At 43.8% G+C, this 207,000-nt stretch overlaps 3 protein-coding genes and 3 long non-coding RNA genes across 17 annotated transcripts; 2 read left to right on the plus strand and 4 right to left on the minus strand.

Annotated features, from left to right (window-relative positions):
- Window positions 1-38,853: 38,853 nt before the first annotated feature.
- Window positions 38,854-48,469, minus strand: LOC136015765 (THUMP domain-containing protein 2-like). Its single transcript, XM_065682169.1, is given in 11 exon segments — window positions 38,854-39,172; window positions 40,405-40,522; window positions 41,959-42,073; window positions 42,658-42,729; window positions 43,250-43,337; window positions 43,614-43,666; window positions 45,126-45,203; window positions 46,375-46,546; window positions 46,548-46,770; window positions 47,702-47,834; window positions 48,097-48,469. Coding segments are annotated over 11 exon segments (1,464 nt in total). The 5' UTR covers window positions 48,190-48,469.
- A 1,670-nt stretch (window positions 48,470-50,139) lies between these two features.
- On the minus strand, window positions 50,140-94,659 carry LOC136015767 (glycerophosphocholine phosphodiesterase GPCPD1-like). Of its 2 annotated transcripts, none has more exons than XM_065682171.1 (20): window positions 94,571-94,659; window positions 86,152-86,237; window positions 83,631-83,715; window positions 82,697-82,781; window positions 76,066-76,141; window positions 74,218-74,259; window positions 72,813-72,936; window positions 69,096-69,342; window positions 67,872-68,034; window positions 67,657-67,789; window positions 67,357-67,411; window positions 65,896-65,988; window positions 64,851-64,928; window positions 63,710-63,749; window positions 62,822-62,883; window positions 61,656-61,721; window positions 60,437-60,573; window positions 59,022-59,157; window positions 58,547-58,707; window positions 50,140-51,945 (listed from the first exon to the last, which is right to left on the minus strand). In XM_065682171.1, the coding sequence occupies exons 2-20, from the start codon at window positions 86,198-86,200 to the stop codon at window positions 51,741-51,743; spliced, it is 2,037 nt and encodes a 678-aa protein (XP_065538243.1). In that variant the 5' UTR covers window positions 86,201-86,237; window positions 94,571-94,659; the 3' UTR covers window positions 50,140-51,740. The 2 variants fall into 2 exon arrangements, with proteins under 2 accessions (XP_065538243.1, XP_065538244.1); XM_065682172.1 differs by having other exon boundaries at window positions 94,514-94,599.
- Window positions 94,660-95,185: 526 nt separating this feature from the next.
- Window positions 95,186-202,601, plus strand: CHGB (chromogranin B). Of its 11 annotated transcripts, none has more exons than XM_065682173.1 (10): window positions 95,186-95,341; window positions 95,923-95,974; window positions 100,339-100,426; window positions 126,990-127,068; window positions 127,867-127,976; window positions 130,149-130,318; window positions 195,683-195,726; window positions 197,017-197,110; window positions 198,799-200,549; window positions 202,174-202,601. In XM_065682173.1, exons 5-10 carry the CDS (start codon window positions 127,966-127,968, stop codon window positions 202,255-202,257), a joined length of 2,154 nt encoding a protein of 717 aa, XP_065538245.1. In that variant the 5' UTR covers window positions 95,186-95,341; window positions 95,923-95,974; window positions 100,339-100,426; window positions 126,990-127,068; window positions 127,867-127,965; the 3' UTR covers window positions 202,258-202,601. The 11 variants fall into 11 exon arrangements, with proteins under 11 accessions (XP_065538245.1, XP_065538249.1, XP_065538248.1 ...); XM_065682177.1 differs by having other exon boundaries at window positions 127,867-127,963; XM_065682176.1 differs by lacking the exons at window positions 95,186-95,341; window positions 95,923-95,974; window positions 100,339-100,426 and adding an exon at window positions 126,006-126,020.
- On the minus strand, window positions 96,165-104,579 carry LOC136015770 (uncharacterized). Its single transcript, XR_010613331.1, has 4 exons — window positions 104,344-104,579; window positions 104,080-104,164; window positions 101,820-101,940; window positions 96,165-96,417 (listed from the first exon to the last, which is right to left on the minus strand). It is a non-coding gene; the product is annotated as an uncharacterized LOC136015770 (long non-coding RNA).
- On the minus strand, window positions 119,263-126,727 carry LOC136015771 (uncharacterized). The gene is made up of 3 exons (XR_010613332.1): window positions 126,644-126,727; window positions 124,027-124,109; window positions 119,263-120,066 (listed from the first exon to the last, which is right to left on the minus strand). It is a non-coding gene; the product is annotated as an uncharacterized LOC136015771 (long non-coding RNA).
- LOC136015769 (uncharacterized) lies at window positions 177,357-178,631 on the plus strand. Its single transcript, XR_010613330.1, has 3 exons — window positions 177,357-177,448; window positions 177,669-177,753; window positions 178,544-178,631. It is a non-coding gene; the product is annotated as an uncharacterized LOC136015769 (long non-coding RNA).
- Window positions 202,602-207,000: the final 4,399 nt, after the last annotated feature.

Genomic DNA, 207,000 nt, shown 5'->3' on the forward strand with positions numbered 1-207,000 from the left:
AAGTTTTGGATTTTGGAGTGCTGCTCACCCTTGGGTTGTTTCATTGCTCCCCATGTGGCAGCATTTTGGGAGCTCACATCCTAAAGGCTTTTTAGAGATCTTTCTATCCAGGGCATTTTTGGAGAGCTTCAACTTTCTTATTTTATTAGCTACCCACTACTTTTTCGGCAGCTTTCCACCCAGGACATTTCTGGGAGCTCTCCATTCTGGACATTTTTTTTTTTGAGTACTTCAGCATTTTGGTTTTGGTGACTCCATTTGCTCTTGGAAAACCACTGTGCAATGCTACAACGGAAGAGAAGTGCTTCACCTTGCTACCATGGAGGAGCAAGTACTTTATGGAAGGTCCCTGCGGAGCACTTCAGCATCCAGACCCTTCAGCATCCATCACCTGCAGCCATGGAGGAGCAAGTACTTTATGGAAGGTCCCTGAGGAGCACTTCAGCATCCAGACCCGTCAGCATCCATCACCTTGCAGCCATGGAGGAGCAAGTACTTTATGGAAGGACCCTGAGGAGCACTTCAGCATCCAGACCCTTCAGCATCCATGACCTTGCAGCCATGGAGGAGCAAGTTCTGCACAGAAGGTCCCTGAGGGGCACTTCACCATGCGGCCCCTGCAGAGTGCATCACCTTGCAGCCATGGAGGAGCAAGTACTTTATGGAAGGTCCCTGCAGAGCACTTCAGCATCCAGACCCTTCAGCATCCATCACCTGCAGCCATGGAGGAGCAAGTACTTTATGGAAGGTCCCTGAGGAGCACTTCAGCATCCAGACCCGTCAGCATCCATCACCTTGCAGCCATGGAGGAGCAAGTACTTTATGGAAGGACCCTGAGAAGCACTTCAGCATCCAGACCCTTCAGCATCCATGACCTTGCAGCCATGGAGGAGCAAGTTCTGCACAGAAGGTCCCTGAGGGGCACTTCACCATGCGGCCCCTGCAGAGTGCATCACCTTGCAGCCATGGAGGAGCAAGTACTTTATGGAAGGTCCCTGCGGTTCACTTCAGCATCCAGACCCTTCAGCATCCATCACCTGCAGCCATGGAGGAGCAAGTACTTTATGGAAGGTCCCTGCGGAGCACTTCAGCATCCAGACCCTGCAGCATGCATCACCTTGCAGCCATGGAGGAGCAAGTACTTTATGGAAGGACCCTGAGGAGCACTTCAGCATCCAGACCCTTCAGCATCCATGACCTTGCAGCCATGGAGGAGCAAGTTCTGCACAGAAGGTCCCTGAGGGGCACTTCACCATGCGGCCCCTGCAGAGTGCATCACCTTGCAGCCATGGAGGAGCAAGTACTTTATGGAAGGTCCCTGCGGTTCACTTCAGCATCCAGACCCTTCAGCATCCATCACCTTGCAGCCATGGAGGAGCAAATACTTTATGGAAGGTCCCTGCGGAGCACTTCAGCATGCAGCCCCTGCAGCGTGCATCACCTTGCAGCCATGGAGGAGCAAGTTCTGCACGGAAGGTCCCTGAGGAGCGCTTCACCTTGCGGCCCCTGCAGCATGCATCACCTTGCAGCCACAGAGCAGTGCTTCAGCTCAGCAACCTGCAGCAGTGCTTCACTACACGGCCCCGAGGACTGCAGCAGCACTGGGGCTTTTGGGAACCACTCACTGATCTTTTGGCTGTTTGGCTGCTCTCCAGCCTGAGCTCATTGGAAGCTCTGCACCATGGGCATTTTTGGAAGCTCTACACCCTGGACCCGTTGGAAGTGCTTCACCGTTGTGAGTGCTGGGAGGACTTGGAGGCTTGGATTTTGTTCTGGACTTCTACAGCGCCTGCCACCTTTGACACGTTTCGGGGTTTTAGGAACTTTTCACTCTGTTTTGGCAGCTCTGATCCTAGGGATTTTGGGGAGCTCTGCAGCCTGGAGAGCTCTGCAGTGAGTCACTTTTTTGTGTTTGTTTTTCTGGTTTCTGGATTTGTTTTTATTTTTAATAGTCTTTACCTTTTGAGTCTTTTCTGCAATTCCACAACTTCAGGCAATTTTGGAAATTTTTGGCTTTGATTTTTTTTTGGGGGGGGGGGCAGGGGGGTTGGAGCAATTCAGCATCTTTTCTTTTTTTTTTTTCTATAAACTTTATTTTTATTTTTTTTATAATCTGGACTTCTACAATTTTTTGTTTTCTTTTACTGGAATTTCCCATTCCTGGCATTTCCTGAGTGCTTTCCCACAAGGGCTTGAGGTGTTGCATCAGGACGTGGCCACAAGAAGTTCTTCAGTGTTTGGTTTTGGGGGATCTTCTCACTATCCTTTGCCTGCTCTGACCCTGGGCATCTTTAGGAGCTCTGCAGCCTGGAGAGCTTTGCAGTTCTGTGGGGTTTTTTGTCGTTTTGTTTTGTTTTGTTTTCTTTCTGTTTTGGTTTTGGGTTTTTTTTTGGGGGGTTGTTTGGGGTTTTTTTGAATGTTTATCATTTGGGTTTTTTCTGGAATTCCACAAGTTCAGGCCATTTTGGAAAGTTTTGGACTTTGGAGTGCTGCTCACCCCTGGGTTGTTTCGTCGCTCTCCATGGGGCAGCATTTTGGGGGATCACATCCTGGAGGCTTTTTAGGAATCTTTCCACTCAGAGCATTTTTGGAGCGCTCTAACTTCTTTTTTTTCTATTAGCTTTGATTTTAATGTGTTGTGGGTTTTTTGGTTTTGTTTTTTTTTTTTTTTTTCAGGGGGAGGGGAATTGTTATGTTTTGCTGGGGTTTTTTTTTTTATTTTAACTGGAATTCTACAATTTTTTCTATTTTGTTTTCTTTTTTGTTTTTTGGGGTTTTTTTTAACTGAAATTTCCCATTCCTGCCATTCCCTGAGTGCTTCCCCACAAGGCCTTGAGGTGTTCCATCAGAACGTGGCCTCAGGAAGTTCTTCAGCGTTTCTTTTTTTGGGCGCTTCTCCCTCTTCATTCACCATGGGGGCTTTCGTAGCTCCCCACATGGCACCATTCTGGAAAATTTCACGCTGGTGGCTTTTATGTTGGTTTCCCCCCTGTGCAGTTTTGGAGCATTTCTGCATCTCCTGTTTTCCTACAAGCTCTGATTATGTTTTTATTTAAATTTTTTTTTTTTTTTTGTGACGGCTTTGGGATTTTTTGTGCTTTTGGCTTTTTTTTTTTTTACCTCTAATTCTACAAATTTGGTTTGCTTTGTTTTTTTTACTGCACTTTGCCATTCTCGGCATTTCCTGAGTGCTTCCCCACAAGGCCTTGAGGTGTTCCATCAGAACTCGGCCTCAGGACGTTCTTCAACATTTGGTTTTTTGGGCGCTTCTCACTCTTCTTTCACCATGGGGGCTTTTGTAGCTCCCCACATGGCACCATTCTGGCAACTTTCACCCTGGAGGCTTTTATGGAGCTTTCCCCCCTGTGCATTTTTGGAGTGTTTCTGCACCTTCTGTTTTCCTACAAGCGTTGTTTTGTCGCTCTTCATGTGGCAGTATTTTGTGAGCTCACATCCTAAAGGCTTTTTATGGATCTTTCTACACAGGCCATTTTTGGAGCGCTTCAACTTCTATTTTTCTATTAGCTTTGATTTTTATTATTTTATTTTGGGGGTTGGTGTTATTTATTTACTTTCTTTTTAACTGGAATTCCACAATTTTTTCTATTCTGTTTTCTTTTGTTTTTTTTCTTTTCACTGGAATTTGCCATTCTCCGCATTTCCCGAGTGCTTCCCCACAAGGCCTTGAGGTGTTCCATCAGAACGTGGCCTCAGAAAGTTCTTCAACATTTTGTTTTTTGGGCGCTTCTCACTCTTCTTTCACCATGGGGGCTTTTGCAGCTCCCCACATGGCACCATTCTGGCAACTTTCACCCTGGAGGCTTTTATGGAGCTTTCCTCCTGTGCATTTTTGGAGCGTTTCTGCATCTTCTGTTTTCCTACAAGCTTTGATTTTTGAATTTTTTTTCTTTTTTTTTTTCTTTATGGTGATGGCTTTTGGGGTTTTTTGTGGGTTTGGTTTGGGTTTTTTAAATCTGGACTTCTACAAATTTGGTTTGGTTTGTTTTTTTTACTGGAATTTTACGTTCTTGACATTTCCTGAAGGCTTCCCCATAGGTCTTGAGGTGTTCCATTAGAACTTGGCCTCAAGGAGTTCTTCTACTTTCGGGCTTTTAGGCTCTTTTCACTCTCTTTTTGCAGCTCTGATCCTAGGGATTTTTGGGAGCTCTGCAGCCTGGAGAGCTTTGCAGTGAGACACTTTTTTTCTTTTTTGTTTTTTGTTTTTTTCTTTTTTTGCCAATCTTTATCGTTTGGGTTTTATCTGGAATTCCACAAGTTCAGGCCATTTTGGAAAGTTTTGGATTTTGGAGTGCTCTTCATCCTTTGGTTGTTTTGTCGCTCTCCATATGGCAGCATTTTGGGAGCTCACATCCTGGAGTCTTTCTAGGGATCTTTCCATTCAGGGCATTTTTGGAGAGCTTCAACTTTTTTTTCCGATTTGCTTTGATTTCTTTGATTATTCTTTTATTCTTTTTCTTTTTAATCTGGAATTCTACAATTCCTGGCATTTCTGCAGTGCTTCCCCACAAGGCCTGGATGTGGTGCATCAGCTCCTGGCCTTGAGGAGTGATTGCATCAGCGTTTGGTTCTTTGGCAGCTACTCACTAAGTTTTGGCACCTCTCGACCCAGGGCATTTTTGGGTGCTACTCACTGATCTTTGGCTGTTTGGCTGCTCTCCAGCCTGAGCTCATTGGAAGCTCTGCACCATGGGCATTTTTGGGAGCTCTCCATCCCGGACCCGTTGGAAGTGCTTCACCATTGTGACTGCTGGGAGGACTTGGAGGCTTAGATTTTGTTCTGGAGTTCTACAGCACGTGCCACCTTTGACACGTTTCCCCACACACCCTGGAGGAGCGCATCGCTGCAGGAGTGCATCAGCTGTTGGGGTTTCCAGAGCCATTCGCCATGGGGGTTTTGTAGCTCTCCATGTGGCAGCGTTCTGGAAGCTTTCACCCTGGAGGCTTTTATGGAGCTTTGCTCCCTGGGCATTTTTGGGGCGCTTCAGCTTCTTCTTTTGTCCTATAAGCGCTGATTTTTATTTTCTTATTTCTTTATATTTTTAATTTTTTTTTCTACTGGAATTCTACAATGCCTGCCATTCCCTGAGTGCTTCCCCACAAGGCCTTGAGGTGTTGCATCAGAACGTGGCTTCAAGGAGGTCATCAACGTTTGGTTTCCTGGGAGCTACTCACTCCTTTGTGACAGCTCTAACCCAGAGGATTTTTTGCAGCTCTGACCCCTGGGGTTTTGGGAGCTCTGCATCCTGGAGAGCTTGGCAGGGCTTTCTGCAGTGTTGGAGTTTGGAGTGCTGCTCACCATTGGCTTTTCTTGTAGCTCTCCATGCGGCAGCATTTTGGGAGCTCACATCCTGGAGGCTTTTTAGGGATCTTTCCACCCAGGGCATTTTTGGAGCGCTTCAACTTCTTTTTTCCAATCCGTTTTGATTTTTTTTTACTTTTTATTTTTTTCCCGCGGGAATTCTGCAATTCCTGCCATTTCTGCAGTGCTTCCCCCAGCACGTGGCCTCGTGGAGTTCATCATCTTTTGGTTTTTTGGGAGCTACTCACTAATTTTTGCCACCTCTCGACCCAGGGTTCTTTTGGGTGCTCTCTGCCCTGGCCTTGTTGGGAGTTTTGCCCCCAGGGCATTTTTTTGACTGCTCTATCAGTTTGGTTCCTGGGAGTACTTTCACGTTTTTGGATTTTGTTTCTTTTTTCCCCTTGGAATTAGACAACACCGGGCAACTCTGGAATGCTTCGCTGCGCAGCCTCAGGAGTACATCAGCACATGGCCCTCCAGGAGATCATCAGCATTTGGTTTTTTGGAGCTACCCACTATTTTTTGGCAGCTCTTTCAGAGCACTGCATCCATGTTTTTTTCAGTGATCTCTTTCCCCTGGAGTTTTTGATCTCTCCATCAAGGGAAATGTGTTTTGGTTTTTCTTTCTTTGGAGCACTTAACCTTTTCTCCATTGCCCAGTGTTTTCTGACTGCTTCACCCTGTGTTCTTCTGTGAGGTGCTCACCCATCAGCTTTTCACTGCTTGCGCATTTTGGAGTGCTGCGTTCCCTGGCTTTCATTGGCGTTCCTCACTGCACAGCCCTCAAGGAGAGATGCACTTCAGATTTTCGGGTTCTTTCAAATCAGTTTCAGTGAAATGTCTCTCTGGTCTTCAAGAAGTTTGTCCACTGAAGCTCGTCCACGGAAGCTCGTCCACGGAAGCTTGTATGTATGTCAAAGTTTATAAATAAATTATTCAAAACATTAAATGTCAGTCTGTATTGAAATCAAACCTGAACATTAGGGTTTTTTATGGGAGTTCAGCCCTGTTTCTCCACTTTCTGCCTTCCCTCTCATCTTCAGAATCCTCTATTTAAGCCCATTTATTTCCTTACCCACACACACTGGCTTCACACACATAAATGCAAATGGGCAATGGGACAGGCTGAGACATTTTTGACAGCAGTGAAGAAAATCCTTCTGCTCTGAGACCCTGTGCAGTAGCCCACATAGGCAAAAGGGGCAACTACAGCTGTTGCTTCTGAAGCCCTGGACATGGCACTGCTGTTCCTGCTGGGGCTGTGCTCTAGGACACAACAGCTGGAGCAGGTATTCCCTGCACGGCACCTGCAAAGAACGTTTTGCCACCTGACTGGAAAGCCTGAGTGTACCTGGATGCCCCTTTCCACCATGATGGGGCAGAAGGTCACAGGCGAGCCAGAGCCACACCAGCATTTCAGGACTGTGTCCCCAGAAAGTCCAAATTCACATGGCTCCAGTCACCTGCCCACAAAGACACTAAAACGGTTTAATTCAAGGCAGACCAAATTTCCTCTGGCTTCCCCACTGAAAAAAACAGCCCACCAAAATAATACATACAGCCAAGAAAAAGACATTGCTGAATCCTGTTGCTCCCGTTACAATCTTCTCGTAGTGCCTGTGCCACCAAGGAAAAAAGCCCTTGATGGTCTTTACAAATCTGTGTGCCTCTTGCAAAAGCATTTTAACATCTTCATTACCCTTGTCTTCTCAACGTGGCCCCAGGCAGAGTCTTCATCAGCAGATGTGCGCTCTGTGTGTCTGAAAAGGAGGGGAAAAAGGGGAGAGGTTTTGACTACTTTCTATGTGAATCGATGAACAAAATGCAGATGAGAGATTCTAAACAAGTTGCTGCTTCACAGGGTAACGGGTCCCAGGGCACAGACAGGCTTCCTGAGCTGGATTAGCTCTACTTTATAGGAAAACACACACAAGAAGCTTCCCAACTCCCTTGCTTCCAGCCCTACAGTCCTTCCCTTCAGCTTCCCTCAAACCCACACAACTGCCCCAGGAGCTGATTCAATTCTCCAAGCCAGCACAAACCCACTTCCCCCTCTTTTTGCTTAGCTCACTGCCAGGTGAACCAACCACACCAGCCCAGACACCACACCGAGTGCCAGGGTAACACCACGTAAGCAGCACTAGAGCCAGGAGCAGGGCAGGAAATCACCCCTCTCTGGCAACAGTGACCTGTTACATCAGTTCAGCTCCACTGAAGTACTTGTTTTAAACAGCTTTGGAATTACTATTGATTTTGGGGTTCTTCTCAGAAAAAGTGAAAGATGTCAACGCGATGGAAGAGATACAGGAGGCAGGTGGTAAGAGGGGACACAAATACTATGAATAATCTAGATGGTCTAAATAGTGCAGGAAGGTGAACTTCCCCACACACACCCCAGTTAAATCCACAAGGGAATCCAGCCTATGAGCAATTTCAATGAACTGGATAGTCACCAAAAGTTAAAAGGTGTTCTGCTATCATACTGCGACTTAAAACACACTGAACAGCACAAAGGGAACATAAGGTGACATGTAGCAGACTTGCTGCCTTGACATAAATGCAACATTATTTAGGCAATAAAGTATCTAAAGCAATGAAAGCAAGGTGAAGTCAGAAATAAAGCTGTCATCCACTTTACTACTTTACTCTAGTGTGTATCTGTTACTCAGGACTATTAAGAACTTTAGGAGGCTGGATTAGTAAACAGTAGATGAGAATTTCATAGGAACAATTTATGCATTAGTATTTGAGTAAAACACCCCACCTGCCTGTAGACTAATAATTAATCACTTCAAGTTATGCTTGCTACAGGATCAGATTTCCTAACAACCCTATGACTGTACACTAAAGAGTCAGAGTACACTTTGTTCATCTGCATACTAGCCCTGAGATAGTTTTCATCTACTAGAAAGGCCTCAGTTTTGAGTTACAGGAGAGGCACAACATGTAGCACTGCTGTAGCAGGAAAGAGGACTTATGTGTCAATTATTTCAGTCTGACGCCGATCCTCAGGTGAAAATCTTGTCATTGTCCTTTTCCACCAATAAATAAATAGAAAGACACTCTATACAGTACAAGCAAGGAGACCTTTGGCAAACCGGAGGAACCCGCCACTCTGGAAGGACTCCCAATAGTCAAGAACAGACTGAAGGGAGTTAACTATTTTTATACTTGGAACTTAGAACTCTAAGAGCAAGCTATTTCCTTTCTTGCCTCTAGATACCTTGACTCTTAGTTTTCGCTTTATAAAACAGAGCCCTTGACAATTACTTGATCTTATACCCCCTCCCCAAACATACTGTTTGTGGAATTTGAAATTCAGAAATTCTAATTTAATATGGCTGTCCAAATTAATCACCAGCTTGTAAGAATTAATTTCACATCTTTCATGATAAAAAAGCTAAAACGTAGTCTGTTTCCTAAGGAACTAAGGTAAGACTTTCATTCTAAGTTTTACCACGGTATTCTGATGTCCACCTGAATTTTGTGTGTAACTACTTTCTGAAGTGACTAAATTTGACTATTTGCCTGGGTGTAACTCCAAGGTAACAGGAAAAAAAAAACCAGTGAATTCACAGCTTTGAAACACAACAGAATGTTGGCAAAAGTTCAAGTCCTGCCTCTTGCTGTCACTGCCCACATCAGTGTGCTCAGGATGCTGGTTTCAATGAACAGGCTTGTTTCGGAAGGGCACATTTGGTTCACAGGCAGAGTGGCAGATCCCTGAAAGCAGTCGTGTCAAACTCAGCCCAACTGCACAAACAGCATGGCCTTAGCGAAGGCCACATGCAAACGTTACCCTGAAAGGACAGAGAACAGGCTGAAAGGAGGTAATATGGCCAGTTTTACTCTCTAGGGTTTTTTATTGCTGCTTTCATAGCACAATGTCCCATGCTAAGAACGTGTGAGCTGCAAAGTGGTGCCTTTGCACCAGAACGTACTGAGCAGCTTTTCTCTGCTATAAATCAGTCCACTTATTCCCAGAACCTGTGCGAAGTTTAGTCTATGCAGTATTTTATGATGAGGAGCTCCTCCGTTGAACCCACACTGCAGAGAAAGGAGACCCATCCCTCATCACTGACTGGCCTTGCATTTGCAGGCAAATCTCCAGAGGTAAGAGAGCCTCACTGACTGTAAAATCAGTCTGATCACCACTGTGTCCCAGGCCAGCTTTGTCCAGCATCCAAGTGCCTACTCATACAAATCACACAACTCAATACAAATGCAGTGGAGGCATTCCGCAAGTGGGAAAAAAGTTTCAGATCTGATACCCCAAAAATGCCACATCATTTGTGGCAGCCCACACTTGTAGGAAACTTCGTTGCTTCCATTTCACAAATCAATACACTAAATCGAAGATGTGGTTGAGACCTTGCAGATATCTGAGTGAAAACAGGTCTTGCAAAGTGCTGCTGTTTTGATGTCTCTTGTAACAGCCAAAGAGTGACACTTGAACAGTCATGCAGTCCCTGGAACAACTCATGTGCGACACCATGACAGCATTGCAGCTAAAGGTCCTGGAGAAAGCCTTACAGTTGCTCCTTTAAAATCCAACACAACTGGGGTGAGATGCAAGGCTGGGGGGAGAAGCATCACTTCTCATTTCTTACCACTCGCCATCTCCCCTTTCTGCAGGATGTGATTTCTCACTCAGGCAAGTATGTTTGACATGGTTTCATTAGTGACTTAGATTTCATGGTGCTGTTCAGCAGACTCATAAAACTGAGGGAAGGGCCAAGAAGCTTTCAGTAACAACCCACAGCAAGTTGGGGACCAGTCTAAGAAAAACTGATCTCTTTAATCCCCTTCTACAAAGCAAACATGTCGGTATTCAGCCTCTTTCAGCTTTTCCACGTAGGCCTGGCTATCCATATATGCAGAAAGCTCTTCAAATAAAATAGATTACAAGAATTAAACCCAGACTCAGAGAATAAAAAGAATAGTTTTAATCAGCACATCCATATGTGGCAATCGCCTGAGCTGCAGGCAGGACCTTCTGGCATTTCCAAGACTTTCTCAGTATGTTAAATCCCAATTTTTGTTTTCATTCTGTGGTTACCCTATGAACCCACTGCAGTCAATCTCACATTCCTCTAGAGACTGGGAAACTCTTTATTCTTCCGAATGCTGTGATTCAAGGCAGCCGCCTCCTTTGTACACAGCAGAGATAATACAGCTGCACAACCTAGAGTCATACACCTCTGGAGATGGGGAAATCTGGTTATGCAGCGTTCTTCTTTCCTGGGTGGTTCCTGAGCCTTCAGGATGCACATTTCCAGACCTTACCCAAACCAAGGGATAGGGTGCTTTTATTTTTCGGTCCCATTAAGCAAGCAGCTCTGCCAAATCCCTTGGAGACAGGAATTTCAAACAGCTCGAGGCACAGCCACTACCTTGGTTAACGGCACGATGAGCACCAGGACTGACACAACCAGTGGCAGGGATGGCTGGCGAGTGTCTGCCCAGCCAGGAGCTCAGCAGGGACTTTTCACCCTTTTTCATGCAGCTGCAGAAAACCTGGAGCTTATTCTTAGGTGCAGGGCACAGAGGGCAAGTCCCCAGAGCATATTGGGAGCAGCTGAAGTAAAGCCTTTCTCTACACATCAATACCACCTGCTTTAAGCTAATTCCTCTTTGCTTGACTGCTATCAGGAGTAAAGGAAGTAGGAAGTAAACATCAGTCCCAGGAGTGTGGGCTGAGCTGGGTGACAGGAAAGGATTTGGTCCCAGATCACAAAGTTGAAGTTTTTAGCATGAAATAATCAGAATGCCACCCTACAACACAGCCAAAATCCTCAGGGCTGGATGAAAGTACTCAAGCTTTAAAAAAAGCCTCTCAAAACTATTGTAAGAGGAGGTTTCATGGCTGGGGGCAGAGAACACATGTTAAAGATTATAGTTAAATTTTAGATCTCTGCTCACAGCAGCTACTTTTAATCACCTGCACCAAGTCTGGCAAGATTATGATCTTTGCCTGCTCAATAACATTACAACCTAGGAAGAAGTTCTAAGGTGTTTGTTCACCCTTTGCTCACCCACTGTTGCACACACACACAGATCCAGCTCTTTCACCTCCAGCTCAGGAACGCTGCAGCAGTACAGCTTCAGCAGCCTGGGCTCTTGGCTGCTGCAAGCAATTAACCTCAGACAACTTTTAGCCCCTGCTTTAAGCAAGCAGTTTATCCTCTGCCTGTATCAGCTATTAAACTCATCTTCCAGTTAATTCATTGGCTCAATTTGCAACCTAACCCACCAGTAGCCCCTTTAAGTTCACCAGGCAGAAGTTACAAAAGGTTTCAAGGACACAACAACATGCCCCTGCAAACTAAAGGAGAAGTTCCAAGCCCCAGCTTAGGGCTTGTTTCTCTTTGAGGTGGCTGCCCCAGAACCTTGTGGCTCCTGAGCCACACGCTTAGTGCCAAGTCTGACCCTCAGACGCCTGCAGCATGAAGCGTGCTGGATGCCCACAAGCAGCATCTGCCCTCCCCCAGGGAAAAGCCAGCACTCACAATTTCAGGAATGAAGAGCACATCTGGGAAAGTCGTCAGGACAGACAGGCCGCTGGGCAAAGAGGTGGTGGAGCCTGGCGAGGACATCGCGAGCGTCTCCCACGGTGACTCTCAGCTGCTCTGGCTCTGGCTGCTGGAGGTAAATGCTGAATGCAGCCTCCTTCCTTCCTTCCTTCCTTTTCTCCCTCCCTCTGTCTCTCTTCCTCCTTTCCTTCCTCCTTCCTGCTGACAGGTGAAGAAGCTGTGAATGGCACAGGTGTGGCCAAATGCTTTGAGCAAAGGTTACTTGGCTGATAGGAGCCACATGGGAGGTTTCCAGATGTGGTCAGCCCTGAGGCATTCTGAGCAGAGCTGTCACAGGCTGAGCATGCAGGGCAAGTCCCTGGCTGGTGGGGAGGGCCATAGGGAGGACCTGTACCCATCCAGCTGGGCAGCCTCTCATCCCCTCTATTTGCACAGTAAGTCAGCTCATCCCCCACCCACATGAGCTGGTCGCAGCAGCACCCACAAGGGACAACCGGCAGGCAGGACAAGACATGGCATGCCAGCTATGGGCAAACAACGGGGCTGAGAAACGTCTCACGGATGAAGATGTACCCGAAGCCAAGGGCAGTCAAATTGCAGGGTGAATCAATTCCATCATCTCAGAAGGAGATTACATATGCCAAGGTAACAAAAATTACCTAAAAGAATGAGATTTCCCAACAATTTGCTTCCTTTATGTTGTTTCTTTTTTCTTTTTTTCAAGCCAGGAGTCTATGGGAGCGACTCCTTCCCCTCTCCATAATATGTGCTGTTTGCTTCTTTCTAACGTGTCACTTGGATACCCACCAAACCTACACACTATTTTGGCTAAGGCCAAAGTCATGAAACACCGGGAACAGAAAAGGAGCAATGTGACAATGCACATCTCTGTGGACCAGCGACCTATGGAAGAAGTGCCACTGAGGCAGGCCCATCAGTGGTGCTTGCCCTTGTGCAGCTGCTCCCATGCACAAGGCTTTGGTGCAGGGTCTGGAGCTGGGGGGTGTTTCTTGCAGCCTTAGCAATTGCCTACCACCAAAGTGTTAAAAGGGCTGTTGTCCCTTTGACTGAATCCTAATTCCCTCTGGGTTTGTTTACAGTGATTGTTCAGGGGACAGGTAAAAATGAGGATAGGTTTTTGGCTGCATTGTGGACAAGGATGAGAAAGAAGGAGCCAAGTGCGTTGATACTTAGCTACTCTCAGCTTCCCAGGCTTTAAAGGAAAACCAACACGGCATCCTTTGAAGGTGTAGGAGGACTTCACCAAAGGGCTGTGCCATTGTGCTGGTTGTCATTAACATGCCTGTGGTATAACTCATTGACCCTTGGTCAAGTGTTCAAGGCTGGGCTGAACAGTGCTTTGAGCAACCCGGTCTAGTGGAAGGTGGCCCTGCCTGTGGCAGGGGGTTGGAACTGGAGGGGCTCTAAGGTCCTTTCTAACCCAAAACGTCTGTGATTCCATGAATGTGGTGGTGAGGCTACATGAGCCAGCTACATCAGCATGGTGGCATCTGCACTGTCGGTGCATATTCTTCTGGCTGGGAGCACGATGGGCTCCTTTTGCAGCAGGCTGGCAGGAAGAAGGAAATGGGGAGAGCTCTGCAGGGCAGAAAGGAATAGACATCTACCTTGAATCCAAGAGACACAGAGAGACTGGGGGCATCAAGTGCAAGGGAGGAATTCAGTGCGACAGTTTTCCTTTACAGCTGAAGGGAAGGATGACCGGAGGACTCTTCAGAATCAGACAAAATGTGCCAATGCTTTTCACGAGCAGGTTAAGTGAGGGGCCGGGCCCCATTTTAGGGACCTTCCCACCTTATTTTATACAACATGCACAACAATGTGGCCAGAACAGTCATCCTCAGAAACACACACTGTCATTGGGGAAATAACAGGCAGGACTCTGGGAGCAGTTTTCCATCAGCCATCACTAATTTGCTAGAGACCAACTTCTGTTACCCTGCCAATGGGAACTTCAGGTGTGGAGGCTTTCTGGAGTCCACATTCAGGTGCCTGCCCCTCACAAGGTGTTACGCTGCCAGAGAAGGAAACTGATTTGTTGCTCCCTTCACACTCTTCCCTCTTTGTTGTCATTTTTCGGTCTGGTCGCCTGAATACACCTGAACTACTGGATAATTTCTTCCTCTGGGTATTTTTCTGGGAAGGGATGGGAATTTAACTCACTACTTAAAATAACATAATATCATTTCTAGATTAAATCAATGAGTTTTCAGTTCAATTTAATTTTGCTTTGCTCCTCCTCCCTTTTATTATCAATTCATCACCACCCTGCAGTAACAAATCAAGTTGCTCTGGGGACACCGTTGAAGCGTGTGGGGCTGGTGCACGTCCTGGAGGACGGACACAATTCCCTTTTCAGAGCCCAGCCTGACTGCGTTCAGCACGAGCATTCGCTTTCATGGTTCCTGCAGCTTGTGGTGTGCCTGCTCTCATCTGTGTATAGCCACAGCCAGTGATCAGACTTGGGTCCCTCTCCATAAGCAGTGGCCAGGCAGGACACACGCCTGAAACCAGAGACCTTCATACGTCAGATGACATCACAGTGGGTGCGCTGCCACTGCTGTCCTGATAAAGCACCACCAGCAGCTGGGAGGACAGAGAGGTGGCTGTTTCCCTCCTGGGATGCTGATGCCCTAAAGCCACCGTGGAGCCAGACCTGCCTGCCTCTCACAGGAGCCTGGAAGCTTTCACCACCCGCGACCAGCTCTTGCAGGTACAGTAGCCTTGATTAGAACAAGGTTCAACACCAGTTATGGTTGTGCCCTCCAAAGATGAGTGGCCCTGAGGAGTGCGCGTCAGCATTTGGATCTCTGGGAGCCATCCACCCTTTGTTATCTTTGGAACTCTCCAGCTGGTGGCTTTTTGGGAGCTCTCAGCCCAAGGCTTTTTGGGAGCGCTTCACCATTTGGGTTTTAGGGAGACCTTCTGGGGATTTGTGGGTGCTCCCTACCTTGTGGCTCTTTGGGAGCTCTCCACCCTGGGCTGTTTTAGGAGATCTCCACCCTGAGGAGCCATTTTCGGGTCTGGGGTCCTTCAAGGTCTGATCCTTTTCTGGAATTTATCATGACTGGCAATTTTGGAATATTTCACCAGGCGACCCCGGAGGAGAGCTTCACCTCGCCAACCTGCAGGACTCCTTCACGGCGCACTGTAAGCTTTGGGTTTTTTCACTGGAATTCTACATTTCCTGGCAACCTTGGACTGCTTCACCATGCCGACCTGGAGGAGAACATCACTGCAGGAATGCTTCACGCCATGCCTCTGAGGCAGTGCATCAGCTTTTGGGTTTCCTGGGTAGCCAATTTGGTGTTGTGGAGTCCTTCAAAGTTTGTTTCCTGCTCTGGAATTCCATGAGAAATGGAAGCTCTAGAAGGCGTGGAGGAGTGCGTCAGCTCACCAGCCTGCAGGGGTGTTTCACTGCACAGCTCCGAGGAGTGCAGTGCCTTTGGGCTCTGGGAGCTTTCCACCCTTTGGGGATTCTTGCAGCTCCCCACATGGCAGCATTGTGGCAGCTCACATCCCTGGGGCCTCTTTTTGGTTTCTGAGAGCCTTCTGAGGTCTGGTCTTTTTCCTGGAATTCTGCAAATCCAGGCTATTGTGGACACTTTGACCTGACAATGCTGGAGGAGTGATTGGGCACATGGGCCTCAAGGGCTTAGTCAGTTTCTCAGAGCTACTCAGCATTCTTCGGAATATCTGACCTACAGGAATTTTCGGAGCTCTGCACCCTGGGCCCTTCGGAAGCTCTCCATCCTTGGGATTGTTGCAGTGCTTCACGCTTTTCTTTTATGAGAGTATTTCCCTTTGGGTGTTTTCTGGAATCCCACAGTGCCTGTCAACCTTGGAATGTTTCACCCTGCTTGACAACACCACCCACAGCAGTGCTTCACTTCAGCATGCAGCCCCTGCAGCGTGCATCACCTTGCAGCCATGGAGGAGCAAGTTCTGCACGGAAGGTCCCTGAGGAGCGCTTCACCTTGCGGCCCCTGCAGCGTGCATCACCTTGCAGCCACAGAGCAGTGCTTCAGCTCAGCAACCTGCAGCAGTGCTTCACTGCACGGCCCGAGGACTGCAGCAGCACTGGGCCTTTGGGAACCACTCACTGATCTTTGGCTGTTTGGCTGCTCTCCAGCCTGAGCTCATTGGAAGCTCTGCACCATGGGCATCTTTGGGAGCTCTCCATCCCGGACCTGTTGGAAGTGCTTCACCATTGTGAGTGCTGGGAGGACTTGGAGGCTTGAATTTTGTTCTGGAGTTCTACAGCGCCTGCCACCTTTGACACGTTTCCCCGCACACCCTGGAGGAGCGCATCGCTGCAGGAGTGCATCAGCTGTTGGGGTTTCCAGAGCCATTCGCCATGGGGGTTTTGTAGCTCTCCATGTGGCAGCGTTCTGGAAGCTTTCACCCTGGAGGCTTTTATGGAGCTTTGCTCCCTGGGCATTTCTGGAGCGCTTCAGCTTCTTCTTTATCCCTATAATCTTTGTTTGTTGAGGGGTTTTTTTTGTGGGTTTTGGTTTATGACAGTTTTTTTGTGTGTTTGTTTTTTGTTTGAGGGTTTTTTTTTTTTTTTTGTACTTGAATCCTACAAATTTGTTTGGTTTTCTCTGGAATTCTGCAATTTTGTTTTTTTTTTTTTGTTTGTTTGTTTGTTTTGTTTCAGGGGTTTTTTTCATGCTTCTTGAGACCTTCTCAATACTTGTTGGCTGCTCTGACCCTGGGCATCTTTGGGAGCTCTGCAGCCTGGAGAGCTTTGCATTTCTGTGACATTTTTTTCTTCTTTTTTTTTCTTTCTCTTTTGCTTTTTTTTTTTTTTTTTTTTATTCTCCAATCTTTATCATTTGGGTTATTTCTGGAATTCCACAGGGCCAGGCCATTTTGGAAAGTTTCAGTTTTTGACTCCTGTTCACCCTTGGGCTCTTTTGTAGATCTCCAAGCTTCCATGTGGCAGCTCTTTGGGAGCTCATATCCTCGAGGCTTTTTAGGGATCTTTCCAGTCAGGGCAATTTCGGAGCACTTCAACTTCTTTTTTTCCGATTTACTTTGACTTTTCTGTTGGTTTTTTGTGGGTTTGTTTTTTTTGGGGGCAGGGGGGGAGAGATTTCGGTTTGGTTTGGTTTGGTTTGGATTTTTTAACTGGAATTCTACACTTTTTTCTTTTGTTCTTTGTTTTTTACTGGAATTTCCCATTCCTGCATTTCCTGAGTGCTTCACCACAAGGCTTTGAGGTGTTCCATCAGAACGTGGCCTCAGGAAGTTCTTCAACATTTGGTTTTCTGGGCGCTTCTCACTCTTCATTCACCATGGGGGCTTTTGTAGCTCCCCACATGGCACCATTCTGGCAACTTTCACCCTGGAGGCTTTTATGGAGCTTTCCCCCCTGTGCATTTTTGGAGCGTTTCTGCATCTTGTTTTCAAACAAGCTTTGATTTCTTTTATTTTATTTATTTTTTTCTTTATGGTGATGGCTTTTGGGGTTTTTTGTGGGTTTGGTTTGGGTTTTTTAAATCTGGACTTCTACAAATTTGGTTTGGTTTGGTTTTTTGTACTGGAATTTTACGTTCTTGACATTTCCTGATGGCTTCCCCATAGGTCTTGAGGTGTTCCATCAGAACTTGGCCTCAAGGAGCTCTTCTGCTTTCGGGCTTTTAGGCTCTTTTCACTCTCTTTTCGCAGCTCTGATCCTAGGGATTTTTGGGAGCTCTGCAGCCTGGAGAGCTTTGCAGTGAGTCACTCTTTTTCTTTTTTGGTTTTTTCTTTTTTTGACAATCTTTATTGTTTGGGGTTTTTCCTGGAATTCCAGCAGTTCAGGCCATTTTGGAAAGTTTTGGACTTTGGAGTGCTGCTCACCCTTGGGTTGTTTTGTCGCTCTCCAGGTTGCAGCATTTTGGGAGCTCACATCCTGAAGGCTTTTTAGGGATCTTTCTATCCAGGGCATTTTTGGAGCGCTTCAACTTTTTTTTTTTTCTGATTCGCTTTGATTTCTTTGATTATTCTTTTATTCTTTTTTTTTTTTTTAATCTGGAATTCTACAATTCCTGGCATTTCTGCAGTGCTCCCCACAAGGCCTGCACGTGGTGCATCAGCTCCTGGCCTTGAGCAGTGATTGCATCACCGTTTGGCTCTTTGGCAGCTACTCACTAAGTTTTGGCGCCTCTCAACCCAGGGCATTTTTGGGTGCTACTCACTGATCTTTGGCTGTTTGGCTGCTCTCCAGCCTGAGCTCATTGGAAGCTCTGCACCATGGGCATTTTTGGGAGCTCTCCATCCCGGACCCGTTGGAAGTGCTTCACCATTGTGAGTGCTGGGAGGACTTGGAGGCTGGGATTTTGTTCTGGACTTCTACAGCGCCTGCCACCTTTGACACGTTTTGGGGTTTTAGGAACTTTTCACTCTGTTTTGGCAGCTCTGATCCTAGGGATTTTGGGGAGCTCTGCAGCCTGGAGAGCTCTGCAGTGAGTCACTTTTTTGTGTTTGTTTTTCTGGTTTCTGGATTTGTTTTTATTTTTAATAGTCTTTACCTTTTGAGTCTTTTCTGCAATTCCACAACTTCAGGCAATTTTGGAAAGTTTTGGCTTTGATTTTTTTTGGGGGGGGGGGGTGGAGCAATTCAGCATCTTTTCTTTTTTTTTTTTCTATAAACTTTATTTTTATTTTTTTTATAATCTGGACTTCTACAATTTTTTGCTTTCTTTTACTGGAATTTCCCATTCCTGGCATTTCCTGAGTGCTTTCCCACAAGGGCTTGAGTTGTTGCATCAGGACGTGGCCACAAGAAGTTCTTCAGTGTTTGGTTTTGGGGGATCTTCTCACTGTCCTTTGCCTGCTCTGACCTTGGGCATCTTTAGGAGCTCTGCAGCCTGGAGAGCTTTGCAGTTCTGTGGTGGTTTTTTTTGTTGTTTTGTTTTGTTTTCTTTCTCTTTTGGTTTTGGGGTTTTTTTGGGGGGGTTGTTTGGGGTTTTTTTGAATGTTTATCATTTGGGTTTTTTTCTGGAATTCCACAAGTTCAGGCCGTTTTGGAAAGTTTTGGATTTTGGAGTGCTGCTCACCCTTGGGTTGTTTCGTCGCTCTCCATGTGGCAGCATTTTGGGGGATCACATCCTGGAGTCTTTTTAGGAATCTTTCCACTCAGAGCATTTTTGGAGCGCTCTAACTTCTTTTTTTTCTATTAGCTTTGATTTTAATGTGTTGTGGGTTTTTTGGTTTTGGTTTGTTTTTTTTTTTTCAGGGGGAGGGAAATTGTTATGTTTTGCTGGGTTTTTTTTTTTTATTTTAACTGGAATTCTACAATTTTTTCTATTTTGTTTTCTTTTTTGTTTTTTGGGGTTTTTTTTAACTGAAATTTCCCATTCCTGCCATTCCCTGAGTGCTTCCCCACAAGGCCTTGAGGTGTTCCATCAGAACGTGGCCTCAGGAAGTTCTTCAGCGTTTCTTTTTTTGGGCACTTCTCCCTCTTCATTCACCATGGGGGCTTTCGTAGGTCCCCACATGGCACCATTCTGGAAAATTTCACGCTGGTGGCTTTTATGTTGGTTTCCCCCCTGTGCAGTTTTGGAGCATTTCTGCATCTCCTGTTTTCCTACAAGCTCTGATTATGTTTTTATTTAAATTTTTTTTTTTTTTTTTTTTTTGTGACGGCTTTGGGTTTTTTGTGCTTTTGGCTTTTTTTTTTTAACCTCTAATTCTACAAATTTGGTTTGCTTTGTTTTTTTTACTGCACTTTGCCATTCTCGGCATTTCCTGAGTGCTTCCCCACAAGGCCTTGAGGTGTTCCATCAGAACTTGGCCTCAAGGAGTTCTTCTACTTTTGGGGTTTTAGGCACTTTTCACTCTGTTTTGGCAGCTCTGATCCTAGGGATTCTGGGGAGCTCTGCAACGTGGAGAGCTTTGCACTGGGTCACTTTTTGTCTTTTTTTTGGGTTTATTTTGGAGGGGGTTTTGTTTGTTGTTTTTTTTTTTTTTGATAAAGTTTATCATTTGGGTTTTTCTGGAATTCCACAAGTTCAGGCCATTTTGGAAAGCTTTGGATTTTGGAGTGCTCTTCACCCTTGGGTTGTTTTGTAGCTCTCCATGTTGCAGCATTTTGGGAGCTCACATCCTGGAGGCGTTTATGGAGCTTTGCTCCCTGGGCATTTTTGGAGTGCTTCAGCATCTTCTTTTTTCTATAGGCTATTATTTATTTATTTTTTTGGAGGGGGGGGGTAGGGCTTGGTTTTTTCTTTTGCTTTTGTTTTCTCTGGAATTCTGCTTTTTTGTTTGTTTGTTTGGTTTGGTTTCTTTTACTACAATTTACCATTCCTGGCATTTCTGGAGTCCTTACCCACAAGGCCTTGATGTGTTGCATCAGAACTTGGCCTCAAGGAGTTCTTCAACATACGCTTTTCTGGGAGCTTCTCACTGTTTTGGCAGCTCTGGCCCTGGGGATCTTTGGGAGATCTGCAGCCTGAGGATCTTTGCAGGGCTGCACTTTCTGTTTGAGGCTTAGATTTTATTTTGGGTTTTTGGGGGGTTTTTGGGCTTTGGGGTTTTTTTTTTTTTGTTTGTTTGTTTCTTTTTGGTTTTGGGTTTGAATTATTTTTATTTTTTTCTTAATCTGAAATTCTAGAATTTGTTTCTTTTTGTTTTCTGGAACTTACCATTCTTGGCATTTCCTGAGTGCTTCACCACAAGGCCTTCAGGTGTTGCATCAGAACGTGACCTCAAGCAGTTCATCAACATTTGGTTTTTTGGGCGCTTCTCCCTCTTCATTCACCATGGGGGCTTTTGTAGCTCCCCACATGGCACCATTCTGGCAACTTTCACCCTGGAGGCTTTTATGGAGCTTTCCTCCTGTGCATTTTTGGAGCGTTTCTGCATCTTCTGTTTTCCAACAAGCTTTGATTTTTGATATTTTTTTCTTTTTTTTTTTTTTTTTGTGATGACTTTTGGGGTTTTTTGTGGGTTTGGTTTGGGTTTTTTAAATCTGGACTTCTACAAATTTGGTTTGGTTTGGTTTTTGTACTGGAATTTTACGTTCTTGACATTTCCTGAAGGCTTCCCCATAGGTCTTGAGGTGTTCCATTGGAACTTGGCCTCAAGGAGTTCTTCTACTTTCGGGCTTTTAGGCTCTTTTCACTCAGTTTTGTCAGCTCAGATTCTAGGGATTTTGGGGAGCTCTGCAGCCTGGAGAGCTTTGCAGTGAGTCACTTATTTTCTTTTTTGTTTTTTTCTTTTTTTGACAATCTTTATCGTTTGGGTTTTTTTCTGGAATTCCAGCAGTTCAGGCCATTTTGGAAAGTTTTGGATTTTGGAGGGCTCTTCATCCTTTGGTTGTTTTGTCGCTCTCCATATGGCAGCATTTTGGGAGCTCACATCCTGGAGTCTTTCTAGGGATCTTTCCATTCACGGCATTTTTGGAGAGCTTCAACTTTTTTTTTCCGATTTGCTTTGATTTCTTTGATTATTCTTTTATTCTTTTTTTTTTTTAATCTGGAATTCTACAATTCCCGGCATTTCTGCAGTGCTTCCGCACAAGGCCTGGACGTGGTGCATCAGCTCCTGGCCTTGAAGAGTGATTTCATCAGCGTTTGTCTCTTTGGCAGCTACTCACTAAGTTTTGGCGCCTCTCAACCCAGGGCATTTTTGGGTGCTACTCACTGATCTTTAGCTGTTTGGGTGCTTCTCACTGATCTTTGGCTGTTTGGCTGCTCTCCAGCCTGAGCTCATTGGAAGCTCTGCATCATGGGCATTTTTGGGAGCTCTCCATCCCGGACCCGTTGGAAGTGCTTCACCGTTGTGACTGCTGGGAGGACTTGGAGGCTTGGATTTTGTTCTGGAGTTCTACAGGGCCTGCCACCTTTGACACGTTTCCCCGCACACCCTGGAGGAGCGCATCGCTGCAGGAGTGCATCAGCTGTTGGGGTTTCCAGAGCCATTCGCCCTGGGGGTTTTGTAGCTCTCCATGTGCCAGCATTTTGGAAACTTTCAACCTGGAGGCTTTTATGGGGGTTTCCACCCTGGGCATTTTTGATCACTTCAGCTTCTTCTTTTGTCCTATAAGCGCTGATTTTTATTTTCTTATATCTTTATATTTTTAATTTTTGTTTTCTACTGGAATTCTACAATGCCTGCCATTCCCTGAGTGCTTCCCCACACGGCTTTGAGGTGTTCCATGAGAACGTGGCTTTTGGTTTTGGTGTTCGGTTTTTTTTTTAGTGTTTTTGAGGTTTTTTTTTTTTTTTTTTTTATGTTTATCATTTGTTTTTTTTCTGGAATTCCACAAGTTCAGGCAATTTTGGAAAGTTTTGGATTTTGGAGTGCTGCTCACCCTTGGGTTGTTTCATTGCTCCCCATGTGGCAGCATTTTGGGAGCTCACATCCTGGAGTCTTTTTAGGGATCTTTCCATCCAGGGAATTTTTGGAGAGCTTCAACTTTCTTATTTTATTAGCTACCCACTACTTTTTCGGCAGCTTTCCACCCAGGACATTTCTGGGAGCTCTCCATTCTGGAGATTTTTTTTTTTGAGTACTTCAGCATTTTGGTTTTGGTGACTCCATTTGCTCTTGGAAAACCACTGTGCAATGCTACAACGGAAGAGAAGTGCTTCACCTTGCTACCATGGAGGAGCAAGTACTTTATGGAAGGTCCCTGCGGAGCACTTCAGCATCCAGACCCTTCAGCATCCATCACCTGCAGCCATGGAGGAGCAAGTACTTTATGGAAGGACCCTGAGGAGCACTTCAGCATCCAGACCCTTCAGCATCCATGACCTTGCAGCCATGGAGGAGCAAGTTCTGCACAGAAGGTCCCTGAGGGGCACTTCACCATGCGGACTCTGCAGAGTGCATCACCTTGCAGCCATGGAGGAGCAAGTACTTTATGGAAGGTCCCTGCGGAGCACTTCAGCATCCAGACCCTTCAGCATCCATCACCTGCAGCCATGGAGGAGCAAGTACTTTATGGAAGGTCCCTGAGGAGCACTTCAGCATGCAGACCCTTCAGCATCCATCACCTTGCAGCCATGGAGGAGCAAGTACTTTATGGAAGGACCCTGAGGAGCACTTCAGCATCCAGACCCTTCAGCATCCATGACCTTGCAGCCATGGAGGAGCAAGTTCTGCACAGAAGGTCCCTGAGGGGCACTTCACCATGCGGCCTCTGCAGAGTGCATCACCTTGCAGCCATGGAGGAGCAAGTACTTTATGGAAGGTCCCTGCGGAGCACTTCAGCATCCAGACCCTTCAGCATCCATCACCTGCAGCCATGGAGGAGCAAGTACTTTATGGAAGGTCCCTGAGGAGCACTTCAGCATCCAGACCCGTCAGCATCCATCACCTTGCAGCCATGGAGGAGCAAGTACTTTATGGAAGGACCCTGAGGAGCACTTCAGCATCCAGACCCTTCAGCATCCATGACCTTGCAGCCATGGAGGAGCAAGTTCTGCACAGAAGGTCCCTGAGGGGCACTTCACCATGCGGCCTCTGCAGAGTGCATCACCTTGCAGCCATGGAGGAGCAAGTACTTTATGGAAGGTCCCTGCGGAGCACTTCAGCATCCAGACCCTTCAGCATCCATCACCTGCAGCCATGGAGGAGCAAGTACTTTATGGAAGGTCCCTGAGGAGCACTTCAGCATCCAGACCCGTCAGCATCCATCACCTTGCAGCCATGGAGGAGCAAGTACTTTATGGAAGGACCCTGAGGAGCACTTCAGCATCCAGACCCTTCAGCATCCATGACCTTGCAGCCATGGAGGAGCAAGTTCTGCACAGAAGGTCCCTGAGGGGCACTTCACCATGCGGCCTCTGCAGAGTGCATCACCTTGCAGCCATGGAGGAGCAAGTACTTTATGGAAGGTCCCTGCGGAGCACTTCAGCATCCAGACCCTTCAGCATCCATCACCTGCAGCCATGGAGGAGCAAGTACTTTATGGAAGGTCCCTGAGGAGCACTTCAGCATCCAGACCCGTGAGCATCCATCACCTTGCAGCCATGGAGGAGCAAGTACTTTATGGAAGGACCCTGAGGAGCACTTCAGCATCCAGACCCTTCAGCATCCATGACCTTGCAGCCATGGAGGAGCAAGTTCTGCACAGAAGGTCCCTGAGGGGCACTTCACCATGCGGCCCCTGCAGAGTGCATCACCTTGCAGCCATGGAGGAGCAAGTACTTTATGGAAGGTCCCTGCAGAGCACTTCAGCATCCAGACCCTGCAGCATGCATCACCTTGCAGCCATGGAGGAGCAAGTACTTTATGGAAGGACCCTGAGGAGCACTTCAGCATCCAGACCCTTCAGCATCCATGACCTTGCAGCCATGGAGGAGCAAGTTCTGCACAGAAGGTCCCTGAGGGGCACTTCACCATGCGGCCCCTGCAGAGTGCATCACCTTGCAGCCATGGAGGAGCAAGTACTTTATGGAAGGTCCCTGCGGTTCACTTCAGCATCCAGACCCTTTAGCATCCATCACCTTGCAGCCATGGAGGAGCAAATACTTTATGGAAGGTCCCTGCGGAGCACTTCAGCATGCAGCCCCTGCAGCATGCATCACCTTGCAGCCATGGAGGAGCAAGTTCTGCACGGAAGGTCCCTGAGGAGCGCTTCACCTTGCGGCCCCTGCAGCGTGCATCACCTTGCAGCCACAGAGCAGTGCTTCAGCTCAGCAACCTGCAGCAGTGCTTCACTGCACGGCCCCGAGGACTGCAGCAGCACTGGGGCTTTTGGGAACCACTCACTGATCTTTGGCTGTTTGGCTGCTCTCCAGCCTGAGCTCATTGGAAGCTCTGCACCATGGGCATTTTTGGAAGCTCTACACCCTGGACCCACTGGAAGTGCTTCACCATTGTGACTGCTGGGAGGACTTGGAGGCTGGGATTTTGTTCTGGAGTTCTACAGCGCCTGCCACCTTTGACACGTTTCGGGGTTTTAGGAACTTTTCACTCTGTTTTGGCAGCTCTGATCCTAGGGATTTTGGGGAGCTCTGCAGCCTGGAGAGCTCTGCAGTGAGTCACTTTTTTGTGTTTGTTTTTCTGGTTTCTGGATTTGTTTTTATTTTTAATAGTCTTTACCTTTTGAGTCTTTTCTGCAATTCCACAACTTCAGGCAATTTTGGAAATTTTTGGCTTTGATTTTTTTTGGGGGGGGGGGCAGGGGGGTTGGAGCAATTCAGCATCTTTTCTTTTTTTTTTTCTATAAACTTTATTTTTATTTTTTTTATCATCTGGACTTCTACAATTTTTTGTTTTCTTTTACTGGAATTTCCCATTCCTGGCATTTCCTGAGTGCTTTCCCACAAGGGCTTGAGGTGTTGCATCAGGACGTGGCCACAAGAAGTTCTTCAGTGTTTGGTTTTGGGGGATCTTCTCACTATCCTTTGCCTGCTCTGACCCTGGGCATCTTTAGGAGCTCTGCAGCCTGGAGAGCTTTGCAGTTCTGTGGGGTTTTTTGTCGTTTTGTTTTGTTTTGTTTTCTTTCTCTTTTGGTTTTGGGGTTTTTTTGGGGGGTTGTTTGGGGTTTTTTTGAATGTTTATCATTTGGGTTTTTTCCGGAATTCCACAAGTTCAGGCTGTTTTGGAAAGTTTTGGATTTTGGAGTGCTGCTCACCCTTGGGTTGTTTCGTCGCTCTCCATGTGGCAGCATTTTGGGGGATCACATCCTGGAGTCTTTTTAGGAATCTTTCCACTCAGAGCATTTTTGGAGCGCTCTAACTTCTATTTTTTCTATTAGCTTTGATTTTAATGTGTTGTGGGTTTTTTGGTTTTGTTTTTTTTTTTTTTCAGGGGGAGGGGAATTGTTGTTATGTTTTGCTGTTTTTTTTTTATTTTAACAGGAATTCTACAATTTTTTCTATTTTGTTTTCTTTTTTGTTTTTTGGGGTTTTTTTTAACTGAAATTTCCCATTCCTGCCATTCCCCGAGTGCTTCCCCACAAGGCCTTGAGGTGTTCCATCAGAACGTGGCCTCAGGAAGTTCTTCAGTGTTTCTTTTTTTGGGCACTTCTCCCTCTTCATTCACCATGGGGGCTTTCGTAGCTCCCCACATGGCACCATTCTGGAAAATTTCACGCTGGTGGCTTTTATGTTGGTTTCCCCCCTGTGCAGTTTTGGAGCATTTCTGCATCTCCTGTTTTCCTACAAGCTCTGATTATGTTTTTATTTAAATTTTTTTTTTTTTTTGTGACGGCTTTGGGTTTTTTTTGTGCTTTTGGCTTTTTTTTTTTAACCTCTAATTCTACAAATTTGGTTTGCTTTGTTTTTTTTACTGCACTTTGCCATTCTCAGCATTTCCTGAGTGCTTCCCCACAAGGCCTTGAGGTGTTCCATCAGAACTCGGCCTCAGGACGTTCTTCAACATTTGGTTTTTTGGGCGCTTCTCACTCTTCTTTCACCATGGGGGCTTTTGTAGCTCCCCACATGGCACCATTCTGGCAACTTTCACCCTGGAGGCTTTTATGGAGCTTTCCCCCCTGTGCATTTTTGGAGTGTTTCTGCACCTTCTGTTTTCCTACAAGCGTTGTTTTGTTGCTCTTCATGTGGCAGTATTTTGTGAGCTCACATCCTAAAGGCTTTTTATGGATCTTTCTACACAGGCCATTTTTGGAGCGCTTCAACTTCTATTTTTCGATTAGCTTTGATTTTTATTATTTTATTTTGGGGGTTGGTGTTATTTATTTACTTTCTTTTTAACTGGAATTCCACAATTTTTTCTATTCTGTTTTCTTTTCTTTTCTTTCTTTTCACTGGAATTTGCCATTCTCCGCATTTCCTGAGTGCTTCCCCACAAGGCCTTGAGGTGTTCCATCAGAACGTGGCCTCAGGAAGTTCTTCAACATTTGGTTTTCTGGGCGCTTCTCACTCTTCATTCACCATGGGGGCTTTTGTAGCTCCCCACATGGCACCATTCTGGCAACTTTCACCCTGGAGGCTTTTATGGAGCTTTCCCCCCTGTGCATTTTTGGAGCGTTTCTGCATCTTGTTTTCAAACAAGCTTTGATTTCTTTTATTTTATTTATTTTTTTCTTTATGGTGATGGCTTTTGGGGTTTTTTGTGGGTTTGGTTTGGGTTTTTTAAATCTGGACTTCTACAAATTTGGTTTGGTTTTTTCTACTGGAATTTTACGTTCTTGACATTTCCTGATGGCTTCCCCATAGGTCTTGAGGTGTTCCATCAGAACTTGGCCTCAAGGAGTTCTTCTGCTTTCGGGCTTTTAGGCTCTTTTCACTCTCTTTTCGCAGCTCTGATCCTAGGGATTTTGGGGAGCTCTGCAGCCTGGAGAGCTTTGCAGTGAGTCACTTATTTTCTTTCTTTGGTTTTTTCTTTTTTTGACAGTCTTTATCGTTTGGGGTTTTTTCTGGAATTCCAGCAGTTCAGGCCATTTTGGAAAGTTTTGGATTTTGGAGGGCTCTTCATTCTTTGGTTGATTTGTCGCTCTCCATGTGGCATCATTTTGGGAGCTCAAATCCTGGAGTCTTTCTAGGGATCTTTCCATTCAGGGCATTTTTGGAGAGCTTCAACCATTGTGACTGTTGGGAGGACTTGGAGGCTTGGATTTTGTTCTGGAGTTCTACAGCGCCTGCCACCTTTGACACGTTTCCCCGCACACCCTGGAGGAGCGCATATCTGCAGGAGTGCATCAGCTGTTGGGGTTTCCAGAGCCATTCGCCTTGGGGGTTTTGTAGCTCTCCATGTGGCAGCGTTCTGAAAGGTTTCAACCTGAAGGCTTTTATGGGGGTTTCCACCCTGGGCATTTTTGATCACTTCAGCTTCTTCTTTTGTCCTATAAGCGCTGATTTTTATTTTCTTATATGTTTATATTTTTAATTTTGTTTTCTACTGGAATTCTACAATGCCTGCCATTCCCTGAGTGCTTCCCCACACGGCTTTGAGGTGTTCCATGAGAATGTGGTGTTTGTTTTTGTTTTTTTGGTGTTTGGTTTTTTTTTTTTTTTAGTGTTTTTGAGGTTTTGGTTTGGTTTTTTTTGTTTGTTTGTTTTGTTTTGGTTTTTTTTTAATGTTTATCATTTGTTTTTTTCTGGAATTCCACAAGTTCAAGCAATTTTGGAAAGTTTTGGGTTTTGGAGTGCTGCTCACCCTTGGGTTGTTTCATTGCTCCCCATGTGGCAGCGTTTTGGGAGCTCGCATCCTGGAGTCTTTTTAGGGATCTTTCCATCCAGGGCATTTTTGGAGAGCTTCAACTTTTTTATTTTATTAGCTACCCACTACTTTTTCGGCAGCTTTCCACCCAGGACATTTCTGGGAGCTCTAAATTCTGGAGATTTTTTTTTTTGAGTACTTCAGCATTTTTGTTTTGGTGACTCCTTTTGCTCTTGGAAAACCACTGTGCAATGCTACAACGGAAGAGAAGTGCTTCACCTTGCTACCATGGAGGAGCAAGTACTTTATGGAAGGTCCCTGCGGAGCACTTCAGCACCCAGACCCTGCAGCATGCATCACCTTGCAGCCATGGAGGAGCAAGTTCTGCACGGAAGGTTCCCTGAGGAGCACTTCACCTTGCGGCCCCTGCAGCGTGCATCACCTTGCAGCCACAGAGCAGTGCTTCAGCTCAGCAACCTGCAGCAGTGCTTCACTGCACGGCCCCGAGGACTGCAGCAGCACTGGGCCTTTGGGAACCACTCACTGATCTTTGGCTGTTTGGCTGCTCTCCAGCCTGAGCTCATTGGAAGCTCTGCACCATGGGCATTTTTGGGAGCTCTCCATCCCGGACCCGTTGGAAGTGCTTCACCATTGTGATTGCTGGGAGGACTTGGAGGCTTGGATTTTGTTCTGGAGTTCTACAGCGCCTGCCACCTTTGACACGTTTCCCCGCACACCCTGGAGGAGCGCATCGCTGCAGGAGTGCATCAGCTGTTGGGGTTTCCAGAGCCATTCGCCCTGGGGGTTTTGTAGCTCTCCATGTGCCAGCATTTTGGAAACTTTCAACATGGAGGCTTTTATGGGGGTTTCCACCCTGGGCATTTTTGATCACTTCAGCTTCTTCTTTTGTCCTATAAGCGCTGATTTTTATTTTCTTATATGTTTATATTTTTAATTTTTGTTTTCTCCATGTGGCAGCGTTCTGGAAGCTTTCACCTGGAGTCTTTTATGGAGCTTTGCTCCCTGGGCATTTCTGGAGCGCTTCAGCTTCCTCTTTATCCCCATCATCTTTTTTTTTTTCCTTCTTGTGGTTTTTGTTTGGTGCGTTTTTTTTTGTTTGTTTGTTTTTGTTTTGTTTTTCTTTTTAAGTGGAATTCCAGAAATATTGCTTGGTTTTATTTGGGTTTGGATTTTTTTTGTCAACATTTGTTTTTTGGGAGCTACTCCCTATCTTTTGGCAGCTCTGGCCCTGGGGATGTTTGGGAGCTCTGCAGCCTGGAGAGCTTTCAGTGTGCTCCCCACACGGAAGCATTTTGGAAACTTTCACCATGGACTCTTTCATGGAGCTTTGCTCCCTGGGCTTTTTGGGGACGCTTCAGCTTCTTTTATCCTTTAAGCTGGTTGGGGTTTTGTTGGGTTGCTTTTTGTGGAGGTTTTTGTTTGTGTTCTTTTTTTTATATTTTATTTTAAACTGGAATCCTACAAATTTGTTTGGTTTTATTGGGAATTCTACGATTTTTTTTTTTTTGTTTGGTGAAGTTTGGTTGATTTTTTCAATATTTTTTGGGAGCTTCTCACTCCTTTTTGGCAGCTCTGACCCTGGGGATTTTTGGGAGCTCTGCATCCTGGAGAGCTTTGCAGAGATTCAGGCAATTTTGGAAAGTTTTGGATTTGATTTTTTTTTTTTTTTTTTGAGGGTGGTTTGGAGCACTTCAGCATCTTTTTTTTTTTTTTTTTTTCCTAAAATCTTTGATTTATCTTTTTTTTTATATATATATATAATCTGGACAGCTACATTCTTTTTTTGTTTTGTTTTACTGAATTTCCCATTCCTGGCATTTCCTGAGTGCTTTCCCACAAGGGCTTGAGGTGTTCCATCAGAACGTGGCAGCAAGAAGTTCATCAGCATTTGTTTTCTTGGTATCTTCTCACTATCCTTTGCCTGCTCTGACCCCGGGCATCTTTGGGAGCTCTGCAGCCTGGAGAGCTTTGCAGTTCTGTGACATTTTTTCTTCTTTTTCTTTTTTCTCCAATCTTTATCATTTGGGTTATTTCTGGAATTCCACAGGGCCAGGGCATTTTGGAAAGTTTCAGTTTTTGAGTCCTGTTCACCCTTGGGCTCTTTTGTAGATCTCCAAGCTTCCATGTTGCAGCTCTTTGGGAGCTCACATCCTTGAGGCTTTTTAGGGATCTTTCCAGTCAGGGCATTTTTGGAGCGCTTCAACTTCTTTTTTTCCGATTTGCTTTGAGCTTTTTGTTGGTTTTTTGTGGGTTTGTTTTTTTGGGGGGAGGGCGGGGGAGATTTTGGTTTGGTTTGGATTTTTTAACTGGAATTCTACACTTTTTTCTCTTTTCTTTTGTTCTTTGTTTTGTACTGGAATTTCCCATTCCTGCATTTCCTGAGTGCTTCCCCACAAGGCCTTGAGGTGTTCCATCAGAAGGGGGCCTCAGGAAGTTCTTCAACATTTGATTTTTTTGGCGCATTCTGGCAACTTTCACACTGGGGGCTTTTATGGAGCTTTCCCCCCTGCGCATTTTTGGAGCGTTTCTGCATCTTCTGTTTTCAAACAAGCTTTGATTTCTTTTATTTTATTTTTTTTTTTCTTTATGGTGATGGATTTTGGGGTTTTTTGTGGGTTTGGTTGGGTTTTTTTAAATCTGGACTTCTACAAATTTGGTTTGGTTTGGTTTTTTCTACTGGAATTTTACGTTCTTGACATTTCCTGATGGCTTCCCCATAGGTCTTGAGGTGTTCCATCAGAACTTGGCCTCAAGGAGCTCTTCTGCTTTCGGGCTTTTAGGCTCTTTTCACTCTCTTTTCGCAGCTCTGATCCTAGGGATTTTGGGGAGCTCTACAGCCTGGAGAGCTTTGCAGTGAGACACTTATTTTCTTCTTTTGTTTTTTCTTTTTTTTACAATCTTTATCGTTTGGGTTTTTTCTGGAATTCCACCAGTTCAGACCATTTTGGAAAGTTTTGGATTTTGGAGTGCTGCTCACCCTTGGGTTGCTTTGTCGCTCTCCAGGTGGCAGCATTTTGGGAGCTCACATCCTGAAGGCTTTTTAGGGATCTTTCCATCCAGGGCATTTTTTGAGAGCTTCAACTTTTTTTTTTCCAAATTGCTTTGATTTCTTTGATTATTCTTTTATTCTTTTTCTTTTTTAATCTGGAATTCTACAATTCCCGGCATTTCTGCAGTACTTCCCCACAAGGCCTGGACGTGGTGCATCAGCTCCTGGCCTTGAGCAGTGATTGCATCAGCGTTTGGCTCTTTGGCAGCTACTCACTAAGTTTTGGCGCCTCTCGACCCAGGGCATTTTTGGGTGCTACTCACTGATCTTTGGCTGTTTGGCTGCTCTCCAGCCTGAGCTCATTGGAAGTTCTGCACCATGGGCATTTTTGGGAGCTCTCCATCCCGGACCCGTTGGAAGTGCTTCACCATTGTGAGTGCTGGGAGGACTTGGAGGCTCGGATTTTGTTCTGGAGTTCTACAGCACCTGCCACCTTTGACACGTTTTGGGGTTTTGGGCACTTTTCACTCTGTTTTGGCAGCTCTGATCCTAGGGATTCTGGGGAGCTCTGCAGCCTGGAGAGCTTTGCACTGGGTCACTTTTTGTCTTTTTTTTGGGGGGTTTTTTGGAGGGGGTTTTGTTTGGGTTTTTTTTTTTTTGATAAAGTTTATCATTTGGGTTTTTCTGGAATTCCACAAGTTCAGGCCATTTTGGAAAGCATTGGATTTCGGAGTGCTCTTCACCCTTGGGTTGTTTTGTAGCTCTCCATGTGGCAGCATTTTGGGAGCTCACATCCTGGAGGCTTTTATGGAGCTTTGCTCCCTGGGCGTTTTTGGAGTGCTTCAGCATCTTCTTTTTTCTATAGGCTTTTATTTATTTATTTTTTTGGAGGGGGGGGGTAGGGCTTGGTTTTTTCTTTTGCTTTTGTTTTCTCTGGAATTCTGCTTTTTTGTTTGTTTGTTTGGTTTGGTTTCTTTTACTACAATTTACCATTCCTGGCATTTCTGGAGTCCTTACCCACAAGGCCTTGATGTGTTGCATCAGAACTTGGCCTCAAGGAGTTCTTCAACATACGCTTTTCTCTGAGCTTCTCACTGTTTTGGCAGCTCTGGCCCTGGGGATCTTTGGGAGATCTGCAGCCTGAGGATCTTTGCAGGGCTGCACTTTCTGTTTGAGGCTTAGATTTTATTTTGGGTTTTTGGGGGGTTTTTGGGTTTTGGGGTTTTTTTTGTTTTTTTTTTGTTTGTTTCTTTTTGTTTTTGGGTTTGAATTATTTTTATTTTTTTCTTAATCTGAAATTCTAGAATTTGTTTCTTTTTGTTTTCTGGAACTTACCATTCCTGGCATTTCCTGAGTGCTTCACCACAAGGCCTTCAGGTGTTGCATCAGAACGTGGCCTCAAGCAGTTCATCAGCATTTGGTTTTTTGGGCGCTTCTCCCTCTTCATTCACCATGGGGGCTTTTGTAGCTCCCCACATGGCACCATTCTGGCAACTTTCACCCTGGAGGCTTTTATGGAGCTTTCCTCCTGTGCATTTTTGGAGCGTTTCTGCATCTTCTGTTTTCCAACAAGCTTTGATTTTTGATATTTTTTTCTTTTTTTTTTTTTTTTTGTGATGACTTTTGGGGTTTTTTGTGGGTTTGGTTGGGGTTTTTTAAATCTGGACTTCTACAAATTTGGTTTGGTTTGGTTTTTGTACTGGAATTTTACGTTCTTGACATTTCCTGAAGGCTTCCCCATAGGTCTTGAGGTGTTCCATTGGAACTTGGCCTCAAGGAGTTCTTCTACTTTCGGGCTTTTAGGCTCTTTTCACTCAGTTTTGTCAGCTCAGATTCTAGGGATTTTGGGGAGCTCTGCAGCCTGGAGAGGTTTGCAGTGAGTCACTTATTTTCTTTTTTGATTTTTCTTTTTTTGACAGTCTTTATCGTTTGGGTTTTTTTCTGGAATTCCAGCAGTTCAGGCCATTTTGGAAAGTTTTGGATTTTGGAGGGCTCTTCATCCTTTGGTTGTTTTGTCGCTCTCCATATGGCAGCATTTCGGGAGCTCACATCCTGGAGTCTTTCTAGGGATCTTTCCATTCAGGGCATTTTTGGAGAGCTTCAACTTTTTTTTTCCGATTTGCTTTGATTTCTTTGATTATTCTTTTATTCTTTTTCTTTTTTATCTGGAATTCTACAATTCCCGGCATTTCTGCAGTGCTTCCCCACAAGGCCTGGACGTGGTGCATCAGCTCCTGGCCTTGAAGAGTGATTTCATCAGCGTTTGTCTCTTTGGCAGCTACTCACTAAGTTTTGGCGCCTCTTGACCCAGGGCATTTTTGGGTGCTACTCACTGATCTTTAGCTGTTTGGGTGCTTCTCACTGATCTTTGGCTGTTTGGCTGCTCTCCAGCCTGAGCTCATTGGAAGCTCTGCACCATGGGCATTTTTGGGAGCTCTCCATCCCGGACCCGTTGGAAGTGCTTCACCGTTGTGACTGCTGGGAGGACTTGGAGGCTTGGATTTTGTTCTGGAGTTCTACAGGGCCTGCCACCTTTGACACGTTTCCCCGCACACCCTGGAGGAGCGCATCGCTGCAGGAGTGCATCAGCTGTTGGGGTTTCCAGAGCCATTCGCCCTGGGGGTTTTGTAGCTCTCCATGTGCCAGCATTTTGGAAACTTTCAACATGGAGGCTTTTATGGGGGTTTCCACCCTGGGCATTTTTGATCACTTCAGCTTCTTCTTTTGTCCTATAAGCGCTGATTTTTATTTTCTTATATCTTTATATTTTTAATTTTTGTTTTCTACTGGAATTCTACAATGCCTGCCATTCCCTGAGTGCTTCCCCACACGGCTTTGAGGTGTTCCATGAGAACGTGGCTTTTGGTTTTGGTGTTCGGTTTTTTTTTTTAGTGTTTTTGAGGGTTTTTTTTTTTTTTATGTTTATCATTTGTTTTTTTTCTGGAATTCCACAAGTTCAGGCAATTTTGGAAAGTTTTGGATTTTGGAGTGCTGCTCACCCTTGGGTTGTTTCATTGCTCCCCATGTGGCAGCATTTTGGGAGCTCACATCCTGGAGTCTTTTTAGGGATCTTTCCATCCAGGGCATTTTTGGAGAGCTTCAACTTTTTTATTTTATTAGCTACCCACTACTTTTTTGGCAGCTTTCCACCCAGGACATTTCTGGGAGCTCTCCATTCTGGACATTTTCTTTTTTGAGTACTTCAGCATTTTGGTTTTGGTGACTCCGTTTGCTCTTGGAAAACCACTGTGCAATGCTACAACGGAAGAGAAGTGCTTCACCTTGCTACCATGGAGGAGCAAGTACTTTATGGAAGGTCCCTGCGGAGCACTTCAGCATCCAGACCCTTCAGCATCCATCACCTGCAGCCATGGAGGAGGAAGTACTTTATGGAAGGTCCCTGAGGAGCACTTCAGCATGCAGACCCTTCAGCATCCATCACCTTGCAGCCATGGAGGAGCAAGTACTTTATGGAAGGTCCCTGCGGAGCACTTCAGCATGCAGACCCTTCAGCATCCATCACCTTGCAGCCATGGAGGAGCAAGTTCTGCACGGAAGGTCCCTGAGGAGCGCTTCACCTTGCGGCCCCTGCAGCATGCATCACCTTGCAGCCACAGAGCAGTGCTTCAGCTCAGCAACCTGCAGCAGTGCTTCACTGCACGGCCCCGAGGACTGCAGCAGCACTGGGGCTTTTGGGAACCACTCACTGATCTTTTGGCTGTTTGGCTGCTCTCCAGCCTGAGCTCATTGGAAGCTCTGCACCATGGGCATTTTTGGAAGCTCTACACCCTGGACCCATTGGAAGTGCTTCACCACTGTAATTGTTGGGAGGACTTGGAGGCTTGGATTTTGTTCTGGAATTCTACAGCGCCTGCCACCTTTCACTTCAGATTTTCGGGTTCTTTCAAATCAGTTTCAGTGAAATGTCTCTCAGGACTTCAAGAAGCTCGTCCACTGAAGCTCGCCCACTGAAGCTCGGCCACTGAAGCTCGTCCACTGAAGTTCGTCCACTGAAGCTCGTCCACGGAAGCTTGTATGTATGTCAAAGTTTATAAATAAATTATTCAAAACATTAAATGTCAGTCTGTATTGAAATCAAACCTGAACATTAGGGTTTTTTATGGGAGTTCAGCCCTGTTTCTCCACTTTCTGCCTTCCCTCTCATCTTCAGAATCCTCTATTTAAGCCCATTTATTTCCTTACCCACACACACTGCCTTCACACATATAAATGCAAATGGGCAATGGGGCAGGCTGAGACATTTTTGACAGCAGTGAAGAAAATCCTTCTGCTCTGAGACCCTGTGCAGTAGCCCACATAGGCAAAAGGGGCAACTACAGCTGTTGCTTCTGAAGCCCTGGACATGGCACTGCTGCTCCTGCTGGGGCTGTGCTCTAGAACACAACAGCTGGAGCAGGTATTCCCTGCACGGCACCTGCAAAGAACGTTTTGCCACCTGACTGGAAAGCCTGAGTGTACCTGGATGCCCCTTTCCACCATGATGGGGCAGATGGTCACAGGCGAGCCAGAGCCACACCAGCATTTCAGGACTGTGTCCCCAGAAAGTCCAAATTCACATGGCTCCAGTCATCTGCCCACAAAGACACTAAAACGGTTTATTTCAAGGCAGACCAAATTTCCTCTGGCTTCCCCACTGAAAAAAACAGCCCACCAAAATAATACATACAGCCAAGAAAAAGACATTGCTGAATCCTGTTGCTCCTGTTACAATCTTCTCGTAGTGCCTGTGCCACCAAGGAAAAAAGCCCTTGATGGTCTTTACAAATCTGTGTGCCTCTTGCAAAAGCATTTTAACATCTTCATTACCCTTGTCTTCTCAACGTGGCCCCAGGCAGAGTCTTCATCAGCAGATGTGCGCTCTGTGTGTCTGAAAAGGAGGGGAAATAGGGGAGAGGTTTTGACTACTTTCTACGTGAATTGATGAACAAAATGCAGATGAGAGATTCTAAACAAGTTGCTGCTTCACAGGGTAACGGGTCCCAGGGCACAGACAGGCTTCCTGAGCTGGATTAGCTCTACTTTATAGGAAAACACACACAAGAAGCTTCCCAACTCCCTTGCTTCCAGCCCTACAGTCCTTCCCTTCAGCTTCCCTCAAACCCACACAACTGCCTCAGGAGCTGATTCAATTCTCCAAGCCAGCACAAACCCACTTCCCCCTCTTTTTGCTTAGCTCACTGCCAGGTGAACCAACCACACCAGCCCAGACACCACACCGAGTGCCAGGGTAACACCACGTAAGCAGCACTAGAGCCAGGAGCAGGGTAGGGAATCACCCCTCTCTGGCAACAGTGACCTGTTACATCAGTTCAGCTCGTCCTACAGAATCAAAGCTGTACCTAACAGGAATTGAACTCCTAAGAATTATGCTAAAAATAATAAAGTTCCACATTCTGGTAGGAGGCACGATACCAAAACCCAACAGAGCTACAATTTTAGAAAGCAATGTTTGGAGAAAGGTGATGTCAAACAAAAAGATCTGAAATGAAGGCAAACAAAACTCCCTACTCAAGACATGGATTATCGGTTAACAAAACCACAGTCACAGAAACAACGCCCTGTAGTACTTACTCAGTGCAGTAGAAACGGGATGGCAGAACAACCACCCCTCTCTCTGCCTGACAAGCTTCAAAAGGCAATGAAAGCTCAAATTATAGCCTTTGAAACATCAATATTTATTCCTAGAAAAGTCAAAAGAAGTTTCAACAGCTGCAAGGTCAATCAAGTAGAAAGGATGACTAAAACGCCTATGAAAAAGCACACAACTAAAAGGCACAGTTTCAGTAGCAGCAAAGCTGCAAAAGAATGGATGCTTTGCTGGATCATCCCGGAGAAGAGATCAAGGGCATGGGCATGGAGAGATTTGTGTTCAGGATGCTGCAAAACTGGAATTCGTCAAAATTCGGGATCAGCTGCCTTGGACACATCCTCATCCTCTGATAGAAGCACTATCAGAAACCAGACACTGGAACATGGCTGACAGCAGTAACAGTCACCACGTGTTCCCTAGAGAAGCCTACAGAATCTGAGGACTTCAGTGTGAAGCACTTGAGCTGTAGGTACATGTCTCCCCTCACCAAAACCAACTCACAAGCCAAGGGGCTGGGGAGCAGAAAATAGGGCTTTCTCTTTTGAAAAATGAGATCTCAGGCAACGTGCACCCTGCAGAGCCCTGCATCTTCATCTGTCAACTGTCTGAAGCCATAAATGACAAAAAGAACAGAAATAAGTAGACATGGCACAACAGAGCTTTGCAGGAACTGAATATCTCACTCACTATTTGAAATTCAGTAAAGGGGGAAGGAAAAGGAGGCATTTCTTTTAGAGAGATGCTGAAAACCTTCTGTAGGGTCAGCCCACACACGATGAATGACCTGTGAGATGGTAAATGAAGTTCAACCTTTATTAAACCACAGCAAAGATCTTCCTCACCCTCCCCCTCACATACAATGATATAACCATATGAACAAAAGAAACAGACCCACCATCACCTCAGAAGATGCTTTTAATCAATATGCACTGACCACCAAAACCAAAGGTACCTGAATGAGGGCAAACCAGACAAATTATCGATATGGTCTCTGTCAGAATCCTGCATGCAGCACTTGTAACCCAAACCCTAAAAGAACAGCATAAAATACAGAGAGCCTGGGACTAGGCACAATTAGAATGGCAATTTCATACCAAGAGACACAAGTCTTTCTAAATGAGAAAGGAAGGAATTAGAAGACACACAAAAAATTAAGCAACTGCTTCATTTATCTCCAGGAGTATTTCCTGAAACCGAACAGGACAGGGCAGTGTCTCTTTTTCACCATCAAACAAACATACCTCTTGTACACTTCGCTGTCCACCCTACACAATAAAATTCTTTGCAACAGTGAAAACAGAAACACAAAAGGCAGAAGTGTCTCCATGCTAATCACTGCAGAGGAATACAATGCATAAGTCCATCCCAGCTTGACAAGTTGCAAATCATTGTCCAAAAGAGCAACTGAAAGCAATCTGCAATCATTCTCTACAAAAATACTTCTCTGTCAGCTCAGCAGACATGCAAAGCTTTGAATTAGACTATTTCCCCCCTACAGATACATTTTGCATTATCTAAAAGGACTGCTAACACCTTTCTCTTCAGCAGAATTTTTCCACATGCTTCTTTGCAGGCAGAACTCACTTCTAATCGTTCAACCACTTGGCAAGTTTTTCCATCTTCCACATTGTGCCCATGGAGTAACATTATCAAGGGAAAAAAAACATTATTTCTGATAGAAAGAAGCTTCTCCCCTTAAAAAAGCTACAGCACACCCGTTAGACACGTGCAAATGCTGCAAAGAATAGAAAAATTAATACAAAGAATTAATACAAAAATAGTTTTATTTTCCACTAAGAGATCTCAACAGAGACATTTCAAACTCATCAGAAAGGAGCTTTAAAATAAAATACAAGACTGCAAGGTAAAACATACATCCAGACCTCAAAAAGAGCTGGAGACTTCTTCAGGTAAGATCTGCTTCCTAAAGAAATATTGAATACTGGTGAAAACCCACTTATATTTAATATCTTCTTTTTTTTTTCCAGTTCTGCAAATGAAGATCTTCTCTCCCAGAGAAAGTCCTCCCAATACCAAGACTCTTTGCCTAAACAATGAGGCCTCTCATCTCATTACAATATTTTATAGTAGTAATACTTGAAACACCAGTAGGCATCTTCCAACTCTCCCAAAAAAAAAGAGGGAAAAGCAGCACCATAGGACATCCAAAGGAAGTGAGGTGAGCTAACAAATACAAGCAGTTGTTTGGATTAGCAGGGTTCCAGGAGATCACTGCCATGCTGCTTTTCAAGTGTACAAGGGCTCAAGTTCACTTAGGCACAGTGCAAGATATCTACTGATTCCCAGCAGTAGAAATCTTCTTATATTTGTATATGAAAGCATCCGTCTTTCCAAGACTAACCCCATAGACACCATCTAGAACCAGAGAGCCAAAACATGTCTGTCTGCTATTGAGAAAGGATTCTTCAACACCATTCACTAAGGAGGAAGAATTCCCATCTGCATGCAGGGCTTTTGCAGTGGTGGTTTCACCTGTGCCATCAGAAATGGCAGCAGCAGAGTCACGTTCAGAACACTTGGTAATGTCATCCATGCGCTTGTGGACATCATGGCTCAGCAGCAATACAATCGTCCCTCCAACACGAAGTAGCCTGGCAATTGCAGGAAAAATAGAGGTTAGGTGCTATCCTGCCTCGCCTTCCTTCATCTGGGCAGAACTCAATACTGCTGACACCTCAGATGTCAGTTGCATTTGACAGATCACCTAAGCATGTTAAGGGTCATGGCTCAACTCAGCAAGTTACATCTCCAAATGGAATTTTAATCCCTACCTTCATAACTCCTCCCAGATTGGAGAACTGCATCCTGTCCAGAAAGCAGATTAATACTAACCATTGATTGTAATCCATTTTTCTAGGTAGATGAGCAAGCACTACATTTGGCTTTGAGAGAGGGTGGGTGGGGAAAGACTATCCTGGCTCTGTTCACTCCAAGTGGATTAAACAGTCTTGCTGATGGAGCTCTCATGATAATGGTCCCTTCCTCACCTCCCCTTCCCAAGGACATACTTTGGGCAGGATGGTCCAGCAGAGCAATGAGACCAGAAGACAAGCACGGCCAAAGGGAGGGGTGGTCAACACAAGATTATGCAAGATTGCCCTGCCATTCTATGGAGCTACCTCACCTTCTTCACCATCTTCCCACCACATTTTGGCACTGGGTAAGTGAGATCAACACCCACTGAACACCAGCCCTACAGAAAGGGGTTGTTTTCAGCCAAGACATAAAGAGGCAGATAGATGGAACTGCCTATTAGAAGCAGCCCACTATTCACTTGGTTCAACTCTGCCACAAAATGACAGCATGAGGGATGAACAGAGGCATCTAACAGCAAACCAGGTGGCTAGCTGGATATTCCAGGACATGCTAACAGAAAGGAAAAAGCACACCACCATTTTCTGGTCTGAGATCCTTCTTGCCAATGCAGGCTGGTAAAAGCTTGGTTGAAAACCCAAAAGGAAACCCTATGATTTTATACAAGCAGACCTCCAGGAAAGGATTATTGCTTTATTTGCCTGGCCATGGTGATCCTCTTCTCTTTCTCCTTTCTGCCTTGTAAAGAACATTTGGGACACGACACACACTCACACCACACACTCATTCCTTGTCAGCTTGCGCTGCCATCAGCACTTTCACAGCTTGCAACACAAGCCACAACAGCCTCCAAGAGACAAGAAAAGGACTCAGACCTTCACAACCTGCACAGGATCAACTACAGAGATCGAGAGTGTTTGAAGCAGAGAAAACGTGAAGATGAATGAACACTTAAAACTGAAAACCATCAAGACACACAAACTCCAAGCATATCAAAGGCCACACATACCTCTCCATTTCCTGGAGAATATCTGGTAGGACCTGTATGTCTTTTGTGATCTTGAACTTCTTCCCAAATGGAATATCTGAAATCACAGCGTCGAAGCTTTCTGAAGGCAATGGCAATGCTGAAGAATAAAGGCAGGTCTTTACATCTGACTACATGAACAATGAGCAGCATCTATGCCCCCATCCACCTTACACAGCTGTCTGATGGCTCTTATGTGGATCATGGACCCACACCCACAGCTCCTTCTGTACTTATCCTCACAAACTACACTTACAAAGCCAAAGTAAATGCAGACTGGGAAGAAACAGATGCATGATAGCGTGGTTTCTCTTGCAGATTCCCTGCTACTGGTGGTATGTGTGTTACTGGTGGTGTGAGAGTAAGACAGGGATGGCATGGTTCCAAACTAACTGCTGCTTCTCAACACACCTGTGCATCTTTACAAACCAAATGCAAAAGAATAGTTAAGCTTGCAAACACTTCACTTAGTGCAGATGTTCAGATATATACGTATGAATGACAAGGAACGACATGTTAAATTTCCATCTATACCCTTTTTTTTCCCCCCCAAGAATCTGGTTACAGCCAGAATCACTTGGATTCTATTGGACTTAGGGTCTATGAAGTATCTCCCCAGAGTTTCTGCATCCTTGGATCAGTCAGCTCTCTTGACCACAATGCAGCACTGCACCCTTGTGGTGATGAAGGCCAGCCACACACTGGCTGCGCTCACCAGAGCATAGTCTGCATATAAAAGGTTAAGACTATGGGTTCTCCATCCCTCAGGATGCTCAAACTCGACTGGACAAGGCCCTGAGCAATCTGACCCAGCTTTGGGTTCTTATTAATAAGAAATAATGTTTCTTTCCCTTCTGGTAAGAAATAAATATTGCAAGGTAAAAAAAATAGATGCCTATTTCATCACCCCTGCACAGGGAAAAACACCCAGCTCTTGTCTGTCACGGATTTCATACAGGACTAATTTAGATCCAGGCTCTGAGGTCCAAATAAGGTCAGAAACTTACTACCTTCCCCCCAGACTAGCACATGAGCTGACAGCAAGCAGATTCCCAATTCCAGGAGAAAGGCATTGTCATTTAAAATACTCCTATTGCAAAACTTTAACAATACAACACTGAGCTCAAGGAATCCCCCCTACTATTCACCTGGTAAATTTAAGTTGCAAGCCACATTTATCTGGATTTGTCCTCACTGTGTGCCCATTAGACAAAAAAAAAAAACCTTCTCGTGTACGTAGTCTCTGTGGTATTCACAAATTTACCATTACGACAGAAAACTACTGCCCATGTCTGACAATTATTAGTTTCAATGTCTTCTCTTGAGTTTATTCTTACCAAAGTTCCCAGGGGTGAGAAGGGGGAAACAAATACTTCTCCAGTCACTAGCACTATGGAGTCACTACTCACATTGCTGAGTGTTAGCTCTACTTCACACGACCTCAAGAGAACCTCCATTACCCGCATAATTCCAGAACCACAAAAACCACTCCAAATATATCTCACTTGGAAAGCCTTTCACATATAACACACACACCTTTCACAGAAGCTTTAAGTAATTCAATCTTATCCATCAGGCCTGCAGTCCTAATATTCACATCTGCACCCTCTAACTGTGAATCACTTATATCAGCACCCCAGTAACAGGCTTCCTGTTCAGAGAAAAAGAGAAAAGTCATTTTGTTGACAAACAGGTGTATTTATTTTATAACCCCTTCTCAGAACTGCCTTGTTGTACAGCTCTTCCAAAACAAAGACCTTGCTGGGAGATCTATCACCACTACAGAGACCCAGACGAGTAGGGGAAGTATGTGCTATCTACACCCCTTCCACATTCTGGTCTGATCAAAATACTTGTAACTTACAGAAATACTGAGGCTATGTCCTAAGAGCAAGACCCCATTGAGCTACAAACAGCCATACCGCTGCCTCTGACAACTGGCTGTCTAATACCTCCCATTGACACCTTTGATCCTAGAATAAGCCCAGGCAGTTTTAAAGGCTCACACAAACCCCCAGGTATAAAACCAGGGCTCAAACACCTGCCTGCACAAATATGCAGCACTTGGATTTACATTCCGGTGGAGGAACATTTGTACTACATCATTTTACAACTGTCTGAAAAGATCAGCCTGGTTTACAGTAATGACTTTGGTGTAACTGCAGTACAGATTTTATTCAATGCACCTACAAGCCACCTCGCAAAGGTCCTGCCTGTTGCCACTGGGATACTTACAGGCCACTCTTTGGCAGCTTCCAGCAGTATCGTTCCCAGCCCACACATGGGATCCAGCACAAAGGCACCAGCCTACAGAAATCATGGGGTTATTGCATGCCAATCAAGACAGACTCCTCTCCCACGACAAACCTTAATCAGGGATGTACAGATCACCTATATACTCCCACTGAACCCAGGGCAATAATTACTGATTTACCAAGCCAAACTTGCCTGTCGGGAGTATCGTAAAAGCATTAATAGCGTCACTAAATACAAGGCATCTACACATCCTGCCTTGAGGTAACATTTAGAGACAAAGAATAGGAGTGGACTGCAGATGGATACCGGCATCAAATTCATCTGAGGGAAACATCACACTCGCTTCTGTTTTCCCTTGGGAGAACAACCTAACAGGGTCTCAAGACTAGACAGTGGAAAAAACCTTGCCATTTACACATCCATTTGTACAAGGAATAACACCTCTGCTGAAAAGGACCTGGGATTACAGCAGAGATCTGGTCAAACAGCAGGTGACAGCACACTCTGATCACAAACACGGCAAACCCTATGCATCTGGGACTCTACATCTTTGCCATTAACATTAACTTACACTGATTTCAGCCAGAGATGCCATGGCCCATGCAATTGTTGACCGCAGTCCTGCTGTCTTGATGTACTCTCTGTTTGCCAAAGGAAGCCTGCAGACAAAAAATCAACATTAAGATAGCAGTAAAACAACCCAGAAAAGCCTGTGTAGTATGAACAAATGAACTAGACACGTCTGCAGACAGACTGATAGAAACCACAGTCTGGCCTACATGCTCACATAAGCTCCAGGCAGACCACAAGACTAATGTGATAGTGCAGCGAATATTAAACCAGAAGATAAATGCTCACAGCGTGTGAGCGAGAGTATTTAGAAATCATTCCTCTTCTGATACCGACAAGACAAATCCAGTGAGGAGAATGCCTACCTGAAAAGAGGAATCCCCACCACACAGTGAACATCATTAAGATGTAGGAAGATCTGAAAGAGGAAACAGGTTACATCAGACACTCTCAACCTGACACAACAATAGCTTTAACTCATGTAAACCAGACACACAAGATGTTCCTACGAACTTCTAACTGTAGTTTTTGATAACAAAAATATATGCTTCACAAAGTTATGATTAATTGCAAGAAATCTCACTAGATAATCTGAAGGCCATTTTAAAGAGGATTTAGCATTTAGGCAAGCTGCAAAGAGAATTCTGTCAGCTAGGAATCCATCAGCAAGCACTTAAATCTTTAAGAGAACTAATTTTTGTGACACTGAATGGATGTTTTTACTCATACAAGCATTTACTCTAAGCAGGGATGTTGGAACTAGATGATCTTTTAGGCTCCCTTCCAAACATAACCACTCTATGATTATTTGCTGCATACTAGTATTCAGGGGTTCAAGCACACCCCTCCTAATTTAAGGGAAAAAAAAACCACAACCACCTCCCGAAAAAACAACTAAAACCAAACTAAACACAAACAAGCAAACAAAAACCCATCAAAAAACACCCCAGGAGTGCTACTAAGGGAAACTTTAGATGGAAAGCACGAATGCAGTCCTTGGAGAAATGTAAGCAGCTCAAAGCAATTGTCCTCCTGTCCCATAGAGAGCATCCCCAAGGATGACTGAGCTCCCCAACAGGTCTTGCATGACTGCAGTCCCTCCCTCCAGAAAGCCCAAAAAGCGGTACTTTTGCAATACCCCAGTCCTCAGCATTTGAAAGGTTTCAGAGCAAAAATATGGACAAGAACAAAATCCCCACTTCAAGATCAATAAAGCTGTTATTTGATGCACAGCCTGGGAAAACCACAACCACTGGATGAACCCAGAGCTCTTACAGAAGGCCTCAGATCTCCCAGCATCCGTGCTGACAGCAACTTCCATACACCAAGCACAGGGATGGAGAAACACCTTTGACAAGAGCTTTTGAAAGAGCAGTGAATCCTTTCCCAGGTCTCCACACAGCTTGCAATGTACAGAGTGCCTTAAGCAAGCTGCTTGTCAGGAGCAGGGTCCAGGAGGAGGCTCTTCCATGAACAGCATTCTCAAGTCAAGTTCCTCAAAAACATGACTTTACTGCTTGCCTACAGAGGCTGCAAGGTGGCCCAATGGCTCAGGTGATCTCCACTTTTAACAGTCATAGTCCAGCTGTTGTTAAGCATGCTGGGTCCTGAGACATTGCCCATATGGATTGTTCCCCTGACTCGTAGGCCCATGATGGCCATTCTCATCGTTATTTAAGTGTTCTGGAAGGCACACACACCATGGCTACCAAGAAGCTTTCCTCAACACTACCTCAACTGTAGTTTAATTCAGCAGCAGGAAGACAAACAGGGAGAAGCCACGGCTGGGAGTGCAAAGGGAGCAGAGAACAAAACAAAAGAGATCAAGGGCGATGTTGGAAGCACCAACAGGCCCTCTGGCAGACAAGCACCACTACCTCTACATCAGGGTCCCGCAGATCAGCCCGCCAGCCACACTGCTTCATGAGCGTCACGCCAACGGCTCTTCCAATCTCCTGCAAGGGGGAAGAACGGTCACAGGCCACAAAAATAACAGAATTGAGAAGATTACAGACCACAGACTGCAGAATCCTTAGAAACACCTGGATAAAGAAAGAGGCTTTCTCCATCCCTAGGAGAACAATTCAGACAAAGACCAGAAGAAGTACAGCAGGCCAAAGTGAGAGAAAGGGGCAGAGAAAACACATCTCTGGACAAAATGACTATCCCTCCGCTGGAGGGCAGGAGGCTGAAGATCAAGTACTGCCCAAACTACAACAAATGGAATCGTTTTAGAATTTTCTTTCACACACAAAATCCCTCATGCTGTAAACTAAATTACCTAAGAGAAAACCTGTGAATGCACAGCTGCAACTCACAATCTTCATGCTTTTATGGCATCTACAGAAACTCTGGCTATCTTTTGAATATGAGAACACACAGCACAAATTTAAGCAAATATTCATGTTGGCAGACTCATGTGTCCCACCTTCCCAAAGTATTTCAGTAGGAAAGAAGAATAACGTAGTTAACCACTGTTATTTTCAAGTAAGAGAAACCTACATAAACTGCAGCTACACATGGTTGTTTGGGGCTTTTTTTATCTTTTTATCTTCTTCATGATAGAAAGGAATTATAGATAGAAAGAGGGCTAGATGGAAAAGGCCCCTGGAAGTCTCTATGCTACCATTCTCTCCAAAGGACCAAGATCCACTGGCCAAGACACATCCCAGGGCTGCACCACCCTCCTGGGGATCAGGTTCTCCCCAGTACTGAACCAGAGCCCACCAAAGCTGCAAGCTCTGGGTTTTGCCCTCTTTTACACTAAGAGGTGTCTGACTCCACTGTCCTTGCAATGGCCCTTTAAGTAGCTGTAAATGACTGTAAGATCACTCCTCAGACTCCAGGGGCCCAGCTACCTCAGCCTCTTACCTTTACTTAACCTTGTACAACGCATTGATTTGAAAAATATCCAGAGAAACAGTGCCCAGTAATTAACAACAGCCTTTGTATTTCCACCTGCTTCAGGTTATCGCAGGTTAAAGGCTTCTTTTTTTGGAGAAAATACAGAAAAAAAATGAGATCAGTTTGATATTCTACAACAAACAACACAATTGAAATGACAACTAAACCACACATCCCCCTTCACTTTCACAAAACTCTGTTAAAACACATACTTTAGCACACCTGTGACGTAAGTACTTTGGCAACTGCTCCACTACAACGGCAAGAAACTCTGAAACTGAAGTTAAGCTGCTCATTCGCAATAGCTTTCTCCCCACTGCTTTTGGAAGAGTCTTCTAAGGAAGTCCCGCTTGCAGTCTGGCAGTCCCCTGCTACCACACACCTCTCTCCAGCTTGTCTGATGTTCCTCAGACACAGTCTCTCTCACTTGTTCTGTTTTCTGCCTTTTAGTTGCAGTATCTGTCTCTTCTGATCTTCTCTTGAGAGGCAATGGGTTTTCTTGAAAGACATCATCTCTTTTACCCTCACACCCATGAAGGTTTCTCCAAAGAGAGATAACGTCCCGCCAATACTTTGGCTCCTCAACGAAAAGACTTTTAATGTCATGCAGCATTTTCCCTGGAAGAAAAAGCCGTTTCAGGTTAAGCAGTTCAGGCTCAACACGATTTTCCTATGGACTGAGAACAGCTGTTAACAGAGACTGTGTTCAGATTTCATCAATATGTGAATCCAGGAACCACAGCAGCAGCGGCACATCACAGGCAGAGCTGAGCTCTCAACACCCACACCAACACCCACATGGCCCCCCAGCAGAGACCCAGGCACCCCTCTGATTACCAGCTCTGCAGACCCAAGATTAAATCATGCAGCGCACATCGAAACTGACGCTCATGGGTAGTCCCCTTGAGCTAGAGATGACAAAAGAGGTACCAGGAATACAGAGGCAAATTCACTTTAAAACCTCGAAGCTGGTCACAAGGGGGACGGGGGAAGTATTTCTACTTCTCGTTTTAAATTTTACAGTGCATTTTACAAGCCCATCTGCGATCTCCCGAATTAAATCCCACCAGCACGCAGAGATCAATCCATCTAACTTGAAGTTCTCATTCCAGCACTGACAGTGAATGTGACCAGAGGAGCTGAAATTCACAAGGAATCTGTGTACTGAACACACACAGTCTGTGCACTGAAGTGACACAAGATACATGTCAGGCCACTTCCCTTCAAAGAAAACGGCTCGTTCCAACGCAAAGGGTCCAGAACTGGACTTCAGCTTCAGGGTGCGGTGTTTGTTACATGCCTTACACGCAGACATGCACGGACAGCGCCAGGAGAACATGAGCTGGTAAGAGATCTAACACAAAACCCTACATGTCCCCTCTGGCAGCTCAAAGCCATTCCTCCTCGGCCCCTCACTGCCTGTTCTTCTGAAAAGTCCCTCTCCAGAGGGGTTCTTGGGTCTCTGTTCTGTTTTACACGCACGACTGGAACCGGGGTTCCCGTTCTCGCACACCCCCCGGAGCACACTGGAGGGGGGTCAGTGCCGTACCTTTATTTCTAGAAACCGCAAGCGCTGTGCGCTTCCTGAGCAGCAGGAACAGCCGCTCTCCAGACCTGAGCTTCCTCAGCTCGCCCGGGGCCGCCTCTGTGCTGAAGAACACCTTTCCCGAGACGCAGTCCACCTCAGGGGAAGAACAGAAAGGATCAACCACGCCGGGGACGTGCTTTGGGCGAGCACCCGCTCAGCTCACCGGGAGTGGCGAGGGTGCACGCCTTGCCCGAGGGGCAGGCATCGCTGCCCGTAGCAGGGCTGCGCCAGCCTCTCGAGGCCCCTTCCCGCCCCGTGTAAGACCCAGACCCGACCCGCGGGGCCCCGTCCGGTGTCGGCTCGCCGCCTTCCCCGCCCAGCCGCAGCGGTGCCGTCCGGCCCAGGCAGCTCCTCACCTCCGTGGCGCCGAGCCTTGCCCGCACCTCCCGCTCCAGGAAGGGCTCCAGCCCGCGGCCCGCCGTGCAGAAGTACCGCCCGCCCGCCGCCATCTTGTCCCGCCCCGCGGCCCTCAGCGGTGAGACCGGCCCGCCTCGGGGCGGCCCTAGCGCGGTGCGCCCGGCCGGGGCCGCTTCACCGCTGACCGCGCTTGTCAGCGGGACGGGAGGGGAGCCCCGAGGGACCGTCAGTGTGGGCGGAGTGCTCCTCGCTCCTCGCGTTGCAGCAGGAGACCGCGCCAGCGCTGCCCATGGAGAGGAGCACTGCTGTGGGGCAGGAGCCGTGTCCTCATCCGCACCGTTCGGGAGACAAAGCTGTAGGACCCGCTGGGGGGGATTCAGCGCCTACAGCCCGGGGGAAGCGCCCGGAGCCAGCCGCTCCCCACCGCAGACACCCTTCTCTGCCGCAGGGTGCGCAGGCGATACGGGGTTAATAAACGTACGAGGGAACAATACAGGGGATTGTATAAGAGAGTTAGAAGAATCCCTTGCTTAAGCAAAAGTATTGTCTGCTGTAAACACCTATCATGCTTACCAAGCGAACAAGGCACAGACTACTGATAAGGGGAGGAGACAGAGGCCTGATTCTACTGATAAGCAACTATGGACAAGGAAATGGGAATGTCTCGGTCTATTGATAAGGGGGAGAAGCTGATGATTTATGGATGAGGCACCGACTAAGCCCTAAAGCCATGCGTGAAGATTAAAAGGTGAAAAGTTTAAGAAGAGGAAGACTCATTTACTTCATCTTGAGGACCCCTGCCCACAGGAGGAAGACTCATTTACTTCATCTTGAGACCCCTGCCCATGACCAGAGGGGGCACTGCGCAGGCGCAAAGGACCTTCTAGCTCGTTATAATACGAAGTGGGGACAGATACTAAATATGTATAGGCGTATCTATACATACATACAGTAATCTAATGCATATGTATGCCTTAAGGGAATAAATGTAAAGGAAAAACGACCCTGGGTGTGCATACTTTGGAGGAACGATCCCCATGCACCTCAGCGCTGAATAAAGCATACCTACTTTACAACTTTAACGAGTTGTGGAGTCAATCCGCGTATCACAGGAGCCTTCATTCTCCAGCCACTGTGTTGCGTGGGACAATGCTCTCATGTCCCCTTCCCACTTGCTTACAGAGGGCTGAGTATGAAGTAACTCGGGTCTCACACACATAGGCCAGACTTCAGGTGGGTCCAGAAGGAAACACTACAAAAGCAGGAGTAGAAAACAAAAGCTTGTTTCACCAGGCACCAGGGATGCAGCATCAGTGCTGAGTGGCCACGTGCTTGTGTGAGGGCACAGGGATGGAACAGGCAGCATCCTCTTTGCCAACACCCGTCTCACTCCGAGCTCCCCCCAGCCGTGCCCACAGTGCTGAGCTTTGATTCCCCGGTGCCTGTTCTGAGCTCAGCTCTCAGAAGTGGCGCAGCAGACAAACGTGTTGAGCTGCAGTCAGGTTTGGAGCGAGTTGCCGAAACAACCGCCCCGTGCAGAAGGCAGTGGGCAGGAATGCACCAAAGCTGTAACGCTGCTCAGAAGCATCACCACAGGGGGTGTATTTATTTCCACCCCACCCCCTGCAAACAGAACAGGCAGATGATGTTTTCTGAGCAACTGAAGGTTTGGAAACGAGTTTCTGAGTGTGCCTAAGCCCTTCTCAGCATCACATTGTGATGAGTCTGAGAGAGTGCTTTGGACTACACAGCCTTTAAGCTGCTTTCACACAAAATAGCTGTCACGTCCAACATCTCAGTGTACGCACTGCCCTGCATTCATGAACAGTAACTCCGGCAGGGGCAGCACACACGTTGGCAAAGCCCTCGAGACCCGTCAAGAGAACCCCCCTAGGGGTATACAAATGAGGGGAAAGAAACAATAAGAATTAATCACCTCAGTGAGGAATCTGGACTTGCTCTAAAACAGCCACAGGCTCCTGATGCCAGGAATCTGGTTCAGGCCCCCTCCCTCCCTCCCAAAAACCACAGTCACAAACTGCCAAGTTTTGTGTGTGTTGTTTATTTTTTTTTTTAAATAAAAGACAGGTTCCAGGATCCTAATCATTACTGTGCTGTTTGTGCAGGACAAAAGAACTTCAAATACTAAAATGCACAAGGCAAGTCGAAACAAGCTGTTTCAAACTGCTCAGCAGTGCAGGCTCAAGCACTTATTTGCAATGGCTTTACTCTTTGTACAGTCGGTTCTATGTAGCAATGCCTGTATATAAAGAATATAGTACATAGTATGGTTTTCATTGTCAATTTACAAGAGAAAAAAAATAAATATTTTTCATTCTTATTATACATTAACACTTCAGTAGAAAGTTACAGCTGTTGTGTTGGCATGATCTGCAACTTCAGGAGGAAAAAGGACATGCATGCCTACCTATTAAGAACTCTAAACTATGACTTTGTAATAAATTACAGAGGATAGATACCAGCCAACAGAATACAGATTATCTGAATTCAGTACACTTGTGATTTTTGCTCTGAGGAAAAAAAAACAAAAACAAAACAAACAAAACCAAACCAAAAATAATCTCCCAAAATACAAAAGCCAACAGCTTGCATTATGTAAATAAGACAAATCATGTGTGGTAAAGCCTTTTCTTCAAATGTCCGTAAATGACAGGCCTGTGGTTTTAGGCAGAGAAGTAGCTGAGTTGGTCCTTGCACCCTTCACACATAACTAGCACCGTAAAGATGCAAGGACCTCAGCAAACACCTAAATTTCATGCTTAAGAACTAAAGCATGCAATTTGCAGAGTTTGTGCATGGTTTATACTCTGTTTATTAAGGTTACTGTGCAAAATAAGATTCTCAACCACTGAAGATGTTTCTCTTACTCTGTTAAAATTATTAACAACACTTCTGAAGCTTAGCAGGCCTGTGTGAGATTAATGAAAGGAAAATCGTACTTGTGGTTCACCCTTGACTGCTATATACAGACACTGTACCACTGAATTGGCAGCGGAGAAAACAACAGCAGCAGTCTGAATGTCCTAAATGAAGTGGGAGAAAAAATGAGTTAATACTCACTGCAGTTTGCTTAAAAATATATAGCTATTTTCCCGTGGCACAAAGCTTTCTGCAGGTGGATCTGTCAGTGCAAATTCGTATACATGAGGTACCAATTTATTCAGGCCAGATCGAATTATATGTATGTTACAATCACTGTCTTCATTTCCTGTTGTCAGAGAGGCTGACAAGCTGTCACACTGAAATAAAATCAAAGTCAAAACAATTTTTCAGCATATTCAATATCAGATCATTGTAAATTTTCCTACAATTTTGTTTCTGAACTTTCACTCCTCAGACTTATTTCTTTAAAAAAAAAAAAAAACACACTTAGTGTTACTTTTTCTTTTTCAAGACGTGAGACTTGATTATAGCAAAAGTTAAAACTAGCTGGAAATTCAAACAATGACTGTAATTGGCTGCATATTGTAACATTGGTTGACATTTTAGTAAGTACTGTCAGGAAGGGCAAACATAGTTATTGCTATCTGGGGACTTAACAAACCAAACAAACCTGAAGGCATAGACAGCACTGTTCCAATGGTGAAAGTTAAATAGATACACACCAGCATTCTACCTAGAATCAGTCCTTTTGCATTTGAACACTCTTTAAGTTATCCACAGAGTTCTCTTCCAGGCAACTGTGATGACATTTACATGGAGATATGGATTTAAAGTGGCTAACTGTGGGACACACACAGCTTTTCAACTCTGGTAATTCTTTCTTGAGACGTTCCAGCTGCTCCACCTGGAATATGTTTGGTTGTTCAGGATTCGAGTCATATATCCTGAATCAATGAGAAAAGAAGAACCACTGATCAATATAACCCAACAGCTCACAATGATGCGGACTGGATGAAGCAACACAGGGGTTTTCCCAATAGAGTGACACTAGGTGTCAGCAAGTCTGTAAAAACAGTATGTCTGAGGTTAATACCTTAAGTTGTGCCACACATGTTGCAATATAATATGGCATTCCTTTTGCACAATGGTTAATATTTTATTGGATATACTCAAGAGGAACCCACTGGCATCCACCTCAGTCTCCTGAAAAACGTGGTTTTACAGGTGGCACAAAGCAGTGAAGGAATACGAGCAGTGTTCCAGGCGTCAAATTTAAAAGCATAAAAGAAATTTCAGAGCCCTGAGATTATTTGAACATGCTGTGATACACTGCTTGTACATAACACAGAACGCAGTTTGTACTTGCTGTTTCAATAAGGATTTTCACACACACAGCTCAGAACCATGTTTTAAAATTACCATTACAACATGAGATGAAGAGTGAAAAAGAAAGCAAAAAATCTGGTCTTCATTCATCCTTAATGCAAATTTAACTATTTTCAATACTATATCCTCTTTTCACTTTCTTGTTTTCACACGTGCAAAAAGGCTGCAGGACTTAACTGTCATCATACCAGACTGTCCAAACCCAAAACACATTCTGAGTTTGACAGTGCAGGCACTGAGCACAGCTCAAATACTACTTTGGTGCAATTCATTACAAAGCGAAAGCATTCATGTTACCGTAATCTAACCTGGGTACAACACTTATTGCGACATCCTGATCTCCCGATATTAATTTCTAACATCAGCATGTTATTTATATCCAAAATCTAAATCCTGGCATCCAGTTACCCTCATGTGTAGCTACTGTGCACAGGTTCAGGTACGGTAGAACTCCAGGTTTATCTCCTTTGAAATGAAAACTTCTGGAAAAAGAGTCTTTCAGAGGCTTAGTCTTTAAGGAATATTCATACTTCCGCTTATGATTCCTTCAAGAAAGCGGTTTGGGTTTACTGCATCCTTTTTCTTTCATACCATAATTTCAAGGTAAGACCAAAAGGAACAAAATGTCACAACCAAAACAATGGAGAGCTATATGATACAGTGCCAAGGTGCCTCTTCTCCCCAGCAAGACAACTAGTGAACTGTTGGCAAGTCCAAGACATCAAAAATAATGATGCAGCTCAAAGAGTGATATAGTAAATGGATTTAAATGAGGAAAGAGGGCATGGATCACATTCCATACAGTAAAATCAAAGATAGTTTCTGTAAAGAAACTCCTAGAAGTGAGGACAAATGCTGTCCAGTTTTATGTTACATAGAAGGCACAGCAGTTAATATTACTTGCACAGCAGCTATAACCCAGTACAGGCCTCAGATGTGACCCAAAATAACCTAATAGAAGTTACCTGCAAAAGAAAAGCCCAACCTTCCTTTCTTCCAGGATGCAGGTACAACCTGTGCTTTCTTCAGCTAAGTTAGCTTACCTATTACAAATTTCTTTGTGCATTTAAGACAAAGCATTGAAATTAGAAGATAGATTTTTATACAGTAACACACCTTAGGAACTGCAAATCTTATGTCTTTCCCATCAGTCAGACACTAGAAGAGCAAATGCATGTTTCTAAGCCCCTTGCTCCTAAAACATGGTTAACCATGTTTGTAAGCAGCTTCTGGCAGGTATTTTATTAGCTCTTTACTAGGGTCATGCATTGAGCATGGAAATGATGTACTTAGCTCCCATCAGGTGTTTTTGTCACCTCTGAAAACACGTACTTCCGGCAAGTCCCAGTCACAGCTGGTTTTCTTCAGTATTGCTTGGTCCAAAAGCAGAGGCAGCACCACTGAAACACTGTTTTCATGCTAAAATTTTTCTGAAGCCCGACTGAAAGTTTTCATTTTGCTTTACATTTCAAGGTTAACTTGAGTTTACCTTGCAATTCACAAAATAGGAAAGATTTAGACTGCTGCTGCATTGCATCTTAATACAATCACTGAACAGATTATAAATCAAGTAATACTAGTTGACATCCTACATATATCCGCACCAATATTTAAAGTAACATTCAGTTTCCGGCAAATAAATCAGCAGAGATTTAGACAGTTTCTAGTTTTGAGATGTCTTTTGAATGCTTTTGCCTTTATTGCCAGCTAAATTTGTGTTAGTTTTGGAAAGTTACTACTACCGATAGAGCACAGGGCTTTTGTCTGCAAATGCGACATGCAGCCATATGGAACTGTATGGAACTGTAGTGTTTATAGAAGAGACAAACACAGTGCAGATTCTCATGGAGAAGCTTTCAGCATAAATGTTTGAGGATTATCGATTCAATATTTTCATGCAGCTGTGTCTATTATTCAACAAACAGAACTCAGATCATTTAAAGTAAACTTAAACAGAAAAAGATAATGCCAAGTGGAAGTTAGCACCACACCCCCTCTCCACGCTGGTATTTAACAGATAGCCAACTGCTGTAAAATCATAAGGCTGCCTTGTTCTTACTGACTTAAGTTAGTTCAGACATAGAGATATCTTCTGGATTGTTTACACGGCTCATCCAGGAGAAAGACAGCAAATAAAACACCCCACATATCCTGCTTTGAAATTAATATTTTTTGCCAATCTGAGGAGTTTCACTACAATAAAGTTTCTTCTCTAAATAAAGCCTAAGCATTGAATTAGTAAAGCATTTTAAGCATGAGATTTAATTTTGTTTGAACAGAAGATACCCAGTCATGCATTTAAAGTATTTTTCTGGGTTAGGGCCCACATGAAAGCTTGCCTACTTTAGATGCTGAGATGACTGCTAGTTGAACATAAGAAAAAAGCAGAACATTGTCCCAGCAACTGCACTAGAGCATCCATTTGGTTTAATGACTTTGGGTATGTTTCACGATGTGCAGCCCAAGTGGAGAAAGGACGGGATGGGGAAAGAAAAGCAAAACCGAAACAAACTCTTTCCCTGCCCATGTGAGATTGTTCTTTCAGGAGCGCTGGCATTTGTAAGCTTCACAGATTTAATCTTGCAGCTTAGCTTTTTTCTCCATGCAAAACAAAGGCAGACCCCCTACCTGCATTTTCTTATTGCCCGACACTTGATATCAGCAACTTTTGGTATTCAGGACACAGTTTTTCTGCCATCTTCGCAAGTGGCTACAATGTTTTGCCCAATTCTACATGGATGATCAAAGTTCGGAAAAGAAATAGCTTATAGAAACCATCTCTACCCAGACAGTTTGTAATCATTGAGGCAATCACCACATGCAATAGCAGTAACTCAGGGCCATATGCAAGCAACCTAAAATTCACTAACATTCCTGTATTCACTTCCTACCTTATTCAGACAAATGACTTAAAGCATCTTCACTGTTAAGGTCTAGTAAAACAACACCACAAGACACCAGCCACAGCATTTTTTAATATATGGACTTGCCCTTTGGTCCAGAGAACAAAAATCCTGCAGAAGCCATGGAAAGAAACATAACTGGTTTCAGCCCTGGAAATATTCTGGAATTTGTAGGGGCAACCATAGCATAATGGTATGAGGTTCAACGAGCCAAAGTGCTGGGTCCTGCATTTGGGCCGCAACGACCCCATCCAACGCTACAGGCTTGGGGAAGAGTGGCTGGAAAGCTACTCAGCAGTAAAGGACGTAGGGGTGCTGACTGATGGCTGCTGAACATGAGCCAGCTTGTGCCCAGGCAGCCAAGAAGGACAACGCCATCCTGGCCTGTATCAGCAATAGTGTGGCCAGCAGGACCAGGGCAGTGATTGTTCCCCTGTACTGGGCACTGGTGAGGCTGCACCTCAAATCCTGTGTTCAGTTCTGGGTCCCTCAGCAAAGGAAAGACACTGAGGTGCTGGAGCACATCCAGAGAAGGGTCTGGAGCACTAATACCTGAAAGGAGCTTGTAGTGAGGTGGGGGTCAGTCTCTTCTCCCAAGTAACAAGTGATAGGACAAGAGGAAACAGCCTCAAGCTGCACCACGGGAGGTTTAGATTGGATATTAGGAATAACTTCTTCAGAGAGGGCAATGAGGCATTGAAACAGGTTGCCCAGGGCAGTGGTGGAATCACCGTCCATGCAAGTGTTCACAAACCATGTAGATGAGGTCCTCAGTGACATGGCTTAGTGGTGGACTTGGCAGTGCTAGGGTAACCACTGGACTTGATGATCTTGACTTTTCCAACCTAGTTGATTCTATGATTCCAAAAAATGGCTTTACACTAACAGATTACTGCAGTCCCTACTTACTTCTCGACCTAGAAACAAGCACATACATCTCCTCCCTGAGTTCTGCTTCATTAGTTCCAAATTTATCTACTTCTAAACTTCAAACAGCACAGAATGTGAATGCTCACACCATACCTATTGAATACAATTTGGACTCCTAACTTCATACTCAAATGATTTGAAAGACTGCCTCTTTACCCAGCAGCTCCAACTGTGAATGGAAACACTTGCTGTCAGGTTTTACATTTAGACATGCCATACAGGACTTGACTTGCAGGTACCAAAATACCCAGCTTGGGATATCTTATACCATTTTCAAAGTGTCATGTTCCTTCTAAGGAACCCAGATTAGGATGAAATTTTTTCTATTCAGACAAATAGTAAATCCTGGAAAATAACAGAGAATTATAAAGGAACACTCCAATATTTGGTTTGACCTACAGGAGAAAAGCCAATACCATTTAGAGTTAAGAATCTCCAACAATTGCACTTAGATAATTGTTTGCTACTCAACTGCAGTTTGTAACTTGGAAAAGAAAGAAAAATTGCACCACTGAAGTGCTTGTTTTAAACAGCTTTGGAATTACTATTGATTTTGGGGTTCTTCTCAAAAAAAGTCAAAGATGTCAACACGATGGAAGAGGTACAGGAGGCAGGTGGTAAGAGGAGACACAAATACTATGAATAATCTAGATGGTCTAAATAGTGCGGGAAGGTGAACTTCCCCACACACACCCCAGTTAAATCCACAAGGGAATTCAGCCTATGAGCAATTTCAATGAACTGGATAGTCACCAAAAGGTAAAAGGTGTTCTGCTATCATACTGCGACTTAAAACACACTGAACAGCACAAAGGGAACATAAGGTGACATGTAGCAGACTTGCTGCCTTGACATAAATGCAACATTATTTAGGCAATAAAGTATCTAAAGCAATGAAAGCAAGGTGAAGTCAGAAATAAAGCTGTCATCCACTTTACTACTTTACTCTAGTGTGTGTCTATTACTCAGGACTATTAAGAACTTTAGGAGGCTGGATTAGTAAACAGTAGATGAGCATTTCATAGGAACAATTTATGCATTAGTATTTGAGTAAAACACCCCACCTGCCTGTAGACTAATAATTAATCACTTCAAGTTATGCTTGCTACAGGATCAGATTTCCTAACAACCCTATGACTGTACACTAAAGAGTCAGAGTACACTCTGTTCATCTGCATACTAGTCCTGAGATACTTTTCACCTACTAGAAAGGCCTCAGTCCTGAGTTACAGGAGAGGCACAACATGTAGCACTGCTGTAGCAGGAAAGAGGACTTATGTGTCAATTATTTCAGTCTGACGCCCATCCTCAGGTAAAAATCTTGTCATTCTCCTTTTCCACCAATAAATAGAAAGACACTCTATACAGTACAAGCAAGGAGACCTTTGGCAAACCGGAGGAACCCGCCACTCTGGAAGGACTCCCAATAGTCAAGAACAGACTGAAGGGAGTTAACTATTTTAATACTTGGAACTTAGAACTCTAAGAGCAAGCTACTTTGTTTCTTGCCTCTAGATACCTTGACTCTTAGTTTTAGCTTTATAAAACAGAGCCCTTGACAATTACTTTATCTTCTCCCCCCTCCCCAAACATACTGTTTGTGGAATTTGAAATTCAGAAATTCTAATTTAATATGGCTGTCCAAATTAATCACTAGCTTGTAAGAATTAATTTCACATCTTTCATGATAAAAAAGCTAAAACTTAGTCTGTTTTCTAAGGACCTAAGGTAATATTTTCATTCTAAGTTTTACCACGGTATTCTGATGTCCACCTGAATTTTCTGTGTAACTACTTTCTGAAGTGACTAAATTTGACTATTTGCCTGGGTGTAACTCCAAGGTAACAGGAAAAAAACAGTGAATTCACAGCTTTGAAACAGAACAGAATGTTGGCAGAAGTTCAGGTTATTCAAGTTGTGTTAACTATTTCCATAACTAAACATAGAAGGCTGAAGACTTCAGCCAAACAGTTAAATAACACTGTCCTCACCATGTCACCTACACATTTAAAAGTTAACATGTTAACATGTTAAAATGTTAACAGCATGTTAAAAGTCCTTACCATGCACTAGTTCTTTAAAGAACCAAATTACATGTAAGCTCACAAAAAACAGTTCTTTTCCCTCATATATATACACAGTTAAGAGAGTAGGAGTTAATGTTAGTCTTCTTCTTGACCTGGCCTTAAGGGCTTCCTGTACTTAGAGTACAAAAGGAAGATATTCTACACCCAGTCAACCAAAAGCAATGTGAAATTTCACAAGAAACAGGTTGCAATAATCTCTCAGCTGTATTAGTTGTTATTTTTAAAGCACAATTAAGTACCTGTCATATATCAGCCCATGAACACCATATTCTCTCAACTTCTTCCTGTTGTCTGGGTCATTTGCATCGTCACCCCATGAAAAAATAACTAGGCCTTTAGATTTGGCCCTTTTAATAAATGATGGATTCCTCAGCAGATCTTCGGAGTGCACATTAATTCCCTGAAAAACAAGACCTTGATTAAAAAAAACATGTTTCTGAAACACTCCCACATCAAGTTTTTAATCTTTTGACACCTGCACCTCCTTACAATTTCACTCATAATAAAGAGCTTATTGATAACACTATTTTTTAAACACTTTTAAACAGATACTTGAAATGAAGGACATTATTTTGGCAGTCACCGAATGCTACTGTATTGCTTTTATGAGGTTAGTTGTTACTATAAGCATTAGTGTCAAACCCAGTAACTTTACAAGTAGTAGTAATTTTGTTTCCTTTTACGGCAGAGTAGTGCCGGAACTGATCAGCTTACCAGCAAGTTTTCAAACTGCGCAAAGGTAATGGCAATAGAAGTTGTACGAGATCTAAGATCCATAAGTTCTGGATAGAGTTTAGATTCTCCTTGTGTGAGAAATAACACAGGATACTTGTTTTGCTTGTGCCGAACCCTGTTAGGAGAAAAAGTCTGTAAGTAGCTGTCCTGGGTTGAGCAGCAGCAGTCATTTTTCTCCTCCTTAGGAGCTAGTACAGTGCTGTGTTTGATCTTTTGGCCTTGGAACAGTGGTGATAACACCGATGTTTTCAGTTGCTGCTCGAATGTTTGGTCTGGCCAAGGACTTTCTGAGCCTCATGCTCTGCCAGGGAGGAGGGGAGGCCGGGAGGAAGCAGAGACAGGACACCTGACCCAAACTAGCCAAAGAGGTATTCCATACCACAGCACGTCATGCCCAGGATGTAACTTAGAAGGACCCGGAAGGGGCAGAGGGACTGCAGGGTTGGAGGAGGTATCGGTCGGTGCTTGGCTGGGGGGAGTGGGGTGAGTTATTGGTCAGCTGGTGTTGAGGTGTTGTATTCTTTCCTCTTGTTATTTCCTTTAGCACTATTATTATTGGTGGTAGCAGTAGTGATTTGTGTTATACCTTAGTTACTAAACTGTTCTTATCTCAACCCGTGGGAGTTGCATTCTTTTTGATTCTCCTCTCCGTCCCTCCAGAAGCAGGGGGAGGGCAAGAAGGGGGGGAGTGAGTAAAAGAGGTTTGTGGTTGGGTTTAAACCACGACAGTAGCAAACGCGTTAAAAAGCAGGGAAGTTCCATCTTGAGGAGAATTATGCTCTTTGATTTGGTTTTGTCCTGCCCATTTACAAAGTACTACAGCAGATTGTTAGTTTCTATGTATCCCAACTGTTTGTACTCTAGTTTAACTCCTATGCTTTTCTGTGCCCCAATACCCTCAATACGACATTCCACAACACAAAAGCAAACTGCTTAAAACCAACCAACCAACCCAGAAAAACTTAGCAAACACAGGTAATCCAAAGTCCTTTCATTTTCTGTCCTTTGTAAAAGGCAGATATAGTGGGGGAAATAAAACGTACCAAAATTATTTTGTTTGTAAGCTAGGCTTGTGTACACCTCAAGTATGACTGAAAAAGACTGTAATACCAGAAGAAATCTTGACCTTTTTGTTGTGTCAAGAAAGACTGAAGCATTCAGGAAGGCACCAGAAAAAAACCTAGCTACTTTGACTTTGTTCTCCTATCTTATTTTAGGCACAGCTCAGACGGCAAAATGGTCTTGCTTCAATTCCCAACTGTTTTGGCACCCAAAGGTTAGGTCCATTAAGATTATGTGTTACTTGTTTCTTGTTGGGTAGTCTTATGTCCGAAGTAAATCCTACCATTAAAAAGAAGAAAGCAAAATACAGAATTTATCTCCTCTTAACTTACATTGTACAAATATCTGCATGAAAAGAAGAAAACACAATTCTTCTTCTTCCAGCATTCATCAAAACAGTTTTTAGGATAATATCCAGAAAGAGGTTCATATCGAAGTAAGTTGACAAGTTGCCATCCCACTGTCCATCCTAGAAAAAGGAGAAATTTCAGCCATTTAGATTAATGCTCACTAAAATGATTTGAATCAGCAATGGTATCTCATTCAACCTGAGCAAAATGAGAATTTGGTTTGCCAGTTTGAATACAGAAGTCACTTCTTCAGCCTGCTGAGCGCTAGTTAGAGCTCTATAGGACTGTCGGTCTGTGAGGTACTGCTGTTTGAATTCAGCAGCAACTTCCACTAAGAAATTCACTGTCACCCCATCCAAGGAGAGCTTCTAGGAAGCCTTTTCTAATTTTGAACACACAAAGGAATTCCATGAAAGGTCACTAAAAACTATTCCAGATATTTTGTTTTGCTATTTCTAAATATAAAAATGCAACAGCAAATTTATAGAATCATAGAATCATAGAATAGTTACAGTTGGAAAGGACCTTAATATCATCTAGTTCCAACCACCATGACACGGGTAGGGACACCTCACACTATTTGTAGAAATAAACTAGGTACCTGCTATTATCAAAGACAAAGGGGACCAGTCTTTCTCCTTTCTCTGAAGACCATTAGCATGTCTCCATGCATACAGCCTTCCACCTACGACTACTAGTTTCTTTCCACCACTCCAGACTTCCAGTCCTAGCCTTGACAACTGCTTCCTTCTAGTCAAAGCACTAAGCAACCCAGCAGAGTCCACAGCAGTGCTAACTAGAAGGGAACAGTTGCTTGTATTACTGCACCATGTTGTAGCTGCTCCTGCACCAGCCCAGGAGAGGGTGAATTTCTTGTCACTGTTCCTATGTATAGCATGCCTGATTTGTTGTGATCCACTGACTTTAGAAAAGGGTCTTCAGCTAAGAGCAGTCTGAGCTGCAATATGACCTCAGTCCTATAAATACTTCCTATTTGTTTTAAAAGTAAGTTTGTTCATTTGCTGAAGTGATGCTACTACACTCCCAGATTTAAAGACAGTGGGTTATAATAAAAAGAAGAGAGTCACATTGAAAAACGCAAGATTATGCCTTTGTAGCTCATTAATTGCCAGGTTAAATTACAAGCTTTAGCCACTAAAATGGCAAAGTATCAAAGTCAGTCGCATGTACATTTACTTACCCTTTGCTGGCAGATCCATTTTATTTCTATGTTGAACCCAACATCTTCAGAAACAGAATCCAGGACCTGAAAAAAAATTCATTATAAAGAGACCTCACAGCAAAGGAGGAAACTGCGCTGTGAGAGCAATTACTGGGATAATACATTAGCTTTTAATACCAATGGGGTCTATAAGTAGAATAAAAACATTCAACACAAGATACACCTTTTACTACTCCAGCTTTAAGTTAGGAAATACATAAAACCGGATGAAATCTTAAGGACAAAAATCAGACAAGGTACAAAAAGAAGTCAATTCACCTTAACATGTGTGAGACATTCCGATTTTTTTGTACTCCTAAAGAAGAAATGTTTTTTCACTTCACCAGGAAGGTTTTTTGAATGCAAAAGGTATCATAAGTAACACATAGTCCTAAGTATGAAAACCGTGAGCTTGCCATTATGATGATCAGAAAAAGAGTATGTGAAATTCTTGTAAAGAGTATTTGTAAAGTGACTTTAAATCAAAAGGTGAAGCTAACAGCTAATGAAAATGAGGAAAAGTCAGTAGATGATTCTTTAACCCTATAAAGGTAACAGGCAGAGAGGAAAGTAACACGCCATTTCTCACGGGAAGAAAATTATATTTAGGGACTCAAAACAGGTAGAGGAATGGAACCTCAACAGTTTAGTCTGTTACACAAAGTTCTTGGTTTTCTGTAGTTAATCTGATTAGACAGTAAAAAACACAGGGAGGCATATGACCTGTACCTGATGCCTATATGCTCTGGCACAAGCCTGTTTGGTTTGGGGCTTGGGTGTTTGTTGTTTGTTTTGTTGGGTTTTGTTTGGGGTGTGGGTGGGAGGGGTTCCCCAAAATCAGAAATCAGTTTTTGATGCATTAAAACGCAATGCCCAGATGTCAACCAGCTGTAAATCTGAGTGTATCTGGAGCAATGCAGTTTGAGTTTATGAATTAAGGAACTTGAGATATATACAGACTATTACTTTTAAGCACTGAAAAGGCTACAATGGCCAACAATAAAGCCTGTGGTCAGTACCAGCATTGATATCAGAGGCCTAAAACCAAAAATGTATATTCCTTGCTATGTGTGCAAAACTGAAAGAAAACTACTGTTTTCCTGTTCAAGAGTTGCCATCTCTATTGCTCTGTATTCACTGCTTACTCTCTGCAGAGAAGGAAAAGGCTGCATCTCAAAAGCGGAGTTTTCTTCTTCTTTAAAAGATGCTGGAAAGAAATACAAAATATTGCATCAGAACAAATAGCAGTACTGCTAATCCCAGCAAGAGAAGACTAGCTGACAGTCATAAGGCCTTTAAGAGTAAACAATGGAATCAGGTCTTTGATTACCTAAACCTGTTGATTACCTTTTGATTACCCAAGACTTCCTCCCTCTAACACCAATGTTCTCCAACAACAGTGCAGGCAATTCCTGTTTTGCAAGCAGGAAAAATTTTTGCCTCCCCTTTAAAAGCCTTGCCAGAGTATTTATCAGAAACAGCTTCTCCTATCCCTCACTGTTTCAGTCATTGGATCAGATCCAGTGGAAGCAGCCTTGCCTGTTAAAGCTTATGTTTATTTTATCTTTTCCCAGATGGGCAGGATGTGCAAGACACTTTGCCAGTTTGCTGTCACTATAAAAAGGGTGAATTAAGGCCAAAACCTTGCAGCACCAATAAGACATCCTACAGCAGTTACCAAAGTACTTGCTAGCACTTCGGAAGAGCTGCCAAAAAGGTATGGTTAGAGAAGCATAAGACTGCACATTAGTGGCAATTTTGTTACGAATATTCATAAAGATATATTTATCTGTGCATTTGTCTTCTACCCTGTTGTCCCCTCTTACTCAAGGGAGTAAGTTCTGTCCAGGTATTTACTTTCCAGTGAAGAACTCAACTGCATGCACAAAATTCAAGTAACTACAGAAGCATTTAGAAATGTTCAGGAAGAAGCCAAATGTGACTAGAGCAAGTGACTACAACCACAGTATATATAAATATCATTACATGATAACAAATAAACCTTAAGACACTCTGCAAACTAATGTACCTACCATTGTGGTCTTTTACTTTCAGGGCAGTCACATGAGCCAGCTAAAGAACACAAGAAAGCTAAAATTAACAAATACTCTATCCACGGAGATCTTACTACACGTAAAATGTAACTAATTTTCTTTATCAACTGGTTTTAAATTTAAAGGTCCATTATAGGCACAGTTTTAATAATCTGCAAAAGAATAAAGGAAATCCTAATAGACAATATATTTCTTTCAAACTTTAGAACATGAAGATTCCAAGGAAAGCTCCAAACCTGTAAGTTTTCTTACTGAAAATGCAGAAAACATGTTCAAGAGTAGAAACACCCATAATATAACATGATGTGAAGAAGTCCAAATATTAAACCCTTCTCTGTTAGATGTCAGACTGTTTCCAAACAAGTGCAGACAGAGGGCTGACAGTGGTTTGATAACGTAGTCACATACTGCGATCAGGCCAGGCACAGAGAAATCTCCCTTGCTCCATTCAAATTCTCTCTCCTCAAAAAGGAGGAGACCAAGTAATTTTAAGTAGAAAGAAACATAGTTCTTGGACCAGCCATGTGTTTCTTTAACTGAGGACAGATCTCTCAGCTGGATCTTCTGTACCCCAGTCTCATCCTGACACCCCTTTTATGTAGGCAGGGCATTTCTGTTCAGAAGATACAGTGACACCCAATTAAATAAAACCAATCAATTAGATCTAGCCAGTCTGGTCAATCCATACCATTGAATCACAGAACCTTCTACACCTCCACATGCACCTCAAGAGTGCATTCAGTGTAATTTAGATCTCCCTTGTTAACAGAGAAACATTTGATAATTACCACTTTGCAACAGGTACCTTTTTCTTCAAAAAAGACTCCAAAGCACTGGCTTTCAATGAACCCTACCGCCAACCTTCAGCCTTTACTTTTTACAAAGTACCAATTTTAGCATAATGGTATGGATCTACGCAAGTTGCAGACCATTTTTCTAGAAGATACAAGTAATGAAATAATGAGGTGCAATAGTAATATTCTTGGAATTAGCTGCTATTTCTACTTGCACGATTTTTAAAACCTGTGCTCCCCCAAACTATCTAGTTTCTACTAGTGTAACTTCATACACAGTCTGAAATTCTACACATAGCATATCATACTAGCCAAAGTAATAATACCTTCAATAACTGCAGCTGATCAAATGTGAGTTCTTTGACTGCAATCTCAAACAGTTCCAGAGGCTCTGTATCCAGTTTCTTTGATGAGAAATAATATATAATTAAGCATTGCTGAAAACTACAGAAAAGCCTACATACTTTTAATATGATAGCATTAAAGGCAACTGATTTTTTTCCTCTTTTATTTATAAAGATACAAGTGATATTCTAATGAGTAAGATGACCAGATTTCAGGAGACAAAAATGTGTCAATTTGGAAAAAAACAAACCAAAAACTAACCAACAAAAAGCACAACAAAATTTGGTCTTTCGTGCAAGTCAGATGCTTCATTGCTCTTTCTTCAGAAAAGGTTAGCACATATATTCTGTAAAAACTTGATCACTTAATAAATTCAGGACAAAAGTCTCCAAGTAAAGAAATGCATTAAAAAACACTTTAAGGCAGTTCAGTTTATTATTGTCTATCCAGTCTCAAAAACTAGCAAGTCAAGTGTCCTGGTAAAACTGAGATACACACCCCACCACCAAAATAAAAGATCTGATTTAAAAGAAATTCTGTCAATTTTCACTTCCCCTCTTCATTATAAGGAAATTTCTGCTCATAAAGACAACACTGATTCAATATATGCTTAACATGCACTTCCCTTAGTCAAAGTTCCATTTCCACAACTGTTCAAAACCAAACTTCTTACAGATTGCAATATTGCAATGTGTGCAAGTTTGATGACACAGACTTAGTGCCAAAAAGAATGAGAGAATTTATCTTGCAGTCTGCTCTGCTATATTATCTCCATTTTCACTGTCAGAATGCTAATCTCTATTGTTGTGGTTTAAGCCCAGTCTCAAACTGTGTATCTGACAATGCTGTTGCTGCAACATCAAAATAGAAAGTCCAACTTTCTTACTCTACTTCATGTACACAGTAATCCTACGCACTTATTCTCATTCTATCCCTTGATTCCCCAGAATTGTTTCTATGAGATCTTGGCATTTTAGTTTGTGGAATGGTCACACTTAAAAGATAAAATACAGATATCATCTTTACCTTTTTCATGGCCATACAACATGTGAGATCATGGTATACAATCGGCACATGATCTTTAGAAAGGTGTACATCAAACTCCACATATGCTGCTCCCTAGAGAAAGTTGAAAAATACATAGAAGAAAACAAAATCTCTTTATTTATGCACAAGGACTAGAGAACTGCAGAGCTGCCAAATACTCAGAGGTCCTGGACATAAACCAGAAGTTTAATGAAACTGGCTGTTACCAGTTAAATCACATTCAACAATGGATCAGAAATGACAAAAGATCGTATGGGAGAGTATTTTCATTACCATAACGCAGCTCTGATAAACCCTTATAAACCCTCTAGTAACCTTGAAGTACTGTAAACAAAGTATTGATTTCAAACAAAGGCTAAGATGATGTTTTTAAATATCGATACTGTCATGGTGCCCTTCCTGCTCTCCATCAAGAGAAGAGCAATTGCTACAGACTGGCAAAGCTTTAGTGAAATACTCCGCATAGGGACGACCTTCTGGACTCACTAGTAAGTAATACAATAATAGCATGTTATAACATGTGCAAGAGAAGAAATAGCTGTATCCAGTATTCTTCTTTTCAACTTCTTTTCAACTGTGTGTTATTTTCTTTTAAAAAGGAATTAAGATCAAAGTACAATCTTTTTGAAAAGAGGGACAGAAATAAGGACGTTAAGAAACACACAAATTACTCTTTTACTTATTTTTACTGTCTGTGCATTATTCCTTTGAAAGGCCTCCATTAATACCCAACAAGTTAAGCAGCAGGTGATCTCATAGCAACATCTTTATATGACTGTAACCACAGCTCTTTGCTATGAAAACAGGAGTTAGACAAGGAACCTCTGCACGTGCTTCTGACTTCAGCTACTCTGCTGCACTGTCTCACTGTCTAGATCAATCTTATCACAGATCACTTAAGTGACTGAAATTACTAGGAGGAATCACAGAATTTAAGCACCCGAAAACAGTATCTTCCAAACGTAAAGTCTTATCCTAGTATTCCAAATATTCGTTGTTCACTGAAAAAAAGGACTGTTTTATCCTTCCAGCTCAGCTCCCAAATCTCAATTTTGGACACCAGTTTTCGGTATTCAGCAGCCCCTGAGCAAGTCCTGAAAGTATGCCAACAGATCCAGCAGAGCCAAATTTTTACTAATTCATTCAAAATTATTCCAACCCTATGTCTCTGCAGGATTGAGATTAACGTTTTGCCTGTATTAAAACACAACCAGAAAATAATACACAGAAGTTCAGATTTTTTTGAGGACCTTGGGAATGAGAGTCTAACCTAGCTATTACTTCCCTTCCTCTCTCTGTTAAGAAATTTCCATGGTGATTTCTTGTAATTTTATGTAAGTATCATTATCATTCATTGTATTGAATAATGGAAATCAAGCATACAAAATAGGCTAGTTTTAACTATCCAAATTCTAGGTGCCTGCAAATGTGTGTACATACATGACTAGCAGCATTCCTCAAAGAGGCAATAGTGTTCTCTTGAACTTTAGCAAGTCTGAAATAACAGCAAAGGAAAAGATTTTATTAAAGGCAGCACAGCACAGAAGTCCACTGAAACAACAGAAATACAAATAAGAAGTCTCTGTTTTACAGAACACCCATATCTGATATTGAAGTGACTTAAATGATTATGGGTATGGGTTGCAGCATTTTGTTTTAAACTGTCCACTTCCTCAAGTGATGCCAGCGAAACTAAACTATACAAAATCCATCCCCAGATTAAAATGAAAATGAACTTACTTAGCTGTTGTTGTGGAATTGCCTGCTCCCCTGTGTCCAACATCTAAAGTTGTTCTTGGTTTCCAATACTTTGCATAGGAAGCCTCCATATTGCAAGTGTATCCCTGGATTGGCTTTATAATTATGTAGTCCACTACGAGAAAAATAAAAATGCTTCACAAAGATAACTTTACTTGGAGTCATCCATTATTCACATCTGTTTGCATCAACTGTACCTCTGACTTTTCCAATTGTCTTCCTTGGATTTCTGCTCATAATAGCAAGTGTAAGAATTCCAGCACTCTTTCCGAGTTCTGCAAGTGTAGATGACAGGAGGCAGGCAGAACCTACATGACCTGGAAGAACATCACCTTGTACTACTTTCTCACCTAAATCTTCCTAAAACAAAACAAAGGGGGAAAAAAATTAATCTATTGTTATACGTAGTTGAGAATTCTGAACAAACTCTTCTTCCCTTCTCCTCAGAAATACATATGTGTATATATATATATATATAGGCACTGCTGTAACAGAAATATATTGTGTTACAGCAAACACTAATTGCAGGCTAAAAATTGTTTAAGACCATGTTCCAAATTGCTATCAGAAATATGAAAATGTTGATGGAAATCTACACAAATCATATACAATTGTCTTTGAAAACTCTTAGATTTAATAAGCTTTCCACATCAAAATTGTGTGCATGGAATAGTCCATCTTCTTAAACGCCCAAGTCATATTTAGAAAAAACATGAACTGGAATAACATATATGCTTATAACAACATTGTATTCATTTGTAGGGAAGGAGAAGGGCAACTAACATGCAGAACACGCACCTGACCATAGTCAAGCTCAGGAACTATGGAGCCACTTTATAATTGTGAGCCTAAGTGACCTTAAGGGTATTTTTAGACTAAAGAGAGAATGCTTAAAACTGTCTTTTATATAAACAGCATGAAGGGACAAGAGTTGTTTTCTTTTTAAAAGAACTTTGAATATTAAGATATTTTAGGGAAAAAAGAGTACAACATAACAGAAGTAGTAGTGAGAATCTGCAGCTATCCAGTTTTAATTTGCACTAGTTCAGAGAAATCTCTTAAAAACAGATAATGTAACTAATTCATATACAAATTGTTCAGGTTCAAGAAGGATAAGCAAAACCTGGGTAAAATACAAAAATCAAGCCAACCTAACTACATGCAGCCCTAGACACCAAGATTTGAGTCTATACCAACTTCTAAATAAGCATAAACTGTCAATCTTTCTGTGCCCTATTGAGCAGACTCACAAAACCTTTCTGCAAAATAGGGTAATAGCCAAGACTTAAAACTGGTGTAAACAAGTCTAAAAAAATCAAGATATCAGGCAATAGCCCTATCCCAACAGTGAAATCTTCACAGCAATTGACTCTTAACTCCTAAAGGCAGACCTGAGCTGCTTCATGGCGGTAGAGACATACCTCAAAAAAATCAAAGATTAATTCCAAATTATCAGGCTCCATGGTTTGTATTGTGTATTCTATCCATCGGTCTGGCTGCAAAGCATAGCCACAGTCTGGCTGAGAGTGTCGACATTTATATTCATTGTTACTTATTAAGGAGAACTCCACAGTGTTTGCCATTTTCTGAGGGACAGTAGGGGATGTTTTCTCTTGGCCCTCTTCATCATCTTCATCTTCCTCTAGACCTTCTAGAGTCAATTTTACTCTACTCAACCAGAAACACAAAACAAATGGTTAAATCACACGAGCATCTTTAGAAACACTAGAGAATGAGAAGCTTCAACAGAAGTTCATGCAACACAATTCTCAACAACACCACCTACAGGACAGTACTGTATGCAATGGGCCCTCAACAAGAGTCAGCTCCCAGCTGTTGTCTAAATCCTATTTTAGTTGTAAGTGCTCAAGCCACTTCTGAAACTGGAACTTGGGTAAATGTGAAAATTGTACTAATGGTCTGAGAAACAGCCCTCCACCAAATGCAATTTGGGCTCCCAAACAGATGGTCTTTCTCTGCAGACTGACACCCATAATGCCAAAAAGCTAATGAAAAGGACTGAAAATAGCAGCAATTGCCAAGATCAGTATCTGGATTCTGGTAGCTGCTGGTAAGTGCACACACCCAACTTTAAGTCTCTTTGAACACCAATTAAGGCAGATAGATGTATTCTATTAGGCATTAATAAGATAGTCTATAATAATCAGTAAGTCCCTTGAGAAATCCTAAATGATCATTTAACAGTAAACTGACTGTAATTTCTGAAAATTCCTGGACTGATTGGAATAAGCCTCCCTGTAAGACTCAGAATGCATTATTATACAGAGCAAACCTTCCACACAGAATTAATTATGCCAGTGATGGAAGCATATATGAGTAATCCAAATCCCTTTCTGAATCATTTAAGTAGCAGATGGAATAGAGAGTTATTTAGTAAGATGCTAATTTACTAGTTGATTATCTAGTTAGATTTAGTCTAACTAATCTAGTTAAACTTAGATTCCAATTCACTAGTAAAACTGAAGTTGTATCTCAAAGAAATAGTTATAATCACATAAATCCTATATACAAAGTCCACATTCTTAATACCCTCTTACAAAAATGAAAAAAAAAAAAAAAAAGAGGTCACAACACAGATGGTCCACCAAGTGACACTGCCATAGTAAGTGACAGTCACAAAAACTACCCGGGCAGATCAAACTTTTTAGGTAGAACGCAGATAAGAGATTGTCTAGTAATGCATCCAGCTTATCAAGCTTGGATTTCAACCATCTAATTTAGACAAGGATCAGGCTTCAGAAACTGCTCTCTACCTGCTGCAACAGACAGGGAAAAGATGCAAAGAAACTCCTGTTTCTAGAGAACAGGAGGCAAGTATTAATTACGACTGAAGTTGTACTAAATAAATGTTCCCCTCGTTGGGAGGGGGGGCAGGAAGTCAAGTGTCAGACAGCAAGAAGAAGGAACACAGTACAGAAGTAAACTCCCAGGTTAACTGAGCAACCTATAAATCACAAAGATAGCAAGCTTCAGATCCCAGAAATTTAATCACATAATGGTTAGGGTTGGAAAAGACGTTAGGATCATCATGGGCAGGGACACCTCCCACTAAACCATGTCACCCAAGGCTCTGTCCAGCCTGGCCTTGAACACCTCCAGGGATGGAGCATTTTACCACTTCCTTGGGCAACCTGTGCCAGTGCTTCACTACCCTCACAGTAAAGAAACTCCTCCTTATATCTAACCTGAACTCCCCCTGTTTAAGTTTTAACCTGTTACCCCTTGTCCTGTCACTACAATCCCTAATGAAGAGTCCCTCCCCAGCATCCCTATAGGCCCCCTTCAGATACTGACAGGCTACTATGAGGTCTCCACACAGCCTTGTCTTCTCTGGGCTGCACAACTCCAACTTTCTCAGCCTGTCTTTATACTGGAGGTGCTCAAGACCCCTGATCATCCTCGTGGCCCTCCTCCGGACTTGTTCCAACAGAGAAGTTCTTCCTGATGTTAACGTGGAACTTCCTATGCTCCAGTTTACACCCATTGTCCTATCACTGGATATCACTGAAAAAAGCCTAGCTCCATCATCCTGACACCCACCCTTTACATATTTGTAAACATTGATGAGGTCACCCCTCAGTCTCCTCTTCTCCAAGCTAAAGAGACCCAGCTCCCTCAGCCTCTCCTCATAAGGGAGATGTTCCACTCCCTTAATCATCTTTGTGGCTCTGCGCTGGACTCCTTCAAGCAATTCCCTGTCCTTCTTGAACAGAGGGGCCCAGAACCGGACGCAATATTCCAGATGCGGCCTCACCAAGGCTGAGTAGAGGGGGAGGAGAACCTCTCTTGACCTACTAACCACTCCCTTTCTAATGCACCCTAAGATGCCATTTGCCTTCTTGGCCACAAGAGCACATTGCTGGCTCATGGTCATCCTCCTATCCACCAGGACCCCCAGGTCCCTTTCCCCTTCGCTACTTTCCAGCAGGTCAACCCCCAACCTGTACTGGTACATGGGGTTGTTCTTCCCCAGATGCAAGACTCTGCACTTGCCCTTGTTAAATTTCATCAAGTTTCTCCCCGCCCAACTCTCCAGCCTGTCCAGGTCTCGCTGAATGGCAGCACAGCCTTCTGGTGTGTCAGCCACTCCTCCCAGTTTTGTGTCATCAGTGAACTTGCTGAGGGTGCACTCAGTTCCCTCATCCAGGTCATTGATGAAAATATTAAACAGCACCGGTCCCAGCACCGACCCCTGAGGGACTCCACTAGTCACAGACCTCCAGCTAGATTCTGTGCCATTGACCACAACTCTCTGCCTTCTTCCTTTCAACCAGTTCTCGATCCACCTCACTACTTGATCGTCAAGCCCACACTTCCTTAGCTTATCTATGAGGATGCTGTGGGAGACAGTATCAGATGCCTTACTGAAATCAAGAAAAACTACATCTACCGCTCTACCATCATCCCTCCACCTAGTCACTTCCTCATAGAAGGCTATAAGGTTGGTCATACGTGACTTCCCCCTCATAAAACAGCTTTCTGTCCTTCTTATGTTGAAGACACCAGAACTGTACACAGTACTCCCAAGTGAGGCCTCACAAGAGCAGAGGGGCAGGATCACCTCCTTTGACCTGCTGGTCACGCTTCTTTTGATAACAGCCCAGGATACAGTTGGCTTTCTGGGCTGCGAGTGCACACTGCCGGCTCATGTTAAGTTTCTCATCAACCAACACCCCCCAAGTCAGGTGGTTGCAGGGTTGCTCCGATCACTTCTCCATCCAACCTGTAGCTGTGCCTGGGATCCCTCTGACCCAGGTGTAGGACCTTGCACTTGGCTTGGTTGAACTTCATGAGGCTTGCATTGGACACCTCACAAGTGTGTCAATGTCCCTCTGGATGGCACTCCTTCCCTCCAGCATATCAACCAAACCACATGGCTTGGTGTCATAGGCAAACTTCCCGAGGGCGCACTCAATCCCACTGTCCCGCACTAATTTAATGTCATCACATTTATTTCTTTTTTTCCAAAGTGCTTAAATATATGCTAATTGCCCTGACAGTCGATCCCTATTGGCAACCAAAAATTGATTTAAAGGCCACATTAATTAAGTAAAAAAGCAGCACTAGTACTGACAACTAACATGAGCTAAACTGCAAACTTAGATGAGCAGACTTACCTGAACCTTGATGTTTTAAATTTCTTCTTGGATATCACTACAGGTGGTTTCTCAGAATAATGCAGGCGTAATCTTATTTCTGTTTGACATGTCAGCCACCCAGTGTCCACAGTTTCAATACCATCTAGCAAAAATTAAACAAAAAGTAGAAGACTTTAATAACTTATTCTAGGGATATCTATATATTTTAATATACAAAAATATAAATACAGTTCTGACACCATCTTCCAGATAATCCTCATCACCTGCCTTTTTCAATAGTATTTCCAGAGCAATTGTTGAGTGCATCTTTTCATCTGCCTTTGCTGAACTACCCAGAACAGACAACAGATACTGCAGTTGTTTGCTGGCTTTAAAGGGGATTAAATAGGAAAAATGATCCTTGCCAGCTTCACGTGTAAACTGTCTGCAGGAGATCACTAAGTATTCCAGTGTTAATTTTATTTATGGTATCAAGGTCTAAATCTCCAAAGGTAGGCATAATATTCCCTTATCCTGAGATCTCTCAATACATGGAATAACACTGACAGGAACTCTGAAGATTCATACGCAATTCGAGACTCCCCATTTCTGCCCAGATACAGGTGTCAAATTAGCTCATCATAACTAATGCCAGTAAAAGTATGCAGGATAGGATATAGCAACAAATATGATGGGGAAACAAAGCATGGAGGAGAATCCTCAACCTCACCATCAGGAAAAGCAAGCCTATAAGCAGGATGTCCAGAAAGACCAGGCTGCCAGACCAGGTGCTGGAGCAGACCCCGCAGTTTTGACGAGTTCCTAGCAAAACTTATCATTCAATCAGGATATGAAGAAAAATGGCAAAGCTTTAAGGGAAGTATGAGACATGATAAAGATTTAATATATTTAAGTATGAGACAAGATAAAGAGAATTACCTCAGGCACTACAGGATTAAGCATTAAGAGTTGGGTTAGAACTGCCGACATACGCATGCACAAGAACATGAGGTTTGAGCTTATGAGAGGTTTTGGCAGTTATGTGGCTAACTGAAGAGGCGGATTGTGTACATTTGGTGTAAGTGATAATACTTTTGTAGGCAAGAGTTTTTTTCTAAGGCTAGGTTCTAGAAGAAAGCCAAGTCTATTCTGTATTTCCAAATATACATGCTCATGATCTAGTGTGCAAATTTCAACCTTGAACACCATCATATTGACAATATTTAAACTCTTCCTAGCAGCCTTTCATTAACTTTAGAAGGGTTTACAGCCTGAGTATGAAGTCACAAATTCTAGGTACAAAGATAACTATATAAGCAGAGAAAACAATCACTTATAGGCAATTTCTGTCAAAACTTTGTATTTCAAATGTTTTTGAACTACAACACAATCTTTTTAAAATTAAATATATGGTTAAAAGTAAAGGTCAATATATTTCACTTACTACAGATTCCAAAGTGCCCATCGTCAATAGTAATTTCATTTTCTAGAATTAAAAGGAGGGAAAAAGAACAGAAGAAATTAATTAATATCCACATTACAAAGAATCATTTCCAAGTTATACTAATTCTACTTGTCCATTTCACTTAAAAAGTACATCTAATAAAGTAGGAAAACTGAAACAGATGAATAAGCATGTTTACTGCAAACATCTGTAAAGCTTTTTCCTAATTTATGCTTTTTCTTAGTTTCTGCAAGAAAAAACAATCAACACACAAGATGCCAAGATGCTTTACCTACAGTTATCTGACCTGAGAAAACCAAGAAGGCTGCACGATTTCCTAGTCTGCTGCTGTATTTTGCTGATATCTACATCCTACTAGAATCTAAGATGCTTTTTCTTGTTAGTGTCAAAGTTTCCTGCAAGCATACAAGAAAGCTGTGCTCTCCTGCATATTTATAGTTAAAGCTTCTAAATCAATTAAAATGCTTATTCTGTTCACGCAACAGAAACCAACCTAGGATAAAATACTCAAACCACTCATTTCACCCTTACTTTTATCCTTACCCTCCTCCTAAGTTTTAGTAACTGAAGTCTTAAGGCACTAAGTAAATTCACCAGCATTAAGAGAATTGCACTAAGTCTAGAACTATACATTTCTCAAAACGTCTTAATAAAATCTTCTCTACAGCCATTAATCCCATCTTTTTCTAAGAAGAATTATGGGCCCAATCTCAATTTTTAATAACCACAGGCAACAATTCAGGATCGTCATGACCAAGTACTAACACCTTCATTTTGCTGCACTTTCTTAAAGACTGCTTATTAAGCACTGTGTATTACTTAGGGAGGGAAAAATTTCCTAACTGTTTGGAATGAATTTAACTCAATTATAAAGTCTAGACCCTAACAGAGGGTAGTCTGTCTCCCTAATCAGTTACTGACAGATACACAAACATAGTCTTGTTACAGGAATAGAAACACAACTAATTCAGTTGAAAAAAAATAAAGGGGGGGGGTGGGGGAAGAATTATCTTGGTACTATTCATATTTAACAAGCAGTTTCTTCAATACCACCTTCTCTCTAGAAGGCTTATTTTTTTTCAATGTATCAGAAAGTATTTAATAGATATGAACTCCTAAGTATGGAGGGAATAACCTTTTTCATGCCCTAGGAAAGACAGCGCGTAAAACATGCCATCCCATAGCAGCATAAGAGATGTAAATTACAAACTACATTCAAAGGTTATTCCAGTCACTCTTCAAAGCCAAACTTTTCCCCTGCACAGAAAAGCATCAGGAACTTGTAGGCAAGTCTGCATGCCACCTTTTCTTCCAGCAAAATAAACTGCAGCTTTATTGCTGCGTATTTAAACCCATTCATGTTTCTGCTTAAATTAATCTATTTACTTCAGCCTAATTAAGAATTTTTGCCTTAAATTTTTACTAATGAAATGGTAGTTAAATAGAAACATTAGTGACTTCACACCCTCCCCCTCCCCGCATGTTCTCTGAAAAAATAATATGGATCCTTAGTCTCAAAGAATTAAGCTTACAGAAAATTATTACAATTCCAAATTAGAAAAAAAAAGAAAAATACAAACACACCCAACCCACATATCTTAAGGATGGCAGTAAAGAGCTTCATGTCCCCTCCATTTTTAAGCCACTTATTTTTATACATATAGTTTGAGAGTAAGGCCCATGTTGCACAAAGAAAAAGTTTATACTTTGAAAACATTCATAAATTTACATATTTTAAAACTATAGTTATCAATCCTTCTAAATCAATGCGCAGCATATCAGCAATCTTATGCATATGCCTCAAACAGATGCAGTTGATGCCCATACCTAAAGGGGTAATTGATCGTGGTTGTAGATGAGTCTCCCACGTGTGAACTATGACTTCGCAGGGACCATCGATAGTCTGTAATTTAAAAGTTAAATGTCTGCAATAATTTCTTTTGTTAGATCTGATTTTCTATCCATGAAGCCGTTTGGGATGGCTGTGAACTAAACTTACAGATTTCAGAAAGAAAAAGTACAAGAAAGAGAAAGAAAGTGGGGGAACAAAGAGAGAGAATGAAGGAGAAATAAAGAGAATAGATCAGGCTTGTTTCTTACCCCTGCAACTGCTGATGACGCTATCTGATGCGTCAGGCATACATATGACAAAGCTTGTGACAAAGTCTGACAGGGTGAAGAATTATAAAATCTTTACTGCTTCCAGCTACTCCACTGGACTACTTTAGTTTCCTTCAGATACAAAAAGCCCCAGACTGTCTCTGAAGTCACTCAGCACGCTTGCTTTTTTCGTAAGGTATTACAGCAACAGTTTAGGAAAAAATATATCCCACATCTCTAATTCCAAACATCACTCAACACCTACTCATGCAGTTAACAGTTGCAGGGGTAGCTTCTCCCTCAAAATTGCCTTGACTAAGTCTATAGAACACCATTTCTTTATTTGTGGCACAAAAGAACAAATTATTTACCATCTAATTAAAACATAAATACTTGATCCAATTGGGCAGCATTCCATTGGAGTAGGATAATTTTAGTAGGATAAATTACATACTTCCACCAAAAAAAGAATTACTTTCCCTGAAAAGACTACATTTGTTGACAGACATAGCCAAGACTCAGATAGGTATTCAGAACAGTAACTTAATCTCTTCTTCCAGAACAATTTAAGTTTGAAATAGCTTTCTAGATTAAAGCTTTTAGGTAACCACTGGGTAACAACAGAAAAACCATGGCCAGTTCCCAGCTCAGTCATCCCAAGACGTTTCCCTTAACACTGTGTGGTTGTCACTATCAGTCACAAGAAACACTGTCAAATAGCTCATTTTGGTGTTTTGGGCCTACGTGACTCTATTTCCAAAGAGAGTTGCTACTAGTACCAGAGTCATATAAGCTTCAATGCCAACTTATCCCAGTACTTCAGGTTCCTGTTTAAATAGATTTTAGATCAACAAAGACATCGAGACACTTCAAACTCAGCAGTAATTACATAATTACACAGTACCATAATGCTTTATCTTACAAATCACTTAATCAATTCTTTAGTCACAGATAGGATTTCTCGACATATCTCAAACACATTTAATCTACTATGCTTTTGACGAGTTAACAGCAAACACCAAATATTCAGAAAGTACTCGATTAGATGGGTTTGCTCTGTCTTAGCTGAAAGCAATTAATTTTTTCTGAAGAATTCAGAGACAACTATCCTTAAGGATCATGTCAGAATAGAACACATAAAGTCATGCTTTAAAGACTGAATGCATGTAAATATGAACAAAATAAGATGATACTGTTGTTCTCAGTTTATTCCTGTTATAGGGCAGTTTTACTTCCCATCCTCTCGCTGCTGCCAGAATGACCACTTCTATGGACTTCTAGAAAAGTAACAAGAAGCTTCTTTTCCCTTCTTCCACAGCAGATTCACACGTGAATGTCACAATTTCAGTTTTTGCAGGTGAAACCTGCGTTTGCCAGCAGGGATGGTATAATTTCCTAACGCCGTCGAGGCCTGCAAGCTCTCAAACAGCAACTCCCATGAACACATACAGAACTTGTAGCTTGTGAACCTGGTGAATGCAAATCTGTCCTAACATGGATTAAGTAGTTTTCTCCAAAATGTAAGCAAAGGTTTTTCCTTGTAGAAACTCCCAACCTATTGTTTTAAAACAACAATACCAGGTTATTTCTGTAAATGTATGTTATTGTAAATGTACGTGTTAATTTTAGGTTCTAAAGCTATGAATGAGAACTCAAGTAACATTTTTCCAACAATAAGCACAACATGCTGGATACATGCAGCAAAATTCATCCCCTGGAAGGAATACAGGGGCCTGATCATGCAGTCCCCAAGACAACAGGGATGTTGATTTACTTGAGTGAGTCTAGAGGAGGCCACAAAGATGATCAGAAGGCTAGAGCACCTCTGCTATAGAGACAGGCTGATAGAGCTGGGCTTGCTCAGCCTGAAGAAGGGAAGGCTCTGGGGAAACCTTGTAACAGTCCTCCTATACCTAAAGGGAACCTACAGGAAACCTGGAGAGGCACTTTTTACAAAAGCATGTAGTGACAGGACAAGTGGGAATGTCTTGAAACTGAAAGAGAAGAGATTTAGATCAGACATTAGTAAGAAATTCTTCACTATGAGGGTGGTGAGACACTGGCACATGCTGCCCAAAGAAGCTGTGGCTGCCCCATCCCTGGCAGCGTTCAAGGCCTGGTTGGATGGGGCTTAGAGCAACCTGGTCTAGTGGAAGGTGTTACTGCCCATGGCAGAGGGCTTGAAACTAAATGTGTTTAAGGCCCATTCCAACCCAAACCATTCTGTGATTCTATGACTTAATCCCAGAAACCCTCACTTTCTATACTAAGAAAAGCCAAGGAAATTACCTGGAAAAAAAGGGCAGTGGATTAGAGAACAGGCACAGATGTGAAGCCTCTAACAATCCCTGCTCAAGCCATCTTTCTGTTTATGGGTGTTTAAATAATGTTTTAATCACATGTAACAGAAGTCAGTGCTACAACGAGGTTAAGATCTGATGCAATGTCAATGCCATATCCTGACCACATCTGAACAACAGGCCAGTTCAGATCAGCCTGTAACAGAAGTTAACAATGTGTCATCAGTGGTCATAGTATGGTAAGGTTACCTAAACAGTCAGCCTCTGTTAGGGCAGTTTCAAAAGGCCAATCCAAATCAAGCATTCCAGTGGGCAGTACACCGACATTATAGTAGGGGGCACTGTATGGCATGGACCCCTCTCTACTAGAACAGAGATTTTTCTTTTTAAAGCAAATACATAAAAAAATATGCTGCTTGATTTGTATTTAGCTGAACATCTGATGCAATTTTAAAGCTCTTAGAAGACACTCAAGAATTTCCTTGCATGAAGTGCTTGTGTGCTCAGTACAATTAAAACATGAGAGCACTTCAGCAGACATTTAAATCGTAATTCAGGAGGCCAGTTCCAAACTTCCTGATCCAAGGCAACATAACAGAGTAGGAATTAGGGAAAAGAAAACAGGATCTTCAGAACACTACCCAACTACTTTTATCCAACTGCACTTCTTAAAACTATCGTGTCAAGAACATTAATCTACTTCAAGAAGACAAAACAGCCAAGCAAATTACACGGAACTGCCAGTGCAGGATTTTTGACAAAAATCTTGATGGATTTCTGTACCATGTAAGAGACAATAATAAAGCACAAAAGCAAATGTCAACCATCAAGTCATTCAGCCTTTGTAAGGAAACAGCACATGTAAGTCACCTGCCAGAAAGCCCTGAGCTAAATAGAGATTTTTTTAGTTCTAGTATTTTCAAGAACAGTTTAACACACAGTCTGCTATCTCAGTGCATCATGGCATAAGTGTTCCTTTGTTATTATCAGGTTAATGGCTTATTAGTTTTTAAAAGCTTTTCTAAGGTAGTCTGATATTAATTACTGAGTCTAGACCTACGTTTCACCTTTATTACTATATTCCACACACTAAATGGATTTGTTTACATTTTAGAAAAGTAAATTTAAGCCTCATTTGAAGCCTCTATAATTAAGCAATATTCTCATGAGTATGAAAATGTTCACAGTCTAGTTTTAAAAGTCCTGCTACATGCATGGATAGCTTAGTTATTTCATACTTCCCTTGAAATAAGTAACCTAAACTTGCATGCTTATTTGCTGTTGGGGAAAAAAAGGAACACAGCTTAACAGAGTAAAGTATGTATTTACCTTACTGAACTTTTCAAAGATGTATGATGCAAATGATACATATAAAAACATTCTCCTAAAACATATGGTATACAGAAGACTTAAATTCCACACGAGAGGGGTTTTGGTGTTTCACACCTCCCTTAAATCCTAACAAACAGGGTATGTGTAGAATAAAACGTCGGAAGATCTTTACAATAAGACAACTGATACCAGACTATGTCTAAGGAACAATCAAACCTTAACCAAAACAGTTTAAATTACTGTCTTATTTCATCAAGTAAATGTATTTACTTTTCTTTTAAAATGCTTAAGATGATTTATAATTAATAAGTTTACAATACAGTAAAAGCTCTTGATATGCAGGAGCAAAGACTTGCACCAATTTTATAGTAAAATGCTCTTTGTATATACATTAATTTATACAAAAATTCTATAAATTTCACTATATTAAGTAAAAAAATTATGCAAGCACAATCATGCTAGTATTGAAGGGTTTCAGTGCAAACAACCTACACAACATCACATTGTACTATCTTTCAAGCAAAATAATTTAGCAGAGATGAAATGACTTTTTAAGGGAGATGAGGAAAATGCTTTCCTATTTGCTATCATTGCAGGGGGGTGGTGTCCCAGAAAAATGTGATTATATTTATTTTCACATCTAGTTTGCAGCAGTATTTTCAGTATTTTGAATAATATGAGAACTATTTCTCTGTGTAACTATGGATCACCCCTAGCTTTGCCACCACATCTATCTCCAGCATCCTCACAGATGCAGCTGATCTGGAAAGAAGGAAACACTAGCTTCAACCGGATCCATCTTCAGCATGATTTACTCAACTGTGGTGTCAAATTCATATATTCTGACTTCAACATATTCAAGACTATTCAGAATAATTTAACTTAGAAGTACCTTTTTCTTATCAGAGTTGTTAATGCTGAAGTTTTCCATACAGCGTCTCATTTGCACTATACTGTGCATTATATTTCTGTTAGAACTAAGGGATCCCGCTTTTCCATTTTTCCCCAAAAAAATTACAAAAAGGGCAATAAAACATTGTAGCTGTTAATTCTTTTCTTCCAAAGAAAGACTTTGTGTTATAAGAAATAAAGCCCTATGCACTAAACAGGTACATCACTAAGTGGGTAACCATTTACCCTGACAATTCACATTTTGTTTTGCAGGGTAGTTTTCTTTTTTTGCTCCTTTTTATATATAGTAGTTGTTTATGCTGTATTCCATAAAATTTATACTTACCTTGGCAGACTCTGCATCACACGGTACATAAAGCGTGCACGATACAGAGCACCTACTTAAAGAAACACACTCACCAATACATATTGTAAACTTTTTCAAATGTTAAAACAGTAATTGTGTTGTCTATGAGCATGTTTTCTGCCCATCTGTTCTCACTAAGCATGCTTTTTCTAGTGTGCTGTTGCTTACATTTTAAACTTACAGGCATCTGCGAAAAATGTAAGAGCTGGTAGGCTGTAAGAACTGATCTACTTTTGGTCTCAGAAAAATCTGTTACTGGCATTCCCTTCTTTTGCCTCAGAATAACAATTTAAACAGTTTCAGATTAGATTGTTTCCACATGCTGTAAAAGACAGAATTGTGTTTCATTTAAAATTAGTATCCTTCAGAGACTATACCTCTGTCAAATTTCTTTCAGTGAAAGAAAGGCTAGTCCAGCCGACACACACTTACACACTCTCAACACTAATTTAAAATACATAAAAGGTATAACCCAGATGATTCTACAACTTCATCGCACATATAGCTACAACCTTCATAATCCCAATTTCAATGAAGAACTAAAACCCTGGGTGAATAGCTACAGGATGTTAACAGAGTAACAAATACAGCAAAGATAGCATTAAACGGCTTATTTCTTACCATTATTATTTATTATTAATATTAGAGCAGTGCTTATTTTCACAACTTAGTCCAACATTTTTCTGGATGCAATCTCATCCCTAGTCTGAAGGGTAAGTAGTCTGAATCGTACTTACCCAGCACAATTGTTATACACCAGAATACTACCACATACATTCAACTCACATGCAATTCTGACATCAGTACCTGCAAAAACACATCTGGGTCTGTCTCCTGGGTTCCCCCTCACCTCAATCATGCAAACACCTATATACAAACCTAGACAAAACACTGAGATGCCCCATTCCTTGTTTCACCTTTTCACTCCAAGAGATTAACACAGGTTAATTATGCAGCACAAAAGCTAGTTAATACTTCTCATGCTTCACCAAAAAATTTCCACAGTAATTTTAAAATCTGTAGCAGATTTGGCAAATTTAAATCCACCTGCTCACATTAGCCATTTTTCTCTTGCTATCACTTACTTCCATGTTAGAGACCCTTGCTCTGCTGAAGTCCATATTCAATTATAAATGTACAAGTTGTTATAGCCGTACTATAACTAATGAGAACTTCACCATATCACTCAAGCTTTCTAACCATGTCAGGCATTTCACTATTGCTGCAATTTTTAACACCCTAACACTGGTAAAAGATAGACAATTTAACAAAAATAATGGCATATGGTCATGTATTTTCAGAAGTGAACTGCTTGTATTTCCATAAGTGCTTTAATGTCTCATATGTTGCAATTTGAGATTTATTTCCAAAAACTCAAGTTTAACTCAAAAAATGCTTTTTACTTCAAATAAGGGATTTTTTTTATACTAGGGATGAGCCAACTTAAAATAGAAAAGGTTGTACATACCTTGGGTTCTAGGAAGTACCCTTTAAAATACCGATAACAAACAGGAACTCCTCTAGGAAGCTGTACGGTAGCTTTCCATAATTCCCTGTGGGGAAAAAGAAAACAAGAACAAACCAGTTTCCAAATACAGGCTAATAGCATCTCAGACATATGTCCATCCTAAGTAATATTCTAAAATATAGTTTGGCATACTGCTGCAAGAAAAATTTTTACAAGGTAACAGCCAAACATGCACAAAGCACAATAAACACACTGAAATTGCACTTTCTAGTCCCATGATCTGAAGTGCTCTAATGGAACAAGAATTCTCATCCTCATTTAACAGATGGGGAAAACATGATGAAACAATTCAGGAACTCATTCAAGATCACACAGCGAGTCACTGACGGAATTATAAATATATCCTGAAAGCCCTATTTTCCTGCATCATACAAACAGTGACAGGCTGGGTACCATTTTAAGATAACACTGAATTCCTCTGCTGCATTTAACTTTCTTCTCATACAGTCATGTTTATATACATACAACCACTTCTCCGTATCTCTTTATAGCTACAATATGTATTGTACAGGCTAACAAAAAATAAACATTATATGATTCTGTGATTATAAATGTCTCCTGTAATTTCCTGCATAGTTCTGGGACTGAGAATTACCCATAGCAGTTTCTTGCTCAAAATGTCTACAACTAAACTACTGAAATATGCTAGTCCCAACGGCTGAAGCATCATTTGTAAGCAGAAAGGCATACCCAAGTTAAATATTTTCTTAGACACATTCCTGAACATACAAAATGTTCAAAGGCAGTACAAGAATTTTACTAACCGTAAAATTTTACTCATTAGCTTACAAACTCAAACCCAGAATAAGTCTGTTGCTCCAGAACTCCAGCTACTTCAAAGAGAACAAATAAAACCCCCCAAAACCCAACTCACTGGTCATCAGTTTGGAGGACCACTGCCAGCTGTGGATTCCAATTTCCCAAAGTACTGCAGCTCCCACATATTGCAAAAACCTCTCCTAAAAAAAAACACAACCCAAGCAGAAGAAACCCACAATTACCATTACTTGAGCATATGTGGAATTAAGAAGTACATGGCCAAATTGTCAAATATTCTAAATATACACCCCAGAATCATCCATGTAAGCTCCCTCCTCTTTCTCGTTCAGAAAGGCATTTTTCCCCCACCCAAAACAACAGCATTTTCTTCACCATCATAAGGATCTCACCGACAGAGGGGTTAGGCTTTTTAGTTTTGAGGAAGTTCTTATGCCTCTCCATTTATGTCCATTTTTTCCAGTTATACATCTTAATCTAGGAAAAGATACCACCAGAATGGCTTATGAAAGAAACCTTTGAAGACCTAACAATTGGGAGGGGAGGGAAGGATCTACAAAAGCCAGGAATTAGGTAGGATAGTTTGTTCCTAAAAAGTTTACTGAAATAATTTCAGAGAACATCTTGATCTACAGCACTTTTTTAATACATTTTTTTGTTCCAATTTATTGGGGGGGATTAGATTTAGCTTTTTGGATGCTCACTGTAAGCAGACATATGTAGACAAAGACCATCTGTATGTTTACTATATAATTCACTGCACACAATTGCCTAGGTCAGGCGCTTTACCTTTTCCACTCTGTACTGAGGCATACTATGGTTTGTTTTTGCAGGGAGGAGATAAAGGGGAGAGGAAAGACCACTTAAATACTACACAGTTAGAATTTCTGACTGGAGATATTAAAGAGAAGCTAAAATTCTTTTAATATCCCTTTAAAATAGCAGCATTTAGTAAACCTTAGTGTACATGCCAGCTAAACTCTGCAGTGCCATCTAAATTATATTCCTCTTAGTAGCAGGTGGTGAGAACAGTTTTCTAGCCTTCCATTTTTAAATGAACATGTGTGAACCCCTAGTGAATACTTGTCACTCAAAGTATAAAGCACAAAAGGCAACATTTGAATAACATGCAGTCACCCCTAAACTCACTTGGACAGCTACACTGCAAGGCTGAACCAGGATTTGTAAAATGCTACTTACATCATCCCAGGAAAGGCACAAATGAAATGCATCATAAACTGCAACTGCCTTTCCAAAGGCAATTCTAAACTCAGTGGAGTTCGGTTTTGTGTTTTAAGTTCAGGGGTCTTCAATTTCTCCCCTCCCTTTGCCAGGTAATCCAGCGCTGCTGCTTGCAGAGTTCATTCAGCTATGGCAAAGAGGAAGCTAATCCAAGGCTCCTGCCCAGTCTCAAAGCTTGCAACAGCACCACTGACGTTGCAATCCCTCTGCTTGGGCCAGCTCTGTTGAGAAGTGTATAGACAGGAGCTAGAAGCTCCAGGTTTTCTTTCATAAGAAAGAATCTTTGGCCACCTAGCAGCCTCTTGGTATGGGACTATGTCCTGATGGAAACCTGAAGGAGTCACAGCCAGTAAGCACTGACCCTCTTCCTTTTGCTACAACGAGGTAAAAATGAAGCAGTGCATGTCACAAATATGCAAAAGCCTTATGTCAGTTCATCAGCAATGTTGACTCTCAGAGTGGTTTGGCAAGAGGGAGTGAGTCAAAGCATTATTCCTATGCTGGTGATGCTCTTTCCTCCTGCCAGTGAGCCTGGCTTTGACATCAACAGGAAGGGACAGTGATGAGAACACAGGGAGCAGGTTAGTGCTCAAGGTAAGGGCTCCTGTCTCACCAACTAACTACTCACCATGGTGATCTGCCAACCAGTATATGACATTTCTACATAATGCCAAATTTTGCTTTTTGTAAAACTGTTGATAGCTCTGAAAGCCTCTCTTCTTCCACAAGACTGCATCTTGCCACTGCTGCATCTCAAAGCTCTTCTTCCCAAGTCAAAAGCAGCAGTATCAATATTGTCATAAGCAGAAGCAGCCTCCAGCGTCACCTCTTTATGCTATACATATGGTGAGTATTTCCAGGCAATTCTTTGTAACCTGCTAGTGAGGCAGGACCTATTTCTCCCTAATTTTACTTTTTTTTTTGTTGTGGGTGGATATTATCAGTACAAGAGAAAGTTACACACACAAAGTCAACTTTGATAGTGCCAGTGCCATCACAACTGTGGAAGCAAGAGACTAAAAAACAGAACAGGCCAATGCATGTTTGGCGAGCCTGGATCAGAACATAAATACTCATTTCCATGGAATAAAAAGTTACAGACAGAACACCACTTTTAAAAATAACAATTTCAGCATCAAAATCCCTAGCATACTATGAAATTGTTGTTTGAAGAAAAAGGTAAAAATTAATTCCCAAATCTCATTTTCAAATTCCTATGTGATTTTTTTTAATTAATGTATTATATAAGGATTTATTTTTGTGTTTGAACTGACATGTCTTTTTTCCTCTGAGGAAAACAGACAAGGAAGCCTTTCAACATTAAGTTTTCTTCTACTTAAACCACATATAAAAAGGAGAAATCATGATTTAAGTACCTGGCACTGATGGTCCTCTTACTGCAAAAGTGACTTGAGAAGAGGTCATAACTGCAGAACTTTCGCCTCAGGATGGTTAAAAACTCCTGTAGTGGAAGGAATAAAATATTGCATTTCAGGAACAGTGCACTACATCTGTTGCTGTCCTAAATAGGAGGAATCAAATCCCACCACTTACAGGGAAATGGGCCACTAGTGATGCTACTGTGAGTGAATAGTAAAATAGAGAAGTCCTTAAAACCAGCAGCAGACACAGAAAACAACATCCAGCTGCAGAAGACACTGTTGCAACACTGGCTCAAGAAAAGAACTACTAAATCAAATACCATATGGAAGTATCAACATCATGCAGCATTTATCAGTGTTAAGCTTTTTCAAAAGCCAGTTTTGACCGATTTTGCTCCCTAAGAGGCCACTGGAAATTATAACACATTTAAGATTATGACCTCTGGCAAGCAGTATCTTCTGACTGCCTCATCTATGCTATTACTTAGCATTCTCTTCAGAACACAAGAAAGGTTTCACAGACAAGCACTACCACCTTCATGGTGGTGTTCATCATCTTGGACTCTACTCCCCTACCTACCAATACTGCCAGCTTTTCACATGGAGCACCAGTAACTAGAAGCACTAAGCAGTCTTCAAAACACTGCAGCAGGAAGGGACTACCTACAGCCAGGACAGCAGTGGGAGGACTGACCCCACTTCAATTTTCTACCCTCCTCCAATACACAGTAACTTGATGGGGAAAAAATAGCTGGCAGAATCCCACTCTCCCCATTACAGCAGAAACACTATTGATGTAATATATCTTTTTGTATTATTTATGAAATCATACCAAAGTCCAAGTCTGGTTGTTGCTAGATTAACTGCCACCACACAAGTATATTCCTTTGGACATGGGCTACAAAATAATCATACTAATTATATGCAAAATTAACTTTGTAATGCTCTCAACTAATCCATTTCTTTATATCACTGAGGTGTGGGGGTGTATGTGTGTTTTTTGTTGTGGGCTTTTTTTGGTTTTGGTTTGCTTTAAACCAAACAACTAGAACATTTTTATTGCTGTTTTTTGATCACGGAGAAAAAGCACTTTATTAGAACATTTTTATTGCTATTTTTGAATTGGAAAAGGCACTTTAGTACAATGCTGGTTAGCAATCCTTTAGTAAAAGCTTTAATAATAATGGCAAGTAAAACTAACAGCACTATATAGAAAAAAAAATAAATCTACCTTTCACTAGCTCTGCTCCAAGCCCTTGTCTTGAAAGGGCACAGGACAGTTTAACATATGCCTTGAAAACAAGGAAAGCTACAGAAAGTCAGATATACCAAGACGGGGGGTGGGGCAGGGGGGTGAAGCTCATAATCAATCCCCATTCCTCCTGGGCAATCAGAGTTAGTTAAAAGATGTTTAAACACCTACAGTTTTCTTCTGAATCTTCTCTTCCTCTCAATCTGTCCCTTTACTAACTACTGCTGCCTTTATATTCCTTTTTCTCCTCCCTTATGTCATTCTCCCCACATTAAGGGAGATGACTTTTCAGTGCTAAAACTAGAGCAAGAAAATAGCAGCAATATAGATGCTTGTGGTCACATATTCTAATTCTGCGTGTAATCTTTCACAAGTGAGATTTCTGCAAATGATAAAATCCCAGATTAGTGAAGCTGCGAACAGTCTCAACTAACCTGAATTCCATGAAGGGCACACCTTTTATGAACTTTGTCACATGTGTGTCATTAGGTAGTCTGTGCATTAACAGTGACACATTCTAGCATTTATTTTTAGCAGTTATATATAGACACAGAAGCACAGCATGTTTCAGTGCTGAAACTAAAATTGGACTTGTGAAACTGGTCCCATATGACATAAAAATGCTCAGTTTAAAGCAGAGAATATAAACTACTAGTGTGCATTTACTATGACACTGAATAGTTGAAGGCCCTGGCTGTGTTCACTTAACTTATCTGGACACCCTTTAACTGCAAAGGCAGAAAAGCCAAAGGGGATATGAAGTAGGCAAAAATTCCTAGCCAAACACAGCAGGTAAGTGGCAGATAAAGCCTGAAGCCACTTCCCCAAAGCAAGAATAGGATTTTGCCTTGTAAAAAATGCCATTTCCAAAGCTAATGCAACACAGAATCAGAGAATAGTTGTGGTTGGAAAGGACCTTCAGATTACCTAGCTCCAACACCCCTGCCATGGGCAGGGATACCATACACTAAACTATGTCACCCAAGACTCAAAATCAAACTTGACAAAAGCCGGCATGTCTGCCTGCCTTCAAATTAACTGCCCATCCATTCCGGGAGAAAAAATAATAATCTGAAACCCTGTTAAGTCTATGAAGCTTTTAGCCTATTTTGCAAAAATTCTGTGCACTTACTTGCAAGACATCTGTGGACTTTTTTAAGCCACCTGGCAAAAGATTTAGTTTTCTATATAACAGTAGTTAACTGTATTGAGACTTTGATGAACTGATTTTCTACAGCTGTCTAAAATTCTGCTCAAAAGGCATTTTATCTCCAAGCCCCACTCAACCTGCCTAAAGGATGTATATCAGGAGAAGAAAAATTCTGGTTTACATCACCAAACGCAGGGCCAATTTTTCTAGGAGAACTGCAGCTACAGGTATTGCACTTACATTCATGTTTAGGGTCTAAGTACTACCCCTCATTTTGAAGAAACATCTTTTCTTGCAGAAGCACACAGCAAAGAAAATAGATCAGCTTGATTCATTAACAAAAAGCATACATTGTGTATTACCATACACCTATAAAGCGTTCTGTGCTTTCAAGACACAATACAAAAATGCTTTATTTAGGAATAAAAAAGCGTAAGTTCAGCTGTCTAGCTACTGATGGTTCCTTAAGAAAGGGAGTAACTTAATTCCCAGAGGGCAATGGTAAGATATCCTACACATTCAAATTCTCTGGCCGGTAGGTGTCAGGCAATCTTTTAAACCCTACTTTCTTCCTTCAGATTTTCAGCATTGCCCCACCGAAAGAGCTGACAAAGAACAATAAAATCCCCCCCACTCCCCACATCTGTAAAAATGGACTGTTTGGGAGAATGCAAAGACTCCTCAGCTTGAAGGGGTCATAACTGTCTCCTTAGGGGAACTGAAACAAGAAGAGTTATATTGAAAATATTAAACATTTCCTAATCAGCAACTATTAGCAAAGCCAACCAAGAAGATTTACAAACTAGAAGTCCTTGTGCAACAACCATTTTAAACCTAACTTTGGGTTCAAAAGTATGAAAGCTGTACACATCTGCTACAACCACACGCACCCAAATGCTACCTGAGGTGCAAACAATTGCCCCTCATCCTGGGTCCCACTTCCTCCCTTTGGTCAGCTTTTACAGACTGCAACTACATGCAAGCAAGAAATGAACACCTGAATCTAGGTCATTTCCTCATGGGAAAGAGGTCTCACCCAGGTAGACAATCACACAATGGTATCAGCACTTCACTAAAACAATAAAACAAAACCCCCAAAGTGTTTCTTTACCTCGATTCTTGCTTTTCCAACAGAAACATGTTCTTTCCTCTGCCATGTCACAGTTCAACTCTCTCTCACACTCTCCTCAAAACAAAGCAAACCCTTACCTTTCAGTCTCTGGAGGCTTCCCAAGGAGATGGTGAGTGCACAGCAGCAGCACTATGAGTCCTGGGGCTGTACTAACCTGCCTTTAAAAGCTTGACTCAGGTAACCCTGCCCATCAAACAACCTCACCCACAGGCTATCCGCAAGGCTTCCAGAGCAGGGGCAAGATCAACAGCCTGGTAGCTAAGGTCACATACAATCTTGGTTTCCCTGCTACAACACAAAGCTCTCCTTACAGTCTTAGGAAGAAAAGCAACCGGGAATGCTGTAATTTTAGAAATCCACTTACTTGCCTTTATACACCCAAAAGACTTTAAGCACCCAATGAAGACTTTAAGCACAGTACCCAGAATGTTGAACAGAAGAGAAAAAATGTGCTCTTAGTTCTAATATTGCCCATAAAGCTGTCCTTTCACAATCTCCTCCTCCTCATGGGCACCTGAAGGAGTACAAGAACAACAGGAGCTGATGTATCTCTCTAAACAACATTAAACACAAGCTCTCCTGTTCTGATTCTAGAAGGGCACTTCTAAAAGATGCAGGCCAACAGCTGTGGACCCCTAAAGGCGCTTGGAAGAAGTGAAAAGATGACATTTCAGACACTCCTTCTGGTATAACACAATCAGCTACTAAACAGCACAAAAATATCATAGCTCCCCTCTAAAAGGAAGTAGCAAAGGTCAACATGGATGGGCAAGACAATTTTTCACTGTAGTCAAAATATACCAGAACATAGACTTAATAATTCCAAGATCGAAGTTCATCTGAACTTTGTGGCTTACAGGTCTGGTGGTATACAAAAACCCTCCAGATTACACACACACACCCTTAATTTCCTTAACCTCTGCAATATATTTTAAGAGGTATTAATATATTTTAAGAGGTATTGGCTGCTTGCTGTCCTATATCTCATACTCAGTATTTCAGGCTTAGATAAACATACACCAAGTAATCTGTGACAATCCTGCAATATAAGAGCCTAGCTTGCAAACACTGAACAAATTTTAGACTCAAAAATTCAGAGCATTCATAAAGCCAGATGACACACTCTCTCTTAGCACAAGAGAGATCCTAAATAGCAACTCAAACGGGTTTTTGAGGATCTGACTTATAATGGTGTAAAGACAATGTCTGAGACAGGCTTGAAGTATGATGTGATCATTTTTTTCTACTGCAGAGACTTACACAGCTGAAGGCCTTGAACTTTCTTTTTGCTGTATTGACAGAAGGCTTTCAAAATTAAGCAACTATATTGAGGTAGATCTGAATGAAAAACTGACTTTATCAACAGAAGTGGCTGTAAGGGTTGCAGAATGGTTGGTTATAGTTAGCAGTAGAAGGAAAAACATACATAAACATCTAATGGTGGAAGAGAAGGGAGACAAATCAAGCCTCAGTAAATTCCACACTAGCTTTCTAAATTGGAGGTACCCACAGGGAACATTTCCATTAACTAATCAGAACTTGCAACAAAAAAAGAGAAACAAAATGCTGCTCTTTTGGTACATAAGTGATCCAAAGTTTCACAAGTTTTATCCTCTCTAGGATGCAGCAAATGGGAGTGGAAACAACTTCATTTAAGCTCCTAAAATCTAGATGATCCAGGTCATGAGACCAAGACCTTTTGCATGGACTTAGCCCATTGAGGATAACCAGCATCTGGCAACATGCTGACCAGAAAGCCAAAAAGCAGCAGACTTACACAGAAACATACTGTGGGACATTTCTTCCCCTCAAAAAGCCCCAAAACACTATCCAATAAACAATTAATAGGAATTTCTGATGTAAGGTTATGAACCCAAAACTCTATTGGGTAACATTAAGTATGACTGGATAATAACATAGATTTTTCAGTGACTGTAAAATACAACTTATAAAAGTATCTTTCTAATGGGTGAATTTTTAAAAGATATTTTTTAAATATAAAGATACACATTTATAGGTACTTAATGGCATTTCTCAATTAAAATGAGACAACTTGGTACCTAGGTGCCATGATATTCCTGGAACGCATTTTAATATTTTCAAACATCTGGTTCTTACTGTAAGAATATTTTCAACCACTGTATTACTGACTTTGCTTAGTTATCTGCAGAAAAATAAAAACCATCTGTGCACAAACAGGTTGTTCCATACCATTAGCACACATTTCATCACAGATCACAGTGCAGACTACTGGCACTGCAAAAAGCAAACATAAGCTCAATGATTTCAAAATATCACTCCCATTTATTTTTTGCACTCAAAGATCAAAAGGGTAAGGACCAGAAGGCTGCATTATTTTTGCTTTTGTTTTTCTGATTTTAAACAGGCATTCTCCACCTTAAAAGCAGACTTATGAGACATATCAACACCAAGGAGAGGTCTAGTGCCAGCCTGAAGCAGGGAAAAGGTGCCACAGTATCAGCCAAGTCATTAGACATCTGAGAGTGCATGCTGGCAAGAGTGGGGCCAATGCAGGGCACCACAGCTCCCTGCAACCTGCCTCAGGAAGCCTGCGTATGAACACTACCTCGCACTGCAGGACAAGGTACTGCACTTATATTCTGCCTCCTTGAAAGCTGTACTATATGCAGCAACAGAAAATCCATGACCATGCATTGGATCTAGTGCTGTGCTGAATACAGAGATGAGGCTCACCACACAAAACTGCTGGTTTAAGACTCAATTTTGTCATTTTTACTCACAGAATTACTGTAGAGCATAGAAATACTACTTCAGACTATACCTTTAATATTTAAATGACATCTAACCAAATCCAATTAAACTTGTAGTATGAGGAACAGATGTTGCTGCTTGTGGTTGGTCCTAATAAGGTATCAGAATATTACAGACCACATCTAAAGCAACAAATTAGGTACATAATAAAATTAAGTAACAATAGTTGACAGCACCTGAATTTTAGAACAAGGTCAGAAGATATGCCTGTCAGGACATTCACTCCAACAAGTGAAGAATTTTTAGAAACAGCATTACAGCATCAACTCCTTCATTTTCACTCAAACAACCAGAAGGTTCTTCCTGCCCTCTCCTCCTTCTCCTTTTCCCCTCCCCGCACCTTGACTGCATGAGAAAGGACAGTCACAAAGTCAGAAGCTCTCATACTGCATTGCAGTATTAACACTGGACAGAAAACAAACTTGCATGTAAGATCCGGACACATCTGATTCAAAAGCAGGAATTTTACCACTAGGGCTATGCTGACATTTAGAAAGAATCAAAGCCTAAGTACTATTTCTGAACAGCATCAAATTAGCATACAGAAAAGTATCTTTAAGATGCTATTTTCAGTATCAATTTAACTACCCATTTGCAGGGCCAAGCCAGCCCTGGTAATCAAGCACAAGAATCCTACCTGACATACTATGTTTGCCTATAATGCCTCTGCTTTGTTTTAAATAACAAGACCTTAATGGTTTTCAGCATGTTTTAAATACCTGTCCATGTAGCAGACTCTTCTGTCTTAGCACCTTTGGAGACAAAGTTCTTAAAGTAAACCAGACCAGGATCAGTTTGATTTCTCTTTGCTGCGGTGTTGTTCATTATTAACACGCGGCTGAGGAGATCGTTAATAAGGTAGCAATTAAGCTCTTTATGATCACATTAATATTCTTCACTTAGGAATGACATGGACAAGTAAGATTCATAATGCTCCCCACAGCTCTCAGTATTCAACACAGCAACAAACAACTTTTTTTACAGGGTTTTCAAAGCCTGTATCCATTTTATTGAGGAGCAACCTGCTTTACTAAGAGATTAATTTTGTGGCAGTTTAGTAGCTTCTATTCAAGACACATTATTTTCTTTTTATTTTCTACAGTTATTTTACAGGCAACAGTGCTAGAATACATATGAAAAACTATAAGGAAAAGTATCTCTTATGATAAAAAAATTATTTCACTTAACTATTACACTGCCATTAACATTTGAAATACTTTGAAGGCTAAACCTAACACCACATGCTTTAATGAATTAAAACGCAAATACCCTGCAAGACATGCTATCGATTGAAAAGGAAAAAGAAGAAACAACACAGAAATGAATCTATGCTTCCTGCAGCAGCCTGGTTAGGAAGCAAATAATGAAGTTAATCTAACATTATATTATTAGTCTCCGTGACACCAAGCACACTACAACGCAAGCCGTAAGCATGGCTAGAGTGTTCCTTTCAGTCCGAAGCGGAGACAAAGAGCAGAGCGGATCAGCGCACACACCCCAAGCGGAGCCGCAAGGTGTCCGCCAGCCGCACCCCGCCGGCCTGACGGGGACTCACTGACTGCTCCCGGCCCGCACACCCCGCACCGAGGCCGGCTGCCGGGCGGGAGGCGGCGCGCCGGGTCCCCAGGCCCGCCCCGTCCCAGCCTCGCGGCCGCTTACATAATGCAGCGGCCCCGGGACCGCCCCGGGCGAGAGCTTTCGGCGGGGACGTAAATAAACAGAGCGGCCGCCAGCCCGCCAAGCCACGCTCACCGGGCGCCGGCTCCATCGCAGCGCCAGCGGCACGATACCCCCGCCGCCCGCGGGCAGCGCGGCCTCTCGCTCCCCGCCTCGGCCACCCCCCTCAGGACGCCACACGCCCCTCCCGCATCTGCTTTGACGGCCGAGAGCCATCCCTGCCCTCAGTCACCACACAGCAACCACCCGAGGAGCGCCGCGCCGCGCCGCACCGCTCCCCAGGCGCCCTGCCCACACCGCGCCGCGAACCCGCAGCCCCTCGGCCCCTCCAGGCCCCCTCAGCAGCACGCACCGACCAACCGCTCCCCGTCACCACGCAGCCCCTCCGCGACGCCCGGCACGGACCGACCTGTCCACGCGCCGCTCCCGGCTCCCAGCCCGTCCGTGCGCGGCTGCGGGAGGCACCGCCCGGGCTCCCGGCCCCTCCTCCCGCGGCCGGGGTCCGCGGCCACTGCCCAGGGCCGCCTGACAGCGCGGGGGAGGGGAGGGGGCGGCGCGCCCGCCAACCGGTTCCAGCTGCCCCCGGCCGCACCGCGGAGGGGAGGGGAGGGGCGGGGCGGAGGAAGTGGCCTCACGTAACCTCCCCCCGGCGACGAGTCCCAGCCAGCGGCTTTGTCCCCGCCTTCCCCGCCGCAGCCAATAGGAAGAGAGGAGGAAGGGCGGGGCTTTTCCTCGAAAGCCCAGGGCCGGGGTGCGGGCGGGGCCTGAGGAAAGGGGCTGAGGGAGGGCGTGGCTAATGTGGGGGCGTGGCTAAGGCACAGGGGCGTGGCTAAGGTACAGGGGCGGGGCTAAAGTATAGGGGCGGGGCTAAGGAAAGGTGAGGGGCGCGAAGGGAGCTGGGTGGGTGGGCTGAAGAGAAGGGGGTCTTGGGTTGTGGCTGCCCGCCCGCCCGCCCGTAGTCTTTTCCATCTCCTCAGTGCTAGGCTCCAGCAGTTTCCCCCGTAGCAACCTACCTAGCACCGTCCCCGCGGTACCGCCTGCTTCCTCAGTGCCCTGTCGGTACCGGGGGGCAAGCCGATCCTCTCGGGTCTCCTCAGGAGCAAGCATCAACCGTTCCCTGCTGACGCTGCACAACCCCACGGTACACGCATGGGCCGAGCTGGGTAGAGGCCTTGCTGAGGTGAGGTGAGCTTCCATTAGCACCTTCTTACCCTGGAGGTTGCTCTTACCTCAAGCTGGGGTCCTAGTACCCAGCCTAGGAGTGGGAGAAAGGCAGCTGGGGACAGGCAGCCCTGTTTTCTTGCGGTCCCCTTGAGTCTCAGTGGCTTAGGCAGGCTGTAAGCTCATGGCGTCAGGGATGCAATGGGTTTTTTTGTGGTATGAAGGGGGAAGCGGGGAGGCCGGCATGCCTGTCATGAAAGGTTTTAGTCTCTTCAGTGGATTTGATGGTGGCCGTCTCTCTCCACGTGCCTGAGGCCCTGTGGCAGTGTTCCAGCCCTGCCAGTGGGCTGTGCCCAGGGTCCCCACGGGCCTGGGCTGGGGCTCGCGGGAAGGCTCCTGCTGTCATGCAGGCTCTGCCTTTTCCTCTACACGGGTCCGGTTGCCCATGACCCAGCTCCATAGGCAAGAGAGCTGTCATTCATGGTATAGCTAAAAACATATTTTCATAGCAGTGGCACCAAGGCAACCCGATGTGGGGATGTCCACACGAGTTCTGAAGCTGCAGGCAAAGTTTGAGCATGGTATTTGTCTCTGTTTCAGGGTACCTGAGGCCATTGGGTGAAGACCCCAGGGAGATTTGCTGCACTAAAAGGTAGTGTTGTGTTTGGAACTTCTGGCCTTTATGAGACCTGATTTTATGACAAAAATAGTATCCCACTGGAATTCACCCAACAAAGCATTAGCAAATAAAGGGAAACTGGTTTCCTCTGCATTTTTGAGGGAGCTTGTTCTCTGTTTTGTAGCAGAGTTACAGAGTTGTGAGAATATGACCAGTCCTTTAATATAAATTTGCATTAATAGTTTGGTAAGTAACTTGCTTCTGCTTTATACAACTTGTGTCAGCTAACAAAGAAGCTGCAGTCTGAGTATGCAGAGAAACCACTTATTCTGTCTTGTACTGGGAGTTAGCACAGTTACAAGTAGAGCTTTACAGGTACAGCTTTATGCTTTCCTTCCATCCGTCTTTAAATGGAGAGCTATTTTCCATTAATTCATCCCCCGCAAATCCAGACATAAGTAATTTGTGATACAGCCCTGGATGTTGTAGGGAAAATGAATGTTAATATCAGATGGTTTATACTAGAAAAGTATGTAATATATCTGAATTGCTGAGGTCTTTACGTAAGCATTGCAATGTAAGAGTACCCTGCTTAAAGGAAAAATGGTAGGGGAAGGTATGCAGTAAAAGCAAAAGCTGAAAGCAATTTATTTTGAAGCCAAAAGAATAAGAGGAATTCATCTGGGTAAGGAGGAGGGAGTGCTGGTGAAAAGTGCTTGTTGGAAAATGAGGATCTTGTTAAACACGGATGTGAACTACTCTAGTTACAAACGCTTAGTAATTAAGTAAACATTAGAAGCCATCACTCCTGCAGGTCTACCCAGCAGTGAACTGAAGGAAAGGGAAGAAGAAACTTTAGAGAAAATACTATTTAGAAAAGTAATTGCCTACTGGTTTTCTCTTGCCTGTTTTTTAAGATTTATTAGTTCAAGTAATTTGTTGTAAAGCTGGATGGAACTGAACACTTTCAAACATGCTTTGCTGTGTTAAATTTTTACAAAAATGTAATATGGTGCCAATAATTTTATAAAATTGTGCCATTAATTTTTTTATAAAACCTATTAGTATAAGACTTGGTCTCTTTAAACTCTACCGTTTATTTCAAAAAATGCCTTTATCTAGTCAAAACTATTAGTGCATTTCCTACAATAATTTATTATAGCTAAAAATTGCAATTCAGACCCTAAATGGATGTAAGAAATACTCACGTGTTCATTCTCTTTAAGATGTACATCTCCCTGCTTCTTTAGAACAGATAGATAACAGAAGCTAATGTAATGAGCTCAACTGAAATGCTTAGAAAATTCTCTCCCCTTGTAAATTTATGGGGTTGATTTCAGCTAAAAGCTGAAATTTGGTCAAATAATTTTTAAATTCTCCAGGTATCTTAGTATATATTCATTTGGAAAGAATGTTAATACGAATTTTTGTGCTGCATTAAGAGAAACAGCTGATTCTGTGCAGCATTAATTGGTCATGGCAACTTTCAAGGACTAATTTTTTCTTTAAAGGTAACTTGAGTTTGTCAAAATCAGAGATGATGTTCTTCAATCTGTAATTGATAAGGCTTTTCAAAGGGAAGAAATTTTGGCTAGCTGCATGATTCCTTTCTCTAAACCATTAATGTTACCAGGATTGCATCACGAGGGCTGAGCCAAGTCTTCTGCTCTCTACTCTGTTTCAACCTGCAAGATCCCTGTCTTGCTTTGCTCTTAAGCCTTTCACTGAAATACAAATTTTAATAGCTTAATTCCAGTAAATAATTCCATTGCACCCCTTGGTCTTGCTGAATAAACCAAAACCTGCTAATTACGAATGATGACTAAGCTTGTGCTCAGTGCAGAGCAAGTGGGAAAAGGGTGGGATGGAAAATACTGTTATGTCCTGGCTTAAGCTGAAAAAAGTCTACATTTAATTAAGTTTGCCAGTGTCCTTTTTTACTTTTCTCCTCCTTAAGGAGTTGCTTCAATATGGTTGGATCAGATAAGGTCTTACTTTGCCATGACGCACCAGGCAAGTCTCAGCTACTCCTTGAGATAATACTAAACTGTAGAGTAATTAGAGCACATAAATGAGTTTATAAAACTGAGAAGAGTTTTAAATATCTGCCCAAAAAGTTAAGATTGATGGTCTGCTTTCATTGTTTACAATGCAACAAAATAAAAGCAAAGGAAATGAGGTTTTATATAGCCTGAGCTGAATTGAGTTGCTCTTTGCAAAAGTCACAAAGAAATCCAGAAACACAAAGCTGCAAGATCTGTTTCCAGTGTACAAACACAAACTGTTTAAACAATATGTGCATGTGTTGGAAAGCATGTTTTCCCCTTTCCACTACAGTAATTTACTAAGAATTACTAGTCCTTAGCCAGTACTGTCTGTCAGACTGCTTTGTTCTGGCAATGATACTGTTGTGGATGAAATTGCTGAGCAGAAGTGAAAGAGCTAAAAGATACGCTGTGCATGCAGCCTCCCTAAACACTGTGGAAACTGGTTTAAAACTGGACCTTGCTCCCAGCCATGATGCAGGGTATGAAGCAGAGAGGGTTGGAGGTGATTTGTGCCATAGATGGAATATCAAAGTAGCCTTAAGGCTATAGTAGTTGAGATGTGAAGCATGGTGGGACTTCCTCAGCCTGTTTTGTAAATGACAAGAATACCTCCCCAAGTGCTGGAAGCAAGTGGTTGAGGCTAATCTATAGAATACACTAGCAAACCTACACTAAAAAGGCACTAGGAAATGCCTTTGAGGTTTTATGTCCGTTTCTGTAGCCAGTGTAATATTTCCTTCAGTTGCCAGAATTATACATTCAACCTGTAAATCAAGCTTCATTCATACTATAAGTAGTTAGAAAGTAAACATTAAATTATAGATGTACTTCTTCCTCCTTCATAGTTTGCATTATCAGTTCCAGTGAAGTGGTTATATTGACACCAGCGCTCACAGCTGAGGAAAGCTGTGTGTATTCAGATGAATTGCGCTCCTTGGTTTACTGCACTTGATTTTTCTGCAGTTGTTTCAGCTCTGATGGATTATTGTGAATAAAAATAGCTGGTAAAAATATGTAAATGAATGCACAGCATTAGGCAGGCAGTATCTCATTAGCTCTTTTTTAATCTTTCTATAAAATCACTGATTCTTGAAAATACACTTCTGACCATTTCCCTGGCACTGAGAGAATTGCTGTATCATTATCTAATGAGAAATCTGGAATTTACAGGCACCAAGGAAAAGAAATGCAAAGAAAGTGGAAGGTATCAAGCAAGAATAAAAATTGCAAGACAGTAGAACTGTTGTTAGCTTGGCAAAAGTTTCTCAGTCTCATAGAGAATGATGAGAAAGGATTAATAGAAAAAGGCCTGTTATGCAATGACATTTTCTATTTAATATACCATGTAATACAATATCATATATTTTTCTCTGTGGACAAGTTAACCGTCAGGGAGCACAGAAATGCATTACAGATTAAGCAGGAATATAAGGCTGTGTTCAAGACTTTTTAAATGCTTACAGTAGGGAAGCCTTGAAGGTAAGCAAAAGGTGTAGAGGGAAGAGAGCAATGCTACTCTAGATCTGCAATAGCTCAGATTTCTCTTTGCTGGGGGGAGATTATTGCCTAATACAAGGACTAGATATGCTGGTAGCAAATGCAACCACAAACCAGAAGGGGGGATAAAAGCATAAAAAAAAAAAACCAAAACAAACAGATCCAGAAAAACCCCAAACCCAGGTGCTAATACAATATTGCAGAAATTAGATTTGGATTAGGAATGAGAGATATTATAATCTAGCTGTGAGGGTGCCTGAACATGATTTGTTTTTTGATCTAAGTTGGTTTACAGTTTCTCAAATGAAACATGTATAAATTAGGTTTAATTGTGAAAGACCTAAATAAAGAACTGAAGTACCACACCATCAAAGCACCACCTTTCAACTAGCCAAAGTCATTAAATCTAGGCTTACCACAGCGAAAACCAGTATCTAATATGAATCTTCCTGGGTTTTTTTACATAAGCAAATCAAGTTATATAGTAAGTATTATGTGTATGTGTAACTTAAGTTATATAGTAGGTTATATACATAACTTTTTTTGTTCAATATTTGTGTATGTGGTGTTCTGGGAACTCCTGGCTCTGTCTGCATGCCAATTACAAGCCATTCTCTTTTATTCTGGCACAAAAGGTGGTGGTATGGTGTTGTCTCTGAAATCTTGTTGTTTCTGAAATTGTACTGAAGACTTCCCATGCTCCTTTTGCCAGCAGCACCCATTTCACTCTATCAGAGACGAGGGTGGTCAGGTAATGAGAAACAGTGGTGAGTGCCGAATATGACACAGATAATGTTGATTTTTTTTTTTTTTTTTTTTTCTTTTTTGTCTCTTTGCCCATCTCAACAACAGGAGAAACACCTGCTCTAAGATAAGGAGAGATGGGATTTCCTATGACAGCAGGATGTTTGACTCCGTGGTTCAAAATCCCATTTCAAAGGTCATGTTTGTGCTTTAAATAAAATGTGAGGCTGAATTTTATGCTCTGCCAGATAACAATAGTAGTGATGCAAGTGCATCCTTTGGACTCTGCAGGTCAGGGCCAGTGATAATGTGGGGCTTCAGTGTGGTGGTGGCCAGTCTTTTCCCCAGGGGGAGGACGGTGGTGCTCCCATATCCATGTGAACACCAAAGGGCCCAACAGAGACAGAAATATGACACTTCTTATTGTCCATTGGAGCTTTCTACTTCCATGCTCAGTGTTACTTGAAGTGTCCCTATACTGAATACAATTACATGGAGAAAGTAAGTTGGAGACCTCAAATCCAATACAGGAAAATCTTAGCTTTTCCTATCATCTGTTTCTCCTCCATCTGCTGCACATACTTACAGTGACAAAGAAACATGTTTTCAGTTTTAGTTATCGACATCATATTCTTTACAAGTGCAGACTCCTCTATGTGACTGATATTTCTTCCTTTTTATACTTATTTAATAGGTATCAATTCTCCTGTGGTAACCCAGGGCTTAAGGCACTGTTGTTTCTGGGAATGCAACCATACCCAGAGAGACAATTTCTTTCTTCTAAGCAAAACTCAGTCTGAGGAGAAGCTAAAGGTGTCCATGGCCTAAAGCCAATCGGACATCTGGCTGCAGCATTTTGGCTCTACCATGCCTCCTCTTGCACTCTCACCTGCCCTTTGTACTCTCTCAGGTCCTTGTTTAACCTTTCACTGAGCTATACTAGCTCTCTGTCAGAAAAGGGGGGGGGGAGGTGTGTGTGTGTTTGGTTTGGGAGCTGGTTTGTTTGGTTTGTGTATTTGTTTTGTTGTTGATATTATTGTTTTGAATTAGGTGTTGGGTTCGTGGGCTGAAACAATTCAAAGCCAGGTTGGGTGAATGTTAGAGCTATCTTGGCACAAGTGGAGATAGCAGCAGCTAAAAGTGAAATCCTCTTTAGCTGCCAGGGAACTGCTTGCTGCAACAATGGAATTGTAGAAAAAGCATCTCAGAGACAGATTTATCACTTGAGGTTTCAAACGTGGGCAGCTATCAGTGAGCACCTCAAAGAGGACTCCTGTAGGAAACAGGGGAACATATCAGTTACTTTACACCTAATGTGTATTCTTGGCTGTCTCAGTCATGCTCAGCCAATAGCTCTTGTAAGCAGAATGTGCCTATTCTGCACACAGCATTGAAAATGTCCAAAATGAGACTTTTCGGGTTTTTTAAGGCTAAGAAGATACAAACTGAGAAAGTTTTTTAAGCAATTCTGACTCAGTTTCTCTTGCTGGAAGGAAGTAAGAACTACCATCTCCAAACTTCTGAAGATACATACAGGCAATGTAACTTTAAAGATGACAACATCCCTTGTTTTACAAACCCAGATTTACTTGCAAGTATGTTGTTGCTCCAGCTGAGTCTGACAGTTCTCCACAGTCTCTTGGCTCCACATGAAGCTGTTCACAAGTTCACATTTTAGTCAAAGCTTTAAAAATTAGGAGCAACTGATACCTATGAAAATGCAAGATCAGTGATAAAAGACAGGCTGTACAGCTGAACAATGTGTAGCATTTGTTAACAGCAGCAGAAACTGGTTTATCAGGTTCACCCCAGACATGCAATGGATAGATAAACTTTTGAAAGAGTACAAAATCTGTTGGAGGATGGGCAGGTTTTCTCACAAAAAAGAGTACCAGGACTAATAGTAACAAAATAAAAGCTGCAAAATCTAGACTGTAAGCGGTGTGAGGTAGTGAGATATCAAAGCTAGCCTGTTGGTTGGTGTGAGTGCCTTTTTCTGTGAATCACAGAAAAGGGCTGAAAATTCCCCAACCTGCTCTCAACTGTGAAGCCAAAAAAGGTCAAAGTGTGCCAGAGCATACTGGTCCAAGCCTGTGTGCAAGGGCTACAGAGATAAAGCTACAGACAGGCCACAGACAGCAAAAGTCTGATTAATTAAAATGTGCAGGGCTCTTTTATCAGTGCTGGCAGCTCTGCTGGCAAGATTGCAACCACAAAGCTCAGCCACTGTTCATGACCTAGGGAAGCTGCACGTCACTGGAAAACAACTGCTAAAGGAATAACTCTCCATTCTGACTTGCAGCTCTTCCTCTTGGGACCTTACCCTGTGGAGAGGTCAGGTGAAATAATGATTAAAGTAATTGATGGGGAAGGCTCCCAGTGAGAAATGGCTATGCTGCAGTCCCAGGCTGAGTTTTGAGGTGCAACCATCAGTCACTTGAAAGACTTGAGTTGCGTTAGTTGCTCTAGAAGATCATTCAGGCAGAAAGCATCTTTGTGTTGCACCTTGCATTGCCCTGCGCTGCATAAGCTCCTGATTTGGATCTGCAGGGAGGCAGTCAGAGACTGCTACCAATTTTGTTAACGATTGTCTTGAGCTAAGACTGTGTTGCAGAGGGGTGTGCTGCTCCATAAATAGCACCCACCTACTTCCACAGTGGAAAAGGATTTTTATTTAAAATCTGCTAGTGTTGAATTATGACCGGTTATGCATTGTATTACAAAACTTCCATATTTTTAAAGTACAAATAAATGTCATAGCATGAAGAGTAAAATGAGAGTGCAGGAACCATAGAATCATGGAATAGTTAGGGTTGGAAAATCATCTCTTTTAGTATTAATGGTAAGCCCATGGGGTTTCCCAGCTCTCTTCCAGAACAAGATACAGCTATAATTATTTCTGCTGTTTCCTTTCAAAGTATCAATCCACAAATAGCCTTAAAACTGAACCATTTTTTAAGGTCATTAAAATAAACCAGAGTTTTAGTACCCTGGAGGCTCAGAACATGCACTATTATATTCAGGGATCATATGACACTAGCAAGTCTTTTTGCAGACTAAACATTCACCCTTGTTCAGTGGTATTAGACTCACAGAATGGTTTGGGTTGGCAGCGAGCTTTAAAGGACATAAAATCATAGAAAGGTTTGGGTTGGAAAGGACCTTTTAAGATCTTCTAGTCCTGGCATGGGCAAGGACACCTTCCACTAGACCAGGTTGCTCCAAGCCCCATCCAGCCTGGCCTTTAGCACTGCCAGGGATGGGGCAGCCACAGCTTCTCTGGGAAACCTGTGCTAGTGCTTCACCATCTTCATTTTTTTATGTTGAATCTAAGTCTATCATCTTTTAGTTTAAAACCATTACCCTGGTCCTGTCATTATAGACCATAGCAAAAAGTCTCGCCATGTCTCTCACAAACTCTTAAGTGTTGAAAGGCTGCAATAGGATCTCTTAGATGAATGAATGCTGAGAATCAAAACAACAGAAACAACTGTGATCTTTCAATGTGTTTCTCTTTTGGGGGCAGGTCTGGGGACTCTGTGCATGCAGTAAAAATCTGCAAAGGTTCTTAGGTGCTGAGTGAAATGAGGAGGCTTTTAGGGAATAGGTGTTAAAAAAAGGCCCATGTAAAATGCCATGATTTCTACACAGAGATGGAATTACTGGAAGTATTTGAACGGAGTAGGCTGATTCTGAGACAGCGGGACTGCCTTGCCTCAACATACTGTTATGTAAGCTTTCCAATTCCTTTATCCCATGGATCTCCTGCAAAGCATCCTCAGCCAAGCCAAAGATCAGGCTGAATTAAAATCATTGAAAAGACAGTAAACAAACCAGGGTTTGACTTACTCTGAAATGCAGTTCGTGACTTGTGCATAGGGATCATCACCTCTGACTGTGGAGCAGAGATAAAAGTTTCTTTTTTTCAAACTCTCTAAAGGACAGAAGGGAAAAATTCCATTAAAGAAGGGAAGGAAAAGCAGCAGTCACCAAAAAAAAAAAAAAAAAACAAAAACCCACACCAAAAAGCCAACAATCCGCAAGATAAAAATTCCTGGAAAAAATACACAATGGGAAAGGACAAAGTTTAAATCCAAAGTAAGAAGAACTGACCTTAGTATGCTGTGGCTACTCAGTCACTTATTTCCTGTTTATTTCTGTTTACTTTGTTTTGCAGCACTTTCCAGATCTTTAATATTTTCCATTCTAAATAAAGAGTTATGGTTTGTTTTGTCTAATAACTTCACACACAGCAGATGCTTCTGCAAAAATACATATTCAGAAAATCCTTTTTTGTTTCAATAATGAAAGCATTTTGCAAACTATTACAAAAACAAAGCACAGATATCTTGGTTTTCCAACTCATGCAGTTGCACAAAATGACTGCACTGCTCAGATGTTTTGATACTTATTAACCGAGTTAAAACTATTAAAAAAAAAAAAAAGGTTTAAAATTAAATATTACAGACTGTGAAGCTAAAAAAGTCTGACTGTCAGCATCTCTTTCCTACTTGTGTGTTTTAAACACTAACTTTATGATTCAGACTTTCCCTCTGCTGTGGCACATGAACTCTGCCTCTCCTGTCCTGACTGTGCACCTTGTGCCCTAGAACATTGAGATCCTGCTCTGTGCCACTGGGAAGGTAAGAGGGCAAGATAGCACAGGGCTTTTTCCAGACTTCAGTATGAAAATCCCAACAAGTGGCATAATAAAATAGTATTAAAATATTTAATACAATAGAATAAAAATAGGAATACAGATATCAAGTCTTACATCCCTGCAGGTGCTGGGAATCTGGTTTGCAAAAAGCATAGGACAAGCTACAGATGGATTTCCCCATGGCCCCCTGTGCATATCACACCTCTGAAGAGGCTCTGCCTCCCTCTCATTCTGTGGTGCCTTTTAGTTTGCATAACAAACCAACCCAGGTATCTTCCCTTCATAGCCTAGACTGTTACCTCTGTCAGAACACCCAGCAGTGCACAGGCTGGCATTGAGGACTCCAGCAGATTGCCTTGCAGCAGCTCCTCATGCTAATGTATGAGCTACTTAAGCCCTGCATAAGACACCTGGTAGGGCAGATGTGGTCTGTTCATGGTCACTAGCTCCCTGAATAAAACATGAGGCTCCCAACACAAATCCCAAAGGTCCTTGCTTCTCTGGCAATATAGTCTAAAACCAAAAGGCAGATTCAGAATGTACTGGAAAGAAGGAAAATATAAACACACAGCTTAGCCACATAAAGCTTGATTTTCTTGGGGGAATTAGGCAAAATAAATTAAGCATGTTAAAAAAGAAGAAGCAAAATTGGTGCTAGCTGAGAAGATATCAAGGAGAGTGACTTGCACAGAATAACACTTTGCTCCTGCCAAAACTTTATGCCTTGGGTCACATTGTCACCTTTATTTACCCAGTCACAGATAGGTTACAACCTCAGCCATAACTTTTTGGACAGTAGCTGTATTTAAAAATAGAACCATGGCTTTGCACTGAGAACAGTTTTGCTCATAAGCCCAGGAAGCAGTGAAGCCTTGTGACTCATGGCCATCCTGACTTCATTATCTGCCTATTTATAAACACAAATTAATAGCTGTAGTATCATACTTTGTTTACTCTGCATCTTGGGCTTCATCCTCCAGCCCTTTACTGGATTGTAATCCTCGTGTTTGATAGCATTGTTTGCACAATGGAGGATTATTCATGTGAACAAACTATTAACTGTGAAGTATGGGCTTTTCTGTTATTTTTTCTGGTGTAGTCCCCTACAAGTACTCCATGCAGCTGTCCCCAACTCAAGAAGTGATTAGTTATGTGCTAAAGGCCTGATCCAGCATTTGTATTCATCAAGGAGTACATGTTGACTTCAACATTCTTTAGTTCAGACTTTAATACTGTGGGCTCCCATCCTCTGAGATCTAGTAGTGACTTCCACATTGAATTCCTCTTTCCTGGAGGACAAGGTCTGGGAACATTGTGGAGACATTACCTGCAGTTGCCATGGGCTAAAGGACCCTCTCCTCGCTTCAGGTCGGCAAAACCTACAAGGCCAATGTAAGTGCTTATGCGCTTCAAGTTTAGCACGTGTTTTGCTGAATCCAGGGTCTTCATTCCTAAGCAGCAACAATTTCCAGGAGGGTCACACCATTCCATGGCCCATGTTTGTTCACATAGGGGGGTGTTTATCCACAGGCACCCTCCCTCCTTAATACTCAAGCAGAGCAATACCTCCTTAATACTCAAGCAGAGCTGACACTGTATTAGAAAGGAGAAGAACAGTGACACACAGGACATCAAAATATGGAGCCATTTGTCTGCTTTCCTAAGTTTTCTGAGGAAGAGTGCTAGGGCGAGTGCTGCAGCCCTCTTCTCTGGGGGAGTTCTGCCATGGGTGCGTAACTTAACTGTCAGAAAGCCTAAACCCATAAAGTATCTTCTGAACCTATTTTCAGGAACCAGTTTAAGGAGAGAAGTCACAGCTTTTCCATCAGCAGTTTCAAATAATTTGATCAATACTGTAGACAGCTGGTGTCAAATGCATAATACTATAAGGTGTTGTGGTGCACAAGTGTCAGGTAAATACATTCCTTTGATGCTGAGGTTTGACCTCGAAAAGAGGTGATCCTGCCCCTCTACTCTGCTCTTGTGAGACCTCACCTGGAGTATTGTGTGCAGTTCTGGTGTCCTCAACACAAAAAGGACACGGAACTGCTGGAACAAGTCCAGAGGAGGGCCACGAGGATGATCAGGGGACTGGAGCACCTCCCGTATGAAGACAGGCTGAGGAAGTTGGGGCTGTTCAGCCTGGAGAAGAGAAGGCTGCGTGGGGACCTCATAGCAGCCTTCCAGTATCTGAAGGGGGCCTATAGGGATGCTGGGGAGGGACTCTTCGTCCTGGACTGTAGTGACAGGACAAGGGGTAACGGGTTAAAACTTAAACAGGGGAAGTTTAGATTGGATATGAGGAAATCCTTTCCTGTTAGGGTGGTGAGGCACTGGAATGGGTTGCCCAGGGAGGTTGTGTGTGCTCCATCCCTGGCAGTGTTCAAGGCCAGGTTGGATGAAGCCTTGTGAGGGATGGTTTAGTGTGAGGTGTCCCTGCCCATGGCAGGGGGGTTGGAACTTGATGATCTTGAGGTCCTTTCCAACCCTAACCATTCTATGATTCTATGATTCTATTCTATGATTCTATGACCTGCTCCAATGGCAAAATACAAGGGTTCGTCTTGAGCCCCATGTACCTCACATCAATAAGTTGCACACACTGGAAGCAAAGCCTTTGGCTCTGTCACTTCCACGTCATGCTGCCTGTTTTTTTCTCCTCTTCCCGGTAGAGTATCTGCCGCGGACGTACTGTGCCACACACCTCACTGGGAGCCAACCCCAGCCAAAAGGAGAGCAGCTTCACAAGTGAAGATCACAGAATCATAGAATAGTTAGGGTTGGAAAGGACCTTAAGATCATCTATAGATGTGGAAAGGGAGAGGAAATTAAGGTGATTAAGCTGAAATGTGCAGATTATTTGGCACCTGGTGCTCTCTCCAATGTTTATACAGCTTAAAGCAGCTCTTTTTCATCTGTGCTGGGCAATGGCTGGACATTGTCCTGGGCAACCAGTTCTAGGTGGCCCTGCCTGAGCAGGGGTTGGCCCAGAGAACTTCCAGAGGTCCCTTCTCACCTCAACCCCTCTGTGATTGTGTGATCTCAAGAGTTGGCTGGTGCAGGTTTCCCTTTGCAGAAGAAAACTCCCAGCTGGTTCATGAAGTTAGAGGAGCAGTCTTTTTCCCCATTTGTGCCCACAAGGCCAGCAGGAAATGTGTTTAGGAAGTGGGAACATGCAGAAGACATGGAGCTCTGCTCCACCAGCTCTCACCTTTTATGCAGTGACTTGGAGGAGTGTAGTGGTTCTGGAGAGGTAGAGGAATTAATTCAGAAGTAATATCTTCTGTCAAAGATAGAGGAATTTATTTCAGAATGTGGCTCAGACACCACAAGGATGGACTACCTCTGGAAAAGCAGGTAGAGCTAAAGGATCATGTCTTTTCCAGGACACAAGAAGGATACAAGAAATGGCTGTGTCTAAATTTAACACTAGCATAAGCCATGTTATTGGTGATTAATTTAGAAAAGCAAAACAATGCATTTCTTTTTACAACTTAAATCTATTTTCTGATGTTTGAGTGCTTCATATCTCAGCAGGCACACAGATAAACATGGATTGCTTTATGAACAGTAAAGTATTGCTTTTACTGCAATTGCCTGTATTCAAAAGGCAAGAGGAAGTAATTATCATTGTTCACATCAGCCACTGCCTTGCAACTATTGTGTTAAAAGAACAAGTACTGGGATAATCAGTGTTTTGTAATTGTGTTTTTTCCTTCTGAAGTGTCTAATCTTTGTGTCTTTTATTTCTTGTGGTGTGATCGAGTCTTGCACAAAGGCAGATAAAGTTGGGATACAGGTAAAGAGTTTGGAAGAGCTGAGTTTGGAAGGAGCTATATTTGTCTTTAATCATATTCATATTGCAATGAATAGACAAAACGTTGTTATTTTCCGAGAGAAAATGCTACAGTGTATTTTGCAATTCTGAGTTATCTAACATAACAACAATAGTATCTCGGATAAGAACAGCAAAGGAAGCATAGAGTATGAAGGCTGGCTGATAAGGGAAGACCAGAGAGCACAGATAGGGTATTCTTCAAGTGCACAGATTTTCCTAAGAGACTGCTCTTTTAGAATATGGTTTATAAATATAATCTCCTCTCTGCTTAAGGAGATTCTATTTATACAACCTGTCGTAAAAACTGCCAGCAATTTTCTCTAGAGAGAAGGAGGAAGAAGGAAGATGAATGTTAGCATTAGGACTTCAGTTACCAGTGGGAAAGGCTTAGCAAAGACAAAAACACAGGATTTGATTGCAAATTTGTGGCAGTCAATCCCAGAGCTGCTGCAATAAAGGCATATTCCTTTGGATACTGATAGTAACAGGTATACATGTAAAACTGTGAAAATGGTGCTTGATTCTTTCACTCAAGTGTATAGTTAGTAACGCACACGTTCAAATGCCAGGAATTTTCTGGTGCAACGTGGGCAAGTGTTCCTTTAGCTACAGGGAAACTGTGCTGATGGCCAGCTAGGGGAGAACCTCCAAAACATTTGTCCTTTTAATCCCAAATTCAGCCTATCTGCTTGCCATAGTGTTCTAAGTTTACTACCTTGGCAGTTATCTTGTTTGATCTCTTCAGTTCTTCCCCATACGTCCAAAGCATGAAATAGCTTTTTCACCTTTTAAATTCATCAATCAGGAAATAAGTGCCATTTTATTGTCACACTTTTAAAGCATCAGCACTTCTTTGCCAGTTGAGTGATACAGACCTGTCCCAAAACAGGAAGCAGATTCTTGCCTAAGTATTGCTGCATAGAAGTTGCTAAGTCAACACTGGTGAGGTCCAGTGGGTGTTAACTTGGCATGATATTTGTGAGTGATAAGCATCTGGACACACCTGAAGAGGAACCGGCAGTGGGTGGCCAGCAATCCTCATGAGAAACCATACCTTGGTTTCTGGAAGCTGATCAACAGAAGGTCTGTAAAGTTATGTGCCAGATAACAAAGATAAGTTAGGGACAGGTGTTTAAAAACCACTATAGACTCCTCTTGTCCTGAGCTGGAAACTCAACTGTCCTGAGACTGCAAACTTGGGAAAGACCACTTTGAGGAATACTCAACATCTCATGGTGAATTAAACAATTCTGTTGGTTTTCATCAAAACCTCAGTCCTGTTATCATTGAGCTCACTGGCAAAACTCCCTCTGCTTTTAACATGGACCAGAACCAGCATCAGAAATTTGTGCTGCATTATTCAAGCCTTGCCAGGGGGCTGTGTTGCTGGAAGTAATTGCGTTCTGATGCCGTTCCCAGAGTGGTCTGCACAACTCCCAAACTGAATGAAACCACAGCTACAGCAGAGATCTTTTCCCAGCAAACAATTCAGTTAATCTGTTTATTTGCATAGGCAGTTACCAGGGCTTGAAGTCAGATATACACAGTGCATGAGGAAATAGATTAAGATAGAGGCTGAAGAGGATAAAGTTTACAGGGAGGAGGGATACAACACAGCAGCAAGACAAACCAGCAAACCCCAAAGCCTTGTTTGCTTTTATTGTCTGTCTACACGTCTTTGGAGTTCAGCTACAGGCAGTTAACTTCTAAAATTGTGATAAGACCTTGTATTTTCTTAGATTTTCAAAGCTGTGGAAAGGGTTCGGGTTCAGATGCCATATTTAAGCCCATAGACATAATCTCAGCAATAGCTTTTCTATTTTCCCACCATACAAAACAAAGGCAGCTATATTTATACATAGATTTTCTTGTTGTGGTGGGTGACTTCAAAAAGCAGGGTCTTTCTGTCCATGGGAAACAGCTGACAGCTGATTTTCTTCTCATCCTTGTTGATCAAGGAAGGAGTGGCAGCCTGGCTGGCCAACTTCAGGAGAATTTGAGCTGCCAGACACAGGTCAGTGCAGTTCAAGCCACTCATTATAAATATTGTCTTTTTATGTATTCAGGGAAGCCATGACTCTTTCCTAGACCAAGAATATCCCTTACAGTTTCCTGAAACCACATAGGTATTTTACATCTCACAGGCAAAAAGACCCTCAGACAGGCAGTGATCTTCCCACACTTCTCCCAGGGATAACAAGGGCAAATACCATTTTACCCAGGAAGAAAGGGATTCTTTTGAGGGTAAGATTTGTTCCACTGCACAGAATATTCACCTACAGCCAAGCATCAACTTTACCCTCCCCTCCTCATCAAGGGAGCAGACAGGGTTTCTAAAACAAGGTTATTCTGAATTGTTTAGGCGATTCCCATAGGATGTAATATGCAGCAAGTCAGACATGCTTGTTGCTTTCCACTGACTGAAAATCTGCTCAGCTTACTTAGCCCCAGGATCCAACACTGTTGACATAGTAAGTAAAGATAGATGAATCTCCCCTACTGCTCCATGAATGCAAAACCCAGTTCACTGCAAGCATGAACTCAAACTTTGCCACATTCAGCTGTATCAGTGGTCAGTAAGAAAGCTGGAAGACACTAACCTCTGTTTTAAGGAGATTACATTCAACAAAGATTTGTCAAGCTGAAGTACAGCAAAGGGTGAAGCCAAGGCACATGTTCCTGTGACCCAGTTACCTTCAGGAAACCCAAGCGGGACAGAGGATTTTAGCTACAGGAGAGCAGCTGAGCATAAAAAAACAGTAGCCCATAATTACTTTATTCCCCCGAAGTATAATTACCAGGAGATTTTTTGCTGCAAAGTAGCAGGCTAATATTGGTGCTGATTTTAATTAACTAACCAATGGGAGGCTGGATGGGTTGAGGAGAGATTTCATACAGAAGTTAATTAATGCTCTGGCCTAGTTTAAAGTGTTGCTTAAATGGAAATATTGGGGAAGTTGACATCAGCCAGTTATGGATCTTTTAGCCTCTATATTACCGGTCACATAATGAGTGATCCACAGCACTTAAATTCGCAACCTAGAAGAAATTAGTGAACACACAAGAAATAAGGAAGCAATTTCCAAGTCGAACATAATTCTTTCTCCATGAACACACCAGAGTGAGAAGAAGAAAAGGTCCTTCTTGCTCAAAACAAGGACCTGATTTACAGCCGAGTTCAGCTCAGGAAATGTGATGGGTGGCAAGGGCTTTGCTGCATAGTGGGGAGGCAGATCTGAGTAGCACCAGTCCAGATGAACCGTGTAGTGGGACTGAGCTAGTGCCCAGCATGTGGGAACAGAGCTCAGTATCTTTGCTTAGTGTTACTTCCAAGAACTGTAGTGCTGGGGGACAGTATTTTGCATCCTGATGATAACCCATTATTTATTTAACAAGACTGTAACTATCTTTGGGTTTCTTCCTTTTGTTCCTCCCAGATCTGTTTAATCATATATGTCTTAGATTAATACCTTTTGCTTTGATTTATCTTACCATTATTGAAAATAAGTTCAGGATCATATTTAATCTTTTTATTTGTTTGGGAAATAAAAGATGACTAATCTCACTGATCACCTGTAAATTCTTCATGGAAGAGCAGATTTATCCTCACCTGTTAAAACCAGGGACCTCTGATTCTTGGTGTGGGCCTACAGCTATTAATAACCACCAAATCACTTTTGCAAACTAATACCAATGAATGCAGGATATTGACTGTTGCCTTACTATTCTTCATGGGCTGTGTTTCGTTTGGCACTATCCTTGTCTTGCAAAGTTGGCCATCTGAACACACAGAATAACCACACTGGGAGAGAAAGGAGGCTTTAGTTCACTCCCATTTCACAAGCAGGAATGTGAGGCACAAGGACATGAAATGACTTTACGGAGGTCACAGTAGTGCAGAGTCAAACCATCCAGTTCTTCACCCATTCCTCATCATTACATCAACTTCCTCTTAGCTGCCAGAGTGCAGCTGGGATTCTTGCAGTTGGAAGGGCACAGAAAGACATGATTTTAAAATGAGTGTATCAGGTTAGCTGCAGTAAACCAGCTCAGGGTGATTGGGAGCCAGATACTGTGAATGTTTTGTGAAACATTTACTCACCAGGCAAGCAGCTCTCTTTGAATCACTGCAGATCACTGAACCATTGAAGCAAACCATTATCTGGCAGTTGAGCATCACATCCTTGTTTAAGGCCATTCCATAGATAAGCGGTGGCTTATACACTGTACTAGTGGAGCCTCACAGTCTTTTCTCAGTCACTTCACGATAAGAAACAACATACAAAATTTCATCTTTGCAGAACACAGCCTAAGATTTTGTTGGAAGCCTGAGGCAACTCCTTTCTGGGAGGAAGGAATTAAACATCCTTGGACTTCTCCCCAAAGCACAGCCCAGTTCTAGGTGGGAAATCTGTTTAGACCTTTCTGAATCCTATTAAAACCTCTTTTTGTCAAGGATAAACCAAATATCTCTTTTCTCCTTTTTCTGCTGAACATGTAAATAAGGCATATTTTCAGTTGGCATTCAAAGAACACCAACGTTGGAAAGGGTTAATTAATTGTGGCCTTGTCTTTAGCACCTGATTTGTGTAGAGGAGGCAGGTTTCTACAAGAGGAGGGAGAGTTACATACAGCTTTCTTAAGGAGTCACTCAGTGTTTGTAAATAGCTTTGGGCTTGGGAGAGGCTTTGGCTACTTGCTGCTGGGAATTTCTTCTGAATAAGGGCCTAATGGCTCTCAAATAAGAGGGTGAAGGACTTAGGTGCTGAGTCCTGGGTAGTAGGGAAGGTAGGCTGCCCATCTTCGGTTACCTGTTTTACTACTGTTTTAAATATTGCTTCTATTCACTTTCCCCTTGATGTATTGAATATTCTACCATTTTATCTAGTTTTGCTTCATTTCTTGCCTAAACTGAGGTGCTCCTGCTGCCTGCTTCTGGTTCCCTTCACTCTTCTGCATTGGGGGAAGGTTGAAGACCAAAGCTGTGATTTTGCTCATTGTAGCCTTTGTGCAATGGCTTCCAGCCTGTGCTCTGCTGTGCTGCAAGACCCCTGTCTTGCATCACTTGGGGCATGGTTGATTTCCATCAGTTCCTTCTTCCTGGCCTTTGCAGACAGGGGGCCTTTTGTAAGGCCTAGCTCATGCCTTCTACTTGAAGCTGTGCACACTAAGCAAGATTAAAAGTCATGTGGGACATTATGCTCCAGCCATGTCTAAAAGGCAATACTAATTGTTCTGATTGCTGTTGGCTGCCCTCAGAGAATATAATGTGTCTGCGTTAAGGAAACCAAGACATAGTCTTGATGGGTACATTCATTTTTTGAGGAAGATTTTCTATGGTAACCACCCTCAGAACAAGACACCTCTCACCTGCCAGGTAGGTAAGCATACTTCTGAGACCTCTTCTCCATGGGTGATGTCCAACCTTGCCCATCCCGTCTCCTCTCAGTTCCTGCCTGCACACTTTGAACACTCCTCCTCCCCTCTCAAGAAGGGCACACCATGAGCTCTGTCACTAAAACTGAGGAGTACTGAGTGGTACTGTCCATGCCCATAAAGCGAGCAATGCTTTCCCCCCGTTCATCCATGAGTACTTCCCAAACACTGGACCTTTGCCCCATGATGCTTGTTTGGCCTTAGCTCCACAACAGTCTCCTTCAGCATATTCTTGCACAAGATTGCTGTGAATGTGGCTGAGCTAATGGGGTCCTGGAAAAAGATATAATTCAATGATGCCTCTTGTCTGTGTTACAGGGTTTGTATATTTTGTTTACATGGTGGTGCTTGGTGAACTTCTTAGCTCAAAGAAATACTGTCTCCCACCCCTCCTCCCCATGAGGGCTGCAGGGGAACTGAATAAGCAGCTGCTAAAAGATTCCTGGCAGAGGATCTTGCCCTTGGCACCCTGACTCAAGGCACGTGATGGCTTGGCTCTGTATATACACATCCACTTGCGTGGATGCTACGTGGCTTGTTTGCAAATAGTGGTGACTCCAGCTCAAAGGTGCCAAGTGCTTGCAAGCATCCAGCAGGATGTTTGTGACCTCCTTTGTGAAGAATGTCCCATCTTTGGTGCCAGCAACAAAGTCCTGGCATGATCATGAGGCAAAAGGACAATGTAATAGTAGCATCCAACCCCTTGAAAAGCAGTTGTAAAATGACAGAGCCAAACTCTTCTTGGTGGTGGCAGATGGTGTAACACAAAGAAAAGGTCACAAATTGTGGCTTGGGAGGTTCAGGTTGAATCCTGGGGAAAAGTTTCCTCATGGGGAAGGTGTGTAGCCCTGGGACATATTCCCAGAGGAGTTGAGAGAAACTCCATCCTTGGAAGGGGTTCAAGTATCTGCTGGACAAAGCTGCAGCTGACCTGATTTAGCACTGGTAGTTGTCCTCTTCTGGGAAGCAGGATGGAATAGAGACTTCAGAGGTCCCTTCCAACCAAATACTCACAGGATGACAATCTTGCCTGTTGGCATGTGCTGTGGGAAGCCTGTGGATTTGTGACTGCCAACTCTGATAAGGCTGTGTAGTGGGAGGAAAGAAGAACACAGATGGCAGCAGATTACCAGGTGGCTCCCAAGCAGCTTTCATGCTGTTCTACTAGCAAGCTACTTCTGGTCTTCCTCTAGACATAGGGCAGCTGCAAGGACAGTTCTGTGCTCTGAAAACACCCCTTGCAGCATGGGATACACTGGAGCTACGAGAGGACATACGAGATGTTTGCCCACTTCTGAGGGGCCATGGAAGAGCTAAAGAGTATCATGACCTTACCTTCTGTGCTAGTGAAAAATCAATGTGAAAGTCTGGTTAAAGCAAATAGCATGACCCATACCCTGCCTGTCCATATCTTATCCAAGCCTCTCCAGTACCTATGCACATGTTCCTGTTTAAAGTTTATGCTGACATGTAACATATTAACTTCTATGGCTAGTCAAGGCTAATGACTGCAATAATTCAGAAGTTGCATTACCTCCAGAAATGGAATGCCATCCCTGGAGGTATGCAGCACATTATTTAGAGCCTATTCTGGGCTTAATTTTGTCCCCCCAAAAATGTGTTTTCGAATGCATTTTAAAAAATAGTTGTTATATCATTATGGATTGCTAGTCTCTGACATTCAGTATAGTGCATCAGTCATCAGTTATTTCTTGGCAGGGAAGCAAAATGACTGTCTTGAATCATATTTGAAATAAGACACTGTGTACAACCTAAAAGCCTAATGAGCAAGAGACCGTGTGAACAATTTGTCATTTTACTCTTTTTTTAGGAGGGAAAAGAAGAGGGTGTAACATAATTTAAAGTGTGCTAAGCCTCAGAGGAAAGAATTGGAGCACTGCAGAAACTTGACTGGAAGGCAGCTGTATAGCTAGTCTTTGGTTCTGGGGAGATGGAACCTTATCTGTAATTTTAAAGGCTTTACATAACACAGTAATGTCTTTTCAAGGGGAAAATTCAGGTGAATCCTGCATTTTGTAGTTACCCAAGGGATCTGGGTGGGTGACTGTTATTAGTGCTAATGTAAAAATCCACTGTACTTCACTTGCTTCAGGGACACCTAAATGTACCATTAGCTGCTATAAAGTCTCAAATTAATGAATTAGTATTCATGCTTGTCCTGAATGAGGTAATATTTTTCTTGCTGAGAGTGCTAGATGACAGGAACAAAAAAAAAGCAATCTCTGCATGCTGAATTTTTATCCCTCTGATTGTACCCCAGGTGGGAAGGGTGAATTTGGGCAGCCATAGGGATCAATGCACAGCCTTCAGTGCAAAGGGTTTGCTGGCACCAGCTTTTGGACTGTGGAAGTCCATCCTTTGCTCACTCCTTGGCCCATAGTAGCCGTGTATCTTCTGAAGCATGCATCACTGCTTGTCACCAGGGGCAGGTGGCCTGTTTTGGACCTGTGTTGCTTCAGCATGCAGTCCCTGGCCAGAAGGGGCAGATTTGGCTGTACTCTTTTTCTTGCTCTAGGGTTTGCCCTACCTGTGGCAATTTAGCAACCTATCTCAAAGACCTGGCTGTTGCAGTTGAACCCAAGGTGATTGGTTTGGTGGGTTTTGTTGCCTTCAGTAGTCTTTATGATTCTTTTTCCTGCTGGAGGTGATCAAGTGGTGCTCCAATACCAAACATCTTTCCCTAAAGCTGGTTCTGCCACCACTAACCTGTGTGCAACCTCTAGTGCTCTACAGTATAGAGATGGTTTATCTGGCACAAAACTTACGGATCGTATGGGGAGAAAAGACAGGCTGGTGGTCCTGCATGCTGAACTGGCTCAACCAAGGGGCTTGGAGAACACTGCAGTGGGTGCAAGGAATAGGGTGAGGCTGCTGGTTTTGGTGGCAGCCAGCTGTGAAATAGCACCCAACAGCCCAGGGACGATGATGGAGGGGGCTGAGATGCAGATGTGAATGCAGCAATCTCATGGAATCCTGGGCTTGGACCTGATGCTGGAGAGAAATGTGGAGGTATCTGCCAGCATCTCTTGTTACCATTACTCCTGTGATCGCACTGGGACCATCCCCATGGTTTCTTTAGACCTTTAATTCCTTAAGACTGAAACTTGCCTCCTGTGCTAAGTATGAATGGCACAGAGACTAGCATCAGCTCTGCAGTACAAATGGAGGAAAGGTATATACACTTCACAGTATCTTTCAGTGATGAGATATCCCACCCACCAAGAAGCATTAGACCTGCTACTTGTTAAAAATACTTTAAAAGTTAAGTTTGGGTTTTTTTCTCCCCCTTGCCAGTTTTGACTGAAAATTACTGGGCCAAACAAGGAGACATCACCATTTTATTATCTTCCTGTGGAGGGAATATCTTCTTACTGTTGCTATTAGGGTTAAACTTTGCTTTGAGTGATGAGCTCCTACTAATACAGGTGGGGGTCTCTTACACAGAAGCCCTTTTAAGGGGCATTAAGAGTTGTAAATAGAGCTTTCATTTGTTTCTGAAGCCTTCTTTATACTGAAGCCCATGAATCATGCCAGCCGATGCCAGCTTGAGCTCCAATGGCCAATGGTTTTAGTGCTCCACTTAAAGCTCTGCAGGGGAAGTCTCACAGCTTTTTAAGTTTTATCACAAGTTTTCATATATGGATTTGATATTTACATTGATACACAGCATCTCTTCTGATCCAGTCACAGTTTTGAACTTCAGATCTAGTCTGGCATTTTCAACTGTGCCTCATAGGCTTCTGGATGCTCTACTTAGGGCAGGATTTCTAAAGGGAGTATTTTTCCCACCATCTCTCAGAGCTAATAGGGAGTTCCCAGCAAGGATATTCCAAGGATATTTTGCATTTTTGTGCTGCTTCGTGTCTGGTTTAGTTGCCTTTCAGTCCTTAATAGTTCCTCGAGTTTGTGATTACAGTCTCATTTAACATCCTTTGCTATGGAAACTTGTATTATTGCCAGGAAACTGCTAAGCAAATGCCAATGCAGAGTTTCAGTGTGGGAGGGAAGCATCATGAGACATGATGTTTATGAGGGAAGTGGAAAGTGAAGTTACTTTCATGCAAACCCAAAAACCTGCAGCAGAACTTTCAATATATTGAACTTCTCTCCCTCCCCAGCCTTTCTCAGATTCATACGGCTTTGCACTTTTGTTACCCTAAGGATCTAAATATTTTCTTGCTTCATCCAAGAAATGAAAGGGCTTTCTGAAAGAATAATGAGGGTATTGAAAAGGAAACAAAACCTGCTTTGCTAATGCTGTCCTCTTCCTCAGAAAATTGGTGGATGAGGACTGGAAGGGAGGGGGGGGAAATGGAGGAAGAGAAGATACCATTGCCAGAGCAATGGTCTTGCAAGAATCTATAGATTCATAGAATAGTTAGGGTTCATGTAGCTGTTTTAGTTTCTATGAAATGAAACACATTGTGCTCTAAACCGACAAGATTTCTTTCTGATCTATGGGAAGTTGCTGTTATGTAGTAACTCCAGGTTCCCCTGATGGCAAATTGCTACTAAATAATGATGTGAGTCATGGAAATTACAGTTCTGTGGAGACCCAGTTCTGGTGCCTAACCCACTGTGTCCCTGTGCAGTACCCCCCAACTGAGCAGTCCTGCCTACCTGAAGTGACTGAGTTACTGCAGTACAGCACTGGTAGGTGGTGGAGTGGCTGTTCCTTAGACTCAGTGACAGATCCCACCAAAATGTTAAATTTACCATTGCTCTAATTTCTGGTTTAAAAGGTCAGATGGAGGTAAAAATACTTACTTGGCACTTCTAACCTACAGATGTGCATGGTTTGGCTGTGACAGTTTTGTCATAGTAGGCACAAGTACTTAATACACTAGGTGAGGGGCTGGCTTGCTTTCTGAACAAGATTGTGACACTGGAAAGAAAATCATAGACTTTCATGGGGCCATAGTAGGAACTGGTGGACTTTTCACAGCTTTGAGTGACTTGAGCTGCTGTGTGTGTATCAAAACTGCAGCTGGAGAAGCACGCAAGTACTTCCCACCATAGGATAAAGGAAGAAAGAAGGGTACATTAGCTGGAGTAAGAAGAAACCACAGTACAAAAGTAAAAATAGACACTGTATGGAAACCATTCCATCCCTTACTTTTTGCATTAAAAATATGAAAACCCTACGCCCAGTTTAAATACAAGCTTAAATACAAGCTAAATTCAGCAGTGAATTGGAGGCAATTGAAGTACAAGTTACTTCAGTCTCTTAAGTTACTGGTTAGTTTCTTGTCGGACTTCGAATTACATTACAAACTCCTGGCTTGCTTGCCTGACTGGTGCTGCTTTTCAGAATGAACTCGTGGCTTGAATCTTCCAGAGCTGCAGCAGAAATTGTGATGAGCACTACTTGCCCTCTGATGGTGAGCCCTGAGTAACCTGGGTCAGAAGAACAGGACCAGCTGGAGCTTCCATGGTATAACCAAGCCTTTTTTGGTTTTCTCTTTGGCGTGGTTGGGCAATAATGTTTTTCTTACAAAGATTCATTATTAATGCTATGATCATGCATCAGAAGCCCTGCTGTATACTGTTGTTCCTTGAGATGATTAGCAAAAAGCTGCTAAGCTTACCTTTGTCAGCTTGAATATATACATACGAATCATATATATAATTTCATTGACTCTAAAAGCCATTTGAAAAGCTGCAAACTTTCTTCCAAAATGTCTGCACTCCAAAAATTCAGCATTTCTTGTCAGTTAAGTCATCATGAGATTTGAAAACATTGGACTTTGATCTTCTGTCTTGGAGAATGATGATAGCCTTCTAGTGCCAAGCTGCAGTGAGTGGCAGTGTGGTTTGGTGCCTGTGTAACTTCAGGCAGAATCGTAATGCAGAAGAGGAAGAAGGCTGCTGTTTTCTTCACCTACAAAGGAGATTTGTGTGAATCTGAGTGCTTGGCATCCAGCACCGTTGTCTCCATTAGGAGGAAAAATTGGTAGTACATAGCCTGATAGGATTTTGAGGGCTTGTAACAAGAAGACAGTATTTCATGAACACACAGAGATTTTCTTCGCTCAGGTAGCTGAGTAGCAGACACACATACCCTTCTTCCCAGCTATTTCTGATGCCTCTAAGCACAAAGACCCCAGGCACTGTTCATAACTGGAGAGGAGCTGTGGCTTTCCAGATCCTGGAGCTGCCCTCCCTTGGTTTTCAAGACCTGGTCAAAACGGAGAGCCACAACCAGATAAGGCTTCTCACGTATTATCAGGCTGTGCTCATGGCTCTGGTATTTTTTCCTCCAAGATGACTGGGAAAAAAAAGTGGTAACACATTAACACATGTTGGACCTGTTGTTGTCTTGGGGTCAAGGACTTGGTGACAGCTAATGGAAATAATCAGAAAAACAACATGCAAGCCTGTGTTACAGAGCACTTGAGATGCCCTCCTGGGGTGAAGGAAAGGTGACAAACTCCTTCATTCCCAATCAGGTGATACTTATTAAAACCACAATGGTATCCATGTCTGGGCACGTTTCTGTTTCCTTTTTTGTATAAAGAAGGAGTGCAGAAATTCCCCAGGCTGAGGAGCCAAGCACTGTGGTTAAGCACGCTTCATCCAAGCTTTGCTGCATGAGCTTGGCCAGGGTACAGGAGAGGTGCCCATGCAGAGGCAAGGCTGTGTGGAGCCAAAGAGCCCCCTGCAAGGTCTTGTAGGGCCATCCATGATCTGCATTGGGAATGGTGAGAAACTGGCAGTGGGGGCAGGAGGGAAAGTCAGTGCAAGAGGCTTGTGTGATACTGAGAAGAGGTGGCTGGTGCTGGCAGTTGGTGATGCTGATCCAGTAGGTCACTCCAGTTGTTAAATTTGCATAAGCAAATGTCGGGGGGAGGCTTTGTGAGGGAAAAAAGGGTTCTCCTTCCTCCCCTGCTTTTTATGGGGGAAAGTTGAAAGTTTGAAGTTACAGTTGAAATCTGCCTGTCAGCGTAATGTAGCCCTGAGGTACATGCCAAATTCTATCCACTGCACCCTAGTTTAAAAAGCGCTGAGAGGCCAGGATCTGCAGATTGCATCACCCTTGGAAAAGGAGATTTCCACCAGGGAATAGGCTCTGTTCTCAGAGTAATGTAAGCTAGTGACTGAGTCACAGCACCTTTGATTTTCCTTTATTTTTAGTTAGAGGTCTGTGTTCCCATGCCCGTCTGGGCCAAACTCTGTGATCCAGTCAGTAGAGTGGTTCAACATAACTGCAAATAAAACAGCATTCAGTGCTGAGAAATGTGAGCATCAAAAAGCTCTAAGTAAGCATCAAGCAATCTCTTAAAAATAGCTCATCTAAAAATAACAGATTAGGGAGGGAGCTCTCCTGAAGAGCAGTTAAGGAGCTTACATCTGGAGACAAAGGAAAAAGAACAGCACTCTATCTGCAATGTATCTTTGCTTTTAGGCAATAAATAAGTCTTAGGCCAGAGGGCAGGGTCTTTTCTGTATTTGTTCATAAGCAGAGCCTCAGGCAGTCTTAGTCTGATGCTTTACACAAGTAATTCAAGGCCATTTCCAATGAGTCAGGAACACAGTGTATGAAATCATGCTCCAGCAGGGCAGAGGTCTTGTGGGGTTTTCGTGCCTCAACCCAAGTTGAAAGCTTTTATCTTACTTCTCCCAAGCTGTGTCAGCACTGGGAGTGGAAAAGCAGGTGAGCAGCAGGGGTTACGTGCCAGCCCTGGAAACTGCCCGGCTCTTCCTGCTCTAAAAGGTATTACAGAATAGGGTCTCTATACCAATTGGAGGCCATGAATAATACAACTAGAAGGACACCTGGCTTAAATCTTTCAGTAGTAGTGGGGGCTTTGTGTCTTTCCTTGATCACATAATGCTTTTGGTTTAGGGTTAGGGAGTGGTGATGCAGAAAGGCTCTTTGTAGGAAGGAAATGAGGCCCCACAGAACCCTGTGGCTGCATCCACTGTGCTAAAAGCTTAAGCAGAACAAGAATAATAGTGTTACTAGCCTAAAATACTTTCCTTCAAAGTAGATTCAAGCAGCAGCAGATGCAAAGGGGGTAGTCCAAATAAGAAGAGAGGTAACATCACTCACAGGGGTAGGAGCCATGACTCTGTGTCCATTCCAGCACAAGCTCTCAAAGAAGACAGACAGGATTTGGTACAGGATTGTAAGGAAAAAAGAAATTTGGCTCCTGCTTTTACTGGAAAATTCCCAACATTCACATTTTCAAGGCCCTGCCACAGAAAACTACTTTTTGAAGAGAGAGTAAGTTTCTCCTGAAATCACTGAATTCCAAGACATGGTATTAATACATGAATTGGCTCCCATGATTTCATGTTGAGTTTAGAAGTGGCACGTTAAAAAGTCAGATACTGCTGGCACACTCATAGCAACAGATTCATGGGAGGGGAAAAACAAAAGTCAATTTACTGGCATGTGGTGTTTGAAACCTCCTGTGCTTTAGGGTGTTGACTGCAGCAAGCAAAAGGCTTAAACTCCTAGCTACTGAAGGAGGAAGCAAAAAGCATGACTTGTCTTACAGCCAGGGCAGATAAGGCCAAGAATTTTTTGGATGCATGGCTGACCATGTGCATTACTTTCTGTAATGCAGATGACTGCTTGTGTTTGTAACCTTAACCTGTCTTGAAGAGAAGTACAGTCATCGGAGTACGGTTTATGGGGTTGGGGTATCTTGGTATATGCTTACTTGACTATGCATGAGAAAGACAAGTAGGATAGTTTAGACGTTGATCCTGGTGTTAACCATGAACCTGAATCAGCAGTAGGTGCTCTGTGATAGGTCAGTCCAGACTCTGCAAGACATTAGCCCTGCAGTTATCACTGTCTGGACATAGTAATGACAAGGAGGGGTATTTCAGTGTAAGTGGAACTGACCCTTTTGAGAGAGGTTTGCTGATTTGAATGACTGCCTTTGATGTGGCAAAAACATAAAACACAGTGTCTTTTTATGTGGTGCTGGAAACTTAACTGCATCAAATCTGGAAGGACTGGTAATACCCTTCATCTCACCAGCTAACACAGCTGGATAAATCAATGAGTTTTAGGGCAACCAAACTTTTTTTTTAGTGTTGCACAGGCATGGTTTGGGTTTTTTTCCAGGTAAGCCAGTATACTTCCCTAAGTATGCTAACCCACGTCTGGCTGTGGTAAAAATCAGGATGGATAATACACCTAGACCAGGGAGCTTGAAGACGGTCCTCGTGTGTCTGCTGTCATAATGCAGCTTTTATGTCTTTTGTCTCTGAAGCTGAGCTGCAATTTCCACACTGTATGATGGTGTGCATGCAGAGGACACAGCTGTAGGTGAAGGGAGGATGATCATGCAAAGGTTACTTGAGAATGCTAGGTGTCTTAACTTTTATGGGTGATGGGGTGATGGAAAAAGAGCTTTTCTTCCAGCCTTCCTCGGCCCTTTTCTATCTGCAGAACCACCAGCAAACCTCACTGGTCTGGAAGGAGTGGAGATGAGCTGCCACTTGCAGTTCTTCATCTCAGGGGTTCAAAGAGCTGTTTCTCAAATTGACTTGCCTCAAGCCCAAAAACACTCATTACTGGGGTAATGAGGCTTTTCCAGAGCAAAAGCCACTAAAGCACTGTCTGCAGGGCTTGAGGGGAACTTCAAAAGGGGAATACAGTACAGCCTGATCCTCCATCCATTTTAGTAAGTCTCTACAGCTGGGAAGTAAACCATATGCAAATAAGTTTTGAGAATAAAGGGCTAGTTCATTGTGAGGAAGTGAGCTCAGAACACTTAAGTATACAGACTACAAACTCTGGTTTCATAATTTCTGTTAAACCCCAGAACAATCTTTGTATAATTCAACAGCGAGAAAATCAACCTTGTTTGTGTATCCTTACCATCCCTTCCGCTCTGGGCACTTCCTGCTGAGTAGAAGCTATTCAGCTGTTCTTCTGTTTTCATGTACTAAATTCACTTCTAGCTGTTGTGAAAGAAGGAAGTGAGTAGACAGAGTTAATCCCCTGTGGTGTGACAGTGGGAAAGGACTGGAAAGACATGAACTTGCTCATTCTGCTCTTTATGAAGACAGACTTTTTTTCTTCATGTCACGTATGAAATTTTTAAGAGGCTAAGTCAGCAGATACACATAAGCTTCAATGACATGAAATTGTACAGCTTAAGAACCTGGCTCTGAGACTGTCAACACTGAAAACTCGCATTGCGACAGAGCTGCAATAGTCAGAAAATGTTATTTCCTTTTCCCCATGTGTCACCCTCAGTAGTTTGGTCTCTGGTAAATGTCAGGTGTGGGGGCTAATTCTGTGCTTCCTGGCTCTCATGCTTTAACCAACTTGAGACATGGCTGCTGGTGTAGTTTTTTTATCATGTGCTAACATTAACACACTGATAAAAGGAAGGAGCATAGTGCACACTTACAGACTTGCCCTAAATACTGTAGGCAATTGTAATCTTTTGGCTGATAATGCAGTCCATAAGGAATAAAGGTAAAATGTGTAGATTTACAATGGCAAGGAGAGCAGAGGAGTGCACTGCTCTATCAAAAGACTTCAGGACCTCTCCCTTCTGGTGAGGGAGGGAAATGAGGATTAAGGTCAAAGATCTGGTTGTCCACCTAATATGACAATAAGAAACAAGTAAGCTTTGTTAATAAGCACTATGGCTTCCTTGACAGCTCTGCTTGCTGGAGTTCTTTGCTTTTCCAGGAGTCAGCAATACCTACTAGTGGTGTTCCCCACTGCCAGAGCTTTTCTAATGGCAGAGACTTGGGATGATCCAGTGGAGTGAGATCACATAGATGGCTGGTTTCTGGATGCTGTAATATTGCATGTGCTCCCACAGTTAAATAAAGGAGATCTGCTGATGGTTTTCATTCCCTAGCTCAGCTCCAGGCAACACTCCCTGCAAGGAAATGAAGCACCTGGGTGCTGCCTTACAACTCATAAAAATGGTGCCATCCCACTCCCCAGAGGAACAGACAGTGAATGTCAAGAGGTAGCCCTGCACTAGAGCAGTGTCTGGGTTTAGCTACAGCCCAGGCAGTAGCGTGGTTTGCATCCCTACTTACACAGTGACCCCAAAAGTCCAGGCCTGGCTTGAGGGAGGCTGTAAGTACAAGGAAGACTTGCAACTGCTGTGCCTGAAAAGCAGAATCAAAGGCTGCTTTTCCCTGTGGGAACCTTCCCCTGACTTGAGCCAGTTCAGCTGGGAGAAAAACGAAGCCCTGTTGGCAGCCACGGGACTTCAAATTTATTTCCTTCCTTTAAAAAACTTCCCTCCAAACACATTGGTTTGCCACCAGTAACTTCACAGGCCAAAGCTCTCGGAAAACACCTACCAAGCCCTTCCCAGTCTCACTGGCAGCATGCATGCCAAGAAGCGCAGCGAGCTCTCCCCTGGCATCACTCCTCCCTGGCAGGCCGGCCAGCAGCGTTTTTCCCTATTACTGACCGGACAATAAAAGGGGCTGCTCCCTGACCTCCACCAGCAGCAGTGTCCTGGGATGACTGCCTGTGCCATGCACGCTCTGTCAGGCAGCACTGCAATACATTCTCTTTGCTGGGAAAGCATCCAGTGTGTGTCCAGGAGCACTCACTGCACCCACTAAGAGGGTCAGGATGTCTGTGTTGCTCCCCCATAAGTCCCGCTGGCATCCTTGTCACCATGCTGTCACGGCCACCGCAGCCATGTGCATGTCCCAGGTTCAGTGTGGCCTGTATCCTATTTCAGCAGGGTTTGCAGTACCTCCACCGTGCTGCCTCTTCAGCTGCTTGGTGCCAGGTGGGAGAGGATGGATGGACACCGTTTTGGTGTGCAGCAGCTAACGACCAGCCTCACATTTCCTTGACCTCCCCACAAACTGTCGATGTGCTCTGTAAGCTCTAGAAGAAAGATTCACAGCCTACCCACCTGCTTATGTCCTGGGGAGAGGTGTGTTTGGTTTTGCCCCAGTCCCCACTTTGGTGTTCACACCAGCGCGGCCCTGTGCTCGCCACTGCTCAGGCCTTTTCCAGGCTGTGCCTCGGCTTGGCGAATGTACCACAGCGGTGTAAAACGAGCGGTCTGAAGCAAAAACCTGCCTGCCGGGCACCAGAGGGGCTGCTGCCCCACCTCGCAGCTGAGGGGCAGTGGTACCAAAACCTCTCCCTTTTGAATTCGGAGAATAACACCCGAGTTAAACGTGTTCTGAGGGAAACCTGACAGGAAACAGCTTTCAGACATCCCCTCCTCTCCCCCCACCCCATTCGATGTATTTTCCTCCCCCTTGTCTTCCTCCCCACACGCCGGCGCGTCCCAGCCTAGCCGCGCCAGGGGCGGACCCATTGCCCGCGCAGACGCTGTCTCCGACCCGGGGCCGTTGCCGGGAGGCGTCGCTGGGTCCGTATCAGCCTGAGCTTCACCGTTCCCCCCACTTCCCGGCCCCTCAGTGCGGTGCTTGAGGCCCCTCTGGCCGCGCCCGCCCGCCCCCCGCAGCCAACATGGCTCTGCCCGCTTCACCTAGACATGGCGGCATCGGAGCCGGCGGACCCTGCCCGGGCTCCTCTTCCGGCAGCGGGTGGAGGGCTGTGGGGGCCCGGCCCGTGTTTGCGTGCTTTTGGGTCCCTTACTCCTCCCCACAATGTTTTGATGTCCGTTGAGTGCTGCAGCCTGCTTTGCTCCTCGGAAAGTGGGGGTGGGGGGTGGAGGTGGCAGCCATGGTGAGGCAGAGGGGTGCTCTGGCTTATGGGGCTCACACCAGGCCTGGGAGGGAGTGCTGCCCTGTGTTGCTTTTGTTTCCCTTCGCAGTGAAGCAACTGGCTGTAGAAATAGTGCTTGTTGAAATAATGTGTGTCTCTGTCTGCAGGAAGGGGAAGGAAACGTGACTGGGAGGAACAGAAACCCCCTCTCCTGCACACCCCAAAGCCAGCTGAGAGGGGCAGCCGGTAAGGCCAGCGCCTTGTGCCCACCAACATGCCTGTCACACATCTCATGTTGTGCCTTGTGTTTGCACCAAGGACAGCATGCATTTGGGAATTTGCAGTAGTAGTACAGTGCAACCAGTTGAGGGTGGCCCAGAGAAAAATCCAGTACTTTTCCTCCTGTGCTTTTCCTCCTGTGCCTTTCCAGTACTTTTCCTCATTCCAGTGAGCTGGGATTGACAAAATCCATGCTCCTGAAAGTATGTTTTGCCTCGTTGCTCGATGAAAATAATGAGGTAATAGAAGAGGGTGGGAAACAGGATTTGGGTTTCATGGGCCTGTGGTTTGCACCACATGCTGGGTTACATGGTCTTCTTGAAAGCTCATTTCCTGGTTGAAGTTTGATGCAGCACAAGCTATCGGTGTTGGTGTCAGAGCACCGCTAGATAAACCTGTTGGGGAAATACCTGCTCCTCCGCAAGAGGGAGGGAAGGATGCCAGCTGTAATTCACTTCTCTCCTTCATAGGTTTTGAATAAACAGCCCATCTGGCACCTCCTTACAAAGAAAGTCTTGGCTTTATTTCTGCAGTGTACCAGCCCCTTTCCAGGAGGTCTCGGTTGCTGTCAGAAGATTCAAGGGCATTACTGGATGTGCTTTTCTGATTCCTAGAAAAAAATTTTCTCTGTACCAGACCCAGCAAATGGTGGTATGTGTGGTGACTGTTGACATCAGCTGGCATATGCGCTTTGAAAGGTCACACCATCCATCAGCCCAATCAGCTGACACAAAGCATGTAACTGACCTGTTTGTTTCATTCCAGTGAGCTGGGATTGACAAACTGTGAAGGAAGGAGTAACACACTGTTTGCTTCCGGACTCTGTCCAAGGGTACTGCTGCTGCGTTGGTACTGTTCCTAGGTATGGCACAGAGGTAATGGTGTGTTTCTTATGCCTGAAGGCCCCAGGGCTGAGCTGAGGTCTTGCTTATCCTCAGCACTCAAATCTTACCATCAGTTTTGGGACTAGGGCTGCTGTATGCTTGATTTAGGAGGATTGGAGGGAGTTGAGCTAAGAGATTTTTATTTTCCTCCCCAAAAAAGGGTGGTTTGTTTTATCAGAACCTGATAATCCCATGGGTGCACATGTTAGTCCCATTGTGGCACTACAAGGAAGGACACCAGCATGGGCAGCTGGCATAGGACCACAGCGGCCCATAGCAATGATGGCCTTAGGTTGCTGTGGTACCCCACCAGCAGCTCCTCTTGCTATAGTCTTCTTGCTCTTGGATAGGTTCGGTTGGGGGTTTGTGTGGGTTTTATTCACAGGACAAGAACTGAAGCAGGCAGTTTTGTTCTCTAAAATGTCCTTGTACTTAAAAAGTACCAGAAATCATGAAACTTTCCTCAAATACTTTTTTCTCCGTATGTTCCTTATGCACAGATCATCTGTGTTTTAGGATATGAAGGGGAATGGAGGAGAAACTTTCCTTTGCAATGACTGTTGGGGGCAGAGGGTTGTGTACTTTGCTTTATTTTTAACCTCCCACTCTCATTTTTTTCTGGAAACTTTCTGTGCATGCATGGATCTTGCTTGTCCCTCCAAGGCAAGGCAGCTGGTTTCCTCCCCTATCATAGCCAACATATCCACTCTGTTCATTAGTGAGTGTCATTTCATCATCTGCAAAGATCTTAGCTACATGTTTGCTCAACACAGAAGCACCTAAAGAATGGTGGGTTAAAAGAATAATATTCTACAAGGGGGTATTTACTTAATTTTTCAGTACTAATCCTTTCTAGGGATTTCCTTGGTCCCTGTGGCTGTAACATTCTTCACTGACAATACCCCTGAGATAAGTGTGTTGCCTTCTTTATTTTATAGAAGAGGAGATTAATGTGAGCCTGCAGTGTCCAAGCCATTGCCTGATCACTAGATCTGGTTCTGTCCCTCTTTACCAAAATAGCAGAAAGATAGAGCTGGCGGAGGGGGCAGCACAAATAGCCACAACTTGCTTTTTTTGCTTTTTAATGGCATATAAGCAGACAAAACAGATGGAGGAACAAACTTGCACAAAATCTCCTGGAGTCTCTGTAAGGGCTGGGAATGAAATTCACTTTTCACAAGAAACACTCTTGTTCTGTCCGTGTTTTTTCTCTCATGTGGAAACTGAGGGTGTTTGGGGCTCTTCTGCATCTCTCCCTGAGAGCCCCTCTTACTGAGTCAGAACTAATCATGCTTCAGCCAGAGAATTCCTAGTTCCTCTTCCTATTTGTTAATTCTGTGAGCTGCCCAATCAAGTTTTTGCCTTTCGCTTCTCTCCTGCCCCAGACACTTGTGTGGCTGTGCTTGAAGCTGCTGGCCTGGAGCACTTCAGTTTCATCCCCTCCAAAAGAGTTGCCTATCCACTGTGGCCCTTGATGTGGAACTGGGTAGCACCAGGCCTGTCCTGCTCTCTGCTCAGCTGTGTGTTCCTGCCTTCTGCAGTGGTGGACTGGTTGAGGGAGCTCAAGAAGAGGGTGTTGGGATGTGGGGAGGTTTCAACCACAGCTTTCCAAAGTGCTGTGCACAGGGCATGCAGCGCAGCTGCCCTAGTGTCTTCACACCAGGGAATCCTTGCCATCCATGTGAGACTGAGAGTACAAAGTTTTAAGGTGCTCTTTGCTTCTGCTAGTGAGTGTGATGAACTTCATGAACTGAGTCAGGAGGGATGGGTTTAACTTGTGACTTTTAGAAGTATCAGTGGAAAGGGACCCTGTTGGATATGTTTCCTTTTAAATTGCACACATACTATACCCTAAAGGGAATCTACTCCATAGCTTTCTAGTTTTGGGGCCTGAATCTGTACTTCTGGGAAGTTTCTAGGAAAGCCAGATTTGTTGTGGACTCCTAGTAATCCTGGTTAGGCCTGTAGTCTATGGGTTTTGGTATTGTTCTTTCTTTATATCTTTAAACTTGTTCTGCTTTTCTTAAATGAAGTACAAATATGCTAGAACAGCTTATCTGGGCTCATAAGCAGTGGTGCAAAAATGGGAGATCATTTGTGTTGACTTCTGCTTAGATTTTCGTGCTCTAAAAGCCCAGCTCAATCACATTTGTGTCTCTGCAGTGGGACCATGGAAAGAAAAGAGGTGTCACCAAGTCCTCACTCGGAGGAGAGCAGCGTATTGGACCTGCCCTCTGTTTGTGACCTAGGAGAGTGCTTTCTGCCTCCATACAGTTCTGAAAACAGCGAGGAGCTTTTTCACTCTATGGATACTTTTCCCTCTTTGCCCACAGGTAACAGCTTCTGCCTCTTCACATGCTCTTTCTTAGCCAGTGCATTATCCGTTTAGGCAGTGCATCATTTGAGTAACTGCAGTCTGATACTGATGCATCTGCCTATCTTAAAACACAATTTGCCAGAACTACTCTGTTACAGTGTGATGGATTCAGTGTGAACTGTAGGCTGATGAGACACAGGAGAGGAGTTTAGAGGATACTGTCAGCTGCTAATGGTTTGACAGCATTGTTTCTTCATACTTAATATGTTCTCAGAGGAAGAGGGTTACCTGAACTAACCCACTGAGGAATCCTCCAGACATCAGTAGGAAATACTGTCTCAAATTACCATAGTCAGTAAAGAAATGTTTTTAAACTTTTCCTTATGTTCTTCATGTGTCATCTTGTATCCGGGAATGAGCTCAGGATGTGGCCTCTGTAGCCTGTTATAAGTGAATGTTTGCTTGTGCTAATGAAATGAGTGTGAAGAGAACCACTTCAGTTCAACTCTTGGGAGACAGAAGTTTCCTCACTTGAAGGAGGACTTATTCCTGCAGAAATAGCATGTTAGTTCAGCCACTACTTCAGATTCTTGGAGTAATGGTGCATTTGAGAAGATCAAGAGATAGCTGGCATGTTCTGATGACACCACTCAGCCTAGTCAGTGTGAAAATACTGGCAAGAAGTGTGAAATCAAAATGCACTGGCCTAGTGACACTTCTTACCTTATATTCAAACTGGCTGGGATGAAGGTTATAGTGATTACTATTGTAAAGGGAAAAAAATCTGATCAGCAAATAATGTGTGGAGGTGGTTTGTCAAGTCACCCAAGCAGGTGAAACATTATTGATGATATTTCTGGGGTTTTTTTGAGTCTTAAGTAGTGTAAAAGTAGAGGTTGGCTCCGCTCCTTCCTCTGGCACTGGGGTGGTTTTCTTTGGCCTAGTTCCAAGAAGTTAATTTGGAATTCAATGGGTGATGTTTTTCAGTGGCAATTCCATTACCTTGCATGCTAAACAGGTAAGGAGTGGCATCTACCAACTGATCTGGCCCTGTTGATGCTGACCAGTTGCCTGTGCTTCACCCCTGGTTGTGGGGCATCCAGAACTGCAATGAAATCTGCAAACAGTAGCTACTAGTGCTTACTTAGCTTTTCCCATGCAGCTCAGGAAGTCACATGCGTTATGTTACTAATTATGCAAATCTTGTACTGTAACCTCTATTTTAAACCATGATACATACCACATTCCATGATCCATATTGCATTAGTGGAATTGTGTATCTGGTTTGAGGTTTTGCTTTATTTGTTGTGCATAAGTGGTGACCACCATGGTGCGGAATGTCCGGAGCAAGCCTTTTCTGCTGTTGTGTCAGAGAAGGATGTGGAGGTTCCTCTAACAGTGAGACAGGCTGGAAGGTGTTTGTTTACTCAGATTTCACAAGCCTTGTGTCGCAGGTATGAAGGAGTTACGGGAGCTGTACAGCAGCTCCTGCAGTGTGTGTAGGGTGGCTTAATTGCTCAGACACCATTTAGCATGGTTCATGGCAAATGGACTCAATTGCTTTCATGAATGGGATGATGCAGGGGAGCTGCATGGCCACTCAGCAGTCCTGAGACTGGTCTGAGGGCATAGCAGCAATGACATGTGCAAAATAAAGATAGGCAGCTCTAAACCCAAATGGCAGCATTGGGCAGGTTTATGGTGCATATGTGGAATATGTATGCTGACAGGTCCTGCCTCCTTTCTGGCTTTAGCCTCCCCTGGTGTCAGTGGGCATTCCAGGTGCTGAGAAGGGCAGATAAGGCCTATGGATACTCTCCTTCATCACTTGTTTTAGAAACCCCTTGCAACTGAAACCACCTGGCAATAACTGGGTTGCACTCTGTAAAATGGTTCCTTACGCTGTGCTCCTGGGAGTAAAATAACCAAGTATCACATTGGACCTGACTGATGCTCCGGACATCTGGGTTCCTTTCTCCTTTTAACAGTGTTAAACCAGTACACGTACTCAAACACTTTTTTGATGCAGCTTCAGCTTTCTAAGCCATTGCGTTGGGTCAGTGTGATGGAAGAGGCAGGAGGATGATTTACAAATGTGCCAGATGTTCTTGGACAAGCAAGTTCTGTCAAATGTATCTTGGGAAAGGAAGCTCCTTTGCTTATTTGTTTTCTCATAAGACATTGTAAACTGCTGCTGTGACACAAGACAGATTAGGAGAGTGGGAGTGGCTCTATCTTGCACCTCATGGTATGACCAGAAGATTACATCCTGGGGCTTGGGCAGGATGGATGATGAATCTTCTTGTCAAACTTGAAAGTGAGAATCTTCCTTAGTGAGTCACAAGCATTTTCAAAAGGCCGTTAAGTCTCTGGGAATGTGACAGCTTCCTTAGGAGAGAAGTAGACTGTCAGGACAGGCTGTGTTTTCTGACATCTGCCACAAGAAAAGGACTGACACTGAGTAAAATATCATGCCCTCTGAGCCTCATGAGTCAGAAATGAATATGGGAGGCATTTCTAGTGCCTGAGTCACTAGTAATAGATCTTATTAGTCTAGAGAGGCTCCATCACTTGTAATAGCAGAAGATAGTACCCATTGGCCATGTAAACAGGGCCTTTTGAAAGCAGTCATCCCTAGGCAAGTAAACAGGGGTCCTGTGGAACTACTACTAGTAGTAGTATGGGTGTTATGTAAGTTATGTATGAGTGGTTTTATGATTTGTGCAGGAGTGAGGGCATTGCTCTTGCAACAAACATTCGTACTTCTAGCTTATTGTCATAGTGAATACGAGTGTTTAAATGGTGATAGACTGAGAAAATTGTACTGGATAAGTGAACATTTCAGCATGCTTCCTTTTTTTGTTGTTGTTTATTTGATCCCAAACTGGAAAATAATTTAAAAAAAATCATTTACAGTGTTTATCATCTATGTCCGTTGCGCAATGCTGCGGCAACACCTCACTGCCGCCTCTGGGTTGAGAAAAGTTGCCAGCAAAACTTGGCAGAGCTCAGGTATTTGTGGGGGGGAAGGCTGAAGTTATTTGGATTGAGATTTGAAAGGTTGTTTCCAATGAAATAAATCACTGGCAAAGTTCCTTTTGCTTTTAGGGCACTGAGCCAGAGCACAGCAGGGACAGTGGAGACATGGTATTCATCTGGAAAAATTGCAGCCTAAAAAGGGTTAGAGAAGAGACTACAGATGTGCTCTACAGATTGGTCTAGGCAAGGTCCTGGGCTCTGCCCATGCTCCATAGTCTGACAGAGCTGGGTTTTGCCAGCACAGCCTGGAGTGATTCTACCAAGTTTGGAGCTCAGCTATGGTACCATGCTTGGGAGACTGCCTTCTGAAGCATGGTCAGAGCTCAGCCTCATCTGCCTCTGGCCTTTCCGTGGGGCTAGCAATTGTGTGGCATGGGTATTCTTGTTTTTCCTGTAGCTTCTTCCGTAATTGCTTTTTCTTTGTAATGAAAAGTAGTTAAAAAGCTGTGTCCTTGGGAGAATGGATGTTCCTAGTGCCTGGTGGAAGAGGAAGGTACATGGGAAATAAGAGTGTCACAAGAATAGAGGAAATAAAGGAAGGATGGCAGTAGGAAAGGAAAGATGGTGCTGGAGAGATGTGGTGAAGGAAGGCAGAGTTCACTGTGTGATTGGATAGGCATGTATGTAGCTAAAAGCTGGCTAGCTTTAAAAAAAAAATAAAAATACTAAAAGCCAGTTTGGGAGTATTGGGGGTGTTCAACCTTTAGTTGCTTCTCCAAAAGCACTGCTTATGTTCCTGCAATTTGCTTCAGGTTTGAGCCCAGGCATACCTTTGGTTATTTTTCATGGACTGCCCTGACCTCTCTAATGCAGTGAGAGTCCCAGGGTGCCCCTTCTTATTCCAGCTCCATCCTTGGTGCTGGTACTCAGGTGGCCATATGAGGAGTCAGATCCGGCAACTGGCCCAGCTTGCTGGGCAGCCACATGAATGTGGCTGCGATGGTGACAGCTGCTCTTTGTGGTAGCAACACAGGTATATGCGGAGATACAACAGTTTACAGCGTGTCCTGTCTTTCATAGGGGGGTAACAGTCTTTCCAGAATGGTGGTTTTTGGAAAAGGTAGTGTAAAGAGTATTAATTGCTTTTCCTGTGTGGGGAGCCAGGCTGTAGGTTCTTTTTGAGCAGGTTTTTTTTTAAGCTTCTTTCAGAAACTGTCTGGATCGACTCATGAGAGCTTGGGGGAAATGGAGCAGAACCATTTCACTGGAGACTCGCTGGCTCCAGGCAAGTCAGGGAGTCTGGGCCAGCAGCACTGCTGCTGAAACGGCCATTCAAATTAAGAGGACATCTGATCACAAATTACCCCAGTTTAAAAGTTAAAGCTATCATGATTTTCTGATTGTTCCGGTCACTTTCTGAGTTTTCAGTCAACCAAGCATATGTTAAACAAAGCAGAGATTGCCAGTGTGTTCACACAGCTGTTGGCTCTGTAGGCAGTTGGGACTCCTGAAAAAAACAAATGCTGCACATACCCCGTGAACCTACATGCCTTGTTTTGCTGTGGGTTGCTATGTCTTTTATTAGCAGCTGAGGAGTCACGTTAATGGTAGTGCATGTGTTCTGACTTGTCCTTAAATGCTCTCTCCTGTTACCATGTCCACTTGCCTGTCAGGAGTTGCTTAATCTCTTTTGCAGAAGTGGGTTGTGTTTACTGAAGAAGTCTGGCACGGTTTGTGCTTTTTCTCCATGGGAGTTGTGCAGAAATGCTGACGTAGAAGCCGAAAATGAAAGGAGCAGGCTGTACTTATCATGTCAGCAGCAACCTTTCAGAGCTGGCTCTTGATGAGTTCTTGGGGATTCAGTTCAGCCCAGAACTCAGTGTATTCATTCATTACTTGGTATAGAAATTATAGGTTGGCTGTCGGAGCTACCACTGCTACCTAAAGTTGCAGAATTTCCAAAACTGTTTTTTTGTCTGGCCATGCTGAAGACAACCTGATAGCTGAAGACCTTTACCTGGTCTCATTTAAGAGGTGTGTGTAACTTTGTGAATGCAAAGTGTGTGACATTTTTAAATAACTTTCAGGCTGAGCCAAAGCTGAACTAGAAAGGATTTGCACTTGCACTCCAGGCTGCTGTGGTCAGGTACAGAAACTTCTGACAGCCTCCCTTCACTAAAAAGATAGAGATTGCCCTGAGAACATTTTACTTTTTGGCTTGATGTGGAGGAGAAGGGGAGGGTGCTGTACAAAGTCATTTTGTGCTGTTACGAAGGGTCTCCTTTGACTGCAGGTGGTTAATATGCTCTCCCGTTTGCAAACTCACTTCAATTAGAACTGTGATCCCAAGCACCAGCAGAATTAATTACTTTTTTAAGATGGCCTGTGCATAACTGCCATGGCCTTGTGGAAGATCATAAGCTCTATTTTGGGAATTAGTGGATTCTATGATTACAGGTTTTGCTTTGTTTCCTGCTGCCCTCTAGTGAACAATGTGACCCATTTCTGATGACACCGGCCTTGCATGCTTGGAATTTAGAGGGCTGGTGATACTGGGTTGGGTTTTTTCAGCTGGTGGTGGCGATGTATGTCACTGTATCAAGCTCAGTCCTGTGTCAGTTTGCTACTGTTGAGAAACGATGCTAAATAATCACCAGGCCTAATATGGGAATATTTCTAAGGAGTGTTGGCTGCTCATTGCTTACTGCATGGATCTTGGCATAAGGTGGCTAAGGTTTTCTGTTGGTGAAGTATTTGTTTTAGTCTGGAAATAGCTTTCCTACTTCTGTCTGTTACAATTACAGCCATGTGGGGATCTGATTTTGTTATGGGAATGAGAGCCTTCAAAGCTTGGTTATATTATGCCTTTTTTGGGTGCACCTGTCTGGTTTTAGCAACTTTCTCTTTTATCCCTGCTACTCTTACAAACATCCATTTTTTTGTCAAGGAGGGTGATTTGTTTAGCTTATCAGAAGCAAAGAAGCACCTATTTTCAAGTGAATGTGTTGGGTTTTTTTTTTTTTTTTAGTTATTTTTAACCAGTTGCACTCTCATGATCAGTCTGGAGAAGAGAAGGCTTCCAGGAGACCTTATAGCTTCCTCCCAGTGCCTAACAGGGGCCTACAAGAAATCTGGAGAGGGAGTTTTTACAAGGGTGTGTAGTGACAGGACAAGGGGAAACGGCTTTAAACTGACAGAGGGGAGATTTAGGTTAGATATGAAGAAGAAGCTCTTCCCTGTGATGGTGGTGAGGTGCTGCCACAGGTTGCCCAGAGAAGCTGTGGCTGCCCCATCCCTGGCAGTCTTCAAGGCCAGGTTGGATGGGGCTTGGAGTGACCTGGTCTAGTCCCCTGCGGCAGATGGTTGGAAGCAGATGAACTTTGAGGTTGCTTCCAGCCCAAACAATTCTGTAATTCAGCGATTCTGTGAAAATACTGAGTGTTTCTTAATACTCTAGTCTTACCAAGAAGAAAAAAAGTGAGGTTTTTCAAACCCTAATAATTCTGTATAGAAATTGTGACCCAGTGGGGCTGGTGCTCAGTGGACTTGAATTTACTCAGTTCCACTGAAGACCTTGTCAGGCCCCTGGTTTGGGTAACTCCATGGCTTTGTTAAGTTTGGCAGCATTAGTTTTCCAGGCATCTCTATGTGGCGCAATTGTGTTGAATATTGAATGAAGCTACAAAGTGGAATTCATTCTACCTTACATAATAGGAACGCAGGGAAACCTCATGACACAAAAAATCAAGCCCTCGGCACCACTGCAGCACTGAAGTCCTGGCATCTTTTGTAAATTAATTTTTCAGAAATATGTTATGTAAAGCATCCAACCAAAAATAAATCCTGGAAGAGAAAAAGACAGTGCTTTATTCTTCACAGCCCAAGGAAGAAAACTAATCCTATTTTAAGGAGAATTAGAGCACTCAAATTAGTAAGGGGGAAAACTGAGACATGTTACCTGCCTTTTAGACTTCAATGCTTCAGAGTAGCTCTGTTTTCTGTGGAAGTGAACAGTTTGTACTAAACTATTAATAATTAGAAATCAAGTCCAGTTGATGTCATCTACCTGGACTTGTGCAAAGCGTTCAACACTGTCCCACACAACATCGTTGTCTCTAAATTGGAGAGACATCAATTTGATAGGTGGATCACTTGGTGGATAAAGAACTGGCTGGATGGCTGCATGCAAAGAGTTGTGGTCAATGGCTAAGTGTCTGGCTGGAAACCAGTAATGAGTGGTGTCTCTCAGGGATCGGTGTTGGGACCTGTCTTGTGCAACATCTTCATCGCTGACATGGACAGTGGGATTGAGTGCGCCCTCAGCAAGTTTGCCGATGACACCAAGCTGTGTGGTCCGGTTGATACGGTGGGGGGAAGGGATGCCATCCAGAGGGACCTTGACACACTTGTGAGGTGGGCTGATGCCATCCTTATGAAGTTTAACCGTGGCAAGTGCAAGGTCCTACACCTGGGTCAGAGCAATCCCAGGCACAGCTACAGACTGGGCAGAGAAGAGATTCAGAGCGGCCCTGCAGAGAAGGACTTGGGGGTGTTGGTTGATGAGAAAATGAACATGAGCCGGCTGCAGTGTGCACTCACAGTCCAGAAAGCCAACCGCATCCTGGGCTGCATCAAAAGGAGTGTGACCAGCAGGTCGAAAGAGGTGATCCTGCCCCTCTACTCTGCTCTTGTGAGACCTCACCTGGAGTATTGTGTGCAGTTCTGGTGTCCTCAACATAAAAAGGACATGGAACTGTTGGAACAAGTCCAGAGGAGGGCCATGAGGATGATCAGGGGACTGGAGCACCTCCCGTATGAAGATAGGCTGAGGAAGTTGGGGCTGTTCAGCCTGGAGAAGAGAAGGCTGCGTGGAGACCTCAGAGCAGCCTTCCAGTACCTGAAGGGGGCCTATAGGGATGCTGGGGAGGGACTCTTCATTAGGGACTGTAGTGACAGGACAAGGGGTAATGGGTTAAAACTTAAACAGGGGAAGTTTAGATTGGATATAAGGAAGAAGTTCTTTCCTGTTAGGGTGGTGAGACACTAGAATGGGTTGCCCAGAGAGGTTGTGAATGCTCCATCGCTGGCAGTGTTCAAGGCCAGGTTGGACGAGGCCTTGTGTGGGATGGTTTAGTGTGAGGTTTCCCTGCCCATGGCAGGGGGGTTGGACCTAGATGATCATGAGGTCCTTTCCAACCCTAACTATTCTATGGTTCTATGAAATACCTGAGTAACAAAGACAAGGAGTTAGTTGCACTTACGCTGAAGTTATCTGATTGGATTCTGATGTTCTTGTGTGTAAAGGAGAGCTTGGGAGTTTGCCTCTCAGAGGCGCTGTGGATCAGCTGTGCAGCCCAGCTCTGTGCTGTAGCCTGAGGTTTCGTATTGGCTTGTTTGGAGTTATATTTTCTGTTCAGAGTGAGTTTTCTCTTCCTACCCAACTCATTTTTACTTTTTTTTTCCCCCCCAAAAAGGGGAGGTTTGATCTCATGAAGCATATTTTTGTCTGTATCCACCAATCTAATTATAAAGCCTTGCAGCATAGAAAGGAGCGTGGTACCTGTTCTGTATGTTACCCCTAAATTCCTAAAAAGTGCTGGTATGATACAGGACTTGGAATTTGTGTGTTTGAAGGTGACTTAGAGGGACCATCACTGTCATTTCCTTTCCTTCATCATTTTTAATTGAGCATATAGGCTAACAAAACCCTTACCAGCCTCTCTATGCAGAGGCAGGAACAGAATGGGTTGATTTCCAGTTTGGGATGCTGCCCCTGAATTGTTAACAATAAAGTGGTTTCAAAATTGTTCTAAATGTTCTAAATTTATTAATGTTTCTAAGTGGTTCTGAATGCAGGACCGGGTAGAATGAGAATGCCCAAAGTGGAGATTGCGTGAGTAGTAACTTGTCTACAGCAGCAGGTAACAGTGATATTTAAGAGGAGTACAAAGAGAACTGATCCCATCTCTGCAGGCCTTTAGCCTCCAGGATTTTTGGTTTAGGAACCGCAGATGGCTTATATAGCAATGTTTCACTAGCTCCTGATGAATGATCCTTCCAGGAATTTAACTGCTTTTGGATCCCTATCTCTCTCAATGTGTGAGTCGGACTGTGAGGAAGCAGTGGCTTCTTTTTCCCATCTTTTTCTTCCTTTGATCCCCTGAATCTCCTGAGTTCCTGCAGGCTAAGAAACAGTGTATGATCACTGCTGTTTCTTTATCCAAGCCATTGGATATTATCCAAGTGGTCCTACAGACATCTTACACATTCTCCCTGTTGTATTTTTCCAGGCTAAAGAAACTGGTGTATTTTATTCTCATATCAAAGAAAAGCCATCCCAAGACTATAGGCAGCTTTAGGCTATCTTTCTGAATGTACCTTCTAGCTTCTCACTGATCTTTTAGAGATGTGGGACAAGAACCATGCACAGTGCGACATCAGTGTCATGGCTCAGAGCAGTTTGGTTTTACTTTTAGTTCTTTTGCATTGTTTTGCTAGATTTTTTATTTTTGTTTTTATTTTTTTTATTTTTCTCTGTTTTTCTCCGCAGTTTAGTTAGTACCTGTATTGGAGGAAGGGAAGTGTTTCCTTGCTGGGCAATGGACTAGGCCCGAGCTAGTACAGTGGTCTTGAAAAGGTACTTGAAAGGTCTCTTACTACATACTAATACAAGTCTGCGATCCCTGCAGGTATATCAAAGTTGTGTTTTACCTTTTTACTTGTCTTTTTGTTCATTACAGTCTGTTTACATCCTTTGTTCTCTTTCTTTCCCTTATAATATTCCTTACTTTTGCTCTTTCACTGCCTTGTCTCCTATTCTGTGCTAAATTGCGGTGATGGTTTTTCCCCCACACATCACGATTGTCCTCATGCAGCCACCTATCTGCTGTGGATTCTGGGTAATGTGGTCCTTTTTATCTGAAAAAATGTAGACATCTTTCGGTAGATGGTCCTTTAAACAGTATGGCAATAGTTACTCTGTCAGCCTGTAATTAAAGACTTGAAAGCCTAAAAGCTGTCCTCCCACCCTGTGCCATGGGCTGAGTCTTCAAAATGATCCCTAAATCAACTGTTACTGCTGGACTTTTATTCCAGGAAACTTCATGGTTTTTATTGGCTTTGCTTCCAAAACCCTGCTGGCACAGTTTTCAGTAAGTTGTTTGCTTTGCATCTGCCTTTGATGTTTGCTGTGCTTGTAGTCCTTGTGTTTTCTGAGGTGGTTTTCCGGTCCTTCATGGTTATAAGGTTCAGGAATTTGGCTTAGACTTGAAATGACAACATTGAAATGTGAAGACAGTGTTTTAGTGATTTTAAAAAGGTCAGACAGGCCTGTGAGTCAGGTTTGGGAAAATAAATGTGATCCTACTTCAGTAGCCAGTGCAGGGATTTACTGAAAGTTGAGCAAGGAGGGAAATGTGTGTATCTATATAAATGTCACAGTAACAAACCATTGTTGGTGTTCATTTCAAAAAAGAGGCTGCACAACAGCTGTAACTGTTTTTGAGATTCCATATAGCCAATTTCATTATTATAACAAATGTGTTTGTAGCTTTTCTTAAAGCTCCATCTACTGGAGAGGACCAGCTATGAATGCTTTACTGCACACTGATGACAGCAGTCTTGCTGTTAGCTATAGAATATCATAAAGCTGTAAAAGGTGCACATATACCATATAGAAACAATATATCATAGAATCATAGAATGGTTTGGTTTGGAAGGGACCTTAAAGATCATCCAGTTTCAACCCCCTGCCACAGGCAGGGACACCTTCCACTAGACCAGGTTGCTCAACCTATCCAAGCTGGCCTTGGGCACTGCCAGGGATGGGGCCGCCACAGCTTCTCTGGGCAACCTGTGCCAGCGCCTCACCACCCTCACAGGGAAGAGCTGCTTCTTCATAGCTAATCTAAATCTCCTCTCTGTCAGTTTAAAGCCATTCCCCTTTGTCATGTCGCTACATGCTTTGTAAAAAAGTCCCTCTCCAGCTTTATTGTAGGCCACCTTTAGGAACTGGAAGGCTGCTCTAAGGTCTTCCCAGACCCTTATCTTCTCCAGGCTGAACCAGCCCAGCTCTCTCAGCCTGTCTCCAGAACAGAGCTGCTCCAGCCCTCACAGCATCTCTGTGGCCTCCTCTGGACTCGCTCCAACAGCTTCACGTCCCTCTTGTGTTGTTACCCCCAGAGCTGGATGCAGGACTGCAGGTGAGCTCTCACGAGAGTGGCGTAGAAGGGAAGAATTCCCTCCTTCAACCTGCTGGACGTGTTGCTTTTGATGCAGCCTTTTGATGTGTATTTTAGATCTCATTAATCTTTTACCAGTTATCTGGTGTGAGACAGGCCTAGTTCATTTGGCAATAACAGTCACGCTATTGGCACACATCAGTGCCAGACAGTGGAACCTGCAATAAATATGTAAGAGCTATGTCTGCTCACCAGTGTAACTGGGGTCTTTTAATCTTGCCTTGCCCTTCAGCTGTGGAATAAGACTTCCTATGGGCCATTTCTTCCTTATCTTTATCTAAACTGACATTCCAACCTGGGCTTTTACTTCTTTCATCATAGCTATCAATGTCATTGCTGTGACCTCATCTAATTCAAACTGCAGTAATGACATTATGGCTATTGTTCCTAAGGTTGCTGCAAGACAATTTGGTACATACTTATGCCAATGCTGTTTTATTTTATCAGGCCAGTTAATGAGTGTTAGCTATTTAAATAAGAAGGAATTAAACCCTGTAAATAAATGACAGAGAGCAAGACTGTTACGTTCTCTATTTTCCATCCTCTGAAGTTGTGGACTTCTTTGAAATGGGAAATTGTGGATTAGGAACAGAAACCATTCAAGTATGTGTTTTACAGGGGAGTGACAGATGAGTTTAGAGTCTATAAAATGTGTGCCTTTCAGCCATAATTTATAACCACCACAATACCATTAAATATTATGGGGACAAATAAGAACTTCTAAGGAAGTGCAAGAAGACCTACCAAACATTCTTACTGACCAAGATACAGACTGATAGCAGGTTGGGATGAGGGTGTCTTTGCATAGCTAGATGCTGCTGGCTCTCTAAAGGTGCAACATACAGTGCAAACATAGCTGAAAGAAAGCTTATACTTGCTTTGGGATCCTCCTTAATGAGTGCTTCCCTGTTTGGTAAGTAGGTTTTTATCTCATGTAGTGCAAAATTTTTTCTGTGCTTGAAGCTTTCATTTGTAGCCCTACTCAGCTTTTTCAAAAAGTTAGCTCTGTTCCTCACCTGTTGGAGTCATCCATGAAGGTGGATCTGTCCTGGAGCAACTGGATGACACATGTTGGCAGTCAGCTGATGCTGCTGGAGGGAGCAGAGTGTTTACTGAAGTTAATAGTCCCCTACAAAACAAAGGTCTGCTCGCGATGCCTGCTGTCAGAGAGCTCCCATCTGAAACAAGTTTGTCTGTAAACTGTCTTTAGGTAGACTCCCACATCTTCAGGGAGTGGCTATGTAAACAGGGACTGAATCACAGAATCACAGAATCAGAATCCCAAGGGTTGGAAGGGACCTAAAAAGATCATCTAGTCCAACCCCCCCACAAGAGCAGGGTAACCTACAGTACATCACACAGGAACTTGTCCAGGCGGGCCTTGAATATCTCCAGTGTAGGAGACTCCACAACCCCCCTGGGCAACCTGTTCCAGTGCTCTGTCACTCTTACAGTAAAGAAGTTCTTCCTGATGTTAACGTGGAACTTCCTATGCTCCAGTTTACACCCATTGCCCCTTGTCCTATCACTGGATATCACTGAAAAAAGCCTAGCTCCATCATCCTGACACCTACCCTTTACATATTTGTAAACATTGATGAGGTCACCCCTCAGTCTCATCTTCTCCAAGCTAAAGAGACCCAGCTCCCTCAGCCTCTCCTCATAAGGGAGATGTTCCACTCCCTTAATCATCTTTGTGGCTCTGCGCTGGACTCCTTCAAGCAATTCCCTGTCCTTCTTGAACAGAGGGGCCCAAACAGGTCTGTGTGGCACCTGGTATGTCTCTGGCAGCGGCGTGGAAGCCATGGCCTAAGATGATATTTCATTATTCCTTGTCTAGTCTTTCAGGAGCTGACTCCAAAATACACTAATGCTTATGATACCATTTCATGTGTTGTTCCATGCTTCTGTGTATGGCTGCAAAGAATTCACTGCATGCTCCAGAACAGTGGAGTCTGGCCTGACACAAGAATCTTTGATTCTGTGACATAAGCCTCTGGCTTGTCACAGGCAGGGAGACAAGGGTTAGAAATTCTTATTTTCCTGTGACAGTTATTTTAGTGTAAAGCTGTAGTAGAAATTCTTCAAGTTCCATTAGATTTTCATAAAAGAGATAAATGCCTCAGTTTGACTCATTGGCTCAATCTTGCCCAGGGACTGTTTTTACCACCTGCTTCTCACTCAGGAGGTGCTGGCTTTGAGCAAGCAGCAGGCGCCATTTCTTTCACATGATTGGAATTGAACACACAGGCTGCTCTTGCAGAGATCCTTGTCTGCTTTGTTGCCTGACTACATTCCCTTCAGCAATACTCTGGTTCTGTGCAAGGATGCTGAAGTGCCAGTAGAAACGATACAGGTTAAATGGAAGTGCAGGGTTCAGGAAAGGGAAAGAAGAAATTAAACTATGAAGTTGAGGGAGAGACTATGAATCCTATGCAAAATGGGTTGTGTTGTTCCGTAATAAATTTCAGTTAGTTTTGTTGTTACTTCAAAGCTGAGGATGGAGGAACAATCACTGATGTAATTGTGGGGCTGGAAGGGTTCAGGAAGACAGCAGGGACAGTGACAGAATATTTTACAAGTGAGTGGGAGCTGGGCAGTGTTCCCTCCTTACCCGTCACCGTCACCATTTAAACAGCAGTACATTTCCTCTTCTTCAGACAAGTTACTTTTTTTTTTTTTATGCTGAATTCCTAGATAACCTTCCATAGCTGTATTTGTCCTATTTTTAGTTGTGTTTTTAAGGAAGAGAAGCGATTTCGGTGAAATTCTAGTTTTCCTTAGCATCTGGAGAGGAGAAGATACAAAGCAGTCATGCGGCCCAGAAGCCAGGGTTTTACAACAAAATGCTACAATCATACAGTAATAGCGCCGGTGAAACATGCTGGTGTGTACATGAATGTTTCCAGTCACTTTGGAGTGCAAGAACTGCTGTACAGTTGAAACATCTTCACAAAATTCTGCATTTTTTCTTGCAGAAAAATGAAAATGCATGCCGTGACTCATGAAGGAACTGAAATAACTGAGAAGGCTGTGTTGAAGTGTGACTGTTACTGTTACCTAGACACTTATTCATGACATTTTTTCATCAATGTTAGATCCTATTCTGTGGGGCTCCCAGAATGTTGGCTCTGTTCTTGTATAGTACAGCTGCTTTTTGCAGTTTTGTATTATGGTCTTGTAGTGCAGATACTGCAAAAATGGCCCAAGACGTATATATATCTGTGTTGAGCAAGTGGCAAACATGGAATGTCTGTGATAACCTTATTATGTAAAAGTAGCATTACCATTCCTTGCCGTTGCAGACTGCCTTGGTGTCTCAGCTTCGCAGCTGCATCATTTATGTGTGGGTGTAAAGATCTCTGAAAATGGCTTAAAAACCTCAGTTTAAATCACGAAAGATGTCTGGCTAGGACAGAACCATGGAAAAGGGCAAATTGGCTTGGAAAGCTGTGCCGAGGCCCTCCTGTTCCAGCCTGCCAGAGTATTTCTTTGATAGCGTGATGCTGTGTGGGTCACCCAGGTTAGCGTGGACTTTTGGGAAAGCAGTATTGGCCTTGTAACAGTCTTCCAATACCTAAAGCGTGCCTTCAAGAAATCTAGAGAGGGACTTTTTACAAGGGTGTGTAGTGACAGGACAAGGGGGAATGGCTTTAAACTGAAAGAGAGGAGATTTAGATTAGACACTAGGAAGAAATTTTTCCCTGTGATGGTGGTGAGGTGCTGCCACAGGTTGTCCAGGGAAGCTGTGGCTGCCCCATCCCTGGCAGTGTTCAAGGCCAGCTTGGATGGGGCTTGGAGCAACCTGGTCTAGTAGAAGGTGTCTCTGCCCATGGCAGGGAGCTGGAAGTGGATGAGCTTTAAGATTTCTTCCAGCACAAACCATTTTATGATTCTAGGACCCTCAGAGACCTAAATTCTCTGTATGGAGTTCAGCTGCTTTTGGGCATCTTCTATGTCAGTGATCATTTATGCACAGCCTGGCTTCTTCATTTCACCAGATGGCTTTCACTCACATCTCTCTCTATTACTCAAACCTTTTCTCAGGCATACAGTCTTACTATGTGCTAGAAAAATGTTTATTGGACCCAAAGGGCTCTGCACTGACAGCTGTCCTTGAAGTGCAGCAAGAGAAAGCAAGATACATCTGCCCTGATTGCCGTGGTCTCTCATTGCTTCTGAATTTATTCCGTGACTTCATAGCTTCTTTAGGTGCTGCTGTGAATTGGCAACAGAGAAACACATCTTGAGGAATCCGCCATGGCTGTTGGCAGGGAGGAGTAAAATGGGATGCCAGTGCTGTGGAAGTTAGAAGCTGTATTCCTTGCTTTGCTCCCAAGACTGATTTAACTTGTTCATACCCAATTCTGCCAGGGCAAATTTGGGGTAAAAGAGCTGAGCAGGAGGGTGTGGGCGGAGATGTCTTAGTTTTCTGTGCATTAGTAGAGCTTAATGGTGGTCTAGTGCCTGGAGCATTACAGGGAATTCTCCATAGCTGTGCGATGAGGGAGGACGTATTACTAGTGCCTGGAAAGCCATTACCAGCTTCTGATCGGAGGTTCTTACTCTCTGCTGTGATATGGCCTGGATTAATCCCAGAATTGTGGAGATCATTGTGGACTTTTTTCCTTGTTTTGACTGAAGTTATTTAGTCTCAGCCTTCGCATTCACATGCTGCTCTTAATGTCTCCCTACTTCCCCTCTGTTATATCTGGCTTGTACCACACTGCATGGATTGAGTCCAGATCACGTATTCTTAAAACATCCCAGCTCAGGCACCTATCAAAAAAATAAATGATGTAAGTGGGAGATCTGGCACTTGATTTAAACCAGTTCTCTGTGTGTCTTAATTTGGACCTCAGGTTTTTTTGCCTGTTCCTCAGTTTTACTTTGCTGAGCTCATTGCTGTGCAGCTGATGAGGCTGCAGCATAAAAGCACAAAAAATAGTGACTCATAAGCCTTTAGCAGCAGACTGTGAGTATAAAATATAGCACACTTTCATCATCCACAATATTTTTTTAAACAAAACAACTTAGGCCAGTGATTCAGCATCAGCGTGGGTTATAGTGCATGAGGTTTTATCTTGGAGCCCTCCTGCATCTGATTTCTTCCATCATTTCATGAGTTTAACAACTCCCCAGCCCACTCCATTACTTCTTGGTATTATATGTCATAGATTTCATAGTAGCTGAGCCCCTTGGCTGGCTTGCACATGCACATTTATGTTCCTGTAAAATCTCCACAGACAGATGGAAATGCTGTCAGGCTGAGCAGTGCTTCTGTGTTTACAGCGAGCATCCACGCTAAGGGTATGTGAATGGCGGCTTTGGTAGTTCCATAGTGGTCCATTTTGTATGTGTACTTCTATCTCAAAGAATTATGCAAAACTTGTATTTTATTTTTTTCAAGGTTAAATCCACAAAATAATTGTAGGGGGGGAATCTAAATGTTGGTTCTGCTGCATGTGTTGGAAAAGGAAAACGAGGAAAAGGAAAGGAATAGTAGCGTCAACATCAAGCGCTTTTTACACAGCAAGTAATTAGATTATAAAACTCAGTGCTACGGAATGTAGCTTAGCAGTGGGATTATACACTGATTCGTATAATAAGAACAAGCTAGTCAATAGTTCTGGCTGACACAAATGTTGCCGAGACACTGGATACATAGGGTGCTGTTTCAAGGCTTGTACTAATTGCTACCTAATTTCAAATGTCAGATCACATCTACATATCCCCATTACCACATTCCCCTGTTGTCATGTGTAACAGACCACAAGTGGAGGGGACATACTAGACTAGATATGCTTATGATCTGATCCTGCTTGACACCTTTTTCTTTTCCTATTTAGAAAAGAGTAAGAGAGATTCCCATTCTGCAGATGGCAAAGCTGATGCCAACACTTTGATGCATTGCCTTCAACTCTTGCCTTCAATAATCTGTTCCTCTTAAGTACTGTTAGTTGAAAATAAATCTTTGGATAACCTTCCCAAAAGCAGAAGCAGGAGGGAGGTGCTGGAGTAGAGAAGCAGGCAATGCAGAGTTAGTGGAAGGGACAAACTTTCCTTTGATCCACAGCTTGAGTTGTGTTTGTGCATGTGTAAATTTTACAGTGGTATTTTACTTCATTAATGGATAACCCACAGCATACATCAAAATATGGTAACTTGTACAGGCCTAAGGAATACTCATCCTTAATATGCCAACCTGGTGCCTAGCCCAAAGTCCTTCTGTACTGTTCATATTACAAATTTATTCTGAATTTAATAATTTAAGCAGTTACGATCTATAAAGATTGCAGAGAAATATATCATCTGTGCTCCTGGTCAGGGTACAGCACAAGTGGGACCTGTTTCGTGATACCTTATAGTTCAGTGGCAATTTTTCAAAGGGCTGAACTTTCTGTTGAAGTGCTAAATTGAAGCAAAACCTGATTTATACAGCTACCATCTGCAGTCCCAGATGAATTTAACATTGCTCTACATTGCTGCTTCTCTGGATGCCTAATGAGGTTATTCCTAGGTTAATTTTTCTGCTGATGCAGTTTTAATTAAAATAGAATAAAGGCAACAGAAGATGCAAAATAAAATAACTTAAGAAAGTCCATTTCATGCTGCATTAGTGCTTTGTGGAAGGATGTTTGTTATTGCTGATAATTACTATTTTATATGAGGCACTTGTCTATAGCATTTGTGTGTGTGTGAATCATCTGCAGAGCCTGTGGCAGCATTCCAGAAGTGAAGTTAGCTCCAGTGGCTGAGTCACTGAGTTTGTGCCAGTGGGTTTCATTCCCATGCTAGATTGAATGTGGGGAAATACTAGTGTTCTTCAGCCCAAGAATCTTGGAATATAACAGGAAATATTTTTGCTTTATTAAGGAATCATAGAATCATAGAATAGTTAGGGTTGAAAAGGACCTTAAGATCATCAAGTTCCAACCCCTCCACCATGGGGAGGGACACTTCACACTAAACCATCCCACCCAAGGCTTTGTCCAGCCTGGCCTTGAACACTGCCAGGGATGGAGCACTCGCAACCTCCCTGGGCAACCCATTCCAGTGCCTCACCACCCTCACAGGAAAGAATTTCCTCCTTATATCCAATCTAAACTTCCCCTGTTTAAGTTTTAACCCATTACCCCTTGTCCTGTCACTATAGTCCCTGATGAAGAGTCCCTCCCCAGCATCCCTATCATCCTATCACATATTGCTATTAGCTATTAGCTTTCAACAACCTGCTGATAGTTAATAAAGACACTGACATATTCCTGATGAGGATCTAGCTGTGAATTTTTTTTTTCTTTTAAGAGAAAGAAGAGGAATTACTCTTTAGCAGAGCATGAAAGAAAAATGATGTTGAAAGTTGGATCTGATACTCAGAATGAAAGCATGTGCTGTTTCTAGATGCCAATGTCTAACTGCGTGTGTGTTGAAATGTTGCAGTCTGTGTTTTCTGGGATCACAGCAGTGATTTCCCCACTCTCAGTCCTCTTGTTAAGAAAACAAACAGCAAACCAGTCTCATAATTTCTTAAGAGGAGAATGATTTCAATGGGAAATCCTTCTGAAAGGATCTGGTCTCTCCTGCTGCTTCACCTTTTCTCAGGTGTGCACTAAAACCAGAATTTGCCTTTCCAAACTGGTACTAAATGAATGTGTAGTGACCAAACTTTGCCAAATTTTCTTTGCAGCTAAGCCATGGAAAGGAATATGTTATTGCTGCAGCTAGGGACTAATTTGGCCTCCTTTCGTCAGGATCCTGCTCATCTCAATTCCTGTGGCATCTTGGTGTAGATGTTAGTAAGACCAGAGTGATCCCAAAACAGTGGGGTGGCCAAATTTGAGAGAAGGTGGGAAGCTTAGTGTGGTTCATTAGCCTCTGTAAAGGGGTTTATTCTTAATCTTCCAAGTTTTTGAAGCCGTGCCAGGCAATAGCTGGCCCCCACTTTCTCCTCACCTCTCAAGCAGACCGCCATAGCTTTTCTCAGCCAGCATGTTACTGGCTTGTTGCCAGAATCTGGTTCCTTCCCTTGGTTATTGCATAGGAAAGTAATCAGGCTTTACTGCTGTTTTGGGAGCTGATACATCTGATAACGTGCCTGGGGTTTTCCATCTGCAAAACACCATTTACTGCCAATTTGAAAACAGTTGTTTCTGCTCCTCTCTGATGAGCCAATGTGTTCTATGGATTTTACTTCTCTTCTGCACACCATAGTATCTCTAATTGTTCTTGTTTTAGCGGCCAGTGAATCAGAAACAGAGATGGCCTGTTGCTTGAAACTTAGGTGGGGAGTTTGCATGCCTATCTGAATGTCCCTGTACTTTGGCTTCGATCCTGCAGTTCCACCTGTGATGAAAGAAGAGAGCAAGCAATGAAGCAGAAGCTTCAAGTGAGCACTTACAGGCACCCCACTGTTGTGCTTGCACGGCTTACTGCCACATACAGTATCTGCCAGGCTTTTGTCTCTGCGCCTTTCCTGCCTGCTCAAGGAGAAGTAATACTGTGAACATAAACACTGTGGGGACTATAAAGTGCATGTTATTGGGAATATGAATGTATTGACTGTCAACTCGATATTCTAGTTCTCATCTGCCTAGAGCACTTGGAGTACAGTTATTATGGAATAATGCACCTGGAAGGGTGTCTTGCCTTTACCTGTGGCAGGTTGCTTTGGTAGTAAGGCTGTGACAATGAGAGGAAACAAAATGGGAAGCAGATGGTGTACCGAGTAGCAGCCTTTGTCCTCTGCTTCCTCTTTTCATGGTTGGACTATTACCATGGGCCTGAGTGCTACTTGGTCTTGCCAGATCAGTTGTTACCATTACCGTATCTTATCACAAAACATAACTAATTAGGCAAGAGCTAAACTACTTAGAGAACTTCAATGTTATCTAGAACTATGTCTGGTTGGAGATAATTCACTAAAATGTTAATGTAGTTGTCCCTGCCTTTTCTTGCTGCTGTTAATAACCTGGAGAAGAGATTAATGTTCTCCGTTCTGCATCTGTTAGCACACTGTCTACGTGACTATGCTGATTTAACTCTTGCTTTGTCCTTTTCTGTAACGCTTTGCCCAAAACCATCTTTGTTTTTCCTCTGGGAGTGTTTGTGAGAACATCTCTGATTTCATTAATGTTCATGTGAATATTCCCTAAAGCACAATGCTGTCTTTGAAAAATATCACTGTCCCAAATGTGCTTTGAGTCCTGCTTAAAGGCAAAAAATTAAGACAAAAGAGATTAAATAAACCATCTGTTTTACCTTAGCTATACGTTGATCCAAAGAGCACTTTTAGGGCTGGCACATACAGCATGTGACACCCTGCAGAGCGTGTGTATCCAAAGACAAGCATGAGTACTGATCGCTTCATTTTGTACAGTGTCTTACTCTGTGGACACCTCCTGAAATCATACTAATCAGTGCCCATTAGACTAGACTTGACATGGATGATGTAGCTCATTCAGTGAATTAATTTGAATAAGTAAAACCTACTGCACTTTTCCTGTCTCTGTGGAACTCCAAGCACTAAACACACAGCAGATGAGCGCTGGTGGATTAGTATATGGTGGTTATAAGTACTTGGAGAAGAGTTCAGGCCTTGCCTGGGAGATGACTGGGTATCTCAGAAGCAGCCTTCTGGGAAGGGTGGTCACACACACCTAGTGCTTTAGTTCATCAAAAACTACTGAATCTGAGGTACCCTGTCGTGCCTTGAACCTTGGACTTACCTTTAAAATAATGGTGAGAGCAAATGGGTTTTGGCCAAAATTACTTGCCTGAAAGCTGTCCAAAGGAGGAGTCCTCTGCTTTTCTGGAGATTTCAGTTGTCATTCTGCTCACTGAGGCTTTTTTTCTTCATAGTCAACTCTTTGCTGACCCTATGGCCAGTCCAAGACTTGGTTTGCAGCTGGAGTGCTGCAGCTCTTGCACCTCAGGAGCTTTGAGTTGCTTGTGGGTCTGCCCCATGTCAAAGCCAGCCACATAACCCTGAGCTGGTCTAATAGTCCATCATAAAACAGATGCTGGTGAGCTGGGACCTGGTGTTCGTCCATGTGAAGTGCAGCCCAGAGAACACTGAGAAGAAAATCTTAGCACAGTCCATGTCAGAGGCAGCAAATCATGGGGGAGTAAAGGCTCTGCTGCACGAGGCATGAGTGTGATAGCAAGCTGCTGTGTTAGGTTACAGCAGACCACTTAGGCTACATAGCTTGCAAGGCTGGAGATCAATGGAGGAAGCCTGGAGCAGTGTTGTGGAGGCTCGAGTTTGCAGCCCTGTCTGATGACTTAACCTGTGTCCGTCCTTTATGCTGGCATCTGTGCTTTTCCATCTCTGTGACTGCTAGCTCTTCAGCGCAGTCTGCTTTGTTCTTATCACGAAAAGCCCCAGACCAGTCCCACTGCAAAGGTGGCCTGTGTGGGAGCACTATGAAATCTTGTGACAGCTGAGAAAAGTCTCGAGACCCAGATTAGGATGGGCTGGAGTAGTGCCATGAATGTCTGCACTAATCCATACTTACTGTGTGATGATGTTGCCCTTTTCACCCCCTCTGCTATCCCTGGGTATGCAGAGAGCATCAGTGCTACAGTCTGCAGTGAAATAGCTTTGGAAAGTTGATATGGTGATGTTGGCATCTCCTACTAAACACTTTTTCAAGTCTGTGGATTTAGAGTAAAACAGGATATTGTTGCCTTTACGCTCTGCTCCTTGGGTAATATTGCAGAATGAAACAGCACATTAGCCATAAGAGATTATTTCATTGAAATATATCTTAGCTTGTTTCCAAGCAGAAAACCCTTAAAATATTCTGCCTTTCATCTGTGCTCAGTAATCTGTTCATCTGCTTTCCATCATCCTTTTAATATTTTTACAAAACTGGGGAGTGTGGGTTGTGGTTTTTTTAACGGAAATTAAACTCTGTTTTCAGCTGGGGAGTTTTCATTAGACTCGGTCTGTAGCATGTGTCGCTAGCATCAGACAGTCCTGATACTGGGCTGTAATTGAGTTTTGCATTCTCTCTCAGCAGAGTTCATCTCAAAACCTAAAATCTAAAGGAAAAACAACTTGTGGAGATGGTCTTCATAAAACAAAGACAGATTAAATCTGGAGCTGTCACAGAATTGCTCTTACAGATGCATCTGCTGCAAAATAACTACCTCTCTTGAGCCCATTAGGTTAATCAGTGTATTTTGTTTGTGTCTACAGTGAAAACAATTAAAAGCTTATCTCTCATTTTTCAGGTAAATTTACCAAGTCTCTGATTTTTAAGGGTAATTAGATTTATTTTGATGTGTATCACAGTCCAAAGTGTTCCTGTTGGACAACTAGCTGTCTGTAATATAATTTACCTGTAGCCAGGATGTAATTTCTTTTCAATCACCTTTTCTTTCCTTGGGCTGTTTTTTGCTAAAGAGTACTAAATCCTTTTGTCTCCTTTCACGTAAATTGCATTTTAAAAGCTCAGGGCTTTTTGTACAAGCGTAAGAACTGCCATTATTTGCATCTATTTCAAATTTTCTTTTAGTTCATTTTGTAAAACATGAGGAAAGGTTTTATAATGTAGTCGAGAAAATAAACACTGACTATCTTGGTTATAGTCTATGAATATCTCTGTTGGGAGCCTGATCTCTCAAATGTGGTGGGACACTTGTGCAGTCTGTAAGTTCATGGAGGAAGAAAAGACCCCACTGAGACAGTGGATGTTAGAAAGCAGCTACTGATGATGGCACCTAATTCCTAGAAGCACATCTGAAATTCCCAGCTGACTTCCACTGTGAGATTTCCCATAGAGATTTCCTCAATGCGATTTACCAGGTCCATCAGTATGGCTCAGCATCACTCTGTGGTTTGACAGGGGGGCATAAATCCCACCCCTCCACACTGAAATGACTTGTGCAAAGTGGACTGTGGCAGACCTGGAGAGAGCACCGCTTCCTTCCTGATCCGCTGCAGCAGAGCCCACTTGCTCCTTGGGATCACAGCTGCCTGGGAGCACACAACGGTGCTGTGGTGAACCTATTTTCTGCTCCAAAGGCTCCCTGGAGCCTGGATCAGGTGAGCATCAGACCTCACATGCACGTGCTGTTTTAACCATGGGGATACTCCCCGCAGTTGACCAGAGTGTGAACACTGCCACAAAAGGTGAGGCTTTGAAAGGAGGCAGCATGGGGCTGATGCCGTCATTTCTGTCAAGGTAGCAAAGGTGCCTCTCTGCAAGGTAGTAAACATCTTGTGTCTGTCTTTCAGCTTTGCACAATCCCTGCTTCTCCAGGACAGGCCACTTTTTTGCTGTCTTCAGATGGACTCTGAGCTCCTTGTAGTGTCAGTGGTTTGCAGATTTAAATAACCTTTCCTGTGCCTCCTTTTCTTCATGGTGTGGCAGGAGAGTGAATGAGCCTTCATTATTATGCTGGAGGTTAAAGGGAAAAAAAAGAAGAAACACCCCAAGATCTTTTAAAGTATGATTTTATGATAGTGACGGTGTGCTTGTATTTCAAAAGAGCAAGATCACACCCCATGATTAACCTTGTATGCCTTTGTTTGCCTATTGTGCTCTGCGTGAGCTTATATATTGGCACTGGAGCACAAATGCTGCTGTAACTAAAACGCACCTTTTGTCTCTTCCTCTGTTTGAATACATTCATCTCTGAATTCTTTCAAGTCTGTGCTGCAGCAGACTGGCCTCTTTTTTTTTTATTATAAAGAATGAGTGACAGTTGCTGGGGGGGAGGGGCACAACTGAGCCTCTGTGCAAACAGATATTTGTTTTAATTCTCAGTGACCTTTATTTTATCCTGATTCAATTGCTCACTGAAGGGTGCCAGCCTCTTTTGTGCCCTTAATGCATTAAACATTTTTCCAGCTAAAGGAAGCATCAGATATATTTCCTCTTGTCTAAAGATTCATGATTAACCTTCAGCAGTAAATGTGACCAAGAGGAAATAGAAAAATGTGAAAGTGGATTTGTTTGTAGAATGGAGGAAATGAAGGACTCCAGTGCTATGATCTTAGAGGTTTTGAAATTTCAGAGCCGAGTTTCCCCACCATGTCAATTTTATTTTCTGACAACTGTTCCTGACTTAATTTAATTAATGGAAAATGCACCTAGCCACCTTATTTGTAAGTTAATAATGTTCAAGTCCAAGTTATTCTGGATATGAGCATTTTCTGGTATGCTTTTACATCTGTAGCTACACCTTCTTTAAGAGGCACAAGTGCTTATGCGCTGTGCAGAAGTGTCCTCCCTTATGAGGGTACTGAGGCTTTCTGAATGGCTTATGAGCAAATGAAAGAGATTAAGGAAGCAGGTTGGCAAGGTGGTGGAGTGCAAAATAATTAATTATGTCCTCATGTTGTCCACATTTGATCTAAACCAACCGTATTAAGTAGCCCTTGAAGACCAATCCCAGATTTGAGCTGAAAATGTTCACTGAAGTCTTTGTTTCAGAATTCCCTGTTCTGTTTATAAATAAAACAGATGGATTTACTACAATCACATAATCCAATCTGTTTGAATTATGTTTTCTTTAAGCCCTTTAGAAACAAATTCTTAAACTGATCATAAATTTGGGGGTTAATAAAAGAAAATTCCCATATGTATGATCAGATAAATTATCTGGACTGTCAAATCCCACCCCACCAGCAAATCTCAAGAACCAGGAGACTTTAGCTTGTACTAGAACTCAGCTGTCAGGAGTATCTCCAGCCTAGAGAGAGGAAATTGAATAGTGGCAAACTTTGTTTTGTTTGAAAAATGGAATCTACCATCGCTGTTAAAGATCTGTTTTATATAATACAAATGTTATACATACCTGATTTTATGATTGGATAAAAATGTCCAATGTTAAAACATTCATTATATTAAGTATTTGCCTTTTCCTCTTAATAAGTTATTAATTATGCTTGAATTAATGTTTGCTAGGAGTGCTAATCAGTCGTGATCTGACTAATTCATTGACATTTTTAAAAGAAGAGGAAAAGTTACTCCAAAATATGTATGAACTTCCATTGTTTGAACACCTGTGTGAAAATGAGATTTGATAGCTGAAGTTGGCAGATGCTTCCACTGCTGGAATAAGTGAGCTTCACCTTGGGAATGAATTATGAACTCCATGGATTTGGAACTACTTTGTTAATTAAACTGAGTTTGGAGGCTTCTGTACCAATTTTGTCCCATGTTTCAGTGAGACATTCCACTTTGTAATGGCTTTTTTACCTTGCCTAGTTCACTGGCTCCCAGAGTACTGAACCTAAATACCACCACAATGGGGTTTAACTCTGCTCTCCATTTCAGTAGAGACTCATTAAAAAACATGTTGCATTTTGAGATTATATATATTCAGGGTCCTCAGGACAGTGAGAAGAGCGTGCAGCAAGCTCACTGCCCTGGACTTCAAAAGAGCAGACTTTGGCCTCTTCAGGAGCCTGCTTAGTAAGGTTCCATGGGATATAGCCCTGGAGGGCAGGGGGGCCCAAGACTGTTGGGTGATACTCAAGGATCACCTGCTACAAGCTCAGGAGTGCTGCATCCCAACTAGAAGGAAGTGCAGCAGGAGGGCCAGGAGACCTCCTTGGATGGATAAGGAGCTGCTGAGGAAAATTCAAAGAAAAAAGAGGCTTATAAAAGGTGGAAGCAAGGACAGGAGGCCTGGGAAGAATGCAGGGATGTTGTCTGTGAAGCTAGGGACCAGGTTAGGAAAGCTAAGGCCCAGTTAGAATTAAACCTAGCCAGGGATTTTAAGGATAACAGGAAGGGATTCTGTAGGTATGTAGCGAATAAAAAAACAGACTAGGGACAACATAGGCCCCCTCTGGAAGCTATCAGGAGTACTGGCTACACATGATTTGGAGAAGGCTGAGGTTCTGAATGACTTCTTTGCCTCAGTCTTCACTGGCAAAGGCTCTGACCACACCACCCAAGACTTGGAAGGCAGACACAGGGACTGTGAGAATGAAGACCTTGGGCCCACTGTAGGAGAGGATCTGGTTTGAGACCATCTTAAAAATCTGAACACGCACAAGTCCGTGGGACCTGATGGAATCCATCCGCGGGTCCTGAAGGAGCTGGCGAATGAAGTTGCTGAGCCACTGGCCATCGTATTTGAAAAATCATGGCAGTCAGGTGAAGTTCCCGACGACTGGAAAAAGGGAAATGTAAATCCCATTTTCAAGAAGGGGAAAATGGAAGACCTGGGGAATTACAGACCAGTCAGTCTCACCTCTGTGCCTGGCAAAATCTTGGAGGAGATTCTCCTGGAAGGCATGCTAAGGCACATGAAAAACAACAAGGTGCTTGGTGACAGCCAGCATGGCTTCACTAAGGGGAAATCCTGCCTGACCAATTTGGTGTCCTTCTATGATGGGGCAACGGAACTGATGGACAAAGGATAGAGCAGTTGTTGTCATCTACCTGGACTTGTGCAAAGCATTCAACACTGTCCCACACAACATCCTTCTCTCTAAATTGGAGAGATATCAATTTGATGGATGGACCACTCGGTGGATAAAGAACTGGCTGGGTGGCTGCACGCAAAGAGTTGTGATCAATGACTCAGTGTCTGGCTGGAGACCAGTAATGAGTGGTGTCTCTCAGGGATTGGTGTTGGGACCGGTCTTGTTTAACATCTTCGTCGCTGACATGGACAGTGGGATTGAGTGCGCCCTCAGCAAGTTTGCCGATGACACCAAGCTGTGTGGTTCGGTTGATACGCTGGAGGGAAGGGATGCCATCCAGAGGGACCTTGACACGCTTGTGAGGTGGCCTGATGCCATCCTTATGAAGTTGAACTGTGACAAGTGCAAGGTCCTGCACCTGGGTCGGAGCAATCCCAGGCACAGCTACAGACTGGGCAAAGAAGAGATTCAGAGCGGCCCTGCGGAGAAGGACTTGGGGGTGCTGGTCGATGAGAAAATGAACATGAGCCGGCTGCAGTGTGCGCTCACAGCCCAGAAAGCCAACCGTATCCTGGGCTGCATCAAAAGGAGTGTGACCAGCAGGTCGAAAGAGGTGATCCTGCCCCTCTACTCTGCTCTTGTGAGACCTCACCTGGAGCATTGTGTGCAGTTCTGGTGTCCTCAGCATAAAAAGGACATGGAACTGCTGGAACAAGTCCAGAGGAGGGCCACGAGGATGATCAGGGGACTGGAGCACCTCCCATATGAAGACAGGCTGAGGAAGTTGGGGCTGTTCAGCCTGGAGAAGAGAAGGCTGCGTGGAGACCTCATAGCAGCCTTCCGGTATCTGAAGGGGGCCTATAGGGATGCTGGGGAGGGACTCTTCATTAGGGACTGTAGTGACAGGACAAGGGGTAACGGGTTAAAACTTAAACAGGGGAAGTTTAGATTGGATATAAGGAGGAAATTCTTTCCTGTTAGGGTGGTGAGGCACTGGAATCAGTTGCCCAGGGAGGTTGTGAATGCTCCATCCCTGGCAGTGTTCAAGGCCAGGTTGGACGAGGCCTTGTGTGGGATGGTTTAGTGTGAAGTTTCCCTGCCCATGGCACGGGGTTGGACCTAGATGATCTTAAGGTCCTTTCCAACCCTAACTGTTCTATGATTCTATGAGTATATTTTCACATGGGCCAGAAATCCTTTCTCAACAAGCAGAAGAATATTCACAAGTCCTTTAAAATGTACTTCAAAAAGCGAGGTGCTGAGGTATTGTCTCTGGTTGACATCAGAGTGAAAAAAAACCAACTTGGAGCAAAGCTACAATATTGAAAGAATTTTCTGTTTCTTAAAGAATCCCCATCATTAGTCCAGGGATAGCTCTAAACTCATTTGCTAGGGGATTCCTGGTGCAGAAAGCTTGTTGCATGCCCAGAGAGCTGGTTGATTGTAGTATGTATGTTGTTTTTAGGAATATAATTTTCATGCATTTGGCACCTGTGCTGCACCCTCTGGTTGTCTGGACTCAAAAGCACTTTCTTTTATCTGTTGATTACCTATTAGTTCAGCTTTACTCATGTTTATTTTCATAATCTTATTTCTCATCCTTTTTTCCCCTCTGATACTGTTTTGGAAAGAGGAGCAGCTGGAGACTCATGTTCTCATTCAGATGACAAAAGAGCAATGGGAATTGCATGTGGAGACCCATGGTGTCAATCAGATGACACAAGGGAATTGCTGAATGTCCCAGTAGCATTGATTACTTCACACTTGACAAAAGAGCCAGGCAAATTTGAGAGTGTGATCAATAAGCTAAAAACTCTGAGCTGACTGATGTTTCCCAGGATCTGGGTGTCTGTTTCTAAAGTCTCTCCAGCCTTTATTCAGAAAACAAATTCTAAACAAACACAATCATAATTCACCTTCCTACTCTGTGGAAAGTCGTAAAAATGCTCTCACATCACCTTGAAAAATTGTTGGGGTGTTTTTCTTTACTATTTGTAAATGGTGCAAATATTTACACATGCAAATATCGGATGGATTATGAAAAACACACATCATGCTGTTCACAGATTCCTTCAATAAACCCTCTCTCTCCTACATTTTTAAAAGGAGTTTTATCTTTTTCCCTACCTTGCTATTTTTGTGATTATCTTTGGATTAAGGAGGTATCTGAATTATATTTTGAACATTTGAATTGCCCTAACTTGGTCTGACTTACCTGTCCTTTTGTTTTCCTTGTTTTGCAGGAATTAACTAATTTTTCTGATTATAAGTATTTGTGAACACTGTAAGATGTTTTCAAGCTACGTGTGGTGATGCAAGGCCTCATTATCTCTTATGTGTGGCTTGAAAATACCTGTGTCATAAAAGCGTGGTGAACAAACTTTATGTGGTTGCAGTAACTGCCACTAACCACAGCTTGTCAGTAGTTGAAGGTGTTAATGGAAAACTGTTCAAGCAAGTGGTTTGCACACAGTACCAGGCTCTTACCTGGTAAAGTCTGTGCAGCCTCTCAGCAGAGCTGTCCTGGTTCCCTGGTGCAGAATTGCTGTGGGGTAATCATATGGGATGGGGTTACCTTTTTAAACAGGATTTAGGCTTTCTCTGACCTTCATAGTTTACCCAGAGTTGTGACCACTAGTAATTCAGGTGAAATGCTTTGTTTGGGGCAGAACTGAAAGGTTTGAGTGCACCCAGATCTGCTCATGGCTAAAAAATTTTCTTCAAAAGCAGGACTAGTAGACTATATACCCAGCTAAAGGATTGTAAACAAATCTGGAGCAGCTGAAACCTTTTAGTGTTTGGCATTTGAGGGCAAACCTGAATTATAGCAGGGAAATGCCTGTATTGCTAAGCTTCTCTTGTGACTGGCTGAGAGGACAAAGTGAAGAGATGAATGGAGATTGCTCTAGTTGCTTGCTCAGTGATTTTTCTCCTTTTTAGCTTTAAAAGTCATACTCCTTGATAAGGACTTTCTCCTTTCTTCCTTCTGTTCTGCCCTTCAGGTTTTTTTCTAGTCCCTTCAGATGCATATATAGTCCCACAGCCATGACACCACTTTAGGAAAGTTTACTAGGTGAGTGCAGCCCTTTAAGGGCCTGAGGATTCACTCCCAATGCAATTCTGATGTGATAACTATTTCCTATTTCAGTTTTCAGGTGCTTGGTTTATTAGCAACACAGCAATTCCTGCAGAAGGCTGACTGATTAAATGGCAAAACAGTTCTGTTCAATACCTAATTTTCTATCAAGCTGTTTCTGATGGAAGAGATTTCAGTGATTCCCAAACTAGCATGTAGATAATTAAGAAAAAGCCCTTGTGCTTCTCCAGCCTCCAGCATTTGTGAATGGCCTATAAATGTGCCTATTGCTTTAGTCTAATAATCTTTCTACTCATTACTTTATTTCAAGTAATACTGTAGCAAAACTAGATGACTCAAATGTTTATTCAGTGTGTTTTTAAAGTGGCAGGCCAAAATGCCACAGACTAGTGATGAACAAACACCTCCAAGTTATTAAACTTTTATGTCTTGCTTGCTTTTCATTGTATTCTGTTGAAATTGCATTTTCTGTATCTTGAAAATTTCCCTGATATATCCGACTCTGATTTCTTCAATATGAGGATGTTTCATTTATTAGCCTGTGGAAAGCTGATACATGGAGATTGGTATCTTGCTTCCATTCTTATTTTTGAGTCTGTTTTTTCATTTTTATCAATATTTGATGCACAGGCTTCCTTTGGCAGTGCAGAAAGCAGCAGCCCCAAGCTGTGTGATTCTACATCTCACACAGTGGGGCTGGGGAGATGACAAAGAGATACATCTGCTCCTTCTGTGCCAAGGCACCCTGGGCTGCCTATGTCTCTGCACAGCCTGTTCAATGTGTGCAGCCACATCAGCCCTGCAGGGAGACTGGGAAAATGCCTCACTCTGCCTTCAGATCTTCCCCACAGTATCAGCAGATTTCTTTACCCTTGTACCTGCTGTTTGGCTGTGCTTTTTCAGATTGTTTCTTCGGGTTTGCTTAATTTTTCCTACTCTTGCTTCAAGTGCCAGCCTTTCTATGCTTGTCTGGCATGTGCCATAGTTTCAGGAGCATGACACAGACAAGAAGCATGGTTTTAAAATCATCTTATTGTACGTAAATTCAGGAAACCACCTCTGCAAGCGTACCAGAAGGTGCTTCTCTTTGGTTTCTTTTTTTCTGCTGTACAACTTGTAGTGATTTGCTGCTGAAGAATTAGTTGAGTTAAAGTTTAGATGGTATTGTCTTCTGAAGAGCTAAAATATCTATAGCTTCTTTAAAATTTGGTGAGAGCATCTGTGTATTCAGCACTTCTGAAAATCAGTCCACTGATTTGGGATCTGAGCATAAATAAGAAGTTGGTAGAAAATTGAACAAATACACTGTCATGGTTTAAGCCCAGCCAGCAACTAAGTACCACACAGATGCTTGCTTATTCCCCTCCACTCCTGCAGTGGGATGGAGAGGAGAATAAGAAAAAGGTAAAAGCCCATGGGTTGAGATAAGAATGGTTTAATAACTGAAATAAAGTATTAAAATAATAGAAAAGAGAAAGGTGCATAATACTTCCCCTCCCCTCAAAAAATACCCAAACAAGTGATGCACAGCAAAGGATGCTTTAAATACCTTGCTTTGCAGTGTTTTCTTGGTCTAGAAACTGCCTTTCTGCCTATGCTCCTTATGTCACTTTTGTCCTCAGATACGTTTGTGGGTGATAACATTGTAATGAATTGGACTTTCAAGTGTTGTAATTGCAAGGGAAGGCAGCATACTTTGAACATCCCCTCCTCAACCTTTTCCAATTTCACAGTCTTTAAGTAAAGCAAATACTTTGCTAAATTTTATATAATATTTTGGTCTTCTCATTAAAGAAACACTGTCATGACAGGCTCTTTCTCTTCTGTTTTAGCTGTATGAATAGTATCATCTTGTTTTACCAGGCAAACTGTTATGCATGTCACTCTGCAAGAAGATGCAGAAGGTAGCATTATCGTAAACTGATGTTGAAACTTGAGCTGTTGATTTCCAGTGGGACCTGTCTGCTTATTCCTATTCTTGTCAAAGACAAGAGCTGAGGGTTGTCAGTCCTTTTGAGTACTGAAAATGTGTGACTCTGAATGAAAGACAAAAGTATTTAATAAATTACAAAAGGATATTGCTTTGGGATTTGTTTTTTTAACACTTGCATATACAGTGATAATTGTCTTACTCAGTAATACTTGTAATCTAGAGTTGCTTCCTGTCATTGGCAGTGGCCATTACTGAGTATTTCAGACTAAGAGGCAGTTTCCCTCCCTTTATTTCATCCCTATCCTCCAGAACGGATGTCTGCAGTGTGCAGTGTGCTGCCTGTTGGGCCATATTCTTGCCTCTAGCAGATGATTTGTTAAAGCCCCAAAGAATGGGATTTATTAACTCTTCCAGATCTTTTTTTTCCCCAGACTTGTCTATGATCACTAATTGTCATCCAGATCGATGTTTAAATCATCTTTTCAGTTCAGCTCATAGCTTCCTCAGTTCTGCATAACATCTGCAGAATTTACAGCATCTTTCCTTTGTGTGTCTTGCCAGAAACTGGAAGGATTTTTCCCTGCTTGGTCTTTTACCTTGGAACTATGAAGAATGTTGTCTTTTATCAGTCCCTGTTTGTCTCTTCAAGAGGTCTCCTTGGATGACTCAGGTTCCCAAGGGACTTTCTCAGCTCTTAGCTGAAGAGGTGGGCATAGCAAATCCTTTTCTGAATTCCAGAGTTAACTCGCTAGTAACCTAACACAGGGCTGAATAAAAATTCCTTCCCTCTCAGCTTCTTGTGTCAGAAAGCTAACAGTTTGTGAAGACATAATACAGAGTCAGCTGTTAAAAAGAGAATAGACAAGACTCAAATTCGTATTTTTTAGGCAGGAAACAAGTATGAAGGGAAACAATTACCATCTGCTTTAGCCGTGCAGTGCACTTTGTATAAGTGAGAAAGCTCCTTCAGGCACCATAAAACACAAATCCCAGTTTTCCTTTTAAAAATTCTTTACAAATCTTAAGCAGTGCAAATCAGGCAGGCAGGATTGTTCCCCGCCAGTTTTAAGCATTAGACTTTTGCTTTTATTCTGAAACAGGATGGGCTTAAAGGTAAATATGATCTGTGGCTAAATTAGAGCCTTCTGTGTATGAAAAAGCAACAGTGCAAGTTATTGATTAAAAGAAGGAAAAATCTATCTTTTTAATAAAAGGCTTCTGCCTGCCCGCAGGAGGAAAGGAAGGAAAGGAGTCAAACTTGACTCAAATGGTGTGAATTCTCCCTGCGGGCAGAGTGATGCTGTGGTCCTGGTGACTAAGTGGACTTGACGGGAGATGATGGTCCTTAGTTTAACCACAGAGAAGGCAGAGGCTTGGTTCAGGTATGGTCATGTTGGATCCTGTCTCTCAAGGCTTGGAAGCCCAATGAGGTAAGTTTTGCTGTGGCTAAGGAGAGGCTGATCTAGCACAACACTGCTGTCTCTGTACACATGAACATGTGTGGTGCTGTTCTTGCAGTTGCTTCCCCGTGCTCTCCTAATGCCTAATTAGAAGCTGAGCAATTAGCTTAAGAAGCCTTGTCAGAGTTTATTTTTGGGAATTGATGTCTTTAGTGTTATATAAACTAGGTGATTCTGGCTGTCAGTTCCCAAGACTGTTTGTATAATAGGAAAGCAGCAGATAGTTGCCGTTTGATAACGCCCCTTGATGCCCTCAAGGCATTATCTGCTGGATAATAACTTTAATTGACAGTTAATGTTTTTATTATTTATGTTCCAGAGAAATGTTACACTTGCAATAAAATCTTTAAGTTGGATCTTAAGAAGCTTTTTTAAAATCACAATTTGAGGCAAATAGGATACTTTAGGGGGTTTTACTGGTTACGTAGTCATGGAAATGAAACCACTCTAAATATGCATATTTGAGGAGTTTTTACCTTGGCTATTTTTATTTTTACAATGGTGATGAGCTCCATGGGAGGAACTTGCTTATAAAATAAAATCTCAAGCACTCCATTTACATCCAATGCCTAATGGTCTGGGGCCTAGCTGAGTATCAGCTCAGTATCATCATCAGGAGGCTCTTGGGGCCTAGCTCTAAGTAAGGGTATTTATGATGCTCATGCTGCTTCTGCCCATACCTATCGCCCTGGGCCATGGGGCTTGGTTGCTTAGGAACAGGTCTGTGAGATGGCAGTGGTGCCTATGTCTTGGCTTTCACCAAATAAGGAGTTTTAATTTGTAGGAGTTCATAGCTGACTTGCTCTGCGGTTTATTAAATCCAGTGTGTTTGACTAGAGCGTTCTCTGAAAGATTTCATTTAGCTGAGTTTTCCAGCTGTCTTAGAAGTATGGTGCAGCAGTCATCACATGTGAGCTCCCAGAGTAGGGCAGAGCTTAATACGAAGTGTGACATTTGGAAGAGTGTCTAGGGGGATGCACTATGCCTGCTTACTGCATTTCAAAAGCACTTTGCCATTTGCCAGCCTTTTTATTTTTCTTGAATTTCAAATTTCTAAGAAAGTTAGACAGAAAGGGAAGGGTTTATGCTTCCCTGGAATAACTGCTTACATCTTACCTGTGCAAATTAAAGCCCCCCCCCCCCCCCCCTCCCGCCAAGTTTTCACACCACAAATGTGCAGCAGGTAGAAGAAAAAAGCAGGGAGCCTGAGTGAGTCCTGGGCTATACCTAGTGCTATTCCTCCATCACTGCCTCCCTTTTCTACTCCAATCCCTGAATTCCTCCAGCCTCTTCTTTAGTTTCTAGCTGCCTTTTGCCCACTCTCCCACGCTCACCTCCTCCAGGTCTCCTGACAGAGCAGCATTTGCATAGCTCCCAGCCAGCTGCTCATCAATCAGACACATCGATGTGTGCCTCTCCTGTGAGCTGGTAGGTGAAGAGTATAGCTGGTTATGTCACGTGTGAAAGAGTTTCACAGATACTGTCTTATGAGCTATAGCCTACTGCATATTCTGGCAGGAGAAAGCTGTTTTGTGTGTCATCAGGGAGATGGCAAAGTAGCAAAGCTTATTATATTCTTATTTTCACTTCCAGTTCACAATTTAAATACCCACATGGAGCAAATTTGCTCTGCTTGTAACTGTCTATTTGAATGATAATGTCATTGAAAAATCCATTTTGCCTTTGCTTTAAATGCTGGAAGGTTTCCCAAATAACGATGCAAGAAGAAAAGAGATGTTTTGTGCAAGGCAGAGATCTGTGCAGACAAATAGTAAACTCTACCACAATTCTTCAGTACTGTACAACAAACACTTTAGGATCTGTCATTTATTCAGAGTGATAGCTATTTGTACAGCATCTAGCAGAATGATACTTGGGGGTTTTTTTATACTTCTTTTCGTTTGGTGCTGTTCCAATTGAAATGTTAGTAATGGAAATCATACAGTGCAAATCTATTCCAGTTCATGTATAGGGATGTAATCAGCAGTTCACACATGGGTTTTTAACTGTTATAATCAATGGAAATTTCACTAACGCAAGTAAAAGCTGTGTCAAGTGCACAGCACATCTAATTGTAAGGTGCCATGGGCATTTACGGAGTTCTACTGCAACATGGGACCTTGTTCTTTTCTTCTCTGTGTATAGAAGCATCTCCCACATCACGCGATTTGGCACAGATTTGCTGTCAGTTGGGAGCTCTGCTCAAGCCCAAGTGGTATCGCCTCTGCTTGAGCTTTCATATGCCATATGGATGTGTCTGATGCAGAGGCAAGAAGGGATTTCCTAGGAATGGTGAAAGGGCTGTAGCAACCCTCAGAGATGGCATCTGTGTTCACTTGTCTTACCGCTTAACAGCAACCACAAAATTAGGGATACTTTCTTATTTGTGGATAACTGCTTTCACCCCAGATACAGCCTGGCAGGTTGATGGGAAAAGAGAAACACTACAATCTGTGAGAACCTCTGAATGGTCCTTTTTTAATGGGTGCCATCAACCAAAACAACTTTGTCCTTCTTGTATGACACATCATTGCCCATGGACATTTAGAATGTGTTGACTTTAACAAGGCACAGTGGGGAGAAGACTCACTGGCTACAAAGAGCATGCTGAGGTACAGATGGCAGTGTCCAGGGCATGTGGGGTGTCCAAGGGCAAGAAATGGCTGATTTTTTGTGACCAGCAGAGGACAGTCTTCTGTCTTTCTCTCTGAGGAAAAGTTTGGGAGCACTGCAGCGTGCCAAGAGGCAGGATCTGTGGTCACTTGCAGGTCTTGAACTTGCCATAAAAGCTTGGTGGTACCTTGGACAAGGTAGTATTTTAAGTTCTGACGTGGGAGTCCATAGCTGTAGTTTGTCTCCCCAGCTTCTGTTCTTCATTAGAGCATATCTCCTGCTTCTGTTCTTCAGCTGTTCTGAAAAAAAGCTGTATTCAGTTACGCTCAGCCCTATTAATTCCCAGGGAAAGTAAGTAAAGTATTGGTGACTTTTGGGGTAGTCTCACCCAAGGAAATAGTTTCTCTCTCATTCTAGCTCTCTCCTTTCTTTGTTTTTTCCTTTCTGCTGTTCTGTTGCTCAGTTCTCTGGTAATCTTTGTTCAGGGACATTTGTTCAGACAAGCTGATCCTAATGGTTTCTTTGGGCCTCTGCAGCCAGCAGAATGGCTGTAGCAGGAAGCAAACATGTTTTCTGAATACAGCGTCAGAGCTGAGTACTTCAGTAATCTTTGTCACTCTGAAACACTCTGGATAACAGTCCTGTTGCTGATTTTACAACATAGGGATGTGCTGTAGCATCACACAGTCTTTAAGGTTCTTTCCAACCCTAACCATTCTAGGAGTATATGATCACCTAACCAACATCCGTTTGAACTTGAATAGCTACTGTTATTATACTGCAATTTGTATGTCTCCAAATGAATTTAGTTCTGTTAAAAAAACCCCTCTAACCTTGCTTTTCTTACTCTCTTCCTCAGCTTGTGAATTGAGGGAGATTTCTTTCCCCAGAAAGCCATCAGTGTAACAGCTCTCCTGTTTGAAGGATGGCTTACTTTGCACCCTGGATATGCTTGATTACAGTTACACAGAGACTCAAACCACTACATGAGCTGCTAATGTAGAAGCACAAATAATAATGCAGAGGTGTTGCATCATTGAAAGTGGCCCAAGTCCAAAGCACGATTTGGTTATGTGCTTCAGGTGGTCGGGTTATGTGCCTGTACCAGATGGAGACTTTAAATTTTCATCAGCAGGTTTATAAACACAAAGAATATCCTTTTATCAGCCTCCAGGTCTTTCACTAATAAGCTGCAAATGCTGAACTTTAATTAGCAGGGAGTGGAGGTGCAGATGAAATAAGATACATTCTTACTGATGATTATCCATCATGTGAGAATAAAAACAAGACATGAGTAATGGCCTGTTTCAGTTTTTGGGGGCTTTTCTATTGGTGTTTTTTGTTTTCCTTTTGATGCATACTCGGTAGTATAAATGAGTGAAAATAGCTAAAAAATAAATTGAGGCAGATTATCTGGTGATGAAACTCCATTGCAGGCAAATGGAGTCTGAGTTTTCAGCCCTGATCATCTTCGCATTGACTTCTGTAGGCCAGGTCAACACAAAGGAGTGTGACAGCTGTGTTGTTAAGTTTGCCATGGAATCATTCCCCCACCCTTTACTCAGTCTTGTCACACAAGTCATAGAGTCACAGAATGGTTTGGGTTGGAAGGGACCTTAAAGCTCATCTAGTTCTAACCCCCTGGGGATACCTTCCTCTAGAGCAGGTCCCATCCAGCTTGGCCTTGAACAGTGCCAGGGATGGGGCAGCCACCCTGGATGGGCAAGGATAAAGAGTTTACAAAACTACAGTTTTCTGCTGCTGAGAGCTAGCCAGAGAGGTCTGGGCTTTGAAGTATCACTGCTGTGTGGAACCAAGGAATCCCCGCTTTCTTGAGGGGTGCAAGTGCATGGAGAGGGAAAAGGGATCGATTAGTTTAATGCTGCCTTTTCTTTTAGCAGCGTGTTTGCTGGCCTACGTGGTGTGCTTGAGTGCTGTATGTGTGCCCCAGCTGAGAAGCTCTTTCTAAACCCTGCAGGCATCCGGCTACTGGGCTTGTGCCCTGTGGTTTATAAATCATTCAGGAGACTTGTGCATTACAACAACAGCATCAGCTCTTTAGAGTGTGTCAAGGAAGGACCTTGACTGGTATCTTTTAGAGAGGAAAAGCATTGAGTGTATTTGCAGAGTTGGCACATAGTTTGAGAAGGTATTGGGAAATGATAAGGGAAATTGAGGAAAGATGCAACTTTGTGGGATGTAGATTAGTTCTGGAAATTCTGCATCTAACTTTCCATGTCTTGCCTTAAGAAGGCTTTGCTAGAAAAGTAATCCACTAAAAGACCTCCTGTTGAAAAACAGAAATACATAAATTCTAATCAGTAGCTGAAAGAAGAATGTTCCACCAGTAGTATAATTGAGTACTTTCTGACTAATCAAGCCCCAGCCCCCTGAAATACATACCTTCCTCAGTGAATTGTGGTTCCACAAACGATGGCTGCTTCATAGGTCATACTAGAATAGAATAGTTTAAGTTGGAAAAGACCTTTAAGATCGTCTCATCTGACTAGACATCTAACACTGCCAAGCCCACCACATTTTAAATACCTCCAGGGATAGTGACTCAGCCAGTTCCCTGGGCAGCGTGTTCCAGTGCTTGATAACCTTTGCAGTGAAGAGATTTTTCCTAATATGCAATCTGGGATGGCGGGAGAAAGGTAGAACAGCATTGATTGCAAAGATCTCCCCTGACAGAATGAAACCAACAGGATTTTGTTCTTACCACATCATGTAGGGTTGAGATGTGTAGCTGGAGGCAGCTGCTGCTCTTTCACAAAATATGGCTTTGAGCTGGGCATAAGAAGTAGGAAGACAATAGCACAGCACAGGGGTTTGCAATTGCTACAGGGGTCTGAGCACAAGTGCCACTTGATTGAATTATCTGAGATGCATGAGCCTTCAGTTCTAACTTAACATCGGCACGAAGGCAAAATGGACCTGTTCTCTTTGGTTTGCTCTGATTTGCTACTCTGATGGCATATATTGATGTTAAAAGAAGGCCACTAAGCTTTCCTTTGTGCTGCATTGGAAATGACACATTGCAAGATGAGGAAGAGTTCTATTTTAAATTGCAGAATCGGAGATGAAGTGAAATTGAAAAGAAAGATCAAAGATAGAAAGTAGGGGGAGGAAGAAAGAGGCAATGTACAATGTGGCTGCAGACATCTTAATTTAATTTTAATGAGTCTCTGACCACTCAGGGAGGTGAGGGTCATTCTTTGTGTTACTGGGGTTGGGGGGGAAGAGCAGCCTTCTGCCACTGCACTGAGATTTGCTTTGAATGTGGTCTCTTAACAAAGCGAAGGGCTGCATCCTGCTTCCTGTTTCACAGGATTAGAAAAGACGGAGCTGTTTTCTAACTCCTGCGTCCTGCTTATGTAACTTGCAGATGACGGCTGTGCAACCTCTGCCTGAGCCCTGGAAAATTCTCCTGTCAGTGACTCAGGTGCTTGGCACACAGGCTTGTGGCGCAGCAGGCTTGTAGATGAGATTGCAGTTAGACACGCACACTGGGTACCAGAGCCCAATTCAAGGTCTCTTTATGGAGGCTCTTCCTACTAGAAGCTGTGTGTGGCTTCCTCATCATCCTGGTCATGTCATTACCAAGTGTCTCTCTGCTGATGCTATATTAATTATGTGCAAGTACAAAGCATCCCCCTTTGTTTGCATTGGAATAGAAGAGAACCACAGGCCTGACTGTTGCCAGAGATGTGGGGTAGCAAGGAAGGAGAAGAGCTAGGCAAGAGTGAGTCCTCACCCTTTGTGTAAGGCTGCAGGATGTGCAGAGAACATTTGGAATGTAATCGTAGAAGGGACCGTAAAAATCATCTAGTTCCAACCCCTGGATCTTCATGGGGAAGCACAAGGTCCCCTTTTACAGTCCCTATTCCCAAACTCCATGCAGTCACCATAACACTGTTGGTTTGGAGGCTCTAGATCTGGCTGAAAGCTAGGGGACAGGACAGCACATTGTGCTGTAGGGAGTAAAATTGAGACTATGAAAAGGGAAGGGTTAGGCCCTGGGGATGAATGGAGAAAACTGAAACAGAGGGTGACTGCTTTAGCTGCAAACTAGACTTCCCTGTGCTTCAGATGTCATCTCCAGCAGCAGCAGATCCCAATTTCCAGCTCTTTGGAACTGAGAGGAAGGTCTGTACCAGCGAGTAGATTCAGCCACTGCAGAGAGGGTCAAGGCTGGGACAACTGTGATATCCCCAAATGCAGCCCATGTTGTATGAATCTATGCAGCAAGTGCCTCTGGCAGTCCAGCCAGCTTTAAAGCAGTACTTAGCTTGTGCCTGCACAGAGCCTGTTTGCCAGACTGCAGTGAGGGGGGAGAAAAAAACCATCTTGCCACGGGGATGACCTGGTGACTAATCAGTTTCATTGATGTTGTGCTTGCAGGAGAGAGCAATCTATCCTCTGCAGTTCCTGCGGGCTTTGCTGATGGAGGCTCTGAGGAAGCAAACGTGAGCTGTTATCCGGAAGCAGGGTTATGTGAGCCCACCAAACCTATCGGTGCTGCGCTCTCCTCCATGTATGAACATGATAATGCAGAAGATACCAATATCAGGAAATCTCTTGATGGCTTCTACAAAATGTATTGTAAGAAACGGCCAGACAGAACAGATCCCACCTACGAGGCTGCATCACGATGTCTGTCACAGAAAATTTCAGAGCTGGCAAACCGGGATGGAACAAAATACGCGTCGCGTTGCTTGCAAATGGCCCAGGTGGTCTTGAACAGAGATGGGTGTAAGATCTTTCCAAACCACCCCACTACTGCTTGTTTTTCAAAGCCAGCTGAAGGAGAAGTTGTGTTGGAAGACATAAAGAGAACACCTGGACTCTCCGATGATGTCCTGCAATTCCTCTTGAAACAAACACAGACAGAACAGAGCCCTGACATGTCACATGAGAAGTGAGCAAGACACAAAGGGGGATGTTTCTGTCATTGGAGCTTTCCTTTCACTGTGAAAAAAGGTGATGTTCTTAGAAAGTAACTGTTCTCTTAGCACCATCTTGAACACACTTATTTCATGGAGGAATTCCATATTCCATCTGGAGCAGGCCTTGCCATCTTGGTCTCTGCAGGACAGCGCTGCGTGAGGAACATCTGTGGTACCCATGAAACTGCTTCAGATGTGTTGACTTAAGTGGGATGGGTGATTGGTGATACAGTGTCTGCTGCTGGGACATCAAACAGGATGATTTATACCTACCAAGCTTTTAAGTTGACCTGCATTCCTATGCCAGCTGAACAGTGGCCCAGCCCAAATTCAAACGTGCTGTTGACTATAACACATTAACTGAACAAGCTTGGAACAATATTCCTCAGAGCTAGGGAGGAAACTTAAGACTGTTCTGTACCTGACAGATACTGTTAACTCCTGTGCCTCCATAGGGTGCCTGATAGCTCTGTGTGTTTACATAGAGATATACAATTCTACAGACCATGATTGCAACACAGGTGAGCTTTCTCAACAAGTGTGTGTTTTTATCAGAGAGGAAGTAAAGCTTCTGAGAAGGTTATTTTTTTAACAGGAAGGATAAAAAAAGAAAATAAAAAAGCTTTATCACTGTAGTGATGTTTCTAACACTTCAAGCGCTCCAGCTGAACAGATTGAGGATTTTTTTTGTGTCTGTATGAGGAGGTTTAAGAGCAACCTGAAATAGATTCATGAGTAAGGGCTCTGCAGAGGTGTCTGTAGGGAAGCTGCAGAGTTGTTGCCAGCTGCCCTGGTAGCTGCCTGCTGTAAGGAAAAGCAGGAGAAGCAGAGCTCACATACCAGCATGCCCAAGACTGTGGGTCACTTGGTTGGTTCTGTAGGGCCAATGTTGCTTTCTCCAGCTGTCTCCCTACACATTAGCTCCTGCTGATTTTTGCTACCACAGGGTCTGAGCTCAGAGCTTTCACAGAGGGAAAATCAATGCTTGTTGGTTGAGTACACTCTTATCTTTGTTGGCACTGCGCAAGACCTTGTGATCACTTCCCTGGTGTGTTGATGGATGAGGGAAAATGTTCTGTGAGATGTTTGAACCATCCCACCAGTAGGGATCATCTGGTGTTGGTTACAGTGAAGGTTTGCTTTTTCTAAGCTCTGCTGCTGTTTATACCCACAGCTTTCTTGCTCTGGTTTTAGTTGGCAAGATCAGCACTGGCTGCAGTGGGAACTGGCCTAATGCACTGGTTGCCCAGCTTAGGTTTTGGTGGCTACTGCTTGCCTATGACATTAAGAGGTGACCTGAAGGACTAATGCCCAGCAGTTGGTTTTGGTGGGGAATTTAACGTGCTTTAAGTCTGATGCATTGCTATGAATTTGGCAGGCCTAATTCTCCTTTGCTTTGTGCTTATGGAATCCAGGAGTGAATCCCAAGGAAAATAGCTGCACAAGGGATGCAGGACTGAGCTCCCACTGTCAAAGCTGTGGTGGGAAGGGTGCTACTGTCACACAGGGCTGCAGTTCAGGCCCCTCTGTTCAGCATGTGGGAGCCCTTTGAAGTGGTCAACCAGATCCAATCCCTCTCTGGACAGGTTATTTTAGTGTGAGGTGTCCCTGCCCATGGTGAGGGGGTGGAACCAGATGATCTTGACGTCCTTTCCAACCCTAACTATTCTATGATTCTATGATTCTATCAGTTATTAAAGCTGTGCTTTACTGTCTGCAGTTATAAATGTTCTGTTCTTGAATGAGGTATCAGGCTCTAAAAGAGACACTTGGATTGGAGAAGATAGGTACATTTTAGTCCTTACCAGGGTTGCCAGGCCCACTGCTTTGATTTAGGTTTTGCTTTGTTTCACAGCTTGCAAATCAGAGAATCCTTCTGGAAAAATTCTGAGATTTGGCTTCTCCAAACTTTTATTGTTAGATTTTAATTAAAATTTAGAATAAACCTAATTAGTTTATGGCAGATTTTCATATATTAGGTGCTTACAGAAGCAGAGCAGAGCTCAGCTAGGTAAATTAGGCTCCAAAATCCCATTGGTTTTTAATGACAACAAAACAAGCTTAATGTTTAAGCAAGTCCGACAGTCTTCTCAGATATCTGGTGTTAGGAGCTGAAATATGATAGAGTTTAGAATACCTGATCATTACTTCTGTGAAACACCTCCATTCCTGCAGAAGCACTTAATATTAGGAAGTGTTTCATTGGAATCTTACAGCTCAATCACTTTTATTAAGTTAAACAAGACTACAGCATAGAGAATAATACTCATCACTCCTGTTCCCACTCACTGCTAATTAATTTTTTACAAACCTGTGCTGGAACCTGCTCTGTGTATTTCCAAGTCTGCTGAAAGCCAAACCATTTTTATTACTCATTTCCTTGATAAACATCTCTCCTCAATTCCTTCAAGACATAGGGAGATGAATGCATCTCTCTCCTTTGCCAGGTGTTTCAAGCAAGACTCACCAATTCCTTTGAACAGGCTGTTCTTGAAAGAAGCCCAATCCTATCTGGCATTTTATGATGCTACATAGACAACATCATAATAATGCATATTACTTCTGGTGAGCAGTAGCACGGGGGGGCTAACTTGCATCTATTTGAACTTCTTAAACTGATTTGCAGTTATAACTAAGATGTGTTGCTTTGAATTAACTAAGTTGGATTGTTTTTTTCCTCCTATTTTGGGGGGTTCTTTGCTTTTTTTGTCTGTTGCTTTTGTGACTTTTCTTAGCCTAAGGGCAATCCATCCATGTTTTGGATCCACTAAAATACTCTTTCACAGACTACTTCACCTCTTTCTTGCAGTGGAGTCTTCAGAAAGATGTAAGCAGCTTTGAAGGAGCAATCAGCTTAGAATGTGTGGAGCTGCCAAGATCCTGTATCCAGTCAATCCCCAGCAGTGTCTATTAGGACAGCTGTGTTAAAATGCCAGTGCACCTCCCACTACTGCAAACACAACCATAGGTGCCTTGTCCTCTGCTGCCAGTTGTAGAGGCAAGAACTTCACCAGAGCAGTGCCCCCTACAAACAAGTGTCCAGGCAGTGATGGAGGGGAGGACAGACCCCAGGAACAAAGAGAGAAGGAGGAGGGATTTGGCAGGGGGAAAACAGCCCCAGGAGCACAGGTGGGTTAGTAGGTGCCTCAGGTTGGGCTTTTGGGCAGCTGCTCTCCTGGATGTTGGCCCCACCCCAGCCAGTCACCCTGTGGACAGGAGAAGGAGGCAGCCCCACTGGGGAAGCATGCTCCTTCCTTGCCAGTTTGAACTCAGCTTGACAGCGCTTCTGTCCTGTTTCTCTCCTCACCATCATCCCTCCACCAACCTCCAGTTCCTTTATGTCTTTTGTGGTGGTGCTAATGAGATCCCTGGAGGAGTTTTCCATTTAAAATGAAACAGATGTCTCTGAGCCCAAAGAGCCTGATGTCAGTCAGCAACAGAACAATGAACCCACACACAACCACTTAAGGTCTCTCTCTCAGAGGCCTCCTGTCTACTCTCTCAGTGGCTTTTTTGCTGCCTTACTCCCTCTGCCAGGAAGATGTGTGCCTTTTTGCGTGTTTTCCACACACTGTTTTGTCCACTGAAGGGGTGGTTTGCTGCGAGATGTTGCTTGCTTACTGGGGAGGCCATTCATTCTCCAGTGTGGATGTGTTCAAGGAAGCATGGAAAGCAAGAGGAGGGGATGTGCTTTAGTTGACAGCATATGGGCAAAGAAGAAAGCACAGTTGGGATCTCAAAGGTCAACTTCAAGGTTCCCAGCTAATGTGCTTACTCACACTGCTTGCACCAGTTTTAGCACTTGATCTTCAGCATTTCACTTTGGAGATAGCTCTTACCCTGCCAGCCCAACTGCTAAGATTCCTTGTCTCTTCCCTTTCCTCATTGGCCAGATCCAAGCACGGGTGTTCATGTTTCATGCAGCCTGCTGCAGTTTCACATGGGGCTGCTATTCCTGCCTTGCTGCCCCCAGCAGGTTGGCACAGCTCCTCTGCTCTGCAGGTGTTTCCAGCAAAGGCAATGGAAATTTGGCTTTAACCAGAGCAGGAAGAGGCCCAGCTGGCTGCAAATTATGGCCAAGATCTATGGATTTGATGCTATCTCTCTTTGCAAATAGATTTACACTGGAACTGTCTTGCTGTCTTTGAGTCATCATGAAACTGATACATCTGGCTTCTTGGTGGTTCTGCTTAAGGTGTTGCTTGCTTGCTTTTATGGCAGGGGTGTTGTACACCTGCTGGAGGGCACACAGAATACTGGAGCAGCCCCCAGCTACTCAAGTTAATGGTGCTAGGGATAAAAAAGAGCTGAGATGAGGATCCAGCATAATTTCTGTAGTAGTAAATCTGTCTGCAGGTGCTGGTCTGCAGGAATCCAGAGAAAAGCATCCTGCAGGCAAAAATTATGGAGAAGGGTAATACCAACTGCTTCAGCAATAGATACAGCTGGAAAAAATAAACATGCTCTGGAGTGTGCTATCAATAATTACAGAAATGGTATTGGCCTTTCCCTGCCAGCTCACATTCCTTAACCAACACGGATCTGCCACAGCTACAAGGGCATTAATACTGATGGATGTAGGGAGCTATTGCAAAGGATGTGCATGGAGGAAGGAAGGGTCTTCAGTGTGAATCAGCTGTTGTTGCTCATAATTTTTCACTAGTATTTATGCTTTTCTACACACTTAAATATGAGCTGCTGTGGAAAATCTTTTAACTGCCAATTTAAGGGATATAACCTGGAGAAGTGAGCTGAAGAAGTCAGAGGACTGCATCTGGAGCCCTTCAGTTGCTGTATTGGGTTTGGTGATTGTTTTTTGCTTTGGGTTTTTACCACCTGGTCTGCTACTCAGATTTGTTAGAATTAAAAACCCAAATCCAAACCCATACAATTTCCACAAAGGAAGCTCGGAGCAAAATATGAGGTTCCTGTTCTTTAGGAGCATTCTGCTGCTACTGGTGATTGAGAGAGACCTGCTGGGTTTTGACAGAAGAGGAAAGAAATCCTAAATGGCTCTAGTCTCACCCTAGATCAGCCCTGGAGCCAGACGTGGCCTTCCCCACTCATAACAAATGTGAGGTATCTGTCTGGACCCCCTCTTTGAGACTGTGAGGAGAGAGGGCACACACAGAGTGCTCCTCCTGAGGCCTGGAAAAACCTGAGCTGCCATCTTTTTATCTGCTTTTTTGAATGAAGTTTTGAAAACATCCAAGGGAATAGCTGTTGATTTGTTGTTATGGGTTTTAAATGATGATAGAATCATAGAATTAACTAAGTTGGAAAAGACCTTTAAGATCATCAAATCCAACTGTTACTGCAGGACTGCCAAGACCACCACTAAACCATATCACTGTGAGCCTCATCTACATAGTGTGTGAATGTCTCCAAGGATGGTGACTCCACCACTGCCCTGAGCAGCCCGTTCCAATACCTGAGCACCCACTCTGTGAAGAAATCGTTCCTAATACCCAATCTAAACTTCCCCTGGTGCAGCTTGAGGCTGTTACCTCTTGTCCTATCACTTGTTACTTGGGAGAAGAGGGAGACCACCACCTCACTATATCCTCCTTTCACATAGGGAGCGATAAGGTCCCCCCTAAGCGTTCTCTTCTCCAGACTGAATAACCCCACTTCCCTCAGCTGTTCCTCATCACATTTGTGCTCCAGACCCTTCACCAGCTCCATTGCCCTTCTCTGGCCCCACTCCAGCACCTCAATGTCTCTGTTGTAGTGAGGGGCCCAGAACTGAACCCAGGATTCAAGGTGCAGCCTCACCAGTGACCAGTACAGGGGAACAGTCACTGCCCTGGCCCTGCTGCCACACTATTGCTGATACAGGCCAGGATGCTGTTGGCCTTCTTGACTGCCTGGGCACAAGCTGGCTCATGTTCAGCCACCATCAGTCAGCACCCCCAGGTCCTTTTCTGCTGGGCAGCAGAAATGAGGCAATCTTGGCTTGGAAGGTACATATCCAGGAAGTTAATCTGGGGTCCTGCTGTGGGGGGATCATGCTGCTTCTCTACACAACAAGGGCCAGAGGGGAGGGGAGGTGCCTCCAGGGAAATCATGCTTCTGCTTCAGCTCCTCCAGGCTCAGGCTGCACAGCCACTGCCTTTAACATCCTGGTTTTCTTATTAGAAATCTCTGCTGTGGCAAGAAGAGGGAAAAGAGGACTCATTACTCTTCAACCCTTTAGGAAATGAGATGGAAGCAATGACAAAACAGAGAATAGGCAGCTGCGGAAAGAGCATGAAGATAGATGGTGACAGAGGAGAGCATGAAACTTTGATTTTAAAGAGCAATGTAGGCAGAACAGCCTGGATGCAGCTGAAAAATGTGGATTATGACTCACATCTACAAGTCTTGGCTGGCATCTCACAGAGGATGTGGTAAGCACTGCGCTACTGAAACATGCCACCTTTTGAGATGTTTGCCTCCCTTACGGTCAGGACTGCCTGCAGTTCTTCTGTGTGCTGCTCACTTCCAGGTACAATATTCAGCTCATGCCAATAAGCCTGCCAAAAATAGATGTATGTCTTATGCTGAGACAGAAGGAAGGGCAAAGATTTAGCCCTTTGGAATAGACATCTCTGGAGCAGTGATACATTTGACACAGGTCTTGTCTTGTAGAGAGGTATTTTTTCTTAATTGTATTTGTTTTCTTTGGAGTATGAGTTTGATTCCTGTGTCTGTGCTGTTTTGCGCAGTAGGTGGTTGAGAGGCTACGTGTTGAGGAAGGGTAAATTACCTTCAAGGAAAATGGAGAGGGGATAAGTCTCAGCACTTGTTTAGGTGAGTGATAATCAGGAATGCTGGGATGTGGTTTGGAAAGAGTTGGCCAAAGTGATTGTTTGTGTGGTTGGAAGTGCTACTACAAAGCACTTCTAGGGTCACTGCCTTCAAAGCAGCCTTCCAGTGTCTGAAGGGGGGCTATAGGGATGCTGGGGATGGACAGTTCATTAGGGACTGTAGTGACAGGACAAGGGGTAACGAGTTAAAACTTAACAGGAGAAGTTTAGACTGGATATAAGGAAGAAGTTCTTTACTGTAAGGGTGGTGAGGCACTGGAATCAGTTGCCCAGGGAAGCTATGAATGCTCCATCCCTGGCAGTGTTCAAGGCCAGGTGGGACAGGGCCTTGGGTGACATGGTTTAGTGTGAGGTGTCCCTGCCCATGGCAGGGGGGTTGGAACTGGATGATCTTGAGGTCCTTTCCAACCCTAACTATTCTATGATTCTGTGATTCACAGACAGGGCCCCCACACTTGTTGCAGAACAAGGGGGATGAAGCTTGTGTCCTTTGTGGATAAACCCAGAAATTACACGCTTGGGGCTCATTCCTAGAAAACAAGTGAAAATCCATCTTGAAATGCCCTCTTGGGATGGGAGGGAATCTATATCCAGGATATCCAAGTTATTAATATCCAAGATATTTGTAGCAGTTACATCTAGAAGGGCCTTGCACTGTGGTTATTTTTCATCCCTTCTGAAGTCAAAGACATGAATCAGCTCATGCTTTTACTCCAAAGGTTCAATGCTTTTGAAGTGACTTAACTCTCCCTCTGCCCTATCCCTACATATAGGAGAGGATGAACACTCCCCTGCAAATGTTCCTGCCCTTAGATGTGTCCCAATGTTCCTGTCCCAGCTTTGCTGCTACCATGACCCTGATACACTACATGACCCTGATACTTTACACTGTCAGGTAACAGTTACTATGTGGAATATCTGCCTTCTCCTGTCATGTTGCTATTGCCTGAATTTCAAGAACATTCAGTCCTGTTGTGTTTTGGGTGGGTTGTTTTTTTTTGCCTTCCATGACTGGAAGAAGCCACAGAAGCATGGTCACAGGCTTGTTACTTTTGATCCAACTCTGCTTAGGTGTCATCAGGAGGAGTGATACAGTGGCTTGTAAGTGTGGCCATCCATGGGCGGATAGGTGATGGCTGGTTCCAGGTAAATAACAGGGTTTTCTGGATGTTAAGTGCTGAAAGTGGTACAAAGCCTTCCTAGAAATGTCCCACATTCTGTACATTTCTCTCCAGCCTGTGCAATGACCTCAGGGAAACTGTTTCTTTCTGAGAGGTGCTTTCCTCTGCTGGCCTTGCACTTGACTTGGCTTTGATGCTTCCATGGTTTCAGCACTCGATGAAGCGCAAACCCATTGTCTTTCAGAGCCCCTTTGCTGTTGGTTTCTCTCCATTGGCTTTGTTTGCTTCTGTGATCCATCCAATCATTTAATTTTTTCCTGCACTGCATAATTTAAGGCAGGAAATAACCTGTTTCCCTGGAGGCGAGGAACCAGGCAATGCTGGCCCGCTTTGTACCCAAACACGCTCCACCACCATGAGCTCAGTAGGCAGCTGGGCTGCTTTGGTTCAGCTTTCAAAAGCGGACTTAGGTGTAACCACTGAACATTTACCTGCCAGGCAGAAAAACTGATGTGTGCATGCTCAGGGTAAGATCACTTGCAAGTTGCCCCTTTGTGCAGTGGGAAACATCCCTCTGAGCTATTGTTTTTCCCTTGCTCTATCCCAGCCATGATGTGCTGCTCAGCCCGGCTGGCTGCATGACCCTAGGGGACAATGATCCCAGGCACCCTTCTGCCCTCTGCCTGCATTAAGAGCTGTCAGAGGAAGTTTTCCCAGCTTTCCCTAAATCATGCTGCTGTAGCTCTGGCAACTGGCACAGGAGAGCAGGAACTCCTGATCCCTTTTACGAAGGCTGAACATGTGCAAGGCACATTTGTTTCCTCACTGGCTGCAGTGGCCTGAAGCAGTGAAGGTGTCCCCTCTGCAGCCCGTTTTCCTTCCACCCACCTCCCCTCTGTCTACTGGTGTGAGCCCCTAGAGCTACATACCCTGCACCATCCCAGGGCTGCTCCCAGGAAGCTGTGCCTAAGCTTTAGTCTTCCTTTGTCCCCTCTGTTTGTCTCTCGCTGCTTTCTAGTAGCATGTGGAGGTTGCTTTTGCAAAGGCATTTGCTGTCTTTCACTGTAGAACAAATCCAAGCATGTTTTTTCCCTTCTGCTTGTTCAGGAAAGTGTCCTCGCTCACAGCAGAGGAGCAGTGCTCCAAGGCTGGGTTAGGACAGCACCTAAAACCCACAACACCCTTCAGGGCTGTGGGTATACAAGATTCCACAGGATCTTCCAGTGAAATGTGCAAGTGAAGTATATTATGGGGAAATAACATCAGCAGGTATGACAAGCAAAATTGATCTATTGTTGCCAAGTAGGAGGAACACAGGACTTGACAGCCAGTGCCCAAGGGCTTTCCCTGCTGTTCAACCCAGATCCAAAACCCATCGTGACTCAGGCTGCAGCAGGCACACAGCCCCCCAGCCACCTGGGTTGCCTTGGGGCTCATCTCCAGACTAAGCCTGGCAGGCATTGAACGCTACCTCTCTATTCCCAGAACAAACCTTACAGAAGTGCCTGATACAAACTGTTTTGTCATCCTTGATAAATCCTTCTGCTGTTAAGTCATTCCACACTCTCCTTGGTTGGGAGCTCCTCCAGGACTTTCGGTATTGATGGCCTCACTGATGCCTACTCCAACAGCATTTTGATTTCCCTCCCACACAGCTGCCAGTGGGAGGCACTGATTCATGCCGATGACCTGCCCCATCCTGGAGCTGAAAGGCAGCCAAGGAGGGAGCTGAGCTCCTGCGACAGGCAGGTGCTGGAGCAGATCCTCAGCCGCTCCCAGCTCGCAAATGGAGCTGGGGTCATTTACACCAATGGAAGATCTTTTCCCAGGAGTCTGATGTGTTTTGCTATGTGTGGGTATAGCATAGAATCACAGGATGGTTTGGGTTTGAAACGACCTTAAGATCATCTAGTTCCAACCCTGCTGCCTGGGCAGGACCACCTCTCACTAGACCATGTCACCCAAGGCCTTGTCCAACCATAAGGTTGCTAAAGTCAGTGTACAAGAGGCAATATGCATCCTATATAAATGTGTCAATTTCATTATAGAGTGTAGGTGACTTTGCGTGGGGCATATGTTTTCCCACAACACAAAAGTTCATTTTAAAAATACCCTGTTCTGTAGGCTCTCCCTAATGACTATTTTTCCCCACACATCTACTAGCCAACAACATATGCCAGCATTTCTTCCTTAAAAGTATAAACTGGCACATAGCACACAGAGCATGAAATAATAAGATGTGATTAAGACAGTAGCTGGAGCTAACCAAAGCCAGAAAACTCATAGCTGAAAGGTCAAACCTTTATTTAAATTGCCTTTGCAATGACCTATTTATTTGCAGGTGCTGTGAATTAAGAGGGAAAGTCTTGTAATGAAAGGACATCTGGCATGGAAAATCTCACCTCAGTTGAAGCTGAACAAAGTTCCACTCACTCCAGAAGGTAGATTTCTTGTACTGGGAAATGTCATTCAACCTCAGGGCAGGTAACCCTATCCAGCATTAGCTGTAATGACTGTATTTCTGGGTAAGATGCAGTACCTGGGCTGGGAATGGTGCTAAATGGGTGCTAAAATCAGCACCAGGGAAACGGGATGATTGTGTGATTAAAGACACCAATGTGGGGATAGGGGAGATGAGTGTTGTGCCCTACAACACATTTTCAGTGTGACCTTCACAAACTGGTTTGTTCTGAGTTTCCAGAAGGTTGTTCTGGGTATCTTGAGAGCTTTGTAGAAGGAGTGAGAGGACAGGGCATACACCCCCTTTTTGTCTAACAGTTACTTCCCCAGAAAGGCTACAGTTAGAGGTTGAAATAACATGGGTTTGTGTCTGCAGTCCAGGTCCCCTTGTTTAAGAAGTGACTGCGCATGTGCTCTGTGAGGTGGCTTGTCTTTATGTCCTTGTCCCCTCATCCTTCCTGGGTCTTGGTAATCTCTGAGGAAGCATCACTGCTCTGAGCATGGGCTGGGAGCCAAGAGAGTCAGGACACAGCCGAAGGCAGCTGTGAGGTTACTGCCTGTGTTCTCAAAGCACTTCTTCCCTCTATGGGATGGCTGGACCTATAGGGCAGTTGCTTTCTTTTGTATTCTGGAGTAGCTTTTTTGTCTTCTGAGTTCTCACTTCAGTAAGGAAAGGTTGGTCTTAGTTTTGAGACATTTGGTGCTGGAAGCAGAAAGAGGTGCCCATGAGGTGAGTACCACGTGGAGTGATGAGAAGCATGTAGACAAGTGTTTTTGTCTCTGTGACTGTTAATGCTGATCATTTGGTGTTCAAGAATAAACCTGTTGCATATGAATTAAAGAGAAAAAAATCCACTGGGATGAGGAAAACCAGACTGTGGCTAAAGACTGCTTTCAAGGCTGGGGAAGTAGTTCCAGAGACAGCAGTGAATCAGGCTCAAAACGAAGTGGTGTTCTGGACAAGACTCAGACTGATTCTGGCCCTTTCCTCCTGCTTCTGCTTCCATGGGGTGCCTCTGTGGTGCTGGTGCTTGCTGAGAGGAGCAGGCATCAGCATCCGTCCTTCCATGAGGAGAAGGAAATGAGGCCAGCTAAGCACAGATGCTTTTTGTTCAGTGTTTGAGTGCAGCAGGCATGCTCAACAGCCCTGGTTCCTGGTTATCCTCAGAGCTAATAAGTCTAGGTGTGACAGTCACCCATATACACCGCCCAACCAGCACTGGGTGCTCCTAACCTTGAACGGAGGTGTCCTCTTAGCTTTGTTCCCAGTGTAAGTTTGCCACACTTGACCCATTTGAGCTGAAATATCTCCTCTGAGGTGGCCACCCAGTGTGGGTCTGCATGGAGCAGGAGCCATCTGGGAGCTGTCTCTTCCCAAAGCCAGGGCTTGACACTTAGTTCACCTCACATGAGAGCTGGCAAAGCCAGCCACTGTGGCTTGCTCTTCCCCAGGTCCAGAGTTGCAGAGTCTCTTTCAGGGTCACTTTTCCTGCTCTTCCCACCTGCATCACCTCTCTGCTCTCAGGGTTACAACTTTATGTTGGGCCTTTTATCAGGGCTTGCACCAGCACACATCATTTTCCTCCCAGTGTTTGAAATGGTTTCTGCTTAGCTTTTCAAACATCACATGGAGTGGCTGGATGGAGTCACCCCTAAGGGCCTCCTGTCTGAGTGTGGTCAGTACCAGCTGCCAGCAGAAAGGCTGAGGAAACCCTGGGGTGTTGCAAATCCAGAGAGCTTGTGCCAAAGAGAATGTCCTGCATGTGCTTTTTCAAGAGACGGACCTGAGGACAAGGTAGTGGGGCATCAAAGGTGCTGAGGACCCCAGGGAGAGCTGCACCACCCCATTCCCATGGGAGCCTGGCTTCCAGCTAGTCAAGGTCTGGAGAGGGAAGCAGCAGCAGGCTCCCACATTAGTACCACTGGATAACAAATCACAGCTTTTGGCATCTGCTGGTTCCCACCTTGTGAGGACATTTAATCTTGAAAGAGCTTTTTTCTATATTCCCTGGCAGGCTGTGTGCTGGCTCCGCATCCCTGGCGAGGGGCCTGCAGCACATTGTGAGGCTTTTTGGCTGGAAAGCTGCAGGGGCAGACGTGTGTGATGGGGTTTTGGATGTCAGCAAAGATTCTCATTGCTCTCTGCCTGGTCCTGCCTGTAGGCTGCCAAGTGCCAGCTGCAGTGAACCTCTTGCAGGAGGTGCTGCTTCTTGAAAACTGATGCTTTTCCAAGGAGCCCCGCAGGACCCAAATACCCAATCTCTGGTAGCCACAAAGCCATAAACTTCTCATCAAAACCAGCTAGATGGATGAGAGGGGGAATGAGTGCCAGGCACTGTGGAAGTGAATTTCTGCCAGACCATGCTGCTCTCTCTGAGCAGGGAGAGATCTCTGGAGAAGGGAGAGAGTGGTGGCCTTGGTGTGGAGCCATAGGATTCCTGTGTATCATCTGTGCTTATAGCTTTGGTATGCCAGTGCTGCCTGGCTTGTTTGTACAGAGGTGGCAAAGCCAGAAGGTTTGTGACCATGTTTGAAGAGAAGGACCTAAATTAATGTTACTGGCACATGGATAGAGACCTAAATTAATGCCTCCCTGAGGGATCAGCTCATGTCCATCCTGTTGGCCAGGCAGCACTTGCACAGCGCCAGACTGCACCACGCCCAACCAAAATGGTTGTGGTGATGGAGGTGAGGACAGGGCAAGGTGGAGGAGCAGGTGGATGGGTGGGCTGGGATGCAGAAGCACGCTGGGATGCCTAGGGAGGAAAGGGATGCAGTCAAAATCATTGAATTCATGTGTCATTAATTCTGCCTCTTGCAGAATAGCTCTTCCACTCTGAAAATACTCTCATTATCCTTGAGAGGGACCTTCTTGGTTATTGCAGGGTTGGAGGGAAGGCTCGGGTTGCATTTGAAAGCCTTCATGTTCAGGGAGCCAAACTCTGGTGTCTCCTGCAAGGAGAAGCAGTCACTGCTACTTGGCTTGCAGAGCCACTGTCGGGCTTTTTCCCACTGATCATTCTCACTCCCAGCTGCTTATTCCTGCTGATATTATTTATCATGGTGGCTGCTTTTTCAGTCCTAGGGCAGATGATTGCTCTACTGGCTGGTGTGCTGCAGTGTCATGGAAGGTGGTGTATAGAATCACAGAATGGTTTGGGTTGGAAAGGACCTTAAAGCTCATCCAGTTCCAGACCCCTGCATTGGGCAGGGACACCTTCCGCTAGACCAGGTTGCTCCAAGCTCCGTCCAGCCTGGCCTTGAACACTGCCAGGAATGGAGCATGTCTTGCAGATCATCAGATGAGCACTGAAATGCGGTGTCTCTGCTTCCTCTGCCCCACTGTTTGGGCGAGTTATCCAGTGTCCCTGGACTTGTAATGGGGGAGATGAGACTGGAGAAAAATCAGGAGCAGAAGGACGGTGGTGTCCAGTGAACAGCGGTTTGTGTGTGAAGAAGTCAACATCCCTGACAGGCCACAACTTTTCCATCTGGCGTTTTGCAGAGAAATTATATCTGTCGTTTGCCTCTGGAAAATTGTTCCTACATCACAAATACAGGTAGTTATTGTCTTACCCAGGAAGGAATGCCTGAAAACGTAGACATCTACAGCAAAGCCTGAAATGACAGGCGAGGTATGTGCTTTCTGGTCCTGGGTCTCCACTGGTATAATTTGAATGTAGTCTCTGAAGTCAGTGGAACTAGACAAATTTACACTGATGGAGTAAGTAATATCTGCCAGATATTTTCAATTCCCAAGGCTGCCTTTAAACTTAAGCCTCTTAAGTCTTTTTTATAAGCACACAGCATTTCACACAGAGAGCCTAAAAGTCTTAAAATCAGAGTATGCAAAGAAAAAAGGGATTTTCTAGTGGGAAGAGATCTTAGCAAAAACTCCTCTTGCATTTTGGAGGTTTTACTCTCTCTTTCAGGAGGTCCTCCTGCAGCTGGGTTTCTGCTTTTAGTGTCAATGGCAATTGAAAAGAGGTGATTGAAAATTCCTTTGGCGATTGCTTTTGCTGCGTGAGTACCAGTGTCATGAAATAGATCTCTCAGCACTGTGCTTTCAGTCTGGAATGATGTGTAAGGGCATAATGGGATTTTTTTTTTTTTCAGTACATGTGTCATTCAGCAATAAAAAGTTTCCTCTGAAATCATTATGGTCTGTTACAAAAACCTGTATATTTTTATCTTACAATATTGAAATTTGCCTCTGAAATTTCCATGACACTATCAACCACAGAACAATATTGTTCTTACCAAACAGAACCCTTGCTGAGAGTCAAAAGTGCTATAAATATTTAAAGAAATGAATTACTAAGTAAGCCAGACTAGTGCCCTAGTCTGTAAATATTAAATGGAACATACACAGTTGACAAAACGCAGGCAGAAACACTGAATGGGGCCGTTTCATCGCCTAAATGAAATTATTTGCAGTGCAAAGGCAACTGTAAAAGTAATTTTTGCTTAATGACGAGCAGCCCTCGGAATACGAGGGCTTAAGTCAGCATTTTGCTTGCTGAAAGAAAATTTCCATCCTGTTTTACAGTCTACTGCACAAGCCCCAGGCTGCTTCACCAGGGAGGTTACCAGCATGCTTAATTGCATACTTAAAATATTGGGGGGGGCTTGAGCAGGGGTTGTTTTGTGGTTCTAGGGGTGAGGGAGTTTGGATGTGTAGCCCCACTGTGCTCAGGTTGGAGTGTGAGATGCTCCGTAGCTCTCAGGCTGCTCTCTGGGCCTCAGCTGCCTGGGAGCTCCAGTAACACAGTGATGCTGAGCATCTGAAAGCAGGGCCAAGGAGACATGCTGGCAGCCTTTGGGGAGTGCTCTTTGTCCAGGATGTGTCTCTGGTGAGGAGGGTGTTGGGGTGCTCTTGCTTCTGCTTGAGCAAGAGGAGGTGTCTGGGGCTGCAGAGGTTGTTCCTGTTGGCAGCAAGGCAGTTTTCATTACAGCCAAAGCTAGGAGAGGATTTAGTCATGGCCAAATTCATGAAGCCATGAGTAATCATGTAAGGGCTTCCTGAGCTCCTGTGGATCCAAACCTGCATTTTAGCTTGATGGCCAGTTCATCTGGAGTGGCAGGTTTTGACTGGGACTCCAGCACATCATTTTCTGACAGCAGATCAGGAATTTATACCAAGGTGAGAAGTGGCAGCACTGAGAAGATGAAGAGACTTGTGACTGAAAATCCCAGCAACGCAGCAGTATTAGGCAGATTCCAACTTTCTCTTGTAGGAGGGCAGGAAACATACATATCGTTTCACATCAATGTCATCTTTGCCATGGGTGCCATACCAGTGTAATTTCAAGAGCTAAGTTGCATATACCGCCTGGAGCAAGAAAGGTCAGTGAGCTGCTATCAGGGAAGACCTCGGAAGTGGCACTGCTTTTTAGGGGTAATCATGCTGACAGTGCTGTTCCCAAAGTCTACTTTTTATTTATGTATTTATTTCTGTATTGCAGCATAATGTGGTTTTCTCCCACCTAAGCTGGAGAACACTAAGAGGAATGATTGGGGAGGGATGGGAGATAGGTGTATGTGAGTGGTGTATATGAAGATGTTCATGTGGAAAACCTGGGATGTCAGGGAGATAGTTGTGTTTCAGGTCTTCCCTCTCTCACCTTTGTTTTGGATTTGGCTTAGAAGGTTTTTACAGCTTCTGTAGCCTGTGAGTCTATCCAGAGGCCGTGAAGATTTGTAGCAGCTGACACACAGCTTTTACCAGAAGACCACAGCAGAGTCTGTGTGTGCATTTTTAATATTCCTTAACAATTATGACATGTCTTATAGGTGTATTTTAAACCTTTTTTTTTTCAGTTTGGCCATGTAATTTTTGACCTTATTCCTGTCATATAGGTATATCACTGAAGAGCTGGAGCTAGAAGGATCCTGCATGGAAGAGAGTTACAAGTGAGCAAAATCTTCTTTTTTAAAGAAGACCTAGAAAGACAATTGGAGAAGAGTCAACCTGAACTTTTAAGGTTCTCTTGGTTCTGAAGGAGGAATATCCTGCAGATTCTTTAGATTTTCTTTGAAGAAATCCTTTGGGACTACAGATTAGCAGTTTCTAGCAGTTGTTTCTGCACTGCTTAAGAGCAATGTGTCATGAACAAAACCCCACTGTGGGAAAACAAGATAGTTGCCCACATTACAGAAATTACATATCTGTACCACACAGCATCTCTTCACAGCTCCTCTCTCAGCTGGAGTTCAATTTGCTAGGCAGTTCATTGATGCCACAAGCAGTTAAGGCCACAAACAGTGACAGGCATGTTTAACTTTCAGGGGGAAAATGACCCAAAATACTTCAGTAGAGGCAAAAGATGTGGATTTTAGATTGAAATTGGAAGCTGATTATTGTGTAAATACAGAATTAGGTGGGTTTATATCTCGGTGTATTCAGGTGATTTGTATCTTATGGACTCAGTTCTGCTGTGAGGGTGCATTTTTATCACTGTTGGGTTTTGGATAACAGGCTAAACTGAAAGGTGCAGGCTGACCACAAACTGTACCAGCCTGATGTGCCCAAGCACAGGCTGCTGCAAGGTGTGCTTAGAAGCATTATGGCTTATTTAATAGCAGTATCATTTCATCTCCCATGGATTCAGCTCAAGCAGACATTGTTCCTGATACCTCTGTCCCTGTCATTTGTCAGATCCTCCTGTAGCTTGACAAGCAAACTCCACTCATTAGCATCACTGTGGGTGCCTGGTACAGGATAAATAATCTCAGTAAGAAGGAGGAGGTCTGAGTGTGGTCCTGGCTGCTACCTCTCACAGAGGCTTTGGCTGGAGCAATGCAAGGATTTTGGGGTGTATATGGGCATAGGCACCTCTTCTGCTTTTCCAGGCCCCCTGTCTGGACACAGTGCAGATGAGATCCAGCTGAGCACTGGCCTATTCCTTCTCTGGTGGATGTGTCTGATGGATTTTAATTCCTCATATGAACAAAGAGATGAGCCAGGCACCTCATCCTGCCTCACTGTAGAGCTACTAAGATGATAATTGAATTCCTGGGGCTTGGTGCAACCATGTGCTGCTCCAGCTCTAAGCCACTGTAACAGTTGGTACTAGTGAGCTATGGGTGAATATATATATAGAGTGATATATAACAACAGCAAAGCCTAAGTATCTGTGCAACTCTATTATCTGTTATGTTGTAACCAGCACTGCATATGCATAAGACCTCTGAAACGATTTTTGCTGCCATTAGTGGAGCTGGGTAGATGGTGTCCCTTGAGGTGCTGCCTTTTCAGATTTGATTGTTGTTTTCTCCAGATCTGTCCCCTTAGCACCTTCTGAATGAGATGAATTTGTTCCTGAAATGGGCTGCAGGATTTTCAATCCATGAAAACTAATTGGCATCCAAGAATGAAGATAATCCGACTAGCATATCTAATTAGAGGAAAGCAATCCTCATATTCCCCGAGCAGTCTCAATTTAGAAGGAGCTCAGACACAGGAACTCGCTTGTCATCCTTTGAAGTTCTAGCTTCTAGCATGAGCGAAACATGTTTGGGGTTTTTTAAGCATTTATATTTGAGAGAATCCAGCAGGATAAATGCTATTTATTCATAGCACGATAGACTGTCACAATATTATGAGGCGTGTATATCACTGCAATCAGAGTTCTGACACATCTGAGAAGGGAGGTTGGGGTGTGCCACTCACAACCCATGGAGTGAAATGTGCCACTGCCTGCAGTAATCTTGACTTAATGCAGTCACATCTCTTTCTTAATCCAAGGGAGAGCTCATGCCAGCTGATACCTGGCTGTAAAAGTCCATGTGAAGCAGCACTGTTTTGAAAACACATGCTGACTTAATTAACTGTGGGCAAGGTGCTTGGATTTCCTCTGTCTTCTCTGTCTGTTTTTCCAGCGCTGGAAAGAAAAGTCTGTTGGATCATGTTTAGCAATCCTACCCTTGGGTGCTGAAGATGGAATTAGATATATTTCATCCAGTTCTGTCCCAGCTCCTGTCACAGACCTCCTGCAGAGCTTGCAAATCTTTGTAACCTTGATTCTGATCAAATCTGAAGGCGTTAACTTGTGCTCCCATTTAGACCCTGATGCAAATGATGGCAAAACATGCCCTGGCAGTGCTCTCACATCTTCTCTTATCAATGGCAGATACACGGCTTCTTGATTCTTTGGGATCAGCCCACACAAAGCTGAGGTTAGGGAGCTTTTCACAGAAATCCTACAAGTCAAGTATAAATAAACCAACTGGCACTAGAAAACAGCCCTGAATCACAAAATGGGTTGGAAGGGACCTTAAAGCTCATCTAATTCCACCCCCCCTGCCACAGGCATGGACACCTTCCACTAGACCAGGTTGCTGCAAGCCCCATCCAACCTGGCCTTGAACACTGCCAGGGATGGGGCAGCCACAGCTTCTCCTGCAGCGCCTCACCACACTGCTGCAGTGCAAGGGATGGATTAGAAGCCACATGAGGCAGGGGTGTGGGGCTGCTTAGTCTGAGCTGTCCGTTCTGCAGCAAGAAAGCTTCTGTAGTGGTGATTGTACTGATAATCCGCAGGATTTATGTGGTACAGGTACTTAGTATTAATACCTCATGGAAACTAAAATAATTGGCCATTTTTACTCAGCATCTTTGTATCACTTGTCCCTTCTGACTGTCATGTCCATGTTAAGTACAGCCAAGCAAATGCTGGAGTAGAGCAGTTACACAAAGATAACCAGAGAGTGCTATTTATATGCCTGGGGAAACAGAGAATGCTTAAAAGGCAAATATTTCACCTAAAATTCTTTCCCACTGAGGAGGTTGAGGCCATTCTGAATCCTCAGAAAGACAGGAGAGGACATGGGGGTCCTTGGAGACATTGAAATCCTTCATAGTCTTGGATCAGGCTCTCAACTTCCCACAGTCTGGTGACGTCCAAAGAAGCTTCTGCCTGTGGAGATGAGGCTTGTATAGGCAAGAGCAGCATGCAGGAGGGGGAGGTTGAGGAAGGAGTGAAGACGTTGCAGTATGGATTTGCTTTTCATGGTGGCCAGGTAACAAGGGGCTCTGTTTGTAGAAGCTGTAATCTGAATGCAAGGTGGACAAAGTACTTTGTCTCCTAGAGGTAAAACAAGCTTCAAATGGAGTTGAAGATCCTGGCTTCCTTCATGGACAGATGGAGCTACATGTGAGATTTATTGAGTCTTGTGTCCTTGTGTCCCGTTTTATCTGTTTAAAAGCTGTCTGCTTATAGCAGCCTGGTATTGTTAATACACAATAACCAGCGCACAGAATGATAATAGAGAGAACTGCTGTTTTGATGTATAGATCCATTGTCCTCCATGAACACTGGCAATTAGAGGGCCACCTGCTTAGTGCTGAGAACAAACAAAAAAGAACAGCTGAAAAATACACATAATGTGGAGATGGCCCTCCAAGAGTTAATGAAAGGAAAAGCAAAACAAGTCCTAGTCTTACAGTGCCTGGCTCTGAAGGGAGCCAGCAGGAGCATTCAGACTTGCTCTGTGGAGAGCTCATCATAGCCTGTCACTTGCGCTTTCCAGTCCATCACAGACTAATTGGGACAGTGGGGCTGTCTTAAGAAAATTATGCAGAACTCCATCTCTGTAGGTTTGCTGTGGCTCCCCAGAGCATCATCACAGTAAATACGAGGTTTGCCTGTGGAGATGGATGCTGAGAGCAGTGATTTCCCCAGTAAAGCTCTGGAGGAACCCTCTGTGTCATTCACGCACCAGATGACATAAGTACCGGGATCACTTTCCAGTCGTTCTCTGGTTTGGGGTTTGCTGTGTGAAGGGGGGGGGACGGACACAAAGTGATTTAAATGGAGGGGACAAAAACCTTGCAGGAAAGAAGAGACTTCTGCAGCATCTGCAAAGGCTTTGGTCGGAAATGGACCTGGAAGGGCAGCGGGGATTTCTTGTGAGCGCTGTTCAGGAGGGCTGGGTTACCGCACCTCCTCCCTGTAGGCAGAGGCTCAGCATCCTCTGACGGCGGGAAAGACCTGAGGACGATCCCGCATCCTCTGAGCTGAGGAGAAGGGCAGGAAATCCCGCTCTTCTCCTTTTCGTAGGGGATGGCTATGGGGGTGTACGGGGCTATTAGGAGTATGGGGTGGGCAGGAGGAAGATACCTGGTAGGTGGCTGCAAAGGAAGGGAACACGAGCTCGGCTTCCCCAGCCTGGGAGAAGCTCGACTCGAGGCCGGGGTGGAAGGGATGGAGAAGGGATGAAGATGGGATGGAGATGGGATGGAGAGGGGGTGGAGGCGGGATGGGGAGGGGGCGGCCCGCGGTGGGGGGTGTCGGTATCGGCGCCGCCCCCGGGGGCTCGCAGTGACGCAGGCTCCCGGCGGCGCCCCCCGCCCGTCTCCTCCGCCCCCTCTGCCCCCTTTAAATAGCGCCGAGCGGAGCCGAGCGGAGCGGAGCCGAAGAGAGCGGAGCGGAGCGGAGCATGGGGCCGCTGGCGCTGCTCGGCCTTCTGGGCGCCGCCGCCCTGGCAGGTGAGCGGGACCCGGGCGGCGCCCGAGCCCCCGCCGCGGCCGCTCCGTGGCCGTGGGGCGGTTGGGAGGGGACGGGCGGGTTTTGCCTCTGGAGAGCGCGGGAGCCGAGGCGTGACGCCACCGCTGGGTCATGACGTCATGCCCGGCCCGCCCTGCGTCACCCCGGGGTCGCCCCTTGGTACGAGGCAGGGTTGAGGTAGGGCCGGGGGGCGGCGGGGCTGCCCGGAGCTGTGCGGGAGCTGGTCCCGCACCCGCCGCTGCTGTGCGCTGCGGCCCCGTTACCCCTGGAAGTGCTCGAGAGCCGCGTGGGTGAAGCCCTCAGTGCCATGGGCTGGTGGTGGTCTCGGCGGTGCTGGGGTGACGGCTGGGCTCTCATTCTGTGGTTGTTACGGCGCCCTTCCCCACCCGCTCTACAGTTTCTTTCCACAGATTCTATTCAAGTGGTGCTGCTAGGTATTTGCCGCCTTGCTCTTAATACTGAGGGGTGACTGTGAAGTAGCGGCTCTGCATCTTTAACGTAACGGTGTGTTCTTGGTGTTCGGCACTAAGTACTAAATCTGCTCTGTGAAATGAAGATTAAACACAATAGGATGAGGTGGTGGCTCGGCTTTATAGCTTTTTATATGTGCTACATCATTTCTTGAATGAATCAGTGTTGTTCTGGGCTGAGTAATTCAGCTTTAGGTCTATTAGAGGTATCCACGTCAAAATGCTTCTGGGACTTGTACTCTGTACTGAAGTTGGCATCCTTCAGGTACCTTTGTTGTAATCAGAAGGGAGGGTGGAAGGTGGGTGAGAGACCCCAGCTCCAAGAAGCAAACCAGACTTATTTCAAAGAGCCCATGGGGATTCTTTGCTAAGTTTGTGTTTCCTGTTTGTGTCATAAAAATAGGTTGGGTACCTCTTTACGTCGTTGCTTTAAAATGGCAGACAGAACCAGTCAGCTAAGGGACTTTCTCTGGGGCTGGGAATGGGTGAAACATTAACTTCAAGAACTTTCTAGTGCTCCTTCTGCAAATCAATATGCCAAAGTTCCTGTGATCTTTCCTAGGAAAGGTTCTTGCTGACATTCTGATGAGCAATGGCACTGCACTGAGTCATCAGCATTAAAGGAACAAAGCCATGCGGGGATTTCATCAGGCACCCACCAAAAGATGTGTCCCAGTCTTGGAGACACGAGCAAAAGCCACGTGAATTTGTCCTGCATTTCTCATCCTTTATTTTTTTTTGTGATCTTCATCAGCTCTCGGCACCTCTGCAAAATCAAATAACCTGATCGTAACTGCCTGGGCCGGTTTGGCTCAGGAGGGGGAAGCAGACCCAGGGCTTGGCTTCACTGTGTGGGTCTGTGTGCAGGCAGGGGGAGGTTTTCCATCTCGGTGCTTGCTCTGGCTGTGTTTCTGCTGTGAATCCCTGCAGCTGTACGTTTGCTGGGTGCGAAGGTGCCCGGCGCTATCGGCGGTGCCAGGGCGATGGCTTCACCCCTCCTGACCACACGTGGAGAGGAGAGGAAGGCAGAGGTGCTGGGCAGCCATCTCCAGCTGGCGCATGGCCCTAAGGGAGCTCTTGCCAGCTGGCACGGGCTAGCGCTGCCAGCACTAGTGTAAAGTGGGGCATGCTCGCTCCCCACAGGCTTCCTATCTTGGCTCTGGCAGAGAAGCTGCCTCACTGTATTACTTCAGGCTCTGGGATGGATTGGACACTCATTTTGTTCCTCTGGTAGGTTAATATGACATATGTTCAGTTCTATTTGCTTCTTCTGACGTTATGATTGCTGTGCTGTCATAGCCTAGCCCGTGCTTCCTCTTTGTGCATGCCAGCTTTCATCATTAACCAGGCGCTTGTTTGGTCATTAATCTATCTGTAGATCTCCTTAGAGAGGCGGGAGCTTTGGAGTGGCAGGGCAAAGGCAGCGAGTACAGCCTGGCTTTATATTCCTGCACCACTGACGTAGCGCTCAGGTTGGCATGTCTCATAGCAAAAGACATTCAGAAGTTTGTCTGTTCTGTGCTTTATCACATAACTGGGTGTAACTTGGAGGAGACGCACTGTGGCAGCATCACAACTAACAGGACAAAATCAGATGTTTGCTTTTCTACATGTCATGATCTCTCATGGGCTGGAGGACCAGAGGAGCCTCATCAAGAGGCAATGAAGTGGGTCATCTCCTCTCTTTACATGCAGGTGGTGACTGTGAGCAGCTCGTGCCATAAGAGCAGTGTCTCCAGCCGCTTTGGGACTGGGAGAATGTTCATTTAGTGGTTAACACTATTTTCTAGTAGAAGGAGCTTTGCTGCCAGCTTCCTACCCCCGTGTGTACGTACATCCTTATCCTCAGATGGAGGATGCAGGCAGGTTGGGCTGCAGCAGCGTCAGCACTGTGCAGAGTGGTAGTTGTTTGCGTACCAGGTTAGTAAATAAAGTAACCAAAAGCCTGGCTCAGTCAGCCCTGAACGCAAGAGGTGGGGAGAGGGTTGGCTCTGATAGCAGCATCTCCCCACACACCATCTGGCATTCTGGGGACACGATGGGGTAGGGATGCAGTGCTATTTTAGGGGAATCCCTTCTGTGCTAGCCTTGCGTGGGTTCCCTTTGCCGAGCGCAGTCGTATACGCAGTGAAGAGACGGGGGCTGGAGAAGCACCTTCCTACATATGTGCTTGGGGAGCAAAAATAGAGGGCAGCGGAAATACCAAGAGAGTTATTATTGTGCTGTGTTCAGTTATTGCACACAGAGTCAGTGCTCAAGGGGAAGTCTGCTTCCCCTGCAGGCACAGAAGAAAATAAAGGGGTTTGCTGCTGTCAGTAGTACAAGGCTACAGGCTCCTGCCTGCTTCGCAGGAAGCTTCCTTGGGCAGTATTGGTTTTCCTGGCCACTGTATTGTAGGCTGACCCCCTTCATCTCCACAACGTGCTCTGAGCTAGCCTGATACAAAAGAACTCTGTCCCCAGCCAAGCAGCATTGCAGAGCGGGTGATAGATTTTAAGACTTTCCTGACTTGTGTCAAAACTTCAGGGTTGCACCGCAACTGTACCTTTGTGTACTGTGATTACGTACCATGCAGTAAGTCCAGGAAGCCACAATACAATGAGCCTTTTCTCTTCGTACTGGTGTGTGGCTGGCAGACTCGCTTAACTTCACCTCTGCAAACCTCAAGGTGGATGAGACTTGACATGGTTCTTGAATAATGCAGCCAGGCTCATTAGGCAGCTGGAGACATTGCAGCAGTGACAGCAAAACAACGCAGCATGGAGGCTGCATTTGTGACAGCTTCCTTCTGTAAGCAAATGTGTTGGACCAGGTACAATAGAACTGGTGCAAGGAGGTGTTAATACCCCACGTGTCCTCAGGACAGAGATTGAGGCAGGTTGTGCTGCTTCCTTCCGGAGCAGTGTTTTCCACTGGGATTTGATTTTTCTTATTTCTTGGGGTGATAGTGGCCCACTCAGTGAGTGGAGTTTTCCTCGTCCCTTCTGGCTCTGTCCTTCCCTTGAGATGCCACCTCCCGTCCAAGTGAGACAGGATTTCTCCAGTAGGACTAGGACACCAATTGCTCTAAAGTCTTGAAGAATGGTATCCTAATGGGGAAGCAATGATGGGGCACCCAGAGCCCCTTGCAGAAGCCAAAAGGTGCAAACTGGCTTTGCTTGTTTCCTGGCTTTTCACCACCAGACGGGTGCAGCTACGTGAAGATCTAACTTGCAATAAAGCTTTTGTCTTGGAATTTGAGCATTGCTTCCTGCTTCTTGGTGTATGTTCTTTTTGTGGATAATTTGACTGAGGACTCCTGTCAGTGATGCTTGCTGCAGGATTAATGAGTCTGTAATCTGTTTTTCTTCTAGGTGTCAGTGCAGTTCCAGTGGAAAAAGACCATGTTGAAGAAATGGTGAGTAGCTGGGTGTGAAAGCAAATTTCAGAGAGAAATCAGCCTCATGCTCTCCATGTTTTGTCTTTAAACTCTCAGGGTAATGCTTTTTTTCCCTAAGGGTAAACTCTTCAGAGATCATTGGTGATGTGGAGCTCAGAGCCCTTTAGCTGTCAGAAGATGCCTGCATGCACTTAAGTGCGTTTGATGAAAATGGAAGCTGGCTTCTTGTGTCAGTGTGGTGTTACACACTGTACAGCTGCCCCAGAAATGATCTGAAGCATTATTTGATAGTACATGTTACTGAACTGTAAAAAGTGAGACGGCAGCTGTGAAGAAAGATGAAATATCTACAGTTGCCAAGTATGTAATGGGCTTTCTAATGCAGTCCTGCCTTCTCCTGCTTTGGAAATAGATTCTTAACCTGTTTGATTAAATAGATGCCATTAGCTGCTCTCAGACCCTGTAACCTGATGTCCGACCCTCTCCACTGGTTGACAGTGTAGGTTAGTTAGGTTAGTAAACACCTGGTAATAACTGAAAACAATTAAAGCACAAATGTCTGTATGAATGTTTTATTGTGTCCTCCCATCCAGGCACCCAGATTGTCAGCCTGAGGCTCTTGTACTGCTGATGATCTGAGCACTTGCTCACAACCACCAGCTTCAACACGTGAAAAATGATGCGTGAATTCATACAGGAGTTCATCCTCCAGTAGAATTCATACTCTGGTAGCACTTAGGACTAGAGGAGGTTGTGTGGCTTCCCTAAATCAATCGAGTTCCTCTGTTTCCAGAAGCCCACCCAGTTGAATGTTAAGCAATGAAGAGGCAGGGCAGGAAAAATGGAATGTGTCACAGTGGGTATAAAGGTGGGTTTGATTTATTGGCCATCCAAGCAGTACTTCTGGTGACACCTTTGCAGCATCCTCATTTGGACAGATCCTACAGGATGATCCTCATCTTTTGAACATGTGTAGTGTTGGTAATTTTGCTTGTAGGGTGCTGTTACCTCATGTTGTTTGACTCTCCTTTGTACTGAATAGGGTATTTAGTATTTTAAGGAAGCCTGTTACCTATGCAAAGAAAAGGGCAGATAAAAAGAGCTAATGACAATTATCTTACTGGTATGGGAGTGAGGAGCAAAGCACTTGTTGCCCAAATGCAAGTTGTGGTAGAACTGGGGATTACTCAAAACTCATAAATGTAAGCCTGAACTCCAGTCCTGAAGCAGCTTTCCTCACTAACTGGGTCAGAAGCAGCATTTCCATTTCTGCTGTGAGAATTTTCTCTCCTATTTTGTCTCTTCCAGGTAACACGGTGCATAGTGGAGGTTCTGTCTAACGCTCTCTCCAAGCCAAATGCCCCACCAATTAATCCTGAGTGCAAAGAAATCCTGAGGAAGGGTAAGTACAACATCACCTGAACTTCTGGAAGGGATTTGGTAGGTGGATCTGTGTTGCAGCTGCTGAACTGTTACTTCAGCCCATGTGAAGCTGTCAGAATTCTCGTTTCCTTCTGTTTAGTCTGGCTCGCTCACAGAGCAAACAGCCTGACCTGGTAACTGTCAGGGATTCCAGGATAACGCATGTGGCTCTCTACTTAAACCACCTGGAGAGTCTGGGACAAGTTCTTTAGGTCGCCTGAGAGGTTTGGGCCACACGCTGAATGCTTCCCAGAGTATGAACTGTTTCAAATAACCACCACCTAAATCAGCACGGCTCCTGTGCCTCGTGGCAACTGAATCCATGCCCAGCTCGGGAGAGGGGAGTCTTTTGCTCAGGCTGGAAATGATTTGCGGTACTGATTCCAGAGGTGTGGAGATGTGTGCTGAAAGCTCCCTGTGGATCCCTGTGGAAGTGCTCGTTTCAGATGAGCTCATTCCTGCAGCACTGTGCTTAGCTTACCTCAGTGTCAGGTGCAAGCCTGTTTGCATGCTTGATCTCTGTCTGTAGTGAAGAGCTCAACTCATGGTTGAGTTCGACACTGTGCCAAACTGCACAACTCACACATCTTTCTCCTCTGTCCAGTTATATTTATGTGATTACAGAACAATAAAAAGGCTCTTGACCATACCTGCCAGCATGAAACCAATCTGACTCCTCTTTGTTCATAGAGAGAATAATGCGTGGCCCTAATAAGGACATCAGAAGACAGTAGGTTTGGAGCTTTGGGAATACTTTATTTGTCCTCAGCTCCAAATTTGTAGGAGATGCTGAATGCCATCAGGCATCGAGCTTTGTTTATGACATCGTTGGCTGCAGGAAAAAAGCGTACATTTGCCATGTTCTGGAAAATAAAAGCACGCTTACTGGGAAGAGCCAGGGTAAGGACCATATTTTTGCCATTAGACAACCAATTCACTGCACAGGATACCAGGTGGTGGGAAGCTTTTTGGAAATAAGGGGTTATTTTTAAACCTGTGCAGCTATTGTCTGAAAACCTCTCTAGGAATCGTGAGCTATTTCTGATGTTACCGGGACACAAGTGAAGCAACAATATCATCACAGAAATAGACCATTACCGTTGTGGTCAATGTCAGACTTTCATTTAGCGTGGAAATAGTGGAAGGAGCAGCATTTGATTAAATAAAACTATTACGAAGTGACTATTTTTACTCAGTCCATTTAGAACTTTTAGAATGTGCTAAAAGCCCCAGATATTTTTGAGTAGCTTGAAAGAGATGGTTGTCTTTTTTGTGAATAAAAGTATGTGATGGATAAGACCTGGCGTTCAGAGACCTGGACGAGCTCCAGATCCCATTGATTTTTTTTTTTTTTTTAATGGGAATGAGAGTGAATTTAATTCAGTACTAAAAATGTGATCACAAACAGAGAAAAAAGGCAGAGAGGAAGAATTATTCTGGACATTTCAGTGGAACTTACATAAACACGTAATTAAATGGAAAAAGTAGTTAATGCTTGTCCAGGCAAACGTACAAAATGTTAGAAAGTGGCTAATTGGAAAAGCAGAATTAAAACATTGATTCTGTCCAAATCTTCTTCCTTTGGGAAGACAGTTATCTATTCAAACTGAAACTGTGCTTGGTGGAGAGCTGGATTGCTGCATTACGCTGCTTTTGTTGTTGTTGTAGGTGCTAGAAATGACAAAGAGAGAAGTGAAAACAAGCAAATTGAAGTGAGGCATTTGAAAGACCCAGCAGAGACTGAAAAACATCAAACTGGGAGTGTGGAGAAAGAACAGAGTCAGATAGAAGAGGAGTCTAAAATGTACATGAAAGGAAGTGACGAGGAGAAACTTGATCACGAAGAAGGCAAAAGCCAGGAAGAGGAGGATGGACACTACGCACCTATGCATACAGAAGAAAAGAAACACTATCAGGGAATCAGTAAAGAGCAGGAGAAGAGCTACCTCAGTGAAGAAGACAGCAAAGAGAGCAAGAGCCATGATGAAGAGGCAGAGCATGCTGTTCTCAACAGGAAGCCCCACTCTGGAGGCACAAGCACAGAGGAGCTGCCTAATGGGAATGATCAGCGCCCCATGGGCCACTGGCACTCGGAGGAGGGAATGAAGAGCCCTTACAAAAGAATTCGTGAAGGTGAAGAGGGAGAAGCAGAGGAAGAAAAGAGTGAAAAATACTACCATGAGTCTAAGGTACGCGGTTTCTCCCATCAGCAAGAGCATGAGGAATCTGATGAAAGTGAAGAAACAGAGGAGGAAAAGCAACCCTCCAAACCCAAACGTTATCAAGGGAAGCTCAGAATGGGTGACACCTCTGAAGAAAAGAGGGGCCATGGTGGTGGGAAGGAGGAACAACGTGAGGGATCAAACATAGAGGCAGCGCTTCTCTGGGACAAAAGGAACCACCATCAAAAACACCATGAAGAGTCTGAGCAGCAGCATGGGGAGAAGAGTGGTTATCAGGGGAGGCATGGGTCTGAAGAGGTGGAGGAGAAGAGCCATGCAGAGCGGGGTACTGAGGAATACAGAGAAAGGTGGCAGCAGAGTGAAGAGAGCAGTGAAGAGGACAAGAAGCATCACCACAGTGAAGAAAGTAATGAGAAAGGGCACGAGGAGAGGAGACACCGTGATGAATCACATGAGGCAAGGAGGCACCATCCTGAGGAAAGGCCGTATCTTGGAGATGAAGGCGAGGAAGAGCTGGACAGATACCTCAGTGGCGGCAGCAAGGAGAGGCAGCATCGTGCTGGAGGGAGATACAGCTTGTGGGACAATGAAGATGAAGGGGCACAGAAAGCGTACGCTCGAGAGCGCAAAGGGCAGGCCCGAAAACACTACAGCACTGAGGACAGTGTAGAGCAGCAGCGCTACCCTGGCAACAGTGAGGAGGAGGAGGAAGTAGAAAAGAAGCATCACAGCAGTGATGAGATGGAAAATGAAGAGGAGAACATGGAGGAGGGAAGATATGCAGAGATGGAAGAGTACAGAAGCCGTCTCCCTGCAGAGAATAAGAGAACCACAGCATCCTACGGCTCTTTCTACCCGCTGCTGTGGTGGAAGAGTCAGCGTTTTGAGAAGAGGGATAGCACAGGAGAGCAGCTTCTGGAGGGCAAAGAGGAAGGCAGGCCCACCCTGGATGAGAAGAGTCTTTTCCCTGAATATAATGACTATGACTGGTGGGAGAAAAAGCAAATCCTGAGTGCTCTGAACCACGGGCGCAGCGAGAAGAGGAATTTTGGCAAGATGAACAGATACGACATGAAAAGGCAATACAAGAAGATGGATTCGCTTGCACAACTCCTGAGTTACAGGAAGAAATCAGCTGAATTCCCAGAGTTGTACAGTTCTGGGGAAGACATGAAGAAACGTCACATCAGGAATGACAGAAGAAGTCTGAGCCAGAGGCCTCTGACAGAGGAGGAGGTACGTGTGCCGGTGTTCGCCTGCAAAGCCGGGGGAAGCTGACTTCACATGCACATTTCTAAATCCATTCGCGGGGCAGCTGGTAAACTGCTTACTGAAACACAAACATGATTTAAGTCACACTGAGAGGTCTTAAAAGATACAAAAATCTGCTTTCTTTGAACGGATTCAGCAGAACCGCCCTAGGGCACAATTCATAAAATAAAGACCCATTAGATATATTAGCTTGTATCTGCTGCAAGACAAGGAAGAGAAAGGAGATTTTCTTCCTCTTTGGGCCCTCTAGAGTCTTGCAGACTGATAAAACAACATTGGTCTGTCGGGCTGTTTAAATTGAGTGAAAACTGAGTCAGACATTGAGTGAGATGCAGCTGTCCATTGACTTCTGCTGTAACAGCAGAGCAGAGCCTGGCTTGCACTTGTAAGCCCACTTCATGCATGTAATTCCCGTGGATGTGAGTCCTTTTCTTGTTGAACTCCTTGTTATGCTCTGGAACTTCCTGTTATGTCCAGGAAAACTGTCTCTACACCCATCAGCTCCTCATGTATGTCACTGTATCTGTTGCACAGAGCTGGGCTGGGAGCAGTGGAGGTTTAATCATTTATATAGAGGTTAAATAGTGTTAGCAACTCATAGTAATAAACAAGAATTGGCTGCATGTATTTCCCTCCCAGCATCTGTTAACATGGAGGTGTTCGTCTTGTTGCACACTGTGCTTGCTGTGTGCCATAAACCTGAACCACTGTGATCACAAGGTTGTACCCTCCTAAGGGATCTTCACCTGGGCAGCAAGAGACCGCACACTTCAGGGAGCAGCACCTGAGGTAGCAGGAGGTCACTGCTAGATAATCATAGAATCACAGAATGGTTTGAGTTGGAAGAGACCTTAAAGCTCATCCAGTTCCAACCCCTGCCATGGGCAGGGACACCTTCCACTGAGCAGGTTGCTCCAAGCCCCGTCCAACCTGGCCTTGAACACTGCCAGGGATGGGGCAGCCACAGCTTCTCTGGGCACCCTGTGCCAGGGCCTCAGCACCCTCCTAATACCTAATCTAAATCTCCCCTCTTTGAGTTTAAATCCATCCCCCCTTGTCCTGTCACTACATGTCCTTGTCAAAAGTCCCTTTCCATGTTTCTTGTAGCCCCCCCTTTAGGCACTGGAAGCTGCTCTAAGGTCGCCCCAGAGCCTTCTCTTCTCCAGGCTGAACCAGCCCAGCTCTCTCAGCCTGTCTCCATAGCAGAGGTGCTCCAGCCTTCAGAGCATCTTCCTGGTGTCCTCTGCACTCGCCTGAGCAGGTCCCCATCCCTCTTGTTCTGGGGGCCCCAGAGCTGATAATGGTGCTTTAAAGCTAAAAAACATCAAGCTGTAATTAGGCCAGGTCTCAGAATGAGCATTTTGATACATTCCGCAGCCCTAACTTGGTTAAAAGGAGGAAATTACACAAATCCCCAAAGTACGTGCTGCAGGCACTGCTGTTAACACCGCTCGCCCCAGCAGCCGGCCCAGGGACCAGTGAGCAGCCGGAGATGTCTGCCTCAGAAAGTCTCTGTCTCTTGTTCTCATGGAACAAAACATTTGCCAATGTTATTTGATGTGTGAAATGCTCTTTGTTGTTTCCCCAGGAAAAAGAACTGGAGAACCTGGCCGCTATGGATCTGGAGCTGCAGAAAATAGCCGAGAAGTTTAATGACAACAGGAGAGGCTGAAGATGAGCTGCTTGGCGCTTCAAAGCTCAGTGTAGCTGCACTCACAATACCTGTATTTTGTGGTAAATTCACTGCCACTGGATTGTTGTTTGCCCTAAAGACAGGAAATCCTATTTACTGTCCACTATAGTGTAGTGATTTATACAGCTGAAAATGTCTTTCATTTGCTATTATGCTATTGAGATTTGAATAGCATGAATTTTAGTATTCTACCCTTTCATGCAAGGCAGATATTTTTAATATGCTTGTGAAAATAATTGTGTTGGTGTTCTTCAGAGATATATTTGTCTGAGTTTGAAATAATAAAACCCACTGATCTTGGACCAAACTTTCTCCTTGCTTATTTGATCGATTGATTGGGTTATTTCAAAGTAAGCTGTATCACATTGTGTACAAAATGTTGACTTAGAATAGTTAGGGTTGGAAAGGACCTTAAGATCATCAAGTTCCAACCCCCCTGCCATGGGCAGGGACACCTCACACTAAAACTCACACTGACTTGTGTTTCACCAATGATTTTGACAGTTACAGGGAGCCTGCCCCGTGCCCTTTATTTGCCAGTTAGCAGGAGCACAAGAGGTAAGAAGGAACAACAATGAATTTGCTCCAGTAACTCAGAAACATCCTGGGAATTATTTAGTTTTGGAAATTAGTCATTAAAGCAGCAAAGAGGCTGTAACACCAAATGGACGTCTGTTAATCTGGAAAGCACGTGGTGCTTCAGAATCAATGCATCACATCGTGGTTTTGCCACTTACTCAGACTGAGTAGTACCATTAATTTAATCACCTACTGAATATGCTTTGCTAATGATGTGTGCTTTCTGCCTACTGCAGGCAAGCAGGTTGTGGTGAGCAGCACTGGAGCAGGGCCGACCATGCGCAAGGTGAGCTTCCCAGCAGGCAGCAGTGGGTCAGGATGGGCTCTGTAATCACTGGTAGGATGCGTTACATGAGTAAATGGAGTGTGGAAGGAACCACTTAGTAACCTATGAAGCTGTGTGAACTACAAAGCAGTAAAAGAAATGATCCCATAATTAGTTTCAATTACTGCAAGTATCTGGGGTTCAATTTAATTAAACTCATCCAAATATGGTTTTTACCAACTTTCTGCTGTGACAGTGTCTTCAGTTGTTTGTGTGGCTTTAAAATGACAAATGGTAGATTCACATTAGATATTAGGAAGAAATTCTCCACTATAAGGGTGCTGAGGCCCTGGCACAGGTTGCCCAGAGCTGTGGCTGTCCCATCCCTGGCAGTGTTCAAGGCCAGGTGGGATGGGACTTGGAGCAACCTGCTCTAGTGGAAGGTGTCACTGCCTATGGCAGGGGGTTGGAACTGGATGAGCTTTAGGGTTTCTTCCAACCTAAACCATTCTGTGATTCTGTGCTTGCACACAGGAGAGAGGTGCTGTACCAAGGATTCAGCTGAGTCACATTATCAGTAAACGTGCAGTGTCCATCATCCCAGCTTAATCCTTTTAATCCACCTGCTCATTAAAACACACACACACTCTCCAATTAACTATAAGGCAATACAAAGGGAAAATAGTAAGATACTGATCCTTGAACTGTGTGAGCATGGCTATGGCAGGGACTTCGGTTCAATCATTCAGATGTTTCATCTTGCTTGGTTAAGGTACATGAAGACTGAATCCTGGCTCAAAGGAGTTGACATTTTGACTTCAGTAGCACCATGTTGGACTTGACAATCTCAAAGGCCTTTTCCAACCTAGTTGATTCTATGGCTTCATCAGCCTTTTCCAGCAACAGTAAGGACAGTTAGGAAGTGCCCCAGCTGAGGACACTTCTTCCCTCCCCTAGCTGGTATGAGAGAAAGCACGTCCATGAGTATGTGAACACCTAGAAGCAAACAGCTTTAGTTGTAGCACAGAAAACTCTCTAAGCTGTTCAAGTATGTAACTTCTTTCAAAAGCTCTGTTTTTGCAAATACACACTCAAGAATCAGCAGAGTTTTGCTTAAACACGTCCCTGGAAAGACCTGAAAACCAAATATCATTCGGTGGTTCTAAGAGCTTTGTGACAGCCCTTTTATCCGTCACCTTTCCCTGCTCCACTTGTGTTGCTCTGCGGGGCTGATGCCACCAGCACCAAGATCAGAGCAGCTGTTTTGACTGTGCTGCCTGTTCCGTTTTTATCCACACATTTGCATTCCCTGCTCAAGACTTTTTGATGGGTAACATGAGGGGTTTTTTTTAACAGCCCTTCAATACGGTTTACATTAATTTGCATTATTTAAAGACAAAGTGCATACTTTTGGCATTGAAGCTAGGTGCTACAATTTAAAACAAGTATCGGTGTACTGAGGTGCATAACCTAGTTCCAGGAAATCAAGTGAAGCACAGATGGTGGTTTCGGCTTCTGAAAATGTTGTCTTGCTTCTGGCTTGTGCACCCCTGGCTAGAGGTAAATCTGATGTGTAGTTCTAGTAAAGCACAGGACTAGAAAGCTCAGGAACTGCTCATTTCTTCTAATCAGCTACTTTCAGCCAGTTCACAGAGTGAAGGCAGTTGTATGTTTGCTCTGTGATGAAAGGCAGGAATAAAGACAGGTGCCAAGTACCTTTACATGCAGCAATCCCTTTGCCAGGCCAAGGCAGGCCGTGCCAGACATCCCCAGCGTGTTACAGGAGCAGAGGCTTGAGCGTTCAGTAAGCCATTGAGCTGGGACCCTGCTGGCTGCTGCAGGAAGACTGAGGCTCTCTTGAGGTGTCAGCAGCACCCAGGTCTCCTCCGTCACCCTCTCTGGGCAGGATTCATGCTTGGAGGAGCACGTCAGGAGATGCACATAATGGGCAGCTGCACACAAGGCACTCATCCTGATTAGCAGACTCCTGAGCTATGCTTGATAGAGACTAAACACACATATGCAAGTACCATCTACCTCTTCCTCAGCTCCTGTGTGTCTTCTCTTCGATACACTTTTTATTACATAATTTTCAACTTAATACATTAAAATCTTGCAGGATGCACTCTCTCTCAATTTTGTACTATTTTCCCCAATTACTTACTTGTAAAAAAATAAAGGCTCCCACGTTTCAATCATAACTTGCATTTCAACAATGCTGCTCTCATTAGAGAATTTTACAGCTTTATGAAGTCTGGTTACCTGACCCCAGAGCTCCAGATTGCCCCTAACACGCAAGTGCAAGAATGCCCAAGTTTGTTGGCTCCACAGCCTAAAGCTCCCCAACAGGAGGTTCAAGGGTGTGCAGCCAGCAAGGGTGCTCCCGTCCTAAAGCCTCTGCCAGACCTCTATTTCCCAAAAGAGGGAAAAGTAGGAAAATTAAAATAAAGCTCCTTAAGAAAAGCATCCTGTAGTTTAATTGAAATTACAAAGTGGAAAAAAAAAAATAATTAAAAAGAGGCAACACATGAAAGATAAGCCAGGAGAATAAATACATATACACACACACAGTGGTGTAAAACCATATCACAACTCCCAGGAAAATGACAGGCAACGCTAACAGAGACATTCTGTTTAAGTATCTGATAATTTCTGAACAGGCACTCTCTTCTGTACTTATTTAGAAAAATCGTGTTATGCTGTAAAGTGCTGGCATTAGTATTCTCTTTTTACTGTTCCTTCGGAAAGAAAACTGATTTTTGCTGTTGATTCCACTTCCTTAAATTGCTGAACACATTCAGGTTCTGTGTCCCAAGGGGGAGCAGATCACTACCTACAGTGTGTCATCTTGATCCTGTTCTGGGAAAATGGAAAGCAAAGGTCCATGTGTTGATTTGGAATTCAACCTTTTAAAAACTACTTCATCATGTCCACTTTTGGCACCAAACAAACAGAATGCTTTCACTGATACTTGAGCTTCTCTTGATCTGCTCTTTTTTTGAAGTCACTGTGATGTTTCCTTCCAAAGGGTTTTTCTTCTCATTCTGATTGTGTATGCTGGTAAAAAGTGAGCCAGCCCTCCCTACCAGGCAGTCCTGCTGCTTTTTGCTGACAGATGTATGACAGGCACAATTCCTGTGCTGTCAAGAGCACAGAATGTGTATTTGTTATTTTACTAACAGTTAAGACTCTTGCGATCTAAAAAACAAATCCATTCTTAATTTCTTCTTTCTTGATGTCATCTACCTGGACTTGTGCAAAGCGTTTGACACTGTCCCACACAACATCCTTCTCTCTAAATTGGAGAGATATTAATTTGATGGATGGACCACTCGGTGGATAAAGAACTGGCTGGACGGCCGCACGCTGGAGACCAGTAATGAGTGGTGTCCCACAGGGATCAGTGTTGGGACCGGTCTTGTTCAACATCTTCACAGCTGACATGGACAGTGGGATTGAGTGCATCCTCAGTAAGTTTGCCGATGACACCAAGCTGTGTGGTCTGGTTGATACGCTGGAGGGAAGGGATGCCATCCAGAGGGACCCTGACACGCTTGTCAGGAGGGCTGATGCCAACCTTATGAAGTTCAACCATGACAAGTGCAAGGTCCTACACCTGGGTCGGAGCAATCCCAGGTATGGCTCCAGGTTGGACAGAGAAGAGATTCAGAGCGGCCCTGCAGAGAAGGACTTGGGGGTGCTGGTCGATGAGAAAATGAACATGAGCCAGCTTCAGTGTGTGCTCGCAGCCCAGAAAGCCAACTGTATCCTGGGCTGCATCAAAAGGAGTGTGACCAGCAGGGCGAAGGAGGTGATCCTGCCCCTCTACTCTGCTCTTGTGAGACCTCACCTGGAGTATTGTGTGCAGTTCTGGTGTC

The sequence above is a fragment of the Lathamus discolor genome, chromosome 5 (assembly GCF_037157495.1).
Source record: "Lathamus discolor isolate bLatDis1 chromosome 5, bLatDis1.hap1, whole genome shotgun sequence".
Classification (NCBI taxonomy): Eukaryota; Metazoa; Chordata; class Aves; order Psittaciformes; family Psittacidae; genus Lathamus; species Lathamus discolor.

Bases quoted from the DNA above. Each gene is read 5' to 3' on its own strand.
- CHGB (XM_065682173.1), top strand. The intron at 130,319-195,682 runs GTAACAGCTTCT...TTTTTCTTCTAG, and splicing joins TTTTCCCTCTTTGCCCACAG to GTGTCAGTGCAGTTCCAGTG. The intron at 197,111-198,798 runs GTAAGTACAACA...TTGTTGTTGTAG, and splicing joins CAAAGAAATCCTGAGGAAGG to GTGCTAGAAATGACAAAGAG.
- LOC136015767 (XM_065682171.1), bottom strand. From the start codon at position 86,200: ATGACCTCTTCTCAAGTCACTTTTGCAGTAAGAGGACCATCAGTGCCA. The intron at 83,716-86,151 runs GTACTTAAATCA...GTTTTTTTTTAG, and splicing joins AAGAGGACCATCAGTGCCAG to GAGAGGTTTTTGCAATATGT. The intron at 62,884-63,709 runs GTAGGTACATTA...ATTTCTTTCCAG, and splicing joins GAAAGTAAAAGACCACAATG to CATCTTTTAAAGAAGAAGAA.